Source organism: Microtus pennsylvanicus, chromosome 8 (genome assembly GCF_037038515.1).
Source record: "Microtus pennsylvanicus isolate mMicPen1 chromosome 8, mMicPen1.hap1, whole genome shotgun sequence".
Taxonomy (NCBI): Eukaryota; Metazoa; Chordata; class Mammalia; order Rodentia; family Cricetidae; genus Microtus; species Microtus pennsylvanicus.
Window position 1 is genome coordinate 84754882 of NC_134586.1, and position 236275 is coordinate 84991156.

A 236275-nucleotide genomic window follows, 5' to 3' on the forward strand; every position below is an offset into this window, starting at 1 on the left:
ACTAAACAAAACTAGAAAGGAGACATTTAGTCCAGGAAAATCTAGCTATATATTTCTTAAAGGTTTGATTCACTCTCTTTATTTTTCCAAATTGGGGAATGGTCCCAGGGATATGGTAGTCTTAATTAATATGGAATATTTTTATGAGATCTTTTAGAATGGCAGAAATAAAATAGGTATGTTTAGGGGGTATACGTGTGGGCATACACCCCAAATCAAGTAAAACTTATTTCACATTATTAACAGAAAGGAAGGTGGCTTCTAATCAGCTGGAGAGGTGGCCTAATCTCACGAATAAATATTTTGGGCATTTTTTTAACCTTTGACATTTTTGTGATGTTCACTTGATATAACATGAGGGCCTGCTTGTAGGGGTTTCTGTCCTGCCCAGTTCCCACAGTCATTAAGTCCCAAAGAAAATCACACATAGGTCTCCATAAATTATAAACTGATTGGCCCATTAGCTCAGGCTTCATATTAGCTCTTAAAACTTATATAGCCCATTATTCTTATCTATGTTAGCCACATGGCTCTGTACCTTTTTCAACAAGGCAGGTCACATCTTGCTTCTTAGGTGGTTGAGACAGGACTAGAAGGGAATGTGCTTCCTCCTTCCCAGAATTCTCCTGTTCTTATTGACCCACCTCTACTTCCTGTCTGATTGTCCCGCCTATACTTCCTGTCTGGCTACTGACAATTAACGTTTATTTAAAACATAATTTACAGATATAGAATTGTTCTCTCACACCAACTTGATACTTTGAAGGGTGTCAGCTTATGAGGTTACCCAGCTGAGGTTTGTCTTTGAAATTACCTTTTTGTTTATCTTTCAGCAAATCGCATATTACTTATGCACTTTGTTTAGTAAAGGTGTGGACCCCACACAATCCTACACCTTGAGTTTGTACCACACATAGCCCAAAGTCCTCTTGACTACCTCTTCTCAGAGGTGTGCTTGTCAGAACTCAGTCTCTGGACCCAGATCAGAATGATCTCATTGTCCCCTGGGCCTTGACTGACCTTAGAGGCCAAGGGTCAAAAGCTTGGCTGTGCTCTTTGACCTTCTTGTCCTCATTGGTCTTTCTAAGCTTTATTAAACTCTCAGAAGGGCATCTTCACGAGCCTTGTAAGTTTAATCTTTGTGTAATATTTAGATTACATAATTAGATAATAATTAGAGTAAACAACTCAAACAATTCTGATTAAATGTTGACTTTGTTATGACTGTTTCTAGAAATAATTAAAGTATAATGAAGGTAGCAAAACCACAAGTAATTATCTTAATTAATTAATTGACCTTAGAAATTTTAGTCATTAAATATGTATGCTTTTTAAGTTTCACTCTACAGAACCCTTATATGATTTATTTAGCTCTTTTCTGAATTAGATTTAAGCTTTTATGATTTTGGTTTTTTATTTTCCAGAAAAAAAATCTTATTGTACCACATAAAATGCATCCTTGTCTGAACTATTTTCTATTTTAAACTATTTATCTCAGAAATATAATCTCATATTTACAAACTTTAAAACAATTTTCAGACCCATTTGCTATTTCTCTTTTATTCTATTTCTCCAATCAAGAGTTGAATCTAAATAATGTACATATCAGTGTAGCTTTAAATGACAGAAAATATTTATTTCCCATGTTCTAGCCAAGAGAAGTGTGCAGTCTTCAAGTTAACCAAAAATGTCATTTTCCCTCCCTCTGTTTCCACTTCAAATCTATTAAACTTTCTGGTGAAATCAGAGAGACAGAGTGAGAGAGAGAGAGAGAGAGAGAGAGAGAGAGAGAGAGAGAGAGAGAGAGAGAAAGAGAGAGAGAGAGAGAGAGGAGAGAACCCTTGACTCCCTTAATTTTCATCATGGAAGTTTATGATGGAATTACTTCTTGTTCTTTTTGGAAGATAATCAATCCCCCCTTGAAATGTCCCTTCTCTCTACATTACAGCATTTCCCTCATTTTGTTCAGGAATTATCTCTCCAGTACTGAAGCATGTGTTCTAGAGACATATTGTGGGCATTTATTTTTATTAGTATCAGATCTTTTGATTTTTCTCCAGCTAAACAAGAAACCTGGCTTTCTCATGTTTATGATTTCTTGATCAGAGGTTCTTTCCTCATCTTTGTTATAATGAAAACCCTCAGAAGGCATCAGAGTCAGTTTTATTTATGGATGGATAGTCATTTGTGAACCACCCCAAGGCATAAGAATGCATCCTCCAGATCAGCCCCCATAAGTTCCACAAGGAGATTTTTTGCATTCTGCCTTATTGTTTTCTCTCCAGCCAAGTTCCTCCTGGGAAACTAGAACCATAGCTTGGGAGTCCACACCCGCTTCACTTTTTAATACATTCTTTGGTTATACCCACACATCCTCAGGGATGCCCCAAACACCAAAGCATTACTAAGACTTCATTGTTTTTTTCTTCCTTTATTTGCAAGCCATCTGCTCAGAAACTTTAGCACTTATCCTAATGGACTATTGAGAGAATGCCAGAGGGAGAATCCATATTTCTCCCTTTTTTCTATCCTCTCTGAAGTTATTAAATTCCTCTTTCCAACATATACGTGTGCACATGCACAAACACACACACATGCTTATTTATTTTTTTATTTTCTCTTTTGTTTCCCATTTTCAGAATAATCTCAGACTAACGGCTTGGTCACATCCTCTAAAATTTTCAACCACCAACTCATACTTTATAGTCCAATTTCCTTGACTCCATTTTATACACAAAGTTACCTGGTCACTGCTGGGGTTTGCATTGGGTCTTTATCTCATGTCACTAGTTTACTTTTAAATTTTGTGTTTCTGTTAGTTTCAAAGCAGTAGAGACTTCACACCCAGGATGGCTGCAGCAAAGCAGAGGGCACACTTTCTAGAATGGGAGTCAGTTCTCAATACCCCTGGTCATAAAGAGAAAGCCCAATATTGGACACCAAGGTGGAAGAAATGGAATTTGAGTTGACCACACAACTCAAAGCATTCTGCTGGAACCTCCAACTCATCCTACTTAATCTGGAATGTAACACGAAGGGGCCTGGCTTGTTGTGGTTTTCTGTCCAGCCCAGTACCCCACAATTGTTTAGCCCCAAAGAAAATCACACATAGGTCTCCATAAATTATAAGCTGCCATTTTTCTCATCTATGTTAGCCATGTGGCTCAGTACCTTTTTCAATGGGGCAGATTACATCCTGCTGCTTCAGTGGTCTGGGCAGGAGTGGGAGGAGTCAACTTCCTCCTTCCCAGAATTCTCCTGTTCTCCTTGCATCATTTCTACTTCCTGTTTGGTTTTCCCACCCATACTTCCTGCCTGGCCAATCAGCAATTATTTAAAACATGATTGACAGAATATAGACAATTCGCCCGCACCACTGGAAAGACATGTACCCCCCTCTAAACCTTACCTTCTAAGAGAATCTCCAACAAAGAACAGGCACCAAAAAGCCCAGTTACACACTCTTAGCATCTGTGGCAGCTCCTCCACTGAAGTTGCCAGTAGTCTAAGATCCTGCCTAAAGTGATCAGTTTTTGACCACACTTGGGTACAAACCCAGCTTGTGGGGGACCTTCATTACCTTTTGCCTATAGGGTATGTAAGTTCTCTGCTTAAATTTGGCTATGTGACTTCTCTGGTCTAATCTCTGGAACTGAAGGACTCACCCCAGAGTTGCTTTTGTTCTTTTTCTTTTTCAATTCGGCTTGATCTGACTTACTGCATTGGCAGAAAAGCCTATTATTTTGATACAGAAAAACCTATTACAAAGTACTTGGGCAAGGAAAAAAGTTTAATTTCTATGGAAGAATACACAGCCACACAAAATCAAACAGGCAAATACATCCCTTTTAAAACCAAACTCTACTACCTGCAGGAAGTAACCCAATAGGTACTCAAAAAAATAAAATTTGGCAAATGGACTATTTTCATTTTGAAGAGTTTGGAAAATTAAAATATGTACATGATACCATAGATACATATTCAGAATTTCAATGGGCAAGTCTCTTAAGTTCTGAAAAGGCTGTAATAACATATTTGTTAGAAGTTATGGCCTTCATGGGGACACCTGTACAAATTAAGATTAAGAATGTTCTGGTGTATGTCTCTAGTAAAATGAAACAGTTTTTTGCATATTATAATATAAAACATATTACAGATCAATCTTAAAGAGTAAGCAGTTATAGAAAGACCTAAATAATTCTAAAAGATATGCTTAATTAACAGAAAGGGTAATAAAACCCCTCAGAGATAGATTACACAATGTTTTGTTAACTTTGGATTTTCTTCTAATGAGAAAGGAACGACAGCTGCAGAGAGACATTGGATAATAGAAAAACTGCTGACTTTAAAGATATAATGACCTCAGAATGGAAACCAGGATATGTATTACATTGGGAAAGAGGTTTTGCTTTTGTTTCCACAGGAGAGTATAAGCTATCAATAAATACCATCAAAATTGATAAATATTATATTTGAGAACTCTTGCTTTAAAAAGGCAATAGTTAATCAAAGAGCATGATCATTCAATCTAAACTAAATTATAAGACTGACAAATGCTTTCATGTGATCAGTTTCCCAAAAGGAAAACTCCCTAAAGTTAGGGTTGGGATAGGGTTTTGCTTTCTCTTTCCAGGAGGATAAAGACATCCAACTAAGGAATCTAAAGACCACTGGACAAATGAGACCTCTAAAGAAAAGGATGAATCACCCAGGAAAAAACTGTCCCAAGAAAAAGAGTAAATTGGTCTATTGATATATCAAATTTCCAATAGGATAAAATTTCATAAATATTCACAAATGTTTGTTTCTGCTGTTCTCTACAGACATATAATGCAAATGGTCTTTTGTAGTCCAAGTTTAACTGAGAATTAAATATGACTTTGGAGTTGGAACATGGCTCTCTATTTCTCTAAACCTAAATATGCTTGTTAAAGTAAAATTAAAAATCTGTCTCATGTCAGAAGTACCACCTGATATGCAACAGAAAAAAAGCTCAAAATTAAGTGATTATTCTATTGCCAATAATCTCATAATCCTTTGGTTTTATTTTGACTCTTTAACACTTTCCTTTTCTTTCTTCCTTCCTTTCTTTCTTTCTTTATTTCTTTCTCTCTTTCTTTCCTTTCTTTCTGTTGTTGTTCAAGACAGGGTTTCTCTGTAGCTTTAGAGCTTTTCCTGGAACTTGCTCTGTAAACCAGACTTGCCTTGAACTCACAGAGATCTGCCTGTCTCTGCTTCCCAAGTGCTGGGATTAACAGTTTTCTTAATGTACAAATATTATCTCAAACATTATAAAATTTATATATATAATATATAGAGAATATATATATTCTAAACTTTTTGATATGTTATAAATGGCCATATAGAATACTAACTAATTCTAGAAAAAGGCTTCATCTAGCTTCCTGTACATGCTTTTAGGTTGAGTCTCTACTAGGCAACTAGGAATTAAGTGGTTTGCCTTTTTATTTTTGATACTGGATTTCTTCGTGTAATAGCCCTAGCTGCTCTGGAATTAGCTCTGTAGTCCAGGCTGGCCTCAAACTCAGAGATCTATCTGTCTCTGCTTTCTGACTGCTGGGATTAAAGGCATGCATACTCTGAATGTTTATAACAAATTGTGTTCCTTTAACCTCATTGAGATCTGCTGCATATGACATTTAAAATGTTTAAATTTTCTTCAGTAAACCATGGCCATGCCTAACAGCAACCTTTGAAGTCTCCAAAAAAGAGGATGGGATCCCACAACAACAATTTCACTTGGATTGTAGTACTGGGACTTGACAATTATCCCATTTTTTTCAGGGTCCCCTAAAAATGCCATAACCTCAGGCAACAGGGAGTAATTTTAAGAATATGATACCCTCATTCCTAAGAGGTGGGGTGGATAGGTTTTGGTCATCTAAGGGTTTATGGATATTTGTCATCATTCAGGGGGGGTTGGTTACAAGTTGTCATTGGTAATGGACAGGAAAAAAGCTGAGCAAAGAAGCCAAGATTCAGGAATCTCGTTCTGAAAAGAAAAGTGGGGATATAGAAATGATAGGATAAAAAGGTAGATTATTGAATCTACTTTAATCTAAAAAAACAACTGTTAATCATATATTTTACACTGGTATGGATTTGGTTTATTGATACAAATTTAATATTAATTTTGTTATATTGTACATATGTTTCTACTCTTGTTTAGAGAATTATATTTATGCAGCTCATTTAAAAAATGTAATATACAATTAAGAAATAGAGATTAATAGTCATTTATAATAACAAACTTATAGTCATATTAGTTATGTTTTCAAGGTCATACAGTGATATATTTCAGATATATAGGCAATCTTCCAACACTTCAAAGACCCACAGAATGTGACATTTAAAATGTTTTAAGAACTTAGACTTTTCTCCACAGTGAGAGATAACTGCTCCTCGCAGCACCAATTACTTCAAAGAAAATGATGAGCATTGAAAGAATTACATATGGAGTTTGTTTTCTTTATAGAAAAAACTAGCCATGAGACAAAGAATCTGCCCCTGCCTCAATTGCTAACAGTTACTCTCTAAACTGGACTAGCGGGACACAAGAAAGGTGACTATTGAGCTTTGCCAAGAGAAGGTAGAACAGTCCTTCAGAATTACCTGCTTCACAGGAAGGTCTGTCAGATAAATAGGCCTGTAGGCCAGAGTTGGGTGTTCCAACATTGCAGAGGAACTTTGGCTGACTGTCCAGGCAGCCTGAGGTCCTTTCATTAAGTAGCATGTCACCCTTCTGGGGTCTTTGATGGAGTTGAAGGATAAATAGTTATAATTATAGTTTTCCTTAGTTATAATAGAAAGTAAATTAGAAACAAAACTTTAGATTCAACAAGATAACATAGAGAATTATTTTCTTTAATTTTGCCAAAAGCAAATAGATTGGACATTGTTACTGTAATTCTTACTTAATAATTGTTTTGTTGTATATAGTTTTAATTTATTAAGGTTAAAATGTTCCTCTTTAAGTAGACAAAAAGGGGGGAATGCTGTGGAACAATCCCTTTCTACACTATGACTATGTATTATTCTCATTGGTTAATAAAAAATTGACAGACTGGTATTTGGGCAGGAAGTTAGGTGGGAAAACCAAACTGAGAATGATGGGAAGACGGAAGGAGGATTCAGGAGAGAAGCCAGCCATCTACACAGGAAGCAAGACATGCTAGAAGACAGGTAAAGCTACAAGTGCATTGCAATACATAGATTAGTAGAAATGGTTAATTTAAACATAAGTGTTAGCTACACTAAATGGTTAATTTAAACGTAAGTGTTAGTTAACACTAACACTATGGTAACAAATCATAGCTATTGGCTGAGCATTTATAATTCATAGCAGTCTCTGAGTCAGTTACTTGGGACTGGGCAGTTGGGATAGGAAATATCCATTAACAACATCGAGCTGAAGGCCCATTGGATTTTTGTTCCTAACACAAATAGTCCTGTGCCTCATCCTGAATCATCAGAAATTCACTTTTATATGACTTACTGATTTTAAATGATGTGGTGGATAAATAAAATGCAATTTTGAGTGCCAAATGAAAACTTGAACATAAATTTTGATTTCAAGAAGTACTGAATCTAGAAGAATTTGAATTTTTGCAAAACTGTTTCTTTACAATTTTTAAAGCAAAGTTTTGGGTTATTTAACCTTTTGGTAGAAAAGGCAGTGTATTTTGCTTATATTTCCCACAACAGATAGGTCATTTTCACATGATAGTATGATATACATGGTAACCTCAAAATGAACACAGTGCCCGGAGAATTATGTAATATAAGATGGAAAAAGAATGGCTTTCTGCTTTTCTGTACTGGCCTATCTACACAAAACTCCATTCAGCTGTGGAGAAACCTTTTATAGAAACACAGATCAGGTAAGATGGGTGTCAGAGGAGAAATGAATTGAAGATGGGGAGGGTCTGAGATGCAGCTTATGAGAGAAAAACTGAAGGATACCAGACTACTTTGGTAACAAAGGGATTATTTGCTTCATTGTAGCTGGGAAAGTCAAAGATGGAAAGCTTCACAGGAAGAAAAGTCTGAGATTAGCATAATAAAGCTTCTAGAGTGCTGTAATGGGGCCTCTCTTGCAAAACTTTCAACTTTCTTTCCTTAATTGAAGCAAATTGCAGAAATTACCTCAATTTCAAATAGCACGTGTTGGTGAGAAAAGAAAACTCTGAAATGGTCACTGAATAAGCCAAAGAATGAAAGACTAATGAAATGTGTTTTCCAGTACCAGCCAGAGATTCATCTGAGCTGTGCCTAAAAGACTTCTTAACTGACCGTGTGGCATGGCATATTTGCATTTGAGCCATGCTTTGTTTACTTGGTTGAAAACAAAACAAAAATAGAAAATGAAACAAGACAAAAAGTAATCAAATAAAACTATGGAGTCTGTTTTGTGTTGGCCAACTACTCCTGAGATGTACAGAGATATATTTTATATGGATAGGTATTTTTCAAACCTTTCAAAAACCTATAGAATATGTCTTTTCAAATGTTTTAAAAGCTTAGACTTTTCTCAATAGTGAGACATGTCTGCTTTTGTCAGCAACAATTACTTCAGAGAGGTTGGTGGGCATTGAAGAAACTCATTATGAAATTTGGCTTCAATGTGACAAAACTAGCCATTTGGGCAAGAAACTGCTCTTGTTTGAACTGCTTGATGGTATGCTGTATGAACTGGGCACACAGTCCTACAAAAAATTTACTGCTGATAGGATAGTTCCTCATAGAAGAAGCTACCAGACATTCTGCAGGACATAGAATAAAGCAACTGACAAACTTTGCCAGTACAAGGCAAAACACATCGTCAAATATCCTGCTTCATTGAAAATCTGCTAGATATTATGGGCCAGTAGACTGAAAGTGGATGCCCTGTGTTACAAAAGAAATTTGGGTGACTGTCCAGGCAGCAAGATGTCTTTGTCAATTCTAGAACTTTGGAAGTTGCTTACAATGTGTTCCTGTTTACTTAGATAGTATTAGATCCTTCTGGGATATTTGATGGAGTTGAGGACTATATAGCTATAATTATAGTTTTCCTTAAAGAAAATTTGATAAAAAATTTTAGACTCACAAAAGATAGATGATATTGTCCTTAATTTGCCAAATGTAAATGGACTAAGTATTATAACTATAATTCTTGCTTGATAACAATTTTATATATGTAATTATACTGTGTTAAAGTTAAGCCTTCCTTTTTAATTATATAGAAAAGGGGAGATGATGTGGGATGTCCTTCTGTATATGTGTTGCATTTATTGATTGAAGAATAAAACTATTTCTTTCAATAGCAGAGTAAAGCCAGGGAGGAAATCTGAACAGAGAAAGAGAGTAGCCAGAGTCAAGGAGATGTAATGCTGCCACCAAAGGAGAAAGATGCTGGAGCATTACCAGTAAACCAGTCTCATGATTCATAGATTAATAAAAATACTTAATTAATAAAATAATAAATTAATAGCTAGCTAGGGATATGCCTGAGCCATTGGCCAAACAGTGTTGTTGTCAATATAGTTTCTGAGTGATTATTCAGGTCTGAGCAGCCAGGAAATGAAAGCACAGTCTCTGTTTACACATATCAGTTTCAGGCTTGATGAGGGGCAGCGTCTTATGTGTGAAGGGTCCGTTCCACGGGAAAACAACACCTCAGAGTATACACAGTACTTAGGGAAGGCAATTAATAAGCACTGTCAAGGTCTTGGCTATTTTAAGTGGTTCAGGTGATGTGGACGCCTAATATGCAAAGGATGGAAATGCCAGAAACAAACACTAGTGTAAAGGGAAGTACAGGAAAGCTATAGCTCATTGATACTTTCAGATTCTTGATTCAATTCATCAAGATAATGCTAGGTCTCAGCTGACAGAGCAGGTGCTACAATTAAACTGCTTGTTTTGGCAAGATTAGCTAATCATCTTCCTGTAGTTAAATCAAAAGGAACAAACCATCATAGTGAGAAAGGATATAGAGACTTGAAACATTAAGGGTACATGGGATTGGATAGGAGCCCCTCCCTTTGACCTTCCCCAGCTGAGAGTCAAGACTTTACCTACACAGAAGCATCCTTTTATAAGAAGATATATATTCAAGGCCTAAATGCATACATGGCTTTCTCATTTCCTAGTTGTAAACCTGCAATTTTCCAGGAATTTTGTGAGAAACCCTTTTTAGAGAAAATATTACATTTTAACCTCTTGTTCAACTCCTATGACAGATGATTTTGTCTTATCAGATTCTGACCCTATTCAAGCCATCTCCAGAGCCACCTTATAATCCCATAATTGAAAGAGAAAGAAGAGGGGGGAAAAGTTTATTAATAACCTCCTGAGCTATGACTTGAGCCATCAAAATTGCATTTATCAATACTACTAAGACACTAAATGTGGCTCCCTTGAGAAGCCCTCACCTACACTCTTGGGTGTACTCTGTCTATTCTTTCTTTTAATAACTCTTTATTAACTCCGATGCTGAAATCTACATTAAATTTCAATAATCTCAAGTCCTGATTCAGACTGAAATTCTTCTCTGTAGCAAAATCAAGGATCTGGTTTTACCCAAGTGGAGGTTTCTGAAAGAAATAGCTCTCCTTAGCTTACTTGAAGCAATCACTTTCTGTACAACCATGGAAAATAGAATGTATGTGTCTCAGAGAACAAACTGACATAAGAATTACTCTTTAGTTTACAAAAGGCCATTCAAACATTCTCTGTGTGTGTATGTGTGTGTGTCTATATTGTGTATGAGTGTATGTGTGTGTGTGTGTGCACATATGTGTGTGTATAAAGAATCAGACTCACAGCCTTTTATGTGCTAAGCATGTGCTCTACTCAGGTACACATTTCTGCTTTTTATATTTATTTTTATACTTGTATGTGCTTGAATACCTGCGTGTGTATGCACTATGTGTATGCAAAATGCAGGGTCCAGAAGAGGGTACTGCATTCCCTGGAACTGGAGTTCCAAGTGGTTGTGAGCCACTCAATATAGGTGGTGAAAATTCAACTTAGGTCTTTTGCAAGAGCACCAAGTATTCTTAATTTCTGAGCACTTTCCAGCCCCAGGTAAACATTACTACAGATTGCTGGTTAGACTGTTTTCTCTGTAATCTTACAGTGTGGGACGGCCAGTTAGTAGTAGAGCCCTGATCTACCTTTCTGGTTCCCCATTTCTTCAATTATGGCATATAATATCAGAATGTATCTCATAGGATGATCTAAGGTTAAATGAGACAATATAGTGTAACATTTAGAATCACATATGGGTATGATGATCTTTCAAAGTAGGATGCTTTATTTCATAACCATCTATTCTGGTCATACTCAGTCTTTATTGTTGTGGAATAAACCTTATATACACTGTGAAGATTTTTTTTTCTCATTGATTTAATAAAGAGACAACTGGTCAGGAGCTAGGCAGAAAGAGGTTAAACAGGAGTAACAGACTAAGAAGGAAGAAGGAGGGTGGAATCACCAGCCAGATGCAGAGAAAACAGGAGATAAACATGCCATGCTTACAAAAGTTAGTGCCATGTGGTAGAGCATAGATATGAAATATCAGTCAATTTAAATTGTAATAGCTAGTTAATAACAAGCCTAAGCTATCACCTGAGCATTCATAATTAAGAAGTCTCTGTGTCATTATCTGAAAGCTGCCTGATAGGACAGAAAACCCCACCTATACCTTATCTTATCTCCTCCTCTCCTACTAGCCTTTCCCACCTTTAAAGAAATCCCGTCTCCCACTTTCATGCCTTCTTGGTGTCAGTTGTGTTTTTGTTTTAGGATCTACTGAGTTTAACCAGGGTTACCCACATGGGTATAGGTGTTGAATTATTTACAGAAAGTCTGGCAACTCACCAGTGTTTACACCACTAATGATAACCACTTTCCCTTCTCTAGTAGCCTAAGGCCCAGCTATGAGTTTGATGACTTTTCTTTGAATTTTTTTTAAAAATGTTTGAGCAACCTCTCCACCCAGCCAAATACTATACACATTTTTCCAAGGTCTAGCCTGCTAAGTCCTTCTGATCCTCACTCTTTACATAATACTCCAAGCCCCAGATCTAGCACAAATCTAACAGTTATCCCAACCTATTCTGACCAAAATTGCTGTCTGGTAACCAACCTGTAGGTCTTTATCAGGACCCTCCCTTCTTGCCCCTGACTCACAGAATTCTCTCATGCCGTATTCAACATCTCTAATCTGGTGTATTATGAAACCCTTCTCCTGGGTTTGTACTGATGAGTCTTCCAGTTCTTCGGCTCCATTCACCGTCTGCATCCTGAGACTTACCCCCATACTCTTAGGTTGGGTAAAGACACACATCCTGTACACAAGCCCACTATCCTGTGTTCACATGATTTCATCCCTCCTTTTGAATGTATAGGCTCAACCCACCCTGACAAATTATTTCTTTGGCTCCATCCTGCTCTATCTATGCCTGGCAGTCAATGCTCTGCCTATATCTGACAGACAAATAGGAAAAGAAATCCACATACCCAGATGTCATCATAATTTTTTTTAAAAGAATTAAGTAACAAGGCATAATCTCCCTCCTAATCCAAGCAGTCCAATAGACATCTTTGCCAATGAAAATAACTCAGCTGAATCTCAGGACAGAAAATTTAAAACAGTTGGCGGAGAGACTGGCGCGCAGACCCACGCAGCAGAGAGACCGGCACACAGACGGGGCCAAGGCAGGATGGTCCAAGCATGAAACAGTGAAGCCCTCACTGAGAGCAGATAGTCCCACTACAGTTAAACCAAGTAGGTTTTTTGGAGGCTGGCCTGCAGAGTAGTAGTCCTTTTATTGGCGAGGTCCCTGGCGAACGGGGAGCCTGGTCCGGTCCCTGAAGACCCTCCTGAGTGGTGAGAGTGTTCTTGGCCCGTGGCGGGACCCAGGAAATGGAGCGGGGGCATTCCCCAACCCCCTTGACTCCCCAGTCAGTCTGTGAGGGCTGCTCCCCTCTGCTGGGGCTGCTCCTCCTCTGCTGCGACCTCTCTATCCCTGGCCCATCCCAGCTTGCGCCCGGGGGCTTCCTTCCTTCTCCATCCCTTCCACGGGGCTGCAGGATCACCCAGTTCAGCCTGTTTGGGCACTGAGTCGGGTGCTCGGGGCAGAGGGCAGCAGGAATTTCTTTGTTTTGGTGGCTAGCCTGCAGAGTGGTAGGCCTTTTGTTTGAGAGATCCCTGGCCAATGGGGAGCCTGGTCCTGTTCCTGAAGACCCTTCTGAGTGGTGAAAGGAATCTTAACCCGCAGTGGGAGCCAGGAAACAGAGCGGGGGCATTTTCTAAGCGAGGCACCTGGCCAGCAGGGAAACCTGATCCTGTTTTAGAAGACCCATTAGATAGCATTGGTAGGAGGAGATGGGCAGGCGCCAAGGCAAGAATTCACCCAACAATCTGAAAAGCAACATGAAAACACCAGAACCCAATGATCTTACAACAGAAGGACTTGAACACCCTAACACAGAAGAAGTGGAAAAAAATTGACTTTATGAAAGCAATAGAGTCCCTTAAACAACATGTAAAAAATGCCCTTAAGAAATGGATGAGAAGTATAACAAAAAGTTTGAAGAAATGAGTAAATACGTAAATGATACCCTGGGAAACCAAGAAAAAGCGATCGAACAGGTAATGGAAACGGTTCAAGAATTGAAAAGTGAAATGGAAGCAAGGAAGAAAACACAAACTGAGGACCAGCTGGATATGGAAAATCTAGGTCAATGAGCAGAGCCTACAGAAACAAGCATAATCAATAGAATACAAGAGATAGAAGAAAGAATCTCAGATTCTGAGGACACCATAGAGAAAATTTCAGGGAATAGGCCTGAAATATTAATAGAGAGGTGTTGAAAGACATTTTTAAAATATCTAATATATACTTCAAAAATATTCATCATCTCTACAAATGAGAAAATACAGTCAAAACAACTTTTAGGTTTCATCTTACCATAACAATAATGCCAAAGATCAACAAAACAACTTACAACAAATGCTGGAGAGGGTGTGGGGAAAGGAAACCCTCATTCACTGTTGGTGGGGTTGCTAACTCACACAGCTCTCTGGAAACCACTGTGGAGAAACCACAAAAGGCTAAAAATAAATATACTGTATGGCCCAGCTATACCAGTCCCTGGTTTATGCCCCAAAAACTAGACATCCCATTCCATAGACACTTTGCTCAGCCATGTTCATTTCTGCTCTCTTCACTATAGCTAGGGATGGAAACAACCCAAATATCCTTCTGTTAATAAATGAATAACAAAAATGTGGTTTATATACCCTATTAAATGTTATTCAGCTGTAAAGAAAAGTGAAATCACAAAATTTGCAGGTAAGTGAATGGATCTAGAAAAGATAACATTAAGAGAAATAACCCAGACCCAGAAAAGACAGATGTTCTCTGTTCTGAGCTACTAGCTCTAAATCTTCAAATGTGAATAGAAAGCATGGAGCAACTGCAGAAACCAGGAAAATAAAAAGGGCCCATTGTCTGGTTGGTTGGGTTAACAGGTAATAGAGAGGGGAATACCAAGGTGCGAGCAGTCTGATGGGGAATGAAGATGGAGTGGGCTCTAATGAGGGACAGCAACAGAAGACAAATATATAAGGAGGGTAAGAACGACTGTAAGGATTTCTAAAAAAGTAAGTAGTCATACTGTTAATTATCAGTCTAACATTACATATAATACACATGTATAGGTGTAAAAACATACATTGTTTAAATGATTTCTCATTTGGACTGACAATGCTCTATCTAAGAGTCATCTATGAACATAGTTGAACAAATGCTTTTGTCATATGATAGGGCATCTCTTGGGTATATTCCCAGGAGTGGTATTGCTGGGTCCAGGGTTAAGTTGATCCCGAATTTCCTGAGAAACCGAAACACTGACTTCCACAGTGGTTGCACAAGATTGCATTCCCACCAGCAATGGATGAGGGTACCCCTTCCTCCACAGCCTCTCCAGCAAAGGCTATCCTTGGTGTTTTTGACTTTAGCCATTCCCTGTTAGTCCCTTGGGCAGCTGAGGATAGGCAACCTGAAATGACCCTATCCTATAGCAATACTGACGAATATCTTGCATACCACCATAGAACCTTCATCTGGTGATGGATGGAGATGGGGACAGGGACCCACACTGGAGCACTGGTCTGAGCTCCCAAGGTCCCAATGAGGAGCGGAAGGAGGGAGAAGATGAGCAAGGAAGTCAGGACCACGAGGGGCGCACCCACCCACTGAGACAAGGGGGTGATCTAGTGGGAGCTCACCAAGGCCAGCTGGACTGTGACTGAAAAAGCATGGGATAAAGCCAGACTCTCTGAACATGGCGAACAATGAGGGCTGATGAGAAGCCAAGGATATTGGCACGGGGTTTTGACCCTACTTCATGTTCTGGCTTTGTGGGAGCCTAGCCAATCTGGTTGTTCACCTTCCTAGACATGGATGGAGTGGGGCGGACCTTGGACTTTCCACAGGGCAGGGAAACCTGACTGCTCTATGGACTGGAGAGGGAGGGGGAGAGGAGTTTGGGGGAGGGGTAAAGGGGTGGGAGGAGGGGGAGGGAAAGGGGAGGCTGGGAGGAAGCGGATACTTTTTTTCCTTTTCTCAATAAAAAAAAAAGAGTCATCTAAAAAAAAAGCCCAATACTATGCTTGAGAAGCTTTCAATTTTTAGTCAAGGGTGCTCAAGAGACTCTCAAAATATTGTAGGTTCTTGCCATTGCTCTTTGTTTTCCCCAGAATTGAAAGGTAAGTCCTTAATGACATCATGCATTTCAGAAAAAAATTCTGAGCTGGAACTGACCTGAAAACATCCTTCCAGAGTTTTAGCTTTCATGGAACCTAAAGGCACTGTGCAAGCTTCCAAAAAAGAGAAGCAACCAACACTCCTACCTAGCTATGATGCCTGTGAATGATATAACACCAGCGTACAGCAAAACATCAACAATAGAATTCCTTATAGGGACCACGACGTCTCTAGGAATAGGCTTTTGACCAGATGTGCAGTAGACGGCATCTTTTCTATCTCATGGAGTAGGCCTACCATCTAATTAGGAAATAGAAGCTTAACTCTGGAACAGCTGTGCCACTGTTTCATCCGTGGGCAGTCTGGCAGGTCAGTATATGACACACAGAGTCCGTAGCTGTGTTAGGTTGATGACATTTCTCTGCAACAGCTGGAAGAGCACCTTCCAGCACTACAGACGCTAGCCAGCAAGGAGAAAGCTTTCAGCTCAGCTGCGATTTTTAAATCTTACATCTACAATGTGTGTTGTCTTCAGTAAAAAGGTCTTACCATCTAGCTTTGGTGACATGTGACGGTGACAAGGGCAGTGACATTAGCCTGTATTGTTCTGGGAGTCTCTAGGGCAGCAGTCCTCAACCTGTGGGTTGTGACCTTTAGGTTGCGTGTCAGATATTCGGCATATCGGATACTTATATTACAGTTCGTGATCCCAGCATGAGGGACTGTATTAGAGGATCACAACATTAGGAAGGTTGAGAACCACTGCTGATCCTGGGCCAACAATTTTAGAAAAGTTAGAAAAGATAATGCATACCAACACTGGAATTTGGGTTTAAAAATCTATGACTTCTGATAGCAGCATTGTCCACCCATGTGGAGTAGCTCTGTTAAAACTTTTAATCTTTTAAATGTAGGTTCCTATATAGCTTTTTCATACATTCATAGCTTTGGTTGCCCCTCCCTCTGGTTTTCCCCATCTCCAAGAACCATTGTTCTTGTTACCATTGTTCAAGGCATCTAGCCTGTGGACTTTGTTCTAACAGTCCTAGCAAACTGACCTCAGCAGCTTTGCATATAGATATGTGTGTGTATACATTATGCACACACGTATATACACACACATATATATCACATATATATGGGATTTATTACATATATGAGTGTATATGGGATTTATTACAGTGACTTACAGGCTGTGGTCCAGCTAATACAACAATGGCTGTCTATGAAGAGAAAGACCAAGAATTCCATAGTTGTTAAGTCAACAGGCTGTATATCTCACTTGGTCTTCAGTAAAAGTCAGAATTTCGAAGAAGTAGGCTCTGATGCCTGTGAAGGAATGGACTTGCTAACAAGTGTGAGAGCAAGCAGGCAAAGTGAGGGCTTCCTTCTTTCATGTCCTTTTTACAGGCTACCAGCAGAAGATGTGGCCCAGATTAAAGGTGGCTCTTCCCACCTCACAGATCTGGATTAAAGATGTATCTTTCCATATGAAAGATGCAGATTAAAAGTGGGTATTTCCTTCTCAAATGATTTAATTAAGAAAAAAATTCCTCAGCCAGGCGGTGGTGGCACATGCTTTTAATCCCAGCACTTGGGAGGCAGAGACAGTCAGCTCTCTGTGAGTTCGAGGCCAACCTGGTCTACAAGAACTAGTTCCAGCACAGGCTCCAAAAACTACAGAGAAACTCTGTCTTGAGAAAGCAAACAAAGAAAGAAAAAAAATTCTTCACAGGTGTGCCCAACTTCTTGGGTTCTAGTTAACTTCAGATGTCGTCAAGTTGACAACCTAAAATGGCTATCACAGGTGGCATCACAATGTGAACAGTGTTGTCTTATAACTATGTAGTAGGGAGCTGCGGGCTAGGTTCCTGCTGCCCGGTTCCCGGCCATCTGGCTAGCTTATGTCCCGAAATAACAACACACAAACTGTATTCATATAAACACTGCTTGGACCTATTAATGTGTGTCGCACCATGAGGTGTGCTTACCAGGAAGATTCTAGCCTATGTCCATCCTGGGTTGGAGCTTCATCGCGTCTGCCCCTGTGAGGAGAGCTAAGGCATATGAGCTCACTTCCTCTTCCTCCCAGCATTCTGTTATGTTTATTCCACCCACCTAAAGGCTGGCCTATCAAATGGGCTAAGGCAGTTTCTTTATTAGCCAATGATCTTCCTCCATCATAACTACAACTAGGAAGGAGGCATATTGTACACTTTTCTACAGGGTAGGGCCATTTGAAAAAAAGAGAGAATTAAGAACATCCAGTTTACTGCATTACATTTATAACTTCAGCAAACAAACAAACAAACACATCAAATCACTTGTACAATTTCAGTAGACTTTCCCCTTGAAAAATCACAGAACCTGGCAGTGCAGACTCACAGTTTTAACACTGGCATGTGCGTTCCTTTGATTGTAAGGCATGACTAATAGCATAGGACATTAACAACCTGTCAGAGGGTTTGAAGAGCGATCCACAGTGTGCCAAGTACACAAAGCATCCTAGAAACTCTGGTTTCCTGGAATTTTAGCTCTCCAGGGGCTGCTCTCAGTGGAAGAAGAGCTGTTCCTCTAAGACTTCACTGTCTCCAAGGAACTCAGATCTACAGAGTCTTTGATAAATAGTTCTGCGGCAGAAGCACTAAAACTTTCAGAAGATTCCCATTTAAACATTTTTCCTTTTGTATGCACTTCCTCGAAAGATGAAGTAGCAGAGCCGGCTAACTTCTCTTTTTACACAGAAACTCTTGGCGATCCCTTTGCTTTAGCATTAAGAATAACCCCAGCCCCATTACATATAGGAGACAGTAATTTAAAGTGCAGATGCTTGTCTCATCGAGTTTGATGAGATAGCCAGTTGGTGTAACTAGTGATGCTTCCTGACAGGATGCACTGGGAAGGACATGGGCCACTTCTCTGTTACTCCTGGCCAAAAGCATGTAACCTGAGCCTCACATTCTGTGTGCTTCAAAATGTCAAGGCCATAAAAGAAAGACCAAGTTTCTTAGTTAGGGCTTCTATTACTGCGAAGAGACACCATGGCGACTCTTATAAAGGAACAACATTTAACTGGGTGACTTACATTTTCAGAAGTTTAGTCCATTGTCATCATGGTGCAACAAGGTGGTGTGCGGCAGACATGGTGCTGGAGAAGTGACTGAGAGTCCTATACCCTGACCAGCAGGCAACAGGAAGTGAACTGAACTAGAACAAGTTTGAACATAGGAGACCTCACAGTGATTCACATCCCCCAAGGCTATACTTAATTCAACAAGGCCAAACTTTTTAATAGTGCCATTCTCTATGTGTTAAAGGGACCAATTACATTCAAACTGCCACACCAAGTAAGCACTTCAGATTAAGAGAGAAAAGGCATGACAACTAAATTCTATATTTGATCTTAGATTTTGTTCTGATAAAAAAATTGGTTTTTCTTCTTACAGATTATCACTATATACCCATGGTGGCCTCAAGCTCACATTCCCCCATGTTAGCCTCCTAAGAGCTGTATCTATCAATATCAGCTACCAGACCCATCTCAGAAATGGTTTTGTGCTGTTAAAGAAAACCATTATATTGCTCAGTGGTACAACACCTGTTTAGCAGGTAGGAGGCCTGGGTTCTAGCTAAACCCAGGGACAAAATGCAAGGAGATGGTGAAAGAAAGAAGGAAAGAGAAAAAAACATTAATGAGACAGTTTGTGACATTTAAGTTTACTAATAATGTAATAATAGCGTATTGGCATTAACTTCCTGGTTATGCTGACATGAGCAAGGGCCTTTGTGTTTGGTCTTAAGTGGTGAAGTTCACGTGGATTTCATGTTTGCAAGTTGCCCTGAGATTCATTTTTACATTGTATCTGCAGGAAACTCTTGGTTTATGGAATATAGGAGGAAACATATAAGTATTTTTTGTTGTTGTTTTTCAAGACAGGGTTTCTCTATAGCTTTTGGTGCCTGTAGCTCTTGTAGACAAGGCTGGCCTCGAACTTACAGAGATCCACCTGCCTCTGCCTCCCGAGTGCTGAGATTAAAGGCATGTGCCACCACCACCTGGCACATATAAGTATTATTTGTTGCATTTTTATAGCTTTAATGTGTATCTTAAAACTATACAATATGCACTTCTATCATCTGAGCATGAACAAACATCATGGGCTCAAAGTCAGCTTGGGGTATGTATCAAGACCTGGTTTCCAAAACCAACCAAGCAATCAAACAAGCAAGTAAACAAAACAGCATATTGTATCTCCTCAGACAAGAAATAACTTAGATGGCAGATCTACTACAGTTCTCCCATTGCCTCCATGCAAATGTTGCCCAAAATTGAACTGAAATTGGAAACAAAGTTTAAGTATTTTTGATATATTTGAAATGAAAATTCAAATTCATTGTGCCATTCTCTTGCTTGTTGGTCACTAAATTCCTAGCTTATTTCTAAAGACCACAGTATTAGCAGTCCATTTTGTATTGTCATACAAAGATCTGATGTTGCATACTTCATAAAAAAAAAAGAGGCTCATTTAATCTGTGGTGGTATAAGATAGAACTGCCATGTGCTATAGATTTATGAATTTTGGCAATGAAATATGTGATATAGCCTGGTGAGTGTGTGTGCGTGTGTGTGTGTGTGTGTGTGTGTGTGTGTGTGTGTGTGTGTGTGTTATAGTTTGAATCTAAAATGGCCCCTTCAGACTCATTAGTTTGAATACTTGATCCCCCGCTGGTGAAACAATTTAGGAAGGTCTTATAACTTTTGGGGCATATGGCCCAACAAGCAGAAATGGAATCTTGGGATGAGCTTTGGAGGTGATATCCTCTTCTCTTGCTGGCTCAAGGACTGTTTCTGGACCTGACAATATGTGAAGAAGTTTTTTATGAAGTGAACAGAGGCACCAGCACCACCACCATGGACGGTCACCACCAACACGGACGGTCACCACCACCATGGACGGTCACCACCACCATGGACGGTCACCACCACCATGGACGGTCACCACCACCATGGACAGTCACCATCACCATGGACGGTCACCACCACCATGGACGGTCACCATCACCATGGACGGTCACCATCACCATGGACGGTCACCACCACCATGGACGGTCACCTGAACCACCATGCCTTCATCTCACGATGCTTTACACCCTTTAAACAGTGGAATAAAATAACTCTCTCCTACCCACTCACAAACACACACAAATGCACATACATATGCAAATACATCAATATAAAAATATAAATTGGGGGACCATCATGTCAGATTAAATGGTAAAATTCTCTTAAAAATAGCACACCCAGAAGCCTAACACTTAGGAACACTTAGTCTAACACTCAGGATGCTGAGGTTAGAAAATAACAAGATCAAGGCCAGACTGTGCTAGAGAGTGAGACCCTGTCAATCAATCAAACAAATAAGCAACCATTGGGTAGATGCTGGGGTCCATTCTACCACCAAAAGCCTAAAGCTGGCTGCATATAAACACCATTTAAGTGTTTGGTGACAGGGCCTCTTAAAAGAGCTGCAAGGTTTTTACTGTTAATGCTGAGTCAGGAAGCCTCTCTTAAAGGAGCCGTGCCTCTGCTTTCCACCAGCAAACAGCCTACCAGAGGAAAAAAAATGGTTACCAAGAAGCTGCCCTTGACTTTGTTTTTGTCTGTCTAGAATCCTTTTTTTAAAAAAAGCTTTCTCAGGCTTTATGTGGGAATTCTTGCTAAACATTTGGGCACCATTTGTAGACAGAAGTTTCTGTTTCACCTGGTACTGCAGTCATTCAATTCCAAGAAACACACAGGAAGAAGCATAGTCAATAAATTATAGAAAGGAAACAAGTAAAGCTCTAATTACTGAAACACAAAGTATGACCAAGAACACAAACAGTAAGAAAAGCAGCAAAGTGAGAGCTATCAACACATACTTTTCACTAATAACTTTAAATAGTAATGGTCTTTACTCTCTGAAAACACAGGTTATCTGATGGATTAATAAAGGAAATCCATATTTCTGTTGCTTATAATAGAAATTCATCTTAGCTTTAAAGATATTTACTACTCTAAAGTTAAAGATTGGAAAAAATTCTCCAAGAAGATGGAACGAGGAAGCAAGCAGCTATTGCCTCCCTAATATCTGACGAAATATACTCCAAACCAAGACTGATCAGAAGAGATAAAGGACACTTCATTCTAATCAAGGAAGCAGTTAACTAAGAGGGCACTGCAAATCTTAAACACATGCATCAAACCCTTTTCATCTCTGGTTTTATTAATCTGAGTCTTCTTTCTCTTTTGACTAATTTGACTAAATGTTATTCTTGCTACTCTTCCAACGAATCAATTATGTGTTCCATTGTCTCTTTGTATGACCTTTTCAAATGTGTTTATTAATTTTAGTGGTACCATAAGCTTTCCTTTTCAGCACTGCCTTTCTGTGACACACAGTTGGTGTGGGAGGTCCTTCTGTCTATGTGTTGCTTTTATTGGTTAAGGAAAAAAGAACTGCTTTGAGCCTATGGCAGGGAGAAACAGAACTTTATTCATTAACCAATAAAAGCAACACATAGACAGAAGGTGCTTCCACACCACACAGTTTATGGGCTTCCTGTATATAGCTTTATGTTGAGACTTGCTCTATGTATCCCCATCCACTCCAGGACTTTTTTTTAATCATAAATGGATATGGGGTTTTATCAAAGGCCTTTTCTGAAACTAATAAGATGATCAAGTGATTTCTGTCACTTAGTCTATTTATATGGTGTATTAAGCTTATTGATTTATGTATGTTGAACCATCCCTACGTCTCTGGGATAAAGCCAACTTGATTATGGTGAAAAATCACTTTGAAGTGTTCTTAAATTTGGTTTGCAAGTATTTCATTGAGAATTTTGGGTCTGTATTCATCAGAGATACTGATCTATAGTTTTCTTCTTTTCTTTTTTTTTTGTTTTTTTAATCTCTTGGTTAAGTCTGGTCAGGTTTTAGTATCAGGGTAATATTGACTTTGTAAAAGAATTAGGAAATGCTCCTTTCTTTTTTTACTTTTTGGAATAGTCTAAGGAATATTGGCACTAGTTCTTTGAAATGTCTAATAGAATTCTGAACTAAATCCACCTGACTAAGGCTTTTTGTTAGTTGGGAGAATTTAAGTTACATTAAATTTAAATGGGTCTATTTAAATTGTTTGCTTTCATTTCTATCAAATTTGACAGGGAATATATATCTAGAAATTCATCCATTTCTTTTAGATTTCCCAGTTTGGGTAGATTGGAAGTTGTTAAACTGCTGAAGAGATGGCTCAGAGGTTAAGAGCACTGGCTGAGGACTTGAGTTTAATTTCCAGAAATCGCATAGTGGCTTACAACCAATGAGCTCTGGTGCCATCTTCTGGCCTGCAGACATACATGCAGGCAGAACACTACGTAATAAATCTTTTTTTTTAAATTTTTTTTTTTATTTTTCCTTCAAATGAATTCCTTGTCACCAGTTGTCACAATGATTATACATTTGTTAAGTTGACCAAAATATACAGAGCATCTGTTATAGCCAATCTTATGCAAAATGCCAGGCCAATGCACCCACCCTGTGGAACGGGAGCCAGGTAAAGACAACAGAATTCAATAGCCTGGATAAGGATGTGATGAGGGGCTCTGAGACCCACCATTTTTTCTTGAAAAGAAGTTTTAAAAGTATGTTCTTATGGTCCTCGGAGTTTTCTCAGTTTCTATTAGAATGTCTCCCTTTTCATCTCTAACTTCATTAGTTTGGATAATTTCTTATGTGAATTGAATGCATTAATGAATTACCATTGGGATTTTGGGACATAAGCATGAAAGAGAACATAATTTAAGATTGCAGCTACGCTGGGGTCATCCTTGAGGATTCCTGGGATTTTCCCTAGTGCTATGTTTCTCGATAGCCCTTTAATGGCTCCCTCAATCAAGATATTCTCTTTGCTTTCTCTCTCTCACTGTCTTTCCCCTTCTTGAGCATCCCATTCCCTCATATTTTCTTCTTCCCTTTTCTTCTTCCCTCCCCTTCCTTTTCTCCTCTCCCCCTCCCCTTCCACACTCCCTTCTCTCCTCCCCCCAATTTTCTCAGGAATTCTTGTCTGTTTCCCCTTCCCAGGAGGATCCAAAATCCCAGGAATCCTCAAGGATGACCCTAGCTAAGACTCTAACCAACAGTGGAGAGGATGCCTAAATTGATCTTCACCTGTAATCAGACTGATGACTTAATTGTCATCTTAGAACCTTCAACCAGCAACTGATGGAAACAGATACAGAGATTTACAGCAAAGCGCTAGGCAGAGCTATTTGAGACCAGCCCAATAGCAGGGAGTAGCGATAATATGAACAAAGGAGTCAAGACTATGATGGTGATACCCACAGAAACAGCTGACTTGAGCTACTGAGAGCTCACTGACTCTGGAGAGAGAGAGAGAGAGAGAGAGAGAGAGAGAGAGAGAGAGAGAGAGAGAGAGAGAGAGAGAGAGAGAGAGAGAACCTACATAGGGCCAAATTAGACCCATTGAATGTGGAGGACAGCTATGAGGCTTGAGCAGTCTGTGGGGTCACTGGCTGTGGGACAAGGATTTATCCCTAGTGGCTTGAACTGGTATCTAAGAGCACATTCTTTTCCGAGGGATACTTTGCTCAGCCTAATTATGGGGGATGGGGGTGGGAGGCTTGGTCTTGCCTCCAAGTGAATGTTAGACTTTGTTGACTCCCCGTGGAAAGCCTTACCCTTTATGAGGAGTAGATGGGGAGGTAGGGTCAGGGGAAGATGGAGGAAGCAAGTGGAGGGAAGGGAATGGGAATAGGGATAGCAATGTAAAATGAGAAAGATTGTGTTAAAAAAACTCAATAAAAAAGAAGAAAAGATTATAGCTATGTATTAACTAAGGTTGTAAAAGTTGATTACATTGGGAATCCAAGGCATGTAAGGTTGATTAATATATTGTTTTCTTACAGAAAACAGGCTGAGTACGTATCAGGATAGCAGTCTTAACTGCTGTCTTGTTAACTCTGGCTATGAGGTCCAGCAAAAATTCCAGGCTCTTAGAATACGAGATATTTTACAGTAATGCATTGCCATAATTGTTCTCTCTCTCTCTCTCTCTCTCTCTCTTTCTCTCTCTCTCTCTCTCTCTCTCTCTCTCTCTCTCTCTCTCTCTTTCTCTCTCTCTCTCTCTCCCTCCCTCTCTCTCTCCTCTGTTAGTTTGGCTACAGGTTTTTCAATCTCGTTCATCTTTTCAGAGTATTAATTCTTGCTTCTTTGATTTTTTTTCATGTCATTTTTTGTTACATTAATTTCAGTCTTGATTTTGTTTTTCTCTTCTCACTTGTTCATTTTGGTTCATAATGGTCATTGGTTTTCTAGGGCCCTCAGGTTCATCGGGAAGCTGTTAATTTGACATCTCTCAATTTTCTTTTGTAGGGACCTAGTGCTGCAAACTCTGTTCATGACTGTTTTCATTGTATTCTGTAGATTTTGGCATACTATGATTTTATTTCCTTCACTTCTGGAATTTCTAAATTTCCCTCTTGATTTCTTGCTCCACCCAATTGGTTTTCTCGTGTTTCGTTCATCTTCCATGAATCTGTGTACTTTCTTTCTGCCTTTTGTTGTTGATACCCATCATTAATGAATGGCAGTCAAGTAGATTGCAGGACGTGATTTCAATTTTCTTGCATTTGATTTCAGGATGTGATTCCAAGTTTCCTGCTCTTGCTGGGGCTTGCTTTGTGCCCTAATACGTAGCCTATTTTAAGGAACATTCCCACAGCTGCTGGGGAGAAAGTATATTCTCTACCGTTTGAGTGGAATACGCTGTAGATGTCTGCTAGGTCCATTTGATTTATGATTTCATTTAATTCTAGAGCTTCCCTATCTAGTTTTTTTCCTCAGATGAACTGTCTATTGGTGAGAATGAGACATGGCTTGACGTGATATATAAATACCGCTCATTGAGGTTTTTTTTGGCGTTTGTGTGTATGTGGTTCAGGACTGACCACTTTAATTGGACAACCAGCTAGGGTGCTCATCCCTGGGAGAACCCAATCCCCCTGTCTCAGCAGTCATTAGTGTCCTGTAATTCTTTGCCTAGTTATGGGACCCTGTGAGATTTCCTCCTTCTGTGTTGACACACTATTGTTGAAGCATACGGCCGTTTCTAAGGGAGGCATTCTCACAGAAAACTTTTGACATTCTGGCTCTTACAATCTTTCTGCCCCTCTTTCTGAGATGTCCTCTGAGTCATAGATGCAGATGAGAGACATGATCTGCTGACATCTGTACTATGCTCAGTTGTCGTTTTCTGTGATGGTCTCCATTTGTTGTAGAGAGAAGCTTCTTTGTTGAGGGGTTTTAGCTATCCTTCTCTGAGGGCGTGATAAAATTTAGAATGTAGTTAGGAGTTGTAGTATATCCAAGTGGCAATAGCAGATTATCTCTAAGGTCCATGGCCTCACTAGCCTTGGACGGTTGTCTATGTTTCTAGTGCCAGGCATAATTTCCCACCTGAGCCAATTTTAAGTCCAATTAGAAAGCTCTTGGTTAGCACCAATGTGTGGGTTCCACTTATTTCTCCTTTTATCTTTCCAGGCTGGTTACTTTGTGGTTCATAGATGTTACAGCTGGTGAGGACTACTGGTTGCTTTTCTCCCTTGACAGCTTACATAGTACTTTCTGGGGACTTAACTTCAACCTCTGAGAGGCAACCAAGAGAAATAGCAATAGCATACATTGTTTTAGGAAGTCCTTTGGAATACCTTCACCAAGCATTCAAATGAAAGTTTCTTATACCAGGGACTAGGGGTTTGGGTAATCTCTGGCTCTTGTAGAAATCATTGCTAGCCCAAGTGGTATAATGTTGTTGAAGCTATATATACACACAGATTTATATTACACTATATAATGTATATATATTATGCATACATATATACTATGTGTCCTGGTAAATAATTTTAGGTAAATATAAAATAATTTGATTTCCTGAGGCTTCATCAATCAACCTTAGTGCTCTTTGTCCCTTCTCATTCTTTTTCATCCTTTGTTTTTTGATCTATTGTTTCCTTAGCTACACAGAGTGTTTTAGTTCTTTGAGGTCCTACTTGTCAAATATTGACCACAATTCCTGGCAAATGGAGTCCTATTCAGAAAGTCCTTTCTATACCTCTATCACCTAGGATGTAACCTGTGTTTTCTTCTAGTAGTTTTTAGCAATTTAAGTTTCAAAGGGAGGTCTTTTGTTCACTTGGGGGTTTTTGTTGTTGTTTTGTTTCGGGTTTTTTGCAGACGAATAGATATAGGTCTATTTTTATTCTTCTGCATTCAGACATTCCGTTTTCCCAGCATCATTTGTTGAAGATACTCTTTTCTCTGGTGTATGTTTTTGGCTTTTTATCAAATATCAGATGGCTGTAGTTATATGTACTCATTCTTGAGTCTTCTGAGTCTTCCATTTCTTTCCACTAGTCTACATTTCTTTTGTCTGTGTTGTTTTTTTTAATCATTATAGCTCTATAATATATTTAAAAGTCTGGATGGCAATCCCTCCAGTGTTATTTTTTTCTGACTGCTTTGGCTATCTAAGGTTTCTTTCAGTGCATATGAATTTTAGGATTGTTTTTCTATTTTTGTGAATCATGTTGTGGATATTTTGCTTCAGGTTGCATTGAAGCTTTAAATTACTCTTGGTAGGCTGGTCATTTTCACAATATTAATTCTACCGATCCATGAACACAGGATTTCTTTACATTTTCTAGTGTCTTTCTTAATATCTTTCTTCAGAGATTTGAAGGCGAGGTTGTTCAAAAGCATTTCATTGTCTTTATTTATTTTGTAAATGTGTATGTGTGTCTGGTGTCTTTTATGTATGTTGGTGGTGCTATATAGAAAACTACCAATATTTGTAACTTGATTTTGTACTTTGCCAAAAATTGTTAATTTTTTTCTAGAAGTTTTCTAGTGGAATTTTGAGACCTCTCATGTATAAAAGCATATCATATAAAAATCAAGAAAATTTGATTGTTTTTTCTAATTGTATCTCTTTAATTTCCTTCTATTGCCTTATTGTTTAGGCTATTGTTCTAAGCACCATATTAAAAAGGAGTGAAGGATAGAGAGATTCCTGATTTTAATGGGTTTGTTCTGAGTTTTTCTCCATTTCAGATAATGTTGGCTGTGGGTTTGCCATACACAATCTTTATATATTGAGGTATGTTCTCTCTGGTCCGACTCTTTCTAGGACTTTTGTCTTGGTAGCATATTGGATTTTGCCAAAGTCTTTCTCCTCTTCTATAGAGACAATCATGTGGTTTTTATCTTTAAAAACATTTATGTGACTTATTATCTTAATGACTTATGTAAGTTGAACAGGCCTACAACTGAATTGTGGTTTTAACATGATAAGTCATGGGGAGTTCCTCTTATGGTTTTGTCTAGTTAGGGTAGTGTGTGCTTCTGTATTTATGTGGATATATCTTCCCTTAGCTTGGGGAAGTTTTTGTCTATTATCTTGTTAAAGATCTGTTCTGTGTCATTGACCTGGAATTCTTCTGAACCCCAACAAGCCAGCCCTCATGTTACAGCCACCCATGTCTGTAATTTGAAGATTAGGTCTCTTGATAGTGTCCCACATTTCCTATATGACCATTTCTTTGAGTTAGTTCTCTTTTTGTAAATTTTGCATGTTTGGTCTTGGTTCTCTATCTTTACATCATGATAGTTTATCTTTTGCTTGATTTATTTCTACTTGTAATGCTTCCCCCCATGTTTGATAATTGGTATATTGATTTTCTCAATTTCATCTTCATTTCACTTGTTCTTTTGAATTTTTCTATCTCTACCTTGAATTTGGGCTTGATAACATCCCCTCTCTTAACAGAGTCTGTCCTCGGGATTAGGGACATCAATTAGTGATTAGTTATAATTGGTATAGACCTGGGGGTTGAGGTGGAAATTATATAATCTCAGGGATCTCCTTTAAAAAAAGGGAAATTAAATGGAATAACAGGTAGATTAGTGTGAACTTACTCACACTAGTAATATTAGTGGGTAGTAGAGTGAATACTTATGAACTATTATTTATGGACAATGTACATTGGTATAAATTCTTGTATATTGATACAAGTCCAAATTATAGTTGTTATATTGAATATGCACCTATTTCTGTTTACAATATTTGTACACCTATGCAAAGTTATGTTGTCATATTGTATGCATGCATGTTTCAACATCTGTTTAAGATATTTTGTATATACAATTTTGGGATCTACTTACCATATTGCACTATACATTTTTACTTATGATCAAGATACTTATACAGTGTTTACATTTTGAGATCATTGTTCTCATTTGCTACACAGTTGTTTAAGAATTGTCTAATATTCTAATATGAAGCCTTAGTCCTTAAGCTATATAAAGATATTAAAAATTATAGGTCAATAGTCATCCATGTTTGTCATACTTACAGTTAGACTAATCAGGTTCTTTAGATACATAGAGATTGTATTCCGCATGGATAGGTAATCCTCAACCACTTCAAAACACTGTAGAATTTGGCATTTAAATAACTTAGGGTTTTGTTGACATGAGACATGATTATTCCTGGCAGCACAGATTTATTCCTGAGAGAATGTTGGACACCAAAGACACTCTACTTGGAGCTTGTTTTCTTCTTAGCAAAACTGGCCTTTGGACAAAGAACTGCCCATACCTCCACCACTGACAAAATGCATGGTGCCCGGACTGGACAAGCAGGATACAAGAAAAAAGACTGCCAAACCTTACCAAGACAGGGTGAGATAATTTTGAAAATTTTCCTGCCTCTAAAAATGGTCTGTCAGTTACTCTAGGTCTTAGTCAAAGTTGGTTGCTCCAACATTGCAAATGAGACTTTGCGTGAATGCCCAGGTAGTCAGTTGTCTCTGTCATTTATTGTACATTTTGGAAGTTGTTTGCTTGCAATTCATGTTTACTCAAGTAATGCTATTCCCCTTCTCAGGTCTTTGATGGGGTTGAAGACTAGATATTTGTAGTTACTTTCCTCTCTTGACTTAGCCAAGACATTTCTAATACAAGACTTAGACTCCTTGGGATATGATAATTATTAAAACATTCAGTCTATCTTTCTTGCTTGTTATTGTTTATGTTGGTTGTAATTCCAAATTTTATACTTGATATTTGTTCTTATTGTATATAGTTTTGTATTGGGGCTGGAACGCTCTTATTTAGAAAAAAGGAGGAGGTGCTGTGGGAACTTCTTCAGCCAATAGCCTTTAAGATAGCAGCCCACTTCGGTGTGGTCTCTTGTATTATAAATGCAGACATAAAGCTGGTGTGGCCTCTCTCTCTTGGCTGCTGGATTTGGTTCCTGTTCCCTGCTCATGCAGAGGACTGTTCATCTGCAAGTCTACCCCTAAATAAAAACCCTTTATCATGCCTCTTTCTGAGCTAGTGTGGAATTACTTTATCATGATCTGTTATATCCATAACTCTAGCACTCATTGTTATCCTCTTAGAGTTCAATAAAATATTTGTTCATTTATTCTTTAAATTTCTTGAATTTGAGGGTAATATTTGTGATTGTTCTCTTAAGTCTTGCATTCTGAATTTCATTGTCATTAAAAATGATTCTATAGGATTAGTGGTTTGTTGAGAGACAAGCTTCTTGGTCATTTGTGTTTTAGTGGTTTGATCTGGACATATGGACTTCTTTTTTGGTAGTATGTTTGATGTGAGAATCTGGCCTATCTTAGAGCAGGCCAGTGAAGAGTCTGTATGCCTGGAACAGGGCCAGATAAAGCTGGTAGATGAGCTGTTTAATTGGATGAGACAAAGATAATTTCTAGTAGAATGGCCTATTAACTTCACAGCAGTCCTGTGTTTCTCTGACCAACAACTCCAAACTATTCCACATTTCTTCTGTAAACTAATTCTAGAAGCCTACAATTCTCAAAGACAGTTTTATTACGAAAGCAACCCTAGCTCTTTGTAACAATTTTCTGCATTAGTTTTCTTATTTTGGTGACCAAAGTGACTTGCAGAAGGAGTGGTTTATCCTGGCTCATGGTATAAGGGATACAGTCTGTCATATCGAGGAAGACGTGCTGGTGACCACATTGTTCCTTATTCGGGAAACAGAGAAGTAGGTACTAGCATCCAGCTTGCCCTTCCCTTTTCCCTTTTAATTCCTTCCAGAATACACAGCCCATGGGTTGGTGCTACTCACATTCAAACATACCGGAAACACCTTCACAGACCCACCCAGAGGTGTGTCTCCCATGGGATTCCAAATTCAGTCAAGTTGATAATGAAGATTAATCAACACAAATTATTTTGGGGAACAATTTGTTTCACTATGTCAATCAAGAGAGCCTTCAATTCAGAAGTCTCCTGCCACAACTTCCGAGATGAACACTCCACCCAGCTCACTGCTGCCATTTGTGTGGGGAAACAAATACATTATTCCTTTCTACTCAGACATACCTCATGAGTGCTAGACAAACCTTTTTGGGGGAAACGTATTTTATTCCAACTGTCTTTGTGATATGAATGTTTCTAAATCATAAAGTAGAAAGGAACTTCAAACCTGCTAGACTTCATATGAATGATGGTTATGAATGTTAAATGTTATGAATTTGTTATCTTCTCAAATATAATGTCTTTGAGCCATTGTTCAATTTTTATACTGCTTTATCTCTTGCTTGAAATCAAATGAACGTACAAATAAAAATCAATGATAGGATAAAATAACAATATTAACCATGACACAGGAGAGCTGTAAATAGCTTTAAAGTGTCACTAAGCTTGACTTCTTTAACATTTTGTATGGTTACACTAACAGAGCCTGAAAGTAAAGTGAGGAAGGCATTCAAGACAAAAAGTAAGATCCTGTTGCTAGATTTAGAAGAACGCTACATTTAGTGTTCTATATGAGACACCAGGGGGCAATTTTCCCTTGTTTGGAGAAAGCTTTTAAGTCTCTTCACAGTTTACACCTGTAAATGACCTCTGCTTGGTTACTCTAGAGGCTGCTCAGTCTCAGAAGGGAGAAATTTCATCCCTTTGAACTTTTGTCAGGATGGCATAGGCCTCTGTGTATCCTGAGAAGAATATCAACAAACACAAGAATACATGTATATTCTTGGTAGAGTAAATCTGAGTAAAATTTAATTGGTAATACTCTCCTAGGAATGAGGGTGGCTTAGTTCTACCTCCTGGGTTAAGGCAGGAGCAGAGAACATAGGCCCTAGCAACTGTTTAGTTTATGGACGTTAGTCCTCTATACTGTCATGAGTGACTGAAGTAGTCACTGCTTCTTTTTCAAGGTGACATGAGCTGTGAAAGTCCTTTAATACAGTTTCTTTGCTCTTTCAGGGTCTATAGAATCTCATGTGCCCTGGATTGATAACTCTAGTAAACACTCACTGTAGAAGCAATGGTGTTCATCAAGCACTAGATGGCACCAGAAAGCTAAAAAAAGAGCAAAGCATCAACAGTAACATGAAAACCCAAAAGCAGGGTTGATCACCAACAGAGTTTCATTTTCAATTTTGTTCATTCTCCTCTTATTAAAAGATGGGATTTATATATTTTGATGTCCCGTTGTTTTAAAGGTAATTCATGGGTTATTTATATAGAATTGAGATTAAATCATTGCATATAGTATCATTTGTCAATAGCATTTTTATTGGACTCTCATCTAGTCTTAGTCATTAATTACACTGTTGTAATTTAGAGAAAAATAGTGGTGTGAGAGAGAAAAACACCATATGACAGAGCTTGGGTGGAGGTTTTTTAATTGAGGGAAAGTGCATGGGAAAGAAGGGAGGGGAGGAGGGAGACTGGCTTCTGAGACAGGAGTGGCAGAGAAGAAGAGAGACAAGAAAGAGAGAGAGAGAGACAGACAGAAGGAAACAGAGAAAAAGAGAGATGGGAGGTGGGCAGGGCCCTTTTAAAAGGGAACATAGTGAATGTTCACAGGAGATTACAGCTGAGGGCATATACCCCAAGGTCAGGCCAGTACAGATGCCTAAATACCTAACAAACACCACTTGCTACTTTTTCTAAATGTTTTGTCTCTCACATATTTTCTCCTTCTCTTAAGAATTCTAGAGATGTATTTTTCTTTTTATCCAATTACTTAAAATCTTATTTAGAGTTTAAACCATTCAAAATTCATGCTTTAAAAATTCTATTATCTTGAAATTTTTCCTATTGTATTCATTTTCTTGTATTTTGTTGAGTCAAAGATGTTTTACTTTATTTTATATTCTAATGATTTGAAATTCTGCAACAAATATGCTTCCATAATATACTGTATGTGCTTTTGACATTTAAATCTATATTTTCACTAAATATCAAGAATTAAATAGTATGAACTAACCTTTTTGAAGTGATAGTCCATGTTTTGAAGGCAGCTTTTATTAGTTTATGTGGAGGCCCAAAAATGTGAGCCTATCACACCTTGTCTGAGGGTCAGAGAGTTTGAAGTTACTGACAACAACTATGCCTACACGCCCAGACCTAGTGTGGGGTCACTTGGACATTAAGATGGCCCATAGAGGTGGATCCTCTCCACCCTGAACAAAGGTCAGAGAATTCAAACATATTTCTGCTCCTTCTTTTGAAATAGGAGGAATGACCTAGGGAGCGGCTGCCTTCAGGATACTTGGTCTAGGGTGGGTAAAGCATCAAATACTTTCCTCAAGAAATAATAACTTGATGTCTCAACGTATTGAAGCAAGTAACTGTTCTAGTTGTCCTTTGTATCCTGTTAAAGCAACATTTTGCCTTCTTCACCCCCTTTTGTATTGGGGTATAAAATGTATGGAAAATAAACACAGGTGAACTCAGTGTGCTGGAGGCATTGAGTTGCCCTCCTGGCACTATCCTATGTCCTGTGTTTCTTTCTTATCCCTGTTCCTCCTTCCTAACTTTTCTAATCTTCATGTTCCTACCCTGGAACTTACAAACCCACCATGGCTAGGATGGCGGCAGAAGTCACCCCAAAAAGCGGGTCCCAACAAGTTTGCATGCTACGTTTTAGTATTTTTTAAATGTATTCTGTTTTGTTTTAAAAATAGAAATGGGGTTTAAAATAAAAAAAACTAAATAGTAGATTTACATATACACTGAGTGTGTAGATAGAATTTCACCTAGTTCAGGTCAATATCTTTCTCTACTTTCTGGACCTCATTTAGAAGTGTCTGTTACACATTCCTGCTTTGTTTTTACAATTTGTTTCTAGAGCACAGACACTCTGTTCCAAGTGGTGATAGTGTTTTCTTCTCCATCAGACAAGTGATGGCAGTTTATAGTGTGCAAACATCTTCAAATAAGCTCAAGGTATTTTTTTCTCATTTTCTAAACATTAAACTTCAATCTTAGAAAGACTTAATAAGAGTTGTCCAGGATCCCAAGATATAATCACAAACCCTGGAAACAGAGTCAGGATGGAGCAACAGTGGAAACTTGAACTCAGATCATGGAACACCAACCTGCCTTTCCATCTGCACAGACTGAAAAGTTCCTGCACCCTGTTAAGCCTCTCCACTGATGCAATAATCCAAATCCAAAAATGAGTAAGAGCCACTGTGGTTGGGGGCTGTGAATCCCACAGGGCCTGGACCCTGTCAGAGGTGAGGGTCTTAGATCTTGGACTGAGTTAAACATCCAAATACACAACTGTGGGAGAACATTAGCTGAGTCTTGGCTGGTGGAACTCTATATCCCAGGGATCCAAGGAAGTTCAAAAGCCAAGAGGTGGCCAGTTGGGACAGAGGCAATGTGGGGCTACAGAGGAGGAGATCATCACCATACTGGAGAAGTGTGCTAGGACTGGGGTCAAAGCTTGAGAGATCCTGAACCAGGGTTTGGCCAAAGAAATGGGAGTTGTCCTGAAAACGCTGAGGGAGAGCAACCCATGTAAGCTGTCTGGAGGACTGGGTGTCAAGGATCCTCCCAGGTTAAGGCAAAGAGGAAGTATGAGTCAGGGTGTAAAGGAACAGTAAAGAAGGCATCTTTCAGGTACACAACAGTAAACTGGGAGGTTGCAAGAGGAACATTAGACAGGAGATTGTGTGGGTTGTTAACCACTGTATTAATTGGAATAACTGCCTCATTTATGAGGTGGAGGTCTTGAACCAAATGGTAAGCACCGGCAGGCTTACATATGGGAAGGATGGGAGTGTTTCAGGGTGAGTCGACAGGAATTAAAAGACCTTGGAATAGAAGGTAGGTGATAATAGACTTAAGGCCTCAGTGGTGGGTTTCAGAAATAAGAAACTGGGGTCTGGAAGGGAGGGAAGAAGGGTCTTTAAGGCAAACTAGGACTGGCTGGTGGTGAGTAGCAACCACAGGGGTAGAAATAGCCCATATTTTGGGATCTGGACAAGGGAGAATAGGGGCAGGACAGTCTGGGGTAGGAACTCATGAGGCTATTAAGGTGAGAAGAAAGTGAGACTCAGGAGAGGGAATGGGGCCAAGGTGAGTGTGGCCCCAAAGCAGCTGAGAATATCTCAACCAAGTAGGGGTGCAGGGCAAACAGGTATGAGTAGGAAAGAGTGAGAAAAGAATGCAGGGAAATGACAGCGTTTTAAGTAGGATGGAAAGGGTCTCATCTATCCCCACGACTGAAATTGGTCAGGGGATTGTAGGATCTGAGTGAGAAGTCAAAACAGAGTAGGTAGCTCCCGTGTCCAAAGAAAAGTCAATGAAATTACCTGCTACCTGCAGCTTGGAGAAGGCACCAAGTCTGGGTCACATCAATCCTCTGCCAGGCTGGGCAGTTCGAAGGCTGGCACAGTCTCACTTGCTGGTGCTGGTGAAGCTGGACCTCCATGGTGTGGTATAGAGGATGAGCCTGCATGGGGTCACCGTGATTTCCAGAGTCCAGGCTGTCGGCAGATAGGACATGTCCTCATAGACAGCTGAGGCTCTGGGCAATATTGTGCCAAATGATCACTATGACTGCATCTGTAGCATGCTCCTGGTGGAGTTGACTTAGGCTGAGTTCTGGCAGGATGGAGCCTCATGCTTGACTTCCCTTGTCCTCCTTGTGGGGGGGGGGGTCCCAGTGGCCTCAGGGCAGCTGCTAGGGCTTGGACTTAGCGCATAGCTGTGTGTTACAGCCTTGTCTGTCAAGAGAACTCAGCTGCCTCTTCTCGGGCATTAAAAACTGTAAAGGCCATTTTCACCAATTTCTGTATGGGAATTTGGGGGCCCTCCTCAGATTTTTGAAATTTCTTTTTAATATCTGGTGCTGACTGAGAAATGAAATGAGTGACCAGGACTGAAGCTTCCTCTGCAGAGGCTGGGTCCAGTCAAGTATATTGAACCATGGTCTCTTGTAGTTGGTTTAGAAAAATGACCGTGTTTTCATCAGATACCTGTGTAATCTCTCGGAGATTATCAATATTAAAAAACTTGGTGTAGTTCTATCCAGACCGTTTTCTGCTTTTTGTTGGGTGAAGTAGTTTTGGGTGTTCACAGTGAACTTTTCGGAGGCTCTTGGTCCAGCAAACCACATTCATCTGGAAGGAATCCACAGGTTCTCATCTTCTGTGGAAACAAAAGCAGAACCTCCTTTCCAATGTCTCTCTGTACTCATTCACAGTCCAAAAATTCAAAGAAAACACAATCATGTACATAATATACATAATCCAGACTTTCTGTGTATATTCCATCTTTACATGGCTTATTCTTCTCTATTCCTTTAATCTATGACTCCCTCTTTAAAGACTTTGTTTTATTTTTTAAAAACCATTTACTTCTTCTTTTTTTTCTAGAGAACCCAAGTTTATTTCCTAGCGCCTACACTGGGAAGTTTATAACTGTAACTCCAGTTCTAGAAGATTCAATGCCTTCTTTTGACTTTTGAGTGCAATGTATTCATGTGCATGTATGTGCACACACACACACACACACACACACACACACTCAAAAATAAAAAAAAAATAAGGTTGGCAAGATGCCTCAGTGGTTACAAGTATTACCTGCTGTTCCAGAAGAGCCAGATTTAACTTCTATAGCTCATATGGCAGCTCACAACTGTCTATAATTCTAGTTCCAGGAGACTTGACACCCATGGCAAAATATCAATATACATTAAATAAAAATAAATAAATTTTTAAAAATTAAAAAACAAGCAAGCAAGCTAGGTTCACCCTACCCAACAATCAGATACCTACAAAGTGATCTAAAAAGTGTCCTAAGCCCATATGTCAAAGTCATATTATCAGGCCAGGAGTTACAGTGCACAGGTCTTAGTTCGGAGGACTTCCCCATGGGCGAGCAGTCTGCTATCTTTTTTATTGAAGCATTCCTTTTCTGAAGTCTGTATTTCACAGGAGACAGAACCAGTGATGATGCACTGACTTACTGTCACTCCAAGCACGGTGGGTTAAGATGGACTCACAGATAGAGGCCTTGGGGCTGAGTGCTGAAGGCTCCCCATGCTTTGGAATGTATGATGAGGTCATTATAAGAGGAAGACAGAACTGATTGTAATTTTCCTTTCTTGTACCTGGCAAGCCCAAGAACAGAGACCTCGCCTCTCACCTTCAGAAAAACTCTACAGTGGGGCTAGATGTTGGGGGAAATGTCTAGAAACGAGAGTAGTGTCTCTTTCCTTCGAGTCCACACCTCAGGTTTCAATTTTCTAGTAGAGAATCAAAATGGAGTTGGCATTGCAGAGGAAGGAAGGAAAGGTCATCTGAGGTACCACATTAGATTGAGGAAGCCTAGTGTAGAATTTAGGAGGAGAGCCAGCTTGGGGCATTGATAACTGGGAGGTAAGCAGAGATCACAGGGAAGTAGAATTAACTAACCCAAGGGCAGTTGGAGAATGGAGCTATCTGGCATTTATTTGAAGCTTGGTTGTATTGGAAGTCCTTACCTCACAGGGACAGATTGTGCCTCCAAGTAGCTCACACACTGATGAGGCTTTTTTTTTTTTTTTTTTGGATTTTTGAGACAGGATTTCTCCGTAGCTTTTGGTTCCTGCCCTGGAACTAGCTCTTGTAGACCAGGCTGGCCTCGAACTCACAGAGATCTGAATGCCTCTGCCTCCCGAGTGCTGGGATTAAAGGCGTGCGCCACCACTGCCTGGCTGATGGAGCATTTTTACCCCTAAGCAGGACACTCTCATCCTTAGCTCCAAATCCCACTCGAACCAAGGACCCCTCGAGCTCCAGCTTCATCCTTCCAACAAGGCCTTGCTCTTCCAGATGCCATAAGAAAGGACAAGCTATTCCTCTTAGTTCCATCTTCAGCTTCTTTTCCTTTTCCACAAATGATACCATCGGCTAATTCAATTACTGCTTGATTCTAGAAAGATCTAAATTTAAAACAGTCCTCTGCCAGAGACCTCTGAGATCAGTGACTTAATCCCTGGGTTCTGCATGGTTGGGAATAAGCCTGTCTACCTCAGGGCCTTTGGAGAGGATGTTCCTAGGCTGGGATGAGGGAGGGTCATGCAATCATCACTCAGGGCAAGAGGTGTGTTGTTACAATGAGCCCCTCTTTGATTCTGCCAGCCCATGAATACCATCCCATTGTTTCTCTTTGGTGCCTGCCTGGCTGTGGGTTGCTGTTTACGAGAAGCAAGGGTTGACTTGGTAAATTCCAGATTTTTAAAGGGTTCTGTGGAATCCTGCCCTGGCAAAGCAGGAAAAGAAGAAAAAAAAAAGAGGACAGATGGGGAAGGGAGCCAGGAGGGGTCAAACACAAGGTTGGAGGGAAAAGAATCAATTTCCTTGTCCTTGCTAGACACTACAATGGCAAGGGACTCCATATCCATCCTCCAGGTCTCTGAGAAACTAAAGGAGACTGGTCAGAAACTCTGCAATCTGTCTGCACTAAGCCGTGTTTCTTTTTTTCCCATGATATTTATTGAGCTTTATTTTTTTCTGCTCCCCTCCCTGCCTCTCCCCTACCCTTTCAATCCTCCCCCAAAGTCCCCATGCTCCCAATTTACTCAGAAGATCTTGTCTTTTTATACTTTAGACTTCCCATGTAGATTAGATCTATGTAAACCTCTCTTAGTGTCCATATTGTTGTCTAAATTCTCTGGGATTGTGGTTTGTAGGCTGGCTCTCTTTGCTTTATGTTTAAAAACTACCTATGAGTCAGTACATGTAATAATTGTCTTTCTGTGTCTCAGTTACCTCACTCAAAATAATGTTTGCTAGTTTCATCCATTTTCCTGCAAAATTCAAGCTGCTGTTATTTTTTTCTGCTGTGTAATACTCCATTGTGTAAATGTACCACATTTTATTAATCCATTTTTTGATCGAGGGGCATTTAGGTTGTTTCCAGGTTCTAGTTATGACTGTAATGTTCTGTCCCTTTAAGAGACAAGCCAGGTCCACTCCCTGCAGCCTCTCTCTCTCCCTCACCATCTTGGCTCTCTCTCTCTCCCTCTCTCTCTCTCTCTCTCTCTCTCTCTCTCTGTCCTCTTCTCTCTCTCTCTCTCTCTCTCTCTCTCTCTCTCTCTCTCTCTCTCTCTCCTTTCTCCCCTTTTCTCCCCCTCTTTCTCTTCTCTCTCCCCTCTCCCCCTTTCTCCCCTTTTTCCTTCCCCTCCATAACTCAACTAATAAATACCTAATTATATTCTGTATGATGTGCTTGTTTATGTGCCTCCCATCCACCACCTGCCCACACCACTCGCCGGGAACTTGCACTTTCCCAGGACCCACTGTCTGCTGCCGCCGGGATCCAGCAACAAACTGCCGGACTGGCTGCAGCACCTTGGTTTGTGGACCTGCCGCCACCGGGACCCTGCAGCAAGCTGCTCAGGACCCGCAGCAAATCCATAACAATGACAAACAAAGCTGTTATGAACATACTTGAGCACATGTCCTTTTGGCACAATTGAGCATCCTTTAGATATATACCCAAAAGTGGTATTATTAGGTCCTAAGGAAGGTTGTTTCCTAATTTTCTGAGAAATCACCACACTGACATCCAAAGGGGTTGTACCAGCAATCCCACCAGCGATGCAGAAGTATTCCCTTTTCCATACAATCTCTCCAGCATAAGTTGTCATCAGTGTTTTTGATCTTGGCCATTCTTACAGGTGTAAGATGGAATCTCAGAGTGCTTTTGATTTGCATTTCTCTGATGACTAAGGATGTTGAACATTTCCTTAAGTGTTTTTCAGCCATTTTAGATTCCTCTGTTGAGAGTTCTCTGTTTAGGTCTCTACTCCATTTTTTATCGGATTATGTGATCTTTTGGTGTCCAATTTCTTGTGTTCTTTGTATATTTTGGAGATCAGACCTCTGTCTGATGTGGGGTTAGTGAAGATCTTTTCCCATTCTGTAGGCTGTCGTTTCATCTTGTTGACTGTGTCCTTTGCTTTACAGAAGTTTCTCAGTTTCAGGAGGTCCCATTTATTAATTGTTTCTCTCAGTGTCTGTGCTGCTGGGGTTATATTTAGAAAGTGGTCTCCTTTGCCCATGCGTTCAAGTGTACTTCCCACTTTTTCTTTTATAAGGTTCAGTGTGGCTGGCTTTATGTTGAAGTCTTTGATCCTTTTGGACTTGAGTTTTGTGCATGGTGATAGATATGGATCTATTTTCATTTTTCTACATGTTGATATCCAGTTGTGCCAGCACCACTTTGCCACACCAACTGCAGTGTCATCTGTGTGACATGGCATACATCATTATGCTGGACGGAGCTACATGTCCTATGGGACTAGGCTTCCTGGAGGTCAATGGCAGATGGCCCCGTATTAGCCACTGCTGAGGCATAGACAGGTTTCTCGATTAGCTGGCTATGCAGAATATGGGCTTTGCACAATCTCTTTTAATAATGATATTCTTTTTTTTTTTTTTTGGTTTTTCGAGACAGGGTTTCTCTGCGGCTTTGGAGCCTGTCCTGGAACTAGCTCTGTAGACCAGTCTGGTCTTGAACTCACAGAGATCCACCTGCCTCTGCCTCCCAAGTGCTGGGATTAAAGGCGTGTACCACCATCGCCCGGCTTAATAATGATATTCTATATATTGACAAGACAAGGATTATCTCTTCAGGAACAGCTTTGGGATAGGGAAGCACAGTATGGTAATGTATAAGACATTTGTCATACACAAGGTGTATGATGATCAAGGGAATAGATAGGTTAATGTTGATGGACAAAGAGTGTTATGTTATACTTTGAACTTTATGGATAGGCTTGCTAGATCCCAACCCCCATGGTGTCTGCTGCATAAGAAGGTACAAAGAAGTATATTTCAGCAGGTGCAGAAAGCTGATTAGGCATATTTGGTCACTAGATGAGGGTTAAAAAGAGATAGGGCCATGATAGTGATAATGAGACAGAAACTTTCTATTCTTAGAGAATATGAAACCACTTGTCTGAGATTTACATTCCCAGGGACAAGATTTCCTCTTCCAAGGATGTTTTATGTCTTACACCTGTTCCTGATAATATGCTGTTCTTAAAAATCGCTGATGTGACTAAAGAAAAGCTTTCATACTATGCCAACTGATGATACATCACCTTTTGATTTGTTGTTTGTTTGAATACTATATAATGAAAACATAAATCCAGTAAAATTGCAGCAGATTCTAACCACTCTCTTGTGTGTTTTGTCTGTCTGTCATCGCCAACCTCGTGCCTTCCTGATTACCAAGACCCTGCTTCTCCCCCAGTCTGAGTGGCTCCCCTGAGCCAGTCTATGACACCACTTGTTAAATATGCTTTCTTTTTTTTCATTTGATATTTTTTGCTTCTTTATCAAATATCAGGTGTTCAAAGATGTATGGATTGATATCTGGGTCTTCTACTCAGTTCCCTTGGTCCTCCTGTCTGTTTTTATGCCAGTACCAGGCTGTTTTCAGTACTGTAGCTCTGTAGAAGAGTTTGAAGTCAGGGATTGTGTGGTGCCTCCAAAAGTTCTTTTATTGCCCAGGATTGTTTTGGCTCTTCTGGGCTTTTTGCTTTTTCAAATGAAGTTGAGTACCATTCTTTCAAGGTCTTTGAAGAATTTTGCTGGGATTTTGATGGGCATTGTGTTGAATCTGTAGATTGCTTTCAGTAAGATTGCCATTTTATTATATTCATTCTGCCTACCCATTAGTGTGGGAGGTCTTTCCACTTTCTGGTATCTTCTTCAATTTCTTTCTTCAAAGATTTAAAGTTCTTGTCATACAAGTCTTCCACTTGTTTGGTTAGAGTTACTCCGAGATATTTTATGCTATTTGTTGCTATTTTGAAGGGTGTTGGTTCTCTGATTTCTTCCTCAGCCATTTTATCATCTGTGTACAGGAGGGCTACTGATTTTTTTTTTTAGTTAATCTTGTATCCTGATACATTGCTGAAAGTGTTTATGAGTTGCAAAATTTCCTTGATAGAATTTTTGGGATCACTTATGTAAATTATCGTATCATCAGCAGTGAGAGTTTGACTTCTTCTTTTCCAATTTGTATCCCCTTGATCTTCCTTTGGTGTCTTATTGCTCTATCTAGGACCTCAAGAACTATATTGAATAGATATGGAGAGAGTGGACAACCTTGTCTTGTTCCTGATTTCAGTGGGATCACTGGGAGTTTCTCTCCATTTAGTTTGATGTTGGCTGTTGGCTTCCTATATATTGCCTTAATTATGTTTAGGTATGTTCCTTGTATCCCTGCTCTCTCCAAGACCTTTATCATGAAGGGATGTTATATTTTGTCAAATGCTTTTTCAGCATCTAATGAGATGATCATGTGGTTTTTATTTTTCAGCTTGTTTATATGGTTGATTACATTGACAGATTTTCATATGTTGAACCATTCCTGCATCTGTGGCATGAAGCCAACTTGATCATGGTGGATGATGGTTCTGATGTGTTCTTGGATTTGATTTGCCACTATTTTATTTAGTATTTTTGCATCAATGTTCATGAGTGAGATTGGTCTGTAGTTCTTTTTCTTAGTAATGTCTTTCTGTGGTTTGGGTATCAGGGTAATTGTAGCCTCATAAAAAGAGTTTGGTAATGTTTCCTCTGTTTCTATTGTGTGGAATAATTTGAGGAATATTGGTATTAGTTCCTCTTTGAAAGCTTTGTAGAATTCTGAGCTGAAACCATCTGGTCCTGGGCTTTCTTTTAGTTGAAAGACTTTTGATGACTGTTTCTATTTCTTCAGCAGTTATAGTCTGTTTAATTTGCTTATCTAGTCTTGATTTAATTTTGGTAAGTGGTATTTATTCAGAAAGTTGTCTATTTCCTTTAAGTTTTCCAATTTTTGTGAAGTACAGGTTTTCAAAATATGACCTAATGATCCTCTGTATTTCCTCCATATCTGTTGTTATGTCCTCCTTTTCATTTCTGATTTTGTTAATTTGGATATTCTCTCTGCCTTTTGGTTAGTTTGGATAAAGGTTTTTCTGTTTTGTTGATTTTCTCGAAGAACCAACTCTTTTTCTCATTGATTCTTTGTATTGTTTTCTTTGTTTGTATTTTGTTGATTTTAGCTCTCAATTTGATTATTTCCTGCCGTCTAGCATTTTGAAATTGTAGACCACACTTCTCCAGCACCTTTTGACTTCCATTTCTGATGATTCTCACTATTAATGCCTTTTCCTTTGGGAGATTGGGGACAGAAGGGCTTTGGTGAAGGATGAAAATGTGTACAATGGCAGTCTCTTTAAACAAAATAACTTGTTAGAAAAAACACTCCCTGCCACCTGAGAACCAGGAATCCCATTGTTTTGTGCCCTCCTAATTACACCAAGAACAACAAAGTTAGAGATTTATGAGACACACCTGACCCCAAGGATGAAATGCCTACCATTCAGATCCAGAGCCTGAGGACATTAAGGGCAAGAGTTCAGTTAATAAGTGTAAAGAATTCAGAATAGCAGGGTGTAATGAGAAAAGAATAAGACATCAGGCCCTTCCCTTTCCGGAGTGTGATGAGAGGGCCAGTCCTGTTGAGTAAGACTAGGACACAAAGGGACAAGGTTAGGAGCAGCTCACATCCCCTTGAGGAATGAAAATTGCTCTTAAATTGTGCTGTGCTGTCCTGTCCCAAGAAGTCTTTTCCCAAGGTCAGGTATTTGAGTAAGGCCTCCACTTCCGCGGCTTGAGGAAAGTTCCTGTTTGCCAAAGCAGTCTCTCTCTAGCAAGAGGAACCTGTCAATTAACAGAGACAGGTGCCTATAGTCGAGGCCAAAGCTAGATTCCTCAACCACCTATCTCAAGCCACACCCCATCTCACACATTCCTTTCCTCCCATTTAATCCTATGCACAACTATAGAGTATAAAAGGTGTATTTTTTTTTACCTTAAACATTGCTGGCAACCATTCTGATTCACCCTCAGATCATCTCCATCTCATGCCCCTCCTTCCTGGGTCCACCCATCCTCTTTTGCATCTGAACCCAGGCCAAAGCTAAAGCAGGTCTTCAGCAGCTGTCACTCATCAGTAAATGAGATAGAGAGCCAGGGCCTGGCCCACGGCAAGGATTGAATTCACACTTGCCTGAAGTTCCTATAACTGCTTATCCTTCAAAACCACTGTTTTCCCTACTGTCCTGTCCAGAAGATTGTGCTCCACAAGGGGAATAATCTGTTGCGTGCAGAAAGCAGTGAACACCATTACATAGATGAATAATTACAACAGCTGAAGACAGCACTGATTCTTAAAGCATAATAAGAAAATGGAGATTCCCCCGCCCCCTCCCCCATACACAACCCAAGCTAGTCTAAACCTTGCAACTTTCATGTCTTGGCCCCTTGAGTGCTGGGATTACAGGAATGTTCCACTATTTCTTGGCAAAGACACATTTTTATAACAGGGACTAAAATATGTGTGTATTTTTTAACTGAGAAGTGAAAATTGTAAATAGCTTACCTCTATTTCTTTCAACAGTAAACAACAACAACAACAACCCCTCTGGGATGGTCTTTACTAATTACTCCACCCAAAACCCACCCTGATTTCACCCTAATTTAAAGCAACCAATTCAAGCATGTAGTTTGGCATAGAGGACACTTCACGCCTTAATTTTACATGTCAACTGGGTCTTCTGGGTTGACCCTACAAAAGGCCTCTACAGAAGGCTTTTTACTTGTGTCATCTGTATCAGTAACTTTTCTATAGCTGTGATAAAACACCATGACCAAGGCAACTTAGAAAAGAAAAAGTATATTTGGACTTCTGTTTTCAGAGGTTTAGAGTCCACAGTGGCAAACTGAAGGCACAGTGGGCAAACATGGGAGACTGGAACCTAACTGCTTTGGGTGGCAGGAAAAGAGATAAGTAGAAGTTATGATGTGTCATAAGTCACCTTTCTGGGGTACTTCTACCATGGTCCTCACTATGAGGGGTATGTTCCAGGATAGGGGCATGAGGATTAGAAATGTTAGGTAGGAGGAACAGAGATAAGAAAGAAACACAGAAGCAGAATCGTACTGGGAGGGTAATTCAGCAAACACTGAATTCACTATTTCGGTATTTAATTCATCCACGGTTAATTTTCATCTGCTTTTATACCCCAATACAAAAAGGGGGAGGTAAAAGACTGCTTTAACGTGACACAAAGGACAACTAGAACAGTTACTTGCTTCAATACTTGAAAAATCAGGCCATTATTTTCTGAGTAAAGCATTTGATATCTTGGGCAGTGAATACACCCTAGACCAAGTGTCCTCCAGGCAGCCCCTCCCTATGTCAAACCTCCTATTTTAACTGAAGGAGCACAGGAGTTTGAATTCTCTGACCTTTGGCCAGGGTGGGGAGGATTCTCAGTGTGCCTAGTAGCTACACCCTAGGTCAGAATGTCTTTGCCTTGTAGCCACACCTCTTGTCAACAATTTTGAAAGAGCAAAAATAAGCCCACACTCTCTGACCTTCAGACAAGGGGAACAGGCTCACATCTGAGTGTGTCCCCATACCAATACCCCTCTTGATACATTACCCAAGTTGCGAGTACTAAGTATATGTACTGCTTAATTGACTATTTCAGATAACCCCCCATTTACTTCTTTCCTTTAACATCCTTAAATTTAGACAACAATGAAGACACTAAGAGAGACTTATATAGATATAACCTACATGGGAAGTAGAAACTATAAAGACAAGATCTCCTGAGTAAATTGAGAGCTTGGGTGTTCCCCGTGGCAGTAGGCAGCAGAAATGCTGTAGGTCCCAAATGGTGGTAGCGGGGATGTGGTGGCAGGCAGCGGGCCCTGGGAGCAGCCAGTGCCAGGCAGAAATGGCTGCCAGTCCCAGAGCGGCGGCCTGATCGGTGGCGGCGGGCCATGTGGCGGCAGACAGCGGGGCCCTGGGAGCAGCCAGTCCCAGGCAGAGACAGCTGCTGGTCCCAGAGCAGTGGTGGCGGGCCATGTGGCAGCAGGCAGAGGGCCCCAGGCAGAGTAGGCTGCTGGTCCCCAAGCAATGGCTGGTTCCAGGCAGGGAGACACATGGCGGGCGGGCAGGAGACAGAAACATGGATAGACATGACATGCAGGGTGAGGTTGAATGTTTATTCAGGGGGTTATGGAGGAGGAAGGGTGAAGGGGGGGACAGAGAGAGAGGGAGAGAGAGAAAGAGAGAGAAGAGGAGAAAGAGACAAAGAAGGGAGGAAGCAGAGAAGTGGGGAGAGAGGCAGAAGCAAAGCTGCCTCTCCGAGAGGAAGATGGAAAAGAGAGTGAGCTCAGGCCGGAAGCTGAAGGGGGGGAATGGGTGTAGCTTGTCTCTTAAAGGGACCAAAACCATAACATTCCCAGGTCTTCCTTATAATAAAAAGCACACATGTCAAGGAAGCAGAATAGGAAGGACCCAAGATGGTAGAGGACCGTGGGAATGTACAGGAGTGACAGCTAGTATTTAGCCATCAGGCACATGATGCCCTGGTGGGGAGTCCCACCTGGAAGAGCTGTGGGGTCACTGGCTGTGGAAACCAGTTGCTCCTACCTGTAAGTTCTCTCGTTGGTCTCTTCTTCATTTCCTCCCTAATAACAGTTTTGGGTGTCTTTCCATTGCTTGTGTGTTTATCTTGTGAACCATCTGTTGGGCATGCATATAGCTGTGGAAGGTCAGAAGATGATTTTCTGCTTATGCGAATATTAAAGAATACTAGCATATTTTTACATTACTCAGAGTGACTTCGCTTTCTCAGTCACAAAGACAGCCTTCTGCACAGACAAGCTTACTTTAGACTTCAGAGCAGATTTAAAGCAGGCTGGTTGCCCCTAGAGACAAATACAGGAGGTCATTCTCCCAGGTGCTGTTTTCACTGATTCAAGGTCAGAAGAGAAGAAACATGATTAGACATAACTTCTCATTAATTGCATTTTTGCACATAATCCCCGTCTCAGGCCCAAGGTTCAGCCACCTGTTTACTTGCTGCCTGGGAACCCTCACCAACTTAGAGCTAAGTATAAGACCACTGCTCACTGCACAGCCATTGTGACTTTCCCAGCCTGAGAGAAACTGTGTGATATATCTTGGGTTTTGAGAAGGCGTAGAGCTCTAAAAATGTAACTTGAATGTCCAGAGTTTGGCTGTGGGAGAAACAGAAGCACGAAGGGCAAAAAGCAGAGAAAGAGAAGCAGAAGCCGCAGAAGGAGAGAGCAGAGGACAGCGATACAGGGAGGCAGAGGGTGGAGGGCAGGGGCAGCAGCGGAGAGGCAGAGAGAAGAACAAGAGAGATTTTTCTGAAAGAACGTTTTTCAAGACTAAGTAAAGAGAAAGTTACCATCAGAAAGCATCAGAGTTTCTCTACTTTTTCCCTTAACTAAAAAGGTCTAACTATTAGATAGGTAAGAGCTTTTCCTAAATTATTGGGCACTCATGGGCGATCTCACATACCATGGTGCTGACTGGGGCTGCCCTCCCCCAATAGCCGGCTTTAGTAACTAAATTCTCCAGTACAATGTAGACAATCCCATGTTGAAATTCTCTTCCCAGGGGAGTCTATGTTGTGCCCAATTAACGCCAACGATCAAGCACACACAGTGTCCTGCTGAACCACAGTCTCTCCGTTTAGTCAGCCGTGACTGTACCAGATTACTACGCCTACCTTTCTCAGTTATTATGAGTATGGGGAGGGCCCCTGGTAGATTTGAGCAGGACCATCTGAAGCTTCTACGGAGTTGCAGGAATCCAGGAAGGATAAGGGGTTTCCAAAGTTTTGGGCAAGAACAGGATCTCACAGTCTAAGAATACTATTTTCTCATTCCTTACACTCTAGACTATATTTTTCTATGCTTTGGGGAATTGCTGTAGCCCTTCATAAATATGGACGATAAAAACTCCCAATGTGTTTTCTCCAGTACACTCACTATAATGGAATGTTTTTAATCATGGTTAGTTTTAAATGAAGATTTTTTTGATGGTGGCATTCTCTCCAAGATACCTTTATTCTTCCCCCCCATTTTTTTATTATTTAAAAATTTTTCTTTTTACATCTCAACCCCAGTTTTCCTCCCTCCCCTTTTCCTGCCTCCATCTCCCCCATCCGCTCCTCAGAGGGAGCAAGGCCTCCCTTGGAGAGTCAATGAAATTTGGCACATCAAGTTAAGGCAGGACCAGGCCCCTCCCCCTGTATCTAGGCTGAGCAAGATATCCCACCATAGGGAATGGGCTCCACAAGCCACTTCATGCACCCAGAATAAGTTCTGGTTCCACTGCCAGCCCCTCCAACTCCCTAACAGATCAAGCCACATAACTGTCACCCATATTCAGAGGGTATAGTTCAGTCCCATGCAGGTTCCCCAGCTGTCAATCCAGAGTCTGTGAGCTTCCACTAGCTTGGGTCAGCAGTCTCTGTAATTTTCCCATCATGATCTTGACCACTCTTGCTCATATGATCCCTCCTCCCTCTCTTTAATTGAACTCTAGGAGTTTAGTTCAGTGGTTGACTGTGGATTACTGCACATGCTTCTATCAGCTACTGGATGTAGGTTCTATGATGACAATTGAGGTAGTCACTAATCTGATTATGGGGAAGGCCAGTTCAGGCCACTATTGCTAGGAATCTTAACTGAGGTCTGATGTGGGATTCCCCTCTGTATGCTGTGAATACCATTGGTTAATAACGAAAATTGCTTTGAGCTTATAGCAGAGCAGGGCAGAAAGAGCTAGGCAGGGAAAACTAAACAGAATGCTGGAAGAAAGAAGGCAGAGTCAGGGAGAAGCCATGGAACCACTGCCAGAGACAGACATGCTAGACCCTTGCTGACCACGAGCCTCGTGGTAAAATATAAAATAATGGAAATGGGTTAAATTGAGATGTAAAAGCTAGCCAAATAAAAGTTAAAGCTAATAGACCAAGAAGTGATTTAATTAATACAGTTTCTGTGTGGTTATCTCGGTAGTCTGGGTGGCCAGGAAATGAACAAGCAGCTTTCCTACTATAGGAGTCATCCTTGTGGATTCCTAGAAATTTCCCTAGTACCAGGTTTCACCCTAACTCCATAATGGCTCCCTTTATAAAGATATCTCTTTCATTGCTCTCCCACTCCATCCCTCCCTGAATTTGGCCATCTCAATCCCTCATGTTTCTATCTCCATCCGCTCTCCTTCTACCCTTCCCCTGAGTTTACCCAGTAGATCTTGACTATTCCCCTTCCTGGGACCCTCCATGCTTGTCTCTTTAGGGTCCTCCTTTTTACCTAGTTTCTCTGGGGTTGTGGATTGTAAGTTGGTTTTTCTTTGCTTTATGTCTAATATCCACTTATGAGTGAGTTTGTCTTTCTGGGTCTGGGTTACCTCACTCAGGATTTCTTTTCTAGTTCCATTAATTTGCCTGCAAATTTCAAGATGTCATTGTATTTTTTTATTGTTGTACATGTGTAAATGTACCATATTTTCTTTATCTATTCTTTGGGTGAAGAGCATCTGGGTTGTTTTCAGGTTCTGACTATTATAAATGATGTTGCTATAAACATGTTGAGCAAATGTCCTTGTGGTATGAGTGTGCATCCTTTAGGTAAATGCCCAAGAGTGGTATTGCTTGGTATTGCTGGGTCTTCAAGTAGATAGATTCCCAATTTTCTGAGAAACTGCCATATTGATTTCCAAAGTGGGTGTACAAGATATCTTTATTCTTTTCATCACAAATACTTGACTGATTTATGTTGACAGGCTGGGCTATTCCATGGATTTCTCAAATGGTGACAGTGTCCACATACCCACAGACAGCTATTTTTCTATCCATCCACAATTTTTGTTTTAATCCCACTTCCAGTTATCACCATTTTTCATGTCTTTGTTATACTTTCATTTTTTCTAACCATTTTTTATTTCAGTAATGAAATTTTGTAAAATGTCATGTATTTATTACTAACAGCCAAAAAGACAACATTAAAATATCTGACTTTCGGTGAGAACCAAAGACGTTCAATGACTCCCAACAACAGAGTGGCAGTAATGTCATCACTAGTCCATGTTTGGCTACTCAAGTAATGATTTGTACACATGGAATCAGTAGTTAGTGGTGTTTGCACTTTGAGCTTTTATTCAGTTAATAATCTATGATAAACAAGGTCCAAATTGTTGGTGGGAGCAGAGGGACTGGAATGCTTAGTCACTGAGGGTGATGTGCGGATGCTTAAGGTTTGAGGAATAAAGAACTAAGGGCAGAGTTTGCACTTTATGCTGTTATTCACCATTAATATAGTCTGAGAATTTATCATTGAGTTGTTCTGGGTCTGGTTTAGGTAACTATTGCTCTAACCACAGTAAGTCATAGCTCATTCTGCATGAATACAAATGGCCATGGCCTGGGAACATAGATTCAGGTTGCCCAAGTGGTTGATGTGGTTGAAATAATCCACTTGAGAACGTTATAAACCATCATGCTTATTAAGAGTGTAGTGAGGCCTTTACTTAGCTGGCCCATGAAGAGCAGGCTGACACCTTGGAAAGGCAAGGCAGTGAAGCTAGGTAGGATGGGGTTTTTTAAATCAAAAAGTTGAGATCAAGTCACACTGGGTATAGGGTGAGGGTCTTCTGTTCAAAAGGGCCTCTTTCCCAGCAGGGATGGGAGAGACCTTTGGATTCCCTCCGGGAAGCAAATGGAGGAGACCTTTGACAACACCTAGCAAACATCCTTTGCCAGGAGAAAGCATTCTTTTATATGCTGGAGGGGGCTGTGGGCGTCAGGGTAACCCAACCTTTCCTAAGCCAGTTCAGCTTAAGTTTCATTAATTCATTAAGCTTTTACAGTAATAGAACCATGAAATTCATAAATAACGATGCCTTTTAAAAACATGGATGGAAATGAGGCAAAATTAAAAGACAGGAAATTACAGGGACATGAGAGGAAAATCATGAAAGAAAAGGTCCGGTTTTCCCTGTCCTGCTCAGATGGAGTAAGGAAACTTCAGGCACTATTTATTGGCTAAAATTGGCTACAGAAGCAATGCATGCCTTTCAAAACATACCTTTTAATCTTGTTGTGTATGCTATGCCATACTCTTTAAGCAATGTTACGAGAGAGTGTGTGTGTTGGGGGGTGTTCTTACAACCTTTAGAGATGGAAGGTATCAGAGTCACCAACATCCTAGATATATCAGTTGTAAAGACAAGCTATGACTCTTCCTATGGTAATCCATGATCATCCTGTTGAGCTCTCCCGGCCCCCCTCCTTCTTGAAGGGTTTATGACCTAGACATTATTAAGTATTTTCTTAAGACAAGCCTCTCCACCAACACAAACAATTCCAATCCAACCAAATTAAACCAAATTAAAAGATGCCCATGTTTAATGGAGTGCTTTCGGGTGGCCCCAGGAAAACATGGAGAGGGAAAGAGAAGGGGGAAGACCACACGAAACCTGGAGACCACGTGTTCATTTTTGTTAGGAATATTTCTTAATGTGAGCTCCCTGCCGATTCAAAAATTCCCAATCAAGCCAAATCAAATAAGCCAAATTAAGAAATATCCAGGTTTAATGGGAGATCTGTGCTCTCGGGTGGCCCCGAGGGGGAAACCGGGAAGCCATGGGAATACACCCCCAGGAGGAAGAAAGGGAGACCATGTGTTCCTCTTTAGGGGGCGGGGATCACTTAAATACCCCGGAGGGGTCAGGATTTGGCCTGCTGGGATTGGAGTCCAGAACAGGCCTGGGGGCTGGGATAGATGCAAGGGGCTGGGGCCTACGCTCCCAACTTGACAATTTTCTGGTGAGCAGTTTAAATAGCCTGTGGGAGTGGTCTTGACCCTCCCTGGGGAGGGGTCACCATTTGGTGGGCTTTCTCAGAGGTGGAAATTGGACTAAGGCAACTTCCAGGGGAGGGGAGGAGGCTTATGCCAGGAGCTGGGGTGAAGCCCCCAACAAAACAATCTCAACTTTTTGTATAAAGGGGTGTTAGGGAGCTGAGGTGACACTTTTGACCAAACAGACATCTGGGACAGAAGGTCTGGACAGGGAAGTTGACTACACTAACAATAACTGTGGGGTGATAGGTTCCGGAGCACTTCTAATAAGAGGATCAACATGCCTCTTTGAGTGGTAACTATTACTTCTAGACTGAGGGATTACTGACCTGCAGGTAAAAGCTTCTGCATCAACTCTTTTCAATCCTATAAGTCCCCCACCTTGTGCCATGAGCACAGTCTCCACTTCCTCACAGAGACTGAAAGAACACATCTGACTTCTGTTTCTAGAGATGTCTGTCTACTTTTCTTATTTCCTTATCTCCTCCATCAATCCTGACCTAACCCCCCTCTTCTTTCTCTCCCTTCTCTCTCTCTCTCTCTCTCTCTCTCTCTCTCTCTCTCTCTCTCTCTCTCTCTCTCTCTCTCTGTCTGTCTTTCTCTATGTGTGTCTTTAGTAAATTCAGCTTTCCATCTTACCTGAAATTAATTCCTTAATCAAAGCCAAAATCCTTTTGTCCAAATGAACAAGGGGAAAGAAGGAAGTGCTCCAGCAGGCAGCTGGATGAAAATGGGAACACAACCACTCCAAGGTTGAACCTGAAGCCTCCCGCTTGCCCTTGAGGGTTCTGGAAGCCCTGTTTCCTCTCCTTCTACCTCCTACCTCTCTTCTGCCCTCTCTCCTGTCTGATGACTTTCTTAGCCTGCTGTTTGGTAGAATCTAAGCTATGCTTGTGTATTTCAGAAGAATTTACCTAATTGTCACCAAGATACATGCATTATTGAACTTGGGGAGGTCACAGTCTGTTCCCCAAGTCAGGTCTAGCCAGTCTATCTTCAAAAAGGTAATGAAAAGAGCAAAATTTAAAGTAAAAAGCAGAAAAAGGAGATTTATTCCATGTTGCCACATTGAGAAAAAGGGCAAAGAGATTCATATCACACACACACACACACACACACACACAAACACACACACACACACACACACACACACACACCTTTCTCTGAGGTATCAGAACATTCTGTGTGTGAAATCTCTTTCTAGGAGATGAGGTCTACCTCTAACTGTTTTCTTTTTCTTCACCCTATATGAGATTCCTGGGGGAATTTCCTCTTTCTTTGGGTTCTTTAATTAATATTCTAATAGGTAGACTGAGAGAGTGTTTCTTTAGAGCATCTTCTTTTCTGCCAGCTCTTTACCGTTATAGTTAAGAGTATGATATTCTATGACTTTTGCAGAATCCTTATTATTTTCCCCTCCTCTCTCCTTCTGTTTACCTCCCCGACTCATCTCTAAAGAGCACCTCTTTCCCATTTCTCTGTTCAGGTCACTCATTCTGTGTTCTTCCCCCTCCTCCACTCCCTTCTCACCTGCGGTGGTTTCTTTTGACTTTCCTACTTCTCTTGGATAGGTACTCACACCTGAAGACTGCTGTTTGGTAGTTGGTTGGATAGGAGCCTCCAACCAGAAAGAAGATTCAGTGTTTGTCTTGATAGATTTGGGCACTCACAGTGACCTTTTCTGCCCAGTTATCAGCAACATGCACGATTTCATTTCTCTTCACAGCTGAATAGTATCACGGTGTAGGTGTTCAACATTTTCATTAGCCATTGGCAGGTTGAAGGATGTTTCCATTTCCTAGTTAGTGTGACTAGAGCAGCAATAAACACGGCTGAGCAAGTATCTGAGGAGCAGGACGGCAAGTCCCTTGGGCTTATGCCCAAGATGTGATGTAACTGGGTTATTTGGTGGAGTCATTGTTGGCTTGTTGGTGTCTGTCCACAGTGATGTCTATAGTAGCCGTATAACTTTGTAATCCAACCAACAGGGAAGGGGGGTTCCCTTTCCCCACATCCCTCCAGCATTTGGTGCCAGTCTTTTTTTTTTGTTGTTGTTGTTGTTTGTTTTTTGGGTTTTTGATCTTTGCCGTTCCGATGGGGGTAAGATAAATCTCAAAGTTGTTTTGATTTGCATTTCCTAATTGCTAAGAAGATGAGAAAATTTTGAGATATTTCTTAGTCATTTTTTTCTTTTCTTTTGAGAGATCTCTGTTCAGGTCCTGTTGATCCTGAGATTTGTGGGAGAGAGATCAGTCCCACAATTTGGAGCCGAATTTGAAGCAAGTTGTAATTAAATGCTGGCCAGATAAAAAAGGAGTCTGGTCGGATCTACCCATGTTTCTAGGAGATGGTCACGAGTCACATTTTGCAAGGACTTAAAAAAGGCAAAATCCATAATTCAGTGTATCTCCCTTTAGGTCCAGTGCGAGGCACACACCCTGACATATTTCCTGCCTACGTGTGATCAAGTACATCTGGTAGAGTTGCTTCAAACAAACTTGCTTAGGGAAATAGAAACACGTGGTTTGCTATTTTCCAAGAACCACAATTCCAAGCATTCCAGGAAGTTACCTTGTCCTTGAGCAGGCGGGGCTTTTGGCTCTTACAGTCCCTGGCCCATTTTCTGAAGGAATCATTTGTTTTGATTGTTTTATTCTTAGTTTTTTTTTAGTTCTTTATATATTCTAGATATTAATTCTCTGTCAAATATAGAGCTGACCCAGGCTGTCTCTCTTTCTGTCAGCTTCATTTTCACCCACTGATTATTTCTTTAGCTGTGCAGAAACTTGTTTAATTTTATGAAGTCCCACTTGTTAGTTATTGGACTTAGTCCATAGGCAGATGGAGTCCTAGTCAGAATTCCCATTTTCACACCTATATCTTGCAGGGTATGGCTTATATTTTCTTCTATTAGGTCATCCAATTTCACATTTAAGTCTCCAATTTATCTGAAGTTAGTTTTTGTGCAAGCTGATAGATACAGGTCTAATTTCATTCTTCTGCAGGTGGACATTCAGTTTCCCAAGCCAAATTTGTTAAAGATGTTATCTTTTTTTCCTGTTTATGCTTTGAACAACTTTGCCAAACGTGGATTGGAGGATAGGTAGGGAGAACCCTGACTTAAACGTAGAGATCATGCAGGAAAGATTTGCCTGCATAAAAGACCAGACTAGGCTAGAGCAGTGGATGTGGAACTCAGAGAAGAGCTAGCTGGTTGGGGAGAAGGCATGGGTGGCTAGGTCAGAAGGGAGTGGGAAGTCTGGCTGGGTCAGGGTTGGAAGCAGCCCAGAAGGGACCCGTGGGTGGTTTCAGGTAGGGTAGGTTCCAGTAGAATACTAAAGGCTGCCTGTAGAACAGGCAGGGTGGCTAGACTAGGCAAGGGCACTAACTGTGGGACCCTTGGCTATATCTGGAGGGTTGTGGAGAAATCATGGATCAGGAGGTCAGGGAGACATACAGGGATATACTCTGGAGAAGCATTTGGGATGTAGGGCTAAGTAGAGATGCTGAATGCAACACAAAAGGGATCTGTGAGTAGTTACTTGGGTTTTGGCTATACCAACATTGCTATTTAACTTATAATTGTTTTAGTGTGTGTGTGTGTGTGTGTGTGTGTGTTTGCTCTCCACAGGTGAGTGTCATGGAACATGTGTGTAGGTCAGAGGACAACCTGTAGGGATAAGTTTTCTCCTCTCATAATATCCTTCCTGAGGATCAAAGTCAGGTTGCTGAGTTTGGCTACAAGTGCCTGTCATCACCAGTTTAATGTTCTAAGTCTAATTTTAGGATTTGTTTTGCAGTACTAAAGTGGGAAAACTAACAGTGCCTCCCCTTCAGATTGAGTCTGTGGCGCTAATAGGGTGGCCTATGATGAGTACTCAGGATAGACCCCAAGGCAAGGGCTCTGTCCAAAGCAGCTGCTATCATTGACTGTCAGGCACTTCCTTTTCCTGATGTCCCCATTTCCAGGGTAAGAGGTTGTGTTACCAACAGAGCTTCTCAAGTCCAGCTCAGCAGCAACGAAGTCTCTCTCTCTCTCTCCCACTTTCTTCCTTTTGAGAACATACCTGAGGCTTATAACTTGAATGACGTTATTTAATATATTTCCACCAAATTCTGTAGGTCATCACTAGGACAGGATCAGGCTGTTTTCCTTAGCATGTTCCCTATCTAACACACTGCCTCATGGTATACACACATGTTGTAATAAGAGTGGCGGGGCTACATTCGTGGCACCCGGCTGCCCGCCACCTGCTAGCTTTACCCGAAATAACAACACACAAACTGTATTCATTTAAACACTGCTTAGCCCATTAGCTCTAGCCCTTACTGGCTAATTCTGATATCCTGATAAACCCATCTCTAATAAACTGTGTAGCACCGGTCTTACCGGGAAAGATTCAGCATGTCTGACCTGGCGGCTTGCTTCATTGCGTGCGTCTGCCTGGGAGAGGGGAGCATGGCCTCTGAGCTCAATTCCTCTTCCTCCCAGCATTCTGTTCTGTTTACTCCACCCACCTATGTTCTAACCAATCAGGGCCAAGGCAGTTTCTTTATTTGACAAATGATGACCTTCCTCCATCATTTCCCCTTTTTCTGTTTAAACAAAAAGGAAGGCTTTAACTTTAACATAGCAAAATTACATATAACAAAACAGTTATCCCTACACACACACACACACACACACACACACACACACACACACACACACACACACAAACTATATATAATATCCATAATGTGTGCTGGAATTTAGGGGACCAATGAACATTTGTTAAATGACTAGAGAATGAATAAATGAATGACTCTTATTTTAATAGGCCACAAAATCTCTATCAGTTAAGGAAGAATACTGAATAAGATTTTGTAGGATATAATAGACCATAGATTACTTACAAACTTCTTGGCTAGAAGTTTCATTCCAGGGGTTGATGATGTCAGTCAGTGTAATGATTTCCAATTCCTTCTTCCAATCAAGTTATCTAGTCTTACACATTCTGTTTTGCTTACAAATGGCAAATAGATACTTGCAAATATTTTATTTGTAGTGTCATAAAATGTGGGTTCTCTATGGACATTTGGAAAAGCAGACAGTGACTGAGAGAGTTCACTGTAAGGTTTCCTTGCCACTTCCATCTTCCCTGGGCTGTCTTATCAGAGTTTGTGTATTGTCAGAAGGCTCTTTCTATTGGGAAGTCTTTCTGCTTGTGTGTGTGTGTGTGTGTGTGTGTGTGCGCGCGCGTGCGTGTGTGTGTGCCCACCCTTCCTGTTTCAAAGACTTTATGGCTCCACAAGTCATTTATTTAATATCACTGTAGATTATTTTTAAGTAGTAGCAAATTATACCTGCTTTAGTTACTTTCCTATTGCTATAGAACACCATGACCAAGGCATGGTGGAAGAGTTTATCAGAGCTTATGGTTCCAGCGGAATAAGAGCCCAGCAGAGTGGAGGCAGCACAGCTGGAGCAGGAATCTGCACATAGGCAACAGTAAGCACCAAGCACAGAGAGCAGCCTTCAAGTAGGAAACTTTACTTTTTTTAAATTCTCCAAGCCTGTCTGAGTTACATACTTCCTCCAGCTAGCCAAACCTCCTGAAAATCCCCAAATAGCTTCTCCAACTGGGAGCCAAGTGTTCAAATATGTGAGCCTGTGGGGACATTTTTCCCCAAACTGCCATGACACCAGACAGCCATCTCAGACAAGGAGTCACCCTACAGCATCTTGTCATGTCTTCATAAAACATGCCTCCCCTCTCTGTTCATCCATCCGTGGATCCACATGTCATCTATCTACACACCTACTTACCTGTGCTAGCCCGTTGTCTCCTTACTGTGACAACGTATCTTACAGAAACAAGTTGAGGAAGGATTTATTTCAGATAAAGGCTGAAGAGCATGCTAGTGTGGAGAGCATTATAGAATTTATGGCAAGAGGAATGTGTGCACCTAGAAGCAAGAACAGGACAAAGCAGGGCCAGGTTTTAGACCTCAAGGCTTGCCCAAGTGCCCAACATTTACCAGCTAGATCTCCATGTTTTAAAGGTTTCATAACCTCCCAAGACAGTGCTCCCAGATAGGGACTAGGTGTTCAGGAGCATGGGTCAACAGCTATCTATCCTTCTACATTTAGGGAATAAAAGGAGACCAGTCCTTTTGCGTGCAGTTGTATAAACATATTTTAGTATAAAGTAAGAACTAAGAAGATTCCTCTGTGTTTTGGTGATTGACCTAACAAAATGACTGAGTAATCAAAACATGCTGCTTACTAGAGAACAGTATTCTAGAAAACCTCCATTAGACATTTCCTATTTCCCTGGATTATGTCTCTGTCACAGAGTGACACTCTGAGACAACCAGGTGGCCTGTGGTCAACTGAATAATGCACCGAAGGACTTGCAGTTCCTAGATTTTATCTTCTTAGTAAACACTCAGGTGCCCAGAAGCCAAGATACCACCCAAGTCAGAGGACAGCAAAATTTGTAGTTTCGCAGTCGGTATTGAATGTGACAGAAAGAGGACACTTAGAGAATTATGTTACAAAATCAGTTCTGCTGTTTGCATACATTGAGAGTAGACATGTGTGAGGCTGATTTTCTTTGTCAGTCCCCATTCAAGGACATTAGTAGCCTATTAGCAAACACCATCAGCTGAAACAGGAATACTTAGCTGATTTGGAAATGTGAGACTAAATTACTTACTGAAAATGTGATCATCCAACGTTTTCAAAATTTACTGAAAATGAAAACTCTGTGCTCTCTCTCTCTCTCTCTCTCTCTCTCTCTCTCTCTCTCTCTCTCTCTCTGTGTGTGTGTGTGTGTGTGTGTGTGTTGTGTGTGTGTGTGTGTGTGTGTGTGTGTGTGTGTGTGGTGTTAGGGATCAAACACAGCAAGCATATTCTATCAATGACATGTTGTGGGATAATCTTTTTGTACACTGTGAACAGCCAAAAGCTAGGCAGGATTTCCAGGCACAGAGGATGCTGGAAAGAAGAAAGGTGGAGTCACCAACCAGATGGAAAGGAAGCAGGGTGGGGAGTACAGAGTAAAGGTAACCATAAAATAGTGTAACTTTAAAAATATGGGTTCAGTTAAGTTATAAGAGCTAGTTAGAAACAAGCCTAAGCTATCTGCCAAGCTCTCATAATTAATAATAAGACTCTATGTCATTGCAGAGTCAAAGTCCCAACAAAAATATCCAACTACACTGAGCCACCTTCATATTCCCAACCATTCCTGTTACAATTATGAAGGCGTAAGTCACAAACAATGCCACCCCAATTTGGGATTATGATTAATAGGGTGATATTTATTTAAAGGGGAAAAACTTACAGATCACTGTCCCAGGCAACAGCCCTCTACGCGACCATGAGTCTAGTCGCCGGCGGAGCAGGAAGTGAAGAGAGAGAGGAGAGGGAAGTGGCCGCTTTTTTAAAGGGAGAGAGACCACGCCCCAAGGGGCTGGTATCTCAGCAGCGATAGGTTGGAGGAGTGGGAGGACCTCCCGCAACACCTCCCCCTTCTGTTTAAATAAGAGAGTTCTAAACCTACTATGAAATTATATACAATAAGTACAAATATCCTATTCTGACTAGCTTAGGTCTTGTATAATAAATAACTTGGCCAAGTCATGAGAGAAAGTAACTACATTTATATAGTCTTCAACCCCATCAAAGATCTGAGAAGGGAAATAATGTTACCTGGGAAATTAGGAAGTTCAGTAAAACAACTTCCAAAACATGCATCAAATCACAGAGACAACTAGCTACCTAGGCAATCACCCAAAGTCACATTAGCAGCGTTGAAGCAACCAACTTTGGCTAAGGCCTAACATAACTGACACACCATTTTCAAAGGCAAGCAACTTTCAAAACTATCTTACCCTGTCTTGGCAGGATAAGACAGCCCTGTTTTATCCATTGATGCATGCTCTGTATCTTTGTCAGTGGTTGAGGTATGGGCATTTCTTTGCCCCAAGGCCAGTTCTGCCAAAAGGAAAGGCTCCAGGTGGAGTGTCTTTGGTGCTCAACATTCTCTCGGGAATAGAGTGGTGTTGCCAGGAGCAATTGTGTCTCACTACCACAAAACTCTGAGTTAGATTAAAGGCCATTTTCTACAGCTCTTTGAAGAAGTTGAAGATTATATATCCTATTCTGAGTATAATCTCTATATATCTAAAGAACCTGATTAGTCTAATTATAAATGACAAACTTAGATGACTATTAGTCTATATAATTCTCAATATCTATCTAACTTAAAGACTAAGACAATAAACGACTGTGAAACAAATGAGGACAATGACCTCCAAATATAAACAATGTACAAATAAATATACATTGCAGTAGGTAAATATATATCAATACACAAACATTATATAAGTATCTTAATCAGAGGTAGAAATGTACACTGCAATATGGTAAATATATACAATATATATATATCAATACAATATATGTCAATACATAAAAAATGTTTTAAACAGAGGTAGAAACATGAATGCATACAATAGTCAATACAATTTAACTTTGTATCAATATACAAGAATCTATACCAATATATTTGTCTAACAACAGTAACTCACAATTACAAATCTATTATCCCATCATCCCTCTTTTTTTTTTTTTTTTTTTTTTCAAAATGATCCCTGAGCTTATAAAATTCCTCCCCCAACCCTCAATCGTATACTAATTATAATCAACCCCTAAATGATGTCCCTAAACCCAAGGGCAAACTTTACTGGGAGAGGGGACGTCGTCCTCTAAAATTACTTCCAGCTGTCATAGGGGCGACGTTCTTTCTGGGGGATCCTGTGAAAGTAAAATGATGGTTAAATTTCAAGATCAATGTCTTTTAAAATTGCCAATAGTCTCTGAGTATTTTGTGCAGGTCTGGCCAAAATGTTGTATAAGATGTGCACCATTTCAGCTAACCAAGTTGGAACTGTCTTGTGCAGCTGGTACCCGAAGCAGGTCTTGTAGTAGCGCTATCAGTATCATGACGTCATAACCAGGTGGAGTTGTTGTTATGGGGCCCCATCTTCTTCCTGGAAACTTCAAATGTCACTTCAGGAAAAACTCATTGTTCATTATGAAAAACTTAAACATTAATCATATAGACATATATAGACATATATATACATATTCACTGAAAGGCATGATAGATATGTTCAATGAAAAGTATGATAGATATGAAGAAAAGCAAAGATGTTTTCTAAACTCATATTTCTTTCTGTCCCATATCATGGCTCTTGACATGAGACAGAAACTCCAGAAACTCTGGGTTTTTCTCTTACTAACAGGCTTGGAATTGGAGAAGGACTGAGCCAGAGTCCAACTTCAAAACCAGCTTTATAAATTTAGAAATATGGTTTAATATTACTTACACAACCCTTTCGGTTTTCTTGATATTTCCTATTGGGCAGGTATTTTTCCATCTGTCAGTATCCAAATATCCAGGGTCCCTTGAATTTTTCAAAGATGAGTGTTTTCCTGTGGAGATAAGAACAGAACCCTGCCCCCATTCTATATGTTTTTCTTACCACCTGTATGAATATCATCATTGTGGATGAGTTGTCATTTCTCCTTTCCAAGAGGTTTCTCCTCTTCAAATCGAAACTTTATTAATTTTGATGGTATCCACAATTTTTCTTCTCCTGTGGAAACAAGAGCAAAACCCCTTCCCCAACGTAGCACATCTCCTGGCTTCCATTGAGAGGTCAGCACATCTTTGAAATAAATCGGTTGATTTAGTTCAGCAGACTTTTCCATTATCCAATGTCTCTCTGCTGCTGTCGTTCCTTTCTCATTAGCGTTAAGAAAATTCAAGGTTAATAAAGCATTATGTAATCTATTTCTGGGGGTATTTTCGGTCCCTTTCTGTTTGTTCAGCATATCCTTTATAGTACGATTTGATCTTTCTATAACTGCCTGACCTGTAGGATTGTTTGGTATACCTGTAATGTGTTTTATATTATAATAATCAAAAAAGCATTTCATTTTCTTAGATACATATGCTGGACCATTATCTGTCTTTATTTGTGCAGGTATACCCATGATGGCCATAACTTCCAATAAATGTGTGATTACTGAATCAGCCTTTTCTGAGCTCAGGGCAGTAGCCCATTGAAAACCTGAATACGTGTCTATGGTGTGGTGTACATATTTTAATTTACCAAATTCCATAAAGTGGAACACATCCATCTGCCAGATTTCATTTCTCTTAGTGCCCTTTGGGTTACTCCCTGCAGGCAACGGTGTTTGATTATAGAAAGAACAAGTAGGACATCTCTTTATAATGTCCTTAGCTTGTTGCCAAGTAATGGAAAATTCTTTCTTTAGGCCTTTACTATTGACATGATGCTTCTTATGAAATTCTGAGGCCTGCAACACACTTCCAATCAATAATTGATCAATCTCAGCATTGCCTTGGGCTAGAGGACCAGGCAGACCTGTATGGGACCGGATGTGTGTTATGTACATCGGACAAAGCCTGTTCCTGATTATGTCTTGTACCTGGATAAACAATGAAGTCAACTCTGTGTCATCTGGTATAAATTCAGCTGTCTCAATATGCAAGATAACTCTTTCTGCATATTGTGAATCTGTAACTATATTAAGAGGTTCTTTAAAATCCCTTAGCACCATAAGAATGGCATATAATTCTGCCTTCTGGACAGAATTATAAGGGCTTTGTTCCACCTTACTCAATTCATCTGACTTGTAACCTGCTTTCCCTGATTTATTTGCATCAGTATAGAAAGTACGGGCTCCAGTTATTGGAGCATCACGTACAATTCTAGGAAGAATCCAAGAAGTTCTTTTTATGAGGTTAAGTCTACCACTTTTGGGATAGTTGCTATTAATTTCTCCCAAAAAATTAGCACAAGCTCTTTGCCACGGTTCATTGTCTTCCCATAACTTTTTTATTTCTTCAGTAGTAAAAGGCACTATAATTTCTGCTGGGTCTATACCTGCTAGTTGACGAAGTCTCAGCTTACCTTTTATAATTAATTCAGAGACCTTTTTCCACATAAGTTTTTAATTTTTTACTTGGTTTATTAGGTATAAATATCCACTCTAAAATAATATCTTCCCTCTGCATTAGAATCCCTGTAGGAGAAATTCTGGAAGGCAATATGACTAGGATGCAGCTAAGATTTGGGTTCACCCTATCCACATGTGCCTCCTGTAATTTTTCCTCAATCATTGTCAGTTCCTTTTCTGCTTCAGCTGTCAGTTCTCTTGGACTATTCAAATCTTTATCACCATCTAAGGTTTTGTTTAAATGAACTATTAGATCAGGTGTTATCCCAACAGCTGGTCGTAGACTGGAAATGTCTCCTAACAATCTTTGGAAGTCATTAAGAGTCTTTAAGCGGTCTCTCCTAATTTGTGCCTTTTGCGTTTTAATTTTCTCTAACCCTATTCTGTAACCTAGGTAATTAATAGAGTTTCCTCTTTGAATCTTTTCAGGGGCAATTTGTAATCCCCACCTAGGCAAGACTTTCTTTACTTCTTCAAACATCCTTTCTAAAGTATCTTTATTTGAATCAGATAACAAGATGTCATCCATGTAATGATAAATGATGGACTTGGGGAATTGTTTACGAATTATTTCCAATGGCTTACTTACAAAATATTGGCACAGTGTAGGACTATTGAGCATACCCTGTGGGAGGACAGTCCACTGATATCTCTTATTAGGCTGAGAATTATTATAAGTAGGCACTGTGAAGGCAAATTTTTCTCTATCCTTTTCTTGTAACGGTATAGTGAAAAAACAATCTTTCAAATCAATAACTATAAGAGGCCATCCTTTTGGTAACAGAGAAGGCAAAGGAATTCCAGACTGTAGTGGGCCCATAGGTTGAATTACTTTGTTGACAGCTCTTAGATCTGTCACCATTCTCCATTTACCAGATTTCTTTTTTACAACAAACACAGGAGAATTCCAAGGGCTGGTTGATTCTTCAATATGGTGAGCATCTAGTTGCTCTTGCACCAGCTGTTCCAATGCCTGTAGTTTATCTTCAGCTAGAGGCCACTGTTTGATCCATATTGGCTTCTCAGTTAGCCATTTTAAAGGTAGGGCTGTTGGTACCTCTAAAGGTTTGGTATTTGCTGTATGTTCTTGTACAGCCTGAATGGCTGGTGACCTTTTTCCATAATACCTCATCATATCCTTCCCAGAATTATGAATTCCTGGAAATACAGGAATGTTAATCTGGGTATTCCATTGCTGTAGCAGGTCACGGCCCCATAAATTTATGGCAATATTGGCTATATATGGCCTTAGTCTTCCTATTTGCCCTTCGGGCCCTATGCATTCAACCCATCTTGTGCTTTGTTTTACACGAGATAGGGTTCCAATTCCTAGGAACTGAACATCTACCTCTTGAAGAGGCCAATTCGGATGCCAAGATTCTGGGGTAATGATACTTACATCCGCACCTGTGTCTAATAAGCCTTCAATAAAAGTGCCATTTATACAGACTCTTAGCTTTGGTCTTTGATCATTAATAGAAGTCTGCCAAAATATACGTTTACTCTGTCCTACTGGGTTTTTTGACTCATCCTCCACACGTAATTCATCATTTAGACCAGTATTACTTTTTACAGCAGAAATTGGAGCTTTTAATTTTCTTGGTGAGGCACGTTCTCCACTGTGACTGGGAATGACTGGGCCACTGTTGGCTTGGGGGCCTGCGAGAGGCCCCCCATGGAGTTTCCCGATGATATCGGATTGCCCCGTCTATCTGTTGTTGACCTACATTCGTTGGACCAATGCCTGCCTTTACCACATCTCCTACATATACCTGAAGGCCGAGGTCTCCTATTTTTGTCATTCCCAGAAGAGATATTATTCCTAGAAATTCTTTGCCTGCAATCCCTTTGTAAATGTCCTAATTTACCACAATTAAAACACCTGGCAGTTTGATGTCTCCTCATTGCTTTGGAAATCACTTCTCCTACCCAAGATTCATCATTATAGCTAAACGTCTCAACATTCATCGTATGCTGAATCCATTCATCCATAGGTGCTGATCTAGACTTTAAAGGCCCAATTATCTTTTTGCATTCTATGTTTGCATTCTCAAAAGCTAGAGATTCAAGAAGTATTCGTCTAGATTCTGGGTCTGTTACCCCTATGTCCAGAGCCTTAATCAATCTTTGCAAAAAGTCAATAAAGGGTTCTCTCTGTCCCTGCCTAATTCTGGTATATGATTCAACCCTTTTTGCTGGATCTTGTATCCTATTCAAAGCATTTAAAGCTGCTTGGTGACATAGACACAGTACTTCATCACCATAAAGAGCTTGGACCTGTGGATCAGCATATTCTCCTGCACCAAGAATTTGATCTTGGGAAACCTCAATACCTTTTGCTCTTCCTTGCTGTTCCATATGTTTGGATTCTTCTCTGAAATAAATTCCAAACATCAAGGAAGGTCCCTTATCTAAAACTGCAGACACTAACTGATGGAAATCATGGGGGATAGCTCTAGCATTAGAAGCCCAAGTCTTTATCATTTCCTTTACATATGCATTGTGCAAGCCAAAATTAACAACAGCTTGCTTAATTTCTTTCAGATCATTCATTGCTATTGGTGTCCATCTAGCTTCTCTGACTCCCTTTGAGCCTTTAGAAGTTGACGCTTTGTCAGAATCAAGTATAGGGTATGTCGCTAGAACCCTGGGTAAGCCAGTTCTAATAGCTGGTGGAGGCATTGTATCCTGTCCTTGTGCCTCCTTACTCTGTTCACCAGCTGCAATAATTTCTCCAATCTTTTCAAATCTTTTTATCATTGTCTCTCTTAAATCCTGAATCTCTTGACCTGTATATATTTCCAGTGATTTCACTGAGGTATCAATTTTTTGGTCCCCATTCTGCACCTGTGATTCCAAAGCTTTAATTTTTTCCTTCAAAGATAACATGTCCTCCTTAAACTTTTCTTGTATATCATGTAGATTCCCATCTTGGAGGTACATTCTGTCTGTTACCTTATCAAAACTTTGTGATAAACTCTGAAGGTCAAATTCAATAGCCTGAACCCTTTCAGGTAACTTTCTAATACCCTTGGATATGGAATCAATTTTGTCTGTCATAGTATCCACTTGTTCAGATAACCTCTGATTTTCAATAATTTTAATCCTGTCAATTAGTTGTTCATTATTAGTTCGTAAAGATTCTATCATTCTTAGGAGTGCCATATTCTTCCTTAATGATAGAATATGGAAAAGAAAACTGAAGCCTAGTAACAAGCAAATTAAGGTAATCCCATAATCATATAGACCTTGTATGATGTAATTCATTGTATTAGTAAATACAAAATTACTAATCCATTGTATTAGTGAAAACAAAGCAGTAAAATTTGCGTTAGAAACGAAAATTGCCATATTACCTATTGTCCAGCAGGTGGCGCTGTTGCAGAATCGCGATGAAAACATGGTCCTGTTTCAGTGCCTTAGTAGATGTTAAAAACTGGAAAACGCAAGTTTCTCAACAAAGTAAATGTAATTAAATCAATTCCAGAGACGGAACCAGAAACCCAGAATCCAGAGGTAGAGAAGAGCAATCTGGAAGCTGCTTATGCCTCCACGTGACAGAGTCACCCTGAGGGGTTGCAGCTTTCAGCAACCGCGTGCTCTGGTTCGCGCCACTTTAAGAGCTGTGCTTGCAAGAGAGATTTAAAAACAATTCAGAAAAGAGCAAACCACGGGAGGCCAAGGCCGCCGCTGCAAGGCACAGGCAGCTTGCAGCGGCTGAGGAAGCAAGGGCTCCCGCCAAGCCGAACTTGCGGCCGCCAAGCCGAACTTGCGGCCGCCAAGCCGAACTTCCGGCCGCCAAGCCGAACTCGCGGCTGCGAGCCGTGAGAGGTTCTAAAACCAAACGTTGGGTGCCAAAATGAAGGCGTAAGTCACAAACAATGCCACCCCAATTTGGGATTATGATTAATAGGGTGATATTTATTTAAAGGGGAAAAACTTACAGATCACTGTCCCAGGCAACAGCCCTCTACGCGACCATGAGTCTAGTCGCCGGTGGAGCAGGAAGTGAAGAGAGAGAGGAGAGGGAAGTGGCCGCTTTTTTAAAGGGAGAGAGACCACGCCCCAAGGGGCTGGTATCTCAGCAGCGATAGGTTGGAGGAGTGGGAGGACCTCCCGCAACACAATTATTCTTCAAGTCCGGAGGAGCCGTCATGACAACATTCAGCTGAGATGTTTCCTGACTAAGACAAACTTACTTAATTTTATACTTACTGGAGGTCGAGTGTGTGTACAGGTGTAAAGAGCATGAACAAAATACATTGAAAAATATTAAATTATGGGGAAATTTAAAAATGTTCCTTTTTACCAAATAAACTCTAAAAGCATATTTTGTGATAATCTTTATAAACCTTATTATTAAAAAAAACCTTAAAATAAAAAAAATGCAATCACATAAAATTAACCAGACCCAAAGTCTATACATTTCAGTGAACTTCTAAATAGATTAAATATATTCTGAAGCCATGGAGCTTCACATTGGATGATGTAGGAGGGTCTTCTATCTATCTGTTGCTTTCATTGGTTAATTAATAAAGAAAACGCTTGGTCTGATAGGTCAGAACATAGGTAGGCGGGGAAGAAAGAACAGAATTCTGAGGAAAGAAAGCAGAGTCAGGCAGACGCCATGAAGCTCCAGCCCGAGAAGGATGTAGGTTAGAATCTTCCTGGTAAGCCACCACTTTGTGGTGCTACACAGATTATTAGAAATGGGTTAATCAAGATGTGAGAACTATCCAAGATGAGGATCGATATAATGGGCCAAGCAGTGTTTAAATGAATACAGTTTCTGTGTTATTATTTCAGGGGTAAGCTAGCCAAGATCCATGTGGGAATGCAGCCCGCCATTCCTTCTCGCTGCTCCTTTTACAATTGGAGTTTACACTCTCAATATAAAATATATCTTTAGGCACTTATAATAATTTAGACAGCAGATTTCATGCACTGTCAAACATACGTTTAAACTTAATATAAGCAGATTCTTTTGGACAGTTTGTCAGTGTGTGAAATGTCAACGAGCTGCGCGTGTGCATGTGCACACACATACACACACATTTTCACCCTGAACCCCGATTCTGGCTTTTGCTTTCCCAGTTGTGCTTTTATTAAACACAAGAGAGAAATGAGCAGTCAGACAGCATGTCACAAGAAAGCACATACGCGGGCTGTGCTTTAGAGGCAAGGCACTATTGTAGGCAGTGTTATAAATTTACACTTGTTCTGTAACATCTCTTGCACCGATGGACACATCCATGTTGATAAATAAAAGACTGTGTAAGATATGTTTGAGTAAAGCTTAAATTGTGAGCCAATTGAAAATAAAGTAAGCTTTAAGTTGGACAGTTGTCAGCTGAGTGTGGTGGTGCACACCTTGAAACCCAGCTCTCAGGAGAAAGAGGCAGGAGGATCTCTATGAGTTGGAGGCCAGCCTGATCTACAGAGTGAGTTCCAGGACAGCCAGAGCTACACAGAGAAACATTGTCTTGAATAACCCAAAATACAAAGAGAATGAAGCACAAACAACACAAACATGTGAAATTCAGGCCCTGCCTCAGTCTGCTCACAGACAGGGAGCTGAATTAGCTGTCAGAACAGAGCACAGAACAGCACAACACCACAAACAATCTAACAGTTGCATAACTCTTCCTAAGGCTGACTCGGAGCATTTTCTTTCCCTTCGCGGTAGCTGTAAGGAGCTAAAAAGGGATGGAAAACTGCCTATCTCTCGGCAAACCCTTACTGCTTATGTTAGCAGTCAAAGCCTTCTGGAATCAGCTATTTTTTCAAAATGTACATTATTGTTTCCACATAGTATTAATTATAACTATTATATAAACTGCACTGCAGTTTGGCTGCAAGAATCAATGCATAGGGTTAAACATGGTGTCCTGGCTAGTTTTATGTCAACTTGACACAAGCTAAAGTCAACTGAGAGGAGGGACTCTCAAGAAAATGTCTCCATAACATCAGGCTGTGCACAAGCCTGTAGGGCATTTTCTTAATTATTTATTGGTGGAGGAGGACCCAGCCATCCCTGGGCTGGTGGTTCTGGGTTCTGTAAGAAAGCAAGCTGAGCAAGCCAGGAAGAGCAAGGCAGTAAGCAGCACCCTTCCATAGCCTCTGCATCAACTCCTACCTCCAGGTTCCTACCCTGTTTGAGTTCCTATCCTGGCTTTCTTCAGTGGTGAACTACAATATGGAAGTGTAAACCAAACAAACCCTTTCCTCCCCAACTTGCCTTTTGGTCATGGTGTTTTGTTGTAGAAGAGAAACCCTAACTAAGAAAATGGTAACTCAAAATCTTTAACAGGTTATTGTTTGTCTGAAGTTAACATCTCTTTAAAGAAATGGTTTTCTGAAGGTCAGAACGGAAGTCTTTCAAGTCCCACCATCTCCCATCCACTGCGAGTGACATCAGAGTCCCTGGGTGTTGCCATCACATGGTCTCAGTGAGACAGCTTCTGTTCTAGATTTTCAAACAGCACAACAATTCCATCCTTGGGCATGAAGCCTTATTAGTGTCCATAGATATGGTCATCTTGTTTCCTAACTACTAACCTCTTTATAAGTGGCACACATATTAGATATTTACTACCAAGTTTTAGTTTTTTGAAATATTTTGGAACTTTGGATAAAGAATGAAATTCCAGTCCTGCTTCTATGTTGTCTTGAAATATTGGGATACCTTTTCAATCGGTTATAAAAGAGCTTGACATGCAAAGTGTAACTCTCTCAAAAGCATTCAAAGGGGATGAAAATCTACTGAAGGACCTTTAAGAGTTCCCACCTGCACTGGATATGCAGAAGATGTTGGACTTAGGAGTATCACTGACATCTGCATCAGCCCTATTGTAGCTTACTACATGAGGGTGATCTGCTTTTCCGTAAGCATCAACGTTTCTCATATTTTATTTTTATGCCTTGGTGGGGTGATACTTGCAGAAAAGATATCTTTCCTGTTTTAAATAATGACAAAGATGTTTTTATCTTCAGAAAGACACTAATAAATCTATTTAAACCTTTTCCTATTGGAAAATAGTGAAGTCATCTATTCGAGTGCCAAAACCAAGATATATCAACTGAGCAAGTACCAGGAAGATAAGAACTCAAGGTCAAGCCAAATATGTCCCTGGCACACAAAGACATAATTGTTGAGAGCTGGTTTGTTGTCTTGTAAAAATTATGAATTTGAAGAACTATAAAAGAGAAGAAGACATTAACAGACAAATGGATAAGTGCAGATGTGTATGTACACACACACACACACACACACACACACACACACACAAGGCAATATAATCTGGCCATAAAAGGAAAGGAATTTTAGTATATGTTGAGTCATGAACTTGAAAACATTGTGCCAAGTGAATAAGCCAAATAAGTACTTAAGAGTAGTGAGATTAATAGACAGTAGAGTAGAAGCCACTGGGGGCGGGGGAAGGGAAATAAGAAGCTAGTTCTGATGAATGCCGTTGTCATTTTAAGATTACATAGACATGACAGTGTGCACTGGCGGTTTCACAGTACTGTAACCATGCTTCATGTCCCTCGACTGCACCCTTGAAAGGGATGGGGTATGCCAGGCAGTGGTGGAGCACACCTTTAATCCCAACACTCGGGAGGCAGAGGCAGGCGGATCAGATCACTGTGAGTTGGAGGCCAGCCTGGTCTACAAGAGCTAGTTCCAGGACAGGCACCAAAAACTACAGAGAAACCCTGTCTCAAAAAAAAAAAAAAGAAAAGAAAAGAAAAGAAAAAGAAAAATAGAAAAGGAAAAGAAAAAAAAGGATGAGGTGGTAGATTCCATGCTATAAATATTTATCTCAGTAAAGAGAGAAGGATGTTGGAGACATATAATGTAAGAGACATCATTCCCCAGCACTATATACATTGGATATGGTGGCACACACCCGTAATGCCACCACTCGGGAGGTAGAGGCAAGAGGATCAGGAGTTCAAAGTCATTCTCAGTTAAGTAGAAAGTTCAAGTCCAACCAGGAATACAAGAGATTACATCTTAAAACAAGCAAAACAAACAAACAAACAAAAATGCCAGAGAAAAGAAAGTGGGGGAAAATACATGGATTGATTTTTTCTTTTTTCCAAATCCAGGGACTTTTGTCTCTTCATTAAAAAACAGGTTATTGAATGACCAGTAAGAATAAGCAGTAGGCATATCAAAGCCTCTACCTCAGGTAGCTTAGAGTGAACTTAGGCTTAATTACAGATAGCTGCCTGGTGACATCCTTCTCAGATGCACTTAAATGAAGGAGAGAAAAACCCTAACAGAACTGAAATAATATCAGGGAATACATATTGTGTATTATTAGTGTCATTTTATGAATCCAAAACTACGTAAACACAGCTTTGGTATCAGCCTGAATCTTATTAACTAGAAAAATGTTTGTATTCCGTGCCTAGAAGTTAGGGTGGAAGCTGAGAGTTGAGCCTGATTGCCCCACTGAGAACAGCTATGGGCAGTAGCAGACTGGGCCATGCATTGGCCTGCACAGAATCCCAGCGGGAAGAGAATGTAAGAGGCAGGAGAAGTGGAGGAAGCATCAAGAGAGCATGCCTGTTCAGCTTCTGAAAGCAAAGCAGTCAACAAATGCAACATCCCAAGGCACTGGTTAGGGAGAAATGTGTTGAATTCTCTTTCTCAGTCTCACAAGTTCTTCTTGTCCATAGGAAACTTGTTTTGAGGGCTGTGATAAATTAATATTGCGGACGGCTATTTGTTTGCTTTCTAGCTGTTTTTGCCATTTTATTATATCACCTTTAAATCTAAAACAAAAAGTTGCTGTGTTTATTACGAAGTTCAGGCTTGGAAGTGATATAAGAGCGTGGCCTGTGAAAAGTAGAGCATCTGTGGGGCTCCCAAGTTCATCGAGGGAACTGTAATCATAACCTTATCATTTAAAACATGATAAAAGAAAGTATTTATTAGAAGGTTTTGATATGTGGTAAATTTAAAAATTCAAATTTTTTTAGAAATTAGTGCTGTAATTTTTAAATTTTCCTTTCTGAGAAAGTCCAGTATCTTTTTCTTTCTTTTTTATCTAACTTTTTCTTTTATTTTTGAGATTTTAGTATAATTGCATCATTTTGACTATTCTATGGTAAAGTTTTGATGTTCTTCTTCTCTTTGAAGAAGCCTGCACATGAATAAACAGAAGGTGTGGTCTGTGCCCTGTGGATAATCTCCGGATTTCCAGGACCAAACGATGCAGAAAACACATGGGCATCGGCAGGTTTCTCCAAAAGCCTTCCTGTGACAATGATACTCAGCTGTTGTCTCTGTCCTCTGATGCTGAAGACACACCAACCATTTAAAATGAGGCCAGTGGGGCTAAAGACCCAAATCTTCAGTTATATTCCACTTTCATTTAAATTCAAATGTGCACTTCGCACGTGACCAGCAACAGTGAAAGATCCAAGCTGGTGAAAGGTGGGTGGCTGCCTCAGAATGGCTAGATTTCTTGCATTTCCAGAGCAATGGCTCCTGCTCTATGAAATTCCTTCATTCTTTCTCATCCTGGAGCTGCACAGCACACTTTGATACAAGGAAGAAGTGAAGGAGTAAGGCATGACTTGAGTGTTTCTGATGCAATCTCAGGTGTGGGTAGTACCTCCCCTGGCCCTCCTCCTGGAAAGATGAGGTCCTTCCCATGAATGTTCCTAGTGTAGCATCCTGTCTTTGCTTCCTCCAAGTTCCTTTTGTTCACCTACTCACCTCATATCAGGTGAAACTGGAACTTGGCCTATTACCAGACTAGCGGATTTACTAAGAAGACTTCTCATTCTGTGCTCAAGAATGTGGATGGCAGGAGAGGGAGGAGTGTGTTCAGACAAACTACACCCCTTCCCTTCACACTGACTGTGGAATAGCTTCCACTGGCCACTTGAATTTGGCCATGAAGGAAAATCCAAGTCCTCTAATGTCTTATATGAAAAGAAAAAAAAGTATTATTAAAGTCCAGAAAATAGCATTGTATAAACCACCTTAATCCAGATAAAAACACCATGAGCAATTGTGCTATTCCACTGTATTTGCCAACGTGTCAAATGCTCAGTGTTCGGCAACCACTGAGAGCTCCAGGAATCTGCAGCAGCCCTCCGCACTTGTCATAGGTTGCAGATGCTAGGTGTTGTCCTCTCTCTACCTCCCAACCCACTGCACACCACCTGCACCCTTCCTCATTCTTCCTGTCTTCACCAGATACATACTATCTACATACACAGCACTACCGGGCATAAATGAGTAAGTTTCCCGATACAGCTTGCCCTTAAGAAACATGTATTCTAGTTCAATATGGAATAGCATCATACAAAATAATGCGGTGGATGAAACTCCATACACTAAAAGGGAGCACGCATAAAAGGAAGGAACGAATGAACATGGTCTTAAATTATGGTGCTGTGGTAATCACAAAAAAAGGTAATCATTAATCCGATGAAGATAAGACAGGGCCATGAACTTGTGAACAAATACTTTTCATTTATTACTTGAGTTTGGGAACACCAATCAGATACGAGGGGACACTGTCCCCTACTTGGCACCTGCCACCACTGGATCGGTGTGAGTATGTAGATAACTTCCCTCATGTGACCCTGCAGCACATGGCCTGTGGCAGGTGCTGAGCGGCTTCGGTGTCTATTTTCTGTCTTCTTGGGGGATGACGATCAAAAACACCTGCCTTGGCCCCTCCTCAGAGAGCTGTTCACTCCACAGCCCACGTGACCATGACGTCACAGACCTATCTTCCCTCTGGTGAGAGCTAAAAAGCCAAACTCGCTGTCTTTGTTTTTGTTTAGTCTAGGAAGACTTTTGTGAGTCAGTCATGTTTTGTGCTGGTGGTGGGAATATTTTCTTTGTGTTTTCTGGGACACACACATAAAAGGGTCCTCTTACATAGATGCAGCTGAGGGATAGCTGGTTGAGATGGTTGAACAAATCCACATCACCCAACTCCAAGGAGGCATGATTTGCCATCCAGTCCACATGTTATACTCTGCACAAGACAAGTTTTCAAAAATAATGTAACCAATGGCCATATGTTTAACATTAATATATTAATACATTATATTTCCTCTAAAATAGGGAGTAAGAGAAAAGAGACAAGATTTTTGCAAGTGTGTGGTTATCTAGCACTCCTGATTGTCTTTGGGATTCTTATCCCTACCCTGAGTGGTTTTTTCTTTCAAACCAGAACATGACCTAGGTAGGGGTTTTGCTTGTTTTGTTTACTTCAGTATTTGAATTATTTAAAGCCTTGTCAAGCACAAAATACTCAGCAATTACTTGTTGAATAAAGGAATAGATTTTATTCAATAAAGCCAAACAATCATTATTTGAATCCAAACTGTAAAATTACCCTTTCCTCTGCTAATCTTGAAAAGGACAAATAGCTAACTTGGTGCAACCCTTTGGCCTTCGGAATATTTCCTGAAGAATCAAAATAGAAAAGCAGAGAAAACAGTTCTTTTCATTTTAGAACTTCGTTGGCTGATATACTTTGGGGCAAGCAGCAAGCCCACTCTTCCTTGTAGTTTATTAGAGAACGTTTCAAAGCAGATACAGCATGCAGAGGCGCACCTTGGATTTTCATGGAAGAATACTCAAAATTGTGTCTCCTCAGCACAGAGATAAACCAAAATAAAAGATCAAGGGAGGCAGGGTTCCAATGAAATGTTTTCAGAAATACTATGGCTGCTGAGCAAAGGAATTAAGCCCAACCTCTGTAGTACCATCATATACTTCACAGGAATGTCTTTAGGGATGCTGGCCATTCACTGGTGTGTGAGAAGTAAGCCTGTAGCCAGATGGCTAGGAATTGCTGGGATTCTGTTTGTAATATTATTTAGCTATCTCTTTAAATATCCGTGAATGGTATGCCTTTATAGCTATACCTGACATGCCAATACACATGGTCCCTTCAAGAATTATGGTTAGTTTGGTTAGTGAATGACTAATTTGGATGAGCAAAAATTCACCAGAATTCTTCTCTCAGATCTTCTTTTCCATCCGTCCCATGAAGTACCCTGATCTCTGTGACTTATAAAAAGAAATTCATTAATGTTAGCTTACTAAAACAAAATTGTCTACATATTGACTGTCAGCATGACAAACCAATTTCATGGTTTACTTCCTAGATCAAGTCTTGTAGTCTCACAAGGCTGATGTGCATAGAACCCGACCAAAATAAGAAAAAAGTTGTGTATGGAGCTCACCCTTCGACAGTGACACTAGCGGGCTGTCCCTGGTTTCACTGATGAAGTCTCCATGCTTCTCAGCCCTGTCCCACCCTTAAAGCTGGCTTCTACAGAGTCTACATTCTGAGACCTTTGCTCTTTTGAGCACTGAGGAGAAGTGGAGGGGGTCTGGCTTATTTTCTTCATTCTTGCACTCCATCCTTTCACATTCTGAATACAAAATGCAAGCTGGCCACAATAGTTGGGAAGATTTCCTTTCCTGTAGTTATACTGAGATCCCTCCATACTCTCCCTTCTCCTGGTCCTCAAACTCTGGAGGTAGTAATCCTCCTCTACGTGCCTTACCCTACAGGGTTTCACATCCATACAAACAGTTCCTTAGTTCAGCTTGCTTTTGGCTCATTATCTCTTTCATACCAGAAGGCCAGTGGCCTGTCCATTTCCTACTTGCCAACCAATCCTCTGTGGGTTCCTCTAAGCCAAGCTTACCATGAAAACTCACTGATAATGCAGTGCAGTAGAAGGGATAATTAATTTAAAGATCAGGTCTCAATGTTGGTCATGCTTCTGACTGCTTGTGTGACCTAGGTGGGTTGTTCCAACTCTGTGTGCTTCAGTTTACTCTTTTGTAAGATAGGATCATTAGCTAGAGAGTTAAGAAATGTTCTCTCGGGGCTGGCGAGATGGCACAGCAGTTAAGAGTACTTACTAGTCTTGTAGAGGACCTGGGTCCAGTTCCCAGCACCCACATGGTGGCTCACACCCATTCTTAACTCTAGTTCCAGGGTACCCAGGGCCTCTTCTGACTGTAATGGTCTGTCCTGTCCCTTTAAGAGACAAGCCCTGCCCTCTCCCTTATCCCTCTCAACTGTCAAACTACATCAGAGATCTTTGAGAAGAATAAAATTTTACTTGAGTTATCCATTAAAAAATGACAGAGAACTTACTTGGTATTATTCCCAATTCTGAGGATAAAAAAAGAGTAATATAAAACCTACTCATTCCTTGTAAGCTTCTAATCAACTAATTATAGTAAGTTTGGCATATCACCGATCTGCTCTAGCAAGGCAGTCAGGAAGGAAGGATTTCTGGTGGACATTTTTAAATATTGTTTTTAAACATATGTATGTATGGCTTAGTGTCTGTACATATACCCCATGCATATAGTGACTATAGAGGTCATTGTTATGGTAAAAATAAAATGCCACAGGTCCCTGAGTGGTGGCAGTGGGCAGCAGGCATGAGACCACAGTGGGCCATGAAGGCAGCCAGTCCCAGGCAGGGAGCCTCATGGCGAGTGAGAGACAGATACCTATTAGGCATGCCATGCAGAGAAAGTGGGTATTTATTTAGTGGGTTATGGAAGGAAAAGGAAAAGAAGGAAGGGGAGAAGGGAGAAGAACAGAGACAGAGAGACAGAGACAGAAAGGGGGAGGGGAGAGATGGGGAGAAAAGAGAGAGACAGAAGCTGCTTCTTTGGGAGAGACACATAAAGGAAGGAGCTCAGGATGGAAGAAGAAGGAAGACCCACTTGCCTAGGCAGATGGGAAGGGAGTGGGAGGGTCTTGCCTCTTAAAGGGACAGGACAGACCATTACATTCCCATCTCTTCTTTATAAAAAAGTGGGAGGTTAGGCACAATAGGTTAAAGGAATTTGGACGGCAGATCCTCAAGACTGCTTCCTGTTTATTTGTGGGCATTGTCATGGGGGACTTGAGAAAGCTGGGTGCTGGTCGCATCCTGGGGTAGCTGGTCTCTTTGTTACTGTCCAGTGTTTGTGGTATGGAAATGTCTGGTGTCTCTTACACCTCTTTAAAGTATTGGTAGAACAGAGGACAAAGTTTAGAGAAAAAATTTAGGACCAGGAAATTGAGAGGGGTATATTTGACCTGTTTAAGGTGGATCCTTTAATTCAGCTCCCTGGAACTCACCATAATTTTTTGGGTTTGTGAAAACTTAAGTTTTAGACATATACATTGTATAAACAGTAGCATATTTATGCCAGAATGATTGTGACAGATGGTTTTGCACAATGAAATATATTTTTAAGACTATGGAAGGCAGCATGAGAGAGATTTGATGACTTGTATTTGTTGAAATTTGTTTGGTTAGGCTGTCCTTTTGAATGACAAACTACATCAGAGATCTTTGAGAAGAATAAATTTTATTTATTTATTTATTTATTTATTTATTATGTGTACAGCATTCCTTCCATGTGTGCCCACATGCCAGAAGGAGGTGCCAGGTCTCACTATAGATGGCTGTGAGCCACCATGTGGTTGCTGGGAATTGAACTCAGGACCTCTGGAAGAGCAGTCAGTGCTCTTAACCACTGAGCCATCTCTCTAGCCCGAGAAGAATAAAATTTTACTTGAGTTATCTATTAAAAAATGACAGAGAACTTACTTGTTTGGCACCTAGAGCTACTTCTCAGGGTCCTCCATGGTCACTGATGGTCATATTTTTCCTTTGCTGCCTAGCACAGTGCCTGCCAGACTCCAGGGCTTTACACCTTGAACGTTCTAGTCAAGTACTCTGCAGGAAGCTACACCTCTAGCTTATGTTTCTTTTGAACATAGTTCACTGAATCTAGCAAGTGATTAGTATTTATCTGTTTCTATCATAGCCTCGAAAGTCATATATTAAATCTATATTAAATTACTTATGAATTAAGTACTATTGTTGTTAGACAGCCCCTTGTATAGCCTTCTTCACCTTTCTTTTTTTATTATTGATTTTTATTGAGCTTTACATTTTTCTCTGTTCCCCTCCCTGCCTCGCCCCTCCCCCCTTCAACCCTCCCCCAAGGTCCTTATTGTTGTGCTTTCCTGTCACTTTAAGGGACAAGCCACGCCCACTCCCATTACCTCTGACCTGCCCGCCGCCATCTTGGGCCCTTCCTTTTCTGCTTCTGTCTCTCTCTCCTTTTATCTCTTTTCTCTCCTTTTATCTCTTCTCTCTCTCTCTTTCTCTCCCTCTTTCTCTCTCCCTCTTCCTTAATAAATACTTATGGCTATTTCCTGTGTTTATGTATCTGTTACCTGCCGCCACTGCCTGCCCTCCCGCTGGTGGGAAGCTGTAGCCACTTTTCTCATGGCGGGCTCCGCCAGCCTGCCCAGGGATCGTTTTTTAAGAATAACAATGAACATGGTTGAGCAAGTGTCAATGGAGTAGGATGCTGAGTATTTTGGTTATTTGTCAGGGAGTAGTAGATTTATTTTTAGATTTTTGACATTAGTTCTTGACATTGATTTTGAGAGTGGCTACACCAGTTTCAAACCCCACCATCAGGAAATGTGGGTTCCCCTTTCCTGCATTTTTTCACAAGCATTTATTATTGTTTGTTCCTTGATCTTGCTCATTCTGGTGGAGCTACGATGAAATTGCAAACTCGGTTTTATAACATTTCCTTAATTTTCAAGGATAGTGAATACTTTTCAGATATTTCTTAGCTACTTTCATATCTTCTTTTGAGAATTCTCTGTTCAAATCCATAGCCCATGTTTGTGGGTTATTTTATGTATTTCGATTCTTTTTCTTAGTTATTGAAATATTCTAGATATTAATCCTTTGTCTGATATAGCTTGCAAAGATTCTCTTACATTTTGTGGGATTTCTATTTCACCCAGCTGATTATTTCTATAGCTATGTAGAAGCTTTTTAGTTCTATGATGTCCTGTTCATCAAATGTTGGCCTTAATTCCTGGGGAAACGGAACCCCATTGCAAAGGTCTTTTCCTACACTCATACATTATAGCCCACTGCTTAGGTTTTCTTCTGGCGGTTTCAGTGTTTCAGGCTTCATGTTTAGGTCCTTGATCCATTTGAAGTTGCTTTTTGTGCAAAGTGATAGATACAGGGCTAATTTCATCCTTCTGAATGTGGACATCTAATTTTCCCAGCATGATTTGTTAAAGATTCTGTCTTTTCTGAAGGGTATTTTTGGTATTGTCAAATATTAGAAGGTTGAAGTTGCATGTACCTGTTTTGGGTCCTTGATTTTGTTCTATTGGTCTTCAAGTCTGTTTTTGGGCCAGTACCACTTGTTTTTATTACGATGGCTCTGTAATATCTTCACGTATGGAATGATAATCTCTATAGTATTATTCTTTTTGTTAGGAATGCTTTGGATATCAGGGGGTCTTTGTGGCTCCAAATAAATTTTAGAATAATTTTTTTTCTACTTTTGTGAAAAATGAGATGGGGATCGATTGGCATTACAATAAATCTATAAATAGTTTTTGATATAAAGGCCATTTTCAAATTGCTAGTTCTACCAATCCATCTTCAATGTCTTTCTTCATAGATGTAAAGGACTATTGTAAAGGTCCTCCACCTACTTGTTTAGGTTTATTCCAAGCTATTTCATTTTATTTGATGTTATTGTGATGTTATTTCTCCACATTTTTATTGATATATAAAAACCTATTGATTTTTGTAAGTTATATATCCTGCCACTTTGATGAAATTGTTGATTGTTTTAAGAAGTTTTTTGGCAGAATTTTTGGGATCCGATTTCAATGAGATTGATTTGTTTTGTTTTTGTTTTTTGTTGTTGGGTTTTTTTTTTTTTCGACATGGGGTCTCTCTGTAGCTTTGGAGCCTGTTCTAGAACTAGCTCTTGTAGACCAGGCTGGCCTTGAACTCACAGAGATCCTTTTTGCCTCTGCCTCCTGAGTGTTGGGATTAAAGGTGTGCGCCACCACCTTCTAGCCTAAACAATCCATTTAGGATGATGTTCCCTGTGTGTTTGTCACATATAACCTTTGTTTTGTTTAGGCATGTTACCTACAGTTCTACTCTCCAGGACTTTTATCCTAAAAGCCTACTAGATTTTTGTCAAAAAATTTTCTATTGAGATGATCCTGTGATTTTTTTTCTTAAGTTCATTTATGTGATATACTGTATTTATTGACTTGCATATTTTGAACCATTTCTGCATCTTCTAGATAAATCTGACTGCTCGAGAGCTTTCCGTGAGCAAGGCGTATAACTTGGCTGACTGCCCAAGCCTCTCCAGTGCCCCTTGGCCAAATGTGCACGAGCAAAACAGCATCCCGGGTCAGTGGAGGCCTGCACTTCACTGGAGAGCAGAAAACTCATTGCTGTCAGCCCCCATAACCCTGGTGCCTGGTGACTGCCTCTGTTCAAGACCATGGCATGCATTTGCCCCAATGGTATCTTTTGAGTCATCCAGAAGCTGGTGCTGGTGCCAGTGCTGGCATCTAAGCCCACTGTGTGCAAGGAGAACATATCGAGTTCCCACTGGGAGCTAAGCCAGCAGCCACTTGAGGACAGTCAGAGCTTCCAATAAGATAAGGAGTGCTTTCTGGGAAATGGCTCCAAAACCTTTTATAAGCTCAGTCCATTTAAGGGCAAGGAGAGACTGGAGAAGATGTTGATTTAATTGATAATGACGGACCTGGCTTCATCATCAAAGAACTGAAATTTTGTATAGGTAAACACACAAACACATGTACACACATGTATGTATACATACACACATACACACACACACATATATGTATATATATATACACATACATACATATACATGCTATAAAGTCTGCAGTAATGATAATGGGGGCAAAGATGATAGATTTCCTGGAAGGATTCAAGTAGGCCACCTACACTTACTGCCTAAAAATCTCCAACTGGTTCCAAGATAGTTGCCATGATCACACCTTTATAAGGAAGCTGTCAAGTTACTAGAGAAAGCGTTAAGACTGCAGATTTTGATCTGAACGGGACAGTCACTTGGAAGGAATTCAACACCTTTCTGTACCCTGAGGAACTTGAGCATAGGAAGGAGATTGCTGTTTTGGAAACGCTGGTGAACATTGACAGGAACTGGACTGGGTTTGTGAACCTGGTTGAGTACATCAATGCTATCTTTCCCCAGAGGACAATGGCTCTGGCCCAGAATGGGTTTTGTTAGGACAGGAGCAGATCTATGACTCCTGAGATCTGATCAGGCATGGCAAGTTAGACCAGGATGGAATTTGCCACTGGATCCTACATCCTGATTACGACATGCCCAGGACAGAGCTTCACTTGCTGTAGGAGTCAGACAAAGACAAGGAAGAGAAGGCTAACCAAGGAGGGAATATTGGGCCACTGAAGCATGCTTTCTGAAAGCCATGCGGCCGGTTACCAGGAAGATCTCACAAAATTATGCTGAACTTTGATAGATACACCTCCTGATGTGACTCACTCACTGTCATGGGCATTCTTTAGGTGGTTGATACAGTTGTAGACCCCCAAAATCAAGATCATAGGTCAGATTGGAGCAAAAATGCTTTCACTTCATATTTGCTTGAAAATGATCACAGTTACTTTTCCAAGAGGATTTCTCTCACAGCACATTAACAAACATCTTGGCAAATTGCTATTCTTTGTGGTGATACGTTGCTACAATGTGACTTTTACACTGTAATTTTTTTCTCACTAAGTTCAAAGGAAAGGAGAAGAGTTCTGTCACTCAAGTTTGGTGGGTTGGAGACATTTTACAAAATAACTGCTTATCCGAAATTTGCTGTTGTTGTTTGGTTTGGTTGGTTTTTGTTGTTGTCAACTATTTATGATAGATATCTATGATATATGTCTATTCAATTTTGTAAGTATTTTATACAAGGTATTTGAACCTATGTTTACCATCTACCCATAATTTTCCTTTCTGTTGTGTCTCAGGCGCAGTTTGGGAGTGCTTCTCCTGTTACTGAACAGTTTAAGGATTTGATTTAGAACTTTGAAAGTCTGTGAATCCATCTAGTTGTGGGCTGTTTCACTCTCCTCATTTGTTGTGGTCTGTTTAGATTGTGGATATCTTCTTGGTTTAAATTAGATTCTATGAATCTAGAAATTTGTCCATTTTGTTCAGAGCTTCCAACTTAATGGAATACAGATACATGAAGTCTTCTTGTTTTTTCTTTAACAATTTCTCCTTTGAGTTTTATTATTTTTTTGCCATCTACTGCGTTTGTGTTTTATTTGTTCTTATTTTTTCCAGTTCTTGATTTGTAATATTAAGCCATTTCTTTGCGTGCATTCTTGTTTTTTTTTACAGTTACAATATTTATATCTATTTATCTTTTTTTAACATTTTTTTATTGATAAAAGAAGAATAAAGAAAAAAAACAAATTTCCACCTCCTCCCAGCCTCCCCTTTCCCTCCCCCTCCTCCCACTCTTCTCCCTCTCCTCCCACTCTTCTCCCCCTCCTCCCACCCCTCTCCCCTTCCCCCCACTCCTCTCCCCCTCTCTCTCCAGTCCAAAGAGCAGTCAGGGTTCCCTGCCCTGTGGTAAGTCCTAGGTCCTCCCCCCTCCGTCCATATCTAGGAAGGTGAACATCCAGACTGGCTAGGCTCCCACCAAGCCAGCAGATTGCGTAGGATCAAAACCCCGTGCCATTGTCCTTGGCGTCTCATCAGCCCTCATTGTTCGTCATGATCAGAGAGTTCAGTTTTATCCCATGCTTTTTTTGGTAATAGTCCAGCTGGCCTTGGTGAGCTCCCAGTAGATCAGCTCCACTGTCTCAGTGGGTGGGTGCACCCCTCGTGGTCCCGACTTCTTTGCTCATGTTCTCCCTCCTTCTGTTCCTCATTGGGACCTTGGGAGCTCAGTCCAGTGCTCCAGTGTGGGTCTCTGTCTCTATCTCCATCCCTCGCCAGATGAAAGTTCTAAGATGATATGCAAGATATTCGTCAGTATTGCGCTAGGATGGGGTCATTTCAGGTTCCCTATCCTCAGCTGCCCAAGGAACTAACTGGGGACCTCAGCTTGGGCTCCTGGGAGCCCCTCTAGGGTCAATTCTCCTGCCCACCCTAAAGTGGGTCCCTTAACTAAGGATTGTGGTTCCGTGCTCCCCTATCCAACCTTCCTTTATCCCGATCCTCCTATTTCCCCAAGTCCCCCCTCCTTCCCTTCTACTTTTTCTCTCCCCATCTCCCCTTACCCCCTTCCCACCCCACCCCCAAGATCCCACTTTTCTCCCCGGCAATTTTGTCTACTTCCCTTATCCAAGAGGATAACGATAAGTTTTTCCTTGTGTTCACCTTCTTACTTAGCTTCTTTAGGTTCGCCAATTGTAGATTCTGTGACCCCTATTTATGGCTAGAAACCAATTATGAGTGAGTACATCCCATGTTCTTCTTTTTGGGTCTGGGATACCTCACTCAGGATAGTGTTTTCTATTTCCATCCATTTGCATGCAAAATTCGAGAAGTCATTGTTTTTTACCGCAGCGTAGTACTCTAGTGTGTATATATTCCATACTTTCTTCATCCATTCTTCCATTGAAGGGCATCTAGGTTGTTTCCAGGTTCTGGCTATTACAAATAATACTGCTATGAACATAGTTGAACAAATGCTTTTGACATGTGATAGAGCATCTCTTGGGTAAATTCCCAAGAGTGGTATTGCTGGGTCCAGGGGTAGGTTGATCCCGAATTTCCTGAGAAACTGAAACACTGACTTCCACAGTGGTTGCACAAGATTGCATTCCCACCAGCAATGGATGAGGGTACCCCTTCCTCCACAGCCTCTCCAGCAAAGGCTATCCTTGTTGTTTTTGACTTTAGCCATTCTGACAGGTGTAAGATGGTATCTCAAAGTTGTTTTGATTTGCATTTCCCTGATTGCTAAGGAAATTGAGCACGACCTTAAGTATCTTTTGGCCATTTGAAGTTCTTCTGTTGAGAATTCTCTGTTCAGTTCAGTGCCCCATTTTTTAATTGGGTTAATTAGCATTTTAAAGTCTAGTTTCTTGAGTTCTCTATATATTTTGGAGATCAGACCTTTGTCTGTTGCGGGGTTGGTGAAGATCTTCTCCCAGTCAGTAGGTTCCCTTTGTGTCTTAGTGACAGTGTCCTTTGCTTTACAGAAGCTTCTCAGTTTTAGTAGGTCCCATTTATTCAATGTTGCCCTTAATGCTTGTGCTTCTGGGGTTATACCTAAGAAGCGATCACCTGTGCCCATCTGTTGTAGGGTATTTCCCACTTTCTCTTCTATCAGGTTCAGTGTTTTCGGGCTGATAATGAGGTCTTTAATCCATTTGGACTTGAGTTTTGTGCACGGTGATAGATATGGGTCTATTTTCATTCTTCTACAGGTTGACATCCAGTTGTGCCAGCACCATTTGTTGAAGATGCTTTCTTTCTTCCATTGTATACTTTTAGCTCCTTTATCGAAAATGAGGTGTTCATAGGTTTGTGGGGTAAAATCCGGGTCTTCTATACGATTCCATTGGTCGACTTCTCTGTTTTTATGCCAGTACCACCCTGTTTTCATTACTGTAGCTCTGTAATAGAGTTTGAAGTCAGGGATGGTAATGCCTCCAGAAGATCCTTTATTGTATAGGATTGTTTTGGCTATCCTGGGTTTTTTGTTTTTCCATATAAAGTTGATTATTGTCCTCTCCAGATCTGTAAAGAATTTTGATGGGATCTTGATGGGGATTGCATTGAATCTATAAATTGCCTTAGGTAGAATTGCCATTTTTACTATGTTGATCCTCCCAATCCAAGAGCAAGGGATGTCCATCCATTTTTTGGTATCCTCATCAATTTCTTTCTTCAATGCCTTAAAGTTCTTGTCAAATAGATCTTTCACTTTCTTGGTTAGGTTTACCCCAAGATATTTTATGCTGTTTGTGGCTATCGTGAATGGAGAAGCTTCTCTGATTTCCCTCTCTGCTTCCATATCCTTTGTGTATAAGAGGGCGACTGATTTTTTGGAGTTGATCTTGTATCCTGCCACATTACTAAAGCTGTTTATCAGCTGTAAAAGTTCTTTGGTGGAGTTTTGGGGGTCGCTTATGTACACTATCATATCATCTGCGAATAACGAAAGTTTAACTTCTTCCTTTCCAATTCGAATCCCCTTGATCCCATTATGTTGTCTTATTGCTATTGCTAGAACTTCCAGCACTATATTGAAGAGGTATGGCGAAAGTGGACAGCCTTGTCGTGTTCCTGAGTTAAGCGGGATGGCTTTGAGTTTCTCTCCGTTTAATTTGATGTTAGCTGTCGGCTTGCTGTATATAGCTTTTATTATATTTAGGTATGACCCTTGTATCCCTAATCTCTCCAAGACTTTTAACATAAATGGATGTTGAATTTTGTCAAATGCTTTTTCAGCATCTAATGAAATGATCATATGGTTTTTTTCTTTCAGTTTATTTATATGCTGGATTACATTGATAGATTTTCGTATGTTGAACCAGCCCTGCATCTCAGGAATGAAGCCTACTTGATCATAGTGGATAATTTTTCGGATGTGTTCTTGGATTCGGTTTGCCAGTATTTTGTTGAGGATTTTTGCATCGATATTCATGAGTGAGATCGGCCTGTAATTCTCTTTCCTGGTTGAGTCTTTGTGTGGTTTTGGTATCAGAGTAACTGTAGCTTCATAAAAGGAATTTGGTAATGACCCTTCTGTTTCTATATTGTGAAATACATTAAGGAGTATAGGTATTAGGTGTTCTTGGAAGTTCTGGTAGAATTCCGCGTTGAAACCATCTGGCCCTGGGCTTTTTTTGGTAGGGAGGTTTTTGATAACCTCTTCTAATTCTTCGCGACTAACAGGTCTATTTAGATTGTTCACCTGGTCCTGATTTAACTTTGGTAAATGATATTTATCTAAGAAAGTATCCATTTCCTTTACATTTTCCAGTTTTGTGGCATATAGGCTTTTGTAGTAAGATCTAATGATTCTCTGAATTTCCTCTATGTCTGTGGTTATGTCCCCCTTTTCATTTCTGATCTTATTAATTTGCAAATTCTCTCTCTGCCGTTTGATTAGTTTGGATAGGGGTTTGTCAATCTTATTGATTTTCTCCAGGAACCAGCTTTTTGTTTCATTGATTCTTTGGATTGTTCTCTGTGTTTCTATTTTATTGATTTCAGCCCTCAGTTTGATTATTTCCCGTCTCCTACTCCTCCTAGGTGAGTCTGCTTCTTTTTTTTCTAGAGCTTTCAGGTGGGCTGTTAAGTCTCCAATGTGAGCTTTCTCTGTTTTCAAGTGGGCACTAAGTGCTATGAACTTTCCTCTTAGGACTGCTTTCATAGTGTCCCATAAATTTGAGTATGTTGTTTCTTTATTTTCATTGAATTCCAGGAAGACTTTAATTTCTTTCTTTATTTCTTCCTTAATCCAGGTATGGTTCAGTAGTTGGCTGTTCAGTTTCCATGACTTTGTGGGCTTTCCGGGGGTAGCCTTGTTGTTGAATTCTAACTTTACTCCATGGTGATCTGATAAGACACAGGTGGTTAGTAATACTTTTTTGTAACTGTGGATGTTTGCTTTGTTACCAACTATGTGGTCGATTTTCGAGAAGGTTCCATGAGCTGCAGAGAAGAAGGTGTATTCTTTCCTATTTGGGTGGGATGTTCTATAGATGTCTGTTAAGTCCATTTGTTTCATTACCTCCATTAATTGTCTTATTTCTCTGCTAGGTTTCTGTCTGATTGACCTGTCCATTGGTGAGAGAGGAGTGTTGAAGTCTCCTACTATTAGTGTGTGCGGTTTGATGGCTGCCTTGAATTTTAGCAATGTTTCTTTTATGTACGTGGGTGCTTTTATATTAGGGGCATAGATGTTCAGGATTGAGACTTCATCCTGATGAACTGTTCCTGTTATGAATATAAAATGCCCCTCTCCATCTCTTCTGATTGATTTAAGTTTGAAGTCAACTTTGTTAGAGATTAGTATGGCCACACCTGCTTGTTTCTTAGGTCCATTTGCTTGATAGGCCTTTTCCCAACCCTTTACTCTGAGTAGGTGCCTGTCTTTGTGGTTGAGGTGTGTTTCTTGTAAACAACAGAATGTTGGATCCTGTTTTCTTATCCAATCTCTTAGCCTGTGCCTTTTTATAGGTGAGTTGAGACCATTGACATTAAGTGATATTAATGACCAGTGGTTGTTAACTCCGGTCATTTTTTTTTAGTCGTAGAGTTTGTGTGTATCCCTTCTTTGGTTTGTGTTGATGAAGGGTCTCTAGATGCCTGAGTTATTGTGGTCATTATTGGACTCCTTGGTTAGTGATTTTCCTTCTATTACTTTATGTAAGGCTGGATTTGTGGCTGCATATTGTTTGAATTTGTTTTTATCCTGGAAAATTTTATTTTCTCCATTTATAGTGAACGAAATGCATTCTTGTTTTTAATGCAGGCACTGGAGTTCTAATTTTGCCTATGGGGACTGCTTTCAGTGTGTGCCAGAGATTCTGTTGTACTGCATTTTCATTTTGATTCAGCTTCAGGGATGTTTTTCTTTCTTTCTTCTTGAGCCAGGCTTCACTCAGTAGTGAGTGCTTTGCTCCTCACAGTTTTGTCATCACTAGAGACCCATTTGCTAATGGCTTGGTCAGACAGGACACAGGGAGTTGTTTTGCATTTCCTGAATATGTAAAGATTTGTTTTGAGTCCTAGGATATGGTCTATTTTAAAGAAGCTTCTATTCAACATGGCTGTCAATAGAATATATACTCTTTGGTGTTTGGGTGGGATATTCTGTGGATATCTACTAGATTCATTTGATACTTGGTATCATTTAGTTCTAAAATTTTGTTCATTTTTTTTGTTCAGATGACCTGCCAATTGCAGAAAATGGGATATTTAGATAACCTATTATCAATAAGTTGACATTAAATTTGTATCATCAATTCTATTACTATACTTTTTACAAGATTGAGTACACCAGGGTTTGGAACCTTTATGTTTAGGATAGTATTGTCTTCTTGGTTAACTGTTCCCTTGATTATTATAAAGAGTCCTTCTTTAGCTTCTCTGGTTTGTTTTAGTTTGAAATTTATTTTGTCAGATACAGGTAGTGGCACCTGCTTGCTTCTTGGACTCATGTTCCTGGAATACTCATACAGTCTTTCACTTTAAAGTGGTGCCTGTCTTTAAAGCTGAGTTTCCTGTAGACAGGAGAAAGATGGATTTGTTTCTCAATCCATTCATCCAACTTGTCTTTCTACTGGAGGATTAAGAATGTCAATGTTGAAAGACAATAGTAGAAGGTGTGTGTTGGCTGAAGTTTTTTGCCCTGTTTGTGTTCTTTGTCATATTTTGTATTTCAGTCATTATAGCTTTATTTGCTTCCTTGCTGTAGTTTCTTGACTATGTTTATTCATCTCTTTCATACCAAAATACCGCTTCTCATATTCTGTTTAGAATTTGTCTGCTAAATATGAGTGTTTTAGCCTGTTGGGATTGTGGAACGTTTTCCTTTTTCCTTTAATTATGGTAGTCTAGACTGACAATTGTGGTCTTCTAGAAGTTAGAATGTGTTGATCCAGGCTCTTCTGGCTTTCAAAGCTTCTGTTATTCTCATGGATTTCCTTTTATGTGTGACTTTTGGGTTTTCTCTTGAAGCTTTCAATACTCCTCCTTTTTCTATATCTTTAGTATTTTAACTATGACATGCCGTGGGGAGTTTCTTTTCTAGTCTTGTCTATTTGGTGTTCCGTCTACTTCTAATATCAGTGTGAGTGTGTCATTCCTTAGTTTGAAGGAACTTTTTCAGTCTTGTTGAAGATCTGGTCTACAACAACCTGCAGTTCTTCTTCCCCATCCAAGTCTTTGTTCAAATATTCGGGCTTTTCCTTGTGTCCCACATTTCCTGCATGTTACTTTCCCATGGTTTATTTTTTCATATTTTTTTCTTGCTTTAAAGTTTTTTTGACTTTAAAGAAAACCCCCACATACTCTACAATGAGGACTAGCCTAGACTTCCCTATAGACAAGAAGTGATATATGGTAACAGCATCTCGGTAGCTGTGCCTGTTGCTATCTCTTTGAGGCAGAGTATCCTAGAAGCCGTAGTGAGATTATTCCCACTGCATGAGCCCATACATATACATTAGCATGGGCCTGCATTTTCATGATGCTAACGCTAGCACTGAAGTTTTAACGCCTCTCTGTTTTTGTGGGGATCATGGAGGAAACACCCTAAAAGCAGATCCAGCTCACAACAATTTGGGATAAATATGCTACTCACATCATAAACACTCACAAGAACGCCTTTACATCTGGCAACACAGAACCTTCTATGCTCTTTGCCTTGAGGCAGCCTAGTTCAAAGTCTCTTAGGAATGTTTGTTTTGCTTCAGTTTGCACCTGCTGTTTTGCTAAATAAACTTTGGCTCAAACTGTCAAACTGTCTCTTTACTGAGACAAGAGCTGAAAAAACCCTACAGTATCTGCAACACCTTCACAGACCCCAATCCTCCTTGTTTAAACCTCTCATGGAGCATTTATGCAAGCATTCCTCACTACGTGATCACCACACATGGCTGTCTCCCACTCGCACACTGTGTCAGGGAGTCACCAAGATCTCTGAAGGCAAATTCTTTCTTATTTTCAAATACACAAGGTCGTTCAGTCTCAATTGGGAGCAAACTTCTCAGTGTAACAGAGGAGGGATGTGTGTGATGGTGGTTGCCTAGGTGACTGCTGACTTGGTTCTCTGGCACGAACAAATAAGTGAATCACTGGGAAAGACAGAAGACCAAGAGACCAAGCCACAGAGAGGAGAAAAGTAACATCTTTATACATTTGGGATGGGAGAAGCCTAATGCTGAAAGTCCTCTAGACAGACACCGGCCTGCGTACTTCGTAGGGCCCTTATGCATTCCCCTTTCCCATGTTGGTCCTATCCAGATGCTCACTCCCATGCCTTCCAGCTGTTTCCCTTGGCAATATCTTTCAGAAGGAAGAAGTTACCATTTTGTCATTTTAGAAATCCCTCTTCTGCATACCTAATCTACCTACGTCCCTCTAACTCTCCTTCATTCCACCCTTTTAGAGATTGAGACCAACTACTGCTGCAGGTTTGTGACTGCTCTAGCCATTTCCTGGTGAGAGGAGTCAGAGTCTATGGGGTGTTGCTCCAAGGAGAGAGGACTCTTATGTAAGAGGTGGGCTCCTGAAGTTGGACCAGGGGCCTGTAGCAAAACTCTGGTGGGCAGCGCACCTGGGGATCCCTCAACAGGATCATTTGTAGAAGCCGAGGGGCAGAAGAATGCCAGAGGCCAGTACAGTATAACCAGAGTAGAGCAACCATACCGAGGAAAGTCCCCCTTCCCCCAAGGGTAGTCTCGAGAATGACAAATCCAGAACCTGCTTTCGGGCAATTCGAGAGTTTTTGGAGTAGACAGAATCAGTAGGAAGTTCTTCCGGGCAGGGGAGAAGGAGACAGAGAGACAGAGAAAAGGAAAGAGAGAAAGCCTTAACCATTATTATAAAACAATATTGGATTTGTACTTCCTGGCTGCAGGTATGTACTACAATGTTGGAAATTGTAGGCCAAGATCATGGTGCCTTACATTTAGGCAGCGTTTTTCTATCAGGAAGAAAATCATAAGTAAGAGACAGTTGTCTACACAACATCTCATGTAGACTGAAGCCTAATGCTTAGAAAGTGTGATGCCTTAAACTGTTAAGGAAACACACCAACCATCAATTCCTTCGGTATACTTTCCCACTGAGTGTATAATATCATACATATTTTACTGTTAAGGTCACTTGCAGAGCTTATCTCAAGTGTCACTTGGGCTTGAGAGGAGTGGCTTACTTCTTGGTCTTTCCTTTTACCAACTGTTTCACCGAAGTGAGGCTAAGTCAAAAGCCTTGCTTGACCGTGGCTTCCCTTGGAGGCACAGAGGAAAGTTTCCTCCCTTTGTAGGCTAGACACTGGCTAGAACTCACCTGATGGGATCTCCAGGGCCTCCCTTGACAGAGAGGTGGCTCTCCACAGTTACAGAACAATTTTGAGAGATGCCCCACAATCCCTTGGGACCTGCTTAACCTCAGAGAACAAGAAGGAAATCCTGCCACAGCCTCTGAGTGTGGTTTATCGGTCTGACACTTTTAAATACTGTGTGTATTTAAATAAAAAAACCAATCCCTTAAATAAACTTTGATTAAGGGTACTTTTTTTTCTTTAAACCAGGCCTTGCAATTATTATAAACAACCCAATAACTCCTTTGACTTATGAAAAGGTTTGACATCAACATACTGAATTTTAATCTTTTACATAGCTTATACAATTGCTCAGACACTTGTAGTTTGCTTAAGTCTTCCAGTTTTCTTCTCTATTCTGGAAAAACATCCAGCCATCTTACAAAACACAGTAACACTAACAAGGGGACAGTCGACAAGCCTATCTGTGATGATCTTTCAGAAGTCAGCATTAATGCTGTTGGGGCAGTTGTTTGACTTGGAAGGCAGTACTATGTCACATCACCGTAATAAAAGAAGGTCGAAGCCAAACTGCACACATCAAATAATATTGCCTGTGTATACACTGATAAAATCGTGGGTCTCGGTAAGTGCCCAGGTCAGCCTCATAGGGAACACAAGACAGCATACATACAGAGTGATCTACCATAACCTTGCTTTTGCTTTGGATGAGTGCAAGTAGAGACAGAGATGGATGTTTGTATCATGAGATAAATAAGAGTCACAGTGCCTTACTCTTTGACTGCTTTGTTATTCTTTCTCCCTGCCACAGAATTAGGAGGCCAGCAAGACTTAGCAAAGAGGACGTTGGAAGACATTTTGAGACAAGACATACTTGGGTCTGAAGTGGGGGGTGGGAGTGGGGAAAAAAATCCCATCTCCAGTTTCTCCATGAATTCAAACAGCAATTTAACATACACATTTGTTCTTCTATAAAACCAGTCCTAGGTGTTTACACTGAACAGGCGATTTGCTCTTCAGTTCAGTGACAGCTGAGTGGATTCAAAGAAACCATCATTCTTCTTACCAACACAAGGGGAGTCTTATCTGTTGGGTTGTGCACTAGAACAGGTTGTCAAAGCTTTTCTTTAGAGTTCTTGAACTCTCTAAGTTCATGGATGAGCAGCAGTGAGCACCCAAGATCAATGAGGATTGAGGCAACAGCTATATCTGCCTTTCTAATGTCCAATCTGAGATTTTTGGCTAGACTTGAGGTGACCAATTGCTTGGAAGTCAGTATCCTAAACGAGCTTGTATGTGCCTGCAAATGGAGGCGTACATCCTGAGAAACTTAACAGCCTCTATTTTTCTTAGGCTCTGCTAACAAGAAGGCTCTGTGAATAGAGGTGCAAGGAAGCATCCCAGGAGATACTGGGCCCTTGACTCCTAACAAAAGAAAGTCAGGGTTTCCCATTGTTTGAGAAGGCAACTGAGCGGTGACTTTGATGGACTCTTGGAGTTCATCCCATCTCTTAATCTCTTCTGTAGCAAGATGGACAAGGAAAGAGAGAGAAATTTTGACTGAGGGTCCAAATTTCCCTACCCTCACATCTTACTTCGCCAGATGGGCATTTCCAGTCTGTCAACAGGAAAAGCCAGGGCACTCTAGTTTGTACCTGGGAGAGACCAGCCTGAGTAGTGGCTTAATGACTTCCTAATCTTATCTTGCCTATCTTATCTCTACCACTGAAAAGAACTTAAATGTTCCCTTTGGCCCTTTCCCCATTTATAAGCCATCATAAGCACTAAGAGTGAATAATTACCACACGTACTCACACGTACTCATACACAGAGACTATAGAATGACCTTTTATCTAAGCCTGCTTATGCCATAGCAACCAGAAAGTGAAAATAAAAATGGGTGTACCAAGGGTGCACTGGGAAAGAAACAAAAACAGACATAAGGGAGGAAAAACTAGGTAACAACAGACATGGAGATTCTGGGCAGAATGAGCAGGCCTTAACACACAGAGGAACCCTCATTTCCAGCTTGTCAGTCAAGCAGGGGGATCCTTCTTTGATTCTAGAGTTATTTACTATCTAAAGTTAATCTGGTACCTGGCCCAGGGGTGCCCAAACAGCACCAGGGATGGAATCCAGTGCCTTGGGAAGCTTTCTACCCGAGTCCCATCACAGCCCCTCACCTGACATCATTTCAGAGGTCCTCAAAGGCCAGTGTCTCCTGCAAATTATCTCCTGCAGAGTGACTTGCACATACAGAGGGGACAAGGGAGAACCTGAACCAGAGAACTGTGTGTGAAGGGGTTTGTCATCCACCCAGTCCAGCTAAGCAAGAACCCTGCCTCAGAGTTCACATATGGTAACAACTCTTTGAGGCGAAGCATTCGTACCTCTCCCCTTGAGAGCTGTAGGAGCGAGGACAAGCTTCAGTGGCCATGTGGGTTCTAGATGAACAGCCGAAGCTCCCCAGGGATGCCAGCTCCCAAGGAGGCTGTTGTGTACAGAGAGAGATTTTTCCCCTCTTGTTCATGCACAGCCGCCTCCATTTGAATATATGACACTCGTCATCTTGAACTCAGAGCAAGCTTGCTTCGCTTCTTTTGCTCTACACAGGAAAACCACTTTGGGGTTTTCCTGAGTGCTAGAATGGCTCAAGAAACAAACCTGAGCAAGCTTTCCTTTCCCTCAGTCCATCTCCTGATTATACACTTCGCTATTCACAATTCAAGGCTCAGGTGTAAGTAAGGAACTATTGGGCAGTGGAATGGGCTTTCCCCCTGATCTTCTTCAGATACTCTGACTGAAATCGTGTCCTCTCCTGTCCTTCCTCCTCGGAAGGATGATTTATTCCTTGGGTTTCTTCTTGGGGTTCACCTTGCCCTTTGTCTTCACTTATAAGTGGCAGCTTAACCTTCCACTTTGGTTCCTAAGGGAGAAACTGTCCAGACATGAAAGATCAACTTACCCTGCTCCATCAGAGACTGAGGTCCTGCTATCCCTACTCCCAGTGGGGATGCGGAATGACTGGAGTTCCCACCTGCTAGTCACAGGTGGGATGACCCCTTGATCAGAAAATGACCTTGGAGTACTGTATAGGTCATGGCCACTTCCCAGTTCTTCCCTATGATTTTCAGTGAAGCATACAATGTTGAGTAGTGGTCTTCTTAAATCCCAGATGAGGCCCCAAGAAAGTCACGGAATGTGGGAGGCAGTGAAAGCAGATGTCCTGAGGATTACTGTGTTCATTCCCTGGCACGAACAAGAAAATGATCTCCCCAACGTTGTACTGTCTAATTGGATAATAATAATGATAGCTTATATAGAGTTTTGATAAATAAAAATAAATACAAGCATATGTTTTACAGCCAGATTCTATGGGTCTCACCTAAGGAGAAGCATGGATTGTAGTTCAAGTCAATGACAAACAGTCAAGTCCTAATAGCATGGCTAGTTTAAATTCTTTTAACCTTAATGTCGGGAGATGTGCTCACAGGTCTCAGAATGCATCACAGCTGAACTAAAGCTTTGAAAATAACTAAGTTAGTCTAAGAAAGTTTTGTTAAATAACTTTGTGGTGGAAAAAACCCAAGAAGACATTCTAAAGTTTTAGAAAGGCACATAGTTGAGTGTGGAACTCTTTGAATTCAGAACGAGAACAAAGCAACCCAGTTATCACTGGCTGATGGACTCTCCTTGCTAGGTTTGGATGATGACCAAAGTGATGGTTAATTCCTTATACCTATTTCTGGCCTCAACCTCCTGATATTAAAAAAAAACTATTAATGAATAGATATGTATCCTAAGATTTAAAGTAGAGCTGACTGATTCTTTTTCATATATAAAAGTTTAAGTTTATGATTTCTGTAAGATTCCTTATAAGATTACCTTTCAAGATAAGTAATAAAGTAATTGCTCTTTCTTTGTAAATGCAAAATGCAGCCTGCCGATAAAAGACCTGACAAGAACACCTTGCTTGCCACCTGGTCAGTCTATAACAAGTTGCTTGGGTATGGATGTATGTGGACTCTTGGGATGATTTGTTTTTCACCTTTAATACATAAAATGTTTAATCCTGTGAGGGAGATGAAGAACTCACTTAAAAAATGGAATGCAGCTGTTTTGACTCTTGTACTGCCTGGAAGATTCTGTTAGGGTGTAAAAGCTGTAAACATCATAGAGAGAGAGAGAGAGAGAGAATGAAGAGAGAAAAAAAGAATAGGAATAAAGAAGAAAAACGTCAAGAGAGTTTATTAGTACCTTTTTCCCTAACCTCCCTCAGATAGAAAAGTTTAGCATGGCTGACTCCGTGGATTCCTGTCAACACCCTGTGCTGCTGGAGGTCAGTCCTTCAGACAGTAGTAATCTGAGATGGGAGGAGCCTAAGACTGAACCAGACACTGGCTTGGGTATATTTTAGAGTCCCTGGGCCCTGTCCTTCCCTCACTGACCTGGTCTAGATACTGCTATGCCTTTCACAATGTCTTCTGGGGACAGAAAGCACCATTTCAGGAAGCCCATCTTTCCTTTCTTCATGTATCCATGCCCCTCTAACTCTCCTCATGACAGCACCTGGCTCAGTTATGAGAATGACCACATGGATTCCTTCTCTAGGAGTGTCTGCCAGACAAAAGAAGTCACTGTCTCACTCAATGTCCACACCTCACTTAACTATGACTTTCCTTTATGTTGTCTAGAGGTGCCTGGCTTCCCTTGTGGCTGGGAATTTGGCTTCTTTCTCCAGAGGGAGCCTGGGTTGAATTTAGGCCATCACACTTGGTGGCAAGCACAGTTTCCCACTGAGCTATCTTGCTGGCCCTCAACGTCTGTTTTGTGATTAAATTATTCCATCTGTTGAAACTTAAACTTATCCTTGATACAATTAAATTTATGTCTACATTTTTACCTTTTGTTATTTAAACCAACGTCTTGTTTATTTTTTCTGATTCTTCGTTGCTTTAAAATTAAAGGAACATTTTTCTAGTATGACATTTTGATACTTTTAATTATGTTATTTTATCGTTTGTATCTGGAGGGGATTATGTATCCCAGGCTAGCTTTCAACTATGCAGCCTAGGATGAACTTGAACTTCTGATTTTCCTACTTCTGCTTGCTGAGTACTGGGATTAACAGGCATGTACCACCACATCCGATTTTATGTGGTACTGGAAATCAAACCTGTGGCTTTGTACAAGCTGGGGAAGCACTCTGACAACTGAGTTATATCACCAGTCCCCTCTTTTTATGATTATTAAAATCATTTTTAAGTTATTTTTTCAGTGGTGTCCAGTGATATTACCCTGGTGTAGGAGGGTCATCGGTGTGTTACTTTCATTGGTTAATAAAGAAACTGCCTTGGCCTTTTCATTAGGCCAGCCCTTAGGTGGGTGGAGTAGACAGAACAGAATTCTGGGAGGAAGAAAGCAGAGTCAGGCAGACGCCATGCTTCTCCTACCCAAGATGGACGGTGGTTAGACTCATGCCAGTAAGCCACAGTCAAGTGGTGATACACACTAATAGAAATAGGTTAAGCAAGATGTGAGAGGCTTAAGCCAGTAAGAGGCTGAGCGAATGGGCCAGACAGTGTTTAAGTGAATACAATTTGTGTGTTGTTATTTTGGGTGTAAAGCTAGGCATGCGGGAGCAGGGCGGGATGAAAAGCAGGCCCACTGCTCCCTCTGCATTACCCTTTTCACATTAGTATGTCTGTTGTGTCTTTAGGTATTGTTAAGCATTTTGTTGAGGTCTCATGGGTATACCTTCCCTGTCATTTCTAGGAGAAACAATCTCACAGCAGACTGTTTTTTTTTTCTTCCTAGACATTTTCTATTTCCCTCCCATGATTTTCCCTGTGCCTTGGGTGCAGGAGTTGTATTGTACATGCATCACTTGGGCTGGGTACGCCATGATCAGTTGCATTTTGACAAGCTGTAGCTTCCTGTAATGGTCTCTATCTCCTGCCAAGAGAAGTTTCTTTGATGAAGGATGAAAGATACCCATATGTTGTTATAAAATGAGTACTTGGAATTTAGTTAGGAATTGTATTGCTTTGGTAAAGTGGCAGTAGTATGTTGTACTCTAAGATTCATGAGCTCACAAGTCTCAGATAGCTGGCTAGCATCTAAGTCTCTGGAGTTAGCATGATTATCCTTTATTTTACAGTTAATATTAACTTATGTGTTTGTCTTTTTGGGTCTGGGTTACTTCAGTTAGATTTTCTTTTTAGTTCTATCCATTTGCTTGCAAATTTCATGATGTCATGGTTTTAACAGCTGATTAATATTCTACTGTGTAAATATACGACATTTTCTCTATCCTTTCTTCTGTTGAAGGATATTTAAGTTGTTCTCAGGTTTTGGCTATTGTGAATAAGGCTGTTATGAGCATAGTAAAGCAAGTGTCATTGTGGTAGGACAAGATGTACTTTGGGCATGTGTCCAGGGGTAGTATACCTGTGTCTTGAGGTAGATCAATTTCCAATTTTCTGAGGAGCCGCCATATTGATTTCCAAAGTGACTGAACAAGTTTGCAGTCCCACCAGCAATGGACGAGTGTCCCCTTTACTCCACATCCTTGCCAGCATTTGAACTATTGCCGTGGCTTCTATTGTAGCCATTCTAACAGGTGTAAGTATAGGGTAAAAGGGACAACTGGAGCAGGAAGCCAACCAATCACTGAGCACCCTAACTCTGAACCCAGAGCCAGAGAAAGAAACACACCCTGTATTTGAGACCTGGGCCAGGGAGAAAAACATCTCTCTCCCTGAACCCAGGACTAAAGACATGTGCCCTGGCTCTGAAACTAGTGTCAAAGAAACACACTTTATCCCTAGAATCAGAGACAGTGAAAGAAATATGCCCTACAGGGAACCCTGATTGTTCTTCGGGCTGATGAGGGAGGGGGACTTGATTGGGGGAGGGGGAGGCAGAAATCTTAAATAAATAAATAAACAAACAAACAAACAAGGCCAAAAAAAAAGAAAGAAATATGCCCTAGTCCTAAGATTAGAGTCACAAAGCTAAAAAAGACCAGTGAAAGAAACACAGTTTGGCCATGAAGTCAGAGCCATCTCTGCCCCTGATGAGCTAAACTGGCCAATCCTTGAACAGGAAAACCTAACCAATCCCCTTTCTCCCTGGAGAAACTCCACTCCTAAGAAGCCCTATATAAGCCTCTCCACTCCTTCAGTTAAGAACTGTTGTTAATCCCGCCCTGGCAGAGGCAGCCACTCCCCTGGATTCCTCCTTCCCAAATAAATATCTTCTTTTGAGCATTCTGTACCCCATTTTTAAAATTATATATACCCCATTTTTAAATTAAACTTTAGGCCTACTCAACAGGAGAGAAATCATGCCTGGTACTGAAAACCTAGTCAGCTTTCCTGGGCTAGTGAGGTTATGTTATGGTCACTAGAAAAGAATCTCCCTCTGCCACTTTGTAAGGCAAATTTGGTACTGCATTCTAAATCTTATCCTTATACTCGCAGATAAGTATAGCTACCATCTATTCAACAGAGAAGTCTCTCTCTCCTCTCTCTCCCTCTCCCTCCCTCTCTCTCTCTCTCTCTCTCTCTCCCCCCCCCCCCCCCCCGTTACAGAGATCAAGGGATTGTGGGAGAGAGCCCAGTTCCCACAGATACATCTATATCACTGCTCCTCTGTCCATGGCTTAGGAAACATTGACAAAGAGGCGTTCTAAAGATGGTCAGATCCAGAATTCCACGAAGTCTGCAGTGAGACAGTCTTTCTTAGAAACAGGTGAATAAGCAAGGCTAGCACAATGGCAATACCAATGGACACACTAACAGGGCACGGAGAAAATTTCATGGGGTCCCACACCTAGTCCAAGAACTATAGGCTAATGACTGCTGAGGAAAAGATCATTAGCCTCTCCCAGGGATGAGTTCCCTTACTGGTTATCCAGCATTTGGTCAGTCTTGAAACCATATGCACACAAACATCAAAAATGGACTAGGCAGGCTGTATTTATATATGTACATACATAAAACACACATTTGTATGTATGCAACAATAGCTATGAAGATGGGACTACCAACTTGGGAGTTGAAGAGGACATGAGAGAGGTTGGAAGAAAGAGAGGAGGGAAGGAATGCAATTCTGTTTCAATTAAAAACATTTAAAGGCAAAAATAAATAAGTCATTCATTGATCCCTGAAAGGTTAAAAAAAATCTCCTTTGATTGAAGAAAACTTAATTTTATTAACTTAGTAAGTAGCATTACATTTATTCCTTAAGGTATCAATTTTCATATGAATATTCTATATATTTTCTCATGAACTGCTAATTCTTTTACTGACTACAGAAAATAAGTCATGCTGTTGGCAGACCCTATTGTTATAATAATTCATGATCTCTGGTCATACAATACAGTTAAGAAGACCAGAATGCCTCACCAAAATGGTAACAGTAGCTACTACAGCATACTGCACACTAAGGGAAGAAAAAATTGAATGTATAGTAACTTTGGGCACTAACCTGCTAGATGGAACAGGCACTGGGACCACATGGTCATCCAGGAAGGGTCAAAATAAGACATCTCTTAAAATATGAGCTAACTCTACACTTAAATGGTTAAAAACTATGAAATAGCTTGAAAAACAAAATAGCTTTGGGAAATGCAAGATGCATTACCAGGTGACTGTCAGTGCTACCCCAAACTCCAAATGCCCATGAACTTCAACTCTAGAGATGTAATGAACAGTCAATCAACACTGTTAACACATGTTTTATTATTTATTCTGACCAGTCTCTTTGTTCCTTGAACAATGTGAATTCACCATGGAGTTAAATATGCATCTGCAGATATACAAAGCTATTTGTCTTCATTTATTTATCTGAGTCCAGTCTTTGAACTTGAAGACAAAACAAACCCAAAGCACTTACAAAACAAAATTTTCAAGACCTTATTTATTTTACGCCAACTTGTTTTTTAATTGGGCAAAACATTTGTTTTCAACTAGATCAAAGCCTAGTATTTAAAAGGTTTAAAACAATCTTCCCAGTCTCGTGTTGAGCTCAAAATAAAAATGCTTTATCAAAGCCATGACAAGGCCTTATTTTATCTTGATTACTCACCTTTGAACATGACCAAGTGAACTCTACCTAACTTTTACACTTAGTAACTTTTCATTATGACTAGGATATCCAGTGCATAAGCAATTTTTGCATGTATACATGTGGGGTGTATGAATGCATGTTCCACATGTATGGCTGAGCATTTGCACATGTTTGGACGTCTGAGGTTGATGTTAGGCGTCTTCCCCAATCACTCTCCACTTCTATACACTCAGGTAAGGTTTCACTAGTCTTGCTAGCCAGTTTGCCCCAGGGATTCTGTCTCTGTCCCTGGCCTGCTGGGATTACAGGCAGTGCCATGACTGTCAAGTTTCTATGTGGGTGGAATCCAAACTTTGATCCATACACTTGCACAGGAAGTACCTTATCTGCAGCTGTATAGCCAGCCCAACAACTTATTGCTTTTGAAGTATGTTGTATCACGATTCTCATACCATCCCCAGTAAACCTGTGAGGCATTGTATCTGACCCATGACCATTTACCTTCCTTTCCCTCTCAGGCTAGACCTACTCCCCCCAGAATGGCTCATTATATTAATATTCACTATAACAAAATGTCTTTTGTTTAGGTTTTAATTTTTTCTTGTTATTTATTTTTATCTCATACAATAGATCCCAATTGCATCCTCCCCTCCTCCATTTCTCCCAGTCTCTCCCCCACCTCCTCTCTCCCTGAGTTATACTGCTCTTTAGTTTCCCTTAAGAAAGAGCAGGCCTCCCAGGGCTATCAATCAAACAGAGCATAACAAGATGCAATAAGACGAGGCACAAATCCTTATAGCAAGGCTGGATGAGGCCACCCAGTAGGAGAAGAAGGATCCCAGGGTAGGCAAGAGTCAGAGATAGAGTCTGATAGTAGTTCCACAAAGATGCCAGGTAGATATATCTATATAAATATACTTAAACTAATAAAAAGATATTTTTTTCTTTATACTACACTGCAAAGGCAAATTTGTTTTGTATTATGTAGTTCTAATAAGGCACTCTAAAATTGTGTTCTATTTTATGGCATCAAGTTAATTATTTTACTTATTATTTCAACAATTAAATGGTTGTAATACCTTTGCTTCAAAATAATACCCATGCTAACTTTTCATTCTTTCCACTGGGTTGTAAAAGTGATTGGGAGCATGTAGACTTTGATATCACAACCCATCACAGCCAGGGCATAAACTCAAGCAGGGACTGAGGCTATGAACATGGAGAAAAACTGTGCAAAAAGCTTGCTTATAGCCTTACATTCAGCTTCCTTTGTATCCTTCCCAAGAGCACCTTCCCTGGGGCACGGGTGGTGGTGAGCCGACTGTATAACACCTCCAACAGAGGCCTGGGCCTTCCTACATCATCAAAAATCAAGACATGCCCTATGCTCATGCACATGCCCTCTGGAAGCCTAAGCCAAAACCAATGTGCTTTTCTCCCGGTTGCCTTTGGTCATGGCTTCATCACAGCGATGAAAAGTAACTGATCCAGGTAGGACACAGGCTTTCCTCCACCACCTGTTCTTCAGTCAGGCTCTGTTCTTTTGGTTGATTTTTAAGGTTTATTTATATTTATGTATTAGTCCCATATCACTTTGGGTCTCTTTTAGTATCTTCCATGCATCTGGTGAATTTGTCAATGCATCCTTCAATGCTACATAACAAAGTCCACCCAATTGTTTGCTGTTGAGTTTTGGAGGGTAACCTAGACCTTCTTAAGATCACAGACTTCACTTTTATCAACTCATGACTCTTGCCTTTCACAATTCAATTCACGTAGGTATTCTTCTTCATATAAATTAGTCACTTTTTCAACATTATTGAGTCAGTAACTTACCTTCCTTGGCAGTTCATGGTGCCACTGGTAGATATCACGTGTATTACATCTGGTTGAACTTTGTCTTCATATATGTATTATTATTTCAAAAGATAGCTTTTATTATATAGTTTAACTAAAAATCTTACAGTAAGGTGGTATCTTGCTTTAATGTTTGATTTTTTTTTTTGTATGTGCAAACCTGTTTCTGGGATAGAGAGATGGCTCAGAGGTTAAGAACACTGCCTGATGTTCCAGAGGTCCTGAGTTCAATTCCCAGCAACCACATGGTGGCTCACAACCATCTGTAATGAGATCTGGTGCCCTCTTCTGGCCTGCAAGCAGAACACTGTATATGTAATAAATAAACATTTTTTTAAAAAACTTGTTTCTATATGGAACCATATAGAACGAGTTTATGAGTTCCTGCAGATGGAGTTGGTTCACCAAAATATAGTTATATTAAATTATTGGTTTAAGAAAAGCTGACCAAAACAATACCAAACCACAACAGCTCTCCACTTAGTCAAGTTGTTCCTACTATCCTTTGTTTCTTAGAAATTCTTACAAACCTCACACATTTGTTAAAATAAATGGTTTTAGTGTAACTAAGCTTTCAATACTACTTTATGATTCTGTGGATACGATGAGCATATTGTCTTTCATTTTATTAAAGTTAAATGCTGCTATGATTAAGAAAATAATCACAATTTTCTCATAAATAAACCATAAAATCAGCACATATGTTGAGTGTCATAACCATCTCTGTGTTTTGTCTGCTGATGTGATCTGTAAAACATCCCATCTGTGTACAAGGACAAGGACAGCGCTGTCAGGGGTTAACAGTCACAGCAGACAAATGTCTGAGTGGTCATAGTGGGTGTGTGCTTCGGCTTGTGTTCCACTGAGAGCAGAGACACGGCAAGGGTGTGGTTCACATGGTAGTTAACACTAGGAAACTGCAGTAGGAAGGAGTGAAACAAAGGAGGAAATGCCCACCCACAGGTACAACTGAAGCTGCCTCTGTGGGCAGTCGTGACCTTATTCCTGGTGACCTTATTCCTGGTGACAGCTGGAAGAAATGCTTCAATAAGCTCCCATCAAAAAATATAAGCCTGAAACACTTTTTTCCCTGTCCCTGATGCCTGTTGGCTCATAGGTGTTAACCAGTGCTGTTTCAGAATACAGTTTGACAAAACTGAATTATTTTTTTTTAAAGTTTAAGCTACTGCTTTATTTTTTTTAATATTTAGTTATTTATTTATTATGTATACAATATTCTGTCTGTATGCCTGAAGGCCAGAAGAGGGCGCCAAACCTCTTTACAGGTGGTTGTGAGCCACCATGTGGTTACTGGGAATTGAACTCAGGACCTTTGGAAGAGCAGGCAATGCTCTTAACCACTGAGCCATCTCTCCAGCCCTGAATTATTTTTTATCTTTAGAAAATGCATAATCACAGAGCAGTGGAGAGATGTGTAGTAAAGGCTCGAGGTGGGACGCTGTCAGGATGGTTTCAGCTCACATCAAGCTCTCTACCACACCTGCAATTAGAATTGAAGATACATAGGGGAGGGGTGGCCAGCACCAGGAGCATCCTTCCCTTTGTGAGGATACATAGGGGAGGTGTGGCCAGCACCAGGAGCATCCTTCCCTTTGTGAGGATACATAGGGGAGGGGTGGCCAGCACCAGGAGCATCCTTCCCTTTGTGAGGATACATAGGGGAGGTGTAGCCAGCACCAGGAGCATCCTTCCCATTGTGCCGCTTACATTCACTAAGGCCCACGCAAGTCCACCCTTGACGTGATAAGTGCAAGGCTCACTGTAATTTCTAGAAGCGATGATACAGAAAGGGTAGCGGAAACAACAGGTCTCCTTTCTGCTGCTGGCCATAGGCTCTGATTACTATCTTTCATTTCTCCAGCATCCTTTTAGAATTCCCCATACCTTTGCCTGCAGTTGAACTGCCTGACATCAGGACCTGTTTCTAAACTGATGCCATGCTATTATATCAGAGGCTTGAAGTTCTCTGTCTTTTATGTACTAATCAGCCCCATTAGGATCAAAACTGAAATACCCTTGCCTCCATTCCAACAGTGTGCAAATCCTTACGTTATTAAATGGTAGATGTCAGATTTAGTGGAACCTTGACTAGATATCTAGGTGAGCATGGACCCTTGCTTTTTAGAATTCAGAATCTCTAGCAAAGCCTAAAGCTGCAGAGACAGAAAAAGTATAAAAATTTCAAGTAATGTTAATGGAAATGCTAGCTGGATTCATGGATCAGACTATCCCAAACACTGGGGACAGGCTCTGCTGCTTTAATGCAGGGTTTTCACACACTACACAAAGTAACAGAAAAAAATACTTTAAGTTTTTGTAGGTGATAACTGTATTTGTCCCAGTCTTTGGCATGAAGGGACAAAACTTACCTTAGACAATACAAGCACACATTTGTGCAGTTGATGCCTCTGTTAGGACCAGCATCCCAACGCAGCAATGTGCTCTGCAGACATGAGAGACAACCACTCACTGCACATTATCTGTACCACTTAGCTGTTCCAGGCCACACTGAGAGCTCAGCACAACCCTGCTGCTGACAGTTATCTGCTGACAGCCCCAGCTGCAGAAGATACATCGGTAGCCTCCACCTCTTCCGCCTTGACAAAGCCCACTCAAACAGTCAAAAGACTTTTCACGTGAGTAATCCTTTTCCAATGTGAATACATGTACTGATTCCAATAAAGTTAAACCCTGCATGTCACAAAGAGCAACTTCAAGGGCAAGGGAAGGGGCGCATGCACTTCACTTTCAATGTTTTGGTTTCCCAAACACCTATTTTCTTCCCTTTCTTGTTGGCTTCCCCAGAACACCATGGAGACTCCCACAGCAGGACCCTCACCCCACAACACCATGGAGACTCCCACAGCAGGACCCTCACCCCACAACACCATGGAGACTCCCACAGCAGGACCCTCACCCCACAACACCATGGAGACTCCCACAGCAGCACCCTCACCCCAGGACAGCAACTGGAAGGCAGATGAAGAGCAACTGGCACTCATTTATTCCTGTGGTTTCTTTTCAATAAATTGATTTGCCCTTCACTGTAGACTAGCTCTAAGAGCCAAGGAAACGAGAACAAAACTTCTAAAGAGACAGTGAATTCTCTAACATCCTGCTTTTTGCCTTATAGAAAATAAGCTCAAATTTTAAACTTAGATGTCTATGCCATGTGTTATTTAAACCATTAAATAACACTATACAGTAGGCACTTATAACACAGACGTATAAGTTCCTGAAGAAAGTAACTTCGGGACTTGTACGCTGCTAGAGCAGAGGCAAAGCAAGGAGCTAAAGTACTGGTGAGTTTCAGTTTTTCTTGGTATTTATATTTTGTGTATAAAGTATAAATAAGTATTCTTTCTAAAATGTCTACCTTCCAAAAAGTTACTCTATATTCAGAAAGCTGTGGGTAACATATAATGACATGAAAAGAATGATCTATATTCCAAACTGGAAATAATTTTGGGCCTTGATACTCACACAATAACTAGAAAAACCAGAAGTTATGATACATTGCAAAATTATTGAAACATCCGTGGAAGTTCAAAGACTAAAACACAAACCTATGTTTTCAGAGGGAATGTGGTAACAGTATGGCAGGATGCCAGCAATAAGTTAATAATCTACCAACATGAGCAAGGATCCAGAGGCTCTTCTCAAATGCACTTGTGTTTAAAAGCATAAACTGTAAGAGTGGGTCTGTTTAGAAAGGAGACCAAAGAAGGGGGAGATTGCAAGTTCCCCTCTCCAGCCTCTAGAAGAGCAAGAGAGCTCTAAATCTAATGAATTGCAATAAATAATAAAGATTAGGAAAGAAATAAATGAAAGAGAGACTAAAAGAATAATAAAAATCAATCTAAGAGTTGATTCTTTGAAAAAGACTGACAAATCTCACAAAAAGAGAGAGAAGACCGAATAAATATAAAATATAAAAATGGATATTGTTATGACAGACAACAATGAAATCCAGACTATCATTAGAGAACACTTTGAAAACTTAAATTTTAAAAAAGCTGAAATAATGAACTTCTAAAAGCATATGGCACACTGAAAACAAAACCAAGAGGTCTAAAGAACTCAGACTCATAACTAGCAATGCGGTCAAAGCTGTAATCAGTCTGCACACCAAGAAAAGCCTGGAACACCTGCTTTTATTCCTAAAAGATCCTGTAGAATCTACTAGAAAACTCTAAAGAACACTTAAAGTTGCAGGATCAATATAAAAAAATCAATATAGCCTTCATGTATACTAGCAATGAGCTCCCTAAGAAACAAATAGGTAAAATATCTCATTCAGAGGCGTTCTAAGAAAAATAAAGTATCCAGGAATAAACCCAACCTTTAAAAAAAGGGGAAGATCAAATACAATGAAAACTTCAAAGCAAGAAAAAGGAAACCAATGCAAACAAAAGATAACAAAAAGACCTGGAGGTAAAGAACTCCATATCCTGCTACTGAGATATTTGCACATCCATGCTTATCGCTTCTGAATTGGCAGAATTCGTATTGTGAAAATGACTGTGTTATCAAAACTAATCTAGAGATTCATTACAATACCCATCAAAATTTCAGCATTATAAATTCACACAGAACCACAAAAGACCATGAAGTCAAAGGCATCTCAGAAGATTAAAAACAAAAACAAACAAATATAAGAGAGGTGGAGGTTAAAATACTCAAGTTAAACTGCAGAGCTATAGTGACCAAGATAGTCTGGTACTGACATAAAAAGAGACAGTCTGATAAACAGATCTGGAAATAAACTGACAAAGGAAGGACATTATGACAAGGGTGGTAAAGACATGCAGCAGAAAATACAGTCCATTCAGCAAACCGTTTGGCCATCTGAAGAAGAATAAAATTAGATCCATACCTCCATCATGCACAAAACTCAAAGATCTTAATTCAAAACCCCAAACTCTGAAGCTGCTGGGGACATTAAGGAATACTCCTAAGATCTTGGGGTAGGCAATACCTTTCTCAGTAGAACTCCAATAACACAGTAACTGGCCCCAAGAACTAATGGATGGGATTAAAGTTTCTGCACAACAAAAGAAACTATCAGTAAATACCCTACAGGATGGTAGAAAATCTTCACCAGCTGTACCTGAGACAAGGGACTAATAACCAGAATTTACAAAAAAAAACTGCAAAAATGAACACCAAGGAAACAAAACTGACAAAAAAAAAGGACTAATGGAAAGAAAAGACAATTCTCCAAATAAAAAACACAAATGGCCAATAAATAAATCTGAAAAGTGTTATTCAACACCCTAGGCATTAGGGAAAACCAAAACTATTCTGAGATACCATTCACCCTAGTTAGAATGGCTATAATCAATAGATCAGACAATACATGTTGGAACAGATGTGGAGAAAGAACAACTGTCATTCACAGCTGGAGGGAATGAAAATTCATCCAGCCCTTATACAAATCAGTTTGGAAGCTTCTCACAGTATTACAAATAAAACTACTATATGACATAGCTATACCATTCTCGGGTATATAGGTAAAGAACTCCATATCCTGCTACTGAGGTATTTGAACATCCATGTTTATGGTTGTGCTATTCATGATGGCAAGGTAATGGAACTGGCCTAAATGTCAATCAGCAAATGACTGGATAATGAATTTGTGTTATTCATACATAATATGATATCATTCAGCTGTAAAGAAAATGAAATCATAGAATATTGATGAACTTAGAAAGACTAGTATTAAGCAAGATTATCCAAACTCTGAAAGAAAAACTGAATGTTTTCTCTCACATGTGAACCCTGGCCTATAATGTGTTCATGCATATAAACAGCTGTAGGTGTGGGTAAAGCTTAAAATTTCAAGGGATCAAGAGAGGGTAATATGAGGCAAAGAGAAAGGAAAAATTAAAGTGGATATAAATCTATTTTTTCTAGTTTCAATTATGTTTCTTTTCAATGATGAGGATATAATTTCAAATTTCAGTGCACTGAAGCAGAAGCAAGTACTTTTGTATCTAAAGGAACTCAACATGTGTGAACCCTTTACACAGTAACTATGAAAGCTTTACTTTCTTTTTAATCCCATTAACCAACAGGAACCAGCCAAGAGTAGTCACTGGTTGTAAGAACCCTACTGCTGAAGACACCATGCACTTTGAACACGGGACTTGGGGTATCTATCCAGCTGGAACAGATCTGGAAGCCTCTCCCCGAGGACTATCTCAGAGTTCCCAAAGGAGGACTTAAGGCTCTCTTAATAGGAGGAAATTCACACCTGGTACTATAATCCCAACTACCTGTTGCTGGTGAGGTCCTGTACCTTAGTGGAGAATCCACTACTGCCACATTAACCCAGTGTTAATGTTAAACATCTATCCTTATAGCCAAAGGTAAGTGTAGCTCTCACCCCTCATAAAAGGAGACAATTACATATTGCCCCAACTGGTTGAAATGCAGAGAATAACTTACTGTAGGGTGCAATCCCTAACTGATACATCTACAACACAACCCTTACATCAAATGACAAGGGGGACATTGTAGAAAAGAGGGCAGGAAGATGTTAAGAGCCAGAGGACCTGAATCTGCTATGAGACAGTATCTTCTATACATGGAATGACAGGGAATTTGAAACCTTGAAATCTCAACAATATGGCTGCCTAAACAAGACCTGCACACCCCGTCATGGACAGGGGAAATATTACAAGGCCCCACTTCTACATGGAGAATTATAGGCAATTAAAGACTGAGAAAAGATGGACAATCAGCCTTCTTCCGGGATGAGCCCCCTGACGGGTAGTCAACCTTAAATATGTCTATTTGTCTAGGTATACATATGCATACACACATATGAGCAACACTAAATGAACCCAGCAGATTATATTCCTGTGTGCAATTTTTTAAAAGGTCATGAGGTTGAGATGGAGTAGAGGTGGTGACTTAGAGTTTTTATTGTTGTCAAGAGACACCATGACCACAGCAACTCTTATTAAGAAAACATTTGATTGAAATGGCTCACTTACAGTTTCAGAGGTTTAGTTATTATCATCAGGGTGGGGAGCATGGTGACCTGGAGGCAGGCATGGTGCTGGAGTGAGAGGCTACATCTTAACTCAGAGTCAACAGAAGTCGACTGTCACACTGAAGGAGGCTTTAGAAAGAAACCTCAAAGCCAACCCCTACAGCGACACACTTCCTTCAACAAGGCCACACCAACTAACAGTTCCACTCCCTTTGTGGGCCATTTTCTTTCAAACCACCACAGAAGGCATGGAGGACTTAGAAGACAGGGGAAAGTGGGGTGGAAATGGTATAAAAACAGGATTCCTGTACGGAATTCTCAAAAAATAATAGTGAAATAAATGCAAAAAGTGTTCTAGGGGATGGGTTTTGTAACCTTAAGTTTTTCTTTTGCTTCAAATTTCTATTACTTTCAAATACATCAAATCATTCTATTATAGTGTTATTTAACATGCAAATTATATTATGATAATAAAGTAAAAATGTTTTTAAATAAGAATAAAGCAAATGCAAACTAAGAAGGAGATTTCTGTGTGTGCATGGGCATATGTGTGTATATGAGAGCATAAAACCGAGCTCCAGGAATGTTCTAGTAATAGTCACATGGAGGGGTATACAAGTGTTGGCGCAGGCCAGGCATAGCGGGGAGGTGGGGCACGATGAACATTTGTGCACTGTGCCCTATTTTCTGAGCAGCAACAGAGCTGAACGTTGAGTCTTCAGTTTACGGTGATTCCCTGAACTGTACCTTGTGTTACCTTGCCTTTTTTAATTCAATCTTTTCATTTATTTTACTTACCAACCACAGTTTTCCTCCCTCCTATCTTTTAGTTCTCTACCTCCACCTCCCATCTATCCTCTCCCCCCAATCTACTCCTCCTCTGCTTCTGTTCAGAAAGAGGCAGGCCTCCCACGGGAGTCCACAAAGCATGCATGGCTTATCAAATTGAGGCAGGACCAAGCTACTTCCCTGCATCAAGACTGATAGAGGCATCTCAGTATGGGGAATAGGTTCCAAAAGGCCAGATGACGCGCCAGAGACACGTCCTGATCCTACTGCTAGGGGCCCCACAAACAGACCAAGCTACACAACTGTCACCCAGATGCAGAGGGCCTAGGTCAATCCCATGCAGGCTACCCAGTTGTTGGTCCAGAGTCCACGAGCTCCCACTAGCTCAGGTCAGCTGTGTCTGTGGAATTTCCCATCATGATCTTGATTCCCCTTGCTCATACAATCCCTCCTCCCTCTCTTCAACTGGACTCGTGGAGCTCAGCCCAGTGCTCAGCTGTGGATCTGTGCATCTGCTCCATCATGATGACAATTAGGGTAGTCAGACCTGGAAGCAACCTAGATGCCCTTAAACTCAAGAATGGATAAGGACGCCGGGCGGTGGTGGCGCACACCTTTAATCCCAGCACTCTTGAGGCAGAGGCAGGTGGATCTCTGTGAGTTCGAGGCCAGCCTGAGCTAGTTCCAGGACAGGAACCAAAAGCTACAGAGAAACCCTGTCTCGAAAATTCAAAAAAAAAAGAAAAAAGAAAAAGAAAAGAATGGATAAGGAAAGTGTGGTAGTACATTTATACAATGGAATAGTACTCAGTGGTAAAAAAAAAACAAGGACATGGTAAAATTTGCAGGCAAATGGATGGAACTAGAAAAAAAAATCATCTTAAGTGAGGTAACCCAGACCCAGAAAGACAAACAGTACGCACTCACTCATAAGTGGATATTAGATGTAAAGCAAAGGGTAATCAGGCTACAATCTACAGCCCCAGACAAGTTAGGTAACAGGGACAACCCTAAGAGGGATGCATGGATCACCAGGGGAAGGAGAAATAGATGAGATCTCCTGGATAAACTGGGGGCTGGGGGAAGAGGATCGGGGGAGGAATGGGAACATGAGAGATGGGCTGGCCAAGTTGGGGACAAGATATCTTGATAGAGGGGCCATTTTGGGGTTAGAGAGAAACCTGGTGCCAGAGAAACTGCCAGGAATCCACAAAAATGACCCCAGCTAAGACTCCTAGCAATAGTGGAAAGGGTGCTTGCTTTTTAATTAAAAGGAAGCTAAAAAACTTCTCACATTATCTGGTAAATACTTACACGTTACTGGTAAGTGTTAGAAGGAAGAGAGCTTATGGAAATGAGATGAACAAGGGGGGCGAACATGTATAAGATGTATATAAACAGTTACTAAGCCCCAGTCTTAATTTCAAGGGCTAGAAACAATTGGGAATTTCTAAGTCCCTAAGTGGTGCATTTTCTATGTGGCAACAGGGCAGATGCAGGACCTTACGTCTGTGTCTTGGTAATGTTTCTAAGACGACACCCATATTCAGATTATATCCCTGAGCTATACCACACAGGATAAGTGACCATTAGGGACTAGAACATCCCAGAAATGAGACAAAGCTGTATCATAAGACCTCTGGCCTTCTACCACACCTATAACTCAGTCTCCAATCAGCAAAGATAATTATATGTTTTATCAGTAAGTTTATCAAATAGTATTTTCTATGATCATTGGGTTGTTTTTAACCCCTGGGGAAAAGGTGTTTTCCTGACATAGATTTCAGACTTCTAATACAGCTTGAATATATTTATTAGTTATCAAATAGCAAATTATAACTTCACGGACTATTAAAGGGCACTGACCTACCTGATTGCCTCTCTTACAGTTATTTTAACATAGGGGCTAAACCAGCCTTGAACAGCAGCCCTGCTTTTGTGTACCAAGTGCCAGGGCTACCAGGGTGTGCCACCATGCCTGGCTTCCGCACATCAACTTTAAAGATGATAACCTCTATCAGACACATTAGTGATATGTCAGTAGTATCTAGAATTCAACTCTGCCTTTTCAGTTCAGTAAATCTAACTGGATTTTTCCCTCGTGATTACTATTCGATAAGCTTAATACATAATATATAATGTCCTTAAGTTTTCAGAGTTAGTAATTTTATGTACATCAAAAAAGAACACTGGATACATCAATCAAAGTGTGTGCATTTAATGGGAGTACAATTAATAGTATGGTAAAGGGGAATTTAAGAATACTTTTTAAGAAATAACAGTTTCAGGTAGGCAATTGTGAGGAAGATAATAATCATACAAGCCAGAGCCACGTGATTGCTCCACAGTCCCCAAGGTGAGAGATCGATGCCCTGTCTTTCCAAGTAGGCATCACCAGTACAAGTCCTGAAATTGAAATGTACAAAATTAATTAGGTTCATCCCTGTATCTATCAAATATTAATCATTATATTCAGTATTGACAGGTTAGTCAAATCGGCACTCTCCTCTGTAACTTACTAGATTCTATGCTAAGCAACGTGTACCTAATTAAGTTAATTCCTAAAAGAATCCAAAAGAGTATAACTATTAAGTGGTTTAGCAAATTTGGTCAAGTTAACACAGTCTTAGTATGAACTAAGTTTCTTGTCTCTTCAGACTCATTAGATTTAAACCTATAATGCTGCTGTCTGAGGGCAGAAACACTGACTCATTACCTCAGCTGTTGCTACGCCAGGTTCAGTCCTTCACGTGTGGTCTGCTCACCCACAGTGAACGCAACAGGTCAGAAAGCTACATCTGGCCAGAGGGGCACAGTGGCTGTCAGCCAGGGTCACGTCTGTCAGCTTTTGCTGCGTGCAGACATTCAGCCAGAGGGCACAGCTGACAGCCTTAGGGAGCAAGGAGAGCATGGCGGGGTGGAGTGGCCCCAGCAGGGAATCCAGCCCATGTGGCCACAATTACTGTGGCTGTTTTTCCTGTGCATGGCGGGATTCAGCAGCTTTCAAACCAGCCATTCCATCCTTTTGTGAGTGAGCATGAAGCCTGTTGTGACTCCTCCTCTTGCCTTACCACTGGCTGGCAGGGACTTTGTGTTAGGAACAAGCCACACCCAAGTCAAACCAAAATGAGGTGGGCAGGCAAAGAAAAGCGCTCAAGGAAAAACCCCTTGTCTGTCACAACCCAAAATAGAAAACCATCCTATTAACTAGTAGTACTTTTTACAACTGAGCATTCAGGAGATATTTGAGAGATCAGCACTCTTTTCTTTCATTAATCTCTAAATAAAAATATCATAAAAGTATTAACATTTTAAAATAAAGTCATCTAATTTATTAGGACCTGAATTCTATTTTAAGTCTTGAAAGAGTGCATCCTCTTTAGGGAGAGTTTCAAATCAGTTTAAACGAGCATACACACACACCCACACACCCCACACACACCCCCCCCCCACACACACACCAGCTGGCAGCCTTGAGTTCCATGATGTTCCCAAAGGCAGTGAGGCAGAAAGTGGTACCAGGGTCACAGCGATCAGTGACCCCCTTCTTGCCCTTCCTGCCCTAATGCTTGCAACTCTCTTCCACTCTGGGCTCTGGGTTGTAATCCATTCCGGATCAGAGACCACAAGTCCCTTCCAAACTATCAAAACAGCCCATTTATTAACCCCAAAGTTCTGCAAAGTAAAAATTCAAACCCAATCAAAAAAATACCAAAGGGAACTTTTAAAACATCTCACTCAATACACAGGGAAGTTTTTTTTTATATTAAATATGGCAGTGACTGGTATAGGTTATAGGAGCTTCAACATGGTCACATGAAATAGTGTATAAGGGATCCCTTCACAGACTGGGAAGTTTGACTCCTCCCACCTCTAAGCGCAGTAGCTGCTTTACAGGACGCCACAGGAAGACACAAACATACTGTGACACTGGACACAGACTTACATCATATTGCCGTAATCACAGGTGTTGTTGGCGGTTACATTGAGTCCGCCACAGAAATCCTGTCCCAAGAATTCATTGTACTGCAAAGCCTAGAATACATACAAGAACGCAGCAATGTCAGTCGTGTGAAATTCCAGAAGGTTTCTAAAGAGTCATCACAATCTCATGCTCAAATTTAATCTTTATTGTTATTTCTAAAAGCATACCAAGCTGCTTATGCACAATCTTTCTTTCTCCTCTTTTCTTAAACACCAAAACAGGCAATCAAGAAACTCAGGGCTGGGATGCAACTTCCAACTGGCCAAGAGGGAAGACTTGTGACTACCCCAGAGCATCCTCATCCCAATTTTATAACCCATAACTTTTATAATTAAAATGATACAGTGATGCTTAGTGAACACTGTTCATTTGTAGGAACAACCTTTTCTTGTTTTCAGAAAAAAGTAATAATAATGGAAATCAGAAATTTCATTGTACTGAATTTAAGACACAACGATTTTGTGTTTGATTAGTTGCTATAGCCAACACTGTTGCTGAGTACTACGGTCAACTTCTCTTCAGATCTCAGTTCCAATATAAACCATGCAGTACAGCCCCCATCCTCTCTTCCATTTACTTCCTTACTGAACAGAAAACCAATATTCTTCATCAATTAGTCAACACTTCTCTTTTATGTGATTTCTGCCTACTCTTCACGTCCCTCTAAAAATGGGTTGACTATGGAAAACCCCAGATGACTCCTCGACCCTCCAATAACAAAGACTAATAGGAAATGATTAGCCACTGTTTCTGGGAGGAAACCTGGATGGGACAGGGTCCCACTTGAGCATACGACAAGGTTAGGCTTCGTTCCACCATGCCTAGTTTGGGACTCCGGTCACCATGACAAGCAAGGACAACTTACTGTGTAGCCGTATCGAGGAATGCTGAAGTACTGGAGCCAGGACAACCAAGGCTCAATGGTTGTGAGATTCACCAAAAGACCAGAAAAAATCTGCAAGACGCAAAACCTATAGGTTAGAGCCAGTCCAGCGATTTCACAGCTTGAGGTAAGACCTCCTCTGAGGCCTTCCAAGTAGACAAATGTGACGGTGTATGCCTGTAATCAAACCTAGGAGGCAGAGACGGAGGGATCACAATTTCAAGGCCAGCCTGGAATACCTGGCACAATGGTCTCAAAAACAAAAACAACTAAAAAAAACCTCCCCCGCAAATAACCTACATCTGCTAAACATCACTGCTAAGGCTAAGGCAATACGAAAGAAAACTTCCAGTTATTGTACCTCCATGTGAGTACTTCTGTCGTGGCTATTTATGGCATTAACGGAGGATAATGCACCCATAATTAGTACTATAGATTCAAGTTATTTGATGACCCTTAATAGTTTAACTATGTCTTCAACTTCCTGTATAACTGCAATGGAAGATCAAGAAACAGAACCATCCCCTGGTCTCCCATGGGAAAAAGTTGGTTCCAGGCCTCCGACACTAAACTACATTCAGATAAGCAATTATCTCATTTTGAAGATGACACAGTACTTTAATGTAACCTGCACACAGCTTTTATGGTTCTATTCATTTTTATTGTGTGTGTGTGTGTGTGAGTGTTCTGTCTGTATGTAAGTGTACTGCACACATTCCTGAAGCCCCAGGAGGCCAGAGAGGGTGGTAGGCCCCCTGGAACTGGAATTAGTGACAACTGCAAACTGCCCTGTGAGTGCTGGGCATCAAACCTAGATCATCAGAAAGAACAGCCAGTGCTCTTATCTGCTAAACCTTCTTTCCAGCTCAGCCTTTACACTCACAATAGACACATTACAAGCGATCACAGATTATCTGCAGAGTGATTAAAATGCCTAATACAACACGAATGCTGAATAAAAAGTTGGCATATTCATTTATTATTTATGGATAAATGGAATAAGTGAATGAGACAGTATCCCTATGTAGTCCTGGCTGCTCTAGAATTTTCTATGTAGGTGAGGCTGGCATCAGATTTGGAGTAATCTTCCTGACTCTGCCTCCCGAATGTTAGGATTACAGATAGAAGATGCCATTACTGGAGTATAGTGTTCTTTAAGGAATAACGACATGGAGAGGAAAGTGTCATGCATACCCAAGAAAGCATACTTTTTTTTCCAGTTGAATCTTTTGATACAGACATGGGAAACAGACTGCTATGTGATTCTAACTATGTCACCCATATGCGCTTGCTCCTCCTAATAATCCTAGAAATATAGAGAACACTAGAATAATTCAGAACAAACAGGTTGCTGTACATCCAGATGAGATTTGATTTACAAAATTATATTCTATAGCCATGGCTGTAGGAACTACTTTAGATTCAGAATGCAGGTACAACATGATCTCCAAATGAGGACAGATGAGACCATGACGTGGTGATGATGTGCAGCAGAAGACATAACTAGTACCTCCATGTAAGCTTACCTATGCGGCCAGAGATGGCTCAGCAGTGAAGCGCAATCGCTGCTCTAGCAGAGGACTGAGTTTGGTCCTCAGCACCCATATTAGGCGGCTCACAACCACTACTCCAGCTCCAGAGAGTCTGGCACTGTCTTCTGGCCTTTGAGTCACTGCATACAGATGCACATACATGCACATAATTCAAAAATCAAAATAAATAAAAAGACTGCCCCGAAAGCAGAACCACAGTGGTGATGCCAGGAATTGACCACACAAGGTTAAAAACATGCAAAATGAGGTTCTCACGGAGTGTGTTCTGCCACACTAAGAGCGCTGGGATATGCAGGACAATGACAGCGCTGGCGGGCTGCGTGTGCGTGTTCAGGACTGCACTGAGGACTGATCTTACGACATACCATCTCTGAGTAAAACACGGATTGAGCACTGGCTTTGAAGTCCTGTTTGTAATAAACGCTACATAGCAATCAGCCCAAACAGAAATTAAAACATATTTTTTTACTTGTTTAAAGGTATTTTATTTATTGGATGAGACTATAAACAAGGATGATTATTTTCTAAAAAATATATACATCGGTAGTTTCAAAATTGAAAACTGAAGGAACTAAAGTTTAGCCGGACTTCAGCTAATGCCGTCTCATGGGAGGACGGCCGCCTCTAGCAAAGAGGACTATGCGCCAGTGTGCTAGCTGTTCCTATTTAATGATGCAGGAGAAAAACCATGGGAGCTAGTCCTTCTGATTTATCACGCGTGCAAAATTGAGACATATACAAGATTAGGAGTGAGGACACATTAAACAATGTGAAATAAATAGGTATCTATTGAAGGTAGGTGGACTTTGAAAGTTCCTAGCTTCTTCTTAAAGATATGGTCTCAGGTAGAGCAGGTTGCCCTCAAAGTTACTAAGTAGCTAAAGATGACTTCAATTTCCTGTTCCTTCTGCCTCTAAAATATCTCGAGGGCTGAGATTATGAACATACACTACCACGCTTTTTTATGTTTTACTATTTTTAAAATGATATCCAAGTTATAAGAGGGACCCAAGACAGACTCCTTGGCACACAGTTAACTTCTCCCAAGCTTCACTTTCTCCTTTGCAGGAATTCAACCAAACCATTTCTGGTTACTAATTGGTAAACACCATAAAAGATATGCTGCCATTTTTTAAGGAGTCAATGTTAATTCCTGTTTTCAATGATCCCAAGTTTGTCTAACATCAGATCAGCAAGAAGTATTTTCTTCCATTTCTGTGACTTTTCCCCTTTTCCATGACAACAGAATTTACTGCATAACAATAAACTCACAAGGTACAGTGGTTTCAATGCCAGCAGTTTTGAGACAGGGTCTCATTGTAGCTCAGGCTTGGCTTGAACGCCCAGCCATACTCCTGAGTGCCAGGCTGCAGATATACACCACCACAGCTGGGTAAAAACCAGCTTTTAGAAGCTTGTTAGTGAGGCACTGTCTGCAAAGTCACAGCGACATTCAGTAGCAACACAAGGGACTTGACAGAGGTTGGGAGCAAAGCCATCAGTTTCCCTAACAGTCACTTTATTTGAGCCTCTGGCTTTCTAAAAGGGGCATAGTCCCAATGGAAAGAATCCGCAAAGCAGATTTCTACCACAGATGGATATACAGAGAGAACAAGGCCAGGAGTGTCTTCTCCGAGAAGCACTGTCCATACTCACCATCATAAATACAAAAGAGATTGTCATGAGAAGTGTTGCCACGGATACCACACTTTGGCCTGCAGCTATGGCCAGTGCCATGGAGCTGGCTGTATAAGCCACCATCATAAGGCTGAACATCATGATGAAGAAAGCCCCCACCTCGTTTTTTAGTCCTGAGAAAGAGAAGAAGCAATCAGTGCCGCTGCCTTGTGTATTGGGTTTGTCTGTGTGCAAATAACACTGTAGCAATCACCATCAGAATTAAAGAGAAAAGGTCACCCACTATCGAACTACACTGGGTCATCAATGTCATTGCTTTATTCTGTGTCACTGATCAGCTAACAGTTTCCTTTCCCATGCTTGTTTTAGGAGCAGTATTTCAGATAACATGTAGATTTCTTTAGATGTAGCAAGAATAATTCTGAGCTCCTTAAATGAACAGCTACAGGCTCCACACTGGCTCCATTGCTACTGCCTTCTCCCGCCACAGGAAGCTCACCAACAGAAAACACTCATTCATCCAGACATCCCCACATCTCTCAGTATTTGTTCTAACTACATTAGGGAAGAAACTTGGTTCACAATTAAATGACCTCAGGGTTTAGTATACAAAGGAAGGGAGGGTTCTTATATCACCTAGGTCTCCCTAGACATAAAAAATGGCATTAAGTTCTTGAAGTACTTTATAAACTATGAGGTAAATATATGTATATATACATATATGATTATGTATATATCATACAACCTGATGATTTTGAAATACTGACAAGAAACTGGATCAAGAATCTAAGGCTCTCGATGCCATGTCATATTCATTATGATAAACCTCACATATAAAATGGAAGTTTTAAGCTCTATTGGTGGTTCTCATACTATAGTGCTTTGTAAAAATAGAATTACCAGTATGTATGCATGTGTACATGAAATTCTGAATCAGTGATCCTAAGGCCAAAGCCTGGACATAATGTAAAAATAAATCTGTCTATATCTTTCAGTGATTTCTTTTTTTAGTTAATAAAATAAACAATCCCCAAACTAAACATGGTTTTCTTATTAGAGAATATGCATCAGAGTATGTGTAGTTATTAAGATTTTCTGTGTCTTTTTAATATAGACACATAGAAAAAGATCAATAAAAATATACACAGAGAAATTAGTTCACTTTACATCCAAGACTAAAGAAAATTTCGTCTGGCCTATTACTTACCTAACATGAAGTATAATATACAAGTGAATATAACACTTGGCAAAAACCTCATGGGTAGTAAGTCAGATATCAGCTTTCCAAAGAAGTAAGAAGATACTCTGTAATATCCACTGATGTACTCGTGTCTATGAAAATACAGAACATAGATCTCAGATTAGTCCAGAAAGCACGGAACAGAAGATAGGGTACCTGCCGTACTCCTAGGGTCCTCCCACATGCTCCAGGCTGACCCCCAAGCCTTTCGCCATCTTAAGTGTCACCCTTCCTGGCCTTTCAGCTTCAGGCAGCTCTTACACTGTGACCCTCTCTCAGCCCAGCACTTCCTCTGGCTGTTGTGGACTCGGGCATCAGAACAAAACTTCTTCCTTCATTAAGCATACCTTACAACCTTAAAGCCCTTCCAGCTACCAGCTAATCCCTCCTGTTCCTGACATCTTTCTCCAGTTATTCCAAACTCTTCCACCAGTGTCTTTGTTCCTTTGATGTCTGTTGATTCATTTTGTTGGTAAATAAAGGCAGGCAAATCTCTGCAACCTTTGAAGAACAAGGGAGAAAACCCAGCCAGCTCCCTACAGTGAAACTGTCCTCTGGCTCCTTCCATGCCCCCACCCGCCAAGGCTTGTACTTGCTCTGCCTTTGCAATTGTGATCTTCCCACTTCTAGCTGCTGAACCACTTAACTTTCGGAAGCCCTTCACTTCCTGTGCTGGAGTTATCAACCTGTGATTAATCAAAACAAGTTACTTTTTCAGCCCTGCTGATGCTGCTTTCTCTCTCAGCACTGGGATTGCCTAACTTCAACCCAAACTTGAAAATCGCCTTTCTCTGGTAGCAGGCACCATATGCTCTGAATTTTCCACCCTTACCAAGACTCCTCTTTCTTAATACTATAGTCCTATGCACTTTTAAAAATTCACATTGAATAGTATAAATATGCATGCAATTTATATTTCTCAATGAAGCAGATAAGTAAGGATGCTATTCTGACCCAGTTTTGGACGTGACCAGTCTGACACACAGCTAGGACAGTGGCCTACTCACATGAAGAGTTTCTTCTCCACCACGAAGAGCTCCACAGCTGACACACTGGTGAAACACTGGTTGGTGGTCAGGAAAAAGAGCACCCCAGCTCTGCCGGGACAGGATGGGGACAGAAGCACCACAGTCAACTCTGTGCCCTGAGGTTTGCAGTCTACAAACGGTCTACAACTAACATGCTACTTTCTCTTTTTAAGTAAAACTGTTCTGGTTAACACGGAGAGAGGCCCTAGGGAGATGGCTCAGCAGGGCTCTAGGAGATGGCTCAGCAGGCTTTAGTGGTGAACTGAGTTCAATCCTCAGGACCACCATATGAGAGTTGACCCCCACAAGAGCACCAATGCACATACATACGCACAGACACACGCACAGACACATACACATATAGAAGGAATGACCCCCTGTCCCCAACTGGGTCTCATTACTGTGTCTATACCTCTACGGTGGTGACAACTGACTCCAGTGACTCCCTGTTAGAGCACATGCTGAAATCCTTAGTGAATCGTGTTGTTCCTATAAAATTCCCGTTGAAGCAGTGGCCTCCTAATACACAGGTATGGGAAACAGGGCCTTTCAGGCACATCCAACCATGCCCTGCTTGCAGCAGAAGATGGCCGGTACTAGTTAGTTCACTGTCAACTTGATACAACCCAGAATCCCCGGGAAGAGTCTTGGTGGCTGGCGGCGGGGGTGGGGTATCATCTTGAGTGTGAGCTCAAGGGGGAACCTCACCCTGAACGTGGGCAGCACCATTTCATTGACTGGGCCCTGGCATGTTTACGGAAAGAGAATACTAGCTGAGCAAGCAGGTGAGGACCTGTGTGCTTATTCCCTCCCTGTAGACATGATGCTTTAAAAGTTCTTGTCTTGACGTCCCCACAATAATGGACTTTAACCTCGAATTGAAATAAATCTCTCTTCTCTAAGTTGCTTTTTTGGTCAGGGTATTTTATCAGAGCAATAAAAAAATGAAACTAGGATATAGCCAAACATAAAATTGTAAATTTACTTAAAACTGGGAACTGAACTCAGGACTCTTAAAGAGCAACAAGTTCTCTTAACCTCCAAGTCACTGCTTCAGCCTCAACTACTTCCCCCAATACTACACAACCTCTAGTTCCTATGCTGGGTTAGCTCAAGAAATAACATCCACGGGAAACATCAATCACTAGCTGTCTAAACCTTCAAGGAAGGTAAAACAAACAAACAAACAAACAAAGATATAATGCTGAAAATAGCTCACTAGAGTAACACTGACTCTACACAGAAGAAAACTCACTTGACCTGAATGATAGACTTTTCTATGGTTCTTTACAAAAGAATCAGCCTTTCTCAGACATAAAATAATTTCAACATTTTTCAATAACAAAATCGGAAAAATGCCATCTACCCATAGTGGCATCTGGATGCCAAACCCTGAGTTCAATGTCTACAGCAAGGTGTGGTTCTCAGTGCGTGAATCATGACATGGTTGTGACTCTGAGGTTAGTGCTATTACTGAGCATATGCACTCTCCGCACAACCAACAATTAAAATGCCTCAGTCTAAAGCTCGTTTCAGTAGCATCTACTTTTAGTAGCAGCTACTTAGGAGGTTGAGGCAAGAAGATCAATAACTTCAGATGATGAATTCAAGCCAGCCTGCGAAACACGGTAAGACCACCATCTCAAAAAAAAAAAAAACTAAGTTATTATGAAAACAAAATTGTCAAGGATGTCCTGGAGAGATATCTCAGCAGTTAAGAGAACTAACTGCTCCTCCAGAGAACTTGAGTTTGATTTCCAGCACCCACATTGCTGCTCACAAACATCTGTAATTCCAGTTTTAAGCAATGTGACACCCTCTTCCGGCATCCTCAGGCACCAGGTACACACTATGGTGCACAGACACACATACAATCAAAGCCCCCAAACACACCCAAGTCTTTAGAAAAATTAAGGACACAATTATGACTGAATTTACACATTATCTTAGCAAAGAGCTAAAATAAACTGAATCTTACACATGGGCTCAACTTTCAAGTCAAATAAATTATAACCTATACAGGGAAGCTGTCTCACAAGCAATAGTCAAAAGCAAACAATACCAAAAATCAAAAGCATGCATGCGCTAACAGATACTATCAACACAGAGAAAACATCCTACAGAATTAGAGAAAATACTCGCAAAACGTCTATCTGATAAGGAAAAATAGTCCAGAAAAATAAAGGATTCATAAAACCCAACAACAAATAATAAAACAGACAAAGGACTAAAATAGATATAAATTGACCTTCATTATCAGAAAGTAAATAACTACTCACGGTATGGAAAAATTGAAGCACCTATGTGCTACAGTCACAAATGGAAAAATGACAAAGCTGTCAGGGAGACAAACTTCCCATTTCTTTAAAAACTTATCATAATTTAGCAATTCTACTGGTACAGTTCCTTAGAAAGCTGAAAACTGGGGTGCCAAAGAAACCTGCAGAGCCCTAACTTCACTCACACAACCAAAGGGCGAAGCAACACAAATGTTCAGACACAGGCAAATGAATAAATACAGAAAGTGAGCACACACACACACACGAATAAATCAGCCTTACAAAGGAAATTCTGACCAACTTGCAAAATGGATGAACCGTTAAGACATTATATAAGGGAAATAAGTCGGTCATCAAATGACAAATACTTAAGATACCGTGGATCTTCCAGAAGAGGTACATTAGAGATGCAAAGTTGGATGGTGCTTCCCAGGGGATGAGGTCAGCACTGAGGAATTACTTATGGATTTAATTTAATAGATAAGGTGGCTCCATTAAGGAAAAAAATCTCATCTGGAGTTGGAGGTTGTCAACTGTCACAACAGTGTGAATGTTCTTAATGAACTACACATACTTAAGATTGGTTATATTTAATCTTTTGTATGGTTACATCAACACACATACATTTGTGTGTATGAAAAAGGCAACTCATGAAGTTTTCAATTCGGCAGCTCATTTCGACCTACAATGATACAGTGATGTTTACCATGAACTTGTATTAAGGTTAAATCCTTAATCAATATTCATAAGAAAGAAAGAACACTTTAAAGAAAGAACACTATTTTTTCAAAACCAAGATCCAAATTTTGTTGCTCTGCCTCTGGAGTAGACTACTGTACTACTTTTGTAAACTATACTTTTCTCTTTTATTTTGCTTAGAACAAGTCCATACTCATTTCTATCCTACAGAATGGGGGAAAATCCAAATTTACTTACCTATTCTGGATTCCTGAGGAATCATTTTTCAGGTCAAAGTAAATCGCACCAATAATCAGTGCCAGTACGATTGTGACAATTAGCTTTTCAAAAAGGAAAATGAAGATAAAAGAGTTCCCATTAGAGATTAAAATGCTTGCATATTATTTATTATTTTAAAATATACATATAAAGTCCAATCTCACTTTGTACACTTGGTTATGATAGGGTTCCTGGGAACGTATGGGATAGAATACATTATTAGACTGCTTTCTAGAGTAAACTGAAAACCAAGCATTTGCTGTCAGTCAACAGAATAGCCCCTAAGATTCCTTCCACTGCTCCAGCAGTCAGGGAAGTCCCAGGTCAGACACTGGATCTGTGAATGGTGCATAGGAAACCTGAAGAGGTTATTTTGAGGACAAACCAAAGTCCAAGTGACTAAGAGTTCTGAACTGAACTGAATTAAACTTTTGTGCCAATGGACAAAGTTTCATACAAGAGGTTCAAGTGAGAACAGGATGTCTTGTCTTTTAATGTTGAAGATAAAAAAATTAATGAACACACCCCCCAAGTAGAAGTAGGGGTGAGCTCAGTCTGTGCAGCATCACTGACAAAAAAACACAACAAACAAACAAAGCAAAAAAGAAAACAAAACAAAAACCCCTTCTTTCTGTGGGACATTCAGGGGCTTTCATTATCGTCTCCTCTCTCACCGCTTCTCCATCCACCCACTGGGCCTCCTGCCCCACAACACCCCGAGATGCTTCCTCTGCACCCTCACAGTCACCTCCTCTCTCCTAACCGATCTGCGCAGACTGCCCCCAGGGAGACCGCACCAGCAACACTTTGGAGAAGAAGTCTTTTAAGGATGCTTCAAGAAGCAAGGGGCAAAGATTATATAATGTTATTTATTTGGAGGATTATATTTATTAATATATTATCAGCAGGTAATTTTTAAAATGTATGAAATGCTCATCTAAAAATGAAATATCCATTTATATATATATATTGAAATTTCAAAGCTCAAAAAATTCTTAATACTTTAACAGTATCAAAACAAAGTACAGCATGACGGAACTAAACTATACGCATACGTTTAATAGTCTATATAGCTTCAGCAATACATAATATTTGTGTTTATGAAAAAGTCAACTCTTCTAGCTTAAAGCATCAAGAGTGTGTGTGTGTGTGTGTGTGTGTGTGTGTGTGTGTGTGTGTGTGCATGAGTGTGTGCATGCGTGCACACTAGTACACATGAGAGCATGTGCCCAAGGAGGCCTGAGGTGTCAGTTCCTATTGGAGCTTGAGTTAGAGGTGACTGGGGATGAATGCAGGTCCCCTGCAAGAGAAGTATGTGCTCTGAAGACCTGGAAATACCATATTCACGAGAGAATTACAAGTCTCTTTGCTATTAAGATAGAAATTTAGCAAGGGGAAAGCCTATTACCCTGGCATATTTTTACTTTTATATTTATTTTATATTTTATTTTTATGGTGGCTAGTGTGGGTTGTCAACTTGACACAGCAGGGAAGATGGAACCTCCGTGGAAAAACTGCCTCCACTAGAGTGGCTGGTGGACAGTCTGGACACGGGCATTTTCTTTATTCCTAACGTATGTAGGAGGGATCGTCCCACTATGGCAAATGGCCATCCTTGGCAGGTGAGCCTCATCTATGTAAGAAAGTCAGGGGAGACAAGTCAGAAAGCAGTGGCCTCCACGCTCTCTGCCTCAATTCCCACCTTCCTGCCCTCCATAGTGGACTCTAACCTGTAACCTTTCCTCCCACTGTTTCATTAGGTCGGTGTTTCACCACAGCAAAGAGAAAAGCAAACTTGGAACAGCTATGCCAAGTCTTGTATAATAGAATGAAGGAACGTATCTATGAGATTTCTGCATCCGACCTCTGCATTTTTAAACAAAAAATGTAATACAATTCTTCAAAAGTGTTATCATATCTTTATGAAAATATATTTAATATTTTTTGAAAGTGTGTTCGGAGTGATGTTTGTGGTGCAGTCATAACAGGCATAAAACATGCAAGTCCATAGCCAGCCGTTAGTGGCTCTACAAGAGGCTGATAGTCTCTTCCAAATGGCTTTGATCAGAAAAATGTTAGTACACTAAACAGATGAAATATTTTTATACAGACACCACACTCGTTCTGAGATCTTCCAAATACAGTCACCTCTGGTTATATGCTAAGTCTAAATCATGTAAATAACTAACTGGTTCAAACCAAAGTTCAACTATTACAAATAGAAGAAAAGATGTATCAGGACAACACCATGACACACTGTATCAACTCAATGCTCATGGAAATCAAAAACATAGACTACCAAAAATATCCTACGCAAAAGTCAGTAAGGTATGACACCAAAGACAAACCAGGACAAATGAGCATTTTTGTAAGTTCAAGAACTAAGAATAACTTTTATCAGATTTTACTACTCAGGGGAGAGAACCACAAAGAGTGTTGTTTATGCAATTTGAAAGTGAAACTTCAGTATCTGTTAATAAAGATACAGTGGAAATGACAGAAAACTAGAAAATAAATAAAAGTAGCAGGGCAAGAAGACCAGGAGCCAAGTTTGTCCTTGTGAGTATTTCATAGCACAGCTCGCATCTGTCAGGTTACCTGAGCTACGGAGGCCTGAGGGTTCCCCAGCAAGTTTTTGAATGAACGCCTGGCAATCCATCTGAGTTGATGACAGAAGGAGGTAGTATACGTCGTCTCTTTGAAGGCTAATATTCCTTTCTTTTTTTGATTCCTTGGAAGTTGATCTAATTCAGCTTTTGTTTCTCTGTAGATGGAGGAGTTGGCATAAAACTCAGCTAAGTTTTCTATTATTGGCTTCTCTCTCTTGGAGGGCTCTTCAGTTTTGTTTTCTTTGGATAAATGTGGATAAAGAAGTGAAATATTAACACATAACAACTAATTTAACTCATTTTTCTACGGTTCCATACTTCTATAATCCCTTAATTCTAGAATTGTGTATATATGTATATAATATTGCATGTGATATATATGTGTGTGTGCGTGGGTGTGTGTGTGTATATATATATATATATATATATATATATATATATATATATATAATAAAATATTGGCTGGGCATATGTCAGAACATGGTCTAGGAATGGAGTAATGTAAAGAGAATTCTAAGTGCTTGAGAGAACACTCCAAGAAAACTAGTCTTGTGTTTGAATGAAAATGGTCCCAAGGGCTCATAAGAACTGGCACTATTAGGAGGTGTGTTCTTGCTGGAACATGTGTGTTTTTATTGGAGGAAGTATGTCACTGGGGGTGGGCTCTGAGGTCTCAGAAGCTCAAACCAGACACAGTGTCTGCCTCTTCCTGCTCCTCGAGGATCCAGATGTAGAACTCTCAGCTACTCTGCAGCATCATGTCTGCCTGTCACCATGATGACAATGGACTAAACCTCTGAACCAACAAAATTAAGGTCAGCCCCAATTAAATGCTTTTTTAAATAAGAGTTGCTGTGGTTGTGGTGTCCCCTCACAGCAATAAAAGCCTAACTAAGACACCTTGGACACCTTGTGACCTCAGTTTCTTCAAAACGTGGAATTCTTCTTGGAATGTGTGCTCCTCCTAGGTGGAGCAGATAGGAGTGAGTTTACTTAAGATCACTCATTATGGCTTCCTGCTATTATTCAATTAATGTCACACAGTTTTTGCTTTTTTTTTTTTGCCATGTGAGGTTTGTCCTTGTGATTGTGTACAGCTTGAACACATCGGAGCTTTACTCTTTAGTTCACCTCATTTATCCTCTCCATCCTCCCAGATCCCACTACCTCTGGAGTGGGGACAGACGCGGTGGCGTGTGCCTTTAATCCCAGCATTCAGCACGCAGAGGCAAATGGATCTCTAAATCTGGGGACAGTCTGGTCTACATAACATAATGAGTTCAAGGCCAGCCAGGGCTGCACAGAAAAATACTCTCAAAATAATAAAGTTACTCTGTTATTGATTTACATATCACAGAAACAGCTAATTTATCTGTGCATGACCACATCTTATGATAAACTCACTGACTTTCTATCAGTTTAGACCCTAATTATTCAAATAGACATTATACTACTGTACAGAGTTAGAATTTTTTTTTTTGCCTTTTACTATACTCAAATGCAAAACTTGCCATTTCTTGGGGTTTGTTTGTATATTTGTTTGTTTGTTTTGAAATAGGATATCATTATATAGTCCTGGCAGGCCTGAAACTTGCTATGTAGACCAGGCTAGCCTTGAACTCACAGGTATCTCCCTGGCTCTGCCTCTCTGCATCTCAAGTGATGACAAGCTGGGATTAAAAGCACTGAGACACCTTATCCAGTTCGTTTATAAAACACTTGTGATGGCTATTCTTAGTTGTCAAGTTGACTACATCTGGAATTAGTTAAAATCCAAATGGCTAGATACACCTGAGTGATTTTTATGGGTTGACTAACTTGAGGTGGGAAGACCAACCCTAAATCCGGACCTTTTAAGATGGGAAAACTCATCCTAAATTTCGTGCTGGCAGCATATATAAAAGACATGGAAAAAGGAAGCTCTTGATTCTTCCCCCTTGTCCTCAGTCTTACTGGTGGGTTCATATATCCTGCCGCTGAGGCATTCCGTCATTGGCGTTAGAGACTACTTCTTCAGGATTCCAACATACCAGGTGAGATACCTAGCCTCACGGAATGAACAACTACTGGACTCTCGGACTTTCTGTTGGTAGACGGCCATTTTTAACTAGCTGGACCACAGCCTGTAAACCACGCTCATTCATGCACACATATATACATATCCAATCTATCAGTTCTATTCCTCTAGAGAACCCTGACTAACACTCTAAAAATAACCGTTTTAAAGTGGAAAGTTGCCTCACAACTGAGCCTTTCAGGAAAACACTCATTTACAAATTAGATAAACACCCAAGCACTTACAAACAACAGTCTGCCTACTGACAACTTTCATGCTGAATTAACATGAATTTCAAAAGCATCTTTTTGCTTTGTTTTGAGGCAAGATCTCACTATGTAGTCCTGCCTGGCCTATGAGAGCATGTATTCGTGAGCCACACTCCTATGGGTCATCAAAGCAACAGACACCAATGAAAACTCTACGCGAGTCACACACCTCTCTGGGGTTCTTCCTCTCTATTTAACACTACAGCAGAAGAATCTCCATTGATGACATCCAGGAAGAAATCAGCAGGGTTATTGTACGGTTCACACTGGTAACCTAGAAGAGAAGGCAATGCAAGGACACAAACACAATGGTCTTAGAAAACACAGAGGGTGAAGGAGTGGAGGCTTGGGAAGGCAGAACCTAACAAGTTCTCCCTCTTCTCACTCTTTCCCTTCACCAATATTCTGGACACTCGGGAGCATCTTACGTTGGTGTTCACCATAAACTACGGCCTGCAAAGGGCTACTGATACGATCTGGTGTTGCTACTCTTCCCTCCAAGATCTAAATCCAGGTCAGGAAAGGAAAACATTAGCAGTCCTTGTGTTCTCTGACATCAGGTTGGCATCATTATCGCTTCTTTAGCTGAGTGGAGAGGCTGCAATTCTCATCTGTCATACTGCCACAGAGCCAAAGGGAATGCAAGCTCTGGTCCGCATTCTCAGAGAACATGGACAGTACAGCACACCTTAACCTCTGACCTCAACTTCACAGTCCTCTCAAACTGGCCTGAAGTCTTCTCAAAACAACAGCCACTGAACGTTCCACTCATGTGGGCTCAATTATTCTCATTTTTCTTCAAAAATCTTTTTTTCTTAATGTGTATGGATATTTTGCCTGAATGTATGTCTGTATACCACATGTGGGCCTGGTGTCTACATGTAGAGACAGAAGACAGGATCTCTGGGGATTAGAATTACAGACAGTTAAGAGTTATCCCGTGAGTGCTGGGAATCAAACCAAGGTCTCCTGGAAGAGAAGCCAGGGCTCTTAACCAAGATATGCTCACTTATTTTAAATGACAGATTAAGTTTTTAAAAATTAAGGATGATGGATAACAAATATTTATAATTTTATTTGAGGTCATGAAGAATCATCTATAATCATCTATAAAAATGAAAACCACTGCATTTAAAATGAAATCACAGGGTTGAAGAGATGGCTCAGCAGTTAAGAGCACTTGTTCTTGTAGAGGACCCAGGTTTGGCTCCTAGAACTCCCCCATGGTAGCTCAGAACCTTCTGTGATCCTAGTACTAAGGGGTCAGGTGCTCTATTCTGACCTCTCAGGGCACCAGCCCTACACGTGGGCACATTTATAATGCAGACGCTCCTAAAAATACAAAGAAATCATGCAATTTAATCTGCAATAGAAGAAAGCAACTCAGAAGAGCCAAAAATGCAGGCTCATCAAAGTGAGAGTTGAGACTAGTCACTCAGACCCACTCACACACTAAACTGGCAACCTAATGCCACCAGAAAGTTAAGCATCCTTCCATGAGTCCTCTGGAAAACCCACCAAGATCACCTGCCTGGTGACTAGAAAAGCTGGGACCTGCCCTGTAGTCAAGGAGACAACAATCCTACGTCCTTCCCAAAACTGTTCAACTGACCGAAGTGCTAACTGTGAGTCTACAGATAACCACTGCACTTTCAGGGCAAGGCCACCATGACTGGGGAAGAGAAGCAGCCCGGGCCCATTAGAGAGATACACTTAGACACAAATGCCACAGATGTTCAAACAGCACAATGAAGAGACACAGACCTGAGCAAGCATGTTAGGAGAGAGGAAGGCCAGCATGGAGACTAAACAGCAGTCCTGTGGACCATCTGCTCTAGCCACATGGGAGGGAAGGACCCACCACATGGGAAACAACCAACCATACCTGCTGAGGCAAAGTACTCCAAAGCCACCTGCGCAGGCCCATGGAACATGAGTTTCCCTGAGGCCAATAAGGTGAGGCTGTCGAACAACTTAAAGATGGAATACCGAGGCTGATGAATGGAGAAGATGATTGTTCGACCGTGTTTTGACATCCTACATTATAGGAAGAAAATAACGAGTCATTAAGATTCTCATCCTTACATTTATTGTTAAAAAATACTTTATTCCTGCTCTTAGAACATCTGTCCCGATTTCAACTTGATTTTCTCATACACACATACAGCATCAGCTCATCTCAAAATATCTGCCTGATACCTAGGGAAATGAGACTTGATGCTTTTGTTAAAAACTAGAGCAGCTGGGTGTACAGCAGTCTTGGAGACCAGTTGTGAATAAAGTGCTTAGCATGGGAGGCGCCTTAGACTTAATCATTATAAATAAACAAACAAAAACCCAAGACACAAATCCAACCACAATTTCTTTTTTTCTTTATTTTTTTTTACACTTTTTTCTTTTTTATTAATTATTTTTTAAATACAATTTTTCTCATTTTACAGTTATCCCTGTTCCCACTCCCTCTCCACCCTGCCCTGCACTCCTCAGAAAGGGTAAGGCTTCCCATGGGGAGTCAACAAAGCCTGACACTTCACTCTGAGGCAGGACCAAGGCCTTCCCCACATCAGTGGTGCTTTCTGTTGGTGGAATGAACACCAAGCAGGAGTGAGTGTAAGCAGAATTGTACCTGGTCCCCACAGCCCTCACCCATATGAGGAAGCTGAGCCTCAGAGATCATTGGTTACATGACACAGAACAGTCTACCAAATTACAATCTGAGTTCAAGTGGCTATTTTCTTGCAGCAAGTTCATGGGCAAACTTGCTTTTCTGAGCCCCAAATCTCTTCACCTCTCCAAAATCGAATAATTTAAAAATGCTCACAAAGACATCAGTTTCAGGTGTCCACATGAGCTTGACAACAGCGGGACTGGAATTTAGTTTTCACGTTTAACTATTTCATTGCTATGGTAGCTGGACAAACAGCAAGCATCCCACTCGTTCTTCCCAGAGGCGGAGAGCAGGTGACAGAATGACTGGCAGGTGACCTCTTATCTACATCCTACCCACCCTCTTCCGGGTAACTTTGACTCCTACTGACTTTTCCACCAGGTGCTGCTTGACCAACTGTTGACATCTGGAAGCCTGCAGCCCACCTGGCTCCCAGGAAGAAATCAACCCACAGTCTTTCCCACATTATTTAGGAATTGGGACACCTAGGGCACCTGCCCAAGGCCCACATGGCTAGGGTGACTCCCTCTTAGGAGGGGAAAGGGAAGCCACCAGTTTCGGTCTGCACTGAAAAGAAGTGAGGTAGATGTGTTCAATCCCAGTCCACCTGCTTTCCAACACAGAAGACCAGCCAGGAAGGCCACTGACTTTATTAGTCTAGACATGTTTATAAGGAGAGTGACTAAAAAAAAAAAAAAAAAAAAAAAAAAAAAAAAAAAAGGAGCCAAAGGGCATCCAACAGATGGTGAAAGGAGGGAGAAAGGGGCCAGAAATCCATTCAGGAAAGCTGGTAGCTGTTGCCATGGACCTGCAGGGGGAGGAGGGGCAAGGGATGCAAGGGCAAGAATTCCAAAACAGATGAAAGGCTGTGGAGAAGAGAACTCCCAAAAGACCCCGGAGTACACAGGAGGTGACTGTGACAACAGCAATGTCTTCCTTCATGGGGTCAGGGAGGAGCCCCACCCAGCTGCTGACTCTGGAGACTAGATTTTGTGGCTGGGCAGTTGAGGAGGACCCAGAGTGCACTACCAGAAGGCATCACACCATTCTCGAAGGCACCCAAAGCAGTCCCGGGACTGCTTGGCATTGGCACCACACATGTCTTTCAGCCATTCTGGAAAGAGGTCTTCATCTTTCTATAGCACCAGGAACTGGCCAAGAACCACATAAGCCTTATCAAAGCCCCTTTCCTCCAGCTTCTTGCCCAGGACTTCACCAATCCTGGCCAGGCTCCCCACTGGTCTTTTCCCCCATGGGCTCTGCCACAAAGTCTCGGTGCTTTGGGGAGGTCGTCATCTTAATCAGGTTTAACCGGCAGCTCCGGCTCTGGTTATGGCTGCTCGTGCCATTCAGCAGCTCCCACCGATACCTCAAGCTACCAGCCAGCCACAATTTCTTAAGAAAGGAGCTGGGCACACGCCTTTAATCCCAGCACTTGGGAGGCAGAGGCAGGCGGATCTCTGTGAGTTCGAGACCAGCCTGGTCTACAAGAGCTAGTTCCAGGACAGGCTCCAAAACCACAGAGAAACCCTGTCTCGAAAAACCAAAAAAATAAAAATAAAAAAAAAGAAAGAAGCTGGGGCAGAACAAAATCCACTAGAATGTTTCTTGACAGATAGAGTCACGGAGACAGTTTTCACAGACCAGAATCTCTGGGAGAACGTGCGCACGCACACACATGAATGCACACACATGCTCACACGCACACACAGCAAAGGAAGGCTTTTTATTAAGGTGAAGAAACACATAGACATATGGCAGGGTACACAGAAAGAAGGACCCCTGCTTAGGGACACAGACACCAAACCCTGGCCTCTCATTGATAATGGGGAATTTTAAAGAACTTCTGAAGGGGCCGTTTAGGGTTGGTCAGTTTGAATAGAACCAGGGAAGCTAATAGGTCCACAAGTTCAGGGTAAACACATCCTGGTTTGGTCTTGAACTTGTCCGAGTGGTCCACAGGCAAGGATGAGGGGGTACTGGAAAGAGTAAAAACCTAGCAGGCCTTTGTAAGCTGCCAGTCTTTTGTCTCAGGTCAGGACTGTGAGGAAGAAGCTGAGCAATCTCAGAACTCTCTATCTTTATAATCTATTCACAGCCCCTCTTCCTATGTCTGCCTACCAGGGAGTCTGTCAACTCCTACAGCCTCACCCCACCACTCCCGCTCAAGTTACCCTATGAGCTGTCAAAGGGTTTGGGGCACAGACTGCTCTAAACGCTTTGGAGCTGGCACCAAGCAATATAGAAGGGGAAGCAGTTCAGAGTGCCTAAGAGGAGGGCTGCTGTAAGGGACCACGATAAAGAAAGATGACAAAGACCCAGTCCTGTGATGACAGCATGCACCCTTGGAATACGCTATGTGAGTGTGGTAGCATATGCGACATTGACAAAGTTAGACATATCTACCAGAGTGTAGTCAGGGAAAGAGCTGAGTACTACAATGTATCTACCAGAGAGTAGTCAGGGAAAGAGCTGAGTACTACAATGTAGCTACCAGAGTGTAGTCAGGGAAAGAGCTGAGTACTACAATGTATCTACTAGAGCACAGTCAGGGAAAGAGCTGAGTACTACAATGTATCTACTAGAGCACAGTCAGGGAAAGAGCTGAGTACTACAATGTAGCTACCAGAGTGTAGTCAGGGAAAGAGCTGAGTACTACAATGTATCTACCAGAGTGTAGTCAGGGAAAGAGCTGAGTACTACAATGTATCTACCAGAGAGTAGTCAGGGAAAGAGCTGAGTACTACAATGTAGCTACCAGAGTGTAGTCAGGGAAAGAGCTGAGTACTACAATGTAGCTACCAGAATGTAGTCAGGGAAAGAGCTGAGTACTACAATGTATCTACCAGAGCACAGTCAGGGAAAGAGCTGAGTACTACAATGTATCTACTAGAGCACAGTCAGGGAAAGAGCTGAGTACTACAATGTAGCTACCAGAATGTAGTCAGGGAAAGAGCTGAGTACTACAATGTATCTACCAGAGCACAGTCAGGGAAAGAGCTGAGTACTACAATGTATCTACTAGAGCACAGTCAGGGAAAGAGCTGGTGCACCTTTACCCTTATTAGATGAAGAGTACAGGAAAGAAACCAACTGAAAGGCCCTTAGCTTCTGGCTTGTTGTAAGTGGGTTTCCATTCTTTTGTTCTGGTAGTAAAGAAGCATGTGTGAGCGCTTACTGCATCGTTGCTAATGCTTTACAGGCAATCTCATTTTCAATCGCTATAATATTGTTTAGTACAGGCCCCCCCCCCTTTTTTTTTTTTTTTGGTTTTTCAAGACAGGGTTTCTCTGTGGTTTTGGAGCCTGTCCTGGAACTAGCTCTTGTAGACCAGGCTGGTCTCGAACTCACAGAGATCCGCCTGCCTCTGCCTCCCAAGTGCTGGGATTAAAGGAGTGCGCCACCACCGCCCGGCTCGCTATAATATTGTTACAAGCACTTCCAATACTATTGTTTTCCTTCATTTACTGAGTAGGCTTACAGCTCAAGCAACTGGCCACACTGTTAGAATAAATAAGAAGCAAGGGTAAAATTTGATCTCAGGCAGAAACAATGCTAGTTACCTATTCAGAGGAGCTATTGCTTATGACAGGAAAAATCACTGTTTAAAGCCAAATCACCACTTAAAACTGTTCTTGGGAAATAATTTCTGAGAAATAATTTGACTTACATATTTTTAAGTACCAACTATCTGAAAACAGTGTGCCCAAAAGTATATGGCATAGTAAACAAGCCAGAGCTGGATAGTTTGTGCCAGCACTTAGAAGGCAGTAATAGGCAGATCCCTGAATTTCAGGCTAGTCTTTCTTTTCTGGTCTACAGAGTGAATTCTAAGTCAGCCAGGGCTTTAAAAACAAAAATCAAAAAAAAAAAAAAAAAACAGATGCATCTAGGGGTTTTGTATATACCAAATATAAAATGTGAAGCTCGGTCTGAAGTTTATCAAGTAGAATGAATATCAAGGGCCCCCCAGGAGTGACCTACGGGAGAAAGGTACATAAGGTAGAAGAACACACTCAAGAGAGTATAACATAAGAAGGTATGTGTGGATAGTATTAGATGAAGAATCTAAGTAAAGACAGAAAGGGGAGACAAGGGAATATAAGATATGGCATTTGAAGGAAAGCAGATGTAACCAGAGAAAATCACATTAAATTAAACCAGTCTCATAAAGACAAATATCCTGTCTTTTCTCATCTGGGGTTCTTAAATTTTATAGACACATAAAATCATGCATGTGCTTATACAAAAGCAGAAGTGAAACTGTCTAGGGGACAGAAGGGAACAGGAGAGCAAATGGGAAATGGGGGGTGAGGGAATATGGACGGGTGTGCTCAACTTACAATATGTATTTGTGTGAAAATGCCCCTATGCAACATGGTGCCACGGTACAATGAACATGTACAATGAAATTTAAAAATCAAAAGGGGGAAGAGAGACTGCAGCAAACAAACTCATGACGAACATTCACTCAGGAACTGTAAGAACCAGAAGGCAACAGGAGCTACCCGGAGGAACGGAGCTGTGTGAGGCCTGATCCTCAGCGTGGGTCTGAGGACTAGGGATAGCGGAATGAGCATGTCCCCTGGGAGTCCCCGGTGAAGACTCCAGGACTCCACTTCAGACCTACGGAATCATCACTGTTTACCAAAGGGCAGGTGGTAAGTTTGCACAGTAGCGCTTGGAAAAGACTGGCTTGTCTTCTTAAGCCACCAGTCTGTGGTGCTTCGTTTTAACTGTACAATAGCTAATATGTACCGTCCCACGGTAACTAGGTTCACATGTCTATTTAATGTTCCAGACATATCATCAGGCATCTTCTGCCTTGGGGCCACTGGCTGTTCCCTCCAGCCAGATTCTGTGGCTAGAGACAGCCAGGTCTCTCATGCCTCCTCCCAGGTCCTAAGTCCACGCGCTAGATCCTCCTTGACCTTCCTGTTCTTTAAAGCAGCGACCCAGGCCCACCACAGCCATCATTTCCGCCTCTTATTTAATCTTTCTTATCACTTCTTTCCCTTAACGAAGTAGGGAGAGATTCCATGTACGTCTGAATCTCCTACACAAAGAACACAACCATTCACATATGAGTGACCAGATAGGAAAAAATGAAAGATCAGTGCTCTTGTAGCATTTACCTCTTCAGGAGCAAGAGGACAGCATTTGCTGTGCTTGAGTCCAAACCAGTTGTGGGCTCATCCAGGAAGAGAATGGAAGGGTCGGTGATCAGCTCCATTCCTATGCTCGTCCGCTTCCTTTCTCCTCCAGAGACACCGCGGATAAACTGGGTTCCAACCTAAAGCAAGTGTCATCTTTATCAACGAGAGTGAACACCATCACCAGCATCTGGCAGACAGACCTGTGCAGCCCCAATTGTCTCTGAACTGCCTCCAGCTTCACCAATGAATGAGAACACTAGAAGATGCAGTAAAATTTTAGTCTGAAATAGGCAAGAAAGAGGGAAAGGGAGCATGCTGACAATAATTCATCACCCAGCACCTGGCCCTCGCGCTCCCCCCACCCCCATGGTCCCTACGCAGATGTAGACGAGCAGGGAGAGAAAAGCTCACATTCTACACCATTTTAAGAGCTTTTCGGGCTCCAATTGGATGCTGTCTATCTACACACTAATTCACTGCAGAATTTCTGACTTGTCCTTATCTGAAATAACCCAGAAAGTGGGGTATTTCACAGAAAAACTGGCCAACCTTTTCAACCACCCACTGTCATGACGTGGGGACTGCAGTAGGAAGGGCTGGGAGAAGGGACGCAGAAAGCAGTAAATGGTTCTGGAATCACACAAATCCAGGGAGCCATAACCCAGTGTTATTATTCATGAACCTTAACCAGGTCCTAATAAAAACTGAATTACAAGAAACTTTTGAAGACAATTTGACAAAAGAGAATAAATACAATACGATTTTCTTTCATTTTGCTAGCTGATAATGGTATAGAATCTAGGGTCTTGCATGTGCTAAGCACATGTTCTACCACTGGGCTGCATGCCTTGTATCACATCTGGTTTTTACAGGAGCACGGCATGTACTGAGGGTGAGGGACTATGAAGATTTCTTTTATGTCCTCCAGTAAGAAACAGCTGGAGAGAGCACAGCCTGAGATGTTAGCAACTGGGAAATCTACACGAATAGTATCGCCAATTATATCATTATTTTACCTAACAACCTTAACATTATAGTAAACAGACTATTTTTTGTGTTACACTTACTGTTTTACAAAATAAAATATTTTAATAACTTAGAGATATTAATTCTAAAAAGTCAGTAATAAGTATCTCTCTATATTTCTTCTGGATATCCAAACAAGTAACTTCTAGGAGAGACTGCTTAAAGGTAAAAAACATGACGGAGGGATAGTCCAGTTATGCAGCACTTGCCGAGCAGGAATGAGGCCCCAGGACATAAGAAGAAAAACTTAACAGAGTCAAGGAAAAGTATCCTAGGAAGACAAAATCAAGCAAGCAAACAGTGTCATAGCAAAGCAAACACAGTAATTCAGAAATAAAGCCAAATGATGTGATCGCAAGGTTATTCTTCCCAACAAAATACACAGCACAGGAAAGACTGCTAGCAAGCACCAAGAGAAGCAACAGTTCCATGCAATCACCATTATCCATTGCCTCTACAGAGGAAAATAAGGATGGGCAGGAGAGGGTTAAGCTACAGCCATTCTATTTTCACGCAATGCCCAAATGCTCAGCAAAACTATATGGGTTGATCATTTGTAAAGTTCATCCACTGTCTTTGTCTAATTCCCCTTCCTGATCCTGTATAACTCTCAAAAGGAGAAGCAGTATCTCTATTTGTTTTTTTAACTCTCTAAAGTTAAAAAAAAAAAAGAAGCCTAGCATGTGGGAGTCTGGAAACAAATACTGACAGTAGATAAGGAAAAAAAGGAGAGTGGGAAGGAAAGGAGGAGAAATAAAACTGTCAAGAGACAAACTACAGAGAAGTAACTTAAAAAAAAAAGTAACTTGAACATTGGACAAATTGTTAAGTAAATCCTAATGTGACCAACTACAATTTTAGAAGCCAAATTGCAGCAAAAGACGCATGCAGAGCAAGGACCTTTGGATTCTTGTCCTTATTGTTTCAGAACTATTCCTGAAGAAGGAGCAGAGCAGTTAGAGCCGATACAGAGCAAGCTGTGACTTGAAGGATGGGGCTGGTGGAAGGGCATACAGAAACAGCCCTATGAGGGACACTTCTCCCCATTTCCAGGAATCAGCCATGATTAGGGGTTCTTTTTCCCCATCTTAATTTCTAACTTACCTTACAAAAACAATTATTTCACATCATGCAGAAAGCAGTTACTTTTGGCTGCAGACATTGTAGGAAACGTGAAGTTAAGGTTAAATTGCCTGCGCAAAGCTATTTTCTAGCTATGATACAATGAGGGGTTTTCATACCTTGGAATCTGCTACTTTCTCCAGCCCCAACTCTTTAATGACCATGTTAATCCGTTCATTTTTTTCATGATTCTTCATAGTTGTTGGAAGCCGTAGGGCTGCTGAGAACTGTAAGTTTTCTCTCACTGTCAGGGTGCCCATCACGACATCATCCTTAAGAGAAGGGGATATTTTAGTGAGGTAAGCGAGTCTTTTCTAAGAACATCATTTGAGTACATATAGTTCGATCCATACACAAAATGCATCCAGGGTAAAACTCTGGCTACTGGTGGCCTGCACATTCTCTTAGGCTGCAGGACCTGCATATACAGACACCTACAGTGTTATCATTTGCATTGCCTGGCTGTACACCCAACAGAACACATGTAATATAATGACTGCTACCAGACATCTTAAGGCTGCCTGGTAGAAGGGTTTGGCAGACATCTATAATGGGAAGAAAGAAGGTGAAGGAAGGGTAAACTTTATCTTTATTTATTTTTTAGAAATTACATAGCAGCCAGAACTGATATCACTGCCCCATAAGGGTCACATTCCAGGTCATCTCTGTCTTTCCCTTTAACACCATCCCCCATGGAAAGGAAGATTATAAAAATCTGGTGCCAATATGTTGGTCCTATGATCATGTTTTCCATTCAATTGGCAGCAAACTACACTATCAGCAAATGCACTTTCACATATAGTGCCCCGATCCACTTATACTCACTTGAACCACATAGCCTGAAGTACATTTGAAATTGGCAGGTTGAGGTGCGCCGTTTATCAGAACATCTCCAGATAATCCTCGTGGATCCTTCCTTGCCGCTAAGACATCTAATAACCTGAGAAGGACATGTACGTTACACTAAGAGGACAGTCTTTCCTTCTACATAAGGCCATACTGCTTAGCTGCTCGAAATGCAACTTCTGCTAATGTTCAAATTTAACCAGTCGATACATTTATATAAAACAAATTTATAGGCTGAGCATGGTGTCACACACCTTTCATCCCAGCACTCAGGGGACAGAGGCAAGAGGATCTGTTGTGAGTTTAAGGATAACCCAGTCCACATAGTGAGTTCCAGGCTAGCCAGAGCTACATAGTTGATACGCTGCCTCAAAAATCAAACAAGGAAAATAAAACAAAAACCAGGTTTCCATGTTTTAAATTCTCGGCTTCTTTTCCATTATGTGCTACCACCAATCCCAAGCTATAAAAGCAAGAAAACATTGCTTTAAGTAGCAGGACCTCCCCAAAATGACCCTCTTGGCCAATGGACTTGGAGATCACAACAGGGACAACATGTGGTTTAACTAGTATTCACGACTTCAATCATACTTTCCCTACACATCTTCACTTTCAATATTACTTCATTCTTCTACCTCCTCACTAATACACAATATGGTCTACTACTCTATCCCAACCATCTCATCATGTGCTATTACTAAAGCTGACCTAATGAGTATTTCTGGCCCTTACCACAAAATCATGACATACTTCAACCCCACGTTACCCACAGCACCTAAGACCAGATCAGACAGACACTGCAAATAATCAGCCAATGCCTGTGCACATAAATGGGATGGTTAATAAACAGAAAAGGCTTATTTATAGGTATGTTATACTCACGAAGACTTGCCTCCGCCTGTGGGTCCCAATATGGCATTGAGGCCAGGTTTCATGATCCCACTAGAAACAAAACCATATTGCTTCAATGTTGTATTTTACATGAAATTCTTTAAAGTTAACACCTGCACTTAATGCACTAATAAAGGAAGATAAAAATGCAAATAGAACAACCTAGTGAAGATAAAAAAAAAGCTGATGTTAGAAGTCTAATCTAAAGACTATCAGCCACGAGTACCTATGAGAAACAGTCATGTCCTTCTGAATTCCTTTCTTTTACTATTGTTTTGTAAGTTGCTTTTAAAACAACTTAATCTTTTGAAAATGGCCAATGTTCCAGGTTCCTTGACATTGAGTTGAGGATAGTACTCAATGGAAGAGCCCATGCTTGTCATGCCTGAGGCCCTGGGTTCAATCCCAGGAACAGCAACTTAAATTCTTGTACGTAAGAAAGATTCTACTATAAGATTCTTAAAATAACAGATTCCTGAAATAAAGAAGTAAGATTCTCAAAGACTTTGCATTCCTATTATATAGCCTTCAAAACAACATAAAGTACATAAAGCTTCTGAGTGATGCTTAGTATCTTTAAATTGTTTCACTTACTACCTAGCTAAGTTCAGAACAATCAATACTTGTTATTAAATCTAATCAGATTAAAACGTCAAAGTACCTTAACTAGAAGCCCCAGTATTAGGATAAATGCAATATGTGACACACAGTAGACAAGATGCCTCAGCAGGCAAAACACTGGCTATGAAAGTCTGAAGACCAGAGTTTAAGCCCCAGAAGCCATGGTGGAAGGAGAGAACAGACTCCCAAAAATTGTCCTCTGTCCTCCATGTTTGTCCTGGTGTCTGTCTGTATCTGTTTTCTCTTTCTTGTTCCTCTCTCTCTCTCTCTCTCTCTCTCTCTCTCTCTCTCTCTCTCTCTCTCTCTCTCTCTCTCTCTCTCCACACACACACACACACAAAGTTGAAACAATGAAAAAAGTATTGCCAATTAGAGAGGGAAACACACACTCTTGGAAGAGACCGTCACCTTTACTGTGAAGTGTTTAATACTGACTTACAGGCACACATTCACAGCCATCTGTTTCAACAAACTAAATGGATATTTAGCTTGACCAAGATGGAAAAATTACAGCACTGTTGACTGTGATGATATTCAAGAAAGTATGAATTTTATCCTAAAGGTGACAAGTAAGATGTTAAAGAAAATGAGCAAGAGAAAGGAGAATTAAGGGCAAGCCCATCACAGCTGCACAGGAATGGTGAAGAGAAGCCCTAGCTGGCCTATCCAATATGCTGGTATCATGTTCAGACTCTAGAAAGGGTAAAGAGGTCAAGATGTATTCCACAAAGAACACAGCATCTATTCCAAGTGGAATGTCAAGACTGCCAACTATTTCATTTAGATGATGACTAGAAATACCTTTCTTATGATCATGCATTGTCATGAGCAATAAACTCTCTAGTGTGTCCGCCTCGCTGCACTTAAATACAAGGGGAACTGACCACCTACTACTGTCTGTTACATCACAGTAACACAACAGCTGGCCGGGATGAAGGTGAAATGGACATTGTCCCTATGCTGTTAACTGACATACCTCTCAGTGAAATATCAGACAAATATAATAACAGGTCATTAAGCTTCAATCAAGTTGTAACACAAAAAAATCTCTTACTCTTTTATTGTGTTACTCTCCAACATACTTGTCCAACATACGAAGGCAGAGACGCCTGAGTAAACTTTCAGCCTGTATCTAGTGATACCTCTTGATGCATCTCCTTTATCAACAGCTACCTAGCAACTGCCTCAAAAATGAACAGAACCTTTGATTCAGTAAGTATTCACTGCCACGAAAGTCTTTCAGTATTTAAAAATGCATACTTATATAAAAACTAAGTAATCCAGAGTGATCTAAGCAGAAACTGAACAGTAATGTGCTATGGTAGTTTACTGGGTCTCTGAGCTTACTGAATTCTGACATTAAAAAAAAAAAAACTAATAAAGCTGGGCCCCAAGAGTTCTCCTCTGGGGCAGTGGTCAATTCCAGCTCCACTCGCCCACCATTATTTGATGTACGCTATGGACACAGAGACCCTTCAGTAGGAGATGGAATAAGCTAAGAGAGCAAGCAGGTAAACAAATGACAAAAGGAAGTCTGGGTCCTCCTGAGTCAGCAGACTACAGCTGATCACCTACTCACTGTTCTCATCAATAGCGTGATTTGGACAGAGCTGTATCAGCTTCATGCCATAAAGCTACAACATTGCTGTATGGCTCATAAAGCTGAAGACATTTATGATACGGCTCTTTATAGAGAGTGTGCTGATGACCTCTGTTCTACTGTGGCCTACAATTTCCTGACTTCCCCACCCTGCCCTCCACCCTTCTGTCACCCATCTCAGCCATTCCCTATTCTGAGTTATTGCTTTACAGCCTCTGCGTGTGCGGTCCTCCCTCATGAGCACATAAGAGCCTTCAGTAGGAACTGTGACACATGAAGACTTTGCTCCTTGAAGGAGCCCTGTCATTTCTACTGCATTTTAGTGGGCAATAGTTAATCCTTCCACCCTATTCCGTTTCTAGATAAAGGCTGTGAATATCAGTTTTGAAGGAGGGACATATCCCTACTATCAGACACAAATGCACTCACACGTGCGGGCACACACACACACACACACACACACACACACCACACACGCACACACACACACACACACACACACACACACATACACACACACTCGGTTCTGATGTACCCATTCCTTCAGTTCAGAGCAAGCTACTTTAGCTGTATCTTTTCATCCTCTGTCACAGTAGAAAGTAACACAGTGACACTACTCCAGTTTCTGAATTCCTAATTACAACATAAAGTCTCTGAGAGCAGCAAAAAAATCTACATAACATCAAGAACCCAGCAGGCATTCAAAAATTACTGAATAAAGGAATCTACATTTTATTATTGAGACTTTTGTTTGAGACACTTGCTCACACTATAGCCCAGTTTGGCCTAGAACTAACTATGTAGCCTCAACTGGTCTTCAACACACTGAAATCTTCCTTTCTCAGCCTCCTGACTAGTGAGATTACAGCTTCGTACTTCTAAGTCATGTTTTTCTTTTCTTTTTTCTTTCTTTCTTTCTTTTTTTTTTTTTTTTACTAAAACAAGACAAAACAAGCCACGGCTTAAGATACTCATATTAGTAAATGTCATCTTCATGTATCACTTAAACTAAGTTCTATTAATAAATTAAGAAATTGGAAACCACTTATTGAAAATAAGTATCTGCCCACAAAAGTCATTTGTTATTTTTATTCAAATAATGTATTAAGCCTTTTTATTAGAGAGATGTGATGGTCACATCTGTAATCCTAGAGCCTGGGATATAGAAACAAGAAGATCAATAATTCAAGCCATTCTTGGTTTCATGGTGAGTTTGAGGTTAATTTGGCATTCGTTAAACCTTGTTTCAAAAGCTAAACTTCAACATTAACAACTCCCTGCCACTTCTATTAGACTTCTCTTCCCTCTCTCGGCAGGAAGACTACATACGTTCTACACAGCCAACACTAGCACCCAAGAACATAACCTTAAAGAGGGTGGAAACCAGAGAAGAGACAGCCACAAGCTAGATACATCATTCTATGACTATGACAGAATAAGAACATTTGAGCTGCTCAGTAAGAATAATGAACACTGAGGATGCAGCTTGGCAGTAGAACACTTGTCTAGCATATCCAAGGCCCTGGGTTTAATCCCCAAGATAGAAGGAAGAAAAGAAAAGAATGGTGGCTAAATTTTATACATCTTGAGGGGAAAGAAAACATGTGAATGCAGATCAAATGTAAAGTATTAGATTACAACTGATATATTAGTAGGTAATGAGGTGTTATCTATATACAGATAGCTACAGAAAAGCACAGCTAGGAAAGTAGCTATGTGGATGAGGATAGATGCCCATTAACGGCTCCCTCACCAGAGCCTCACCCACTACCAACTTCACTCTCATTCCACCTAACAAGATCCGTGTGCATCTCAATATGAGACAGGGTTTCTTTTTCAAACAACAGTATGTGTGTGTCTATATGTGTCTATACATGCATACGTAAATTACCTAGCTCTTCCCATTCAGAAACACAGAGGCAATGGCACTGCAACAGCAATGAAAACTCCAAGTACCCAGATCATTATCATTGTTTTATAGACCATTATCTATAAAAAATGAACATCAGCCAAGACCAGGTCACAGGAAGGATAAGTCAGCAGTGATTCTGGAACTTCTTTCAGTATCAAAGGAATATTAAAAATGAGGACTAAATCAAAGTAGTAAAGGAGAAGTGGAAATTACCCTGAAGGTTTTTCCTGCAACCAGATTGGGACCAAAAGGAATACCAACACAAACAGTGATGATGCACTGTTGTTGATGCTAGTGAAGAAAACAGAAATCCAGGAGTATATATGGCTGTGTTGGTTACTCTACTGCTGCTGTGATATAATACCATGACCCAACGCAACTTAAGAGTTCAGTTTGCTTAAGGTTTATTTTGACATAAGAGGTATTTTTAAGATACCTATCTTGGATTAATTCTGTAGTATTTATAAGCAAATATCTTTTAGCAGCTGTTGCTCCTTCCTCAGCATTTAAACAATTCAAAGAGAGCATAATAACATACAGTATCAAGATTTCCTGTGTATTTTTTATCTTTATGTGGCTTTATTTTAACCTCTTTTTTTTAATTTTTATTTTTAACTTTTGGCTTTTTGAGACAGGTTTTCTGTGTATCTTTTTCCTGGAATTCCCTCTGTAAACCAGACTATCCTTGAATTTACAGAGATCCGTCTGTCTCTGCCTCTCAGGCTATGGTGCGGGAGAATTGTCTGTATTCTGTCAATCATATTATAAATAAACGCTGATTAGCCAGACAGGAAATATAGACAGGAAAACCAGACAGAAAGTAGAAATGATGTAATGAGAACAGGAGACTTCTGGGAAGGAGGAAGTTGATTCCTCCCACTCCTGCCCAGACCACTGAAGCAGCAGGATGTGATCTGCCCCACTGAACAAAGGTACTGAGCCACATGGCCAACACAGATCAGAAAAATGGGTTAATCAAGATGTGAGAGTTAGCCAGTGAGAGGCTAGAGCTAATGGGCCAATCAGCTTATAATTTATGGAGACCTATGTGTGATTTTCTTTGGGGCTAAACAGTTTTGGGGTACCGGGCGGGACAGAAGCCCCCCAACTAGCAGGACCCTCCATGTTACAGTTTAATTCTGAAATTATCTCAAAATAATTTGCTTAACAATCTTCGCAAGAGTATAATGGATCCCCTCCCCCACCCACCCAATTACATGACAGACACGTGTACTAGGATGGTGATTTCTTCCTGAGATCTTCAGCACCAGGAAGAAAAGCTCAGGGGCCGAGTATGAGACAAAGTTAGTATAATAGAAAGACTGGACACCAGGGAAAAAATCTTGGGCATTCTCACGAACAAATTTTGTTTTCTTTTCAGACAAGAAAAGATAAAATGAAGATCCAAAGAAAAATTGATTCTCCTCAGGTTTTTTACAATATGATAACCATTTTGAATGGAGATGCTACTACCTAACACAAACAAAACATAAGGAAACAAAGCAATCCTTTCTGCACCACCTCTTATTTGAAGCCCAGGGCAAGAGAAAGATTAGAAACCCTTTAGGCAGAGGAAAGACCTTTCTCATGCAAACTCTAACCAGATGTGAGTGAGCAAGAATACTAATTAATCCTAGTTGTCCCTTTGACTATAAAAATTGAACTAAAAATAAGGGAAAAAAGCAAGATTTGCTTTTTTAGACTTTATTAGTCTAGGGGATTCTAAGATAATCACTTCCTCCTTTGCTAATGTGCGCACCATCCTAGTCAAGCGCACTATGAAGCCTGGGGCACATGATACACTCAGTGTGTGATGAGTTTGAAAAGAATCACAAGGGACTGACAGCTCGGTTCAGGGGGGACACTTGTCTAGCATTCACTAAGTTCTAGTTTAATCCTCAACATTACACACACAACACGCATCCACACACTGAGTACCATCTCACAGTACATACTGTGCATCTATTCAAACAGGACCTTCAAATAATGCCGTCTCTAGTCTTCAGTACAAATACACACAATTCTCTCTCTCTCTCTCTCTCTCTCTCTCTCTCTCTCTCTCTCTCTCTGTGTGTGTGTGTGTGTGTGTGTGTGTGTGTGTGTGCGCGCGCGCGCACAGGTCTTCTATTCCAGAGACTGGATAACTAAATCTGAGGTTACAACTACATCTTTGCAATCAAAACACTGTAAATTGCAAAGTCAGACCTCTACCACTAAAACATAAGACTTACAAGTCATGACAAAAATGGTACATTAAAATGTTCAAAAAGATGAGACAATTTTAAAAAAAATCTTTGACAGTTCCTTTGCAAGCAAAATATATGCCTAACAAGAGATACAGCAATTTATGTCCTAGTTTAGACCAAAGAAATGAAAGTATGTGTCTATATCCATAGGTACAAAGACATGAAGTGCTCATAACTTGCTGATAACAGAAGCCCTGTGAAGGTACTGCAGGCAAACAAAGCAGTCTTTTAAAGAGTTCATACACGTACTTGATATCCGAGAGTATTTCCTTCTCAGTCTTTTTCCGGCCTAGAAACCCACTTTTCATTTTCACTCGATAGGTGATGTTGTGAAAACTCAACACATCTCCTGTAAGCGCCGTCATGTCACTGGAGTTCATTCCAGGAAGGCCGTTGGTGTTTCTCTGAGACATTGGTACTAAAACGTGGTCATTGCTGGAAGACATCTTTCTACAGAGGGAAAAGCAACAGTAAATTGCTGGAAGACATCTTTCTACAGAGGGAAAAGCAACAGTAAATTAACAGTATGAATAAATAAGCTCATCAACCCAGATAACAGGACTTCTTTTTTTTTTTGGATTTTTGAGACAGGGTTTCTCCGTAGCTTTTGGTTCCTATCCTGGAACTAGCTCTTGTAGACCAGGCTGGCCTTGAACTCACAGAGATCCGCCTGCCGCCTCTGCCTCCTGAGTGCTGGGATTAAAGGCTTGCGCCACCACCGCCCGGCTCAGATAACAGGACTTCTAAAGTCTTTAAACTGCTCTATCCAGTCTGAATGCGGTGTCGCTCCGCCGTGTCTACTGCACGTACTGGCTTTGGGGGAGCCTAGGCAGTTTGGATGCTCACCTTAGGAGACCTGGATAGAGGTGGGCGGTCCTTGGGCTTCCCACAGGTCAGGGAACCCTGATTGCTCTTCGAGCAGATGAGGGAGGGTGACTTGATGGGGGAGGGGGAGGGAAATGGGAGGCGGTTGCGGGGAGGAGGCAGAAATCCTTAATAAATAAATAAATTTAAAAAAAAGGAAAAAAAACTGCTCTATCATTTGTAGATTCAGATGAACGTTCTTCTCACGGCACTGGGAGAAGACCTGAGATCAGGTAACGAAGAGCAGACATAATTTTGAATACTTTGACCCCACTAACCATCAAATGCCTAAGAAATAAGACCTTAATTAGTCAACTGAATAGGAACAGTACTCAAACTAATCAAGGAGAAAACCAGATGGGTAAGCTTCATCTTACCTAGCTTTAAAGGCATGTACTAAAGCATAAATTCAAACCACATGATAAATACCACATCGTCATTTGTCATTGTTTGCTCTTACACTTTATAACATTGCTCTTAGCTGTGCACTCAGACTCAGGAGAGCGTTCTCTGTCAGAGCGTACACTCTGGTTATTTGTCCTTCCTAAACTGTCTCCAGTGACAAACTCATAGTGGGAAAATAATTTAAATTCTAGGAAAATGTAAAATAAATTGTGAAAATTAGCTATATCAAATGAGCAATTTAAAAATTCAGGGCTTTAAAGCAAAAGATGAGAATTAAGCTTATAGGTCAGGTTTAAGGTATTTCACAATACACACTATAAAAAGCTCTTCAGCTATCTGATAAGACCTTCAGATTAACTGAGATGATAAAACAGACTTAACAAGACATTCAATAAAATTAGTGTTCATGTTGCAAGAACACGGATCTATGAAGAACTTTCTTTTTGCTTATTTTTCACGAGTTCGATTTCTGTGTAAAGTTTATCAGTGCAGACACAGGAGAGGAAGGGCTCGGAGAGCTGGACTTACTTGATTTCTGTCCCCTCCTTCCTAAGATTTTGGTTCCTATAAACATCATCCAAGATTAAATTTCTAAAATGATGAAAGTGTTACTGTGAAGGATTTAAGGAGAACTTCAAAAAAGGGGTGGTGGGGTGGGGACAGGAGTAAAATAGTCTCTCATACATCTAACCAGAGACCTGGGGAGGGGAGGGAAAGGGAGGGAAGACAGAGGAGAATCAATATTTACAGAAATTCTGGACAGTATTTTCCCAAACAGATGGGAGTTTCAAATCTCAGAATGAAGTTCCAAAAACAACAATCAGTATAAATACAAAAGAATTCAAAGGTGTGCCAAAGCAAAACTAACAAAAAGCATAATAATCTCTGAATAATGTTTCTATGCCCCAACCTCAGCATTGACCACTCTCTTCATGTATATGGCCCTTAAGATGTACAGGAAAATACCTGAACACAACGAACAGTGAAAATTAGCCAAAGTTTCATTCTCCTGAAGCAATTAAAAGGAAGACACAAGGGATGGAGACAGTACAGCTTTACTCTAAATATTTTGTAAATCTATCCATATATATAATCATATATATCCATATGTATATTCAGTAAACATGCTTGAGGCTCCTAATACTAAACGTGGTTTTAAAAGAACACTCTGTTGTATGGTGACTGTTGGGATAAGCTTAGGAAGTAAGTGCAGAAATAAGGGTCAGTTTTACAGAAAGCTAGGGAAGACATGCTTGCAGAGGGAGGGTGTATATGAGTATCACCAGAAAGGACCTCAGCGTCTAGGGTTCAACTAGCCATGAGCGAGACTCTCCTGGATGAGCGAGACTCTCCTGGATGAGCGAGACTCTCCTGGATGAGCGAGACTCTCCTGGATGACCAACTGCCTTATCCTCTTTGAGTCCTCCTTCGGCAAAAGTGTATTCACCTTGAGTTTTCTTCTCTTCTTTAAGATTTTACAACATTTTTTATCTCTGTGTGTGGGTGTGTAGGTGTGAATGAGCAGGTGCCAAAGAGGCAAGAGCACACTGGATCCTCTGGAGCTGGAAATTTTTTATGTATTTATTGTCTTGTGTCTCTGTGCACATGCATTCACTTGTGCGCACGAACCACAGTGCATGAGTACCTGTGGAGCTCAGAGGACACGGTGGTTTGTAAGCTGCCCAAAATCAGGTGCCAGGAACTAAATCAGGTCCTCCAGAAAACAGTAGGCACTCTTAACTGCTGAGCCAGCTCTCTGGTTCCTTAAGTTTTCTTTTATTTATTTAAAACTTAATTTTATTAAAATTTTAGGTGCATGGTATTTTGCCTGAATGCATGTCTGTGTACCACATGTGTGCCTGGTGCCCAAAGAGGACAGAAGAAGGTGCTGAATCCCTGCAAACAGGAGAAACAAATGGCTGTGAACTGCCATGTGGGTGCTGAGAAGATCTAGAAGTCTCCTGGAAGAGCAACCAGTGCTCTCAACCACTGAGCCACCCCACCCCACCCCTTAAATTTCCTTAAAGGCTGTTTCAGGAAAGGTGAAAGCCTTTCCTCTCACCAATCTACATTATTCAAGAGCCAGGGAATAGAATCGACAATGGGCTGAGGATGTAAGTCAGTGGCGGAGCTCAAGAGTAACAGTCTGGGACTTTGAAAAGCAAAATGGGCCAGTAAGTTGCTCCAGTGGCAAATATACTTGCCACCACATGTAACAGTGTGAGCTCGATCCCCTTATCACAGCTGGAGAAAGGAAAGAACCAACTATACAAGCTGTCCTCTGTCCTCCACAGTGTGAGCTCGATCCCCTTATCACAGCTGGAGAAAGAACCAACTATACAAGCTGTCCTCTGTCCTCCACAGTGTGAGCTCGATCCCCTTATCACAGCTGGAGAAAGGACCAACTATACAAGCTGTCCTCTGTCCTCCACAGTGTGAGCTCGATCCCCTTATCACAGCTGGAGAAAGAACCAACTATACAAGCTGTCCTCTGTCCTCCACAGTGTGAGCTCGATCCCCTTATCACAGCTGGAGAAAGGAAAGAACCAACTATACAAGCTGTCCTCTGACCTCCACAGTGTGAGCTCGATCCCCTTATCACAGCTGGAGAAAGAACCAACTATACAAGCTGTCCTCTGACCTCCACAGTGTGAGCTCGATCCCCTTATCACAGCTGGAGAAAGAACCAACTATACAAGCTGTCCTCTGACCTCCACAGGTACACACGTGCACAAATGCATACGTGTACAGAGAGACATGATACAATACATAAAAAAATGGGCAAATGAATAAAGAGTAAGATGAGAACTGGGAATATGGCTCAATGAGTAAAGTGTTTGCTATTAAATCATGAGGACCTGAGTTCAATCCCCACCAACTAGGCCAAAATGCCAGGGATGCCTGTAATTCTAGCATTGGAAAGGTGGAGACAGGAGGATCCGTAGGGCTTTCTAGCCAGTCTAGCCAACTCAACAAACTCGAAGTCCTATGAAAGACTGTCGTCTCAAAACAATAACAGCAACTGAGCAAGATCCAACACTAATCTTTGGCTTCCACACATATGCCTGCATGTGTACAGGCACACATATGAACATGGATACATAGAAAACAACAAACAAAAGACCCAATTAGCAAAAGGAAAAGGTTTATTATTTGTGTGCATCTTCTACGATGGCTCTCAGCACTATATCTAGTCCTGGACCTAAATGAGGGGATCTGAATAAATGATCAAAAATAAACTCAAGAGCCGGGCTGTGGAGGCGCACGCCTTTAATCCCAGCACTCGGGAGGCAGAGGCAGGCGGATCTCTGGGCGTTCGAGGCCAGCCTGGTCTACAAGAGCTAGTTCCGGGATGGGCACCAAAGCTACAAAGAAACCCTGTCTCGGGGAAAAAAAAGCAAAAAATAAATAAATAAATAAACTCAAGTTCAAAATCAAACTCCTAATGAGCCCCTGGCTTTTCTGGCAGACCTCACCCCTGTGCCCCCAGCATTGCACATGGCATCACCGCGCAAGAGCAACAAATGCTGCCTGCAATAGCTTGGCTTAGATTGGACTACTGTGCGGTATGAATTGCAAAAACAAAACAAAACATGTGCAATATTATTGTGCAACATTTCCTACTCTTAAACATAAAGGTGAGCCAGGGAGATGGCTCACGGGTTAAGAGCACTGGTTTGCTCCTCTAGAAGACCCAGGCATAGAGGTTCACAACCATCTGTAACTCCAGTTCCAGGTCTAACACACTCTTTTGGTATCCTGAGGCAACAGATACATAACCATTGTGCAAAAACACCCAAACACATAAAATAAAATAGTTAAATCTTTTCTTAAAAGAAGCATTAATGTTTTTTATAGAAAATAAACCCATATTATTTTTCTATCATCATTCCCCATAAGTATCTAATTAATGTATCTTCTACTAAATATATCTTGTGCTAATATATATTTGCTAAAATGTTTGATTTTTTAAATGTTGTTTGAGTTGTTGACTTGAATTTCATAAAAAATATGATTATATGAATTTTGGCCTGAGATTAGTACTGAATTTTCAACAATTTCTGAAATAGCCATGAACATGCTACTGATATTTTGTATGTATTGATAAAGTGGTATTTCCAGCACTACAGATTATAAAATTAAAATATGACCGTCCTGGATAATATTTAGTTCATGTAAAAATAAACAAGCATATCTATCCCATTTCTGGTGCAAACTTGCTTGTCTTTAATAAATGATAAAATCCTACGTATATCAAAGAATTGTTCTAAAATAGAGTTCTCGCCACAGTTGGTTCCACCTGTTTGTAATAACACCAATCTCAAAGGCCTCTCCTTTCCCCACATTTTCAACAGCATTCCTTTTCTTGGTCTTGACATTCTGCCTGGGGTAAAATGAGCACATGACATCTTAAAGTGCTGTTAGTTCACATTTCCCCAGGTGCTAAGGATGTTGAACTCTGGTAAAGGTATTTCGTGGTCATTTTACTTTTTTCTTCTGAAAATTCTCTGTTCTGATTCATAGCCTATCTTTAATTGGGTTGTTCTTTGATTCTTTTAAATGGTTTAGAGTTCTTTATATATTCTGGATATTAATCCTTTGTCTGGTGTGTAGCTGACAAAGACTCTATGCTGGGATTCCACTTCACTGAACTGTGTGTTTCTTTTGCTGTACAACAGATTTTTAAGTTTTATTCTGTCTTATTTGTCAACTGTTGGCATAAATTACTGAGCAAATAGACTCTTATTCAAGTCCTTTCCCACACCTGCATTTTGAAGGATACTGGCTGTTTTCTTCTAGCTGTTTAAGGCCTTTGATCCAGGGTCCTATTTGTCAATTGTTGGCCTGAATTCCTGAGCAAATGGAAACTTATTCAGAAAGTCCTTACCTACACCTCTATTTTAGGAGCTACTGCCTGTGTTTTCTCCCAGTGGTTTCAGCACTTCAGGTGTCATATTAAAGTCTTCGATATACTTGGAGTTGACTTTTATGCATGGTAATAGATACTAGCTTAATTTCATTTTTCTACATGGTCAACCTGTTCTCCAATGCCATTTGTTGAAGATACTGCATTTTCTGAAGCACTTACTGTTTGCATCTCTAAGACCTAAGGCTCATCATCCCAAATGATGGGTGGATGGACTGTAAGGGCCAGAGAACCCTACAGTCTGCTGTGAGATAGTGTCTTCTATATTTGACAGGGAGCTGCACCCATGAAACCTCAACAATAGGTAGCCTAAACAAGACCTACACGACAACACCTGCCAATGTAGATGAGGAAAGATCTCACAAGGCCCCACCCCTAGATGAAGAGCTACAGGTAATTAACGGCTGCTGGATGAGGGAGAGTCCGTTCTCCAGGGACAAGGCCCCTGAGAGACAGGTTGTCTAATCCTCAGTGGTCAACTCTAAACATGTATACACAGGAGCAACACTCAATGGATTCAGCAGGTTTTGTACACGCACGCACACACATAATTAAAGAAATTTACAATTTGAGAAGGGAAGACGCACAAGAGGAGCTGGAGAAAGAGGAAGGAATGAAAATAGTGGAAATACAGTACTGTATATGAAATTCTTAAAACATAAAAACTCAGAAACAAAATTGCTTTGTTAATATTTTATCATCAGTAAATGTTGATTTGTATACCCATATAACCACACGCCCTACCAGGTATTATATTTAAAGGTTTCTCAGGTAAAACGGGGCTGAGTGGGAAAAGTTTAAGGCTTGATTTGCTCTACATACAAATTTCACACATAGAAAAAAAATGGTACTTTAGGAGAGGCCGGATGTTTGAGGACTTTCACTCTTCTGAGGAAGAGCTTGGGGCTCTGGTCACAAGTTTGGGCAGCCGAGGGCAAGAGGGCTAAGGCAAGTGAAAGTTGTCTTCCCAGAAAGTCTTCCCAAGAGTAAGCCATCACACACAAATACCTATAAAAATATCAACTCTCTTTATCCATGTAAACTTACATTACAAGAATAGCTATTTATATACTACATATGAGGGAAAGTACAGAGTGTTAGTACTGTCCACAGCCAGTATAGATACCACAGGGGCTGTATGCTGGTGCGGGGTTTCCTGCAGCCTCCAGAGCACACCTAGACATAGCAAGGCACACAGGTAAGAGCGCCATCAGCACACACAGTTGTAAAACTGAAAACTGGGGAGCCAGGACAGTGTCAGAGTCCACAGGAGAAATGTCTGGCTTTGGTTTCCCATCCTAAACCTCTCTTCTAAGTGATCTTACCTTCCTCATTAACCCAGCCAAACATTCTCTCAATTTACCAACCTGTGAACAGGGACATTTTCCTTAGCTCTTATTTTGCCAGTTTACTCCTTCTAGTTAGACATTCTGACCAACTTACCACTGCCTCCTTTTCTCAATCAATGAAATGCCTTGGCAGATACCCAACAGAGATAACGCAGATTGTCAAATGGGCCAGAGTTCACAGGAGAGGCCTGGACACACTCAAAAGGAGTTAAGTCCTGAGGCCAAACAGGGTTAGACTGTAACCTTGCGCTTACGACACTCAAAGTCCCCAAATCCCCTACTGGCCTGAAAGTAAAGACCTTGCTAGAGACGCGAGGAGGGGAGTGGGGCTCACTCCTATTACAGACCCTGTCACAGAACTGTCACATCTCCCATTATATTTGTGAGCAGTGTTGTGCGCGCACACACCCACTCATGTGGAGGTCAAAGACCATCTTGTGGGAGTCAGTTCTTTCCCTTCTACCCTGTGAGGCTTATGTACGCCCAGGAACTGAACTCAGGTTATCAAGCACGGAGGAGGAAATGGCTTCACGCACTGAGCCATCAAGCAGGCCCCAGACCTACAGTGTTTCCCCCACCCCTCCCCCACCCCATCTCACCGTGAAAATTGTGAATGGTGAGGAGGAAGCACAGCCTGGAATCCTAGCTAGGCAGGAGGATCCCAGGAATTCAGGTCAGGTTGCATATGATCTCAAATAATAAATAAATAAATAAATAGGCATCAACTCGAACTTTCAACGTGTATTCATAATTTCCCTCATTGATCTGGTTCTTCTCAATTCAAGTCACATGTCTCTAAATACTCTACCTGAGAAGGGAGAAGGGTTTTCCTCTACTACACTGCAGGCAAAGCCGGCCAGGGACTGACTCCTGAGGCTGTAGCTACACTAAGGAGTTCAGGAAGCACCAGCTACAGCTACACATTGACCAAAGCTCAAAATTAGCAACTGTGAGCCAACAAATTATTTAAGAAATGACTTAACAAAAACCCGGTTCTTGATGTGTAAAAGAGTCTACAAATAGAAGTCTTTAAAGGAACTTGTTTTTAGTTTTGCAACTAAACACCACAGGATCAGATTAAAAATTACCTGGGCCCCAACTCTGAAAGGGGAACTGAACACTATCCCCCATCCCTAACCCAGAAGCTGTCTCCAATTGATAACCGGCCACAAATGAAAACTTGGTTTTCTCCAACAGAGTCTCACTGGGGATACAGACCAGGCCCATGCCCAGTAATAGATGTCCAACATAACAACAAACTCAATGGCCATTCTGGAAGTTCTTGGTCTCAGAATGGTTTGTCTGTTTTATTTTTTAACCTTATAGGTCCTTTGTGTATATGTCATGGTTTCCGCTTTTTTGTGTTTTTGTGGTGTGTGGCTGTGTGTCTTTTCTTCTGCTTGTTTGTTTTGTCTTATTCTGTTTTATTTTATTTTATCTAGTTTTATCATTAAAGGTGATGGATTTGGGCCGGTGGGGAAGCAAGAAGGATCTGGGTGGAGTTGTGTGAGGGGGAAACTGTTCTCAGAATATATCATAGTTTTCAAAAATCTATGTTCAATTTAAAAACTGCCTGTGCTTCTTCCTACTTCCTTTGTAAACAATCAGAAGACAGACTGTAAGGGAGACTCAAACACTATCTGCCAGATACATTCACCTGATGCATATGGACCAATTGAAACAGATAACATGACTGAGAAATTCAGACTTAGTTAACTTCAAGTCAATTTCTACATATGATACTGAACTAGATAAGACAAGTCTACATTATTCATCATTGTAGGATACATTTTTATTACTAGATTACTTATTAACAATTTTATAAAGCCATAAGGTTTTCTTTAAAAAAAAAAAAAACAACAACCAATCCTAATTACATACCAATCCTAATTCCCACTCCCTCCTCTCTTCCTGTTCCCTCCACCTTCCCTTTCACCGCCATAAAGTTTTCTATATCTTAAATCAAATTAACTTATTCCTGAGTTTCTAAATACTACAAAATAGGGCTGTGAAACACTTCAGTGAGTAGTTGCTGCCTGGTAACTTAAGTTCAATCCCAAGAACCCACACATTGCAGGGAAAGAACGAACATCAAGTTATCCTTTGACCTCCCCATGGTCACTGTGGCCTGCACACATGCACACACACTCACAGATGTTTAAAAGGTTTTAAAACAGTATAAAATTCCTTAGAAATTATCAAGTGTGTACATAAAATTTAAAATAAGCAACACCCATGTAACTACATTCTTCTAGCTGAGAATACAAATCTGTAATGTGAGTCATGTTCAATCCCAACAGAGTCTTCACAACTCTGTTTGCTGAAGTAAACGTTTTCCTCATGCAAAACAAATGAGGCAAATCCCAAAGCACTAGACCTGCTCTCTCAAAAGCAACCACAGAACTTTGTGAAGGAGCACATTTGTTATTCGAGAGCTTTCCAGACTATTTTGTTCAGTATTTCCAGTACCAATAGGACAGTAACCCTTCCCAGCATCCTCCCATGCGCTCCTTACAATCCCAAAGGTCACTATTACAGGTACAAGTATTTGAGTTACGGCTTTAACAACTTAGCCGAGGTCACAGAGCAAGACGTTCTTGCTAAATTCTTTACCCTTTAGATTACACTGCAGACCCACACTCTCTAGAAGTCAGCCTCGGCAGTTAAATGCACTCGCCACCTCGCCACATGCCCTGAGTTCATTCCCCGGAATGAACAGCAAGAGAGAACCAACTCCTAGAAGCCGTCGTCTGACCTCTACACACGAACGAGAGTACGTGCACCCATAGGCACACCCACACGCACACACCCACACACTAAATAATAAACAAATGATAAATGCACTAAAGCTTCCATAAAAACATAAGTTCTAAAGGGTTGTATTTGTGAGCTAGAGATGGTGGCCCACAGGAGTTCATCAACCGAAAGGAGAGTCTGAGGGTACAATGGGACTCTAGCATAAAAACAAGCAACAAAAGCCAGGCTGTGACATACTTACAATCCCAGCTCTCGGGAGGGAGAGGAAGGAGGATCAGTAGTTCAAGACCACCCTCTACTGCTTAGTTCACAACCAGATGTGCTCCAGGAGACACTGTCTCAAAAAGACAAAATTAAAAATATAAGTCATAATTCCATAAGTTGATTTTGCCAGCAGATTATAGCTACTAAAAAAAAGGAACCTAGCAATGTCAATTACTTTGGATCCTTCAGATCTCCTCATGCCCTAGTCTCAAGGATTCCTATAAATAAAAGACTCACAATGTGTTACAGGTATTAAAATCATGGCAAAATGAAATTGAAGCTCCATGAGAAATATTATAGTCGTTATTACTAAACTACAAACAAAATAACACAAATGAAGAAGCTTAGCTTCAGATTTGTGAAGGGTAAGGAGAAATCCTATAGGTCACCATCTGAGACCTCTCTCTACCCCTATGGCGTCGTGGGAAGAGGAGCAGCAGTGAAAGCGGGTGATCGCAGAATTTTAGACCCTGAGATCCACAGCAAAAAATAAGAGAACCAGGCAAACAATGAAGCTGAATTTCTGAATCAGGATTTTACAGGAGGCTACCCAACACAGGGTCTACCACCCAGTCCTTCCTCAAGAGTCTAATATGCGTCTAACACAAATCTACCACATTAATTAAGGTCCTTATTCCTGTTCACTTCCAGTTCATAACTCAATAAATGTAATCATAATCAGATGTCAATAAACATAAACGGAAAAGCAGAAGTCTACAGCAGCGCTGGTTTCTAAATTATGAAGCCTAGAGCAGTAAATGTATTTTATGTCAGGTGTATGTTCCACAAAAATCATCATTGTTGGGACCGTTTGGAGCCCTGGCCTCCAGCTGCTCTCCCCCGTTAGTGACCTTTACTTGGCCTTCTGATTTGAGCTTCTGAAAGCTGTGTCCAGCTCTGCTTCCTGAGCACGTGTTGCCTTTTCCTTGATTGAGGATCAGGAGATGAGGTTTTCACCTGCTGGTGTTGGGTATATAAGCCTCCATGGTACTATTCAATAAAGGGCTTCTTTACCAGTGACTAGAGGTGTATGTCTCTGTCTGTGCTGTCTATATGTGTCTTTGTGTGTTTCAATCTCCTGCCCCTTCCCCGAGGCTCACGAATGGTCCTGTAGTGCAGACGCCGCAATACAGGAGTAGTACCATACAGTCACGTGGTACAGGCGGGCGCTATACATGATACCTGTTATTATAACAGGAGAAGCCGCTAATCCAGGGGCACATCATCTCGAATCCAATAATGCATGGTGGGGGGACCCTTCAAGCCTTAGGCAGGAAATGATCAGGGGGAGATTAAGAATGAAACTTCAGGTCAGTACGACTTTAGCCAGTGCTGGGTTAAAGCTTCTGAAGTCTTAGCAGTTTATTTTTCCTACACATTTAAACACAGAAAAACTTTGGGGGAAGTTTCCACGGGACAAATATCACAACAAAACTTTTGAGTTGGTTGCATCCAAATTCCTTGCAAAGTGCATCTCTTCAACAAAGCACCCGTGACCATTACCGTAAGAATGCGTTCTGTTGGCATCAACAGCGCTCGTGGTAAGGGTCTGGGGCGGAGGGTTTGTACCTAGCGTGAAGATGGGTTCTACCGACTGAGAGGATTGCTGAGGGGATTGTGGAATCTGGAATCGGGTGAAGGTTGACTCTGTAGGATAGCAAAGGATCACCAGGTTTGAACAACACCCACTCCAGTTTTGGGGGTGAACAGACATCATTTCCCTCCTTTGAAGGAAAAAGCCTGCATGTTTCCCAATTCTGGTTTCCAGTGCTTTCTACAGGCCGTGCATCACTATGGTACTGTTCCACGGCTAAAAGGAGCAGAGTAAATAGTTATTTGAAATTTAACTGAACACTTCACTACTCTAGATTCAACCAACAGGTTAAAAACATAGAGGGAGCCTGTCTCAAATTCTGTGCATGCTACATTCTGTTTTAAACTTAAGGGGGGGGGGGCACAGGAAATAAAAATATTGCCAAGGACTTTTATTTTGAGAAGGAAGTAGCAAGATTAAAGACTTGTCCCAGGATAACACTAAAGAGGAAAAGGCTTTGTAATTGATGTAAGGGCACTTTGAAAATGTCAGTCTCTACAGAACTTCCTTTCATAACCGTTCAGTTATTAGTCGGTACACAGCTTAATGAAGCTACTCAGCTAACAAAATATCCCCGGTTCCTTCCCAGAGTCTAATAAACAGAAGCTAACATATGGATTACATGTTTAAAATGTTTATTAGGTCAATATTTGATTTAAAAACTGGGCATTCACTTGAAGTTCTAACTCTTGCAGCTTTTTTCTCTTTCTCAGAGTCTCCCTTTTGGACTCTCAAGAGGGAGTCCGCACTGACGACTATGATCAGGTCTTATCTAGTGTAGGCGTCTGTGTGGAGATCACACAGAGGGAGAGTACCTACTAACCTACACAGAGACACGGCTGGACACCCTGGATTCTAGTCACCATAAAACCGAGTCTCAGAGGATATCTGGTCACCATAAAACCGAGTCTCAGAGGACACCTGGTACCAAGGACAAACTCAGTTTTTAATATCATGGTAAATAAACATAACCAGACTGCCAGGTTTGCCACATTAGCCTACAAATTTGTGCGATACCAGAGAAGGAAATACTTCCAAAAATGATGGTAGAGGTGAATATATAAAAAGAGAATAGCATCAAATCTTGCATCAAAAGCAGGGACAATTTGAGCAGCAAATCAAATAGGGATAATAGTGGATTACGGCCCAAAATACAAAATAAAATTCCGTAAGTCAGCACTGACACAAAGAGCTAAGTGAAGGAAAGGCACAGCTATCTGCCCCTTCGAGAAAAAAAAATTAGAAATACAGGCATGAAACTCCTTTTAAAATGTATCAAGAAAACAACTGTAACGTACAATATGTTCTACAACTATACGCCAAAATCACTGAGAAGTCCAGAATGAAACAGAATATACAGTTCACGTGTGTCTCCGAAGGCAGACCTTATTTACAAAGGGAAAAGTGAAACCCTTCACCAAAGTGACTGTTATCCGTAAGATGCACCTGTCATTCATGCCGCAGGATACTCACAGAATGTACTTAGACAGGCACTTTACTTTTATGATGTTGCTCTTCCCCAAAACAGAGTGCCAACCCAGTCATGAGAAAGTATCACACACAAAGGAGGTGCAATGTACATATTAATGGACTAGTATTTTTTCTGGTGTCAAGATCATCAAGAAATTAAGGCTTGCTTTATATACTGGAACTGGTGTGTGTGTGTGTGTGCGTGTGTATGTGTGTGTATACACATATATATCAGTAAAAACTAAATATAGCAGGCTGCTCTGGACTAGACTGTTGTGTTATTATTGCAACTTTAGTAAATCGACAAATGCTTCAAAATTAAGACAAATAAGAAAATGAACAACATTCTGCAATGACTGCATTGAAAGGAAAATCTTTTTTCTTGAAAGCATAATCTTTGAGCTTGAAGATATTTTAAATTTGAATCTGTACAAAATCAGTCAAGGTTGTATTTGTGCAAAGTACTGTTTTACTATATATATATACACAAAACCATTTCCTGAAGCTTCAGCATCTGATTAGCTAAAGCTGAGATGATGTCATGAGCCCCTCCTGGAATCCAACCAACGTTCAGGGAAAACCTCTGACCCAGACAGGGAGAGGAAACCTGGCAGCTCATCGCAGCACTTTTCACTCTCACAGTAAAGAATAAAGAAAGGGAAGGCAACTGTTTTTGTTGTTGAAACCTCAAGCCACTTGAATAATCTCTTAGAGTAAAGCAGCTATGAAGGGGAAGTTTTTATCGCTCTGGGGGATAATTACTCTTTTTCCACAGGTGACCAAGATTGAGCACACGTCCCGGAGGAAGGGAGATCTGTATCTATAGCTGGAACCCAAGACACAATGACTTGTTTATAGATTTAGGGAAATCAACTAAGTGGCCAAAAAGTGTCTGTATTGGAATGGATCCACCGCCTAAGGAGGCTACTTATTCAGTGTGTAAGTCAGCACCACATGTGCCAAATAAATTCTACTTTTAGTTTAGGTTTGAGGGTCACAACAAGTTACGTTGCTAGATTTTAACTAAAAGCAGCCTGCTGCTCTGTAATTTCTGAAGTGCACATTTTACTTGGAATATTTATCATAGGTGGTAATTGGACATATAAGATAGGTGGCTTCTCTTTTACTACACTCTCACAAAATGAACATTCCCGTAACTGCGTTAGAGACAGGCCCATACACCAGGGAACTCTGCAGTGGACTCCAGCTTTGGCATCCAATGACTCAGCTGTGTTCTATATACTCAGTCATCCGCCTTGATTTCAGCCATCCACTCCATAGCAGGCTGTCACCTGTACTTCAAACAGGTTATCGTCATACTTCCCATAGCCTCTCCTGGGTTGGATAAATATAGGTAAGCTCGCAGAATGCAGGGAGACATTTAAGTTAAACAGACTTTAACAAAAGACACTGATAGCAGCGCAGGTAGTGTTTATCTATTAACCTGGGAGGCAGAGGACTAACAGAGGGACTGGAAGTCCAAGGCCAGCCTGGTCTACAAATAGCAAGCAGGCAAACAACAGCAACAAAGTGAGACCCCGGCTCAAAAAGCACAAGATAAAACAAAAGGATAGTTGTCATAAAGGACAAGATGAACAACAAGAAAAATACCTACTCTCAGAGATGTCAGTCAGGGTCCTCAGCGAGCCGGCTTCTAGCTTTGATCCCGCAGAGCTGAGAAGAGGGCCCCTTCCCCAAGGGTCAGGGCTTTCACCTGGTAACTGAAGCTTTCTGTTCAGCAATTCCTGCTTAACAAGTTTTATAGAGCTGAACCACCAACCCCTTCCTCCCTTTCCAGAGGTTCACAGGTGGAGCTAAAGGTCCTCACTCCTCATCACTAGGCCTTTCTGAGGTCAAGCCCGTCCAAAGGCTGCCGAGGAGCCCCACCCTAGGCCACCTCACTCACGTAAACTGCAGTGTAGACAAACTAGCCACTCTGGTTGAGGCTGGGGGTGTAACTCAGAGATGAATCTCTGGAACCTAACCTCATTACGCACAGCAAAAGACAGAAAACCTCAAAAAGATACTAAGAATTCCTAGAGGTCTCTGATCAGGATGGGGCAAGGAACAAATAAATATTTATATTATCATAGTAACAACATTTCCCATGTTATGTAACAGGAGTCAAGGGTAAGAGAGATTATAAATCTAACTCAGACCACAGGTTCGCAAAACTAAGAGCAAGGGTCTCTTAAATTTCCCTACCACTGAGGGCACACTCTGAAATAATGGGGAACTCTTACTTCCTTGGTTTCTACTCTTCCTGTAACTGCATTCTTTCTGTGTGTAAAAGAATAACTTTTAGAAACAAACTTTTAGTGATTAAAAGAGGCTGAAAGTACAAATAAATTTTACAGCAAAAAGCCAACCTAAGTTAACTTCTATCAATGTACCAATGTAATGCCCCTAGAGCTGTGTTTATAGAATGGTACCACGAGCTATGAGTGACTTGAAATGTGGATAACGTGAACTAAAATATGCTGTACATGATATAAGACATACAGCAGATTGTAATCAGTACAGAAAAGCTATGTCAATAGTTTCATATTGACTGCAATTTTAAATTAAATTTAATATAGTATTTTATACACTGTGATTTACAGATAAACACAATATTTTACAGTTTCTAAACATCATGCTGTCTCCTTTGAGCATCACAACTATGAGCTTAACTTAGCAAGAGAGAATATGAGCTGCTGGTCTGCTAGAATTGGGTCCCTAGCACTTTAACCTCTTCCCAGGTCGTGCGTGACTCCGTTTGTTTAATACTTACACAGTATAAAAGCTTACACAACTACCTCGTTTAGCACTGACAGGTCAGACAAAAGTACTAAATGCCCACAGCCCAGCGAACTACTTTCCTGAAACTTCAACTGACCCATACAGGAACCCATTCAGGGTCCCTTAAGTAAAATATGGATCATCCCAGCGCCTGTGCTCGCTGGCCTCAAGGAGCGACTTATTTAATGGGAGAAAAGGAACGGCACAGTTTATAGACCCACGCTCAGTCAGTGTCCCCATCAACTCATACAGTCTCCTCTCCCTACGTGCCTTCACAGTGAGCTACTAAGGACCTGCAGGATCTATAGAAAATATCCATTCCTGGACCACGGAGATAGCTCCGGCAGTACTTGTCAGAATTCAGATCTGCCTTGTAATTCCAGTGCTGGGGAGGCAGCAACAGGCGGGGAATGGGCATCCCTGGTGCCAGCTGATAAGGCAGCCAAGCCTACTGGGTGAGCTTGAGACTGCTGTGAGAGCCTCATGGAAACACAAGGAGACGTGGGTGGCCTCAGAAAGGACACCTGAGATTATCCTCTGCCCTCCCCCCACACAGGTCAGGCTGGGGGTGGGAAAAGGATGGAGGGAAAAGAACGGGAGGGGAAACAGTAAGATAAGGAGAGAGAGGGACAGACTGGTGAACACTGATAAAAGTGTAGTCGTCTTTTTCTCCTGCAACTCTCGATTTCCTTTCCCGTAAAGGTGCAATTAAAATGCCTGCTCAGCCGCTTGAGTGTAAGCAGTGGTGTGCAGCACACTTGCACACAGGAAGCCTCTAGGGCACACTGAAGTGCACTCCTTCTAATCGTTCCAAGGCTAGGATGTTAAGTCAAACTAGTGGAACGGCTCACGGAAGGTGAAACGTTTTCTTCTTCCTTTAAGATAACTCTGCTGTCCCTTACTTTCCATTCCTCCGCGTCTCCAGCCTACAGTGTAGTCATGGTGGGCAAGGAAGCACCATGTGTAAGGACAGCTTAGGTTCACCGAGCCCTTGGGAAGTCTTCCTCTTTCTGTAAGACATTCAGCTAGAATCCCTTCAGAGAGAAGTCACAACGGTTGTTTCTTTCTAAAAATTTAATTTTTCACCTGTAGGATAACTCGAAGAATAAAGGACAGTTTAATTACCTGATGTTACCTAAAACTAATTCCTAGCCATATCCCCAGGCTCAGATCCAGAGGGTCAATCCATGTTCTATGGGGTCTCTAATCTTGCCAAGATTGCATTTGCCCTTCCTGAGAAAATGAACATACTCGCTGAGATTAATTATCACTGGAGCAGGAGAAATAATTTTGGTCTATCCATATCTACTCATATCCATTTTAATTTTTTTTTATTTTTGATATGGGGGGGGGAGGATAGGGTTTCTCTGTGTAACAGCCCTAGCTGTCCTGGAACTCACTTTGTAGACCAGGCTGGCCTAGAACTCATAGAGATCTGACTCTGCCTAAACGTGTGTGTCACCACCGCTCGGCTCCTTTATTACCACTCTTGAATATCATTCCCTAACTATATCTTTTGTCTTAATATGGAAATTAACTATGAGCTCAAAATCTGATATTCTCGCAGCTTCCCTGCGATTGGAGAATGGCTGAAAAGCAAAGACTCAGATATCCACAAAAACTTTCGCTATTATTTTAGTACCTATTGCAATAAGTTGGTTATTTTTTTAAAGTTAATTATTAAAAATCAAGAGCTTGGTGTGACAGCGCCCGGTAATAGTTCTCTGCTGAGGCGGGAGAATTATATGACCTCAAGTTCCCAGCCAACCTGAGAAAGACAGAAAAAAAACCCTACCCTGAAAAAAATAAAAAGAGAAAACTGAAGAGTAATCGGAATGCATTCCATACACATATGAAACTGCCAAAGAGCAAAATGTAAAGCAAAGGCAAAAAAAATAGCAATAAAAGACTTAACTAGTCATAGAAACATTCGAAAGGGAGCCCAGTATCAAGACACCTAAAACTGACAAAACTTAGGTTCCGGGGGTGGGATTAGCAACAAGCAGTTCAGTCCCCTTGAAAACTTCCCCACTTGTGGTACTGACTCTCACTCCTCAAGTTTACTCCTTCCATCCAAGACCAATGATCGTCTTCAAACAGTGGGAGCACACAGGGGATGGACTTTCTCCTCCCGCCCGGTACCGCAGCCCCGCTATCACCGCACCGCACAAGTGTCTGGCGAAATGACAGAACCAGTTCGGATTCCCTGCTCACTTCCACACACACACCCCACGCGCGCCCGGTCCCCTCGCCCGCCCCGCCCGCGCGACGCCCAGCACGCTCGCCCGGCTCCCCGGCACGCGGCTCACCTCGCTGTCCCGGGTGGAGCCGCAGCCCCGCCGCCCAGATCCGCTCGCCCGCCCGCACGCACGCACGCAGACCTGCACACCGCCGCCCGCCTGGCGCGTCTGCTCGCCGTCCGCGGGCGCCCCAGGCTCCGCCGCCGTGACGTCAGCTTGCGCCGCCCGGCCAGCGCGCGCAGGAGAAGCCGGTCCCACCGGCCGGATGTTCACACGTGGGCAGGGGGCTTCGTGGGCTACGGAGGCGGGGAGCCGGGGTCAAGGCCCGGGCGAGCCTTTGCCCTGGAGTCAGAGGCCTCGAATGAAATACTACTCTTAGTTCCTTCGCCCTTGTGAATTTGAGGAACTACAAGATACTGAGGATGCAGTTTAGGCGAATTACTGTAATGGGAGCAGGCTGGACTTGGTGTGGACTTTCTGGGGATTTATGGAGATAGGGTAGATGGCTCCCCTGATGAAAGGAAGGGTCTCGCTCCTAAAGTTACCTGATTCCTTTCTTGTTTGAGAACTTTATCAGGCAACTGGCAAGAATGGAAGGATCCTATGCTAGAAGATGGGGGCTTCTCTTAGGTCGATGTACAATGCCTTAGAAAAAAAGATGAACTGGAAGACACCAAATTCATCTCTCATGACGATGAAACTTCTACATACAGGCGATCCTGAAAGGGGCACCAGCTATGGTTTCAGTCTTAGAGTTTGTGTTGCGTTGAAACGCCATGTCCAAAAGCATCTTGGGGAGACTCCATACCGCAGTCAATCTTTGAAAGCAATCAGGGTAAGAACTCAAACAGGACAAGAATGTGGAAGCAGGAGCTGATGCAGAAGCCACAAAGGGGCGCTGCTTACTGACTGGCTCAGCTTGTTTTTAGAACCCAGGACCACCAACACAGGGGTGGCCCCACCTGCAAAGAGCTGGGCCCTCCAATCAATCACTAATTAAAGAAAAAAAAATGTTCTACAGGCTTCCCTACAGCCAGATCTTCTGGAGGCCTTTTCCCAACTGAGACTTTGCCCTCTCAGATGACTGTAGTTTTGTGTCAAGTTGAAAAAAAAAAAAATAGCCCGAACAGTTGATTCACTGTAAACTTAACACACCAAAACAACACTATTTAACAATAACCTTTCTTTTTACTTCCCCAATATCGCATACTAATAAATATGACAATATAAAACTCATTACAAACTTAAAAATCAGGCAGAATCTACAAATTCAAACAATTTAAATTTTTTTTTTTTAATTCAGAGTCTCTAACTGTGGGCTCCTATAGAGTCAATCCTTTCTTCCTCCAAAAAGAAAGAACCAGGCACAGTCACAATCAGATCAAAACAAAACCAAAGTCCAACCACGTAAGGCTCAGTGCCAGACTTCTGGATTGACGTGAGAATCGTGCATGACCTTCTGGGTTTCTCTAAACGGCTCGTAATAGCACACACGGCTGTTCTCATGGCCTCAGGTCTTCTCCACTCTAGGGCTACTGCTGTCTTTCCGCCTCATCCCACAGTACTGGTGTCTCCAGAATGCTGGGGTCTTCAGCTGCAACAGGGCTTTTTCACCAATAGCTTCTCCCAGGCTCTCTTCTTCCCAGACTCCACCCCAGATGCACGGAGCCTAGCCTCAGCTGCCTTTTCAGGCTATTAAAACCAGTACCAGCTGGTGACATGTCAACTACCAAATTCTGCTGTCTGCCCTGGGTACAACCTTGGCTGCCTCTGGAACACAGCTTCTGTGTTCTAGAGTGGGGAAACCCTTCCAGTAGATGTCAGCTGAGGATGCTGGTCTCTTCTTAATCACCTCTTATTTCTTAGCTCCAGCTGACCAGCATCAACTGTCTCAGTAAAGCAAAGATTTCATTCAGTGGTTCTAGTATCCTGTTAATCACAGCTGATTTTTCAGCCCCAGCTGACCAGAACCATAGATTCTTAATTCAAAGTAGTAAAGGGCCCCAACAGCCTCTTTGAACTTCCCCCTGAGCTTCCCAATCATGACTCTATTGAGCCAGGATAACTACTAACGGGGTAGGCAAGCTGAAGCCATGGCATCTGTGGAGAGGAGGAAGACAGACAAGGAAGAGAAAGTCACTCCGTTTTCACCGGAGGTCACCAAGTAGCAACGCTTGGGAAGAAGGGGATGGAGGGAGACCCAAGGTGTCTGGAAAAGCATACTTGGACTTTGCCAGCATCCGAAAGAAAAAGAATGAGGAAAGGGGGAAGTTCAACAGTGTTAGCAAGAATGAAGCTCTGTTAGGGACTGCACTGGAGGGGAGGGAAGGTCTGCTCATGGAGAGAAGCTGAGGCATGGCACTATGCAGCAGGGCTGGAGACCCCGTAGAGAACCCAAGAGAAGCTACTGGTGTACATTGTCTCCTAAAGAGAACAATGACCCCTTCTCTCTACTTGGCAGAGTGTAGGATATGTGGAGGAATGGTTGATAAACCCACCTGAATTAACTCTTAAGGGAGAAGATAATAGTAGGTAATGATCTAATCTCTGGAGCAGACCAGAATGCCACGTCCCAAGTCCAGACATACTCCATTCTTTTGACCAAAATCAATAGGCGTCAACAAAACCATGAATCCCCATCTTTTCATACGCTATTTTCAATTCCAAGGAGTGACAGGTGATGTTAACAGAGCTGATGTTAACTTTTCTAGGTGAAACAAGGAAATGGGAGGTGGTTTCAAAGTCAACCAGGACCTCAAAGGCCTCAAAGCCTGGCGATGGCCCACTAGCTACCAATCAACAGCCTCGTGTGGGGCCAATAGCAAAGCAGGAGTTCTCCACACTGCACAGCTAATCTCAGGCCCCTGAGAATACAGGCACAGTTTTTCTTTTCTGTTCGGTTTGGTTGTTTGTTTAATCATTGCGTTGTTTTGTGCTCAAACTGTAAATCCCAAACTATTGTTGGATATCTTAGGAATGTTTTTAATTTTATTTTTATTTATGTGTTTGTGGTGGGGGTGGAGACAGTATGTGGATGTTAGCGCCAGTGCCTGAGGACTTCCAGGAGCTGATCCTGCTGAAGCTGGCTTTGAGGAACGTTCTATGGGTGCAGGGAATGGAACTCTTTTCTTTTGCAAGAACAGTATGCAGTCTTAACTGCTGAGTCATCTCTCTGCCTCCCCTTCAATTATTCTCAGAAACTTGCAAATTTTTATTTGAAGAAAAGAAGTTCATGATTGGCATCTACAAGGGTCAGATTAGCACCAAAATATTTTAAACAGGAGAAATTGTAGTTCTCATTAAGAAACAAGTTTGGGTAAATTTCATCCCTGATACTGTGTGGGTTGCTGTCCTTTGGAATTCAACAGCTACTCTGGCTGGATAAACATACTACTTCCCCTCTCCCACAGAGTTACCTTTCCAGGTCTTGGTGTTGTTAATAAAATAATTTAAAAATGGACTCAGGAGGGAGCTCAATGATGACGTCATTGGAGTTAGAGGAAAGGACAGTTCAGGACAAATGGAGAGCAATGCACCTATCAGGAGGGAAGTGGAAATGTTCTGCTTTTTGGAGGTAAAATAATAGCCAGGCTCTGCATTGGACACCTGCATGTCCCCCCATGGGGGAGAGGAAGAACTCAAGACAGTGAGTGTTTCCATCTGTCAGGACGAGCATGTAACCATCCTGGCAGGAATGAAGATATTCTAAGGAGAAGCGAGGGCCACTCCCTTTGGCTGTCAGACTGTTGTTTAAACAATGGACCCCAAGAAACTGGAATTTCCTCAGGAATCTCATTCTGGGAGCAGGAAGAGGCTGAAGCCTGGCACCACCCCGAGGAGCACAAAGACTGCACGCAGTTCTCCCTTATCAGACCCTGGGAGAGTCTGGATCCCAGACAGTGATGGGCCAGTGATGGGCAGGACTACTCTTGGCCAGGACTGCTTGGTTTGCTTACCTTTCCCCTTCCATTCACAAATAATCTTCATGCCAGGACCCCGAGGATAGAACTTGGGGGGCAGTGTGTTTGTTCTTTATCTTTCCTATGTGGACACATTGAGTAAACTTTCTTTCTCTGCTTTTGCTCTTACTTGTTTCTTTCATTGATTACTGGCCAAGCCTGGGCTGTGAGGGCTAGCAGGGCCCAGGCTCTGACCCTAATGATTCTATTAACAAGGAGATTTAAGATTTCCTCTAGGTCCAGGGTATAAGAGATTGAAAGAGTGGGGAAAGAAGGGGTTGGAGAGATGGCTTAGTGGTTGAGAGCACTGGTTGCCCAACAGCCATCCAGAACTCCAAGGGACCTGACACCCTCTTCTGAACTCTCAGGGCACCAGACATGCACCTGGTCCACATACATAACACATACATACATACACGCAAAATATTCAAACACATAAATAAAAATTAAACTAAAAATTTGTTTAAAGAAGTGGGGAAGGGATAAAGAAAGTTTTCTGAGTTAGAACTCAGTAAGGGAGCCTAACTCAGAAAACAAAGGGCCAAAGCAAAGGCAAGAGAAACATCTGTTATCTACATCAAACGAATATTTCCAATGCTGTGCAAGCTATTCATAAGGAGGGCTACTGACCTGACCAGCAGGTATGGAAGAAGACACAGGGACTCGTCTGGAGAACGTCATTACATCTTAAAAACACAGTTATTCAATTGTTTCTCATGACCTCGGCTATATCGTATTTTTCATTTTTTGTCTGTATGCTGGTCTTCAGATTGTAAACTGAAAATTCTTGTTACAAGCAATCTCAGCCCTCTCTAGGCAAGGAAAGCACCTGCTCCCTACATCAGCAGGAGCGTATCAATCACCAACCACGTATTTTGTAAGGGCCTCTAGGCCAGCAAGCACTTCACAGGATGCTACCATGTTCATCAGGAAGACACAGACCAGCAATCAAACTGTTCTGTCAAAGGATTTCAACGTGATGGATGTCATAGGTTCCAAAGGGAGTGAGGGGTGACTGTGCCAGACTTCCCAGGATCCAGGTTACTAACAGGGCTTCTCACAGGACAGAGCATTTGATATTAATATTGTATGCAAGTATATTTGTCTTCAGCATCACTCTAACTTAAAAAAGGACTGAAAGATGGATTATATGCACAATATTTCTCCCATGCTTTTATTTACAGCTTTCAGAGACTCCTGATGTGATGTAGAAGTGTCTTCTATCTATCTGTTGCTTTCATTGGTTAATTAATAAAGAAAACTGCTTGGCCTGATAGGTCAGAACATAAGACAGAACAGAAGGCTGGGAAGAAGGGAAGTGGGTCAGACGCCATGGAGCCAGCCGCCAGGTCAGACATGCTGAATCTTTCCCGGTAAGCCACCACTTTGTGGTACTACACACATTAAGAGAAATGGGTTAATCAAGATGTGATAGTTAGCCAATAAGGAACTAGAGTTAATGGGCCAGGCAGTGTTTAAACGAATATAATGTGTGTGTTGTTATTTTAGGTGTAAAGCTAGCCGGGAGCCAAGCAGCAGGAAGTGGCCTGCAGCTCTCACTACACTGATGTACTTGGTAAAAGTTTCCTATACTGGTCTAAGTGATGACAAATTTATATTATTTTTTTGAGACAGGTCTCAATGGGGGTGATTTAAATTCTCGCAAAAGTTTTACTGCTAAAGGAAGTATGGTACCAGGGGGAGGGTGGGGGATGTATATCTAGAGGCTATCCTGGGAATTACAGACCGTATTTCTTTAATTTGGCATAGATATATAGATCTGCCCGAACATGTGAGCAGACCAAGAGGTTAAGCTATGAAAAAGAAAGGCAGAGCTGTATCGGGTCCCTTAGTTCTACCTTGTGGGATCAGGAATATGGCCCACACATTAAAGGCTTGGCCCTCGGTTTGGTTCTGTCAAGTAACAGCAGAAACATTAAGATGTGTGACCTAAGAATGCACTTAGATTATCAGGTCATGTGCTTGAACGGGGACCTAGCCCCTCCCTGTTTCTTTGATTTACAGACTCCACAAGGAAAATGCCCTCCTCTTCCACACCCTTCCACAATGATGTCTCACGACAGGGCAAAAGGTACCAAGACCAAGCAACTTTGGACTGGAAACCACAACCAGGGGCCTTTGTCCCTTTTAAGTTCATTACCCTATAATGTCGTTATATTATTGGGAAAGTGACGCAGCAAGCAAAATAGAAGTGAAATGAGAAAAAAAAACTGTGTGTGTGTGAGAGAGAGAGACAGACAGACAGAGACAGGGAGAGACAGAGATGCTAAGGCTCAAATCCAGGGCCTTAACACACCAATGTCGCTACCACTGTGCTATTCCCTCGGCCTCCTGTGTGGCTGAAACTACAATATGTCTGTTACAGCACTTGTCTGGCATTATGTAAACTGTGCCAGAAGGGAAATGAGTCAGGTGTCTCTTCACAGAGTTAAGTGGTATTTGTTTTTTTTTTTTTAGTTTAATTTTATTATACTGCACACACGAGAACAGGTGGGTACTTGCAAGGAGGTCAGAGGACAGCATTTAGGAATCAGTTCTATGCATCCACAGCAGTCTGCTTCCACAGTGAAGATAAAATTCAAGTCCTTAGGTTTTGGACCTTCTTTTACCACTGAGCTGTCTAAACACCACTCTGTTTTTTTTATTTTCTAGTTTGAGACAGGTCTCACGCACACAGCCCAGGCTGGCCTCAAACTTGCAGATAGCCACAGGATTACTTTGAACTTCTGATCGCTCTACCTCCACTTTTCCAAGTATTGAGATTACAGACACGCACCGCACCCAGGTTTATGTGGCAATGGCAAGAGAGCTCAGGGTCCTGGAGAAGGTGCGCGGGCATCTACCAGCTGAGCTACAGGTTCTTTTCCTTTTCAATTAAATTGTGTGTGTGTGTGTGTGTGTGTGTGTGTGTGTGTGTGTGTGTGTGTGTACATACACAGGGCCACAGTGCACACAGAGAGGATCAGAGGACAAGTTAAAGGAGTCAGTCCTTTCCTTCCACTGTGTGGGTCCAGGCAATTGAATTCAGGTTATTAGGCTTAGATAGTAAGAGCTGCTGAAACATCTCGCTGGTCCGAGGTGAGTGTTTTAATTAGGGAAAAGAGAAAGTTGAAATGAAGGGATGGTAACTAAGACGTTTCCCTGATGTTGACTACTTGAAATTGAGGTCATTTGCTTTTCATCCGCACAGTTGTTCATGCTTCAGTTGTGCCTATGCAATGAAGTCTCCACGGAAACACAAGATGGCATGGTCCAGAGCTTCAGGACAGCTGGACACAAAGAGATCTCATCTGTGTGCTGAGTGAGTGGCGCACCCCAGATATCACTTGATATGTATCTCTTCATCCGGATGTGTATTCGTTTCCTTGACTCAGCTTAGCCACCATAACAAATTAATGGAGCCTAGGAATGGAGCCGTGGGAACTTTTAGCCATTCGGTCAAATGTTTCAAAGATATGGACTCCCAACTGAATCTGAAGTAGAATCCATCTAGAAGACTGAGCCTGTGGAATCTCAGTGATGTTATCTCCAGCATCGGAGGTAAAATTAGTCAGAATAAATTTAGCTTGTGTCGTTAAAGCGTTCGTGGCTATCTTGCTGCTAGAAAGAACCCATACAGGTCTAAAGTTACAGAAATCTATGCTGATTATAGGAGAAGCCGTCCCAGTGGCAGAGCAGGCTAGGACAGAGAGCAGGAAACATTCTCCAGCCACCTCGAGCTCCTTCCTGCCTTCATTCTAAGTTGAGCAGCTCCACGTCAAAGATGAGGGTGGCATTGGGAGGGATGACACCAGGGTGGCCAGTAGTTCCATAGGCCACATCGGGGGTGCAGGTCAGCTTCGCCCTCTGCCCCAAGCTCATCTAGCAGGGATGGGAGCAGATGGGGAGAGGAGAAAGAGGACCCAGCTTGGTTTAAAAGAAAAAAGTAAGATGACTTTTTGGCATTTTCCCCAGACCATCCTTAGGGTAGCTCCAGATCTGAGATTAACTTTATACATGGCACACTGAAGTTAGAGTAAGAGCTTAAACATGCAGATTCGACCTCCAAATAGACTCGACTATGGGGCAGGTAACAGCCACAAAGTAGACTCAGTTTCATCCATACATCAAGCATCACTGGTTATCCCGCTAGAGCATGACCCGGACACTTGTGTCTGCTCATAATTGTTCCCGGTCCTCTTCTGAAGCAGCCAAAGAGGAAGGTACAAACAGCACTGAACACTTGTAACAGGACCAGTTAAGACCCAGCAAGTAAATGCCACAGCAAGGTGGCGAAGGCAAAGCTACAGTGGAGCATCGTATGACTTCCCCAACAAACCGAGGGAGAGCTGGAACCAGAGCTCACCAGCACTTTCAACCCGCTGGAGCTGAGAAGTTTAGATTCCCAATAATTCCAGAAATTTGAGTTGACTGGTGAGTAGCGTACCGATGAGAACGCTCTAGCTGAAGCACTGTAGTGTGCATGCACTCAAGTGAACAGAGGGCATAACTTCTTGGACTAGGATAAAACTTGTTAGAATGACATCTCTGCCAGGAAGGGGACTAAGCACATTTACTTGAGTGACTCCTTAGCTAAATATTATCATAGTCTGTGGTACCTTCTATTTGTTTCTCCAAATGCCCATTTTTTGTTCTCCATAGAAGCACTTTTTTTTCCACATCCGTTCTCTTCTTAACTCTGAATACAAATTTCCAGCTTTAGCTATTCAGAGAGCATTTTCATCTGTATGCTCCTGTATGCATGTAGATAAATCTTCACTACCCTCCTGTTATTTAACCTGTCTACTCTAGGATCATTTGCAGGTTCTCAAACCTGAGACCTTAATTGGCTGAGAAAGAAATGCTTTTCTTTTAACAACTAGTGAAGTTCACAGACCACAGAGCCTCCCAGGGAGCCCTACTACCAAAGACCATAAGCGTAAGGGCATGAAAATCACCGTGAGCACAGACTCCCCCTTCACAGACACGTGAAGATAGAGAGGATTGAATAAACTCTGAGGTATGCATGTTGACCAGGTCTTTGTCCACTTGACAAGCTGAAAGCCATCTGGGAAGCCATCTGCAATTTAGGAAATGTTCCCACCAGATTAGTCTGTGGGAAAACAGGTGAAGCATTTTCTTGATTGATGGTTGAGGTTGGAGATCACTGTGGGTGGTGCCATCCCTGGGCAAGAGAGCCTGGCTGGTATAAGAAAGCAGGCTGAGCAAGCCATGGGGAATAAGACAATAAGCGCACCCTCCATGGCCTTTGCTTCAGTTCCTGTTTCCGGGTTACTAGCCTACTTTGAGTTCCTGCCCCTGACTTCCTTTGGTGATGGACCTTGCTAAAAATGGATAAGCCGAATTAACCCTTTCCTCCCTAAATTGTTTGGGCCTTGGTGTTTTCATCACAAGCAGGAGAAACCCTGAGACAATATGGTTCTACTGAGGAATAGAGCAAGGGGAATGAATAAGAAATGTGGTTGTTTTCCCACGGAGGGCCCCTGGGAAGCTGAAGCAGCTCAATAGAAGGCTAAGGTGTAGCACTGGGAGAATTGAGTTCCCTTGGATTACACCAGGTTCATGTGACTTTGCTGACTGACAACTTGGGCCACTTCCCATCCTGGAGGCTGGCTGCCATTTCTTCCTTTGTGAGACTCCCTCCCCAACACCCCTCCACCGCTGCCCCGCAAAGCCCTTCAAAGCAGATTCTTTTTAAGGAGAAAAGTAAAATCACATTTCCTTTTTGTCCGTGTATGTGAATGTGTTGGGGCTGTGTGCTTGCCGCGCACCTGCGAAGGTCAGCTGATGACTTGGTTCTCTCCTTTCACTTCATAGTTAGTTACCCTGCATTGAACTCAGGTTAGCAGTCCATGTGGCGGTCACCTTTACCCACTGAGCCATCTTGCTGGCCCAGGTCGAGACTGAAATGATCTCCCATTCCTGCCCTTTAAATGGCTAATGTAAGGCTCTTCAAGCTTACTATATTAGAGTCAACTCACTTGGAATGTTAATTAAGACTATAAAATTCTTCATTGGCTATTGAGGAATTCTGGGAAAGAGAGAGCCATTGCCCTCAGATGTGTACACACTGGTAAGCACACCAGGCACCACGGGATGGCTCTGTGCCCATGGCAAGGCAGATGGCCCTGGTTAAACAGGGTACAGAAAATAAAACAAGAGTATGGGAAAGTGACCCGTAGGAGGAGAAGGGGTTAGGAGGGGTGGGAGGGAGCTGAGAGAATGAAGGGGGGGATCATCAGGATATATCTGCTGTCCTTTTCATTTTTCCTGACTATGAAAACCCCCAAGAGTAGAGAGAAGATAATGCAGAACTACTTTGTGTATATCATCAACTAGTGACCAATCTTTGCTTCGTTGATACTGCTTTTCCTTCCCCCTTTCTCATAAACTATTCTTGAAACATATTTCAGAGAGATAATTTGAAATTCACAAATAATTTCAGCTATATCTATGAAAAAGATGACTGTATCTCCCAAGCAAACTTCCAATACTAATGTAGCCATCCTGGCAAGAAAGATGATGTTCTAAAAGAAACACTTGTGCCTCCTCTGTGGCGATGCAAATGAGAAATGTCTCCCATAAGCTCAGACACTTGAACACTTGGTCCCTAGCTTGGGGGGCTCTGGGAGGTGTAGCATTGCTAGAGGAATGTATGTCACTAGAGGTAAGCCTTGGGAATCAAAAGCCCCATGCTACTTCCACATCATTCTCTCTGCTTCATGCATGTGGATGGCGTGTGATCTCTCAACTTCCTGCTCAGGCCACCATGCCTGCCCATTGCTATGACTTCTCACCACGATGGACTCTTATCCCTCTGGAATCCTAAGCCCAAATGAACGCTTCTATAATGTATCTTTGGCCATGATATTTTATCACAGAAACAGAAAAGTCACAAAAATACCCTCTCTTTAGTTGTCAGGCTTCAAGGCTCATGGAGTTTTCTCCAGGAGTCTAATGCTGGGAAAGGCAAGAGCTGGGCCCTGGGGCTAGCCAAAGGAGAATGCTCTTTCTTAGAAAAGGGGTCGCACCCAGTACAAACAACTTTCAGGACAAACTAGAAACCAGGAGACAAGACAGAAATGGCTCAATGATAGGCAGGATTGCACCTTGACCAAGATTGATTGATTACTTATCCACACCCATTGCCCTCCACTTACACTAAACTTCAGGTCAGGACCTCAAAGATGGAGTTAGGAAGCGTGGCGCTGGGCATCTTTATTTTGTTCTCTTCCCAGTGTGGTCACATTGAGTAAATCTGTGCCTGCTTCTCCTATTACTTGTCTGTTTAATTGGCCTATTGAGCACAGGTGGCAGCATTTTTACCGTTAAAGCTCTGGTAACAATGGAATCACACTTCAACAGCAACAGAGAAGGTGAACTTCTGTCTCATGCATGCCAGACAAGAACTGTGTCTCCAGTCTATATTTCCTTAATTTCATGAAATATTCTGTCATTATTCAAATTTCTATGATTGTCTCATACCGGTTAGGGTAGGTCTTAATTCACATTGACTTGTGTCCTCACAAGAGGAAATCTGGACTCACAAAGACACCAGTGATATTTGCACACAGAGAGATGTGTGACCTTAAGACACAGACGGTAGTGTGCAAGCAAATAAGGGAAACAGGATTTAACCACATTGATGTGGAACTTCAAAACTAAAACTTTGAGATACAAATTTCTATCATTTGCACCCAGTCTATCCTATTTGGTTATGACTGAAAATAGACATAATTGATTTAAGTTAAACGATATTGCTATTGCTGTTTTCTTTATGGTTGACTCTCCATAGTGTCACCACCAGACTCTTCTGTCTTCCATGGTCTGTCTGTGTTTAAAGGAATAAATCTGGAGGATAGCTTAGTGGTAGAGCAGTTGCCTAGTTTGTGGGAGACCCTGGATTTATCTTAACCCCACACAAAAAGTATAAACCATGTCAAATAATAGCAAATATTCTTGGCCGCACAAGAAAGGAATACTAGTCCAAAAAAAGTTATTTGGTGACAAAATCCAGGTAATTAAAAGGCTCTGGAAACAAGAAACAAAAGTATTGGTTCATTAAGTTCATTTTGTTTGGGTTATGATGGCTTGTAGTAAATTTTGAAAGAAAAAGTTTGAGATCCTCGTTTTTTTTTTTTTTGTTGTTGTTTTGTTTTAACACTGCATTAGCTAGTCAAAATCCTTTATATTTAGGTACACTTTAGATGTATTCTTCTACCTTTGTCAAAACAAGCAAGCAGACAGAAATACAATTCTCCATTCCATAGTTAAATGCCACTATGTATGATCCTTTTAATATGTCACTGAATTTGATTTGCTAGGATGTTGTCAAGGGCTTTTGTGTCAGTGCTTACAAAAGACATTGCTCTTGGCCCTGTGAGCATAAGAGTGGAAGAGCCAACCCTGTTAGTGCAGGTGTGGGCCCCAGAGTTATAAGCATGAGAGAGCTGTCCCCATTTCACACCTGGTGGACCAACCCTACAGCTGTCCAGTATATGACTTGGCCCATCCCATTATCCACCCCAGCTATGATCTGTCAGTGCATGTGAAGGGACCTGACCTGTAGACCCAAAGCTGCAGGACCACCATAGCGCAGGGCAACGACAGGAAGTCCAAGAGGAGCCCTAGTGAGGGCACAACATCTAAAGTGTAGTAGAAACCAGAGACCACGAACCAGATCAATGACTCTTTGCAATGAACACCTGTAAGTAAAGATAAATGGACAAAGGAGGACATGGAGTGGCTCATTGTGTCACACTGCAACTTCTATGTCGAGACTTTTTAACTTTACCCCCTTTTATTTTATTTTATTTTCTCTTAAATTTTGTTTCATTTGGGGGATGTGCAGATGCAGAGGGCAGATGAGAAGGGATGGGGAAATGAATGGGATCAAGATACCTGATGTAAAAGACACGTAGAATAATTGTTTTTAAAAAGGCATTGCTCTAGCCGGGCGGTGGTGGCACACACCTTTAATCCCAGCACTCGGGAGGTAGAGGCAGGCAGATCTCCGTGAGTTCAAGGCCAGCCTGGTCTACAAGAGCTAGTTCCAGGACAGGAACCAAAAGCTACGGAGAAACCCTGTCTCGAAAAATAAAAAATAAAAAAAAAGCCATTGCTCTATGGTTCTCTTTCTTATATATTGTCTAGTTTTGGTATCAGGGTAATGCTGGCCTCATACAATAAAAAGATTTCCTTCATTTACAGTTTTTGAAACAATTTTAGGAAGATTCATTGGTGCTTTTTAAATTTAATTTATTCTTTGACAATTGATTTTACATAGTAATGGCTCTGCAGTACAACAAGAAATCAGGCATTACTCTTTTCGTTCAGGATCACTTAGGCTATCCAAGGCCTTCTATGCTCTCTAATGAATTTCAAGATTTCTTTTGCTATTCCTATAAAGGATGGAAACGGCATTTCGATTGGGCTAGCCTTGAATCTGTACAGTGGTTTTGATAAGATGACCATTTTCACAATTTTCATTCTTCCAGTTCAGGAGCATGAAGAAGACATATTCAAGTGTCTCCTTCACTTTCTTTCTGCTTCGTTTTAAAGGTATTTTCCTTTTATTATTTATATTTATTACCAGGTTTTCAGTTTCTTAGAGTTTTGTTTGTTGAGGAAATTTTGAACAAGACTATTTCCCTGAGCTCTTTCTCAACATGTTTGTCACTGGGATATAGAAAAGCTATTGATTTTGTCTTTTTTATTTTGTACCCTAATAGTTTGCTCAAAGGCAGCTCCAAGAGTAACCTGGTGGAGTTGACAGGGTCTCTTCATTATAGAATCACACTGCCACAAATAGATACTTTGAATCTTCTTCTGTGTCTTAGTTCCTGTTCTTGTTGCAGTGGTAAAATATCACGACAAAAACAGCTTCTACCTCACAATCCAAGGTACCGTCTTTCATGGCAGGAACATCCAGGCAACAAAGCTTGAGGCAGCTCATCACATTGTCTGCCTTCAGGAAACAGAGCTAGAAATGTCTCTTAGGGCCCACCTTCCTTTTCCCATTTTGTGTGGTTCCTGCCAAGAGAACTGTCTGGTTCATAGTCAATGTGGGTCCTCCCACATCAATGAACACATCAAAGGAATCCCAGACATGTTAGGAGCCCCTATCCCAGGTGATTCTAGATTCTAAGACAATGAAACCAACCATCACACTTTCCTATTAGTGGCCTTTGCATGTGTTTCTCTGGTCCTATTGCTCTGAGACTTTAAGCACTATATGAAGAAGTCTAGACAAGATGGGTAGCTTTGAGTTTTTCTTTGTTTAGTATAATATGAATATAGGTTTACTATTCATACCTCTCATTATATTGAAATTTGATCCCTTCTTGATTTATCTCTTCAAGGTTTCTATCATTAAGGGACATTGGATTTTTTTCCTAAGATCTTCTATGTGTCTATTGAAATGATCGGAAAATTTCTCTCTTAAACGTATTGATTCCCATGTATTTTGATATGTCCTTAATTTCAGTTTCCAAGTATTTTGAGAAATTTTATATTTGTGTTCAGTAGAGAGATTGACTTATAATTATCTTAGCTGACAATGTGTGTGCTGTGTATTTTACTCAGACTGGCTTTCTTGGAACATTTTTGTTGATTTTTGTTTTAAGATTTTGGTAGCACCCCTCTTCTTTCTAGGTTATAGAGAGCTTGAAGGTTAATGTCAGTACTTACTTGAGTATTTTGCAGCACCTAGGACTAGTCATTTCTTAGGTGGATTATTTTGGTCCCATTATTCATAGATCTATTTAAGTTGCATATCTAATCCTGATTTAATATTGGTAGGTCATATTGTCTAGAATTTCATCCAATCCTTTTAGACTTTTCTAATTGATCGGAATATAGATTTTACAGGTATGTCCCAACAATTTCATAAATTCCATTGGCCTGTCAAAATGTCTCCCCTTTTTATCTCTATTATTAATTTGTGGCTTTTACTTTCTCTTGATTAGCCAACTAAGGATTTGTCTTGTCTTTTCAAAGAACCATTACATCTTCCTCTTGTTGATTCTTTTTTTTTTCTGGTTGGTTTTTTGTTTGTTTTGTTTTATTTCTATTTATTAGCTTCTATCCTGATCACAATTATCTCTGTATATCTGCAACTTTTGGATTTGGATTCTTCTAGCTTTTCCAAGGTCCTAAGGAGTAGCTATGAATTTGTGATCTTTGTTTTTAGTGCAATAAATCGTAGGTGTAAACTTGCCTCTTTTTTTTTTTCTATTTTTCAAGACAGTGTTTCTCTGTAGCTTTGGAGTCTGTCCTGGAACTAACCAACTCACAGAGATCTGTCTGTCTCTGCTTCCTGAGTACTGGGATTAAACATGTGTGCCACCACAGCCTGATTTAAGTTTACCTCTTAAGACTGCTTTCATTGTGTTCCAAGGATTTGATACGTTGGGTTTTCACTTTCGTTGAATTTGAGGACTTTTAAATTTTTATTTATTGATTTCTTCAATGACCTATTCATTATTCAATAGTATGCTGCTGAATATTCATGAGTTTGTGTGGCTTTTCTGTAGTTTCTCTAGTCCATTGGAGTCAGATATAATACAAGAAATTATTTTAATTTTTCTTTTTGTTGAGACTTGATTTATGTGTAGAGGAATATATTTATATTTTATAAACACCCAGGTATTTCTATTTAGTTTTCCCCCAGAATGAGCTGGAAATTGGGGACACTGACGTCACCCACTATGGCTGTGTTAGGATGGATCTGACTTTACATCTAGTACTGTTTCTCCTGCTGCCGTGCCACCCTAGCTGTTTATCTATTCTGTCTGTGTATGTGCATGTGGTGGCATGCCATGGTGTGTGTGTGTGTGTGTGTGTGTGTGTGTGTGTGTGTGTGTGCGCACGCGCGCCACATACCAAACGCATGGAGGTCAGAAGACAACACTTGGAAGTTAGTTCTCTCCATCTGCCATGTGGGTCCCAGGGATGGAACCCTGGTTGTCATGCTTGATGGTAGGTGCCTTTACCTACTGGTCTGTTTCATCAACACCTCTGGTTTGGACCTTTCTGTTGGATGATCGGCTGTTCTTTTGATAGACTCACCTCTACTTGTTACTTGTGTTTCTCTCTTATATTTTTCACCATACTTTCTTGTTCCGTATATTTAGTGTTTTAACTACACTACGGGGAGCATTTTTTCCATTGGGTGTTCGTCTAAGGTTTTATTTAAAACGTTTTCTACACCTTTGTCATGAAGTTCTTCTATGTCTGGCTCATAAAATTTGGTCTTTTCATAGTGTACCATGAATCTCACATATTTCATTCACACATTTTTTTATTGCTATGCTTTTCTCATTTTCTGGTTCAGTCCTCTACCTTCCTTCGAGCCCTGATACTCTGTCCTTCCCCGTGACTCATTCCATCCCCTCTACTGGTGAATTTTAATTTTAATATTTCAGTTTATTTTCTTCAGCATTTCTATCTCTTTATTGAATTCCATTTTCATATCCTGTGTTGACTTATTTTTTCATTCAGCTAATTATTTTTGCCCTCTTGGAATGTGTTCATTATGTCCTACTTCATTTCTTTGAACATAAAATTACTGAATTCGTGGTCTTCCATTGCATTGAATTCATGCTCATTCAGAGTCATTTCTGGGGCACTGGCAATTTTCAGAGGAGCCATGTTCTTAGTTTTTCATGATGTATTGGTGCTTACAGGTCTCAGGTTAGGTGGTTGTTGACTTGAAAGGGGATGCATTTTGTTGGCTGACTTTATAAAAAAAAAAAGAAAAAAAACCAAGCCAGAGCCCTATGCAAGCTCCTTTAAAGACTGTCTTCTATGCTCACTCAGTACTGAGCAGTTCGGAGTCAAAGTCACGTTTCCCATATTGTGGATTGAATGAGAAATGTCCCCCAGAGGCCAGTGAATTTAGACACTTGCTCCCCAATTGGTGGTCTGTCTGCGGGAGGTTATAAAAACTGTAGGAGGTACAGTCTTGTTAAAGGAAGCACATCACTGAAGAAAGGCTTTATGGGCTTAGAGCCTCATCCTGCTAGCTTTTCAGTGTTTCTTGGTTGTGAAAAAAAAAAAATGTGATTTTCTCCTCTCTGTTCCTCACCCACCATTACGAATTCTATTCTCTGGAACACTAAGCAAAAATAAAGCCTTTCTTTCTAAAGTTACTTTTGATCATGGTATTTTATCACAGCACCGGAAAGTAACCAGCACACACCCACTCTAGTAGCATCCTGTTGGTCAGGCCTTCGGGTATGGTCGCAGGACACTTTCTGTGAGTATTCAGAGTCTGCCCAAATGGTCTCAGCTACCAAGCTCCGGTGCAGCAGGAATCCCAAGGATGTCCTGAAAGTGTTGAGCATCCATCCAGTGCAGAAAAGAGGGGCTTTCATGGTCATTTCCTTCTGCCAACACTGCTGCTGTCTTTGTCCCTCTCTTTCCCCCACCTCTCTAAACCGCTGACTACTGAACATACAGGTCAGACATTCAAACGGCCCGTGACCCTCTACCAGTCTTCCGTCAGCCTTCTCTCTCACAGGAAGTGGGAAGCTCTCAGCCAGACCCTCCTGGATGGATTCTGGGCTCTCTCTCCTTCTTTGTAAAATTCTGTTTTATGTAGTTGATAAGGGAATCACGCACCTCTTCTGATAGCCATCACTTGGCTTTCCCTTCTATGTTCCTTGGAGTCCATCAGGGCATAACTCGGTGCTGTTTACCATCTTCTAAGTCCCCTGCTCTTATTTCGCTAAATTTGCAGCCATGTCCCCATTTCGAGTTCTCATTTTAGCAATTTCTGTCTTCTTACTTTTCTTAGTCAACCTAAGTAAAGTGTCATCAGTTACATCCATCTCAAATAAAGAGCGTTTGATCTTGAAATATTATTTTTTTTCACTTAAATGTATATACTAACATAAAATATTATGGTGGTTGGTTCATAATTTTATTATTAGCTGCTTCTTTTTTGTTTCCCTTATGAGAGTATGAATTACTCTTTAGTCTTACAATAGCTGCTCAAATGAAACCAAGAAGTCAATATAAAGAGAGATTTTTTAAAAAAGAATGCACACATCCCAAATGGAAAGGAGGCTTGGGATGATGGCAAGTGTGCAGTCCCAGTTTATCCGGTGTGCACATTACCATTCCCCTAAATGCAAGAGCTCTCTCTTGCCATCGTTGGCTTGTTTAATTTAAAAAAAAAAACAAGCTGTTTTTACAGTGAATTTTTATTATCTCAGTTATTTTTAGAATTCAAAGTTCTCCATTCTCTTTGAGTTCTGATTCTTTTCATCTTGAGCCAGCAAATAAATGCCCAGTATTATGAGAAATAACTAATCCTTTTTTAACATGTCTTCCCTCCATGAATTAACTAGATTTCCATGTTTTGCTTTGATTTTAAGTTGCTCCATAAAACTGTGTGTACAGGAATTATAATTGAACCCTTCAAACATGTAAGAAATTATTTACAAAGTTAGAAAGACATTGGGTCATTGAGTCCCTTTCCAACTTTACTAGTGCATGATTTTGCCAAAGATGCATTACCCATTTGGTTTAGTTTAAATGTCAGTGAAATAAATTGTCATTTGTAGGAGATTTCACATTGTGGCATAATAACCCGAAGACACTACAGAGAAGCTTCAGGAACTGCACAAACTCCTTGTGTGCATATCATTTATAAATATTCTGAAAGTGAAAACACAAATCACAGACTGGGAGAATATATTCAAATCAATTGTAGGATAAACAACTTGTTTCCATATCATAATATTTTCCCCAAAATGAGAACAATATATTTGTGTGTGTGCATATATATGTGTGTGCCTTCTCAAGAAAATATACTTATATATTGTACTACTTTGACTTTGTCAACTGGATACAAAATAGAATAAAAAAGTAAATTACATTTATTTATTTCATATGTATAAATTATATTAAAATTATATTTATATGTATAGTTATGTATATTTACACATATACATATGTTACAAGCTGTGATCTGGGTAAGTCTGTCAATTGCTGTCTCTAAGCGGGAAGGTTAAGAATTCAGGAATTGTTTAGTCCATAAGACTGGACATTTCAGTAGTTCCAATCTGGTGTTGGAGTGCCAGAGAGTGCTTAGAGAGCTGCTGGGCTTCAGTCTCCATTGGAATCATGAAGCAATGGGTTCTAATAAGAGTGAAAAATGCCTTAGCAGCAGGCTAGAAGAACTTGTTAGCAAGAGCGAGGGTAAGCAAACAAAAAGCAAAAGCTTCCTTCTTCCCTGCAAAGGTTATCCCAGATTTAGGGTGACTAACTCTAATTCTCCGTACCTCAGATAATCTGGTCAAGAAAAGACCTCATCAGTATGCCCAGCTGCTTGGGTGTTAGCTCATTACATATATCATAAACTGGCTGCTGACATCAGCCATCACATGCAGGCACCTGGGATGCTCCTTGTCCTCCTGCCCCTTGTTTCGAATGCAAACCTGAGGATCAGAAAATCGCATTTGTGTTGGATTGTGAAATGACTAAGGATGTAAGACACACATAGAAGAGCAATGAGGTAGAAGCTAGGTTTCTAGAAACTATGGATTAGTACAGTAAGTCACCCCCACTCAGGATCCACGGAGGACTGGTTCCTAGAAACCCATAGAATCCTCCATCTCTAGGTTCTGATGTCTCTATATAAAGTAATGTAGAATTTGTATAGAATCCATGTACAAGGTCTATGCTTTTTAGATCATCCCCAGATTACTTATAACCCTTAATGCAAGGCTCCTTAAATGATTGTTATACTGTACTGTTCAGAAAGTAATAAAAGGAAAAATATGTGTACATAGCTAATGCAATTTTTCTGAATACTTTCCTATATTTGGAAATGTATTTCTGGATATCTTGAACAAAAAATAAAGGCCTGTGTTGCAATGTTATTGCCTTGAAATTAAGCAATCCAGAGATATGAGTGGTTCTAAGGGAGCAGTTTGTAGGTGCAAAGACTCCAAGAAAGGAACTACTTGGTATCTAGACTATGGCAAGGTAAGTGGAGGAAGAAGAGCAGAGTTAGGCCGGGACAAAGGGGGAGTCGGGTGATATAAGTTCTGGCTGTTCATAAGGACTGTAAGATATTTTATCATTTTATTCATTACAATATGATTTGCTATCCTTCCTAGGCTGGTCTCAAATACTTAGGCTCAAATAACCTGGCTTATATATACTCTAATAAAATCTCCATATGACCCCCATCTACCTCAGCCCCAGTTACTAGGAAGCAACATCCTCCTCAGCCCCCACAACAATCCCCCCACCACAGCAGTGACCACAGGAGCCACAAGCCCCAATTACACCTAGAAGAAGAGCTGAGTATCTGAGCTTCCAGTTGGATAACCCCTAGATCCCGGAAGTACATCCTATGCCCCACCACTGAATCACAATTAATAAAAATTCAGAGAGAGATATTGGAATTCAACCTGAAGATCCGAAAAGCAAAGCAGCCAGCCACTGGCTCTTACCTCGACTTCAGTCCAAAAATGGCGATCCTGCCTTCAGAAATCTCAGAGTGAGACTGTGTCTGGGAGCTGTCTCCTCCTGTTTTATAGTTCTCTCTAAGGCTGGGATTAAAGGTGTGCATCACTGGGATTAAACACACGCACCACTCAGTTTCTATGGCAAACTAATGTGGCTGCTGGGATTAAAAGTGTGTGTTACCTAACTGCCTGGTTTCTAAGGCTGACCAGTGGGGTTCTTTTACTCTCTGATCTTCAGGAAAGCTTTTCTTATTGAAATACAAATGAAATACCGCTACAAACCCCATCTACCACAATCCCAGTGACCAGGCAGTAGCATCCTCCTCAACCCAACCGTTTCCCACTGCATCAGCTACCAGCAGAGCCACAGGCCCCACCTGCTTCTGGAAGAATAGAGACCCCCAGAGGCACAGGCCCCACCTGCTCCAGGAAGAATAGAGACCCCCAGAGGCACAGGCCCCACCTGCTCCAGGAAGAATAGAGACCCCCAGAGGCACAGGCTCCACCGGCACCAATTGGGGAAGAGATGGGTTGACAGCAGTGTAAGAATACATTCAATGGGCTGAAGAGATGGCTCAATGGTTAAGAGCACTGGCTGTTCTTCCTGAGGTCCTGATTTCAAATCCCAGCACCCATATGGTGACTCACAACCATCTGTAATAGGATCTGATGCCCTCTTCTGGCATACAAGTATGCATGTAAAGTACTCAAACATAAAAAATATAAATAAATAAATAATTAACAAAAGAATACATTCAACAACAAAAAGAGCCATACAGCAGCACCAGAAAGTAGTGGTTCTATGATAGCAAGAATTGAAATCCCAACACACATGAATCAGAAGAAAACAACCTTAAAAGTAACTTTATGAATATGAGAGAGGCCCTTAAAATTTCCTTAAGGATATGGAGGAAAGGATAAACAAAAAATTGGAAGAAATCCCTTAAAACCAAGAAAAAACAATCAAACAAGTGAAGGAAACAATACAAGACTTAAAAAACAAAATAGAGGCAATAAAGAAAACACAAATCAAGGGAATTCTGGAAATGGGAAATCTAAGTAAACGAATAGGAACTACAGATGCAAGATAACCAAAAGAATGCAAGAGATGGGAGAGAGAATCTCGTGTGTTGAAGATATGATAAAGGAAAAAGATTTATCATTCCAAAAAAAATGTTAAATCCAACAAATTCTTAACACAAAACATCCAGGAAATCTGGGACACCATGAAAAGGCCAAACCTGAAAACAATAGGAGAGAAAAAGGAGAACATCAGCTCAAAGGCACAGAAAATATATTCCGCAAAAAAAAAGGCCCATAACCATATAACAACCAAAACACTAAACATACAGAATAAAGAAAGAATTCTAAGAACTGCAAAAGAAAAAGGCCAAGTAATATATAAAGGCAGACCTATCAAAATTTCATCCAACTTCTCAATGGAAACTCTGAAAGTCAGTAGGTCCTGGACAGATGTTCTGCAGTTACTATGCAGACCAGGAATGCAAGCCCAGACTACTATACCCAGAAAAGCTTTCAATCACCATAGACAGAGAAAACAAGATATTCTATGACAAAACCAAATTTAAACAATATCTATCCACAAATCCAATCTATCCACAAATCCAGGCCTATAGAAAGTGCAGAAAGAAAACTCCAACCCAAGGAAATTAGCTGCACCCACAAAAACACAGGCACCAGAGAACCTCAAACCAGCAAACTCCAAGGAAGTGAAACACACAAACATTACTACTGCCACCAACAAAACCAACTATAACAGGTATTAACAATCACCAGTCATTAATATCTTTAATATCAATGGACTCAATTCACCTATAAAAATTCACAGGCTATCAGAGTGGATGTGAAAACAGGACCATCCTTCTGCTGCATACAAGAAACACACCTCAACCTCAAGACAGATATTACTTCAGAGTAAGGGTTGGGAAAAGACATTCCAATTGAATGGACCTATGAAACAAGCTAGTATAGCTATCCTAATATCTAACAATATAGACTTCAAATTAAAACTAATTAAAAGAGATAGGAAAGGACATTTCATATTCATTACAGGGAAAATCCATCAAGATGAAGTCTCAATTCTAAATATCCATGTCCCAAATACAAGGGCATCAAAGAAACATTACTAAAGTTTAAATCACACATCAAAACCCATACACTAATAGTGAGAGACTTAAACACTCAGCTCTCACCAATGAATAGGTCTGCCAGACAGAAACTTAGAGAAATAAGGGAACTAGCCGATGTTATGACTCAAATGGACTTAACAGACATCTATAGAACATTCCATCCAAACACAAAAGAATATACCTTCTTCTCAGCACCTCATGTAACCATCTCTAAAACTGACCACATACTTGGTAACAAAGCAAACCTCCACAGATAAGAAACAACTGGAGTAACTGGCTGTATCTTATCAGATCACTGTGGCTTAAAGTCAGAATTTAACAGCAACACTAATTGCAGAAAGCCTACAAGCTCATGGATATTGAACAACGCTCAACTGCATCATCATCACTGGGTAGAGAAAGAAATTTAAAAAAAGAAATTAAAAACTTCCTAGAACTCAACAAAAATGAAAGCACAACAATATCCAAACTTATGGGAAATTATAAAAGACGTGCTAAGAGGAAAGTTCATAGCACTGAGTGCCTACATAAAGAATGTGGAAAAATCTCACACTAGTGACTTAACAGCACACCTGAAAGCTGTAGAACAAAAAGAACCAAACTCGCACAGGAGGAATAGATGAGAGGAAATAATCAAATTGAGGACTGAAATCAATAAAATAAAAAGAAAGAGAACAATACAAAGAATTAATGAAACAAAGAGTTAGTTTTGAGAAAATAAACAAGATAGACAAACCATTATCCAAACTAACCAAAAGGCAGAGAGAGAAAACCCAACTTAACAAAATCAGAAACAAAAGGAGGGTGCATAACAACAGACACTGAGGAAATTCAGAGAATCATTAGGTAATATTTTGAAAATCTGTACTCCACAAAATTGGAAAATCTAAAAGAAATGGATAATTTTCTGGATAGGCATCACATACCAAATTTAAATCAAGACCAAATAAATTTCAAATAGACCTATAACCCCCAAAGAAATAAGAGCAGTCATCAAAATTTTCCAATCAAAAATAAAGCCCAGGGCTAGATGGTTTCCATGTAGAATTATACCAGAATTTCAAAGAAGAGCTAATACCAATATGCCTCAAATTGTTTCACACAAAAGAAACAAAAGGGACATTGACAAACTCTTATTATGAGTCTACAGTTACCCTGATACCTGAAGTACACAAACACACAACAAAGAGAATTACAGATCAATCTCCCTGATGAACATTGATGGAAAAAATACTAAATAAAATCCAAGAATACATCAAAACAATCATTCACTATGACTAAATAGACTTCCCAGAGATGCAGAGATGGTTTAACATAAGAAAATCTGTCAAGGTAAGTCACTACATAAATAAACTGAAAGAACAAATGCATGATCATCTCATTAGATGCTGAAAAAGCCTTCAGCAAAATCCAACACCTTTTCATGATAAAGGTCTTGGAGAGATCAGGGATACAAGGAGCATTCCTAAACATGATAAAGGCAATATACAGCAAGCCAACAGCCAACATCAAACAAAATGGAGAGAAACTCAAAGTGATCCCACTGAAATCAGGAACAACACAAGACTGTCCATTTTCTCCGTATCTATTCACTATAGTACTTGAAGTTCTATCTAAAGCAATAAGACAACAAAAGGAGATCAAGGGGATACAAACTGGAAAGGAAGAAGTCAAATTTTCACTATCTGCAAATAATATGATAGAATACCTAAGTAACCCCAAAAATTCTACCAGGGAACTCCTACAGCTGATAAACACCTGTTAGCAGTAATGTGGCAGGATACAAGACTACCTAAAAAAATTAGTAGCCCTCCTATAGACAAATGATAAATTGGCTGATAGAGAAATATAACCCTTTACAATAACCACAAATAACATAAAATATCTTGGTGTGATTCTAACCAAACAAGTGAAAGACCTATATGACAAGAACTTTAAGTCTTTAAAGAAAGAAATTAAAGAAGATATCTGAAAATGGAAAGATCTTCCATGCTCTTGGATAGGTAGGATCATCAGAGTAAAAGGGCAATCTTACCAAAAGCAATCTATAGGTTCAATGCAATCCCCATCAAAATCCCAACACAATTCTTCACAGACCTAAAAAAAAAAAATACTCAACTTCAAATGGAAAAACAAAAAAACTAAAATAGCCTAAACAATTCTATACAATAAAGGAACTTCTGGAGGCATCACCACCCCTAAGTTCAAGCTCTACTGTAGAGCTATGGTAATGAAAACAGCCTGGTTTGGGCATAAAAACAGACACGTGGAGCAATGGAATTGAATTGAAGACCTTGATATTAATCCACACACCTATGAACACCTGATTTTAATAAAGAAGTCAAAATTGTACAAAGAAAATATTTTCAATAATAAATGGTGCTGGCATAACTGTAGGTCAGCATGTAGAAGAATCCAAACAGATCCATATCTATCACTATGCACAAAACAAGTCCAAATGGATCAAAGACCTCAACAAATCCAGCCACACGGAACCTAAGAGGAGAGAACATAAGAAGTAGCATGTGCACAGGAGACCACTTCCTAAATATAACCCCAGTAGCACAGACTCTGAGAGCAACTATTAATAAATGGGACCTCCTGAAACTGAGAAGCTTCTGTAAGGCAAAGGACACAGTCAATAAGACAAAATGGCAGCCTAGTGAAATGGGTAAAGATCTTCACCAACCCCACATCTGACAGAGGTCTGATCTCTAAAATATATAAAGAACCCAAGAAACTACACACAAAAATACCGAATAATCCAATTTTAAAAGGGGGTACAGATCTAAACAGAATTCTCAACAAGTGGCCAAAACAACATCTAAGGAATTGCTCAGCATCCTTAGCCATAGGGGAAATGCAAATCAAAATGATTTTGAGATACCATCTTACACCTATCAGAATGGCTAAGATCAAAAACACTGATGATAGCTTATGCTGGAGAGGATGTGGAGTAAGGGGAACAATCTTCTATTGTTGGTGGAAGTGCAAACATTCATTTATTTTGGCGATCAGTATGGCAGTTTCTCAGAAAATTGGGCATCAACCTACCTCAAGACCCAGCAATAGAACTCTTGGGCATATACCCAAAGGATGCACAATCATACTACAAGGACATTTGCTCAACTATGTTCATAGCAGCATTATTCATAATAGCCAGAACCTGGAAACATCCTTAACCAAAGAATGGATAAAAAAAAAATGTGGTACATTTACACAATGGAGTATTACTCAGCAGTAAACAGTGACATCATAAAATTTTCAGGCAAATGGATGGAACTAGAATATACCATCCTGAGTGAGGTAACCCAGACCCAGAAAGACAAACGCAGTATGTACTCACTCATAAGTGGATATTAGATCCAAAGAATAACCAGCCTACAATCCAAAACCCCAGAGAAGCTAAGTAAAAAGGAGGACCCTGAGAGGAACCTACCTGGAGGACTCCAGGAAGAGAAAATAGTTAAGATCTCCTGGGTAAACTGGGAGGCAGAGTAGAAGGGAGGGGATGGGGGATGGGAACATGTGGGATCTAGATAGCCGAGTGAGGGAAGAATTAAGGGGAAGAGCAATGAAAGAGATATCTTGATAGAGGTAGCCATTATGGGGTTAGGAAGAAACCTAACCCACCTCTACCTCAACTCTCGCTATATATAATAGTAGTACCTCTAAAGACCAAACAAACACTTTGTGTTAGCACATTATTTTAAAAAACATTTTTTTTATTATTTTAAAATTGTGTGTCTGTGTGTAGGTATAGATATGCACTCATGAGTGCATATGCCCATAGAGGTCAGGGGATCAGGTAGCCGTGGGTACTCTTTATTCAGACAGGTTATTGTAAAATAACTATAAAATAGGAAAATTCCTAGGAATCCACAGGATAACACCAGCTAAGACTCCTAGCAATAGTCGAGAGGGTGCCTGAATGGACCCTCTTTAATCAGATTAATGACTATCCTAGCCATCATCATAGAACCCACATACAGTAACTGATGGAAGCGGATGCAGTGACCCACAGCCAAGCACTGGACTGAGCTCCTGGAGTTCAGTCGAAGAGAGAGAGGAGGGATCATATGAGCAAGTGGGGGTCACGATCATGATGGGGAAAACCAGAGAGACAGCCGACCTGAGCAAGTGGGAGCTCATGGACTCTGGATTGACACCCAGGAAACCTGCATGGGACTGAACTAGGCTATCTGAATGTGGGTGACAGTTTGTGACTTGATCTGGCCGTGGGATCAGGACCTATCCCGGGTGCATGAACTGACTTGTGGAGCCCATTTCCTAAGGTGGGATATATTGCTCAGCCTTGATACAGGGAAGAGCTTGGTCCTGCCTCAGCCTGGTATGTCAGACTTTGTTGACTCCCCAAGGAAGGCTTAATAAAGAATATTTAATATATACTTACATATATAACATGCTAACACTTCATTGAAAAGTATTATAGTTACCATTATTAGCTGGCATTAATTATAAGTTAAAAAATTATAGTTATTTTACAATAACCTGTCTGAATAACGAGCACCCACATCAGGATGCTCACAATCACTGTAACCCCAGCTCCATGGCTACCTGATGCCCCTGACCTCTATGGGCATATGCACTCGTGAGTACACATTCATACCTACACACAGACACACAATTTTAAAATAATAAAAAAAATGTTTTTTAAAGTAATGTGCTAACACAGTATTTGTTTGGTCTCTAGAGGTACTATTATATATATATAGCGAGAGTTGAGGTAGTGTCTGATCATCTCAGAGACCTGTGTTTGATTCCTCCTTTGAGTTTCACTAATACGGAGGTGACTATACTAACTCACTTAATCTTTCTATCCTATCAAAGTATTCATCTCAAGTATTTGGTGAAAATTAGCTACTTAGCACGGAACTCCCAACAAAGAACAATCACATTGTGAATTCATTTCTACTACAATTAATCTCAATCACCATTATTTGATATTCTAAACCATAGTTTTAACATTGGACTAAGGAACTATGAAAGTTCCAAACACTGAAGACATTTTTCCTAGAGAGAGACAGAATACAAAGGTCTGCCATTACTTACATGAAAGAGCTCTCATTGACATTCACTTCTCTTTACTTCAGTACCAGGAAGTGCTTATGTAGAGAACATGAGTGTTTCTTAGGTGTGTCCCATAAGGCAACAATTAATTACCACTCTGATTCATACCTTAATTTCTTAATAGTTCTTCCCAGTTGGCAACCATGAACTTAATCACCCCAAATACACATAAAAGTTTATTTTCTGGACTAAAGTTGGTGAGGCCCAGCCTTTTACCTAGATTGATTCATAAGTGTTGTATCAAGTACAAAGTACTTCTGATTCGTCTGCAACTCATCACTCAGCCACCGATTTAGACATCAAAGCAAACGGTTTTTGCTCTGTTGAGGACAGACATCAGCATTAAAGTTACGGGTGCACGTTAGCAATGTAGCTCACTTGGTGGAGTGGTTGCCTAGTGTGAGTTCAATCCCCAACACAGCAAAAAAAAATGAATGTGGTTGTGCACACCAGAGATCCTATCACTTGGGAATGGAGACAGAAAGATCAGGAGTTGTACAGCAAGTCTGAGGTCAGCCTGGAATCAGGAGGCCCTGAATCAGGAGACAGAACAGGCTGGTGAGATGGCTCAGTGGTCAAAGCTGCCTGATACCAAGCCTGGAAACCTGAGTTCAGTCCCTGGGAACCTCATGGTGAAAGGAGAGAACCACAAGTTTTCTGACTTCCACAGGCTTGCCACGTATGTTCTGTGAGGTAGAAATGTGGTCTGGGCCATAGGTAGACGGCATAGAGGCAGGCACAGCCCTGGCACCTATGCGGAGGACCACACGGAGACACTGCCTACCAACCAAGTTTCTTTCATTCACTTTCCAGTTTTATAGATCAATTTTGTCTTTCCTTGTTTTCTCTCTCTCTCTCTCTCTCTCTCTCTCTCTCTCTCTCTCTCTCTCTCTCTCTCTCTCTCTCTCTCTCTCCAGACTTCCCTAAAGAGCACAGATTGTCCTGGGATTAGGGGTCTCCCTGTCCCAGAGTCCAGCTCCATCCCTATCCAAGACACCCCCTACACTCAACTCCACCAATCCCACTCACCCTTCTGTACTTACCTGGTACCTTCTCTAGCCAGAGAGCAGACTCATGCCAACTACACCCATCCTCACTACCTGAGGACTGCTCCTCTCCAGGGAGGGTGACTAGACTCACCCCTGCATCTTTTCCCATTCTTGTGACCTGCCTAAGGAACACAAGTCGCACCTACCTTCCCAAGCCCCTCTCTGTGTCCCACTTCAGATAGGGAAGCTCAATTCGTGACACTAATCCCATCCGCCCCTACCTGGTACCCTCACCCATCCCTAGCTGGGTAGTTTAGACTCCCATCTCAATGCCACCCACTCACATCAACTCTGCCCATTGCTGTAACTGGAGGAGAGCCCTACCCCATGAACAGACCCTAGGCACACACTAGCAACTCCACCCGCCCCCTGAAGCTTGCCAGAGTACCACACCCCGAGCCCTGCACCTGACATCTGCTTCCCTTCTACTGTCCTCTTCAAGAATGGAATCTCAGTCTCATAACGTCAACTTTATCAACACCTGTAAAGTCTTCAGCACCTCTCCCAGTCACCTGAAGAATTCACCATGAGAATTAGATGGCATTTTATGTACAAAAGTTGTGCAACATTAAAAATTGGCAAGACTGTGAAAGAATGAAGGAAATGAAAGATAGAAGGCTCAGCATTGGCTCACAACATCTGTTCCTCGGGGAGGAAGAAGGGAGTGTTTGTCACACAAAATGCCAAGAAGTTTCAGGTCATTTGGATTCTAGGAAGTAAGTTTCGGTGCACTTTGGTGGTACCAAAAAAAAAAAGGTTGAGTACCAGGGAAAACTGGATGAGAGTTTCATGCAGAAATACGGGGAGGCAGCTTGCTGGGTGCAGGTGGAAGCTGCCTGACTGTGCTTCAGGTCTCTCGTCGGGGCTCCCTGGTCCCCTAGGTAAAATGAATTCTGGAAAAGAGAAGGTCTGGTTTCTATCGACTCTCATCTGGCTTTGAGGACACATCAATCACGCACTCTGTACAATTGCTTCTGGCGCTGAGGCTGAGCCAGCCGGTCCATCTGTTCAGAGGTCAATGAGTCAGATTGTAGCACTAAGCATTCAGAACTTTGACTGGGGTCCTTGCATTCGGCCTGATGAATATGAGCAAATGTATGCAAAGAGGCCTATCCCAGGAGAATACAATTCCTCACCACTTCTGGGTGCTGGGGACGAGTATCCCAAAACTCCCCATCAGGCAAATATGCCGACAGGTATTTCTCTGGATCTCCCCTTGCACACGGTAGCAAGAATCTTCATTAGCCAGGTCTAGAAGATAAGTTGACTCTGTTTAGTAAAAATCTAGCAAGTTAACACTGGTCTCTTGCCCTGGGGAACTCAGAGATTGCGCTTGCAGTCTCTTGGCTGGGATCCTGAGAGGACATTAGGTGTTAGAGTTGGTCTTGGCAGGGTTGAAGGTTTGGGGAAGAACCACACAATGACTTTTGATGTTTTTAGAGGACAGCAAATAAACTTTTGAAAGGTTCGTATTTCCAAAATAAATGATAAATTTGTTGGGTGGAGGGTCAACATTTAGTAAAAAGGACAGCCAAATTTCTTTTCTCATGAGGAAAAAGAAGACTTTAATAATAACTGATATAGAATGAAGAGTAGTCTTTGCTTGGCAAGCACACAAGTGATACACATAAACACAGCACCATTTCAGCACCATAAGCACAAGTTAAGGTCAGAGTAAGATAAGCCATCTAGAGCAAACAGCTTCTAAGCCAGCTGGCAAGAGTATCAGCGGTGAGATACTGTTTCTAAAGTAGGAAAAGCAATGTTCACTCTAGGAAGATTTAGAATCAATCACAGGAAGGTTTACAATAATTAAGCCCACATTAACATTTTATATTAGATAATTTTTACTGGGGGCTATAGTTCAGTGGTAGAATGTTTCCCTAATATCTATAAGGCCTCATATTCAGGTGTATGGTACACACACACAGACACACAGGCATAAATACATGTACACAAGTGCTGTGGGAAGTCCTTCTGTATATGTGTTGCTTTTATTGTTTAATTAATAAAGCTGTTTCAGCCAGTGACTTGGCAGAATGGAGCTAGGAGGGAAAACTAAACTAAATGCTGGGAGAAAAAAAGACAGAGTCAAGGAGAGCCATGTAACTGCCACTGGAGCCTATCAAAACTTTGCCTGCAGGCCACGACCTCATGGCGATGCAGATTAATGGAGAAGGTTTAGTTAGCACTGAAATTAAAGGTGTGCACCACCATGCCTGGTCCTAAGCTTTTCTCTAATTCCTTTTCACAAGTTAGAAGCTTAGCTGGATGAGGTCTGGCTCTAAGGTCAGTTCTTAAACTTTGTCTGGAGAGACGGCAAGGACCACGGTTCAGTTCCCAGCCCGGTAGCTCACAGCCTTCTGTAACTCCACTTCCAAAGGATCAGATGCCCTTTTCTGACCTCAGTGAGCATCAGGCAAGCACACAGGGCACAGTGCAGGCAAAACACTCATACACATAAAACACAATAAATTAATCTAAAAGTAAACAAACCTGAATCTTTGCAAACATTTAAATAAGGTTTTCAGCTCATAAAAATATTCCTTTAAGCAATTACAAAAGTTTAACTGTAATATATGTTATGGCTGTAACTGTAATATACGATAGGCTTATTTTATTTTCGGAAGAAAGGCATTTCTCAAATTCTCTACTGCTCCAGCTCAGTGAGAATTCAGTTACAAAAGAGTCCAGGATATGGTGTCCCATTTACACTACCTGATAGTAAATTAAGTGGCACCATTTGCCCTTTACAGTGATATTAAAAGGTGATGTCTACAAAAGCATCAGTAGCCAGGAAGCCAAATTGAACTCAATGACTGATAATGTGATAGTGCCAAAAGCAAGGAAAGTTAAACACAAATATTTTAATACTTTTTATTGTTCCGGATAAATGTCTCTATTGGATGATGAAGAGTCATGCCTGACACTTACTTGTTATACTGCAAATGGAAGGAACTAGAAAAAGCCATACTGAGTGAGGTAATGAGAAAAACAAATATAATATTTACTCACTCATAAGTGGCTTTAGATAAAAAGCAAAGAAAAACCAGCCTACCATTCACAACCCAGAACAAAGAAAACTCTAAGAGAGACATACAAGGATCTACATAGGAAGGAGAAAAAGACAAGATCTCCTGAGTAAATTGCGAGAAAGGGGATAACAAGAGAGGGTAAAAGGGAGAGGGGAGGATGATATTCACAGCCGGAAGGAAGGGGAGTGGAGAAAAATGTATAACTTAATAAAAACAATAAAAAAAATACTATGGCCTATCTGAGTACCTAAATTGTAAACATCTCTAAAATTAAAGTAAAACACGACAGAGTGGCTTTTGAGATCTATAGCAAGCAGTGAGTTATAAGTTACCAAAGGACAGGAAGTGAGAGTAAGTACTAAAAGTCCAAAGTGTGGGCAGAGCAGGTTAATAACGGCAGCCAGGGACTCCACTTGACTTGGGCTATGCACACAATCCTCTTGTAATGCACTTGGCAACCAAAGACCCTCACCTGCACATAACCCTCTCCAAATGACATACTCGGCAACCTGTTAGAAATGTTGCACCTCTAGATACATAAAGCTGCACACGCCCTGCATAACCAATTAGGGGGCTCATTCCTGGAGAAAGACGGATTTTTGTTTTTCTTCTCTTGACATCCATTAATTGCTTTAACTCTTCATCTTGATGTAGGACCCTGTGAGATTTCTGCTCTCTACACTGGTACCAGTTGGTATCAACTGGTATTATCATTGTTCATGTCTTGTTTAAGCAACCATTTGTTGAGATTTTACAGGTGCAGCTTCCCTGTAACATAGAGAAAACACAGTCTCACATCAAACATCCTGATCCTCTGGCTCTTAGAGTATTCCCACTTTCTCTTTCTATGATGTTCCCCGAGGCTTAGGTGTATGGGTTAGTTGTAGATGTGCTGGCTTGGTACCCTGTGGTCAGCTGTGAGGACTGAAATTCTTAGCGGACTCTGGGTCCCCTTGAACATTAAAGAGGAAGAATGATGAGACTGTTGATCACACACAAAAGATAAGATCATATTTATGAAAGTAGAAGAGATATAACTTTTTTAATGAGTGTGCGTCTATGGTTATTTGTATTTTTAGTTCCTTTTAACAGCAACTGAATTGCAATCAGTGTGCATAGAGGAAGATAAGTTGAAAGGTTTTTTTCTTTTTATTTATCTATTTATTTATTAAAGATTTCTGTCTCCTCCCTGCCACCGCCCCCCATTGCCCTCCCCTCCCCCAATCAAGTCCCTCTCCCTTGTCAGCCCGAAGAGCAATGAGGGTTCCCTGCCTTGTGGGAAGTCCAAGGACCACCCACCTCCATCCAAGTCTAGTAAGGTGAGCATCCAAACTGCCTAGGCTCCCATAAAGCCAGTACGTGCAGTAGGATCAAAAACCCATTGCCATTTTTCTAGAATTTTCAGTAGTCCTCATTGTCCGCTATGTTCAGCGAGTCCGGTTTTATCCCAGGCTTTTTCAGACCCAGGCCAGCTGGCCTTGGTGAGTTCCTGATAGAACATCCCTATTGTCTCAGTGTGTGGGTGCACCCCTCTCGGTCCTGAGTTGCTTGCTCATGCTCTCTCTCCTTCTGCTCCTGAAAGTTGAAAGTTTTGATCTCTTCTTTTTCAAGAGAGAAAAGAAAACTATAACTAGAAATGTAATTGGAATAAATATCTTTAAATGCTTAAGATTAGAATCTTGACTTTGCCGAACCGACCTTTGGAGAGTCACAAATTCTGACGCCCAGTGGGAGAATGTGCAGGTTGATGAAGTGATACATTGTACGCTTCTGGCATTTGGGAAGACTTCTCAATAGTTTTCAAAGATTCAACTAGAAACATCTTCGGTGACTATACTTCAGAGAAGTGAGAAGGTTGTCAAGTTTCCTGCCAGGGGAAGTTGAAGAAAATAGAACTAAAGGAATTCTTTAGACCTTTCCTTTCGTGTCCCTGCACGTGGATGTACTGCAGGAAAAAGCAAAGAGTTTCTGACCAAGGAGGAAGCAGCTTTAAGAAAGCAAAGCCCACACTAAGAACTGGCAGTACCATCAGCCACCGACCAGCATTGTTCAAGCCCAACCCATCTTCCTGTTTTCATGGAATTTGAAATCGTGTTTTGAATTTAACTGGAACATATTGCAACAACTTGGGACTTGATTTCAAACATGCTTCCATACAAACTCCTCCACTCTACCAAATGTAAATACTACCATTGAAACAAATATACCTACAAGTCTAACTTAACAAGTTTATAGAGGAAAATAGACATTGTTTTCTATCATGCTCTTTTAACTAAACCAGAATTTTAGATAGTCTAGAGTTATCTTAAAAATCTCAAAGTAAAGATATAATGACCAGAAACACAGTATAATATTTGCAAAAGCACAAAGCAATGTAACAAGATAGAGAAAGCTGATACTATTATGGGAAAGCATAGGGGAATGCTTCCAGAAATTGATGTAGGCAAAGAATTTGAAGAAGTCTATGTCTCCTCAAGTTCAGGCAAAAGTGGCAAGTGAGAATATATCAAACTAACACCCTCTGCACGGAAAAGGAAATAATCAAGAAAGTAAAGAGGTAACTTAGAAAATGGGAAAGGTTTGTAAAGAATCCATCTGACAAGGGATTAACATACAAGGAACTTAACAGCAGTAAACCAAAGTAACCAGATCAAAGACAGTGCAAATGACCTAAATACACACTTTTCAAAAGACAATAAAAAATAGCCAGAGGCCGGGTGGTGGCGCAGGCCTTTAATCCCAGCACTCGGGAGGCAGAGGCAGGTGGATCTCTGTGAGTTCGAGGCCAGCCTGGTCTACAAGAGCTAGTTCCAGGACAGGAACCAAAAGCTATGGAGAAACCCTGTCTCGAAAATTTAAAAAAAAAAAAAAAGAAATAGCCAGAGACATATAAAAAATATTCAGTCAGAGGCCAATGAGATGGCTCAGCAGATAAAGGCGTTTGCTGCCAAGGATCATATCCTGCGTTCAGTCCTACAACTGACGTGCTACAAGGAAAACTGACCCTCAGAATTTGTTCTTAGACCTCCACATTTGCCATGCTATGCACACATTCCCACATCAATAAAATAGATTAACATTAAAGAAAAATTCACACATACACACACACACACACACACACACACACACACACACACATATATATATATATATATACACACATACACATATATTTACATTCCAAGTTCCAAGCAACAGACCTGTCAATTGCACCGGTAAGATTCCAGCAAACAGCCTGAGAGTCAACGCTTGTCAATGTTTACTGTGTGCATGGGTCACTGTGAACTTTGATGAATATGTAGATTTTGAGTATGGACCTGAGTGAGAACAAATGCCAGCATTTCTACGGCATTTCTGCAGGTCTCTCAAATTCATGAGTATCAAAGGAGGAATTTGAAAGAGACCAAACACTGATCCCTATTCAAGCTCTAAGGAATTTGGTAAAATCACACAAGCCCATGCCTGGCCCTTTTCCATGAAATTTAAACTTCTTTGCCTCTCTTTTTTACCCCACCCCTCAACCCCCATCATCCCGGCTTGTACAATCCCTCCTCTCTCTCTTCAGCAAGACTCCCACAGCTCAGACCAGTACTTTGCTGTAGATCTCTGCATCTGCCTCCATCAGTTACTGGATAGAGTATCTCTGATAACAATTAGGGCAGTCACCAATCTGTTTACAGAAGATGGCCAGTTCAGGTACTCTTTCTACAGTTGCTATGAGTCTTAGCTGGGTCATCCTTGTAAATTCCTAAAGGTATCCCCCACCCCAAAATGCCCTCCCCATCAAGAAGCATCTCAAAACACAACAATCATTGGTATAAGAATTGCTAGCCTTCAGCCATAAAATCCCTTAGCCCTGCTTGTGATGATAGCTGTCCCACTGCCTTTCTCTTTCTTTCCTTCTCTCTCTCTCTCTCTCTCCCTTCCTTCTCTCTCTCTCCCTTCCTTCCTTCCTTCCTCCCCCCCCCGCTCTCTCTTTTTTATGAGCTTTGTAAAATTACAGAATTCAAACCCCCCTTAAAAAGTTGAAAAATGGGGTTTTAATGGAGTCTCACAATGGGCATTGTGCTGGATAGTTTTATGTCAACTTGACACAAAACTTGGAGGAGGGAGCCTCAATTTAAAAATGTCCCCAGGGTTTCTCCCATTAAATGGATAGAGGGTTGCACAGACAGGGATGACAGAACAATGACGTGCACAGCCATTGCCAAGGGTAACACCCATACAGCTCATTAAACATGAAGAGGCTGGACTGGTGTCTGCATGGATCCTTCACCCCAGGGCTCTAGTCTCTTTGGTTCAGGAAGGTTCTCCTTTGACCTACAATCTGCCCTGTCTGCAAGATGCGCTGAGACAATGGTGGAACAGAACTGGTGGGAATGGCCAACCAATATCTGCTTGAACTTGAGGCCCATTCCACGATACGGAGTCCGTACCTGACACTGCCTGGATGGCCAGGAACTGGTGGAGACTGGCTAGCCCAGAGACCTAGGGTAGAACCAAACAGGACCGGTCTTTAAAAAAAAAATCAGTGAAATAATTCCTAACAATAGTCTGCTGTCCTCATAGATTGGTGCCTTGTTCAGGAGTCAACAGAGAGGCTTCCTTGGACAGCAGGTGCGAGTGGATACAGAGAGCCGCAGCCAGACATTATTTAGAGAGAGAGTCTAAATTAAAGGTCTCTATTGGGTCCCTTCCTCGGAGGGGGACCCCACAGAAGAGTGGCTAGAAAGATTGTTGGAGCCAGAGGGGGTGGAGGACAACAGGAGAACATGGCGCACTGAGTCAGCTGAGCAAGACTCATGCTCACAGGAGTGAAGCAGCAGCACAGGGCCTGCAGCGTCTGCAGGAGGTCCTCTTCATGTGTGCTGTGGCCTGCAGCGTCTGCAGGAGGTCCTCTGCATATGTGCTGTGTCTGCAGTGTCTGCAGGAGGTCCTCTGCATATGTGCTGTGGCTGCAGCATCTGTGGGTGGTCCTCTGCATATGTTCTGTGGCTGCAGCGTCTGCAGGAGGTCCTCTGCACATGTGCTGTGGCTGCAGCGTCTGCGGGAGGTCCTCTGCATATATGCTGTGACCTGCAGCGTCTGCGGGAGGTCCTCTGCATATATGCTGTGGCTGCAGCATCTGCGGGAGGTCCTCTGCATGTGTGCTGTGGCTGCGGCGTCTGCAGGAGGTCCTCTGCATATGTGCTGTGGCTGCAGCATCTGCGGGAGGTCCTCTGCATATGTGCTGTGTCTGCAGTGTCTGCGGGAGGTCCTCTGCATATGTGCTGTGGCTGCAGCATCTGTGGGTGGTCCTCTGCATATGTGCTGTGGCTGCAGCGTCTGCAGGAGGTTCTCTGCATGTGTGCTGTGGCTGCAGCGTCTGCAGGAGGTCCTCTGCATGTGTGCTGTGGCTGCAGCGTCTGCAGGAGGTCCTCTGCATGTGTGCTGTGGCTGCAGCGTCTGCAGGAGGTCCTCTGCATATGTGCTGTGGCTGCAGCGTCTGCAGGAGGTCCTCTGCATGTGTGCTGTGGCTGCAGCGTCTGCAGGTGGTCCTCTGCATATGTGCTGTGGCTGCAGCATCTGCAGGAGGTCCTCTGCACATGTGCTGTGGCTGCAGCGTCTGCAGGAGGTCCTCTGCATGTGTGCTGTGGCTGCAGCGTCTGCAGGAGGTCCTCTGCACATGTGCTGTGGCTGCAGCATCTGCAGGAGGTCCTCTGCATATGTGCTGTGTCTGCAGCGTCTGCAGGAGGTCCTCTGCATATGTGCTGTGGCTGCAGCATCTGCAGGAGGTCCTCTGCATATGTGCTGTGGCTGCAGTGTCTGCAGGAGGTCCTCTGCATGTGTTCTGTGGCTGCAGCGTCTGCGGGAGGTCCTCTGCATATGTGCTGTGGCTGCAGCGTCTGCAGGAGGTCCTCTGCATATGTGCTGTGGCCTGCAGCGTCTGCAGGAGGTCCTCTGCATATGTGCTGTGGCTGCAGCGTCTGCGGGAGGTCCTCTGCATATGTGCTGTGGCTGCAGCGTCTGCAGGAGGTCCTCTGCATATGTGCTGTGGCCTGCAGCGTCTGCAGGAGGTCCTCTGCATATGTGCTGTGGCTGCAGCATCTGCGGGAGGTCCTCTGCATATGTGCTGTGGCTGCAGCGTCTGCGGGAGGTCCTCTGCATATATGCTATGACCTGCAGCGTCTGCGGGAGGTCCTCTGCATGTGTGCTGTGGGTGCAGCGTCTGCGGGAGGTCCTCTGCATATGTGCAGTGGCTGCAGCATCTGCGGGAGGTCCTCTGCATATGTGCTCTGGCTGGTAGCTTGGTCATTCTGTGGGACTCCTAACTATGGGAGCGGGTGTGCCTTTTACTCTTTCGCTCTTCTTGGGACCTTTTTCCTCCTCCTGGTTACCTTGTCCAGCCTTGGTGTTAGGGATTTTGCCTTCTCTTATTCAAGATTTATCGCATCTTGTCTTGGTGTGTTTGGTTGTTGTCTCTTGGAAGCCTGCTCTTTTCTGAAGGGAGACAGAGAAGGACTGGGGATAGGTGGGGTGGTGGGGCTTGGAGAAGTGGAGGGTGGGGAAACTGTGGTTAGAATGTATTATATGAGAGAAGAATATATTTTCAGTTGAAAGAAAGTCTCTGTAAGATCAGGTTGTAGGCAAGCCTGTAAGGCATTTTCTTAATTAATTGACTAATTGAGGGCCCTCGATTAGTGGGTCATGCTACTCCTCGGCTGGTGGTCTGGAGTTCTATAAAAAAGCAAGCTGCGCAAACCAATAAGCAAAACCCCGCCATGGCCTCTGCATCAGCTCTTGCCTCCAGGTTCCTGCCCCATTTGAGTTCTTGCCTGACTTCTTCTGATGATGAGCAGTGATGTGGAAGTGTAAGCCAAATAAACCCTTTACTCCCCAACTTGCTTTTGGTTATGATGTTCCATCATAGTAATAGAAACCTTACCTACCTAAGACAAGTTGGAAGAACTTCAGAAAAAGCTGAGAGACTTTGAATTTTCTTATAGAGATTATTTTTTTAATTCCAGTTTTTCCAGTTGTATATTGGATTATCTTTAAAAATGTAATTCTTTAATTGTATCGTTGACATTTTGAAACGTAACATATAAGGTTTCAAAAATGACTCCCAAGCTCCTAACAAACCGCAGCTCTAAAATGCCAACCAGGCACAATCTCATTGATTGTGCTCACGAAAAGGCACCAACAGCTCAAAGAGGCATCACCCATCTTTCACAGTCATGTGAATCTTACACAAGATGCCAGCCAAGATGCAGCATTTGATAACTTAGACGGCTGAGGAAACTATAAGGGGTATAACTCTCCTCACGACTGTACTTAGCGGAATCAAACAGAATGTTAGAGATACAGAAGGAACAAGAAACACCTCACCTTATATAGCATTAGTCTGAACTAATAATCAGCTAAGGCATCATAGAAGCCGAACTGAAGAATGGCATCAACGGGTGCTTGAATTTGAATTCCCGATAAGGAATTGCTTCTCTGTGCCAGACAATGCTTCAAGGGTCCTACACATGCCATTTTATTTAGTCCTTACAACAAATGTGTGAAGTTTGGTTCTATAAAACGCCATTCTGGGGGAATGCAAGGTAGGGTCAGGAAAATGACCCCAAGTAACACGGATAGTAAGGAACAGAGGAAAAACTCAAGCACAGACAACCTGGCTCTCGAGTTCATACTTTTAATGACTACAGTGCTTCTCTAAGACAGAAGGTGGGAGGGGAAGTCAAACAATAGCGACATACAATAAATACAAAGCTACTAACCTCAGAGGCTGTATGAGAGATGTTACTGAAGGTACAGAGAGTCACCAATGTATATTTCTATGAAAAGAAATTGCAGGAATATGAATTTGAAAGGACTTTGTATTATAAAAGAGAATGGCCATATGCATTTTGTTAAGGGATAATTCATGATTCTTGCTTCTGTCTGACCTAGGAAGCTTGCCAGAGTTCAGTTTACTCAAAGTAGAAGTGAACTTTATAAGAAATAAGTGAAACCCTAGGTAGAGCTAATAGGAGAACTCACATAGGAATAATAATTCTCTGCAAGTGTTCATGATAGCAATGGAAGCCCTTGCCCATCCTCTACTCAGGTAGAAGGAGAGCAGGAGCCCGGGTTCAGCTTCTGCCACTCTCTGGCTTCTCTGTCAGTGCAGTGTAAGAAAACCATCCGCTATATTCAGTTGTTTCTACAGTGCATATTTTAATGACAAATACGGTACTATGGTATGAAATTCTCAAAAAATTAAAAATAAAAATAATTTTAAAATATATTAAATACACATTTCTCTCCCATCTTAGTATCACTGAAACAGGGATGAATTTTTCAATATCATTTTACAGTGTTGGCCAAGTGATGCTTGTGACATAGTGTTGTCATTACCAGTCTGGACAACAAAATCATCAGCACCACAGTTTATAGAATGGACATAACTGGCTTAGATGAAAAATGCTAGGAAAAAAATCTGTGTCCCTCTTCACCTTTGAAATCAACCAAATTCCCGAAGGAAGAAGGACAGTCCACAATCTTGCATCCTCAGGTGATTCCCCCATCAAATGAGCATCGCAGAGTAGACTTGCACAAATGAAGATGTGTAAGGTACCTCTTGACAATATAATTTTATGGAACCACTTTCTTGGCCAAAACATTATACAACATATGACTCCTATTTACTGTTCCTGGGTGCTTAGTAGTATAGGTCAATCTACACAACTGTAAAGTCAACTAAAATGTACCCGTGGAGGTCAGCTCTCAACCAGTGGGAGTCAAGTCTCCTTCGCAGTGTGGAACTTAGTGATCAAACTCAGGTCTTCGGGCTTGGGTGTAAATGCTCTATCTCCTGAACTACCTAGCTGGTCTCATTTTTGGATTATTTAAGTGACTGCACAACCAGCACTGTTAAAGGCAGAATTCAGTACTGACAGTGTATCAAAGTCATCATGAATAGAGGGAGAGAGACAGAGAGAGGGAGAGAGAAGAGAAACAGAGAGAATTTTTAGATTCAAGAGAACACAGCAATATGACCATAGAACAGTTGGCTTAAAGGCTGAACAGAAACATCTTCCAATATTTACTATTTTCACTCTTTGTGACTTGTGCCTGACTTTTAAGACGACTGGAAAGGTTGCCCGTGTCTGTGCCTTAGGGGTAGATCCTTTACTGACTTACAAAGACACATCTATCTCAATAGCCTAAACATGGTATGCAAGAATATCACCTCGTTAAGGTCTATCTCTTAGTCATTTAGAATGCTAATTCACACACAAACTTGCAACTAAATATCCTCTAAGTGGATTAAAAGTATGTATTAGTTATTTTTCTCATGGTTATGATGAAATACTCAACAAGGGAAAGTTAAGGAAGAAAGGGTCTATTTGTTTCAAAGTCCGGGGGTGTAGAGCATTCCGGAGAAGTCCTGGAAGCAGGCATAGGACACTAACCACACTGTATCTGTCATGCCTGTGTCTCAGACTCCCTAATGAAACCACGGAGCCAATTTTCCTATGCAAACGCACGAGGGTCTTTGTTTAACAAGCTTAAGCTGGGACCACAAACCTTCAGCACACCAACACAGCAGGTGAGAAGAGAACTTGGCTTGGGAATTCAAAAAAAGACAAACTTCTAAGGGGAAAACACCTCAAGTAGGGGATAAATGTCCTGGCATCTTGGGATTGGTAAAGAGGGTACAGATAAGCAGATTTCTGAAACCATTAGTCAGTTTTTGTGCGCAAAACCCTAACAAAGAATCATAAATTACTGGCAAGGTATCTGCTAGGGCAGGATGTCTTCAGTCACAGCTGGACCTCGTTCACTTTTACTGTCTCACACCTTAACTGGCTGTCCAGGTCTATTTTAAATTTCTCTATCTCAGCACATTTCTGGAACTGAGGTTAACCCTAGGTCACCCGTTGTTTTAAAAGAAGTCCCATCTTTTAAGATGGAGTCTGTGAAATCACATTTCAGTGGACTCTCAGGGTCTCACAATCTGTATCCAGGATGTTGGTGCTCACCTTGCTTTCTCTTTTTATTCATCTGGGACCAGCCAGGGGAATGGCATCACCTACATTTAGGGTGGGTCTTCCTACCTACCACAGTCAACCTAATCTACAGAATCCTTCTGTTATTCAGGATGCTGACAAGTTGACAAATCAATACTAAATACTACAATATGACTTGGTAAAAAAAATCAATAATCCAATATTTTGTTTAGGAGGCCCAAAACAAATTAGAAAATACCTTTTTACTTTTATTTGAGATGCTGTTTTTGTTTTGTGTTGTTTAAGTTTTGTTAATTAATTTTATTTTCAAAGTCATGTGTACTTGCGTGTGTGTGTGTGTGTGTGTGTGTGTGTGTGTGTGTGTGTGTGTGTTTGAGAGCTTGTGAATATGAATGCAGCACCTGCAGAGTTGCAGATACAGGCAGTTATATGCAACAGGAAAAGCCATGCATATTCTCAAACGCTGATCTCTCCGGGCCTTGTTTTTCTGCTTGTTTGTTTTGGTTTTTTTTTTTTTTTTTTTTGCTTTCAGGCAGGGTCTCATCCTAATTAGCTGGCCTGAAACCCAGTTTATAGCTCTGGTTGTCCTTGACCTTGTGTCAGTTCTCCTATCTTGCCCTTCCCATTGCTGGGGTTACGAGCGTGTGCCACTGGTCTGCCCTTTCTGGTTTATTTTCAAATGTTCTCCCTGGTAGCCTTACCGTTGATTTTCTGCATCGACTCTTCCCATTAACCTATCTCAGTGATGATGAGATGGTGGAGTGGTGCATCAGGTAAAAAGAACAAAAACAAAAATAGTCCAGATGAAAGCCAGCAAATGAATCATCTCTTCATCATAAGTATACAATTTATTTTAATTATATACACATTCTACTGGCCCCCTTCAGCCTCTCTAGAACTCCCCTCAACACACCCTCCCCTCAACTTCATGTCACATATACACATAAATATGTGTGTGTGTGTGTGTGTGTGTGTGTGTGTGTGTGTGTGTGTGTGTGTGTGATGAAGGATGTGTGACTATCTCCCCTATTCAACATGAACATGAGCTATTAACAATTAGCCAGCTCAACACCCAAAGCTCCGACTCCTCATAGTTTTGCTCGTGAGCCTCGTCTTTAAGGGCTGAGCCATCTCTCCAGCCCCAAAGCTCTACTTCATTTGCTTGACTCTGGCACCCTCTTGTGATTAAAGCATGAAAAGTCTTTATGCCAACACATTTTCCCCAAAGCATGAGGACATTTCAAATTATGATATTGCTTATCCCTCGAGGAGAAACCAAAACAATGTAAAAGATAAACACTCCAAATTGGGCCATCCAACAATCCTCCCAAGTCTCAGCTTTGAATTCCACACCATCGCATCTTTAAACTCTGTCACTGGCTGCTTCGCATGCTTCTTGCCATCTCTGTCACTCTGTAGCACGCCTTTTGTCTCTATTCTCAGTAACTCACTACACAGACGACTTCCCAACATTCTTCCCTGATTCAGCAACGTTTTCCCGGGGAATGTCAGAGAATTTGCCATCACCAATCTTGTCTCACTTCCAAGCCATCATATTCCACCCGTTCCAGCTCCACTAGTCACCCAATTCCAACAACACCCCGCAGGAACCCGCACACCAGTGTTCTCTGTGCTTCGTCCTGCTCAGGTGTCTCTAGTTCCCACGCCCGCTGAAAGTTGAGTCTTTGTTATAGTCACACCCTCTCTAGGCAAAACCCAGTAACTAACTTTCCTCCTCTTCATCCCTGCTGCTGAATGGAAGTGGGGAAATCCCGTAAGAATAATGACTCGTCTAATTTTAAATTCAGCATCAGGAACCCTAATGCCTCACTGTTGTCTGCCTACTGATACTGTATGGCTGCTAGCCCTGGCCCCTCTTGTGTGTGTGGAGGCTTACTATGTAACCCAGGCAGGCCTCAATCTCATGATTCTCCTGCCTCAGACTCCCAAGTGCCGAAAGTACAGGAATGTGCAACCATTCCTGTCCTTATTTTCCTATTTCAATAGTCACCTGATTCACTCACTCCTACTTCTACTCCCCATTCTGTGCCCCTCCACGCTCATGATGTGCGTGTAAGTGCACGCGTGTTCATGTGTGTGCATGTGTGTATGTGTGACTCTCAGATGATAATGTCACTTACTGCCTTACTGAAAAAACTGAAGTAAAGGGAACTTTTAGACCACTGGAAGTGCCCACCTACCTTTATTATTCTTAGAGGAGCTGTCTACTTTCCTATGTAAAAGCCAGGGCAGCTGCTTTGCATCAAATCCCATCTCTTTCTTTGCTCGGTGACAACCTTTCTCTCTTCTGTATTATCTTATATGAAGTCAATCGGGGTCACATGCCTCAGCATAAGCATGCTGTTATTTATTTACCTCATTTTCAATATTTCTCTTGATCCCACACTCTCTTCCAACTGTCCTGTTGTTCTGCTTCGTTTGACAGCAAAACTGTTTTTTAAAAAATTGTACAAATTCCATCGGCTCTCCAGTCTTGGCCTTGAATTCACTCTACTCAAACAATGAGAATAACGATAAATTACCGAGTTAAATTTGAGTTGGTTTTGTAAGCAGCAATAGATAACTGAACCACTTTTCAGAGACAGTAACATGGTCCCCTCCGGGGGAGAGAGCTCATCCCTAAAAAAGGCTACTGAACTTGTTAGTTTACACCTGTAGGACCTGAAGGAAGACCTAGGGATGCTCAGTCATTACGGGTTATAACCATCAAAGCCGGGTATGGCATCAAGTATCTGGAATTCCATCACTAAGGAGGCTGAGTCAGGGTAACAGCAAGGGTAAGCCCAACCTGGGATTCCCAATCATCCAAGCAAACAACAATTAAACCAGTGATATGGGTGCTCTCCCCAAGAATCAAGATCTGGAGTATAGCACGGTGGTGGAGGGATGGAGGTGGTGCTAACAGTTTGAAAAAGGATAGGTAATAAATGTCCAGGCCCGATGATGTCTGCAACTGACAAACCAGGAAATCTCTCACATAATTTAGACAAAAGAGCAACATTTACAGAATAGGTCCAGTATGTTCAGTCTGAAGGGGTACATCTACGAACTTTACTACTCTGGGGTAGTACTGCTATCACTACATTAAAAATTCCTTGATGAGGGTCAGAAGATGTCATACAAACTAAAAGCTTGCTCCCAGGCCCAGTGACCAGAGATTAGAAGGAGAAAAATCAACTCCTACAAGATGTTCTCCAATCTCCACACATGTTCTATGGCATCTTTGCACACACACCTCAGCATAAAAAAAAGTAAATTTGCTGGGACTGGAGATTTGGCTCAGCTGTTAAGAGTGCTTGTGTGTAATCATGAAGGCCAGAGTTTGAACTGCAGCATCTATGTACCAAATTGGACATCTCATGACACTTGAAACCTCCCACTCTGAGAGGGATGAGAAGGAAGAGGATCACTAAGGATTGCTGGCTTCCAGCCTCCTGGAGAGAATGTGAGCTTTACGTTCAGGGAGAGGCCCTGCCTCAAAGAAGTAGGCCAACGGTAAGAGAGGACACCTGACGCCCTCTTCTGGCCTATGTACACGTAGATGTGTACACCCGCACATAAGTGTGCGTACACTTACACAGACACATAAGAGAGGACACCTGACATCCTCTTCTGGCCTACATGTACACACGTAGATGTGTACACCCGCACATAAGTGTGCGTACACTTACACAGACACATAAGAGAGGACACCTGACGCCCTCTTCTGGCCTACATGTACTCACGTAGATGTGTACACCCGTACATAAGTGTGCGTACACTTACACAGACACATAAGAGAGGACACCTGACGCCCTCTTCTGGCCTACATGTACACACGTAGATGTGTACACCCGTACATAAGTGTGCGTACACTTACACAGACACATAAGAGAGGACACCTGACGCCCTCTTCTGGCCTACATGTACACACGTAGATGTGTACACCCACACATAAGTGTGCGTACACTTACACAGACACATAAGAGAGGACACCTGACGTCCTCTTCCGGCCTACATGTACACACGTAGATGTGTACACCCGCACATAAGTGTGCATACACTTACACAGACACATATACCAAAAAATAAGTAAGTAAATCTTTTAAAAATGCTTACTGGGGGCTAAAGAGACAGCTCAGCTGAGAAATACTGTGACTCACAACCAGGAAATGCTTTGGTGAACCAGACACACAGATGACTTAAACCTGAAGAAGTCTGTGGGTCAGACAGAACGGTATGTATGACTGATGTGGGAAAGCGTACCCTCACCTCGGGGATACAGCAGCGAGTTCGAGGCCAGCCGGGACAGCTTCACTGTGAGAGAGCAAATGATCCAATTTTCAGGTAAGCTAGAGGGAAGAGAGTTTTCTAGACTTCTCCAACCTGTTGTGCTCTGTGGCAAGAGCATATGGGTCACCAGGACTGAGATTCTCATGTATGTAGGTAGAAAGAAATCCCGGTCTGTGAGGCAGAACTTTAGGGAACCAAAGTACGCCCTTATCTAATACTCAGCCCTAAGTCAGTTCAGAGACTGAGAGTCCACTGAGGGGCATATGTGGGAAGTTTTTCTTTTCCTGTATTGACTCTTTCACAACGCGGTACATATATATTTGTATGTATATGTGTGTGTGTGTATATATAAATACATATGTACATATATATATACTTTTATTATATTTATCCTCCTTATCCTCTCTTACCCCTCTCCCACCAAACCTCTTTGCCTCTCCACGCCTGGTTACTTTCAAGTCTTTGCGTGAGTGTGTGTGTGTGTGTGTGTGTGTGTGTGTGTGTGTGCGCGTATAGCCTACTCTATTTAATTAGGATTGCTTGTGTGAGCATAGGTGGGGGATCATTAAACAATACAGATAAAACTTGAATCTCAGATTAAAATTATTACAGGGAAAATATACGTAAATGGTGTATTATATTTGACAGTCTTACAAAAGAAGCACAATTGTCCCTGGTTGATAACAACTGATAGAAGTTAGCAGTTATCAATAATTTCATGTGGCGATTCTCAGGATAGATTAGCTCATGGCAGGATGGGGGTCAGTAGGAGAGCACATCCCCAGAGCCCCGAGTTTAAGCACCAGTACCACCACCCCTCACCAAGCCAGAGAGAAAATCCTGACTTTGGAGAACCACTTGCTAGGATTCTGATTTAAGAGGATTAGGCTAATGTCTGTGGATTTGCCTTTGCAATGAGGTTGCCAATCAAAGCTGGTCCAGAAATAGTCAACACCTCTAGAGCTTCATAGTTATGGCCTCTAAATTGCCCACCTTGACCTGTCAAGACTCTACAGGTGAGCATACAGGTGAGCATACAGGTGAGCATACAGGTGAGCATACAGGTGAGCATACAGGTGAGCATACAGGTGAGCATACAGATGGCAGCCCCTGAGGAGTGGCAGCTGGGATGGCAGCAAGCATTAAATGGTTTCCCCTGGACCTGCCCTTCACCTTCTACCGGCCAAGAATGCAGAAACCATGTAAGTATGAATCCCAAATCCAAAAGTCCAAAACCTGAAGTGCTCCAGAGTCTGAAACTTTTGGTCACAAAGATGCAGGTGCGCTCCCCTTCAGGCTATATTACAAAGTGTATGTGGGTAACGGAATCTGAATAAATTCTGCACTTGGATTTGAGTCTGATCCTCAGAGTTTAAGGAATACATGCATGTGTTCCCAAGTCTGAAACATGTGTGGCCCCACGAATCTTGGACAAAAGATACTCAGTACTGTGTCCCTAAAGAGAATTTCAGTGACTAATACCAAAATAAACAGGATAACCAACAGCCTCCCCCTAATTCCTATTTAACTCACCTACTTAGTGGGAACAAAAACCTCTATCAGACTGAAATGTCAGTTCCAGAGCAGCACAAGATTAAGATGTTTAACACGGACAACACAGCATCTAGTCCCTAGTACGCAACCATTAGTTAACTGTTTCCTAATTGGAAATCTGACAAGACGGGGTGGGGTTTGGGGAGACACAATATAAGGACATCTCTATGTCCACTGTAGTGATCTATAATGTTGTAGGTTTGAAAAGAATCAAATGGCCCATAACACTCTTTCCCCAGACGTCCTCAAACTCACTCACAAACAGGCTGCACACGAGGATAGTATTCGATCTTATAACATGGTTTTCACTTCTCTCAGCATGCTCTGCTTATCATTCTCGCAGGGCCCCTCATCTACCAACAGCCAAAGCTAATACTAAGCCATTGATGTGTGACAACTACCCAGGATGACCAGGTAGTTACCCAGTTTCAGAAATGTGTGCACTCTTCCAATCCAAGGAAACGGCTCTTATTCCTTCCTAGGACAATCACATACTCAGGGTGGAAATTCACATGTCCTACCTGCGGAACATGGGCCTGCGTTATTTCCATGCAGTTGAAGGATACCTTTTCTATTGCACATTACTTCTTGGCCTTGCCTCTAAAGAGCAAGGGTATTGCCATGTAGTTGACATACCATTGCTTCTCATCACAAGCCTACGTATGTGGCAAAGCAGGTTTGGAAATGCTCACCTGTTCGCACCATTTACTGTCTACCCCTATCATGACGAAAGAGCTGGCTTCATAGGACAGTGAATGAGCTTGTGGAAGGTGCCGTTAAAGTGCAGTGTGGGAAGTTGAGCCATCAGTAACCATTGTGTACAACCCAATGCTTGGCTGTGGGAACCATGAGGTGGTTACTCCATCCTCACCGGTCTCCTGACTGCGTCTCTAGCAGGATGCACCATGCCTTCCGCCACCTCTTTGCCTTTCTCTCAGTCTCTTCAGGCTTCCTTCAAATGTCTGTCCCGAACACTTTGTTGTTAAACCTCCTTTTGCCCTCCGGAATATCCTTTTTACACTGTATCATATATTGCTTTTCTGCTTGCTTATTATCTATAAGGTATGCTTCAAACAGGCAGGGATTTCTGTCTCCATCTTCTACAGCCAATGCCAAAGTCAGAGTCATAGCCTCGGACCCAGAGAGTAGACAGCACCTTTGCTTACATCATGGGATGCTTGGCACACTTCTATAAAAGACAGGACGGTAGATATTTTAGACTTTTGAGCATGTAGTTTCTGTTTTCACTGCTCCTTTCTGGTCTCATAGCACAAAAGCAGCCCCGGACTGGTAAATAATTGTGAGACATGTGGAGAGGAAAGATGAACAAATAACCAGAGGAGACACTCAGTCTCCTCTCTGGCGTGACTAGCCTGGCTTGCATTACACATGTCTGGGAACTCTTTAACGAGAACTTCTGAATTTAAAGACAACTTCTCACATGATTTTTTTTCAATGCTCTACATAATCATGTGCTCAGCCAAATCCTGTCATCCTGTCTGTATTTTGCAACCCCTTCTGATGAAGCTAAATCTCTAGAGAGCTAAGCCCTTGTTTACTCAAGGCTGGAACACAAACCACAGCATTGAGATGCAGTGATCCCTTGGAGTTTGTAACATGTAGAATCTAGGGGCTGGGGATATAGCTCAGAGGTAGGATACTGGCCTATCACACATGAGTCATTGAGTTCAAGCCCTAGGTAAAATATAATAAATAACTTCCAAAATAAAATAAAAGCTTTTGTTTTGTTTTTAGATAAAATTTAAAAATTCTAAGGCAGGATGCAGGGATGCACGCCTTTAATCTTAGCACTCAGGAGGTAGGGTCAGGTAGATGTCTGTGAATTTGAGGTCAGCCTGGTCTGCAAAGCTAGCTGTAGGCCAGCCAGGGCTACACAGTGAGACCATGTCTTTAAAACAAAGCGATCTAGCCAAACAAACAAGCAAATAAACAGAATCCCAGACTCACAGCATGACTGGGAATGAACCCAGTGCCTTAAACATGTTAGGCAAGTATTAAACTACTGGGCTACATCGCAAGTTCCTGTTTTTATTGCTTTAATTAGTTAAATCTGTTCTTTGCTGATTACATACACATAACCAACACACTCTGATTACTCTTAAGCCACCTTTATCCTATTTTTAATAAGTTCCTCAAGTGATTCATACCCACAGTGAAGTGTAAAACGTACAGATTTAATCACATTTGTCAAAGCACAAGTAAAGAAAAATTGTTTCTACAAAACGGGTCGGGAGTGCAGCTCAGTGAGTGCCAGATCATTTGCACGGCGCGCACAAGGTCCTAAGTTTGACCTCTAATAGCAGAAAGAAAAAAAAACAACAAAAAAAAAACCGACAACTTACCTTAGGTACACAGGGTGAGTGATATCAAAGGAAAGTAGCCCAAACCTCAGACAGAGGCGGGAGTGAAATCCAGTAAGATTGCACGCGGGAGCAAGACCTCAACCCAGATCAATGTCTGCCACACAGACAAAAGGCACCCCAAGAGTAGAGTCCACGCTTGCTTGCAGGGAAGTTGAGGAAAAGTTTGGGGAGGAAACTTGTCGGTGCCCCACCTTGTTAAGTTTTGTTCCAAGAGACAGGCAAAATCGAGACTTTACAAACATCTAGCTACAAGGAAATTTATAAATTTCCTCAATTAATTTCAGGACGAAAATAAAGACTATCTGTTAGCTGCTCATCCTGAATCAAGAAAGAAATGTGGGTTCAAACTGAAGACTATCTAGTCTTGAATACTATCAGCTTGGGAGCTTCTCTTGAAGTTGTCGGCAAGACCGGAGAAGGAAATCCAGCCAGAGAGATCTTTTTATATCTTGTTCTCTGGGCGGCAGCATCTCCAGCCCTAACAACAGCTGTCTTTTAGAACCGAAGAGTAAAAACCTATTCCGGCAAAGCCCCCCTTTCCCCACCCCTGGCTCCCACCCCGCCTCCATCCTGCGTGCGCCCGCGTAAACTTCCTGTCTTTGAGTTCCTAAGAAAGGGGCTTCTCCTTTTACAGGCTTTGCCTTTTTTTTGTTGAAAAAGCGCGCGAGCAGGAAGATGATACAGTTGAAAAGGAAGCAAGCAAAACCAAAGTTCGGTTCCGCTGCAAGGCCCACCAGAGATTTAAAGAGGGAAGGCAAGCTGCATGCGGAGTGTGAAGCAAGGCAGGCCTTTCCTAAACAAAAGCACCGAAGGATGGTCAGACGGCGCTGACGGATTTCTGAAACGTCTTAAGTTACTTCGGACAGCTGAATAAGTAAAGAAATAACCGTTTATTTTATTTTCAGGAATAAGCAGAACGTCTTTATAGCAGTGGTACAGAAAGCAAAAGGTCATTTAATACAGCACGAAGCTGCTCAATCTAACCTAGCACGGGCTAGCAGCCGAGCAGGCCAGGGTGAGTCACCCAGTGTAAGTAAGACTACTTACTAGAAGACCCCATGTAAAAAGCAAAGGAGAATCATACCATGGAATGTTAGGAATATTTCCTAACGTGAGCTCCCTACTGACGCAAAATTCCCAATCAAGCCAAATCAAAACAAGCCAAATTAAGAAATATCCAGGTTTAATGGGAGTTCTGCGCTCTCGGGTGGCCCTGAGAGGGACCCGGGAAGCCCGGGAAGCCTTGCAAACTCGACCACAGGGAGGAAGAAAGGAAGACCACGTGTTCCTCTTTTGGGAGCTCATTTAAATACCCTGGGGGGAAAAGTGGTCCTGACCCCACCCCCAGGGAGGGGTCAGGACCTGGCCTGCTGGGATTTGGAGTCCAGATCAGGCCTGGGGACTGGGATAGATGTGAGGGGCTGGGGCCTGTGCTCCCAACTTGACAAGGAAAGAAGGACCAAGAGACCCAGGAACCGTCCTGGTCAAGCTCCAGGGTCCTAACACCACTATCTCAGCTCCAAGCTTTCCCTGGGCCAGACTCTCCTACAAGGTCATCTGGCGATTTGTAAACCCTTCTCTGGGGACAGTTCGTCAGGCTCAGGTTCCTTCCCTGGCTGGCCCTCAGCTTTTTCTTGGGTAAATTGTAATTTCTTAGGGTCCATCTCCTCAATAGTCTGCCAGCCCAAAGAAAGGGCACTAGAGTCCACATTCCTGGTGACAGCATCAAACTATATATAGTCCAAAGCAAAGGGAGGGGGGAATGCTCGTATAGTTAATAAGCCCTTATCTGTTGTCAGCTTTCATTCTATGGCTTTTTAATAACCACCAAAACCCACCACCCTGTACCCCGCTACCTCTAAATCCACAGACTGCCAGGTTTTGGGTTTGGGGTTAGTGATTCCAGGGGGCACTAAGAGAGACAGCTGAGAACTGGGGAGTCCGTTGTGAGAGATCTTAATGCTGTGAACACACACAGGCAGTCGCTCTCAGCAGAGTTTGGGTCCCAGCGCCAGAGACCACATGGGGAAGTTTCTAAAGAGAATCAGAGCCCACAAGGCAGAAGGGGGTTCCCAGCCAGAGTCTGCAGGCTCTCTGATTTCCAGGCAGGAGGCAGAGAAGGGGTTAGGATACAAAATGTGGCACCTCTTTGATGTGCATGCACTTCCCAGGTGAGTCTGCTAGCAAGGGAGTCATGAAGCACCAGGAGGGTGCCTGTCTTTATCTGTGAGTGGAGGCCTGAGAAGCTGTGTTCTGCCCTTGCTACATTCTTACACAAACCACTGTAAGTCATCAAGTTAGCCAAAAGAAACATATTTGCTCGGCATCTAACGGTCAGTTCTGCATGTGGACCATATTAGGTTTTCAACTAGAAGCTAATAAGGCCATGCTTAGCCCAAGAGGCCTCCTTACAGCCACAGCTATTGTAAGAAAATGGGAGCCTGTTATTGGGAATATTTTCCTAATGTGAGCTCTCCACCAATGCAAATTACCAATGAAGCCAAATTAAAGCAAGTCAAATTAAGAGATATCCAGGTTTAATAGGAGTTCAGGACTCTCCGGTGGCCCCGAGGGCAAACCAGGAAGCCTTCCGAACACTACCCAACCACTGGGAGGAAAAAAGGAGACCACGTGTTCCTCTTTTGGGAGTTCACTTAAATGTTCTTGGGCATGGTCCTGACCTCCCACCCCAGGGAGGGGTCATGACCTGGCCTGCCAGGATTTGGAGTCCAGAGTGCTTACTCTCAGAGTCAGGGAGCTAGGATAGATGCAAGGGGCTGGGGCCTAAGCTCCCAATTAACACCCGTTTGTGACTCTAATCCCTTAACAGACTTCCCAGGTGCCCAGAGTTCGGGAGGGTGACAAATGTCATTCTTACTTCCCCAAGGGAGTTTACAGGCTTCCAATTACCAGACTCCTGGGCCATCAGAGGGCTACCAGTGGAATGGATGCACCTCAGCTAGAATTGCTTCTCCTCTCCAACATTCTTAGAGTCATACAAGCCTTCCCCAGAGTGCAGGGGCCCCTCGCATATACCTGGGAATAGAGGACAGCTTGGCTCACACTGTGATTAACTCATTAGCCATGTGACATGAGCCCTCTCCCTTCCCCTGATACTTGTAAGAAGGGACCCCTATTCTGCTTCGCAGTTCTGCAGTTCAGTACCAGAGAAACACACAGAGGTCCACATTAATCATAAACTGGTAGGCCTAATAACTCAGGCTTCTTATTATTAACTCTTATAACTTACATTAGCCCATAATTCTTGACTGTGTTAGCCACGTGGCTTGGCACCTTTTCAGCGAGGCAGTCAAATCTTGCTTACTCTGTGTCTGGCTTCTTCTATGTCTGGGTCATGACTGTAGACTGACTCTTTTCTCCTCCCAGAATTCTCCTGTTCTCCTTGTCCTGACTCTACTTCCTGCCTGGTTGTCCTGCCTATACTTCCTGCCTGGCTACTGGCCAATCAGAATTTTGTTAAACACATACAAGAAACAAATCTTTACAGTGTAAAACCATTTTCTCACAGCACTTCCCCCCTTTTTAAAAACAAAAAACAAAACAAGAACTCTGAATCGAATCTCTTTTGGTTAGCTTTTCTTCTGACCATTATCCATAACAACTTGTAACCAGCGTTCTAAAAAAAAGGCAAACATCCACAATCCATTTTTTGGGAATGTGGGCATTGTTATAATTGTTCATTGCATGTCATTTCAGACTACAAAAACAATAAGTCTCAATTAGATGTAACCCAATCCTAGTACTAGAAGCTTCATTTGGTGTCAAGAGATGACCAGTTGAGACTATGTCTCCCTCATTATTTGGAAACTTTATTAGGTTTGCCTTTGTATATTTTAGGAAGGTTCCACTGCACTGTTCCTATACTGTCCTACATAGGCCCCTCAATTTAACTGTCTTTCCCCTCATTTTCATCTTCAACCCCATCTTCCCTCCCCCAGCTGATGCTCCCATTCTTATCCCTGCTTCAATTCATTCATAAAATATATTTTATTTCCCCATCCCAGAAAGATCCATGTCCCCCCTCCTCACCCCTTCCTCTGGATATCAGAGGCTTATTTACCTCATTTATGTGCTTCCCATCCTGCTGGCTCTGCATCTATCCCACAGCACCGACTCGAGACTCTGCCCTTTTTTCTCCCAGCATTCTCTCTACCCTGAAAATGTTGCTTACCTATTGGCCATTGTAGTGCAAGAGGGCCTGCTTTTGGTCCCGGCCGCCTGGCTAGGTTATACCCGAAATAACCACAAAGAAATTGCATTAATTTTATTACTGCCTGGCCCATTAGCTCTAGCCTCTTATTGGCTAACTCTCACATGTTGATTAACCCATTTCTATTAAATCTGTGTATCACCATGTGACTGTGGCTTACCGGCAAGATTCTAACCTACATCTGTCTCAGGCCGGAGATTCATGGCATCTGCCTGTCTCTGCTTTCTTCCTCCCAGCATTCTGTTCTGTCTTCCCCACCTACCTGAGTTCTGCCCTATCAATTAGGCCAAGGCAGTTTCTTTAATAACCAATGAAAGCAACACAAATACAGAAGGGCCTCCTACACCAGGCCATTCAGCTTTTTATTAAACCAATCTGAGTAATAAGTATTCAGTGTACATCAAGCTTATCCCACAACATAAAGTGACTGCTAATGACATTCTGCCTTACTCATATGCTTCATATATTCAGAGATCAATGTCTTACTCAGCCATAATCAGAGAAGCTTCCTCTTGCAGCAAAATGGGAACAAATACCGAGACCCACAGCCAGACTTGCAAAGAGTGAGAGACCTTGAAACATTCAGCTCTAAACAAAATGTTTCAAACCCCTCCCCTCAGGGCTCAGGGAACCTCATGGAAGAGAAGGCAGAAAGAGTTTAAGAGCCAGAGCAGATGGAGAACCCTGAGAAAACAATGCCCTTTAAATCAGCAGGACTGGATCCAAGTATGAACTTACACAAATTAAAGCAGTATGCACAGGGCATGCAGGCGTCAGCGACAGATGACTTCCTGGGGCTGAAGGGAAAAGTGCGCATACACTCCCATCCCTAACCCAGAAGGCATCTCGAATTTATCACCACTTCCAAATGAAACTTTAGTGTTCTCCAAGGGAGTCTCACTAGGGAAACAAACTGCTTTTAGGGTAGAGCTGCACGCCCAGCAGTGAATGCCAAAAGAAAATGAATTCAACAGCATCTTTGAAGTTTCCTTGTCTCATAATGTTGTGTTGGGGTTTTTTCTTTTTTAAAATTTTATATCACACAGGGGTGGAGTAAGAAAGAGGAAGGGAGAGGGAAGGACAGAGAGAGAGAGAAAGAGAGAGGGAGAGAGAGGGAAGGAGAGAGAGAAGTTCTCTCTTTTTACCCTTGTAGTTCTTTTATGTATATATTATTTCTTCTCTTTTAGTGTTTTTATGGGATTCTTGAGTATGCAATAGAATGGGTCTCTGTCTATTTCTATTTCTTGGCCTCTTTTCCTTTGGCTTATTTGTTTTGTCCTATTTTGACCTGTTAGTTTTTGCTTTATCTTATTACTGTCCTTTAGAAGCCTATTTGTTTTCTTTTTTTTAAAAGAAATGCTTTTTTAAAGATTTATTTATTTATTATGTGTACAGTATTATCAGTATTCTGTCTGCATGTATGCCTGCATGCCAGAAGAGGGCACCAGATCTCATTACAGATGGCTGTGAGCCACCATGTGGTTGCTGAGAATTGAACTCAGGACCTCTGGAAGAGCAGGCAGTGCTCTTAACCATTGAGCCGTCTCTCCAGCCTGCCTGTTTGTTTTCTAATGAGAGACAGAAACAAGGTGGATTTGGATGGGAAGGAAGTTGGTAAGAAGTTGGAAGGAGTAGAAGGAGGGGAAACCATAATCAGGATATCCTATGTCTCTTTTCAAAAGGGAAAATGATCAGATACTTATTGTCATCTTAACACAAACTCTAATCACCTTGAAATAATGACTATAAACTGAGAATTGGCCCATGCAGATTGGCTTGTAGTATATGTGTGTCATTGTCTTGATTTCTGGTAGATGTGGGAGGCCCCTGCCCACCATCTGAACTACCAGCCCTATGCTGGTGGCCTGGGTTTTATATAAGGGTAGCTCTGCAAGCCTGGAAGCAAACCAATAAGCAGTGTTCCTCTGCGACTTCTGCTTCAAACTCCTGCTTGAGCTCTGGCCTTGGCTTCGCTCAGTGGCGGACTGTAATCTGCAAGAAGAAGTAAGCCCTTCTAAGTTGCTTTTTGGTCATGCTGTTTATCACAGCAAAAGAAACCAAACTCGAACAATTAGCATGCTTTTTCTCTCCCCTTGGTTTTGTTTAAACCAGTCCAAGGAATCCTACATGCTAGACATTAGGCTTAAGTCCATATAACCTACTATATGGGGAGCCTTTTCTCCATTTTTTTTCTTAATAAGACCTGCTGCTATATATAAAACCCCACGTTTTGGCTCAGTCTCAACACTGCAGCTGAAAAGACAAGCTTGCTACTAGTGCTCTAACAGGAAAATCAAATAGTGGTTAAATCTCTTTCCGCGATTTCTCCCTTGGCAGAATCCACCTGGGTAGAACGCAAAGCTATGGTTTTAGCCACTCACTCCCACAACTATCAAAATGGCTGAAGGCAGAGATCTCGGGTTGAAAAAATAAAAATAACCACCACAAAAAACAACGAGGAGCCAAATAAACCACACATGGCTTGATGCTCTTGGGAGCCTATTGAAGGATTCTAATAGGTCTCTACTTTTCAGTGCCTTTGCTCTGGCTTCTCCTGGGTATCTGCCTAGAGCTCATTATGCGAAGCTCTTGTGTGAAGCCACACCTGCTCCTGGTAGGACATGACCGTTTTCTCTGACTAGAGGCCTGCAGTTTCATTTCTCCCCAACTATTTTCTTGTCTTTACTCCAAATCTTTTATCTGTATCAAGGCACAAAGCAACTTTCCTCATCACACATGGCCACTGTACAAATGGAACCTCCAGTGCTCCTTTAAGGTCTCTTACACAGAGCCACTGTAAGGTACCTCAACTACCACTCCAGAGAACGGTGAATGAAGCCATTCACTGGCCAAATAACATAATTCACTGGCTGGTTACTTCTCCAGCATAGGATGAGAATAGGAAACAAGCTAGGCAGTTTTAGGGAGGGGATCTTAAAAACAGATTTGACATGTCTAAAAGTCAGAAATGCTCCTGGTCCAGTTTGCAATTCTGTCCTTGCTAAAGCCCAAAGATGCCAAAAATGACTGAGCCAAAATGTCTTTGGTTCTGCCTGAGTCAGAGCAGAGGCCAGGGATGCGAGACAGGATTTTTGCATCCCTGCTTGCAATCTGTATATGAAGACATGACCAAAATGTAGAGGAGGCACCAGGGTAGCACATGATTGGGCCATCTGGAATGACAACTTCTGCCCCTCACTCTAGTTCCTCTGCCTCACTCTACACAAAGTCCCAGGTCAGCAGTTGGATGGTACCCTGCTTCCGAGGATCTCCAGCTTCTTTCTCTAAAGCTCAAACCTACAAACTGCCAATAAAAGCACTTTCTTAACTTATCCTCCCATGAACAAGAGCTACTGAAAAGATTGCTTGCACAGGGTTTTGGGGGTGGGGGCACACACCCTTAATCCCAGCACTCAGAAGGCAGGAGGAGCTCTGTGAGTTTGAGGCCCGTCTGGTCTACAGAGTAATTCTAGGATAGCCAAGGCTACCAAAGAAACCCTGTCTTGAAAAACAACCCCCCCATAAAAAAAACGCACCACCACCACCAAGAACAACAACAACAAAAAACCCTGTGATACTCTAGAAAGGTTGGAATGTTGCAAGTCAAATTACCTTGTTGGACTAGTTTCAGTGAGCCATGCCTCCTTACCCACTTCTGTCAGATCTAGTATCCTGTGACTAACACCTAAAGCCATTTTGGAATTTATTAACTTAGCAGACCCCTACTTTTCAGCCTTGAATTTGTTGAGTCAGTCCGTCATCAGGGGTCTCGACAGGTCAGACAAAATGTACTAAGCTGCAGGCTTTTGTCTCAGGTCAGGAAGGGGAGGAAGAAGCCAGCCATGTTGGACGTTGATCATATTTATTACCTAGTCCCTCTCCTTTTCCATCTGTCTAAGGCCTAGTCTCTCAGGACCTCAGCATGAGATTCACAGAAGGATTCACTTTTCACCAGACCAATAACTTGAAAGGAAGCCAAGTATCTGCATGGACCCATTGAATCCAGCCGCCGGGTCCTATTCCTCAGGTGGATTGTTAGTTGAGGTCTTTCTAGGGCTACAGACCTCTCTTGGTTTGGTCAACATTCCATTCTCATTAATAGCTGCTTAAGTAAGGATCATAATTTGATAGATACCTTTTGTGGTCTGCTCTGAAAATATTCACTTTTAGGGCATCTGTGTGCTTTGAAGGCGTTTTGGTCTCGACCTTGGGTCTGGTCCTCTTCTTTGCTTGCTCTCAGCTCTCTAGAGGTATTTTGGATTTTGGTTGCCTTTGGAACTTTGGAGACATTTTGGTTCCTTCTTTCTTTGTCTTTAATATATTTTGACTTATTCTTGCGCTGGTCATTCTTGGTTGTCACTTGACCACATCTGGAATTAACTAAAACCCAAATGACGGGGCATACCAGTGAGGGAATTTTTTTATTAATTGAATCATTTGAAGTGAAAAGATATCCTTCTAAACAGGATCTCTGTTGTGGGAATACAAAGATTTTTCTTGAGGTGGGAAGATCCAACTTTAATCTGGGTCATGCCTTCTGCTGTCTGCCTATATAAAGGACATGAAAGAAGGAAACTTTAGTTTGTCACTTGTTTCCTCCCTCTCTTGCTAGCAAGACCTTCCTTTACTGTCATTAGAGTCAACTTCTTTGGGATTCTGGCGTGTATTGAAGACCAGCTGAGGCATCCAGCCTTATGGATTGAACACCTATGGACCTTCTGCTGGTAGAAAGCCATTGTTGAACTAGCTGGACCACAGCCTGTAAGTCATTCTAATAAAGTTATATACATATAATTTTATTTATACATCTTCATTCTATAAGTTCTGTTACTCGAGAAAACCCTGACCCCTGACTAATATAGATTTTGGTGTCAGAAATGGTTCTACAGCAACAGAAGAATAAGGATGAATTTTTTTTAATTTTTTTTTTAAGACAGAGTTTCTCTGTATAGCTTTGGTGCCTGTCCTGGAACTAGCTCTTGTAGACCAGGCTAGTCTTGAACTCACAAAGATCAGTCTGCCTCTGCCTCCCGTGTGCTGGGATTAAAGGCATGCACCACTACTGCTGAGTTAAAGTGAATCTTTTACATATCTGGAGTAGATATGTAAAAGATGTTTCCAATTTGCCAACATCTACAGGTACTGAAGCCTCTCCAATTACAGAAGGCTCTCTTGGGAGATTGGAGAGTACTGAAAGCCAGTGATGTGAACTATTCTACAAACTTAAGAAGACAAACGCATTTGATTATCCTGATACACCATTTATGAAAGGCAACAGATTTGGTTGCTGGTATAAAGTTACCCAGCTATACCACTGTTGGGCATATACACTTGCTCAACTATGCTCATAGCAGCTTTATTTGTAATCGCCAGAACTTGGAAACAACCTAGATGCCCCTCTACTAAGAAATGGCTAAAGAAAATGTGGTATATTTTCACAATGGACTATTACTCAGCTGTTCAAAACAAGGACACCAGAGAATTTGAAGGTAATGGATGGAACTAGGAAAAAAATCATCCTGAGTGAGGTAAACTAGATCAAGAAAGGCAAATATGGCGTGCACTCACTCATAAGTGGATATTAACTGTAAACTAATATCTATGCTACAATCCACAGACCCAGAGAGACTGGGTAACAAGGAGGGTTCATGGGGGAGCAATCAGATCTCCCAGGGAAGGGGAAAGAGAAGAAATTTCGTGAGTGGACTGATGGCAGGTGTGGATGGGAACACGAGTGATCAGAGTACTGGGGCCGGGCGGGGCAAGGAAGTGACCTGGATGTAGGGGGGGAGTACTGAAAGAGACCACTGTAAAGGCAGGACATTCCAGTGTCAGGTAAAAACCTGGGTTTCTCCCAGAAATCGACAAGGATGACCCCAGCTAAGACTCCCAGCAATAGCAGGCACGTTGCCTGAACTGGCCATCTCCCTTGACCAGATTGGTGCTTTCCCCAATTATCAGTCTTCATCCAGGAACTAATGGAAATCGATCCAGACCCGCAGCCAAACATTAGACAGAGTAGGGGGGAATCCTGCAGATGAGAAGGAGGAACGATTGTAGGAACCAGAGAAGACAAGGACAACATAAGAAAACCCACAGGATCAACTAACCTGGCTCATAGAGGCTCGCAGAGACTAAACCGACAACCAGGGGCCCTGCATGGGACTGACATAGGCCCTCTGCACATTTGTTACAGTTGTGCAGCTTGATCCTCTTGTGGGGTTCCTAACAGCTGGAACAGGAGCTGTCTTTGACTCTTTTACTGATTTTGGGACCCTGCTCCTCATACTGGGTTGCATTGCTCAGTCTTAATACATGGGAAAGTGATTAGTCTTACTGCAACTTGATATGTCAAATTTTGTTGATACTCCTGGGAGAGGTGCCCTTTCCTAAACAGAAACGGAGGAGGAGTGGACTGCGGGGTGGGAACACAGCAGAAGTGGGGGGGGGGGCTCATAGGAAAGGAGGGAGGGGAAACTGTGGCAGGGATATAAAATAAATAAATAAGCTTATTTACTTAAAAAAAAAAGGAATGGGATCCTGTAATGTGGGATGCAGATGTATGGAAGGACCCCCACTGAAGCTCAGAACTTTGAACCCTCAGAATCCATGTTGTTGTTGTTTTGTTTCCAGGACAGGATTTCAGTTTGCGGCCCTAGCTGTCCTAGAACTCACTCCGCAGAACAGCCTAGTCTCAAACTTAGAGATCCACCTGCCTCTGTCTCTCGAGTGCTGGGATTAAGGCATGTGTCACTGCTGCCTAGCTAACCCTCAGATTCTTAAGGGTTTATATCACTTGAGGAACTAGGCTGTCCATACTCAACAGAAAATGTACGCACACTCCCAACCTCTAAAATATTGCCTTTTATGCCTTTGGGTGAGGAAATTGATCCTTCATTGTCTGCTACATCAGCAGTGACTTTCTCCGAAGGAAAAGCCAGACACGATGAGACTGTGTTCTTCAGGGCCCACCAACAGTGGCCTCTAGACCTGGAACCAGATAGAAGGCTAAGCAGTCTCCTAGAGGGGAGATAGGAAGTGTAGCCCGGGAGGAGGTACACTACTCTACTACAGAGCTTCAAGAGGTTGCTAACTCCTCAAGCAGAAATCTAGGGAATGTGTGTGGGACTGAATTTTAAGAGTGTGGGATAATGATGAAAGGAACATAAAACTGGATTAGGCTGAGTTTATTAATATGGGCCCACATGAATGGAAAGGCCAGATTTAATGTGGAAGCTCTCATAATTTTAAAAAGTTATCAAAAGTTTAGATGACTCTCCCTTTAACTTTCCTATCTGGCCAGTACAGAAGACAGACGGATCATGGAGAAAGACAGTTGACTGTTGAAAATCAATCAAGTGGTGACTTTAATTGCAGCTGCTGCGCCAGATGTGGTGTCCTTATTTGAAGATATTACGAAGCTATTAATCTAACAAAGCCTTTTTTTCGGGACCTGTCCACAAGGACCACCAGAAGCAACTTGCTTTATCTTTACAGTTTTACCTTAAGGATATATTAGCTCTCCAGCCCTGTGTCATATTTAGAAGGGCTCTTGATCACCTGTCTCTTCCCACAAAATATCACATTGATTCACTATTCTGATGACATTATGCTGATTGGACCAAATGAACAGGAGGTAGCAACCATTTCGGACTCATTGGTAACACATATGAACATCAGAGGATGGAAAATAAGTCCAAACAAAATTCAAGGGCCTTTTACCTCAGTGAAATTCTTAGGAGTCCAGTGGTGTGAAGCATGCAAAGATATTCTTTCTAAGGAGAAAGATGAGTTATTGTACCTGGCTCCTCCCACAACCAGGAAAGGAGCACAACATTTAATGGGCCTGTTTGGATTCTGGCGACAGCACATTCCTTACTTGGGTGTATTACTCTAGTTCATACACCTACTGACTTGGAAAGCTGCTCATTCTGTGGGGGGCCTGAAACAAGAGAAGGCTCTTCAACAGGTCCAGGGTGCTGTGTGGGCTGCTCTACTACCTGGACCATGGTCCAGCAGATGCAGTGGTCCTTGTGTCAGTGGCAGATTGGGATGATTTTTGCAGCCTTAGGCAGGGCCCTATTGGTGAGTCACAGAAGGGACCTTTGGGATTGTAGAGTAAGGATCTGCCATCATCTGCAGACAACTGTTCTCTCCTTGAGAGACAGGTCTTGACCTGCGATTGGGTCTTAGTGGAAACTGAAAATTTACCAATGGGCCACTAAGTTACCCTGCAACCCGAGCTGCCCATCATGAGCCGGGTGTTATTTGACTCATCAAGTCATAAAGTAGGATCTGCACAGCAGCAATCTATTATCAGATAGAACTGGCTGGACCCAAGAAGGTCCTGAGTGCACAAGCAAGTTACAAGAACAAGTTGCACAAATGCCTGTGGTTTCCACTTCTGTTACAATACTGTCTCCTTCCAAGAGAGCACCTAGAGTTTCATGGGGTGTGCCATTCATCAGCCGCCTAAGGAAGAGACTAGGGCTCTTTACTGATGGCTCTGTACATTATGCAGGCACCACCCAGAAGGACAACCCTAAAAGACCCTGGTATAGAGAAATCTTCACAGTGGGCAGAACTTCCAGCAGTGCACACAGTCATATGTTTTGTTTGGGAGGAGACATGGCCAGATGCGTGATTGCTCACTGATTCATGGGCTGTAGCCAATGGGCTATAATCAGGGACACAAAAAGAGCATGATTGGATAAATGGGTGAAAAGACCTCTGGGTAAGTATGTAGATGGATCTGTCCAAATGGAGGAAGGGTATGAAGATACTTGTGTCCCAACAAAAGGTGACTTCAACTGAGGAGGCATTCAGTAATGGCATAGATAGGGACAGTCAGCCTCTTTCCCCAGCCATTCCTGTCACTGCTCAATGGGCCCATAAGCAAAGTGGCCATGGTAGCAGAGATGGGGGTTATGCATAGGCTTGGCAACATGGACTTCCACTCACCAAGACTGACCTGGCTACAGTGCTGTTGAGTGCCAGATCTGCCAACAGTAGAGACTAACACTGAGCTCCAGATATGGCACCATTCCCTGGGGTGACCAACCAGTGACCTGGAAGGAGGTTGACCACTTCCTCCATGGAAAGGACAACATTTTGTCCTTACTGGAGTAGATACTTAACCTGGTTATGGATTTGCCTTCACTGCATGTAATAGTTCTGCCAAACCATCATGTGGGGACATACAGGATGCTTTATCTACTCTCATGGTATTCCACACAGAATTGCTTCTGACCAAGGAACTTACTTCCCAGTCAGAGAATTGCAGCAGTGGGCCCATAATCATGGAATCCTCTAGTCTTCCCATCGTCCTCACCACCGTGAAGCAGCAGGCCTGATAGAAAGATAGAATGAACTATTGAACAAACACTTAGAGAGCCAATTAGGTGGCAGGAACCTGGAGGGCTGGGGCAGGGTTCTCCAAAAAGTAGCATATACTTTGAATCAACATCCAAAATATGACATGGTTTCTCCCATAACCAGGATCCGTGAGTCCGGGAATCAAGAAGTAGAAAGGGAAAGAGTCTCACCCACTGTCACCCCTAATGACCCACTAGGAACATTTTTGCTTCCTGTTTTTCCTAAAACTCTGCTGGCCTAGAAATTTTGGTTCCAGAGGGGCAATGCTCCTGCCAGGAGTCACAATAAACCTGCCATGGGTCGGGAAGCTCAGATTTCTCCCTAGCCACCTTGGACTTCTGATGCCCTGTTGGCTAAGAAAGGAACGACAGTGCCAGAATCCAGATTGTCAAGTGGATTGATTCTTCTTCCACAATGGAGGTAAGAGAGATTATGTCTAGAGTACAGGAGATCCTTTAGGACATCTCTTGGTGCTACCATGCCCTATGATTAAAGTCAACAGGAAATGACAACAGCCTAATCCAGACAGGATGACAAAGGGCACAGACCCTTCAGGAACGAAGGTATGGATCACTACTCCCAGAAAAGAGCCAAGACCTGCTGACAGGTCTAATCCAGACAGGATGACAAAGGGCACAGACCCTTCAGGAACGAAGGTATGTATCACTACTCCCAGAAAAGAGCCAAGACCTGCTGAGTGTGAAGAAAATATAGAATGTGTAGTCGAGGAAGGCAGCCACAAATACCAGCTAAGATGGTCAGACCAGTTGCAGAAATGAGGATTATAACTGACAGGAAGTTTTCTGCTGTATTTTGTTAAAATGTGCTTACCCAGATATGTAGATATTTGTGTTTTCTTTCTTCAGTTTCTTTATCATGTAATATAACATAAATTAAGAGATTATCTGGGGTTATATTTAAGTCTGAGATACTAAAAGAATGTCCCTCAAGGAACATTGCCACCTATTCTAAATTTATAATATATTTGCAGTTGTATGAGCGATAGTGACAACATGGTAGGCATAATTATGACATATATATATATATATGATTTGTTTGTGATTGTATGTGGGATAGCTATATCATGTTTAGGGATAATTATGGCCTATGTGTTGTTTTAGTTTAGAAACTAAGTATGACATAAGGAAAGAGTATTGAATGTCAAGTTGACAAGGGGTGGACTTGAGATGGCTATTCTTGATTGTCATCTTAACTACATCTAGAATGAACAAAAACCCAAATGACTGAGCATACTCGTGAGGGATTTTTTTCTTAATTAAATCATTTGAAGTGGGAAGCCCCACTTCTAATTCAGATTCTTAAGACAGAAGTATAAACTTTTACTCCAGATCTTTTGAGGTAGGAAGATACAACTTTAATTTGACCCACACCTTCTGCTGGGAGCCCATAAAGGACACTGAAGAAGAAAGCTCTCTCTCTTTGCCTGCTTGTTCTTACCTTTGCTACCATGCCCATTCCTTCACTGGCATTCAAGCCTACTTTTTGGGGATTCTGGCAAATACTGAAGACCAACTGGGACATACGGCCTCAAGGAATGACAACTACTGTATTCTTGAACCTTTCATTCATAGGCAGCCATTGTTGGATTAGCTGGACCATAGCTTGTAAGTCATTCTAATAAGTCTCCTTTCTAAAGAGAGACAGGGATTTATTCTAAACTTGTTACTCTAGAGAACCCCAACTAAAACAATTATCATTCGGCCTTTGTCTCCTGACACTCCTCAAATTCTTCATTCTGCATAAGTCTTTGCACAGGGATTTTCATGAGCATCTGATGAGAAAGACACTGAAGATAGGAGGCATTTGTTCCTTCCAGCTATTAGTGCAGAGGTGTCAGGGGATACTTCAGGATCTTCAATGGCCTCATAGGGAAACCCAACAAATGTACCTCTTTCTTGGGTCAGAAGTGTTGACTCAAAACCACAGCTCTAATCCTTAATGGAAGAAAAGTTTATTCTGGAGTCATTTGGGGTGACCATGGACCATGAACATAGTTTTAGGTTACCCCAAATTCCATGTTCTAATTTGTTTCACGAAGTATTATAGTTTTATTGAAAAAAGACAGTCAAATTAAGATGAGTTTAAAATACACTGGAGGGTACATCAGAGTAGTAGTTAAATGGAAATGAGGAAATCTATTTTGTAGGCCCGAGATACTACTTAATGAGCTTCTTAGCTTTGGGGTTGGTAGAAACTAGTGCTCTGGTAAATTAATAAATTCTAAAAAGATTTTATCCATTACTCACAGTTGTTAGTTTTTTTTTTCTGGTTTTTTTTTTTTTCGAGACAGGGTTTCTCTGTAGCTTTGGTGCCTGTCCTGGAACTAGCTCTTGTAGACCAGGCTGGCCTTGAACTCACAGAGATCCGCCTGCCTCTGCCTCCCGGGTGCTGGGATTAGAGGCCTGCGCCACCACCGCCCGGCCAAGTTGTTAGTTTTGATATCAAGGTGAGACTAGAACTCACCCAAGATAAAGTAATTAGTCTCCAAACCTGTGGCATTCCAGTCTCGCCCCAGAACTGAAATTCTATTCTGCCAGTCTCTGCAGACACAGCTGCTTTTCGGGAAATCCCCTTCACAGGCCTCCCTGCTGGCCAAGCATCACTTTTTTTTTTACATGTCAGGGCCACATATTATTTGTTAAATATCATAACGACCCTCAGAGCTAAGCAGCTCATCCCTAGGATCTGATGTAGAGGAGTCTGAGGAGGCCAGGACAGCAGTCTTCAAGAGAGAGGAAAAACTGGGAAAGGCCATTAAGACATAAAATCCTCGATCGTATCAGAACAATTAGCTCTTGATCTGGATCTGAGAGTTTTTTATCCTCTGTATCTGATATAACATTTGCATGTGAGCTAGGATGACTAAACCTAAAGCTGAGTAATCAAGAACACGGTTTGGCCTAATGGAGTGAAGGTAACAAATGAGGAAAGATGGGTTTAAAATAACAAAGACTTACATATTTTAGCTAGATTGACTATATTTCCTCCTGTGTTTATAGTTACTTGTGCTGCTTAAGCTATCTTACCTATATTTAAGTGGTTAGAAATAAATTTTTTGAAAACATCATTGCAGTATTGTGCCCCCTTTGATTTTTAAAATGCAAAGATTATTTAATAAATGTTTAAAAATCCTGGCTAATTGTACTATAGAATAGTGTAGATGTTAATTAAATCTAAAAACATCAGTAATTAGGCATGAAACAATATGGATGTTGTTATTATTAAAGATTATTACCTTTTGTTTTATTTCAAGACTTTGGTTATGTCTTGGTTAGGGTTATGTTTTGGTTAGGGTTTCAGTTGCTGTGATGAAACACCATGACCCAAATGCAAGATGGGGAGGAAAGGGTTGATTCAACTTACACTTCCACATTTTCTAGTTCATCGCTAAGGAAGGGAAGTCAAGACAGGAACTCCAACAGGGCAGGACCTTGGAGGCAGGAGCTGATGCAGAGGTCGTGGAGGAGAGCTGCTAAGTGACTTACTTTCCTCTGGCTTGCTCAGCCTTCTTTTTTATAGAACCCAGGAGCAGCAGCCCAGGGTTGGCACCACCTACCATAGGCTGGGCCCACCTCCATTGATCACTAATCGAGAAAATGCCTACAGCTGGATCTCATGGAGGCATTTCCTCAGCTGAGTCTCCTTCCTCTCTGATGACTCTAGCTTGTGTCAAGTTAATCAGCCAGTATGGGTTATCTCCAATAAAGTAAAAAGAATTGAAGTTTAATTTAAAAGTTAGATTTTTTATTTTATCCAAATTATATATATAATGAAAAAACTTGACTCTTTTAAATGTTGGTTTTGAATAAGATAGGGTGTAGGGCAAGCAAATATTTATAACAAGAAGGTGTGTCAAATGAAAGGACATAACATCTTCAATGGTAACTTCTCTAAGACAAAGTTTGCTTTATCACTTAAAATATACCAGTGGAAAATTTAAATATCATAAAAATTTTAAGTCTAATTGCAGAGGTATCTAAGGAACATAAATTGTGTGTGTGAGAGACTGTATTTGGTTACTTGGGGTACTCTATTGCCAGAAGCACCCAGCAATCTTGAAGTCCACATGAATGTGTTCTTACATAATGTGAGAAGGTCCGTGGCCTCCCAGGAGTGGGTTAAAAAGATCTGGATGTAGTCTTTTAATAAGAATGGAATCTTTGTTTTGATGTCATTTTTTCTCTTTTAACTGATGAAATCATGGTTTTTTATCTTTGAGAAAGGCTATAATTTTGAATTTTAGTAACTAAAGTTAAAAGTCTTTTACAATATGAGTTTTCACTATTAGTTTATCAATAGACCAAGCTTTATAAACAGATATAAATATTTGTTCATTAAAATGTTTCATAATCACTATGTAATTTAGTAAGAATATTCTAAGTAATGTTAACATAAAAACTACAATTCTCATCTTAAAGGGAATAAGAGACAATTTAATCTAGAGCCATATTGAGTGATCATAGCTCCAGAACACTGACCTAGGTTACCCCAAATTCCATGTGCCGATGTGGAAGCAGTTTCACGAACCTTTTATAGTTTTACAGAACAGAGAAAGTCATAAATCAAGAGAAGTATCAAGTACTTTGGTGGGGATTGCAGAGGCAGCTATAGCGATATGGGGGAGCTATTCTATAGGCCATCAGGCTCTGATGACATTCTCAGCTGATTCTCTGATGACATTCTTGGCTGAAGTTAGTGCTCTGCTGAGTCAGAAGGACCTAAGAGGTTTTTATTTCTTTTTTTTTAAATTTATTTATTTATTAAGGATTTCTGCCTCCTCCCCGCCACCGCCTCCCATTTCCCTCCCCCTCCCCCCATCAAGTCCCCCTCCCTCATCTGCTCGAAGAGCAATCAGGGTTCCCTGACCTGTAAAACGCCCAAGGACCGCCCACCTCTATCCAGGTCTAGTAAGGTGAGCATCCAAACTGCCTAGGCTCCCACAAAGCCAGTACGTGCAGTAGGATCAAAAACCCACTGTGATTGTTCTTGAGTTCTCAGTAGTCCTCATTGTCCGCTATGTTCAGCTAGTCCGGATTTATCCCATGCTTTTTCAGACCCAGGCCAGCTGGCCTTGGTGAGTTCCCGATAGAACATCCCCATTGTCTCAGTGTGTGGGTGCACCCCTCGCGGTCCTGAGTTCCTTGCTCATGCTCCCTCTCCTTCTGCTCCTGATTTGGACCTTGAGATAGAAAACACTATCCTGAGTGAGGTAAGCCAGACCCAAAAAGAGGAACATGGGATGTACTCACTCATATTTGGTTTCTAGCCATAAATAAAGGACATTGAGCTTATAATTCAGGTTCCTAGAGAAGCTAAATAAGAAGGTGAATCCAAAGACAAACACATAGGCATCCTCCTGAACATTAACCTTCATCAGGCGTTAAAAGGAGACAGAGACAGAGATCCACATTGGAGCACGAGGTTTTTGTTTCTTATCACAAGATGTTGGTTGCAATACTGGGTGGGGTAATGAATGGCTGTTCCAGGAAGCAAACACTGTGCCAGATAAGATAGCCTCTGAAACTGCAAAATTCCAATCTGAAATCCAATTGGTCCATCAGTCTGCAGACACAAACTCCTTTCAGGAATTTTTCATTCATAGCTTATGACACAGATATTTCTCAGGAATTTTGGCTCACAGTAGGCATCACTCTCTAAACAGATTTGTTTTTGTTAAAGCGGTGATCATTCAAAATTCAAATGCTTTGTCCAGTGAGAAAACATTTTAAAAAGCTAAAATTTAATCATAGGTTTTAAAACCTCATTTTGAAAAAGGATACTAAATATCTCTCTCTCTCTCTCTCTCTCTCTCTCTCTCTCTCTCTCTCTCTCTCTCTCTCTCCACACATACACACACACACACACACACACACACACACAACATACAGTCCCTTGGATGTATACCAATTATAAATAGAGATAAGCACATTAGCACATTTTTTTCTTAACTAAATTTAAGTTAATTACTTGTTAGAGATTCTAGTTATTATTACCTTTGCTGTGGGACAATGGTCTATACCCTGACGATTGTATTTTAATAAATGCTGATTGGCCAGTAGCCAAGCAGGAAATATAGGCGGGAGAACTAGGCAGGAAGTAGAGACAGGGCAATGAGAACAGAAGAATTCTGGGAAGAGAAAAGTTCATTTCCGCAGTTGTGACCTAGCCACAGAAGAAGCAAGATGTGACTGCCTCGCCAAATAAGGTACAGAGCCACGTGGCTAACAGACAAGAATAATGGGCTAATATAAGTTATAAGAGTTAATAAGAAGTCTGAGCTACTATGCCTATCAATTTATAACTAATGTAGTCCTCTGTGTCATTTCATTGGGACTTAACAACTATGGGAACCAGACAGGACAAGGACCGGGTAGGGAAAAAAACCTTGGTCAACATACTTTGAAATAATTGTTTTGTTAAAAAGCATTTGCTTTTATTAGTATTTATGAAGCAACTAAAGTTTGCCATTTATGACTTTATTATTTCAACTTTTTTAAATGAATAGTAATAACTTTATTTTAACTCTTCTTTTTGTTTTTATTGCACTACACATTTTATCACTGTATAGCATGATCATTTTTATCTTAAAATGAAAAACAAAGATGAAAAACTGCAAAATACCTCCTTGTGATATACCATATTAAGCTACTCTGTAAACTCTAACATGTATTTATAAGCCTCAAAGTAGGTTTTAAAATGACAAAAAAATTCTTAGGGTGTTTGTTTACATAGACCTTGCTAATATAAGGGTCTTGAAATCCCTGTTTGGTTAAAAAAAAATCCTTAAAGGAATTAAAATGTTTGTATTCATATACATATTTACATATGTATGAAACATATACAAAAGCACAGACATAAATTATCTTCTTAATCTTTGAGGCAAAGTTTAGCATCTCAAGGGAGGGCAATTATCCATAAGGAAGAACACATCCTGTATAAATACAGCAACCATCCCTTAAAGTTAATTTATGTTCTTACAATAGGGACAATGTTGTTGAACCAGCACTGGGATAAGAAGGTTCAAGAAGAACATCTTGACCAGGATAAGGATCAAGGAGAACATTTTGATAAGGATCATGAACAATTTGACCGGGTGTAAGTATGTATATCTTGTTCTTAAAAGCTGATTTAAGATTTTTAATTTAAAAACTCAAGTTACTTGTCCCCCAAAGAAATCGAGAATGATTCGCCATCTCTATTTTACCTACGTGCTCACATTGATTAAATATACTTTTTGCCTTTTTTTTTTTTTTGGATTTTTCGAGACAGGGTTTCTCCGTAGCTTTTGGTTCCTGTCCTGGTACTAGCTCTTGTAGACCAGGCTGGCCTCGAACTCACGGAGATCCACCTGCCTCTGCCTCCCGAGTGCTGGGATTAAAGGCGTGCGCCACCAACGCCCGGCTCTACTTTTTGTCTTTTATCATTATTTTGTTCCTTCAAATTTTAGTTTTACTATGAGCCAAAATAAATCTGGGTCAAGAAAACAACTTTAGTTTACATTAGCACTTATTCATGTAAACTAAGCCAATTTGGCACTATGTATATTATGAAAAAAAACCTAGGATTTTGTCAAGCAGACAAGCTAAGCCAGTTTGGAGGCAGCAAATGTTTCTCTTCATTTCCCCAAATACTTTCAAGTTAGTGATTGTCACACATTAAATGGCTAGAATACCAGACTGCAGTTTATCTCCAAACATTTCCTTCTTGGAGACCTTCTGTGATGCTGTTCTTGGTTGTCAACCTGACTACA

The 236275-nt window shown here is 41.4% G+C and overlaps 1 protein-coding gene and 1 pseudogene across 4 annotated transcripts; both read right to left on the minus strand.

The window, feature by feature from the left end:
* Positions 1 to 111838: 111838 nt before the first annotated feature.
* Positions 111839 to 215401, minus strand: LOC142856475 (broad substrate specificity ATP-binding cassette transporter ABCG2). Of its 4 annotated transcripts, XM_075983959.1 has the most exons (17): positions 214878 to 215395; positions 156773 to 156865; positions 146479 to 146679; positions 139842 to 139901; positions 138939 to 139053; positions 138233 to 138385; positions 135945 to 136102; positions 130027 to 130178; positions 128311 to 128415; positions 125806 to 126056; positions 123187 to 123269; positions 119951 to 120040; positions 118911 to 119035; positions 117722 to 117876; positions 114495 to 114584; positions 113591 to 113679; positions 111839 to 112050 (listed from the first exon to the last, which is right to left on the minus strand). In XM_075983959.1, the coding sequence occupies exons 3-17, from the start codon at positions 146673 to 146675 to the stop codon at positions 111900 to 111902; spliced, it is 1974 nt and encodes a 657-aa protein (XP_075840074.1). In that variant the 5' UTR covers positions 146676 to 146679; positions 156773 to 156865; positions 214878 to 215395; the 3' UTR covers positions 111839 to 111899. The 4 variants fall into 4 exon arrangements, with proteins under 4 accessions (XP_075840074.1, XP_075840073.1, XP_075840075.1 ...); XM_075983958.1 differs by lacking the exon at positions 156773 to 156865 and having other exon boundaries at positions 214878 to 215401; XM_075983960.1 differs by lacking the exons at positions 156773 to 156865; positions 214878 to 215395 and adding an exon at positions 164950 to 165097.
* LOC142856476 (barrier-to-autointegration factor pseudogene) lies at positions 131725 to 132185 on the minus strand (annotated as a pseudogene).
* Positions 215402 to 236275: the final 20874 nt, after the last annotated feature.

Excerpts from the sequence above, each read along its gene's own strand:
- LOC142856475 (XM_075983958.1), bottom strand. The coding sequence starts at position 146,675 with ATGTCTTCCAGCAATGACCACGTTTTAGTACCAATGTCTCAGAGAAAC. Across the intron at positions 139,054-139,841 it reads ACAGGCGGAGGCAAGTCTTC|GTTATTAGATGTCTTAGCGG; the intron begins GTGAGTATAACA and ends TGTCCTTCTCAG. Across the intron at positions 114,585-117,721 it reads TCTCTTTTGTATTTATGATG|ATTTTTTCTGGTCTTTTGGT; the intron begins GTGAGTATGGAC and ends TGCGTCTTGCAG.